At 38.6% G+C, this 288,358-nt stretch overlaps 5 protein-coding genes, 1 long non-coding RNA gene and 5 other non-coding genes across 14 annotated transcripts in view; 4 read left to right on the top strand and 7 right to left on the bottom strand.

Moving 5' to 3' along the window:
- The window catches only part of LOC108037446 (homeotic protein deformed), a 14,141-nt gene extending 9,636 nt beyond the window's left edge, over positions 1-4,505 (top strand). The window contains exons 4-5 of the mRNA XM_044457011.1: positions 2,471-2,847; positions 3,696-4,505. Of these exons, the coding sequence (XP_044312946.1) occupies positions 2,471-2,847; positions 3,696-4,022 (704 nt within the window). The 3' untranslated portion in view covers positions 4,023-4,505. The remainder of the gene's footprint in view (positions 1-2,470; positions 2,848-3,695) is intronic.
- A 9,115-nt stretch (positions 4,506-13,620) lies between these two features.
- On the bottom strand, positions 13,621-21,903 carry LOC123037213. Its single transcript, XR_006417415.1, has 2 exons — positions 21,565-21,903; positions 13,621-15,540 (listed from the first exon to the last, which is right to left on the bottom strand). It is a non-coding gene; the product is annotated as an uncharacterized LOC123037213 (long non-coding RNA).
- A 4,217-nt stretch (positions 21,904-26,120) lies between these two features.
- Trnak-uuu lies at positions 26,121-26,193 on the bottom strand. Its single transcript has one exon. It is a non-coding gene; the product is annotated as a tRNA-Lys (tRNA).
- Positions 26,194-26,901: 708 nt separating this feature from the next.
- On the top strand, positions 26,902-26,974 carry Trnak-uuu. Its single transcript has one exon. It is a non-coding gene; the product is annotated as a tRNA-Lys (tRNA).
- Positions 26,975-27,801: 827 nt separating this feature from the next.
- Positions 27,802-27,874, bottom strand: Trnak-uuu. The gene has a single exon. It is a non-coding gene; the product is annotated as a tRNA-Lys (tRNA).
- Positions 27,875-31,679: 3,805 nt separating this feature from the next.
- Positions 31,680-31,752, top strand: Trnak-uuu. The gene has a single exon. It is a non-coding gene; the product is annotated as a tRNA-Lys (tRNA).
- An 829-nt stretch (positions 31,753-32,581) lies between these two features.
- On the bottom strand, positions 32,582-32,654 carry Trnak-uuu. The gene has a single exon. It is a non-coding gene; the product is annotated as a tRNA-Lys (tRNA).
- Positions 32,655-34,904: 2,250 nt separating this feature from the next.
- LOC108047296 (homeotic protein Sex combs reduced) lies at positions 34,905-63,354 on the bottom strand. 2 transcript variants are annotated; one of them, XM_044456893.1, is made up of 3 exons: positions 62,940-63,354; positions 53,731-54,716; positions 34,905-35,323 (listed from the first exon to the last, which is right to left on the bottom strand). In XM_044456893.1, exons 2-3 carry the CDS (start codon positions 54,680-54,682, stop codon positions 35,016-35,018), a joined length of 1,260 nt encoding a protein of 419 aa, XP_044312828.1. In that variant the 5' UTR covers positions 54,683-54,716; positions 62,940-63,354; the 3' UTR covers positions 34,905-35,015. The 2 variants fall into 2 exon arrangements, with proteins under 2 accessions (XP_044312828.1, XP_044312829.1); XM_044456894.1 differs by lacking the exon at positions 62,940-63,354 and adding an exon at positions 61,246-61,904.
- An 18,228-nt stretch (positions 63,355-81,582) lies between these two features.
- LOC108038385 (segmentation protein fushi tarazu) lies at positions 81,583-83,009 on the top strand. Its single transcript, XM_017115161.2, has 2 exons — positions 81,583-82,381; positions 82,525-83,009. Exons 1-2 carry the CDS (start codon positions 81,634-81,636, stop codon positions 82,998-83,000), a joined length of 1,224 nt encoding a protein of 407 aa, XP_016970650.2. The 5' UTR covers positions 81,583-81,633; the 3' UTR covers positions 83,001-83,009.
- A 38,517-nt stretch (positions 83,010-121,526) lies between these two features.
- Positions 121,527-237,622, bottom strand: LOC108037003 (homeotic protein antennapedia). 3 transcript variants are annotated; one of them, XM_044457323.1, is made up of 7 exons: positions 236,692-237,622; positions 206,311-206,400; positions 137,241-137,492; positions 136,152-136,936; positions 135,475-135,513; positions 135,123-135,348; positions 121,527-123,784 (listed from the first exon to the last, which is right to left on the bottom strand). In XM_044457323.1, the coding sequence occupies exons 4-7, from the start codon at positions 136,785-136,787 to the stop codon at positions 123,534-123,536; spliced, it is 1,152 nt and encodes a 383-aa protein (XP_044313258.1). In that variant the 5' UTR covers positions 136,788-136,936; positions 137,241-137,492; positions 206,311-206,400; positions 236,692-237,622; the 3' UTR covers positions 121,527-123,533. The 3 variants fall into 3 exon arrangements, with proteins under 3 accessions (XP_044313258.1, XP_044313259.1, XP_044313260.1); XM_044457324.1 differs by having other exon boundaries at positions 135,135-135,348; XM_044457325.1 differs by lacking the exon at positions 135,475-135,513 and having other exon boundaries at positions 135,135-135,348.
- Positions 192,340-192,759, bottom strand: LOC123037275. The gene has a single exon (XM_044457326.1). The coding sequence runs from the start codon at positions 192,433-192,435 to the stop codon at positions 192,340-192,342; it is 96 nt and encodes a 31-aa protein (XP_044313261.1). The 5' UTR covers positions 192,436-192,759.
- Positions 237,623-288,358: the final 50,736 nt, after the last annotated feature.

The raw sequence follows: 288,358 nt of genomic DNA, 5'->3' as shown, positions 1-288,358 counted from the left end.
GAGTCGGGAGAGTCCAGAACGAAAGTGTGGGATCGAAAGGGAAGGGCCGCTGCCTACGCTCTGGGTCCACCTGCGGGCGCCAATTTACTGCAGTCTCCCTTCTTTTTCACAGCTCTTTAGCACTTTTCCACCCAAAATCCCCTCCGAGGAACGTCTCCCCCGGGGCTTGTGCAATCTTGATTTCCTTGGCCTTGTATGATTCGGCATTTTCATAAATTGGCTGCCATTCTTGCCAGTTTTAAATGCAATTGGCACTCTTTTTCGTTTTTCGCCTTAAGCCATGACACGGCGATTTCCTTTGGCCTGGACTGAGGCTGAAGTTCTTCCGCTTCGCGGGCCTGGCAGTTTCGTTGAAATGTTGAAATGAAATGATACGCACTTATTAAAAACGAATTAACGCAGCATGCCGCCAACGCCAACGCCAGCGCCGACTTCTCTGCTGACGCAGCAGCTGACATTGGAATCGGTGTTGTTTCGTTATCTGTTTTATTTCCCTGCTCCTTTGGGGTTTTTGTAATTGATATTGCAGTTGGCTCGGTTCTGCTTCGGAGCCGTCCCTTTTCGGTTTCCTTTTAATTTTCGATTCATGTTTTCTTTCGGGTTTTCGCTCGCAACCTGAATCAATAATTGATGGATTAGTGTTACATGTTAGTATTTGAGCGAAATTTTGTCGAATAATTATTAAGTGTTAAGGCAATTCGGTAGATGTTTTGACCAAACAGTTTGATTTGTTTTGCCTTTATACTTGTTATGCTTAGGGTAAACTAACGCTTACCTCATAGATAAATAGTTTTTTACTTTAAATACATCTTAACATTGTTAATAGAAATAAGTCAGTTTTATTTCCTCGCCTTTTGTTTCCATAATTTTTTAAATGAAATTACAATTCATTCCGATTTATTATTTCAAATTAGTTACAACTATTTGTATTCTAATGCTAATGTATTTTCTGGTATATTTTGTCAGTTCAATGTTCAAATTTTTTTTTCGGGAGTAGATGGCCAACCTTCGAGTTTCTTATAGTCCTTCTTTTCCCTCTACCTTCAAAAGATTTAACTTTTACCCTGCCACCCCGACACAAGAAAATAAAAATAAGAACTTGTCAGCAGCTCTTAGGCGCATCTGTTTGGTTCCCTTCTGTACTTCTGCAATGACCGGACCCATGTTAGTCCATTTTTTATGATGGACCACCCAGCCCAATGTAAACCCCACTCCCCTGTTTGGGGGCCTGTCAACGGTTGGCTGGACATATATCATTAATCTAAGTTTCGGGCCGGCCGAGCTGGGATTGAAATATTTCTATCAAATCGAAAGCTGTCTGTCACAGAGCAATGAAATTTTTATAAATGCACAACTCCCGGGCGGGAAGTGCGAGGGACTGTAACTCTGATAGAAACATCAGCGGAGATGGCAGCAAATTGAAATTGATGGAGCGTGTATAAATTTGGATGTCCATCTCCGACGAACGGCAGGTGCGAGGCATTTATCTGGCGGCGATAAAAATGGAGAAAACGGAGTAAGAAAGTGGAAAGGGAAAGCCAAGGCGGAAGGATGCAACCCTCAGATGTGTTTAATTTCCCAGCCGGAAAAACTAACTGCGGCCGCGTAATTTTTCGGGAGGCCCAAGGACAAGCCCTGACATCCTGGCAGTTGCGCGCCATTTGATTTTGATTAATTATCCCGGGCCCAACTGACACGACTCTTTCATGTGCCCGCTGGCTAACCCTCTGACCCGCCTCCACCCCCTCCCCCCGAGGCACCATTCCCTCCCCCGCGACCTGTCCAGTTCCAAGGTGAAAGCGAGAAAAACTTTGGCGCGGGCTTTTTAAGGGTTGTCAACTTATCTGGGAGATTTATTGAGAACTTGGCCTGTTATGAAACGCAATTTGAAGTGTATTAATTGTGGTGCCCCTCCCCCACCCTTTCATATTGCTTAAACTCTCCGATCATTAATTATGCAAATCCTGCGTTCTCTCTCTGCGAGTTTTACACAGAAAGAACAGACAGATCTTTGCAGTTTTTGAACAGAGTATTGTCTTTAACATATCTCAGACAAACTATTCTCATTCCAACACTTTGCAGTCTTATTTTTTTCTTGTGAAACTATACATAAAGAAAATGTGTTCCAAAAAACATTTCTCCGTTTTTTAATCAAATGGGGTTTTTAGCAGAAAAAAATTACAAAATAATATCAATTATGCAATGGATTACTAAATAAATAAATATGTGAAATCAGGTTTCTTCGCTTTTATGGTAAGCTAGTGGGTTTTCTAATGAAATTTTCACACATCGTCTCGTTTCAAAACCAAAAGTTGCTTTCTATTAAAAACGAGAAAACGGGCTTTGTATATGTACTGAAATTTATCTTTTGTCCATGCGAGAGATTAATAAATATAAATTTATTTCTTTGTAAAAACTTGTTTTTTAATATTGACTAATCAAAATGATCTTCCCTTTTATTTCTGTGTAGCGAACGGGTCATATCAGCCGGGAATGGAGCCGAAACGCCAACGCACCGCCTACACGCGCCACCAGATCCTGGAGCTGGAGAAGGAGTTCCACTACAACCGCTACCTGACGCGTCGGCGGCGCATCGAGATCGCCCATACGCTGGTCCTGTCGGAGCGGCAGATCAAGATCTGGTTCCAGAACAGGCGCATGAAGTGGAAGAAGGACAACAAGCTGCCGAACACCAAGAACGTGCGCAAGAAGACGGTGGACGCCAACGGCAACCCAACACCGGTAGCCAAGAAGCCCTCCAAGCGGGCCGCCTCCAAGAAGCAACAGCAGTCGCAGCAGCAGCAGACGCAGCAGCAGCAATCGCAGCAGACCCCGGTGATGAATGAGGTGAGTGGAGCGCGTTGAAAGTCAACAGGAACTGGCACTTAAGGGCCATCTACTCCCCAGAATTGGCATCCTGCGTGTTCATTATTAATAAATAATATGCTACATTAAAGAAGGCAAATAATACTTGATTAAGTATAGTACTAGAACTTAGCACGCATGCTCGGTATAACTGAATGAAAAACATAGGCTTGTTAAGGTTTTACCCTACAGCGTTTTACTTAAACTGGAAGAGCAATTCATTAATAATTGAATTCTGAACTGAATTTGAGTGTGAACAATACTTTAATTTTACTTATATTTTTTTGACTGATACTAAACTTGCTATAACTCATTTTGTTTGTATTATGTCAATTAATGTTATTAAGAAACATTAGCTTAATATTTTACACCTTAGTTCAAATAACACTCGAAATAAAATACCTAAGTCGAAGATTTTTGAAATGTCCGCTCAGTAAAACATTGTTGGATAGGTCTAATACTTGTCTAAGGATTCTTTTAAATTTTAATGTACAATATTTTTTTAAAAGTTCGAATAACTTAATGAATTTAGCTTTGATGTTGATAGTTAGCGAGGTTTTACTCAATTAAAAGAAATGTCTACCTAACAATTTGAAAATTAAGTTCTTAAATCCTTTACATTATCAGATATTTGGATCCTTTCTTACCATCAAATTTAATTTTAAAAAAATAATAATTTAATAATATGTACGATTTTGCTGTGTTAGAAGAAATTTAAGTTAATTTTAAATTAAAAATGTTCGATAGGCCAAAGGATTAGTCCAAATTAACTACTTAATTTCGTAACCTACTAAACGGTCACCATTTTTCTTCTCCTCCTCTCGTTGCAGTGCATTCGTTCAGATAGTTTGGAAAGTATTGGCGATGTGAGCTCGTCGCTGGGCAATCCGCCCTATATTCCGGCGGCACCTGAGACGGCCAACTCTTATGCGGGATCTCAGCAGCACCACGGCAATAACAACCACAATGGCAGCGGCAATAACAATAACAACAACAACAACAGCAACCTCAATAACAATAACAATCCAATGGGTCACACGAATCTGCATGGGCACCATCAGCAGCAACAACAACAACAACAGCAGCAACAGCAATCCGATCTCATGACCAATCTTCAGCTACACATCAAACAGGATTACGATCTGACGGCCCTGTAGAATCAGCAGGGAAATCTCCAAGATGACTTCAGCATTGTAAATTAGCAGCTATCCCTATTCTTTTAAAGTTTATTTGTAGAATTTTGTTTTTCATTTCGAATCAATGGCCTTGTACCCAAGACAAGGTTAAAGACAAATCGGAGTATACAGTGAACGTAGTTAGTTAAGGACCGACCATTAGGTAGAAGACCCTTATTATATAAAGTTGTATTCTCGATTCCCCACAAATGTTTGTATATGAGTTTAACTTAAGCACCCTAGGATTCAGGTTTAAGAGTTTGTAAAAAGCCTAGAACGATTCGTCATAGCTATTAAGTGGCATACACTTAGCTCTAGAATTGCCTATTTGTATAATTATGGTAACTATAAATACTATTAACGAATGTAGTTGGCATCTGTTGTGCGTCTCTAGATGTATGTAAGTTCGTACTTATATTTTAATAATACAAGTAAAACTGAAAAGTGAAAAATATATCAAAATAAAGAAAATATATTGTATATGGAAATGAAAATGCTGATTTTTTACTGATAAAAAACATTTATAAATGGGATCTAAAACTATGATGGTTTGGTAGGCTTAATTAAATTAAAAAGTAATAAGTGGTAAGTGCTACAGAGGAGTTAAATAGTGTCACGAGCAAATTCTTGTTGCTCTAGATGGTTAAGACAAAATTCTTATTAAATAACTTTAATGAACAGTCCCAACATATGAAACTTTGAAAAAAACTTAATAACGATGATTTCCTGAATGAGTTAAACAATAGTCGCAAAGATATGTTTCTTAACCCGCCTACACGAGTCCCCGTAGAAGACTTGCAGACTTGTGAGCTCCACTATAATCCGCTGATTCATCATCGCTCATTGTCAACTAATTAGGACAAATTTAAACATCATGGCCCAAACGCTGCTGGGTAGCCAAATTCAGAGTCGCTTGAAGCCGAGTGGACCCCCTCAGCTCCTTTTGATTGGGACTTTCGCGCTAAAGAATTCAACAGGCCTTTGTGGGCAATCAACTTGGCCAAAGGAGAGGAGCCGAGGTCGCCAAATGCTAACAAGAGTTCTTAATTAAAAATCGATTCGCCAATGATTGATCACAGCCCATTGGCACCTGTTGGCTTCTGGAAATATGTTCAACAAGAAATCATCTCCCAGAGTGGGGATCCTCCGCAGATGAGTGTGTGCGATAAACTGGTCTTAGCTCACTTCCCCCGAATCGCCGTGGGTCGAGGTCCTATTGCGAATCGAGAATTGTGGCTGGCTAGTCAGGCGTGGCCTGCGTTGACAATGACCCAAGTCACCGGCAGAGTGTCCACCGACATGGGGACATAATCAATCTACCCCCGATCCCTGACAGTGGATTGGGATTGTCGGGCGCGTACATGGAAACACTCTTAGCGGCTAATTTATCATTGCGAAATGATCAGCTCTGCTCCTCGGGACTCGAGATTCGGGCCCCGAAACTGGAAATTGCGCGCACTCTTCCCCAGCGATAAAAGGATTAAGACCTACTTATAGACCGGAACGACCCAAGAACTTGTCCAGGGAGCTGGCTGAAAAACAAAGAGATGGCATCGAAGAGGGGCACGAAGTTGAAATTAGCAGCTCAAAGTGATTACGAGAGCATGAGCACGTGTTAGGGGAATAATTTAACACTTTGACAGGGACTTCAGGGTCCTTCAGAGAGGGAGAAAGGCCCTGAAAAGGGAACTCGTAATTATGACCAACGGTAGCTTCACTTGTCACTTGCCCTCGCAAAGGACCCACCGCGCACAGTTATTGTGGAGGCTGGATTTATAAAGGCAGGTTTTATTGCAGATATTGGTTTTCTTGGTTAAATATAAATAATTCAAGTTTTTTCATTAAATATATAGAAATAGTTTTCATATTTTTTAATAATCAACTTATGGTTCCTGCACATTTGTTTGTTTTCATATCAAAGAGCTCAAAATTTGAATTATTTAGTTATTCAAAAACACGATTAACCAATTCCTTTACAGGTATTATCAGTGAAAATGTATGTTCGAGTATTTGTAGTAAATATGTTTTTAAGTAGAAGAGAATAGTCTAATATTTAAAATTAAAAAAGGCTGTTTATATTCATTGTACCTGAGATAAGAATATTTCCAAAAGTTTTAAGATCGAATCTTTATTAAATTTCCGAACTAGGATTCCCGCAAATTAAACAATATTAGAAAGTCGATGATCCAAAATTTGAAAATTTAAACATTTTAATTGAAATATTCAAATGATAAGCTTATATAAATATACAATAACAAATAAGGACAGTATTTTCAAAAATTTATAAAACGGGGGAATATTAAAAGAAATAAACAATACAAATAAATGTTTTATATTAAGGAGACCAGAGGCATTTTGAGACAATGATGTTTATCCCTTTGATTCCCGCCATAGAATCCTACGAGATTAATAGGTTTCTGGGAAATTCGTTAATCCATTAAGCCCCACGAAACGACCTCACACCTTCTGGTTACAACTGGAGGAGACCACAAGTCCGGCAACCATTTGTTCTAAATGATTTTTAATAGACAAAACTCAGCGCAGCCATTCATCTGGCCATTTATATCCCAGTCCGGCTTCAAAGAGCCAATCCATCGCCTGGGCACTCGCATGCCCAACATAATACATGGGTTAATGGTTACAAATTAGGCTGGATCGGTTGCAGGCAACCAACACGCAAGCAGAGGGGAGTGGCACGGTGGACCAACCGCAGGCATCCTTGGAGGAGGAGTGGATCCACAGTCTGAGTTAAGTTATTAGCACTCGAGTTGAAACATGTATAACTTTAATTTTTAGCTGTAAACTTGGTATTTTCACGTAATTTTACATCAATATTGGCAATTCATAAACCAAATAAACATACAGTGCTTTAAGAAAAATAAATATAATATTAATATTTATAACTGATATGTCTTAGTTGACTAAAAGGGTGTACGACAAATATAAACATTAAACTCTATATTTGATTTTACATACCAAAATCTAAAAGACATTTAAGAGATTTAAATATAGATTTAGGTTACCAACAAAAGAGTTATGTATAAAAAAGATTAACCATTAAAATATATCGATATAACGAATGTCCAATATTAAAATAGGACATATTGTTCTAAACTTTAAATAAGGAAGCAAACGTTGTAAACGTTTTTTTGGTTTATATTATGTATATTGGCAAGAGCCTTGTTTATTGCTATCACTTTGACCGCAGTTGTGTGTGAAGGCAACTAAGCTGCCAATTTAATAAATGGCCAAGCATTAATTAAATCGGAAAGGAGAGGGAACACACAAGAAAAGGGAGGAGGACTGGAGTTGCGACTTGAGTGATGAGACTTGATTGATTCCTGCCGAGGGCCACACTTGAGGTGCATTGTTGCACATAATTGTGGCTCTGGCCTTGGCTGCACATTGATTTATTTATGCGGCCCGCTCTCCTTTGTCCCCTGGAATTTGTTTCCAATTCAAACTTAATGAGAATTGATGCCTACTCAGCTTTTTGATTCGGAGTTGTTTGTTTTGGCTTCGGGTTGTTTTGGCATTAAATGGCCTACTAATTGGCAAGGTAAAAACAATTAGCTGACATTTCTTGGAATAGAGCAAGCCCACGAAGCAAAAACGGTAGCCAGCAAGGGCCAAAAATGTCCTGCGGCATTTATCAAAAGCAGTTCTGAAAGAAGTCGAACTGAAACCCCCTGTATCCTATATCCCAGCACGAGGGCTGCGAATCCTTTACCGTTCTAATCCCTTCACTTGTGCCGCCCGACGGCGCGTGGGCGTTTTCGGTGGGCGTGTCGCTGTGTTTGTATGCAAAAAAGGTTTGTCCATCTAACGAAATTAGCAACAGTAGACGCAGTTAATTGTTTCCCTTTGTACCGTCCTTTTCTGCCTGCCAGAATCTCACGGAAAATATGGGCTCTAATCAAAGGGTTGAGACAGTGGGCCGGGCCGTGTCCCTTGACTTCTGTTGGGATAATCCGGGATGAAAGAGGATGAGACTGGATTAGCCGGGGGAAAAGGATATTTTGAATACCGCTGCGAAAAGTCAAAAGTTAGAGGAATTGAGCGGTTCAAAAACTATCTCAAAATATTGCAAAAGCAATACTATTTCTACGGGTATGGAAAAATGCGTGTATATTCATTGAGGATATGCGGGGAAATTCCATTTTTATTTACTTGCTCAATTTAGGAATATAAATATAAATATACGGTGGGTTCAACGAATAACAAATTTGTTGCATTGAATAGAGAATGAGATGAACCGCTGGTATGTAATAAGTACTATGAAAATGTTGTTAAAATTTGTTTTCAATTTTCTATTTTGTTATATTTCTGCCTGGTTTATTTTTTAATCCCACTCACATAAACAAATGCTAAAAATACTCTGCCCTCATCCTAATGCTCATTCCATTTATTTTTGCGAGTTCTTTTGCCGAACAGCAAAAGTATCTGCCGTAATTGACATTCGATCATTAATCAAACTGCACAATGCAGCAAAATGCTTTTCTTTTCGTTTCATTTAGTCCGTTTCTTTTCGTTCAGCTTACGAATTTGTATTCGCGTTGAAAGAAAGATACCCGAATCGTGGACACTTTTTTAAATTTTAGCCAGTGAAACAGCCGTCAACACCTTTTACTCAGAAAAGTAGGGTGTAGAGAAATAAACCTCCTCGTTGTAAATTTGGGATCCCCATTTTGTGCACTGCAAGATTATAATATCAGGTCTAACAAAATTATACAATTAAACTTTATTTATTAACGTTAGAAGAGCGGTTGTACTTAAAAAAACAAATTTAAGGAACAAAGTTGTTCATAGACTTTCAGTATTATATTAATATATTATATTCATTATATCCATTAATCTTTTTTTCCAATATAAGTTAAACCTTTCGAATTTCAAGTACATTACCATAACAAAAAATAAACGGATTTTGAAATAATAAAATCTTTGATTACATTTTTCAGACCCCTTTTCTTGTCTTGTCGATAAGTTAAAGCCATAAAAGATGTTGTTGATTTAAAAACAGCATAAGTTTTAATTTGTTTTTACAGAACGTTACCTGGTTTTAGGACAAATCATGGCTCCGTTTTTGGCTGTGTATTTATCATGGCTGCCATGCGAAGTCTTTGTTTTTGCTACTGACAGCCCCTTGACATGGCCATGGCAGCTGGAGAAGGCCTGAAGGGTCCGCAAATCCTCATATATGATGTGTGCTCTCATCCTCATCCCTCACGTCCTCACTTACTCCCTCGTCAGCCACCCTCTCCACTCAGCCACCAAATCCACACCACCGGCGCCAGAGTGAAAGTTCCCCTTGAACAGAATCCAAAAAGGACCCAGATGAAAGTAGCAATTCAACCATTTGCAATTCTTACCCTCGCTTCGCAGTTTGTGTGTCTGTGACAGTGGCATTTTTGATGAAATTTTATTCCGTTCACATAGCCGCCAATGTCATTTCTGCCGCTCGCTTAGTCCCTTGCCTTTTTTATGTCCTTTTGTTGATTATTTCGTTGACGTGCTTCTATCTCAGACTCCGGCAAAAAATAGATACACCCACACTTCCAACACTATTTTTTCCTACAATCGTTTTGACCACTGTGGGTTGGTTTTTGATTCGTATTTTGCCAAGAAGACAAAATAAAAATGTGTTATGTGAAAATTTTAATGTATTATAATGAAACTGAATGAGATTTTTTCAACGTCTCCGACATTAAGAGAAAAAAACATGTTTTCTAGTAGGATGCATTAGAGTGCATTATTAGTTAAGGGTCGTAATAAAATAAACAAATTTCATACGAGACGCCAATAAATCGACCCACCAACTACAACAACATGAGTTTTCAACAAAGTGGTGTTTCATCAACAGCAGTGGAGGTTAATCAGCAGCGAGTAGCAGAATTTTTGTATCAATGATGTGTTTACTTTATTTAATTTATTTTGTTTAGTTGATTGGGAAACATCAAACCTTGAGGTTTAACGGCTCGATAGGTGCATCCAAGCCAGACCGAGAGATACTCGTAGATATAAGTTTTCATTAATGTTTTTAATTAAAGACTACCATGATATTTATGTTTTTTTCAGTGCTATCTGCGCCAAAAATGTTGGAATCCTTTTTCAAATTGTATCTTCTAATTTCTTTTTGGTGAATAGTGCCAGCTTTTTGAATCTGTGGTATTGGATTGGATCAGATTTCTAAGTCTGTGCTATTTGTGCCAACTACACTTACAATAATTATTACAAGACCACATCCTTAACTTCAAATATTATTATAAAGACATTAAACCGATGATGACTGACTATTCAGAAAGTCGTATTTTTGAGTAATTTTGCTGATTTCAGGTGACATTAGACAGGATTAAACCGAATAATGTTGAATTTCAATTGGAAATATCTTTGCCATATGTCTGCTTGGTTGGGGTGGATTTTTATTGCGCCAAAGCCCAAGGTGGTCACACAGTACTGACATTAAATTTGTTTCTCGCAAAAATACCCTTTCCGACACGATTTTCACATGTGCAATGTGTTACTGTGGGTGCCTTGGGGCGTGGATCAAATAGCCACGATCCTTTTTCTGTGGAAAGCGGTCTACTTGTGTGTAAAACAGAGGGCTGCCAGATCATTCAACTGAATTTTTGCGGCTTTTCATAATTTTCACTTGCCCATATGATTTTACTTATATTATACATAACTCTTATACTCAAATTCTAACGGCGTTATTAATATGTCAGTTCAATGTAGAATGTAGGAATTCAATTATAGCTAGTACACAATCCAGACAATAATGTCAAATGTAAGATTCATGCGCACTGCTTACCTACAAGCAGTACACTAGCGGCATCTTAATATTTTTGAATATGACAATTTTTTAACAGTGTAGTCTACCCAAAACTAAAAATAAATTATATAATTTAAGCCTATGCTCTTCTAAGAATATTTCCTAAGAATTTTCTGTTAACATTTTGGACCTAAAACGATATTTTAATTTCTTAGGTCAACTTCTTAAGTAAAAACAACTGGAATATCTTTCCTATTTTTAAAATTGTTTAAATATGTGATTTAAAAAATAGGAAAAACGTTCCCAATTTCGTTTACTTTTGCTTTAAATTAAAAAAAAAATTAAAATAAAAAAAATGTTTATATTTATTTTTTTACAACATAACATTACTTGAAAATTACAGATTTTTTTAAAGCTTAAAACAAAAATCAATCACAAAACATATAAAAAAATACTTTTTCTTAAAATACAAAATTAAGTTTAAGTAATAAATAAATAAGATTTACAAACAAAATAAAAAAACGTGAAAATCAAGAATGGGAAAAATTGGCAAGACCGAAAGAATTTTTAAGCGAATTCACGATTACCCTTACTCGTAATGAAAATATTATATTATGTCTATTAGTTAAAAGAGGTTTCAGCACAAGATTTTGAAAAAAATTGGTCACGGACAAAACTCAAAAATTCTTGGGCTCCGGCATCCGTTTTTAATCACGATTCAAATCAATTTTTTTTTTAATTTTGCGAGCTATTAACTGCACTTTGAAGTCAAAAACCGATTTTCGCTAAAAAATGTAGGATAATTTGTTAGGGTAAAATAAAAAGTATACAAAAAAGGCGAATTCCTAAACAAATTAGTAACAAAATTTTAAAATGATTTGTCCTATAGATTTTGCGTAATCGTATAGTACAAAACAGGCGATGGTCATATCGATAGTGCATGGACTGGGCAAATATCGACGTTTTTTGTTATTTTGTATGCAGTTCTTAAAAAAACTCGAATGGAAATCTATTTTATCAGTCATTTATCTTTCTTTATAAATATATTCTTTGTTTTCTTCTTCTAAGCACAGTAATTTTATTTTATTTTATAAATGTGTCAAAAAATAAATATAAACTATAACCGTAAAAAACAAGTATTTTGAGGACCACCTATGGTACCACTATCGATAGTTTTGCAGTTTAAGTGTGTATTTTCGCTTGTTGGGATAATTCTGTTTTTAATGACTATAAAACTCTATTTTTGTAGCATACTTATTGACCCAAGATTTTGTGTAATTAAGTCCCACTTAACCGCCCAACCCACCGAGAGGCGCAACCGTGTATCGTACGGCACGATTCGCGAGAAGATATACGCGAGATAAGAAAATATGGGTAAAAGTCCGTGGAAAAAAGTAAGATCAATTTCGTGCTAATAAAATCAGTTTTAATCGTTTTAGGAGCGGCAAAGAGTCAAGATTTAAGATTATAGGAAAAAGTCTATAATAGCAAAAAATAATACTCTAAAAGGCTTATGCAGTTAGAACTACAATGATTTAATATTAAGGGATATAATTTCTAGTTAATCTACTTGACACATTTATACATTTTTTGTATAACATCTCAATTTATTTAAACAAAAATATCGTTTGTTGATATTTTCAAATCCCTAAAATGTAGTTAACAAGATAAGATGTACACTTAGCATTTGGGAATTGTGGTGGCAAAATAGTGCATTAACCAGAAACTCGTCCGAACATACTCGATTTGAGGAAATAATTTATTGCCAATATTTTGATCCACCCTCAGCCAATATCAAAATGGCGGACTTAGTATCGATGACGTACAATATCTGTCGTATCAAAATAATTTGGCTACCAGTGTAAGCGAACCATATTCAAAAGATCAAAAAGCATATATGTAAGGATTTTCCAAGCAGAAAGGTCACCTAAGAAAAAACCATACATATGCCAAATGGTTGATTTAATGCAGCTAAAACGTTGCATTTATTTAGAGCATATTAGCTTAATTTATATTTCCAACAGAAACTAAACAAACATATAATCTTTCTTTTAATTTTACTGAGGGTTTCTTATAGTTTTTTAACGGTTACAATTACAAGGTTATTAAAAAATTACACCAAATATGGTCTTATACCGAAAAGATAGAAGACAGATTTTATGGAACCTTATCAGAATATTTGTACGTGATTAATGACAATTTTAATATCTTTATGAGCTTCACCAGTGTCGTCACCATTGCTGAGCACTCGAGGAAACTTTTGGTGGATTTTCCGATGGCAGTGCCCTGCTTACTCGGACGGAATTTCTTCCGGGAACAAAAAGGTATCCGGTCTTAATGGGCGACGGATGTGATTCAAGTGGTGTCCTATGTAAATTGGGCAAAGTGCATGGCCATTTTCGCAAAACTGCAAACTTCGCCAATCCACCCCACATGAACACGACCAGAAATCGACGCCACACAATCGACTTGACCCAAATGCTTTGCTGAGGCGCACACACAGATACGCCACACACCCAAGCAAATGGGAACCGCCCTCACACCCCTTGGCGAAATCGTAATGGCAATTTGTATGCAAAATTGTGAGAATGTAAATTTCATGCAACACATCGAATAAATTGAAGTCGGCAGGAATATAAATGAAACCGAAAGAATTCAGCAATAACGTCAAAGTGTCCCATGTCCGGTAGCGAGAAATTTTAAATGCGGTGCTTAATTCAATTGTTCAAAGGGAACATTTTTGCAGACAACCGCTCACTGGTGGGCTGTTGATAAGAGTATTATTTCTCAGTAGGAATCCATAAAATTGGGTTTTATTTAGCACAACATAAAGTCTTTATTAATGTTTAAACATAGTTTTACAAAATTTTAAGTTAAATAATATTTCATATATATTACATATTGTAAGTATTTAACATGTATTTTATTTTCCGCTTTGATTCCATTGACACGTTTTCAACCACCTTCAAATAATAAAAAAAATTTTTATCTGTAACTTTATCTCTAATATCGTATCTTTTTTTAAACTGTAAAATTGTGTTGATTTCAATGATTCATAATTTATAAGACATGTACATACGTATTCAAAATAATTATTTACAGTTTTAAAATTTCTATTTAGTTTTACAACAGTGTTCTTATCTTAAAACATTTTTTTCTTGAATAAATATATTAAGGATTTTTACGTTCTAAATACAAATATTTCCTTTTGTTGATAGTTATTTTTATAACTCATCACTATATTAAATCAACATTTGTTGTTTTATAATCTAACTGAGCTGTCAACATGAACAATGAATTTTTAAAATTCCCTAGTCTCTGAATCATTGGCAATGAAAAGTGAAACCTTAATACCCGGCACTCTTATCTATAAAAGTAAGCCAAAAAATTGTGTCAAGACAGCAATTCATTATCATGGATTTTATAGTAAGCAATGAAAATCTATTAGTTGGCAACAGTAATTAGTGTTTTGGGTGAGTCATTATGAAATAGGAAGAATTATTTAATTATTATTAAAGTTAATTATTAAATTTTTAATTTCAGATGCTTAATGTTCCTAGTCTTTATTTTATAATGGCGATTCAATGGTAATTTACTGAGTAACTTAATTTAATCGTTTTCACTTTGTTTTGAACAATTTATTCACTTATTAAATTAATGTTCAAATTCACTTTTTCACTTGATTCCGGCTTCTTTTGATTTATCGATGGATATTGGACCACACAAACCTCTCTAGAACCGAATTTGTCCTTAAAGCTAATGTAAAACAAATTCGGATCTACAGGGTAGACGTGGAGCAAACTGAAGGAGAACAGTCGCGTCGCATGGGTGAAATGAACGGAGGTGAGCAATCACGGCTGCAAAAAGTGAAAATGTTAATAAACATATACAATGTGTGTGTTCAAGGCGGGGTAATTTAGGCAGCGCGGCAATTACATGCGCCTCGGGTAAATTATATTTATCGTGCCACACGTGATGCGACGATGGCTGGCAACCATACAACCGTTTCCTTTATTCCTTTTGGAAATTATGGAATGACCCATAAATGTGATTACAAAGCTCGCCGTCGCCTGGCCTGCCAATTAAATGGAGGCATTCGCGAGGTCTCCGTGTCCGTGTCCGTGTTTCAGTCCGTGTTCCTGTCCCGAAAGTCACGAAGGCCCTTGCGCCGGAGTGGCCAGCTCCGCGTTGTCTTCGCCCTCGCCTCTGGAAACCAACTGAAGCCAAGACCTCACCGAGGGGCCCGAGATTAGGAAGCAGTCCGAAAAAACAGAGGACGGAAAGTAGTGCCCGACCTTATCGGAAGAAGCGGCGATAAGATAAGATACGGCTGCGATGTCTTTGGGAGTGCTTAGGACGCTGGTATCTAATTGATTGCCCGCGGATTACGGCACTTTCTTCGCGTCGATAAAATAGGTGCGAGGTCTGGAAATTGGATAGACAAGAAGCACAGTTAATGAATGATAGATCTAGCTTCTGGGTCTTCTGTTTGCACGGAAATCAATCAGCGAGTCGCCCCGCTAAGCTCCCGACCTGGATCGCTGTCGCCAGTGGAAGTTGGGCGCCACCGTAAGCCTTCTTGGTGTCCCTGCTCCAAATCGGTGAATCGGTAACGACGGTGGCGATGATTCAGCACTAAGCCCTGCTAAGACTGCTGAGTAATGGCTGGAGGAGGGGCAGATGGGGCAGATGCGGTAGATGTGGCAGATGCTCCGCTGTAGTTCGTGTGTCCTGTAATGAAATTTCAATTAATTAATGACTTTTTAGCAGTATTCATTAGCACTAAACGGCAGGCTTAGACAGTACTAAGCTGGCAAAGTCAAAAACCTTTTCGGGGCCGTCGGGTTACCCTAGAAATCCCCCGGATTAGGGCCTTAATGGCAACAAATCTTGCGTAAACAAAGGAAGGAGGGCGAATCGTTTGACTTTGCACACCCTCTGATGCTCCATCTCTTTCTGTCTGCCTGCGGTGCCTCTTTGTCTGCAGCCCTTGTTGTCCTTTTTGCAGCCTCAACATGGCTGCTCAGGATATTACCCTGCCTTGAAAAGAGAGAGAGATAGAGAGGGAGGGAGAGAGAGCTCTCCAAATGTGTACACACAATCCACAAGGGGTAGCAAGGACTTTTAAGAGAGGCCGAATCGGGGTGAAGGACCACGCAGGCAGGCAGGCAAAAGGCAGCTGGGTCGAAGTAGCGTTTAATTCTGTGATCATCCAGCTGAAGTCCGCGGCAAAGTGCTCCACATTTCAGCACCTTGGCCAAATTAACGCCGTCTTGCCAAATAGAAATTTGCAAAAATATATTACATCACCCCAACAACACCCCCGAATCAGAAACGAAACGCTAATTGATTTCACGTGGTCAGAGGCTCACACTTAACGCAAAATTGCCAGGAAATATACATGCTCAACGGCCTCCCAAAGCTCGCTAATGCAGTGCAAATATTTGGCCACATTAAATATATTATGGAAATAATAGATCTATCGTTAATTTATTGCCTCCAAGCGAGCGAAGGATTTTGCGCTCGACAGCGTTTTCAGTTAACGAAACTTACAATTCACGGGCACTGTGTACAGTCATGCCGAGATGCTAATGATAGTGTATTCGTCAAGCTATATTTTTAGACGTTTTTGTTTTCAAGATTCAAGTCGTAGTCATCTGGACAGTTTCTCCTTATGACAACTCAACACATTAAATTTTAATATGCTCTAAATTTAAATTCAAGCCTCATATTTATTGGCTGTTTATTTTTAAATGCATATTAGAGAGTGGATTCTCCATAGCAAACAACTTTATGTGACCCATTTAAAGTTAGTTATTGTGTTTTATCAACAAAATTTATGTATTTCTTTGCAATCGAAATGTAGTGCCCAATTATTATAATTTTAATAGTTCAAAAATACATGTTTTCGATTATCTCAATAGTTTGGGCTATATATATATTAATATACATCTTTTTAATCTGTTATTCTCTAACACATTTTACAAAATGTTTCAGACACACAAATAACATTAATGATGGCTTTTATATTTGTTGTTAAATTCTATCTTTAGTTCGACAAACTTATTTGATTGTATTTTCATTGCTACCTACGAACATTGATTAATTAATTTACAAAGTATTCCCCCGATATCTCTGCCCTATCTTTGTTGATAAGTATGATGTATGAGCGAGTCAGATATTTTATTTGGCTGCCTTTGAAAATTCTTTGGCTATTTTTGTTTGCTGATAGCCACACATAAACGATTTTCAATCGAGCCGCAGGCTTTGGAAGTCCATTAATTAGTTTCAGCTAACCTAATAACGCAGTTTTGTAAGCCACATCACTCAATCAATTTGTTCTTTTGTGCGAAAGTTTCTAACTCATCAGGCGGTTACATTCTGCCTTCAGATGCAATAACAGTAGGAAGACACAAAGAGAAAGCCAAAGAGCAATCCCCTCCGGAAGTACTGCGAAAATTGTAAAAAAAAAGAGCTAAGATTGCGTATCTTCCCCAGTCACCTGTGCACTCAAAGAAATCAACTGTGAAAAGACACTTATATCATCCACTTATAATTTGAAATCATATTAAAGTAAATCGCAAATTAAGTACTGTTCAACATTCAACATTTATATTAATTTAATTTAATTTGAATTTATATATTAATTTTGTTACTTGTTTTACAATTTGAATAAATTGTGAAATTGAAGTCTATGAATTCAATTTAAATGGTATATAACTAATAATGTTTTGGTAATGCGGTAATCTAATCAAAATGTTATCAGGATCGAAAAAGCAAGCCCTCTAAATATGAAGTACAGTGTACAGTGCAATGGAATATAATGGCAATGGGCACAAGATATTTTCTGCAGTGTATCTCCCCTCACCATCCGCTAACCTATTCCCTGACCAGACCCATGAACCATCGACCATCCAGCAACAGATACGGCGGCAACAAAGGGGCAATGACTGGCTAAATTTCTGCAATGTTGCTTTTAGCACATGAAGACAACTTCGCACATAAATCAAAGTGCCTGCCTGGGGAGGGATGAGGTGAGGTGTGGGGCGGAGGCAGATCATTTACCTTGGTTGGCCAGTGCCAAGTGTCACTGTGCATTGAGTTCGCGCGTCACTATTCAATCACCGTTGCCCCACTGTACCCCACTGCCATGTTGAGTTGTTTGCATCGAGCTCGGAGCTTCGGAGGCCAAGGTTGTTTCGGTTTACTGAATAATATTATTATTGCTACTTCACCTTCTTGCTATTCGCCGCGAAAATCGAGAGGCAGGTAGAAATGCGAAGAGAGAACTCAGAAAGAAATTCCGAAAACGGTTCGCGGTTCGCGTCTGTTTTTTTTGCATTTATTTTGAACCTGCCCAGGTTTGCGGCATTTTGTATCTGCACATCTGTATCCGAATCCGAAAGGGTATTGGTATGAGTATCGCTATCGGTGCCTTTACCCCACATCCATCGGATGGGGCTCGCATACCGGTCTGCATCTCCGTTTTATTCTACTCGATATTGTCGGTGTCTGTTTGTTGTTTACAAAAATACGCGCCTTCCTTTCGCGTTCCTCGCTGTTTTGTTTTCTTTCCTTTTGCATTTTATTTATTTTTAGTGTCTTAATTTATCTTTTCACTGGGCTTAATGAAAATGCGCGGGCAACAGAAATGCGCTCCCAGGTGGCGAAAAAAGCGAAGAGAACCGTGGGCCAAAGTGTTTGCAAACAGAGAAGTACATCACATAACAATGTTTAATTATTTTCAGATTTATATATAAATTAAGAGTTTACGAATAGCGAAAACAAAATAACTCATCTTTTCTCTAATAATTAAGTATTTAAGAACAATATTGGCTACAACTTTAACATTTAAATAGATAAGCTAGAAAAAAAATTATTTAAAAAAATGTATTACCTATAACCTGAAGTACCAATTAAGGCTTGAGATACTTTGTTAGTAGAAAAGTGCATAACCGATTTTAGTTGACACTGATATTTTCGAGTTCCGCTCACTGTGCACTTCATAAAGTGCAAGTTCTCAGGCCAGCTGCATTCCCTCGACTGGCTGATTGTTTGAAAATTTGCATGAAATTCCAATAAATATGTCATACTGCAGTTACCCCAATTTTGGTGGAATAAGTTCCCAGCTCATTTCTGTTTGTTTCTACGTACTCTTGGGGTTGAATAGGCCGTTTGAGATGGAGTACCAAGGGTATGTTAATATCAGGAATTCGATAAGGGAATATGTTCATAAAAAATGTAGCATTTGGCAAGGTCGATTTTGAGGTTATTTCTCCGGGGGTTTTTGGGGTTCCTAAAATGGAAGGTTACGATTTCCAAAGTTTGTTACAGCCTATAGTGGCTAGCTCTGACGTAAGAATTCAGATTGTAAACAATTAGCAGACTACCGGTTTGACTCGTTAATTTCAATGTTTGAATTTTAGGGCTGTTTGCTTGCCATTTTTATTGTGGGATTTTTGTGAAATAAATTAGGAATAAAAAATGTAAAATTCATTAGATATGAATAGAGAATAAAGAAAAATATTAATTTATCTGTCAAAGCATAAGCGTTGATTTTTTGTTTGATTTTAATTTCGTATCTGCACTAAATGACTTATCCCACTACATCTGTAAAAACCATAAGCGAAGTACCTCACCACCACATTTATTGATTGTCCACAAAGGACAGTATTAAATACTAATAAAAAAAAAAAAAAAAAAAACTAAATGACTTATGCAACATAGCCTCAATTATTTGGTGACCTATTGACACAGAACTGTGGACTGTGGAACTGTGGAACTTCTCGTTAAGAGTCAACAGATTTGAATCTGAAAAAGCTTGACACTTTTCTCCACTCATTCATATTTATGAGCGGAACATTCCCAATGCAAACTCTTAAAAATTCATATCTAATCTCAGGCACACCCCTCACCAAACATTTCCCAGCTTAGGTCCCTTGTAAAAGGTTTTAATTGCCCAGCGGAATTTGAGACAACATTGCATGCATTTTGTAGGCCATGTGGACATGCTGAATAATTATACAACAGCCCAGGCGAATTTATGATTCAGATTCAGGTCAAAGCCCAACCAAAAAACAAACGAACTTGTTGGCACAGCACCTTCATAAAGATATCATCCAAACTTTAAGACGAACGAACAGGTCTCCGAATTTGTCAAAAGCCACAAAAAGCCGCTGCCCGACAGTCCACGAATGCATAAAATAGCCATAAACTCTTATTTACTTTGGTTTTCCTAAAGCTCATTTGGTTATTAGTCAGTTGCCGGTTTTAGTTCGAACCATTTGCATACTAAATGAGCAAAGAAACAATTGGTAGAAACGGAAAACATCCCAAAAACTATTAGCTTTCGAATGCAGCCGCTTTCTCTAACACTTTGACCTTATCCGAAAAAGGGAAATTGTTCGGGGGGTTTCCCGAATTGAAAGCAGTTCCATATTGCTGCGCATCCCGTGTTGGAAATCGGATGACACGCACCTTACGCGCAGCCCCACGCAAAATTTGCACAGAAGCACCACATTAAGGGGTAAGTTCAAATGCATCGACACAGAAAAAGGAGCTGAGTCATCTTGTTTACCGCCTAGCGAAAGTCATTAAACAGAACTTTATTTGACGGAAAAACAAGTATAGAAATGTAGCTTAATTTATAGTTGTTAAAGAAGTATACATTTTGTATTTTCAAAGTGCTGCCAATTTTATTTAATACTTTTAAGAGATTTCTGGACTTTGGCATTTATAATTAATTTATAAGCAGCTTTTAGTTAAGCAGTTAAATCCAGACATATCTGAATGAAAATATAATATAATCAATAAACTATTAAATAAATTATTAGTTGGTATAAACAAAGTCAAACACCATTTAAAAAATTCGATTAAGAAATTCCATCTTCATATTAATTAGTTTATTAGTTTAATCTGCAGATTAATCAGATTCCTAGGGGATATTTTTTCGTGACAAAGGTGTATATTTTTCCCAATGTATATAATGTATTTTAAGCTTGCTATGTACGCACTCGCATTAACTGCAGCCGCCGCAGCGAATCTCGGGTTGGGTCACCACCATCATCACCATCCCGTTCCCAGCCTGAGGCTTAACACTTTGCCACTTGGCGTATCTGGAGCCGATAATCATCGTCTTGGCCCCCTCCCCCCGCTGCCATTCCGGGTGGGTGGCCTGCAGCAGCTGTCGCCGCCTTCTGCGGCCCAGCCACTAATATTTCGGTATACTACTTAACCCATGCACTAAATGGCGGGACAAGTGTTTTCCACCGGGAGCAGGGGAAATTGGGAAGCGGGAAAAGGGAAACGGGAAATGGGAAAAGGGGGTTGGGTTGCCTGGGGGTGGTTGTTGTTGCTGCTGCTACTGCTGCTGATAGCGCGACAACGAGGTTGAAATTCGGTTTCGGGTTTTTTTCTTTTTTGCGCCCGACTTTTGGGATTGCAGAGTGGTGAGAGGGGGTTGTGTTCTGCGCAAATGAAAAGTGGTTGAAAGGAGCACATTTCCGGGCGCTCGCGACACTACCACACTCTCGAAACGGAGCTCACAGATACACTTATACAGAGGCGACGACGAGTCAAAACGAGGACAGGCGCAGGCTTTGGAAACGGCAATTGACTGTGCCACTGCCACCTCCCCAGACCGCCCACTCTGCCCCCTACTGATGCACATGCGTACAACTATCTGGTGACTTTTGCTCGGCATATTTTCTTTTTAAGGTATTAATACTTGTATAAACTTTGAACTTTAGAACGTACCTGTTTAGAATATGCAGAAGATTGCAGCCTTAATTCCGTTTTTACAAAATGTTTTCAAAGTTGTACATTGAATTTATGTCCAGGATTAAATTTTCCTTGATTTTCAACACTTTTGCACCGAGTTTTTGGAATGTTTCCAGATTTTTGTTGACCAGTTCTTTTTTCGTTCGATTCGCAGCCATATTAATTGCATGGCATGGCCCTGGGATCAGGATCAGGTCGCAGCATCCTGCAGGATAATGGCTGCTCTGCCCGCCTCTGCTGCAGCGACGCCAGCAGAAGCAGCGGCGGGCGATGGCCGCTTTTTCTGTGAGCAGAACGCTCAACGTTCCGCCGCGCTCGGCGTCAAATTTCAAACTGAAACTGAAGTGAGCTCAGCTCACCATTTCAGCGCAGTCGACGTCCGCCGAGCGGTAAGCGGTGTTTTTTGCCAAAGTTGATAACAGCCATAATGCCCGGCCCGCTCTCCCTCCGCCACCTCGCCTCCCTCCCCGCCCCTGGATCTGGATCTGGGTCTGGATCTGGGTTGTGTGTGGCCCAAGCACGTAACTCCAGGGAGAGAATCGGGGCAGGGACGTCGTGTGGAGAGCTCGCGAAGAGAACCAGGCCGCAGAAGAGAGCCGTTCTATCACACTTGGAGAAAAGCATGCACTATTGAAACCTCTATTCGCTTAACTGTTTGTTCATTTTATCATTTTTTGAGCTATAAAAGCGTTCTTTATGCATAATATACCCGTATTTAAAGATTCCAATTAAATTATTTTTTAAATAATTCCGTTAAATTATATTAAATACTATTTAGCATTACAATAAATTTAAATTATATTTTCGAAGTGTATTTTAATACAAATGTGCTAATCTGATTTAAGGTGATCTTGGAAAAAAGTTTAACTTTGTTTTAAAAACTAATATCACTTTTTAAACAATACAGCCTCTAGTAAAAAATATAATTAAACAACATTGACCAATACACATTTAGCTGTCCGTCAAAATTTTTCTCTTACAACATTAACAAACTATCAAAACTGTTGCAATCGTGACATTTTCTTAAGCAAGATTTAGCCCTTGTTAAAATTATTTCTCTTACCTAAACCCATTTTCTAGCCACTTATTTTCTAAAAAGGCAGAAACTAGCAGGCATTTTAAATTCGGTAAGCACAATTTTGACTCAAGTTTTGGTTAAAAGGAATCTTACAGATAAAACATATAATTTTTAGTAACCTTTTGTTTTTATCGTTTTATTATAATTTTAGGAACATGTCATGGAAGAATAATTTCTTCTACATTTCCTTGGTTTTTTCGAGTGTAGCAACTCCTGCTCTAAGTTTTCCAGGGCACAACAATGTGTGTTTGTACGTGTAGAGTTTGAGCACATCCAGCTCATTTCTTTTGTAGACTTTTGTGGACTCTGTGTCCAGCAGTGCTCAGTTGTCCAATAGATATTCGTGTGTGTGCGTAGGAGGACCTCAGCTCACTCGGCAATTTACGAGGCCAGCGTAGCTCTCCTTATTTATATATATACGTATATATACATATCTATTTTCCTTTGTGACTCCCCCTTTCGTAGCCTCCAACGAGCTGAGAGTCAATGAAACTTCTTTGTCGGAGGAGCGGCGAAGAGAACGCTCCGCGTGTTTTCAGAATGAAATCAAAGTGGGATATTTAAAGCCTCATTAATCAGACCGTCGCTTTGCTGCGGAAAATCCTCGCTCTGGGGAGACTTGGGGTCCTTGAGAGGTCCTGAAGGAGCCCATTCAGCGGGGCTGGGATTAGGGCTGTGGGCGGAGTCTGGTGTTGATGCGCTCGTTAAATTCAAATTTGTTGCATTGATAATTACACAGTTAGCCATCGAAAGGACACCATTAAGTGTAATTATTTGCCAACTTTCTTATGAGAGCTGTTATCAGGCAACATTTTAATTAGCTTTCATTTGCTTTGGACACATCGGTGTTCCGCAAATATATTAGAAAGTAAAAAGTTTAATTGATTAAAATTTTAAGAAACGTTATAGCTAATTTAGTAGCTTATTCTGAGTTACTTGTAATCTGATTAAACTTCGATTTCGTCCGATCGAAACCCAATTTGATAAGGCGATGACGAAATCAAAGTTTTAAATTTATATCAATCGATTTTTATATAGATTTCCCTAAATCTATATTTCATATATATATTGTACATTTTATATTATAACCCCTCGATTGTACGTATTACGAAAATTAAATTTTGCTGCTAAAAACCATAATTAATGTTCTCGTAATCTATCATACCATCATTAGGCAGATGCAATCTTAACAAGAAAGGAAGCTAACTTCGGGCGGAGCCGAAGTTGAAATACCCTTGCAGAATATTCTGCAAATTATATTCTCCAAAATTATTCATATGATGCATTCTTAATACTCATAAAAAATCCAAACTTCCTAACTTTAAAAACACCAAAGTTATGGCATTTCCAATCGTTCAGTTATGTATATGGCAGCTATAGAATATAGTCGTCCGATCCTTATGAAATTTGGTAGGTCGAATTAATTGGCCAAATATAAAACCCATAGAAAATCCCAACTTCCTATCTTTACAAACACCAAAGTTATGGCATTTCCGATCAATCAGTTATATGGCAGCTATAGGATATAGTCGGCCGATCCCGTTCCGACTTATATACTGCGTGCAAAGGAAAGAAGGGTGTGTGCAAAGTTTCAATTCGATATCTTTAAAACTGAGAGACTAATAAAAAAAAAAGACAGACGGACAGACAGACGGACAGACGGACATGGCTATATCAACTCAGGAGGTGATCCTGATCAAGAATATATATACTTTATAGGGTCGGAGTTGTCTCCTTCACTGCGTTGCACACTTTTGACCAAAATTATAATACTTTCTGCAAGGGTATAAAAATATTGAGAATATGACATTCACCATTTTTTTTTGATAATCATAACGGTCGAGAAATAAGAAATGCAAGCTGTTTGCTGGTTCTAACGAGGGAAACCCATTGTCCCTTTCTTTTTTGCCATTTTTAATTTATGACCCATATTTCCTTTCGGTTTTCCTTTTTTAGGCGATGGCTACCTGGATCGGAACAGAGTTTCGGGCCAACAACAGGTAAGATGTTGTTAATGGTCACAACCTTGACGGGCTAGATCGAGTCGTCTGGTCAATTTTGATGCTGATCAAGAATATATATACCTTACAGGGTCGGTAATGTCTCCTGCACTGCGTTGCAAACTTTTGAATTATATTATAATACCCTCTTCATGGGTATAAAAATATTGATTAATTAATTTTTCGTATTACTAAATTTATTAAAATATATTTAAAATTATAGTGTTCATGTCTTTCTGCACCGTGTTATTAGGTTATTAATTTACACTTAAGTGCTGCACTTTTTGAAGTGAGTGGCAACTGGCATAATTTCGCAGGCTTTGGAAGTGCTTAACATAGTTTACCAGGATAACCTTGGTTCTTTGCAAGCGGCTTATTTCAATAGTTTCTTTTAAATAAAAGTAGTTAAATATCAAAATGGTGAAATTTCACCCAGCACATCATCCAACGTCATGGAACAGTTTTGAAAACGTCTCTTGACTTTGGTTTATCATCTAAATATTTGCGTTTATTTTGTAGATTAGCATGTACACCAAACGTTTTCTCCTCTCGGGCCGTTCGTCCCTACTTTTATTGTTGCATCGTGAGCGGTGGGGCAATTTGATGATGCGTCGTAATGAATGCTAATTAAACGCATTCGTTTTCTAGTTCACTTGGCAGCGGCGGCAAGGCAACAAACAGCCAGCATCCAAGTCCAATGCTAAATCGTCCAGAGTCGCCACGATTTGGTATCGGTACATACTATATGTACCCGTTTTCTTTGTCTTCGGCGGGGTAGGAAAGTGTGTCAAAAATTCTTTAGCGTATCCAGTCGCACGGAGAAAAATACAGCAACAATTGCTCATAAAGTTTGTATAATATTATTATTTAAGATATGAAATCGTAGTATAAAAGTTGGTAACTACTTAGTTAAGTTGATTTTCTTATCTAAATAGCTCTTATCTTAGACATTTTTAGAATAAAGCCTTTACTTTTAACGTATTTAATTTCTCAATATCTCTTTTGCTTCAGACATTTAAAGCAAATACTTTGTTTTTCTCTGTGCCTTAACGACGGGCAACAATAAAAGCCGGGCTCTTCGTTTTCCCGCCAGAGTCTGGCAAACATTGCACACACACACAATCTCTATCAAAAACTCACAGACAGAGCCGTGGAGTAGTAGATATTGTAGTAGATACCGAAAGCAGAGGTAACGTTGTACAGCACCCAATTTGGGTATATCCACGATGTCTACAGTAAATGGAAAAACAAATAAAAGGTGCTAATTTCATGAGGGTTCAATTAGATGTTTGCCTGTCCGCAGTTAGATTTCTCTTCGAGTTTCGTTTCTCTGCTATGCACGACTTGTAAGAACTGAAAACTGACCCAGAATATTGCTAATACTTGGTCTAATTTAAATCTAAAATTTAACAAAACAAGGAAAATAAATAATCAAAGCGAACAAAAAAAGGGCTCGCCCGAGCAGGGACTTGAACCCTGGACCCTTGGATTAAAAGTCCAATGCTCTACCGACTGAGCTACCCGGGCGTTGTACGCTGCTGTCTTCAAAGTGCTATATATATCAAAGGACCCGGGCGTTAACAAAGCAGTGTAAAGCAGTCCATAGGCATTTAAAAGTTGTATGTATCATTTTGCCGACGTATAAATTTAAAATTGCATATAAAAAATGTACTTCTTGCCTTTATTTTTAAGCTCGAATTTTTTTCATCTGCAAATTAATTCGATGCAATTTTATTTTGTAAAGGTTTCTATTATTTACTGTTTTGTTTAAGAACTGTACAGTACAGTTCCGATATCAACGATGGAATGTATCTATCGGCACGTCACATTTAATTACAGCCGCGATTCCTCAAAACACTGCTTGTTCACAAAACTAACTGCCTCTGCACTGAAAAATATTTTATTTTCGTAATTTTTGTAGTATACAAAAATTTGATTTTGTCGAATCTGACGGGGAAAGTCCCAAATGATTTTTAATCTACACAGGACAACTAATTGTTGTTTATGTATTCACACATTATTCCATAGGAAATTTTTAAAATAAAGCTTATACTACCACGAAAACCATACAAATATAAAGAAAAACAAAACAAGTATGTAAACATGTATGAATATGGCAAAAAAATAAAAACTATTTTAAATTGTACACGTTTATTTTCTGATGGTGATCTTGGATTGGATTGGGATGGACTTACGTTCCTACAAGTAGAGTTGCCTGGCCGCTGACGTTCGAATGCCCGGATAGCTCAGTCGGTAGAGCATTGGACTTTTAATCCAAGGGTCCAGGGTTCAAGTCCCTGTTCGGGCGGCAATATTTTTTTTAAGAACACTCTTTGTTCTTTGGCCAAGACATTAATTTATTTTTTACCATTTAGCATATTTTCCAAAAATGTATAAAAACTCCAATAGATTCGAGGACAGTAAACAAAAGTATATGCCTCTTTCGCAACATCTGTGAATATATATTGAAATCACGAGCTAAAAATAACTTCCCGAAACCATTCCAAGTTCTCCGGGGCCGGAAAAAAGAAATTGGAAAGAAAAAAATTTTTGTTTTTTGTTGCAAAAGATTGTGGTCCAACCGTATTGGTTGGGCTGATAACGGCAGTTCACTCCGGTACGCTATCCCACTACTGCCTACCACGGGAACTCTTGGCTGCTGGTTTTCACCCCTGGCCCGGTTCATCCCTCCTTAGCCAACCTGAATGCCACGGACTCCTCCACGGCACCCATATTGATGGCAAGCTTAGTGCGGACGTTCCGTCAACATGAGCTGGTCCGCTACACAGTAGATCCCAGCCTCAGGCCATCCCACAATCGGACCTCACAGAAGCGTGATTACAGAAGCTGCCAACCTTCCAGTCGAAATGTTGGTGACTAAAACTCAGCCACACGTCACAGATTCGAGCCCGATTTCAGTTAAAGCGAACTGCCTTACCGGCGCACCTCTCCATCGACACGAAGCAGTCTGTATACACTGCCTTATCGATTGCTGCGTTGCCAACCACTGCGTGCAAAATAAGAGTAGTTAAAGCAGTTGTGCCTAACGTCAGCCCTAAACGGCCGCACCTTTCCCAACTGCAGCAAAATTAGATTATAATAGACTGTTTTTCGCGAAAAATAAAAAAGTAAGATCGCCCGAGCAGGGACTTGAACCCTGGACCCTTGGATTAAAAGTCCAATGCTCTACCGACTGAGCTACCCGGGCATTGCACGAGGCGCCGGCAAAGGACACGGGGATAAGCAAAGCAGTGAACTAAGACAACATAAGTCACATCCTTTGCCTTTAAGCTGCAATTGCCGAAACATGTTACATAAATTTGAAAAAAAAAAAAATATAGAAATCTTTAAAATATCAAAAATTCGAAAAATTAATTAATTAATTAGTGTAGAATCGCCCATTCAGATATCCCGTTCCAAACTTTTTAAATCAACAATATTTGTAATGCCTTTCTACAATAAATGATGTATGATTTTTGTTTGCTGGAGATTGAACAACCATATGGAGACTGAACATTACCATGATTCCATTCCAAAATTTATCTACATATTGAATGTGCTTGATTCATTTAAATATTGGCTTACGTCCTAGATAGTCTCGAAAATATAATGTTTTAATTCACCCAATCTTTATTATAAACTTGCAGAGGGTATTATAATTTTGGTCAGAAGTTTGTAACGCAGTAAAGGAGACGTTTCCGACCCCATAAAGCATATATATTCTTGATCAGGATCAATAGGGGAGTCGATATAGCCATGTCCGTCTGTCCGTCTGTTTCAATACCGTTTGTGAGCTCAGTTTAAAAGCTAGCGATCTAAAACTTTCACAGTCGTCCTAAAACTTGTGTACGCAGATCAAGTTTGAAAACCGCCCCGAACGGATGGCTATATCCTATAGCTCACATAGGAACAATCGGATATAACTTGCAAGAATGGAAGATATTTCGCGCAGTGTAAAAGCTATTGACATAAATCTTTCCAAATCTTATTTTTTTTATGAAGACCTTGATCAGGGTTAAAGCGCGTGCCGATCGGACGTCTATAACCTATAGCTCCCATAGGAACAATAGGGGGAAATCTGTTAAAATGTAATGATTTTTAGGATATTTCGCGCAGTGTGTAAGCTATTGACATAAATTTTTCCAAGTCTTATTTATTTACGCATATCTTAATCAGAGTAAAAGCGCTTGCCGATCGGACGTCTATATCTTATAGAGTCTGTAGGAAAAATTGTTAAAGGCTGCGAAAATATTCCTTTTTTTCTATTTTTATATGACATTTTTGCAGTATAAAGGCATTTGACATGAAACTATGCAAATCTAGTTTATTTATGTATACCTTATTCCTTTCGCTACTTTTTCAATTTGAGCAATTTCGACAAAGTCTGCAAGCGTATTAAAACTTCGGCTTGCCGAAGCTAGCTTCCGTCCTCGCTTTTAATTAGTTTTACAAATAATAATTTTTTCCGTGTCTGTGGACAAATGCAATGCAAATATATGAATAATAATTTCAATGCCGAGAAAGCTCTCTCCATGTACACAGTACGGAACTTTTGCCAGCCCAATAAATTTGGGAAACTGACATTTAAAAGTTTCATATTATTTGTATTTATGCTTTATGACGCCCATTTACGTCCATTTTAATTTAAACAAGAAAGAAAAGCTAACTTCGGACGGAGCCGAAGTTGATATACCATTGCAGAATATTCTATAAATTATATTCTTCAAAATTATTCATATGATGTATTCTTAATACTCATAAAAAGTTCCAACTTCTTAACTTTACAAACACCCAAGTTATGGCATTTCCGATCAATCAGTTATATGGCGGCTATAGGATATAGTCGTCCGATCCTTATGAAATTCGGTAGGTCGGATTAATTGGCCAAAAATAAAACTTATAGAAAATCCCAACTTCCTAACTTTAAAAACACCAACGTTATGGCTTTTCCGATCGTTCAGTTATATGGCAGCTATATGATATAGTCGCCCGATCCGGCGTTTCGTTTCGACTTATATACTACCTGCAATAGAAAGACAACTTTTGGGAAAGTTTCAAGCTGATAGCTTTAAAACTGAGGGACTAGTTTGCGTAGAAACGGACGGACGGACAGACGGACAGATCAAGAATATATATACTTTATAGGGTCGGAAATGTCTCCTTCACTGCGTTGCAAACTTTTGACTGAAATTATAATACCCTCTGCAAGGGTATAAAAACTTGATTAGACTAATTAGACCTTTCGCACAATAAATCAATATATTTTTCGATTTAAACACAAACGACCACAATGCATTTTTTAAGTCATTTAGATATTATTAAACAACCAACAATAAACGTGGTTGAACAATTAATATCATATGATTTTGTGGTCCATTCTATTGTAAACCAATTTGCGATAGTGGCCTATGCCACTATCCTGATTCTGTACAATCGCATTCTAGCTGATATCCGACCAGTTCATATTCATACTTCATATATATTTTTTAAGTGTCTAAAGCTTATTTGTTTTTGTTGACAACAATGAGTCACACTCGCTGATTTTATGGGAATGCAATATATTCTTTCATATAATTAAATTAAATTAATTAAATTACCTTCTCTTTTACGTCAATCCAAACTTTTTTCCTTATTCTTAGTAATGGAATTTTTGCTAAAAAAAACGCGAGCCATACATCGATTCTCTCAAAACGAAGTCGATCTTCACCAGAAACCAAAAGAGTCGAGAGTATTGAATTTTTCCGCAGCTCCATCACACAATGACGCTCTAGAAAACCAATTTTTTTCTAGAAAAAGTGTACATATGTCCGAGAAATATTAAAAGTGAAAAACCGAATCCCTAGAATTTGAAAAACCAGAACAGATCAAAACCAACGTCAAGTAAAGCCCGGAATAGGGCGGGCTGTTAATCAAATGTAAATTGTGCAATTTTTGTATTTATTTATTAGTATTTATAACCCAACTTCAACAATAAGAATTTAATGACAGTAAAGTCTTACCATTTGAATTTTAGCAAAAAACAATTTTAAACTTATTCACATATGTTAGAAATTATAAAAAAATTGTACTATCTAAAATTATGATTAAACTCAATACATGTCACTAACCTACTTGATATCCTCATGGATTATCCCACTGCTACAATGAAATGTAGACCTACATATTTAATACGCATTGATGATAATGTTAAAAGTTTAAAATAGTGTTAAAAACAAATTAAGGTTAAATATTTTCACAATCAATGTCCATTAGTAATCAAAGAATGAGTAAGGATTCCAACTAATCTGAAATCTGTAACTATATAAAATACTTCTTGCTTTTGTAAAATTACAAGTTTTTATACATTACATTACGTTACATTATAAATGTAAGCACAAGAAAAAAATATTTTACTCTTAAGTGCATTGACTAGCTTACAAGTCTTCCTATGCACTCTTACGAAGAAAATGATCGGACAAACACGTGCGGTTAATGTCGCCGTGGGCCATGCAAAATCAGTAAAAAACCGAAAAAGAAATATGAATTCCACTTAAACGGGAGTACTGAAAATGAAACAAAATTCCAAAGAGGATGGTCATAGTGGTAATAGCTTTTTAAAGACAATAAGGCTCCGCTTAAGTTGGCCATCCAAAGTCGAATTTGTTCGACGAATTGTTCGTGAAACAAGAATTCAATTGCACCCCAACAAGTGCGAACATTTCAGAGGATACTCCTTTTAATTTATTTATTAGCATTTCCTATCCTTTGTTCTTACAGCCTCACATTTTGACTGACACAGTGCGGGCTTATTTTGTAGGCATATTATTATTATTATTATTATTTAATTAAAAAATGTTTGTTCTGACCGAGCCTTTGCTAAACCTGTGCTGAGAGCTATGTTTCTCACCAATTTTAATTTTTCTACATTTTTTTTCAACTTTAGGTAACATTCGGCAATCGCAGCTTAAAGGCAAAGGATGTGACTTATGTTGCCTTAGCTTATGCCCGTGTCCTTTGCCGGCGCCTCGTGCAATGCCCGGGTAGCTCAGTCGGTAGAGCATTGGACTTTTAATCCAAGGGTCCAGGGTTCAAGTCCCTGCTCGGGCGATCTTACTTTTTTATTTTTCGCGAAAAACAGTCTATTATAATCTAATTTTGCTCTAGTTGGGAAAGGTGCGGCAGTTTAGGGCTGACGTTAGGCACAACTGCTTTAACTACTCTTATTTTGCACGCAGTGGTTGGCAACGCGGCAATCGATAAGGCAGTGTATACACACTGCTTCGTGTCGATGGAGAGGTGCGCCGGTAAGGCAGTTCGCTTTAACTGAAATCGGGCTCGAATCTGTGACGTGTGGCTGAGTTTTAGTCGCCAACATTTCGACTGGAAGGTTGGCAGCTTCTGTAATCACGCTTCTGTGAGGTCCGATTGTGGGATGGCCTGAGGCTGGGATCTACTGTGTAGCGGACCAGCTCATGTTGACGGAACGTCCGCACTAAGCTTGCCATCAATATGGGTGCCGTGGAGGAGTCCGTGGCATTCAGGTTGGCTAAGGAGGGATGAACCGGGCCAGGGGTGAAAACCAGCAGCCAAGAGTTCCCGTGGTAGGCAGTAGTGGGATAGCGTACCGGAGTGAACTGCCGTTATCAGCCCAACCAATACGGTTGGACCACAATCTTTTGCAACAAAAAACAAAAATATTTTTTCTTTCCAATTTCTTTTTTTTGACCCCGGAGAACTTGGAATGGTTTCGGGAAGTTATTTTTAGCTCTTGATATCAATATATATTCACAGATTTTGCGAAAGAGGCATATACTTTTGTTTACTGTCCTCGAATCTATTGGAGTTTTTATACATTTTTGGAAATTATGCTAAATGGTAAAAAATAAATTAATGTCTTGGCCAAAGAACAAAGAGTGTTCTTAAAAAAAATTATTGCCGCCCGAACAGGGACTTGAACCCTGGACCCTTGGATTAAAAGTCCAATGCTCTACCGACTGAGCTATCCGGGCATTCGAACGTCAGCGGCCAGGCAACTCTACTTGTAGGAACGTAAGTCCATCCCAATCCAATCCAAGATCACCATCAGAAAATAAACGTGTACAATTTAAAATAGTTTTTATTTTTTGCCATATTCATACATGTTTACATACTTGTTTTGTTTTTCTTTATATTTGTATGGTTTTCGTGGTAGTTGAAGTTTGATCTGTTTTTGTTTTCGATTCCATTTGTTTTTATAATAATTGCCTTTGTAATCGAACCCAGATTAAGGTAATACATACATGCGAATTTCATTAAAAATTAGTTGCGTAATTTTATTTTTACATGGAATGCAGTTAAACTTTTTGCGCCCACTGTTCCCTGGCGGACAGTGAGTGCCCCCTCAACCCGAAACTTCAAATGGTGTTTCATTCAATCGATTGGGAAAATCATTTCATTACGGTTCCGACAAATTGCATTAAACAAACAATCGAAAATGTACAAACTAAGATTGAACAAATGTACAAAATGGAAAACCAAAAACGATTAATAATTTGTGCTAGGTATTTTTTGTTTGATTCTCTCATTTTCCATAGTTTTGTTCGTTTTGCTTTGCCTTGCTCATTCGGATTTGTTTTCTCTAAAATTTATCTTGCTAATTCGATATACATAATTTAGGCTTACGAGCTAGGTTCACATAGACTACCGATAGTTCTAGAATGCACTAACCTTAGCTTAGCGAAAAGTACAGCATAAATAATTACTTTACATTACGGTTATGGGTTTCCTTTAGCTTTAGGCTTTAACAATTCTCGCTTTAATCAAATTTCGTTGGCTTACTGTATCGATTAACTACCGAATTAAATTTACAGACTTTGTTGAGAGGCCTTTGAATAAATAATGTGGAAGGGTCAGCTGCTGTTCCAAAGAAAATCCTGATTAACTATAGCAAGTTCTATGCTAATTTTGAAATATTTTACTTCCTGTTTATCTTCCGAATTTGTTCTTCAGTGGCAATTAAAAACGATTGATTTTTGATAAAATTAGTAAAGCATTTTTCGAGCTGCTAGAGCACTTTTAACAACACAAACGCAAGCGCACAAAATAAATTGAACAGTTACAGATATTTCCGAAATTTTCTCTCCAAGACGAAACACAAACATAAAAAGGCGATCCCCGAGTCGGGACGCTCTGCTATTTACAAACTAAACAAAGCCTTATGTGGTTAACTAGAGTTAGGTTCTCTACTAGCTAGGAATTAAGTACACTCTTTAGGACTCCCTGGAGGGTGCTGGGTGGGGTGTTGGTTGGGATCAGGGTGGGGGTGATACGAACGAAGAACTAATGTTAATTAGAAATCACTTTGAAATTATTGCAGATATTAGATTTGTTCAACTCGACAGCTCTGTCTGTTCATCTGTGCAGCTTACAGGCTAAAATTATGCTAGGCTTACTAACTAATAGCTTTTCGAATACTGCTTAGAGAAAGAGATTCATCATACTGGAAGGTCCCACGAGCACTCGCAAAGAAAGGTATAGAAACGATTGAAAAATATCAAAGTTAGTATGATGGTTCATATCCGTATGATCCAACAGTCAATTAACATCAAATGTTAATGTGAGAGTGAGTCTTGTTGATATATTAGGGTGCTATTTTCGATTCCATCAATTCCATCCGACTAATGCCTTTAAAGATTTTATTTAAAGTGTTTGAAAATGTGATGTCTTAGGGAAAGGAGCTTGCGATTGCTCGGGGCACCACCTCCAGTATCATAAACCCAAACGAACCATCGCTTTATGGCTCGTTTCTTAGCTTAACACGAATCAGTTGCAAACAAGAAACATCACTGGATGTTGGTTGATCGACGGGCGGCGACAGGCGGTAGGCGATGGGCGGTAGGCGGCAGGCGGTAAGAGGCGTGGCAGGCGGACAGATCTCAGCAGCAGAACAAATTGCAGCCGACAATGTCCGCCTTGAAGTCCAGCTGCATCTCCGGATCGGGCTCACAGTCCGATTCCAAGAGCTGCTCGAGGCCCCGATCCTGAATGCGATCCGTGGGGTTATCCTCCTGCTGCTGCTGCTGCCTGATGATAACCTGAGATCAGAACTCCTGCGGATACTTGATGCAGTCGGTCGCCTGGGAGCCGGAGGCGGTGGAGGCGAACAGGGAGTTGGGACCGTTGCCATTGCTGCCGCCGTTGGGCAGGGCACCTGCCCCTGGACCACCACCACCCACACCCACGCCCACCCCCACCGAGCCACCACCCACGCCCACGGAGCCTCCGTCCTGCGACTGGTAACCGCTGGCCGCCGAGGCCGCCGCCGCCGTCTGATATGGTTCCTGATACAACTGATTGAGTCTCTAACCAGTACCCGAAAAGTGCCACGCGTCCTATGCGCTCAGGTGCGCGAACTGCGACGGATGGATATCGAACTGGTGGTACGGGTGGCCGTAGGGCCCCATGTGGTAGGGCACGATGTTCATCGAGGCCATCTTGTGCTCCTTCTTCCACTTCATGCGCCGGTTCTGGAACCAGATCTTGATCTGGCGCTCCGTGAGGCACAGGGCGTGCGCGATCTCGATCCTGCGGCGGCGGGTCAGGTAGCGGTTGAAGTGGAACTCCTTCTCCAGCTCCAGCGTCTGGTAGCGGGTGTATGAGGTCCGTTGTCGTTTCGTCTCGCCATTGGCATTCACAGTACCTGGAGGGAGAAAAGCGGAAAATGTATTAGTTCGATTGGAAAACTTATTGGCATAAGATCTAATGCTACAATCAGAAAGGTGGCCTAAATGCGTTTCATTGTCATAATCTTGTTCATCAAGTTTACATACAAATCAGAGCAATTTTCTATTGAGATAGTTCAACACAATATTTCAAAAACATAATTTTACTGAAGAATCATTTGATATTTAAAAAACTTGGACTCGGACTTTACTTCAGGCTAAATATATATTTAAGTTTATAATAAAATAACCTAAGCAGGAGGCAAATTATACAAAGTATGTGTACGTCGAATAAAAAATAGTCGTGCAGACAAAAATAGTGTTAAATGAGTTCCAATTCTATTGAGTATGAAAAACTTCTTAATAAGATCCATGTTAACATTATAATTTCAGGGCTAGTATAATAAATCGTTTGATATTAAATAAACAGCTCAGAAAGTAAAGGCTTTTATTGTTTGGTATTGAGTCAACACTTATCTTTTTACTATATTTTATAAAATATGGTTGTAAAGGCTTTTTATTTTCGTATATTTTGATAAGTAATCCTAGCTTATTTCGTTAAGTCAAATAGTAAAAAGTTGTCCAGATATATTGAAATATCCATTTCTTGTTCAAATGTTCCCACCCTACAATTTCCCAGGCCGTGTCCCCAAAATGCATTTATTTCTGCCAAAAACTATTAGAAGGCGTTCCTAGGCAATCGTCAAACGTTCAAGTGGACAACACCGCCCGATCCCATTCCCAATCCCATTCCCCTCGAGCTTTCTCACCGCTCCGAGGCAGTTAATTTTCTCATTTATATTGTGATTTTCTGCAACGTTGCGCATTTCATAAATATGACGTGTCAAACTGCCATTTGGTAGCACCCGAAAAAGTTCATACTTGGTATTGTGTTTTGCCAAGAAAAGAGGTACGAGCCATTGGGCGAAGGTATCTCGCCCCAGACAGATGTTTGTCGCTTGCCGAAAACTATCTGGCCCTTTCCCCAGGATCCTTGTATCCGCAATCGCGGAAGATAATGACAATTTCCCGTTCTCGGCAGGTCGCCCCCGAAAACTTTTCTGTCATCTGAATCGGGGTTTCTGCGCTGGAAACCGCACGAGGGCGTTCGCAGCGCGTCGTTCATAATGAGGGGGCGTGCTCTGGCAAAGTAGACTTTTAAAAGCCATTTACCGTGGCGTGTTATTACGGCCAACTCAATTGGCCCGCCCGCCTGCTTTGTTTTGGCTTTTCAATACACGGCAAAGAGTTGAGGCAGCTCTGCCATAGACACCGTATCTCTAGTATTTATATCTGTGAAATGTGTGGCAGTCAGTCAATGTGATAGACGGCAACCGCTGGCTCGTTTCTGGGGGATTGTTGTCTCGCTTGATTCCAAGTTCCACTAATTTATATGGGTCATGGCCCATTTGCTAAATGGGAAATAGTTTCGATTACTGTTTAAGGAGTTCTTAGTCAGACTGCATATTTTTCATTTGGTGTATTATTAATCAAAAGTCTATTTAGTCAAAGTTTCACCCTCGAGTTAGGGGAATAATTCATTTTCAGTCGCCAAAGCTAAGCGATATCTATTAGATGTTTAATTATCTATCAAAATAACTTTTAGTAACACAACATTGTATTTCTATAATTTGTTATAGCAGACTTATATAGTTTTAAAACTATTTTCTTGAAAAAATAACCTTTAATTTAGATAATGTTATTTACAGCATTTAAGTTGTGAACTGAAAAATGGAAAAATTTGCAACTGCTTTACTTAAAATATAACCATGGAGATAAGAGAAAATAAGTTTTCATATAAGTATGAAATCATATGTTTCATTTGATATTCTAAGTAGGCTAGGGCTAAACCTTATGATTTATTTAAAATAAAAAACACGGAGACCGCAAAAATGGAGGCTATGCTTTAAAACAAGTAAATTGTTTTATTTGTTTTCCCGTTGCCTTTGTCTACTTAAAGATACAAATTTAAAATGTGGTTGGCTTTAAATAAACCCAAACAAAATCCGCCCACACACACTTCCGAAAGTTTTCCGCTGCTGTCACAGTTTAGTGGTCTTCGATGTGACGTTGGCGGAAGATGTCAGGTCACATCAATCAGCGGCGAAAATCTAAATGGAATTTCTGATTAAAGTTGAAATTAATTACCGCTCATTTAATTAAAGCGAGTTTGAGTGTGGCCGGCGAGCGCCGACATCAAAAGCTCCTGCACTTCCCTGGCTGGCTGGTTGGCTGGCTGGCTGGCTGCCATCCTGAATGGGCTGAAACTAATGACCAAGTAAACAGCGAGCAGACAGTAACCAGACAACGGCCATCGGCTTCATCAGTCATGCGGATCAGGCGGCAATAGGGAGGCACTTTTTTGGGAGGTTGGCCAACTGTTGTGGCCACGCCGCAAATTGAATTGCACTAATCCAGACTCCTGACCCATTTCGCTTTGCTGCAACTGTCAGTCAGGCCATCAAATTTGATATTGCAAGTAATATTTCTGGTTCGCCATTAGAAGGTTTTCTTTTCGTTTTTTAGGGGTGCAAACTTTTCCCAAAACTTGGCAGACTTCCGACTGATGCATGATGTGCAGACATTTTTGAGTGCCCTTTACTATTTGATAAGCAGGGATCCTGACCTTGCCCACTCGCCCGGCCAAATCAATATATCCTGTGGCCAAGGCTCTCCTCTCGGGTCACAGACATTTTTGTTTTCCCTTCTGGCGGCGAGACAAGACAACAAAAGACAAGCTGAACACTTGCACTGCCGTCCACCATTTACAATTGTCAAATGCCGCTGTCATATGTTGCAATTTGTTTACACCACTCAGGGAGTGAGAGGAGGGGAAGGCGGCGGAAGCAACAGCATTGCGAAATGTATCTTTCGGATGCGTGCTGGTATCCGCAAAATTTTAGGGCGCCTGAAGTCTTGCAAAATGTTTCTCGAAATTAAGTACTTCCATAGTAGTATTTCTCAATATTAATTGTATAATTCCAGAAATTAAATTCACTTAAAGTCATACAAACTTTCAAAACTAAACATTATTTAGCAATTTCTAAAAAAAAAAGTCAGGCAAACTGCATAAAATACTGATTATTTAGTAAGTAGTGTGAATGTCCTTGAAAGATTAGTCATTTTAAACAATTATAGATTTGCTTTACGCAATTTAGAGCTAATTTCTTTCATAGAATAAAGCTGATAAAGAACATACTAGTTAAGATTTAGTACATTTAATTTTAAAGTCCTTAAATTTTACAATTAATTTTTATACATATTTTTCCAGAAAACTTAATTGTGATTCTTGCAAATTTATCATCCCCGCTCTCTCATTATGTCTAAATCAGCTCATCTTCTGCGATCTTCTGCCTCCAAAGGAGATCACCATCACAGGCATCATCAGCCGCTAATTCCCACTCAGATTTGGTTTGATTTCCGACTAAAGATCAACACACATCCGCAACCCGTTGAGTCCCCAGCCAAGTGTCAGCACTACGGTCTCCTTTAGCCCTTCCCCTGGTGTATTTTTCTCTATTTTTCGGTTAACTACATGCGAGTAAGTAGCGCATCGCTGTCGTCATGGCCAGGCGCAATATCTAAGCCGAAAGCCCCAATGAGTTGACAGGGCAGAGCACCATCCGAAAGCAGCCCCATCGTATCCAACGGCACCTGGCATGTCATATCACTTGTGCTTATATCACTTGCCAGGGGGGGTGAGGGGGGGTTCTTATGAGGGGGCCAGATCTCTTGACAGCGCCAATGAGCGAACATTCGAAGCGTTTTACAAGTTTGTTCCCATTTCCCTGCCACCTCAATGGGATGGGATGGGATGGCATGGGGATGCCAGAGCACTGTATCTTTGTCTGTGTCTGGGCATTTGTGAAATACTATATAGACATATTGGATTTTGCATGTACAAACATATATGTGCACATATTTTCGAGAAAGAACGCCCCAAGAATGAAGAATCAGCTTGTGTGTGACTTTTGTGTGGCGTTGCCTTTGTACTAATACCCTTTTTTCGGGTAGTGAGATTTTTCTTTGTTTTTGTGAAATAAAAATAACGTTTTATAGTAAATCTAAATAACTTTAAAAGTTCTAAACCCTCTGTATAACCCTTATATAGATAAAAACATACATGAATCTTAAGTTTTTTAATACATGCTTAATGTACATCAATGAGATAGTACGACCCTGCATTTATAGATCATTAATTTTGAAATATTGGTGGTTTGCATTATTAGATCATTTTATAAAATAGTACTTTTCATTATGTAATTTTAAAGAGAGCTTTTCCCTTATATTAAATGCTACCACAAAAGGGCATAGACACTGCGGCTTGACTGCGAGTTGCCTTCATTGTTGGTCATTTCATTTGCATTTCGCGTAAGATGACGTCAAGTGTAGTGGGCTAAGAGAGCTTTGCTGACAGCCGCTTAACATATCAGTTGAAATTTGAAATTTTTGGTGCATCCCATTTCGGCCTGCATGCAAAAATCTGTTTCAGAATTTATTAAGTGACGATCGGAGCTCGGAGCTCCTTCGATCTCAGTGTCAGCGGATCGGTTCTGCAATTCAAATTGCCATTGTCTGGCCGGGATGTTCGCTTCGATGTTTCGTCTTTATCTCTTTGCATACTCCTCGATCGTCCTGTGATTGACACGAGATTAGCATACATAGTGGCCCCCAGTCGATCGCTGGCAGGTTCAAAGTTAAGCTGAAAACCTTTGGCGTAGGTCAGACACCAGTCAGTATCTTTCGAGCCGAAGTTTAATTGTTTTCTGTTTGCCGCATCGCAAATAGAAATACGAAAGAAAAAAACGACAAAAAGATACTTGCGGCTTGTCACAAACACTTGTACCGGTCATTTGTCAACGGTCTGGCGTCTGGTCAGGCGAATAAAAAAATACAACACAGCGACTGAACATCGTCATCGTAATCAGCAACGTGTGCGGCACTCCAAGATCCCAGCACCTGGACGGGATTGGGATTGGTATTGGGATGGTGGGGAGAACGATCATCTGGCGGCCTCAGTTTTGATCTTATCATGCAAAAACAGCTTTGAACTTGTTGCACTTTTTACAGCGAATTGTAAACTTTACACAGAGAAAAAGATCATGACAATACCGTATTATTATCTCAATACAACTGAAACCTATATTTACTAAGCTATTTGTCATGATAGACTGATTAGCATAGGGAGCTTAGATACATCTTGATAAATAAAATTGTATTTATGTGTGTCAGAGATAGTAGTTCGAATTAAAAGGACACCAAATTGATACCCACATTGGTTGATCTTTTTCCCTGTGCAGATCTGACTCAGCAGGTTGATGTCCAAACGGAAAGGCCATAAATCAACGCACTTCCGATCAATGCAGCAGATCGGTGGCTACTCAAGGGCCGCTGGCTAATGAGTCGTTTAACCAAAAACCATTATCAATGTCACAATTCCAGCCGCAGGTCATTACTCATAAGAAGCGAGCGAGTCAGGAATTTTGTCACAAATTGAACTAATTAAGCACAACAAGTGATTTTGGCCAAGATCGCTTCAATTGACAAGGAATTCCGAGCAGTTTTGCGGCTCTCTCAAAATTAAAATTCCCTCAAATAAGTTTCGAACTCGAACAGTTCCAGAAATAAATCAGACAGAGAGCAGAGGTGCCACGCTTGAGGTCCGCTGGAAGAGATAAATCTTGGACCCTGGGACCGATCGGAGCGGAGGGATATAGAATGCAGATGGAGGAGTCAAAAGGGCCGCCGAGGGGACATGTGCGGCGCGGGTTAATTTCTTTCGGAAAAAGAAAATTAATCAAATATGCGGTCGCCGGTCGCCGGGCTATCCGGGCATGTATCTGCCTCTCTATTCGGCAGGCTGTATCTTCGCCGGGCGTTGCATTCCTTAGGTGATAAATGATGCTGCCCGGCGGTTTGAGTCATTTCGTGTGTGTTATTTTTGGGGGCAGGCGACAAATGATGTGACATTCGTGATAATGAAAGTGTTGCCGTGGCCTCCACCCACTCAATGCCGTACAGCACGCGCTGGACAACAGGTGTTTTGGGGTCCATCGATGTCCGCAGACCATTAAAGCGCTATTAAATCGTAGTCACAACTACTGTCTGCCGCTGTCTGGATATATTTGTCACACCCTGGGAACGGGGGATGGTGTGGGATTTCCCAAAAAAGGAGCAGGAACCGCAGCCGAGCTTGATCATTAATCACAATTCAAATAAAGGAAGCGTTGCAGTCACAGGATGGTGGTCAGAAAAATGGCAAGAATATTAAAAACACTCCAAGAAATGGGATGCAGCCAATTTCTCGGGGCCTCTGGGGGGAAACTTTTTGTATTGTTTCTTGTTTTGTGTTTTGTGGTGCGAAATGTGCGTGGCCTTGCGCTGCGCCCACCCAACCCCAACCCCCTCCCCTCACAGGTTTTTGGGCATTCGCGTGGCTGCCTTTTGCTGGGTTTCGTGAAAAATGGAAATTATGTCAAGAAGTAAATTGATTATTTCGCTTTAAAGCATTTTTCAATTTATATTCCGTGTTTGTTGTCAACACGAACACATTCAGTTTCGTCAGCCCGACAGCCGCCACAATGCCCAGCATTTTATTTCCAGCTCTTTTTCGCCGTTTTCTTCACTTACTCGAAGGCACTCGGGTGAAATGACATCATGTGGCAGAAAGCTCTAATTCTCGACTTCTCAGGCAACAGCTGATGCGGTTCGTCGGCCAATTGAACGATCTGAACCTTGAAGGTTCACGGGGTGAAAACGAGAACCAGGGCACCTTTGCCCAGAAGGAGCAGCATATGGTTTTCTGGTTTCCGGTGGAAAAGCCTCCTTCGGGTTTTACATAGCAAAGTGCAACATTTAACATGGAAAAGGAGCGGGCTTTGAATTGGCCAAATTAATTCTATGTAATGTTTAATTTATCAAATTAGCAATACGGTTGTCCCTATTTAATAATAAATAACAACAAAATAATAATTTTAGACTTTTATTCGAAAAAGAATTCTTGGATTACTTTAAATTGGTTTCCAATTTATCGATTATAAATTCAAATTTCATTAATCAAATTTATATTCATCCCACCTTCTAGTGCTAAAACTTCCATGGAACCAAAAATTATTGAAAACTCTATTTACAATTTTATGTTATATACAAATTAAGTTTTATTTCTAATATTTACGAAGATTATACGAATTTAAATTTTTATACCTGATTGATTGGTTCTCGTTTTTCAAGATGCCTAAATCAATAACATATTCAAAAAAAATTCAGAAATATACTCGAGAAACGAAAGTTGTTTTTTGTTTTTGAGCATTAAGTTAATTTTTGAACCTAAAACTAGAAACCGAATAGTATGAAAGTAAAAAGTTTAATTAAACAAAAGGTAAACTTAAGCTTTCAACTTTATAACGACTCTCTAACTGCTTTGAACTCTGTGGCCCTCCTCCAACGAATCTCGCCAATTAAGCCAGCCATCGAAATCAACCTGTTGATTGGACACTCAGGAATTAAGTGCTTTTCGAGGGATTAAGTTAGACAAACGCCCCCGGGAGACACGTGACGCCCCCGACCAACCCCCTTCACCTGTCCCCGCCCCTGCCCCTGCCACGCCCCCTGCCCTCGCCTAGTAGACAATCAACCCTTGGAGAGCTTTCCACGCGGAGGAGTTTCCATAATTGTTTTCAATTCGAGACAGTTGCCAACCCCGCAACACCATCCTTCAATCCTCGGCGCTGGCATAATGAGCTGGGTAACAAATTATGCCGCTTGTAGCTTGTATTGTGTTGAAAATATAATAAATGAATTATCTGCATAATTAATGAGCTTTTAATTTTTAATGGCGCGGCGCAGGCTCCCAGGGTCCGAGCAGGCAAATGGACTGAGAGCGAGCATAAGAGCGGTTATCAGGCCCCGCGTATCTTTTAGATACAATTTTAATGTGACTTCTTGCAAATTATTTATGCGCGCATTTTCGCTCAGATAATTATCGTTTATCTCTGATTTAAAGAGTCCTCTCCGGTCAGAAGATGCTGAGCATGTACACACATGTGGATATGGGAGTGTGTTCATGTTCGGATCCAAAATGACTACCTCAGTTAATTATGGGGCTCCCGAGTAGGGAGCGAGCGTCGCGCATGCGCACATAAATTAGCCGTGCGGGAAACCTGTTTCTCCTTCGATTCCCTCCCGTGAAAAGACCGCGTAAACAGAGATGCCCCCCCGATACCCCGGGTACGCCAGTTGCCCAGTTGCCCAGATGCCCACATACCCTGCACCGGTGCAGCGGTGCACCCATTTTTAATGAGTGTCCTGTCGTCTGCAGTTGAACGAACGCGTCTGGCTTCTGGAGTTCTCGCTCATTTTCCCGCAGCCCATGATTAACTACTCGGGGTCTTTGACTGGCGCTGATGAACACAGGACCTGCCCTGCTCCAGACCCGAATCCCCAGTAATCAATCACGGGCACGTTGAAGAATTTTTTCCTCGCCGATTTTGATTTACTCGCGTCGCACTCATTGACTTTCCATTAATAATTTCCTTTGTAAATTGCATCCTGTGGCAATTGTTGTAATTGTGATGAATTCTTTATTAAGGCAAAGTGCGCCGTGAGCGGGGAAAATGCTACTGTCAATGGCGTTAGGTTCAATTATCTTCCATATTTCTTATGACTTTGAGGCTGGGCAATTCATTTGCGATCCATCAGATGGCTAGCAATTTGCATTTTTAAATAAGCTATTGCCCCACAGATTCCCCTCCATTTAATTCGCTAGTTGATGCGATTTTGATGATGCATTTAAACCCAGTTATCTGATTGACTCTGGGTTGCATAACAGCAAACCCTGGCAAACAGAATTGAAATTGAGGCATTAAAGTGGGCCCAGGTCAATGGGTTTGAGATTGAGTGTTCTACATAAGCCATTAGCCGATCTACTTAGAGGCCATTAATCAAGCGGAAAGCTATATTCAAATTACGGCTAATAGAGCTGTAGAATGTGTGCGGTTTATTTCATTAGAACTCTGTCAGCCATTCATTGAATCTATATATTTGCTTCTACCGGTTCTTATCTAAAACTGAGTGCTCAGCCCACGGCTAAGTTTTGACGCATTGTTAATTAAATGGAAAAACAAAATACACAGCCAGCATTGGCAATTAACTTGAAATTTAACTTTAAGAAACAGAAGTGATGTATTTGCAAGCTTCGTTTTTAGAAAACAAAAGTATTCAACATGGCTGCCCCAACAACATGTCAGAGAAGATGTGAACACGAAAAAAGGCATACTAAAAAGTGAAAAAAGACGCAAATTAAAAGCCAAAGCAACGACTCAACGACGGAGGCTGAAACCGAGGCTGAGTTGATGAAGATGAAGATGGTGAAGTCAGGGCGCGGAACAAGTTTTCAAAACTTGCTACAAAGGTGTCTTTAAAAATCTTTTAATTTCGACTCTTTTCCCCCGTCCGCTCGTCCCCCTTTTTTTGCTCTTTCGAGCAATGTGCAAATTTGCTGTCGTCAGTGGGGAACTTAAAATGGAGCTGGAAAAGGAGTTCGAACAGGGCCTGGGAGTTGGGAGCTGGGAGTCGCCGCCCGCCTTTTAATGAAGCGCGAAGTGCAGCAAATGTATATGTATCTGTGACTGCACAAGGAGAAATATCATCCGATAAGGCTTATTTTTGTGTTCGTTTACTTCAAGAAATAGGTTTTTGGGTAGCTTAATACCGATATATATATTGTCTTGAGTTGAAAACATTTAAAATATCTAATAAAAACTAAATATAAACATATAATCAACCAAATTTATAATTCATTTTTGCAAGTACCTGATGACCCAATTATTACCCAATATTAAGACCGATTTTAGAATCTAACAACTATGAGCCATCGTATCGGAATGACAATTATAATTTATGACTTAATAAATGTTAAGATAATATTAACAATCGAAAATAATAGAGAAGATGCAACATGAATTTTGAAATAAATAACTAAGGAGTGTTACAATAGTAATACTTCTTTAAAAAACAGTTTCGCAGATATTCATACATATAAATTAATACTGCGTTGGGAATATCGATAACAAATTAAAGCGTTATTGAACCATTAATTATTTACCAAAACATACAAAAATTCATGTTAAAAGTTTTTGATTGTCAAAATTTTGCTACTGAGCCCTAACGTACAACTGAGGAGTTTTTATTGTAAATGTAATATTTTGTTTCCGTGTGTCCCTGAGCGTATTGAAAGTAAAGCAAGCCCGAGCTAAAGTTGTTTTTGGCCCCAGGGAAGAACGTTGCCAACAAATTGCAATTGTTGCCATTGCATTCGAGCTGTCACTGCGAAAGGGAGACAACACAAACACACACACACACAGCGAAGATCCCGAGCTGACCCTTGAACCCCGGCGATTTTAGCACGCCATAAACAGGAAGAAAGCTCCAATTCACGACCTGGTGCGAAATATGGCCAGGAAAAGCCAAGTGGAAGTGCCAGACATTTAAATCGAATTGGCTTCAGGTGGCACACCGGGCAGCCCGGTTTTAATCTGCGAAATGTAAGCCAGTTCGTGGCACGTAGTCGCAGACAGCAGATACATATGTATCTGCCAGATACACTCGCACACACCCGGACCACGCGTGTAACTCAATTTTCAATGGAGGAGGTGGCAGCACACGTTCCCCCGCCTGAGTTTGGCCAACTCCAGGATGAGGTGGGAAGCCCTGGCAGGGGAACCGAACCCCAACCCGGCTCACTTGTGGGTTTGTCTACTCAGCCAAATAGTTTTGCCGCCTGCATTAATAATTCACAATTTCATCTCGGATTGTATGCGATTTGTGATGGTTTTCGTTTAACTTCGGTTTTGTTTGCTGCCCAGCTCGAAGGTCTGCGGTCGAGACCAGGTCCCACTGTACCATATTCATAGCCTGTTGCTGGTTAAGCTTTAAGACAGTGGGCAGCAGGGCTGAGAAGTAAGGTAAATATGGGAAAGGATGGCTAAGCTAAAGTCTAAGGAGCAACATTATTAAAAGTCTTAAGAATTATATACAAATTGTACCCGTTGGTAATGATTAGGTTTTAAAACGGCAACGACATTTTTGTGATATACATATTAATCCAACATAACTTGTACTTTATTGTTAAAAAAAAAACAGAAAAAGACAGTTGCAGATACATTAAATATAAAAAAGTTATTAACAAAAAGCTTCTAAGCCTTTTATTCATGTGACTCAAAACTGTAAAAATAATTTATCATTAATAATACAACCGACTTTCTGTTTGTAATATAATTTTAGGCGTTCAACAACTATAAATTGGGAAGCTCTATCACTAAGTACCGCAATTGAACATATATTTATAGACTTTATATACTTTCAGAAATAATTTCAGTTTACTGCAAAGAACTCCCGCTGTTTTTCCGGGTTTTCCCAGATTTAAGCACTTAATTTCCCCTTGCGTCCCACTGTGCCCCATTCGCTTATCGCCATTGCGTCATTTCATTTAAGTTAATGCGCAAAGAGATTAATATTCTATGCGTATCTCGGCGAAACCGGCCAAAAGGAAAAAGGGGAAAACGGTAACTGGGTGAGAAGTGGATGCTGGAGAGCTGGGGATCCGGGGACTCGTGGATTCGTGGATCCGTGGCCATCTGCAGATGTGCGCCAATTTGCGACTGAATTTGATAAATTCGCATTGCAGCGCTGCCGTGACACTCGGTTGAATTTATGGCTCGCACTTTTTCACCATTCAAATCGCAATTACTTTGCTTGATTCGCAATTTAATTTTCCCCCTCCCCAGCCGGCAATCGAGTATCTGGCAGATATAGATATACGTATATGCACTGACCGATTCAGTGGTTCTCTAAACAATTGCGAACGGGTAAACACTTCTGGGCTGCTGTGCAAGTCCATTAGAATGTCGTATCAAAGTGAAATGATTTCCTTGCCGTCCTGGTATCTGAATCTGTATATGCTCCCCAAGCTGCATCCATAGATGTATCCGTTCTCCCACTGGCCGCCTGCATCTATCAGCGCCGGCACATCATCAGTCATTAGTGGCGCCATTGTTGCCTCTTAAATACCGCTGTCTTTGTTGCCGGCGAGTGGCCTCCATTGTTACTGTCTCCCTCGAACTCTACTCTCTCCTCCTTTCCCCCTTGTTATGCGCTTTTATTAACTTTGGCCAAAATGTGGCCGACTGCCACTTGAAGGCATCAATGGGCAACTAAGTTTCATAAACAACAAGCTCTTCGGGCCATCATTCATCTTTTTGTGTGTGTCGAGTTGAAGACGCTTTAAAAGCGTTTTCTTCACCGACTGATTTGGGCCATACGATGAGTGATATTTTTAAGGCAGACAATGCCTTCGGATAGGTATATATAGAACTGCACTAGAGTTGACCTACAAACAAATTAAATTATGTGGGGGATATCTGGCAGAATCTAGCCGCTAATGAGCAGCTAATTTCAATTACACTATACTGCAAACATTTTTAATCTTTTTATATAATGAAACTTTCTTAATAAAAATATGTATATAAGCCCAATAAGTTCTAAAGAGCACTTAAAAATTTGGAAATTTTGTAAGACTCATTATTTATTTATTTTTAATGATGAGGTGAGAATAAGTTGGAAATTGATTGCAGCTTTAATGCGGATATAACTTTACCTAGGTCAAAATTAAATATTTTCAGTGTCTTAAGAATCAAAATTTATATTTTCTTATGTAGCATTGTGTTTTTAGGCGTTTGTTCTCTTTTCAGTGCCCGTATCTGCCCAACTTAAAGCCGAATGAATTTCAATTCAAGCAAAGTGATGAGTTCGCCTAGCATCCCTCGGATCTGAATGAGCACCGCATTCATTAAGAACAATCGCCAGTAAAATACACTCCGCGTTTCGTGTGCCAAAAAGTTACGCTTGGTGCGAAACAATTCGACAGGCACTTCTGTTTTCAGGCTCCCATTAGCGGCCCAGAATATCCCAGAGTTGGCTAATAATAGGCCTCGGCTTGGGCAAGAGCCATCATGGTCATCTGGGAACCGGAGGAGCAGGGAAATAAATTTATGTTCTACTGCACTTTCAGCACCTTGCGCTGATGCTGATGCCGATGCCCGGCATTTTGCATCCACCTCGCGCGGTGGGCATTATAAAAATCATTTTCATTTTCGGGGACCTTAGAACGCGCTGAGCACCAAAATAAAAATAATAACAATCATTATGATTAAACGCAGCTATTTGAAAAGTCGTGTTCCAAGTTAATGAAAATGTAATTGGGCAGCGAATGCCGGGCGCGTTTTCCATCCTGGCTCTGGATCTGCAGGTTCCCCATCTCTTTGTTTTGTCTGGTGTTTCTTTTTTTATGGGCGGGGGCAGGCGCAAAAGCAGCATGGCGGCAGGAGCTGGAACTGCAACAGCAGGTCCACCAGCAGACAGCGACACCCCAGACCAGACCCCAGACCACTTCCGAGATCGGGAACACAGCCCCAGTTCTACACACAGACAAAAATTAAGACAAATGTGACCAAAGACAAGCTAACTGTCCTTAAATCGATCATGCTAGTTAATTCTTTTTGATGTCAAATATATGCTCGTTGTGTCCTATTAATCTCACATTATGCAACTGTCATCAAAATTTGGCTTATAGTTTGGATAATTTGTTAATATGTCCTTAATAATTACACTACTTATTAAAATATGACATGTTCAGTCTAAATGAAAAGAGGTCTACATTTCTTTATAGGATCTAAGGATATCTTTTCTTAAACAAATGATCTAAAATGATTACAAATAACACACAAGATTTAAAACTAAAATGTTCAGTTATTGTCCAGAATCAAAATTGACATTTTTAAATACGTTTTTATTCAAAAAATTGCAATTAAGTTTCTTTAAAGAGAATCCACAGTTTTTAAATAAATACCCTGCACCTAATTTAAATAAGATTTTAAGCTAAGTTTTAGTTAAATATATATCTTTGTTTGGCCCTTTACTCGTGATTAATGTTAAATGTATTTAATAGAAGTTCAACAAGTCAATTAATATTTATTCTGATAAAAAATTATTATTAATGAAAACATTTATCTAGTTTTCAAAATGAAGAAGAGTGACTAGCCAATCCAATAACCTCTCCGAACATTAGTACAATTCATAGTTATATTTTAAAAAGGTGCACTGTTATTTTTGTATTTTAAATTAGGATTTTTCGTGCAGTGCAGTTCCAGTCTCAGAGGCTGCTGCACTCTGCTGCCTTGCAGCGACCGTCGCGTATCTTGTATCTGGCATTCAACTCGTTTGCAAACTATTAATTTTGTGTAACATCCTGGCATCTGCGGCATCGAGTGGCCCCAGCCTTCGGGTTGAACGGCACGATCGGCAAGGGAAACAAAACTGCAGATATTTGCAATTTAGATTTAGAAAATAGACTTTTTGCGGGCGCTGTTGTCCAGCACGTTAGATTTATTTTCCTGTAGTTTCCATTTTCAGCCAAGCTTCTGTTTCAAATCTCCGGCTCAGTTACCATTATTGACACGATACTCGGTAATTATATACAATTTATGGAAATTTTTAAAGTCAAAATAGCATGCAAAGTTGAGCAAAAATTTTTATGTGCAATTAGCCACTTAATAAAGGCTGTTATGAGGCCCCTCCAACAAAAAATAAAAACCCACAGATTGTATAAATAAATAACCCACCAATTAGGGAGCGGCCTGCTTGAGTAAAAAAATGTGCAGAAAGAAATGTCAACAAATTGTCAATTTGTATAGGAAAAAAGGGGAGAGGCGATCCAATAGGCATTTGACATTCCGAAAGTGCCGTCTGCCAGTCATCAGCAGGTAGCATGAGTATCTTTGTATCTGTATCTGTATCTGCATCGGCGGCAGGTATCCGCTGGCTGCATCTTTTGATGATCTGCTTGGAGCCCTGCCAGCTTCGGTCTTGTCAATTAAAGAACGTATTTCGAATGCCAAACGACTTCACAAGACTGCATGCGATATTAACCAAACATGCAGCTATGCTCATGTGTGTTTATTGGCAGATACTTGATGCCAGGAGCTCTTTAAAGAACTCTTTTTGCGAAAAGTATTTCGCAGAATTTCAGACAGCCTCGTTCTCTTCGCGTCGAAGATGGCGTTTGAGCTGGCGTTTTTTCTTTGCATTATAAAATGGTTGCCACAGTAACAACTTGACGTGATTATATGCAATCAGGCCGTCTCCCTGCCACTCCCCCTCCCCACCCCATCCGCCCCCCTGCTTCCCGCCTCATGAGCAACATGCACTCCAAATTTGCATAATTGTTAACATGATGTTGCTGTTGCCTTCGCTGTTGCTGTTATTTTTACTGGACTTTAATCAGCGCCTGTTTCCGATGCTACCCTCAAGATTGCCCTTTATTATTGGCATTTGCGCTGCTTGGCACCTGCAACAACGTGTTTTAATAGCGATTCTTAGTTCGGTTGCAATTATAAAAAATCCTGCACATGCCAACACACCCATCAGCAACTTCTAATAAAGACATTTGATGTCGAAAATTGAGTTGTGTTCTGGGACGATAAAATAGCCAGCTTAATTACCAAGCAGGCTGTTGACTCTTGAAAAACACCAAGGAGTGGCTAAATGTATCTACAGAAAAATGAACATCTAAGGTATCAGTAGCTTTTTAGCTGCTTTCACATCGCTTTAAAAGGTGTAACAACAGAAGAACTTGTTCTGATTCTTTAAAAGATATCGAAAGATTCAATATTTCTTGTTTATCAACAAGATCAAACTTACTTATTGCTCCAGCTTTATCTCCAACATAGAAACACGTAAACATATCATAATTCTATTTCAACCCCACCAATGGCAACAAAAGCTACTATACCTGTACTTTATAAAGATACACCTTGATATATAATTTAATCCAAAGATATAGTTAAAGATAATTATGGTTTGGCTCCAATGTATCTTTTACTAATAGAACTCCAAGAGCAACTATTGTTGTTGCAGTATGCAGAAAAGATATAATTATATATAAAGATATAGCCATAGATGGCTGCCTTTCACATTGCCCTCAACCGAATATGATTAAGAAAGTAATTAAATCTCGGCGATGCATGAAAACTCAAGGAAAATGGCAATGCCAGACGGAGATGCCAAGATACAAGAGCTCTCTGTGAGATACATACTCGTAATTTCCTGCGTTTAATTCTCTGAGTGCGTCTCTTGTGTGAGCTGCAAAAGTATCTGTATCTGAGCGCATTTCATTCATGTCTCTTCCAGGCGAAGTTCATGTTCTTCATTACCGCGCCCCGCTGCAATCAATTTCTTCCGCGCTTCCACTTGCTGCAATTTGCATAACAGATACTCGCCGTTCTTGTTGTTATTGCCGGCTGCCATGAGTAACAGATACATAAATAATAACAATGTGCCCCATTGATTGGAACCGAGCAGGGAACGAGTTTCCCCTCACACACGCTCGCGAATCGAAATGGAAAATCAAGCCAAGTTGTTAGTCAATATGTATCTGTATCTGCTGACTTGTTGGCAGTCCGACTATCTATAAATATGCAGTGCATGCGGCCGCACTTCAGCGTCTCTTTAATTGGCTGACATGTTGTGATTTCGGGTTGTCAAGTCGAATGGGCAAGTATGGAAATGCAAACTGCAAGCCATGCAATTAACCTTTTCATCGGGGAATTCACCTATATATAATTTCTTTATTGAATAATTTCAATTGCCATTCGGTCATACTTCAATGAGCTAATGAGTTGGGAATTTGATTTATGAGACACCCAGCCAAGACCCGTCAAAAATTATTTTCCAAAACCTGAATCTAATGATTTATACGTGGACAGAAATATTTAATTATTTTTTAGCTAAAATAATAAACGAGCTGCAGGTAAGATTGCAGCCAGGTAGATCCAAGCAAATGTCAAACTATTTGCAACCCAATTAATCTCCCCCAACCGCGGACAAATATGAAGAATCCTCTCAATAATTTGATTATACTTGGGATCCCCAAAACGACTTCGTGAGTTGCCCCTTCGACGGGTCAGAAAAGGTGGAAAAATGGTAAAAATTGGGGAATCCGCGGGAAATGGGGGGCGGTAGAATGAAAAATCTGTGTGCGCGCCTAAGACATGATGAAAAATCACTGAACAATTTTTCGTTCACAATTTTCCAGCCCAACAAATTTCGGGTGGAAATTTGTTCGGTTCAATTTAAATATAAACCGAGCGAGGTGCTGAGATTTATATCAAGCCACAGTGTCAGTATCTTGTGCATCTGTATCTGTCTGTCGAGATGTATCTGTATCTGTGGCGGTATTATGAGTTATTGTGGGAGTCAGTCGGCCTTAGCTGCGGGATCGGATCGCTTCACGTTTGTTTACAATTTTCACGAGCTACGATTTTCGCGGTCGAGTTTTTCACGCAGCGTTTCCCCTTTTCCTTCGCCACGGAACTGGAAAAAAATCGGAGAGCGTAAGTGCGAGGGAAATGTTGTTATTGTTTATGTATTTTGACAAGATTCCCCGCGCGCACAGTTTGCCAGACAATTTGGTGCTAAGCACTCGGCAACACTTTCTGCCCAGTGAATATTGCTGGCCAGTTGCAACACCCATTCCGAGTGAGTAAGCCAAGTGTCTCGCAGAAGTGGTAACGAGACTGGCTGAGGTATCGATTGAGGTGAGTTCTCGGTGGCTATTCCGCCGAGGAGGTTGATTTATGGAGCTCATTTCTAGCTAATTCTATCATAAGTGACGGTGAGTCAGTTAAGTGATACAACACATCATTTAAATAAATGAGCTAAACACCTAAGTCCCTCATTATATAAAAAAAATGGTTTTTGGATTCATCTATTGATGTTGTTTTATCTATATATTGTAATCTAAATAACTATAGAATTGAGAAATGTCCTGAGCTATAGGTTTTATTTTATTGAGTTTGACATATTGGCATATAAACCAAGGAGGTGAATCGGCTTAAGTTTCGAAATATCAACAACTTTTCAACTGTGCTTAAGATTTACCTAATAAAAAATGGAATTATATGGAATTGCTGTAGTAAGTTAAAGCGACAAGTTTATCTGGTCTTTAACTTTTTTAAACATGTAGCTATCTGGGTCTTTGATAGGGACACAATAAAACGACTCTTAAATCACTTTTCTAGATTCAATGTGCTAGTTAAAATTTGACGGACGAGTAAACAAAAATGACGAAGATAAGTTCGACTACTTTTTTCAGGTTTTTCTAAAAATTAAATTTTTGGTTGCAAATTTTCGAGCAACTTGACTCTTATCTCTTCTTTGACAGATTTCGAACCTTAATATGATATTGAGAGACCGGCCCTAGGTGAACAGTTTAATCAAATTTACTTATTTCTCAACAATTAATACTTGGAATGAATTTGTAATGGGTACTCACTCGTTCCGAGATGCACTCGCTTCATCCACGGATATATTTGTGGGGGATTCTTCTTTCCGTTGCCGCTGTTCTGGCTGCTGCCCGCCTCGTTGCCGCTGTCACTTTCCGAGTCCGAGTCGCCGCCGCCCGGACTGTGCATCGGGACATTGACGTTGCCCGGACCGCCGGGTACTCCGGATCCGCTGTGGTTATTGTTCAAACTGGCAGCGGCGGCGGCGGCCGCCAGACTTCCGCCCAGGACGCCCTTGTTCAGCGAACGGGCCACGCTCTCCACCACCGAACTGGGCGATAGTTTCGGCGATATGTCCCTGGTGGATAGATCCTGCGGACTGGCCAGCGACTGGCTGTTGTTGTTGTTGCTGTTGGCGCTGTTGTTGTTGTTGTTGCTGCCGGGAACACCCCCTCCCCCGCTGCCGCCCGGCGTCACAGGATCGTTGGCGTACTTGCAACTAATGTTGGCCTGCTGCTGCTGCTGTTGCTGTTGCGGGTGTTGCTGCTGGGCGAGTTGCTGCTGCTGCTGGGCGACCACGGCTGCCGCTGCATGGGCATGTTGCTGCTGCTGTTGCTGTTGCTGCTGCTGCTGCTGCAGGAGCAGTCGCTGCGGCTGCAGCTGTGTGTAGTCCACCATATCGGGGTTTCCCTGTCCGCCGTAGGCCGCCTGGTTGGCGTAGTGGGCCTGCGGTGTGTTCGGGTACAGGTTGGGCGTGTAGGCCGCCGCGGCCGGGAAGTAGTCGTTGGCCCCCGGAGTGGCCGCCCCCGCGCTGCCCTGACCCCCGTTGGCCCCGCCACTGGGCACCACGCCCCCACTGCCGCCCGCCCCGCCGCCACTGCCGCCCGCACTCGAGTTGCCCGCTCCCGGGTGATTCTGCTGCGGATTCATCTGCTGCGGATAACAGGAGGCCAGCGAGTTGACGAACTGGTACGAGGACATCGCAAAGCAGTCGGGATCCATTCTGAAGCCAGGGGTCCTAGTCGTGGATTGGAGTCTGCAAATCAGAGGGGATGCGATTAGAAACGAAGTCGTTCGGATTCAATAGTTTTAGAAATTTTGTCATTTTCAAAGCATAAAATTGGATTTAACATTAAATAATTCAATTTTCTCCCTAGTGATAGCTCCTTAAATTATTTTTTTTCGTTTCATCCACTGCATTAAACTCACTAATGTCTAAATGAATAATGAAGGATTAAGCCACAAAAGGTGAAACCACAAAATAAATACGTTCTTATTGCTTTTCACTTTTAGGTTTGAGATCTCACTCAGCGATTGGCAACATTGTATCGAAGAAGCTGCGGGGGATTGAGTATTTACATTCGAGTAAAGATAACTCGAACGCAAGCCAGTATTTTACTGCCACCTATTTGCTTGCAAAGGGCGGCGAAAATAATGCCGAATGATTCCCGGGGATAGAGTATGCAAAACGAATTCTGGCCTTTAATTTTCTGCTAATTCTTACTTGATGTTAATAATTGTAAGACTCATAAAAATTATTTATTTATAGTTATATTATTTTTATATTATTATATACGTAAATCAGATCCCAACAATTTATGTTCACTGCATTCTTAAGGAGCCTTGGTATAATTTTTTTTGTGCACTTTATTTATTATTTGAATAGCGCACTGCTACTTATTTGGTTTGGTATTATTATATTTGAGCTCTAGTTTCTGATATTCTTAACTTGTAATTTTGTGAATAACGAGTATAAAACGGAAACTTAGGGCATTTGTTCGTATTCAGTGATCTGAGCAGACTAAACCCAAATCACTGTATCCGACTCACGCCTCTTGATTGGTTCCTCCCTCGAAATGTTTTTAGCCGCTGATAATTTCACTTGCCTTTACTTGGTTATTATTATTATTACTTTTAGAACGGTAAAGAGTTGGTTTTGTTTCTTGTTGTTATTTTCCGCTGGTGGAGAGAGCTGCGGCTGCCTAAGCGTGCAATTTAAGCGAGCTGGGCCATCGAAGTGGATACTTTATATATGTATAGGAGCTTTTAACCGAGGAATGCCGAGGGACCGCCCACTCTTCTGGACACACTTGGCGGAAACTTCTTGCGGCTGCACTTGCTGGCAAGGCACCCACCCCCTTCCCCTCCCCATCCCCCTTCACTCGATCCCATTGCAACCATCGCAGATATTGCAGTCTTGGTCTTGGGCATGTTTGTTCAATGGCGGAAAACTCGTATTCTCCGCTGCGCAGATAGCAAACAAAAGCAATGACCCTCCGCTTCGAAAGGAGCTGAAGGAAAGGAGCTGAAGGAAAGGAGCTCTCAAATCGCCCCAGAGCCGAAAAAGTGCAAAAAGGCAATAAGGCAAAAGAGGCCAAGCGAGGCCGCTGCACATGAACATGGCCAAAAAACTACACAATCGAGATGGCCACATTACTTTGCTCAGTCGAATCTCAGATACCCTTGCAGCTATTAAATGCAATTGGATATTAAATTTTACATTTGATAAAAAACTCAATAAATCACCCGATTAATGTAAACATGTTGTGCATTTGTAGGATTTAGCTTTTCATATTAAAAAGCTATGAAATTTTAATTATGGTGACAAATATATCAATTTTTGATTTTAAATAAATATTTATTATTTTTAGTTTCCTTCAACGTTAGATAACATTTGAAATATAAGTTCCTAATTCGTGTAATTTTTAAACTTGATGTGCTTGCATAATCATTGTAAAACCAATCAATGTAAACTTAAGAAACGTTCAAATACATCTGACCAAATCAATAATACCCTCTTGAAGGGCATAAAAATAAGCAACAACACCGAAGCTCAGAGAACATGGCCAAAAACAATGCATCGAAATGCACACCCCGCACTTCCCTGCCCTTTTTTTGTGGCTTGAAACCAATAATTTTGATTCAGTGGGCAATTTAACCCTTTAGCATGTTGGCCAAATGAAAGGAGCTCTCAACTTGGGCTTAAATTAAAACGCCGTACGCTATGCCAAACTGGCCAAGAACCCAAGGAGCGAATGCTCAACTTTGGACAGAGATTTATTTGATGAGCAGGGTTCTCGGGGAAAACACAACAAAAAATAAAAATTAAGGAAATATTGTAAACTTGCCTTCAGGTCTCGGCCCCTTCACCTCCTCCAACCCCTCCGTTCTCACCGATCTCCAGCGATTATAGGCTTTAAGAACGGACTAACGGTGCTTTGGAGAAAACCATTTCGACCTGGCAATATGAGAATTATAGTTGTAGACAAGCGCCCGTGTTTAAGCCAGACCGAACAAGGCCGAAATCAGCGAAATTATAGGATCAGTCTCTGGCTGACTTTGAACCTTTGACTGGCAGATATTTGAACAACCTCGGGTCGAATCGATTTGGTGGCAATTCGATTGGAAGCGGTGAAAATTTAAAAGGTGAAAAACCGCAATTTCCTAGCAGCCAACGCTGTTCGGCTTACGTAATAGAAATTTTTACCCAGCAGATAATTTGGTATACTCAATCGTTTTCTTTAAACAAATAATAGTGCACTTAATACTTTGTTTCGAAATAATTTTTCTTTTGTTTTATGTTGAAAATATCGAAGTAACTAAGGTTAATGCATTCAAACTTTTTTAGTACAATTAATTGATTTCTCCCTACCATTATTTCAATGCAGTTGCATTAATGAAAATCAAACCTAGAGGCTTTTGTCAATTTCCTGAACACTTAAGGGCAAAATTAAAATTCCGAAATAATGTGAGAGGGGAAGAGAAGCCATAAATTAAACGAATTTTGAAAACTGTTTTCCAAATAGTTTGAGACGGCGCTGAGGCGACAAGCGGTTCAATTGGTGTTAATTAAATCCATGAATAATAAAAACGCCAGCGAATTTTGCGGGCAGCGAAAGAGACGGGGAACCCAAGGGGAGAAAGAGAGGGAGGGACAGACGTTGTCTTAGATTGGCGATCGTCGGTCGAGCTCATAAGAAACCCATAAATTATGGCAATTCTTTCGTGCTCAGCGACATTTTGGACTCGGGCAACTGAGTTTTCCTTTGTTCCTCCTCTGTTATATAAACACTTTTAATATGCCCTCAAATAGGAGTGAAATTTCTCTTTTGCCCCGATACTTAAACCGCAGAACGAATTTTCTTTTCCCGGCCTCGGCGTTTTCCATTTCACATTGCCACAGGTAGGATCAGATCCTGTCCAAGCTAGAGAGGAGGGTACGAGTCAGAGTGAGAGTAAATAAACAGCAATTGAGTTGCACATGCGTTTGCCGATGCCATAAATCAATTTGGGGAAATATTCCAGGGCGACAGCTGAAAAGGGTTTCCTTCCCCGAACCTCATTCAAGATGTTGACGTTATGTTTGAGGGGGTTGGGGGTTTGAGTTTTCTACGCGTTCAACTAGGGGCTGAGCATCTGCCCAATTAAGATGATTAACTTTTGCATAATCGATAATTACCCTTTTTTGAGACGTGATTTGCGTGCGGAAAAAGTCACTATGATACTTATTTACTGCTTTAAGTAAAATATCATTCTTAATAATATTTCTTATTGGTGCAAAGTCTAGAAACTATTTAAATTCTAATTTCGAATATATTTACCGGTAAGCAGGTAATTTTGTACATTCCATAGAAAATATATTGTTTATCCCTTTTTTTAAAACGAGCGATAAGGACCTAATTAAAACTTCTTTTAATTCAAAAGTATACAAAATATAGGCGTATGTACATATGTATGTATATTTCCCAAAACTTTTACTTTTACTCGTTTTTCTACCTAACTTTAAGCCACTTTTACTAATTCATAGCCCAACTAATTTCAAACCTTGCCCAACTCGTTTCTGCCTTAAGACTCTTCTCAGCCGCCCATGGAAGGAACTGTCATCCATTTCTGAGCACTCCATCATCGTCATCGTCTACGTCATCGGCCCAGAGGCCACCATCTTAATTATGAGCCGAACAAAGCACCCAAAGCAGTTATTTCTCCTACGAATGTCGCCCGGGCTGGCTGTTTGTCGTCACCATTACGGATTTTGTACCCAAACGAGCCCTGGCCATAAATCATAATTTTTAATATTTGTTGTCAACAGGGGCGTAGCTTGTGTGCATGTAAACACGCCGCTCTAGAACCTCATTCTGCGGTACGCACGAGTACAAGTCTCAAAAAAAAAAAGAAAAAATAAACTGAACAAAAAAAGATAAATAAAAGGTATTTGCGCACGCGCAGTCACACTCATTGGCAAAGCTTGTCGTCCCGCTCACTCGACGGTATATTGGTCTGGGAGGAAGCGAGAGGGCCAGAGACTGTGTGCGGACCCATTAAAAAGTCATAAAAATTTGTAAGCACCTCATAAAAATAGTCATAAATATTATTCCTCTTCATCTTTTTGTGCATCTCTCCTTCTGCTGTGGCAACCCTCGTCACAGTTGCTGTTTGCGGTTTGTTTGTTTGTTTGTCATGGCTCTCATAATTTTTATGAGTTCTCCAATTGTTTTCCCAACTCAAAACCAATCATCGATTCCGATCCTCACTGTAAGCGGCCATTTGTGGCTCAGTCTGTCATCTCATCTCCACTTTCATAATTTACGATCTGTTGCGCAATGGTCGAGTCAGAATTATCAGCGCAGTAGTCCTGCTTCTGGTCAAGGACATCTCAATTGTGTAATATATCATGGTTTGGCTACTGTTCAGGGATAATCCTTGTTGAACTTGATTTGTGAAGTGGTTTTATGATAGGCGGTGTTAGTTAGATTATTATTGGAATCCGGTTTCTAATATTTTATTTAAATCAAGCTACTTTACATATATAAATTAAATTGGGAAATATTAAAATGGCAATGCAAACATTAAATAAAAACAAATTTTTCTCATCTTGGAACTTAAAACATCAAATGATACGTTTCGAGCTTTGATTTTTCTTTATTCAACTTGAGACGCATTTGTTATACACATTCGTTTCCTGACAAAAATGTCTGCCTTTTTGCAGCCAATAGATCAACGACTTTAGCACAAATTTTCAGCTTGCGTGTTTGCGATTTTGATTTATAAATATGAACAAGTGGAGTTGAATTATTTGAGGAGGATGTGGGGTGTAGGGGAGAGCCGGGGTTAGGACATGATGAATGTCTCCGCCAGGCGCAGGCCAAATAAATTACAGCGCTGCAGAAGAGACACTTGGAGAACTTTGGACTGGCCCCTTCCCTCCAATTAGCTATTTGGAAATGGGAATCGGAGTGGGAACGTTACTGGGTCTGCAACTGTCTCAGTGTTGTGCCCACATTATGCAATCGAGGCCCAGCTCTTTGATCTTGGCCCACCCCCGGCGAGCTGGGCGAATGAAAGTGACCTACATCAAGTGGAATTTCTTCCACTTACGGCACATATGTGAGGCCATGCCGGGATGTGGACTGTTTGCTGCCCAGGAGCATCGTCTTCACTCGATCATTGGCGAAGTTCCCTTGGGTTCCAGCCCAGTGCGTCTTCTTTTTATTTTACATAATTTCAGGTTCGCCCCATGGCGTCTTGGCCAGCATGGGCTCGCTTCCCCGGGCAGGGGCCAAGCCTATTTGGTTGTGGTACTGCTTCATCCCTACCTCGCTTATATATATATTTACATATATACTATAAAGCGCTATGTGCCTGGATTAGCCTTCTATATGCGCCGCTTGTTAGGTATTTTTCATTCGCTGTGACATTTCGCCTTTGTGCCTCTTAATTATTTCAAAAGCGGCTGCATTTCGTTTTAATGAAGTGAAAATTCCTTGCGGTGATACCGCACACGCAACCCAATGAAAAATTACTAAAACACACACCGAAAAAACAGAAAGAAAAGCCAAATATTCAGAGTAGATTTGGGGTTCGGTTTCGGGAAATACAAACAAACTTTATTGATTTATAAAAATTAAATTACTTGACTAGGAAATGTCTCAAGATAGGTTTATTATTCAGCATAATAAATGAACAAGCAAGTGAACAATAGCTAAGAGCATTTTAAAATGTCGACTGATGCAAAACAGTATATTTTTTAAGAAAAAGACCATTTTGAAATTGACTATTTATAATGGTTTTTTCCATACATTTTATATAGCTTTAAAAAATCAAATATCAATAGAAGTTTAGCATCAGTCTTATATTCTTTGGTTGTCAAATTAATTTGTTGATCTCCTTTTATTAATATACTGTGTATCTATTTATTATATTTAATTTTTTTCTTAGTGGAGGCACAGTATATTAATAAAAACAGATCTACAAAACATCATGGTTTCACGTTTCAGATAAGATCATTATTTTTAAGGAATCATTAAGATTTTTATATGCAAATAAATACACTTTATTTTAAAACAAATATTAGTAGTTTTATGTTGACGTTGGTTGCGCAAAATATTTTTCTAGGTCTTTTGACTTCGAATTGGCTACATTATTAATACAACACAAAAAATAATAACACACAAAAATACAAAACAAAAAACTAAAAATGTAAAGCATATCCTTTAATTTGTCAACACTCGGCTTCACCTGTTCCAAAGTGGGTAACATATTATTCTGCCCTCAAATCGTTTACTCACAATTTCAGTTAGCCGACGGCGTTCACCTCTGGTGAAGCGAGTTTGTTTTCTGATATTCACTGCACTGAATCACGAATTTCACTTGTGCTGAAGACGGAAATTGCAGTGGACAATCACAAAAGTAAAATTGTCACAACCAGCCGGATATCTAGAGAGTTAATCCGCTGGCATCCTGCTGGCAAATTGGCTAGACTATTGCGTTCTACCTGCACGTGAATGTTTTGGGTAATTGGCCGCAAAGGGCTAAGCGACGGATTTGGACGGCTTTTGAGTATCACAAGAACACACGCACTCGCGCAATTTGTCACAGATCGCGATAAGTATCTGCGGGATGGCCAAGTATCTAAGTATCTGCGCGAATTTCACGCCGAATTTATGACTGTCCATCAACGCCAGCATCGATGCAAGCACTTTGCAGCTCATCCATCTTTCGCTTAAATTGAACAGTATCTGAGTATCTTTGTATCTTTGCGCGGCACAGCTGTTGGATTGCGTTGGATTGTTTGAGTTCAAGAGTGTTTTTGTGTTTTTGTTATTCCGGTGTATCCGCGGATACGTGCTCGAAGCGCCAATGTCTCACTTTGACTGCTCGGGCATAATTCAAATATCTGAGCATCAATAAAAAACACACAGATACGCGTACGCGCTGGCTCACTCACACCGGCCCATTTGCCCCGTCCAATTGTATCTGCGAGTACGAGCAAGTAGGGCTATACGGCTACCAAGTGCAGCGTTCATTATTCGAAAAGTGTGCGAGAGAGATGGCGGCCAGTGCGCCGCTCTGCCGTCTCGCTCGCTCTCGGGCATAGAAGGCCACTACCTTTGCGGACGCGAAGAACGATTCGAATCAACCGCCAAACCAGAAATTCGTAGCCACAAATTGTATCTCACGGATACGTGGGCCCTGTGTGTGTGAGTTCGAAAGAGCGCCAGTTCGAAAGACACAGCTCTCTGCGTTCCGAACAAGTTCTTATTGCTCTCACACACACCGTCCGTGTCCGTGTGAGATCGTTAGTCGGGAGTTCGAAAAAACGTTTTCGAACTTCGGCTCATCCAACATTCTTATTGTTCTCACCGACACTGTCCGTGTGAGATCGATTCCGAGGGGGCTCAAATCATAAACATTCGAATTTCGAACTTTTGGCCATCTCGGAACGATTTAGGATTATATCAAGAACAAGGGGACTTTTTTTAAGGGACTTTTAAAATGAGAAGGCCGTGGAGCTGAAACCTACATATATCTATTTTCTTAGAGAAAAAACAACTGACTGATATTAGATTAATTTGTAAGATATTCTATATATTTTTTTAAATAGTCAAGGCCCAATTTCCCATACCTTTTTTCTTTTATTGAAACTAATTTTACAAACACTAAATACAACATTTTGTCCAATATACTTTGAAGAGGTTTTTACATATTTCGTAAACACCAGCTTTAAATCATCAAAATTCTTAGCGAATTGTTAGAGTTGTTTGTCATGGTAAACACAAGTCTAAGACAAGAAAAAAAGACTATTATACCCATCTAAAATAGTTTTAAGATATTCCTTATACGCTAAAATTGTGGTTTCTTATAAAAAGTATTTCCTAAATATCATGAAAATAATTTTTTACTGCATTCCCGTCCTTTCTCCAATTTTATTTTCTTATCTTCGGATTTGACTATTTCTCCATTATGGGCACTATATTCTTACCTTTAAATAAACGATGTGCAGAAATCCAATCGCAGGTTGCGAATAAGCTGTGCTTATTCAATAAGTTTTTCTGTCAACACTTCACGTTCACTGTTTACTATGTATTTATGTGATTGTCGTATTTGCCTTTAGCACTGCACTTTAAATTATTATACTTATTAGTTATTTGAGAGGGCAATCACTTCGGGAAATTATTCTATTTCAACAGAAATTCCTCTCCTATGTAGAGGAGTCAATGGGTAGAGTATCCGCTATGGGGAGACCATGGCACCTTGCCGTCGCCAAAGAGCTTTCCATGAAATCACAAGACTGGCTTTCGAGCAGAAACTTCGCGGATTGCGGCGCGTACGGGTACGAGTATCTGAGAATCTTTGGCAGGAGACCGAGCGCGCAGCTTGGCGACTGAAGTGCGCCACGTTCGAATCACGTTTGAGCCACAAAAACCAACAAAACGACCCTCTGGCCGCCTGCCTTTGTGTGCGTTTCGAACACTGTAAATCATTCGGGCACCCGGCGCACGGGTGCGAGCGAGAGGCCATGCAATGCGAATTTTCGAAAAGCATGCCATCTCGCCCGCACCCACGGCTGGCTCCGCCCCCTGCCGTGATTTATGCGACGAGGGTGCCACGGCAACCGGCCTATGGCGCTCCAGCTTTTCATTCGCCCGGCCGGGAAATGGGGAAATGGGGAAAAGCCCGCTGCCGGGGAAGGCGAGAAAAAACAGGTAGTTGGCAGCTTGGCAGCCACTCCAGGACGCATCTGCCCCCGGTTCACGCTCCAGATTAGGCCGAAATCATCCTAGATTAGGCGTCTCGGCCCCGCACGTCCCCACTTTATTTGTATTCAATCGTGGCGCTGTTCCGCTAAATCACCGTCACATTATTATTTCGCATTATTATTTTATAAACGTTCCGCTTCGCTCCGCGTTCATTTCCATTTTTATTGGCCGCCTTCGAAAATGCAAAGTCAAAGTCTCCTGCTAAAGTTATCCCTCCTTTAAAACGAGCTCGTTGGCAGTTGTCTCTGAATTTAAATTTATTGGTCTGTTTTCGGAGCTCGGGTTCATTTGGACTCCGGCCAAGTTCAAGTTCTCATGATTCATTCCGTTTCGGGGCTTAACGATTTTGATTTGTTTGGCTAAATGCCTTAATTAAAAGTCGATTTCATATTTGCTACCAACATTCCAGATTCACATTCAGAGCTGAACAAATGTTGTTTGATTTCGGCGGTATTTGAATTTGAATTCGATTGATTAGTTTCTTTCGGTTTTATAAAGGTTGATTAGCTATTTTTATCACAAGACTGAGTTGGTGATGAAGACACACCCAATGTGGATTTTCAATGGGATGATTGTTTTGGTTTTTATTTTAGGAAAGTAGTAGGTAGGTTTGGGAACCACACAATAGATCAAATATTATTAAATTAACATTTTTTCAGGTTGTTGTTGATGTTAAAAATCACTTTTTAATCATTTGCTTAAAATGTCATCAGTCCATTTAATTTTTATTTATTTACGAATCAAAAGGTCTTTAAAAATATTTACAGGAAAAAGGTATCAAAAGCATTATCTAATTTAAATAGGAAACTATGATATTTTACCAAAAAGAAGAAACGTAGTTATCTTCGGTTAGTCGAAGTTTATATACGCAGCTATTATCAAAATAAAATATATCTTTATAACAAATCTATTTTGAAGGGAAAGTCTCATCCAGATAGCTTCAAAACTTATAGACTAGTTTTGCCTACAAAGGAACGGAGAGACTAGATTGACTAGTGATGCTGATCAAGAATACTTTGTTGCTAACTTTTGAGTGAAATTATAATAGAGACAATCTGTTTTAGAGGATTAAGAGAGTTAAAAAAATTAATATATTGCGATATTGTTAATTATTTTGCAGATTCTTAAAGGAATTGATAAAGTTGTTCTAAGACTTAGAACTCATGTCATTTTTCCACATGTTTTTCTTTGCATTTTCCAAACACACATGTAGCACACTCTGTTTGCTCTCTCTACAGAGCCCGCATAAATAAAAAAAATTAAAAAAAGAAAAGATGGAAAATAAATGAAAAACTAAAAAAAGAAATCATAAGAGAGACGCCTGCGTGTACTTCTGTAATTGGAGTTGATGTTGGCAAAGCCAGCGGGCAGTCAGAGCCAGACTCTCGTATCCCAATCCACGGCATAGCATACCATCCTCTCGGATGGTATCCCATTCCATTCCAGATCCATGGAGGGTCCCCTCAGCAGCATCCAACATGTTGCAGGCGATTTTTCATCATCGCTTGCATGTTGTTCCTTCGACGTTGTAGTTGTTGCCCTCACACACTCGCTCAATTTTTAATATGAAACAATCAGCCGGGCTTGTAGTTTGTTTTTAGTTGAAGAAAACAGCGCTTAACGCGAAATAGGAATTTTCAAATTACATGTGGGCATAGAACTACACACCGGCAAAAAATATCACAAACATTTATAATCTTAACAAGTTTTAACAATCAAAAAATTTGTATTATGCAATTTAAATCTTGTTCTATTCAAAATATTTACATTTATTTTTGTACATTTCATTATTTTCTTTTCCATAGTTTAGGGGCGTTAAAAAAGGTTCTTTCACGGACAAGCAAGATGACTTTGTTAAAAGAGTACCTCTTTCCAGAATTCATATTTTAACAAGATAGTCCTGATAATATTATGATTTTGTCTCTGTGCATCAACGGAACTGCAACTGCAACAGTTTCCAATTAAACGATCCAAGAAAAATGGATACCCCTCCCCGGACCAAAACTCACGACAATTCGTTAATACCTTGCCATTTGAGTTCTTCACGCATCCGTAATGGAAATGGGGGTTTTCGAATAGGTTGGAGGATGGGTAGTCCGTGTCTACAAGTAGTTGATAAATACCCTCCATTTAGAGGCAAACACAAGTCGGTGTTAGTCGAGATATAAGCGATATCTGGAGCAGAGCAAAACTCCAGCAGAACCAACTGCAGTTGGCGATGCATTGAGAGATGCATTTACATTAAAGGCCAATTTAAATTAATTTCCACTCTCTGCTTTTTGGCAGCTACCAGTTTTCAGTTTTCAGTCCTCGGTCCTCAGAGTCCCAGTGTCAGTGTCAGTCCATTCACATTTGATTATGACAAACGTTGCTCAGCTGTCAGACATGAGCTACTTAGTTGAACAAGATGGCTGGCAAAGTTGTTAAGAGGAAGGGAGGAGGAGTTCGGGGTCCTGAGACTGGGTGAAGTGGTTCTGCAGAGCAGGGGCTGGAGGTCATTAGGAGGAGACAACAGCTGAGCTTAAGCGATGAGCTCGGTGCAGAAGAATCCACTTGGTTCGGAATGAGCGGCAAGGAACGATGGTTTGTATATGTTGAAAATAATAGAAAATCTCACTTTTTCTGAGTGTTGTGCCTTTTTTCTATACATGCTACAGCATATCTTTATGTATTTGCATATGTATCGCACAAAATAGCCATATGTTGCAATAAAAATAACACACAGGCCGGTTCCTGTTTGCACAAATGTTAATTCTTTTCCTAGAAAAAAGAGAACCACTTGTATGTGATTTTTCAATAATTCTTCAGATAAAACATTATCCCAAAGTTTCCTAAAAAGGGTATCCAAAGTCAAATCCGAAGCTGCTTTCATTATCAAATCTTGTACACAGATAATGTGTTTTAAGACTGAATTATTTTTAATACGAATTCAATTACATATGTTTCCCTTCGTGCTTTGATTTTGAATCTATAAATAATAATAATATTTGCAGTTTTAAAAGTTTAACAGCTTAATAATAGAAATATAATCTTGTTTGAAAATAAAAGAACTTTTTAGTTTTTGTGTTATTAAATTTAAGAAAGGACATATTTGCTTAACAGGTTTCAAACTCTCTGTTCAACTTAATAAAAATATAAAAATAATGATACAAAGATAACTATTGGCTATAAATATTTTATAATAATATATATATATGCAAGACTAAATTTTTAATAATGAAACTTTTATTCCAAATCTTTAGAGATTCCATATTAATTAACTGATACTCTTTTTTTTAAAATAAGCAATTCAACTGACAATGCAAATAATACAGCATCCTGCGCTGGGTAAACGCCATTTTGATTGAATTTTCGTACGCATACACACATCCCCTGAATACACGTACAGGGACCATAAGGACACATTTGCCAGCCAGCCAGATAACCAAGCTTTTTTCCGCAGTGGGAAAAGCTTTAACTGTATATTGCTCTCGCTTTGGCCGCAGCTGCTGCAGGACGAGATGGTTTCCGGCGGGGGGTGGTGAGGGGAACGGGATTCAGGGCGACGGGGCTGTTGCGCATGTCCTTAGCCACAAGCTGCGTACTTATGCAATGATTAATTCCCCAGAACAGCGGCGAAAGTTGCCACAAACCTGTGAGATACTTTAAAGTATCTTTAAAGTAAGTCTAGCATTAGCAGCGAAATATTTAAAAATGGCCGACGAGGGATAAGAGGCAGCTGCTCATTCCCAGGCAGCCCCTAGGATTCGTTTCCAGCTCAAATCCTGACAGCAATCAATCAGATCGCAACAAAAGATACGCAACCAAAAAAAAAGAGAAGAAAACAAAAAATTCTATAAATTCTCGACTGACTGCTCTTGAAATTCTGCACCAAGGTCGAGCCCTCTGCTCGATGTCCTTCTAACAGGTCTTTCGGCATTGTTCGACATGTTCCAGTTGTAGTTTTTGGCAAATGCTTGCCAATTTCTTACCCGAAACTCCTTTCGTCCGATTCGGAATCGGATTTCGATGCCGAGGCTCATTTGTGTTCATTATCGTCCTGCGGCGCGCCGCCAACGGAATCCTTCCACGCCGATTCCCTAGTTTTCGTCCTCCTTCGCCCACACTATGCGTGTGAACAATGCGGGCATTCACTTGTACGCAGGACTAAGCTACATGTGTCTCGATTGTGTCCTTTTACCCTACATTTGGCCTCCTGCCGCCGCTGCTAATCAGCGCCGCTTTAATTAGTCCACCTCATCAAGGCCACATTAAAGGCGCAGAAGGATTGCAGCAGAGTGCGGGATTTGCAAATGAGTTGCTTTCGTCACGGTTTGAAGTTAATCCTACAACGGGGCAACTACGGAAATCATGCAGAGAAATAACAGGTTAAATCTGCAATCTGATTAAGATTTGCCAAGGTTTTTCAACAAATAATGACTTTAATTTTAGTATGTAACTTCTTTTTTTATAAGTAAACTTAATACGGTTACTCTGTTGTAAGCATACAAATGTCTTTAGCTAAATTAGCTTTATTTTGGTTGATAAATTTCTGCAATATCCTGTACAAATTTTGTTGCCGAATGTGAATTTTTAAAAACTATTTTAAATTTGTCAAACATGATTTTACAAAATTTGTATTATTTGTATTATAAATGCTTCACAATCGTTAAATGTTGCACTAACTGCAGGAGGTCCAGCAACATTGCACTGGCAACATTTACTGCAATATGCCTGAAACATTGTTGCTGAAGGACGGTTGCAAGCAGTGCATCCTGCTTTGCGCTAGCATCGCAATAGAGGGAGTGGGTTTGTGTCCAGGCAAAACTAAAATATATTCGAAAAATATATTTTGTAGAATGTAAACCTCTTTTTTTTTCTAATCAGCAGGACATGAAACTATATTTTTTCAATCCAACTGGACATTTATTGTCCCTCTTTAACCTCCTGACCACAGATGCCGCTTTAACGTAGTTTTTAGCAACCATTTTCCCGACCTAATCATTAAGGACCAGCTCAAGTTAGACACAATTTCCAAGCCCAAACATACTTAAATGTTTCAAGAGTTTCCGAGCTCCCCTTTTGAGCTGTCAAACTGAACACCGACCTTGGCCATTAATCGTCCCATTCATGTCAAATTTGTACAATTCGAATGTCAATTGAGTGCGAGAAGGAGAAAGTTTTCAGCCAGCCTCCGACGCGTCAGCAGAAAAATCAATAATTCCGAACGCGTGAATTTCCATTAACAATTTGTTTTGGCGAACTTGAAACGTGAAGCACCCAAAACACGAAGAGCCTTGAACCGATGCTAAAAAATAAATTAGAAAATTCCTCCGCACCCGCGGGCACATGTGCATGGAAACCCAGTGAAGTTTTCACCGTGTAGCTAAGGCCATCGACTCTGCCGCCCAGAACTAGGGTTTTCAGGGGATGTGGAAGGGAAAATCTGGGGAGCAGGGAGGTTGGCGCCTTGCCTAATTTGAATACATGCATACGGAAAATTTGTGTGTGTTCAGAAATGGAAATTCTGTGTGCGATTCGCTCACTGACTGACTGACACATATTTGGGCATGATCAAAATTAATGACCCGGCACTCATATAGGCGCAGAAGACACCTTGGCACACACACGTTATACTGATGCAACACGAGCTCTGAAAATGGGTCAAATGGGGTTCAGCCTCAAGTTTTTGTTTTGAAAACTTTGGTTCTAAAGTTTAATTTTTGTTCAAAATTGAAATGAAAGCAGAAATAAAAGTTGCGGTTAGGGGGCTACATTTGAAGAAATATTTTGTATGGTAATGGATGCGATCTGAAAAATGTTGTCAGTTTTAAGATTTGAAAAAAATACGTATGTCACCAAATAAAACAAATTCAATTCGAGATACCTTAGTTATTAGTGTAGGCTGCCTTCTACTTTGTTCCTAAAACGTAAAAAAGAAACCAAATTGTGTGTGAATAAAAAAAGAGTAAATTCAAACAGCAACTAAAAGTAAATATTATTATTTTATAGAACGAACACTTTTAACGTATTATTATATATTATTATTGTATTAATGTCGAGCCTAGCTTAAACAGAACTTTTTTTGGATACTCAATTGAGAATGGATGACAAAAAATTTTCCTCTGTTCTAGATGTTTTCCCACTTTACAGTTTATTAAAATCGCCCGTAATGTGTAATTTCTACTCATAAATGTAATGAGTATTATTAACCTTATAATGTACTTGCCCACCAAACAAAAACCAGCCGGATTAGCCCAGTAATTCCAGCAATCGGACTAAAAGGTTGGCTTGTGGATAGTCACAGGAACCAACCCACCCAATGATCATAATCGTATCTGCGCCGCCCTTGTGTAAATATCATTTCACGGATTCTTTTGCAGCCGTTTAGCGTCACATGCAATTTGCCATCATTCCGAGCTAAACGCTTTTTTTGACCCGAGCTGTCGGTTATTAAAAGTCATAATTGAATTTCTTGTAAACAGTTGTTGGTTGTGAAAGATGTGGCCCGAACATGCAAAAACCCACAAATAAGGGGCAAAGGGGGAAGGATGGGGAATCAGGCCTGGTGCTGAAAATTTCGAAAGTATGAAAAAAGCAATTAAAACTGAAATAATGAATTCTTTCTTTTGCCAGTCGCTGCCATGTTTCTCTTTCGAGGTTGGAGTTGAGTTCGAAGCCGGAGTCGGTTGGTTGGCTGCCTTACTGGTGAAGGGATTGGCCTTCGTTTCACCCATCCTCCGCCCTCTCCTCCAGAAATTTCCCGGGCTGATTAGCATGAGGCGTAACAGTTTTTAATTGCAGCCACATTTTGCCGAGCCCCGAATGTGCAGCAACAGAAACACAGGCAACACATAATGATAGCAACACTTATCTTGCCATCAGAAAGTTGAAAAAGTTTATACCTACACTTTTTCAATTTTTTCAACAATTACAAAAGTTTTTCTGGCGGCTGCTTTCCCCCGATTTTGCTGTTGGCTGATGATTTTTGGTTGACTTTTTTGGTTGGATTGATATGCACACTTATGCATAGTAACCTAAAATTACAATACCTGTTTTAAATTGGAAATTGCTGATATATGTTAACTTTAAGTTTGCATTTGTAAGCAACCAAAAAATATAAACTATATTATCAAAATATGGAGAGAATATAGGATATAGTAAATATAATTAATATAATATGTTTTTCGGGAGCAATATGTTTTAGGTTTAGTCATTAGAGATTTTTTATAATTGTTATCCTGATAAGTTACCGCGAAAAATTAAATCTTATTATTGCTAGTCATATTTTAGCATTTTGCTGATTTTTCTACATATTGGATGTTGATCGAAAATACCGAAGGCTCCTAACTTAAAGTTTATCTATAAAAATAAAAACTTTTATAGATAGACAAAATATATATATTATTTTTCAGAATTGCAGCAATTTTTTTTGTCAACCAATGGACTTGGAGCGGTTAGACTTACTCTTTTAGCTTATCCAAATACAATCAATAGTTAATAGAAATCACTATATCATCATGTCTTGCTCTACATCTAATTTAAGGACACCCATCGGGTGTTGACTGTCCTTAGCTGCAGTTCCATTATCTTGCTAAGGTTGTCAAGTTATCTACGCCGCTTGAGGCCATTGTCGGTGTGTTCGCAGGAACTGCTACAAAAAATTGTGACAATTTACACTGATCTCTGGAACCTGGCCCAGAGGCCCGTCCTTGACTGCCATAAAGTCAGTTCCACTAAAAATCGTCGTAAAATACTCCCGTGAACTAGAAAAAATAAAGCACACAAAAAATGTGCCTCAGTTCTAGTTTGGTTTCGAGAAGTTCTCTGTTCGCGCGGAGGGAAAAAATGGAAACTAGAATACGCGGGACAATAAAAAAAACGATGCGCTGTAAAAACGTTTTAGAGCGAATTCGCTTTTGTGTTTCGCGCATTTTGGTCATTGTTAAAAAATTCGAGCATTTTTTTGGGTCGCGACACAATTTTTTGGCATAGAGTCTCTTGGATTTCTCTTGGTCCTGGCCTCGTTCTCAGGTCTTGGTCTCATTTTTCCATTTAAAATGCACGACGCACAAAAATTTTTACACGAATTTATGATTTTATCGCTTTACGACCGGAGGTCCTAATAAAACTTTATTGAGGCTGCCGATGTCCTAGGAGTTCTGCTCGAGTTTCTTACCGTACTAGGTCTCGTTTGGTAGCCTCAAAACTGTAGCAGGGTCAGGTTGGCCGGGATCTGTGCGGATCCTGCGAATTAAGCCAGTCCAAGGTCGGCAGGGTTATGCAAGTCTATGCAACGGATGGGCTTGCATAATAAAGGTAAATATTTGTTTAACTGGGAACTGCTCTAGTTAGCATTGTCCTGCGGGCATTGTTTCCGCCCTCACCCCGGTACCGCCCACGAGCCGGGAAGAGAGTCAATAAAACGTCACCTTCACCTCTTACACAATATTTCACAACGATCTCGCAAATCCGGGGATTAGGCGCACCATTCCCGGCGTTCTCAAAAGGTTTCGGGCATCATGCCGTCCGCAGTCGCCGTTTGCTCTAATTTAAATTACCATTTTGCATTGTTTTGAAATGTTTTCTAAAAACTGACCCAATTTACGCCACACACTTTTCTTTATACTTTTTCGAGTAAGTCTTTCGTTTTTACGACCTAAAAATGGTGAAATTTTCTGCGAATTTTAAATAATTCTATGTTATGTATGATTTTTTGAATAGGTCTAGGAGTTGCGGATTCTGAAATCGGGAAACAGAATTTCGGGGAAGGGAACAGCCTGATTAAAATTTAAAGATATAGTAGTAGTGTCAGCAACGAATATTGTTTGGTGGTCGATATCTTTATTTTTTTGTCAAAAATATTATTTAAAAATCGATTGTTTATTGTGCCATTTTTATATTTTTATACCCTTGCAGAGGGTATTATAATTTTGGTCAAAAGTGTGCAACGCAGTGAAGGAGGCATCTCCGACCCTATAAAGTATATATATTCTTGATCAGGATCACCTCCTGAGTTGATATAGCCATGTCCGTCTGTCCGTCTGTCCGTCTGTCCGTCTGTCTGTTTCTACGCAAACTAGTCTCTCAGTTTTAAAGCTATCGAGTTGAAACTTTGCACACACCCTTCTTTCCTTTGCACGCAGTATATAAGTCGGAACGGCCGGGATCGGCCGACTATATCCTATAGCTGCCATATAACTGAACGATCGGAAATGCCATAACTCTGCTGTTTGTAAAGTTAGGAAGCTGGGATTTTCTATGTGTTTTATATTTGGCTAATCAATCCGACCTACCAAATTTCATAAGGATCGGCCGACTATATCCTATAGCTGCCATATAACTGATTGATCGGAAATGCAATAACTTTGGTGTTTGTAAAGTTAGGAAGTTTGGATTTTCTATGGGTTTTATATTTGGCCAATCAATCCGACCTACCAAATTTCATAAGGATCGGCCGACTATATCTTATAGCTGCCATATAACTGATTGATCGGAAATGCCATAACTTTGGTGTTTGTAAAGTTAGGAAGTTGGGATTTTCTATGGGTTTTATTTTTGCCCAATCAATTCGACATATTAAATTTCATAAGGATCGGCCGACTATATCCTATAGCTGCCATATAACTGATTGATCGGAAATGAAATAACTTTGGTGTTTTTAAAGTTAGGAAGGTGGGATTTTTTATGAGTATTAAAAATGCATCATATGAATAATTTTGGAGAATATAATTTGCAGAATATTCTGCAAGGGTATTTCAACTTCGGCTCCGCCCGAAGTTAGCTTTCCTTTCTTGTTTTAAGTACAATTATACATTTTTTGAATTATTGTTGAATTACTTGGTAAGATTTGATAAAATTATTTTCATTATAAATTTCCCTAAAGTAATGGTTCCTCTAGAATAAATACGGTAAAAAAGGTTTTTAAAATTAGGAATTAATACACACATAAAATACATTAGCAGATATTTAATTGTCAAAATTACCCTTAATTAAATTATAAGTTATTTTGACAATTTTTTTTTCATGTATTTAGTATATTTTGTGTTCATATTTTTTAATTTTTATTTGTTTTAATACTTTTTAAAATATTATAGTTCGGTTTAAAAAAAAGTGGCTTTATAAATAAAAGACTTATGTAAAGTATTCCAATCTGTTCGAAAAATACATTTTATTTAATATCTGTTTAATTTTAATATGACTAATGAACAAATAATTATTAAATTGTGTCAGAAATGTTGGCATTGAAACACAGAACATTTTTATACAATTGAGACTTAACTCAGCACTGGAACATGTTAATCCCATACTTAACCCGTGCTGCCATTATAGCTCAATTTCTTGCGAGACGGGGGCGTTGGCTGAAGGAAAGTCTGTTTTGGGTAAACAGAGCGAAAATCCCTTCCACCGCCCCCGCCTTCGAACCAGCCATTTCCACCTCTGATTTCTCTGATTTCCACGGACGAATCAAGGACTACCTGAGCGGGAAGACGCGTGTGTCTCGCATTAGAATGATGTCCTGTCGAAGGACGCGGCTCGCGCGACTCGACTCGGACCGACTTGAGTCGGCTGTTTATGGATGGTAAATGCACCGTGTCATGGGTCCTTAAGCGTCTTAATTGCCCGCGTATCCTTCGCCGGCGAGCAGCGCAATTGGTTTCCAAGGCGGAAATATTATTGGCACATCATAAAACTATAAAACAGGCCGCAGGGGGCCCTTCCTCCTTCGCCCTGCCCTGTCCAGTTCAGTTCTACAACTCGGGAATCGAGCTCTGAGATTCAAACTGAGTCCGTCCAATGCCATCAGCAAATTCGCCGAATTACGAGGAGCACGCGCGACAGCCTACGCCGAACTCCCCAGAGTCCTCCGCCCAATCATTGTTAATGGACTTCGTCCTTATTAGCTGTTGACAACCCACGATGACGAACAGCTACGGGAAATATCTGCCTTGGCATAAAATAGTTAAGCCTTATATCTCATACCTCGAACGAAGTAAGTCGTAATATAGTTGTTATTTAAGATCATTACCATCGGAACTCCGAATACATTCCCACTGAGGAAATTAAGTTTGAACACAAAAGTATTTTATTAAATATTACCATTATAATATACTTGATTAATTAATGAGTTTTAAAATTAGGATTCACAATACATTTAATAAACTTTTAGTGGAATAATTTAAACAGTAAATGGGTAAATATTCCATTCAAAATATATATAAATACTACTATAGTAGTTTTACAATTAATTTGGAAATTTAATTTTTAATTTAAATTAACCAAAATCAACATTCAAATTAAAAACATTACGTAAAAAAATAGTTTTTTTTTTATGTTTATTGTTTTAATTTTGTTTGTTGGCAACCTTTGATGTATGTGTAATTTTTGAGTTTTTCCGGCTCGAGGTCAACAATTGAAAATTTTTAAATAAAAGTTTTTAAATTTTATTTTATATTTTTTACAATATATTTGTTTTAATATTACATAAGGTAAAAAAGGTAAAAACTTATCGGAAACAAAACATATTTAAAATGTTTTTGTTAAAACTAAAAATTTGTGTTAAGTTTTTATCAGTTCTATTGTATATTAATTTTAAAAAAATATTTAATTTCTCTAAAAATCAATAATCTAATTTGTTTTAATATATATAATATACCCTTGAATATTCTGAACAATTTAACAAAATAATATCTATTCATACTTAAAACAGAAAGCTATTATAAACCAATGGTGTTGTTCTTATAAAATAGGTTAATTGTATTATATTTATTTATACAGCCAATATAAAAGACTTAGAGCTGATAGTTTCCTTTGCTATTATCACGGGATACAGCAATGTTCGAAATTTCCAACCATTTTAAAGAAAACTATATAAATTTAAGCTCTAAATACGATCTTCAAAAAGTCATCAATCTCAGTGAGCTCAGTTGGCAAGCCTGTTACAGAAGGTGTTAACAAGGTCCTAACTGAGACATGGGCAATTCGAATTTTATATCTCAGGGCCATAAACAGTCCATTGCAATGCATAATTCCCATTTCATTCAGCTTACGAGGTCATCATCGCTATTGAAGAGCGGCGGGACAATGCGAATAAGTGTGACAGGAGCAATTATTGCCTGATCCCGATGTCTTCGATGTCAACACAACAGCGCTCGAAGATGGCAGGCAATTCAAGGATATATAGCTCGCACAGGACTTCGAACAGAAGCCAAGGACACAGGCTACGCGTGACGCATTGGGAAAATATTTGTACAAAACATTGAGGAAGTCTGAAAAGGAGCACAGCGTCTCGGCATCCTTGACTTTGATTGGTGCCGATCCAAGGACGAACTGCCACATCCACCCATTGAGCTGACCTCGAGAGGAGTCGCCGGTGGGCCTCCGATCGAAGGTCATCGAGGACATATACCACGTCTGGCTTTCTCCTTGGTCCTAAATGAAATCTAGAAGCTGGAGATTTCTTCATCTAGACATCTCTGACATCTGGCAAATTCATCAGTCCGATTTCCCCAGCGCAGAGTTAACGACTCGATCTGTGTGCAGTTTGATTGTTAACTCAAACAAATCGCATAACGCACACGAAAATTGTGAATAATTCTCGAGCATCACTACTAATTAGCCGCCGATTGAGGCAATCAAATTGATTGCCTGCGATCGAAGCCAAAGAAAGCCTCACGCTGGGATCTCCGGACCCGAGTTAGACGGATTGACGCTGGTACTATATATAGACGGTGTATCGGAATAGTTCGGGAATTTACACCACTCGTGGGTTGTTTGTTTTGTTTGTTGATAATTTTTCTCGGCCCTTTACTATTTTATACGCAGCGGGTCGTCGCCTGTTTCACTCTGATAATGAGTGCGATCATCTCGATTGTTTTTATCGCCCCTTCCCCACTTTTATGGCATTTGGTGTATAATGAGTAGTGCCCCCCGGAGGAGTTCAGCAGCGACTTCAAAGGAGAACTAGCCCCAGCAGGTGACCACCGTAGTTTCACTCAAGCTAGGAAAACAAACAAAACGCGGGACTAACTGACACTGGAGTATCCTAATGGGATATCTTATGTAATTCCCCATTGCTGGTCAGGTGGGGTACTAGGCCATTTTAAGAAAGCTTTTGAAGTTTCAAATATTAATGAGCTCCAAGCAGCAGGTTCGCCAATTGATAAACCATTTAAGAACAGAATACTACATTTGCTGTGTAAACTATAGCATTTTATTCTAGTTCTGGAATGTTTTGGATGGATTAACACAAAATGATTTTTGTACTTTTTAGAATGTGTGTCTGACATTTAAATTTCAATAAATATTACAGTATTAATCTCCACGTCCGACGGTGCAGACGTGTAAAATTATTTGCCCTGAAGACGGTTGCCGAAGTGCAACCGAAATATATTGGAAAAAATAAAAAATAAAATTTAAAAACTTTTATTTATAACATTTTTCAATTGTTGACCCTTAGCCGGAAAAACTCAAAAATTTAAACATACATCAAAGGTCGCCTACAAACAAAATTAAATATTTTTAAAAAATCCGTTTAGTCTTGGTAATTTTAAACATTATAATTTGCAATTTAACTGGACAATATAACCGTAAATTAAGGTAAAATAAAATTCAATTTAGGTCAAATTAAATGAAATAAGAAAGGCCGTTACATTAGACAAACCGAAGCTTGTATACCCTTACCACTTTTACAAATATGAAATACTCCACCAAACGACATTATTTATATATTCATTGTTTATAACAACGCTATGACAATTTTCGGAACAATTTTTTGGTCGCTCCAACTTGGGCTTTATAATATAGTCGTAACATTTAAAAAATTTTAATTATTGTTTTAATAAATTTAAAAACATAGTGTTTGTTTTAATTATAACATATTATAAATATTTGTTATGTTTGTTAATTCGTTACTTTCACAATTACTTGTGAAACATATTCATTAATAAGAGTATTTGTGGATATACACTCAAAATAAACCTTTTTGGGTAAAGAAATGCAGTTTAGTTTCACTTTGTATCCTAATGATGTTGGTCAATCTGGTTTTGCTTGACCAACGGCAGCTGATGATGCTGCTTCTGGGGAAAATAATGATGAGGATGACTGCAACAGCAGCCAAAATATATCTGAGGGCTGGGAATTAACACATTCGCCTCCTCCAGGCGCGTGCCTGTTCCACCTTCCCGTGCATTTATCAAAAGTCCGCCGGACCGACCCACCGAACCGCCGGCTATATTCCTATATTGCTATATAGCTGTATAGATAGCTATCGGACTGGGCTAACCCTCATGGAAGTGCCAAAATGTGCAACGCCGTCAGCGGAAGAAAGGAAGGAAGGATGAACTGAATCGGGGAGGGGTTCGAAGGATACAAAGGACAGGGGACATGCAGCTACTCAGGCACAATGGGATGGTCCCGATTCACTGTCAAGGTAATTTATTAATTCGACAATAAAAACGCACGAATTCTTGGGCTGAGCTCTGGATTCACATTTTGGGTTGGATTCGGGTTCACAATCGGATTCGAGATGGGGTGTGTTGTGGTCGGACACTCGCATGTGGGCCTTACAACTCAATTAAAGTTGCCGGGGTCCTGGACGCTGAGCCTGCTGCCTTTCCTTGGATAACCGGGGTGAGCTAAGTATTTTATGGCCATGTGTTGGCTTCGGATTAAACCCGATTGAGCCGAAAGTCAATCGATCGTAAGTGAGAAAGTTAAGTGGTTTTACTAAACCCGCCAATAAAATTCAATAAAAATTAAATAATTGCTTTAAAAGTCTGTTTATAGTGTAGCAAAAAATGTTTTTTAAATTGTGTCAATAATATGCTTGTTAAATAAATCCCTTCACAAACTTATTAACTGCAATCTAAATGTTTATGGTATGTTAAGTTGAATATAGATTACAATTGTTCTTTTATAAATGGTTAAAAAAAAATATGAGCATAAATCTAAAGAAAGTAAAAAGGCTATACTTCGTTTTAACATCCAGGAGGTGTTATCTTAGGATTGAGATAAAATCATAATTTAAGAGCACAAATTGAGTTAACGATAAGAAATAACCAATAAAGAAGCTGCATTTTTCAAAAAACCCTCCTTGGGCTTATACATATTTTATTTATGTGGACGATTAGTTGTATATCCCACTCCATATCGTTCACTGATTGTTAAATTTTCTTTAAAACCAGAAAGTCGGCTCACATTCACTGGCACTATAGCAATCACAGGACATCAGGGAAAAGCGAGCTGCAGTCTGGCGTACTCTCTTCTGTCAAACTGAAAAACGCCATAAATTTTGTGCAACAATGGAAGCTGCCAGCGGATGGGGATGGGGTACGGGTTGTTCGGGGAGTGGACTTGGGGTAGGAGTAAATTTCGCACATGCACAAACATCACACATATGCCAGGACTATCGATATGTTAGGGGTGTTCAACGGGGGTGGCTGATAAAATTCCCGTCCGCGTAAGCCGATCAGAAAGTCATGTAAACACAAAAAGTGCCGGAGATGTGATTGTTTTTTTAGCAGTCAATTTAGCTGAGCGGCTTTCGGTTATACGCAAATAGCATTTAAGCCAGGAAGTGAGAAATCTTATGAATAATTGTAGGGCTGCAAAATAAGCCAAGTCATTTAAATTTTGTTGAAAAATATTTAATACAATAATAAAAGTTGTGGGAAATATAGGAAGTGGTTTAATTAAGACAAGACAATCTTGAAATTATACAAAAAATTTGGAGATATATTAACGGAAAATTAAGCTGCAGCTGTAGTTGAACTTTTTAATTTAATTTATTTAGATCGTTTTAATGCAAGTCGTGTGTGTTATATCTTGGATGTCCTGGTGATGCTGATCAAGAATATATAAGTCGGACTTATATACTTTTACTCTACGAGTAACGGGTATAATTAAAATCAAACATCTACATCATACAGCTCAAATAAAAAATTTTTTACAAATTTAAATAAAAATTTATTTTGCTGTTTTTCTAAAACGGACAACAATATCCTATATCTGTCATTGTTTGTATACCCTTGCAGAGGCTATTATAATTTTGGTCAAAAGTGTGCAACGCAGTGAAGGAGACATCTCTGACCCTATAAAGTATATATATTCTTGATCTTGGCCAATCTATCCGACATACCAAATTTCATAAGGATCGGCCGACTATATCCTATAGCCGCCATATAACTGACCGATCGGAAATGCCATAACTTTTGTGTTTGTTAAGTTAGGAAGTTGGGATTTTCTATTTATTTTATTTTTGGCCAATCAATTCGACCTACAAAATGTCATAAGGATCGGGCGACTATATCCTACAGCTGCCACATAACTGAACGATTGGAAATGCCATAACTTTGGTGTTTTTAAAGTTAAGAAGTTGGGATTTTTTATGAGTATTAAGAATGCATCATATAATTAGTTTTGGAGAATATAATTCACAGAATATTCTGCAAGGGTATATCAACTTCGGCTCCGCCCGAAGTTAGCTTTTCTTTCTTGTTTCTAATGATATAATAACTGCAAGGGTATATAAACTTCGGCTTGCCTAACTTTTTGCACAGATATATTAATGGACAATATCAACAAAAAATGCGTATGTCTTTTTTTTTTAAAAAAATTTCAGTTACCACAAAGACGAGGTGGTCTCGTCGTTTTCACTTAAAACTATAAAGTAAGCAAGTATTAGGGAGAATAGACTTACATATATCCCCTTACAGCTAATACAAAAATTATTTTTAAAACCGTAAGTCTGAAATTTTAGAAAGCTACTTGGTCTTGAAGCACATCCGAATATTTTAAAAAATAGCGAAGTTATATTTTATTTTCAAATTCTATTTCAGATAGTTCCTTTGGAAGCTAAATATATTACATGGTTATATGATCCGGCCTGTTCCAACTTATATAAAACTGAATATAAAGAAGAATTTTGGGAAAAACAGAAAGACGGAAAAGGCTATATAGACTCTACTGATAATGCTAATATATATTTAACAGTGTCGAATATGTCTCCTTCGCTGGGTTGTCTTAAATTGCAATAAAAGGTTATACAAAATGTTCAGGTTTATTTAAATTCAATTTTGTTAAGAAAAAGTGTTGTTTTTTTTAGCAGTCAATATGGCAGGCATGTTTCGGTTTTTGGGCAAATACCAGCCTTAGGAGTGAGTTTCGGACCGGGAGTTGCGCACTTGCTTGGCCACGAGGGCAAACAAAAAGCGCAAACACGCGACGTCGGCCACGCGCAATCGCCGTTTCAGGGATCGGACGTAATGTTATCCTTTGGCCGCCCAGTGCCGCGGAATAAATTCGGAGGGAAAGGGCGGCGGATTCCGGGAACAACTGGCAGCCAGTCGTCGTTGTCGTCCTCCCGCGCTGCCAAAAATCCAGAGAAATTTTTAGGGAACCATAAACGAACGGGCCGGGAAAAAGCCTCTCTGCCGAGGGAACGTTTTCAGCAACAGTTTACAGATCCTTTTTATGTCTTTATGATTATTGCAATTAGAGGGAGATCGGCCCTCTCGCTCTGCGCACCTCATAGGTAGGCATCTCATGGCAGTAATTACTGCCGAAGCAGCGTCTCAAGGTCGCCGCGGAGGGGAAGTGCGCGGGCGGATAACTCGCGATGATAATGGGCGCGATGGGTAGGTAATAAGCAGCGCAGCAGGTAGGCCGCATACGGATAAAGTCTGCAGGACCTCGGATAACTTCCCCTCGCCGGCAATGCAAGGACATTTCCCGGGAGGGGTGGTTGCGAACAGCAGGCGGCAAAGTGTCATGCGCAGGGATATTTATGCGCTATAACGGCGAGCGTGTGCCGAGAGCACTCTGATTTTGCTATATATGCAGGATCTGCGGCAGGACCAGCTCATTCGCAAACCCACCAGCGTTGCGTGCACATCGCAGTTAGAGCAGTTTAGTAACTTACACACACACATATCCGAGATGGCCACCACCAACAGCCAGCAGAGCCATTACAGCTACGCCGACAACATGAACATGTACAACATGTACCACCCCCACAGTTTGCCGCCCACCTACTACGATAACTCCGCCAGCAACGCCTACTACCAGAACAGCTCGAGTTACCAGGGCTACCAGGGCTACTACCCCCAGGAGAGTTACTCCGAGAGCTGCTACTACTACAACCAGGAGCAGGCGACCGTGACCAGCCAGACCCTGCCCACCACCCCCCCGCCGAAGAGCGCCAAACGCAAGGCCGAGGAGGATGCCGCCTCCATTATCGCCGCCGTCGAGGAGCGACCCAGCACCCTGCGCGCCCTGCTCACCAACCCCGTGAAGAAGCTGAAGTACACCCCCGACTACTTCTACACCACCGTGGAGCCCGTGAAGAAGGCCCCGGCCTCCAAGGTCGCCGCCAGCCCCGCCCCCAGCTACGAGCAGGAGTACGTGGCCGTGCCCACGCCCTGCGCCTCCGAGGACGTCGACTACCTGGACGTCTACTCGCCGCAGTCGCAGTCGCAGAAGCATCTGCAGAATGGCGACTTTGCCACCCCGCCGCCAACCACGCCCACCTCCCTCCCGCCCGTCGAGGGCATCAGCACCCCACCCCAGTCGCCGGGGGAGAAGTCCTCGTCAGTCGTCGGCCAGGAGATCAATCATCGCATTGTGACAGCCCCGAACGGAGCCGGCGATTTCAATTGGTCGCACATCGAGGAGACTCTGGCATCAGGTAGGCATCGTTCCACCCCTAAAAATGCACTATAGTAGTTCAAAATATTGAAAAGAAATATATGAATATATTTTGAATATTTTCAAAAAAACATTAAAATGAACCAATAGCTAACCCATCTTTCTCCCATTTGTTGCTTACAGATTGCAAAGACTCGAAACGCACTCGCCAGACGTACACCCGCTACCAGACCCTCGAACTCGAGAAGGAGTTCCACTTCAACCGCTACATCACCCGGCGTCGTCGCATCGACATCGCCAATGCCCTGAGTTTGAGCGAAAGGCAGATCAAGATCTGGTTCCAGAACCGACGCATGAAGTCCAAGAAGGATCGCACGCTGGAGAGCTCCCCGGAGCACTGTGGTGCCGGCTACTCGGCGCTGCTGCCTCCTCTGGAGGTTGCGGCCACTGCACCACCCATGTACCACCAGCACCACCAGGCCACTGCCACAGCCACCGCCACAACCACCACCTACCCCGCCTACAACCACAGCCATGGCCACAGCTATGGAATGCTGAACGATTACCCACAGCAGCAGCAGTACGAGGCCTACCCGCAGCAGTACCCGCAGCAGTGCAGCTACCAGCAGCATCCGCAGGACCTGTACCATCTGCCCTAAGCTCCCCGGTGCGGATGAGTACCGCCGCCGTACCGCCACCCGACCGAAGCGCACTTCCCTCGACCATTTGTAGGTGACACGCAAATGGCGAAAGCCGAGAACGAAGCTGCGAAGCGATGAGTCGCACAGTAGAGGGCGCAGCGCACTCCCCATGGTGCCCAGGGCCTTTGGGCACAAGGACGAGTGCGGCTGTGCAGCGGCAGAGAGGCGCAGGCAGACCTGGCAGCCTCTGCCTGCGCGCCGTGAAAGGACGAGGATCCTTGCTGCGAGCGGAACCCAGTGGCTGGCCATGATGGGTTCTCAGCGATCGATTAGCTGCGGCCAAACACAAACCCAAAACACTCAGCTGGGAGGCCGATAATGGCCAACAGACTTGGAGACTGACACATGTTTTTGTACAGCTAGTTGTTAAGCCAAAAGTATATTAGATTCCTATTTATTGAAATATATAGTAAACCGATCGAATTTAAACTAATTAAATGGCATATTTATTGGGGGAGTTGGAGGAATTAACTCTGGTTGATATGCACGATTTAAATAAATTTTTATTTGTGTAATCTAAAATTCAAATTTCGTTAGGCAAGTGCCTTACATACCTCAGGGCGCGGCTTAACACCTAAATGTTTGCCATTTATAATAACTTGCTTGAAAATGAACCAACTTATTATGTGTCAATGCATGAATGACACAAAACTCAATATCACCACTTTAGAAGAAATCAACAAAACGGTATTTTCGGGATGTTAAAACCTATTCCCACGGCTGTCCAAAGTTGTATCTTTTGAGTTAAGAGTGCTTGAGCAGTAAAAAAAAGGAGCATTTCCAAAAATTGCGGTAACGGGTTGTTGTACATATTAGGCTCCTCTATCGAAATACCTCTTTTTTTATAGATGACCCTTTTTATATATCTGATTCTATTTCCTTATTAGCATTTTACAAATAAAAAAACAATTTGTAATTATTATTTAATGTTCCGTCTTTGCATATTTGTTAAGCGACCAACTGTGTTTTAACTAACATAACCGCCATTTTGGAATCCATATTAAAGTATATTAAATATACTTGTAAGTATACTTAATTTAATAAAAACATATAGAATATATCAGAAGATATAGATATTATCAGAGTCATTACAATCTAGCTTTGTTTACATTGCATAACTAAAAGACGAAGTGTTTGCTTAACACATTTTTTTGAAACTTATTGCCTATCTGATGAATTATTTCTAATAAATTGCATTCTTTGATCGCTGCAACCACCCGTCTGATTTTTGCAGAACTTATGCGAAGAGCAAACGATTCAATGTTGAGCCCGAAACGTGCAAATTCGAGCAGCTGCATTTTCTCGCCTTGATCCCCTCATCCCCGTCCCATGGCTATCTCTCGGATTCTCTATAAAATGCACTCTTTTCGCCAGGAAAATGTCACATTTTGGTCGGCCTCGGGTATATCTACCACCACATCCCCGGCTCCCTTCCTCCCCTTCGCCGCTGTTTGTGCGTCTATTGAAGTGAGACATTGATTGGTCATTTTTCATTGCTCACCCGTGACAGTTATGGGTAACGCAACGCAAAAGAAAAGCCGGATTCCGATCCGGAATCGGAATCAAAGGAAAGGGAGCCATGTGCAGTCGCATTTTCCGGCATCATTTATCCGACTCATTAGATAAAAGTGGACAGTGGGTGAGCAGTGAGCACGGAGTAGCATCTGTGGGCCTTTGATAGAGTTAGGTGCGAAATGGCATTTGGTTAGCATCTGCAATTCAGGCCTTGAAAGTTATAAGAGTTACATAAGCTATATATACTCTCAGTTTATCACTAATTAAGCAGAATTAAATTTTCTAAATAAATTTAAAAAATATATATATATATTTTTTATTTAGAAACTTTTTTTTGTCAATCCTTTAATTAATCTTTTTGAAAATGATTGTTTTTATTTTGAATAACTTTTAATTTTTATTCCGGAGAACCTTAACATTAAGCACATGTATTACGACGATATAGTTGCTAAATTTAGATAGAATTTTCTTAGCTCATAAATTATTAATATTTAATAAATATTTTCATATCTTCAATTATTTTTAATCGCAGGGCAGCTGCATTATAGACTCGTGCACATTTATTGATTACATTTAATTTTGATAACCTTTAAATGCGTATTGACATAGAAAGAGACATATGTACATTATATGTTCTTAATATTATTCAAATTTCTGGCATTAATAAAAAAATCCCATTCAACGCTGGAGAATTAGATTAATATATTTTGTCTTCAAAAGTTATAATTGTTGGTCATTTTACAGTTCGACAGCCATCCTGACTTACCTAAATGCATAGTCGAGAGAAATAAAATTCAGCAAATTGTTTATGGTTTCCAAAAAGTCAACTTTTTCTTTGGCCAACATTAAGCAAGCAGATTTCAAAGGTCCTTTGTAAATTCCGTAAAGTCATTCCTAGCCCTTTAGTCAACATTAAGTAAACGAAGTTGCAAGGACTTTTTACGGTTTCTTCAGAGTCAACATTCCTTTTTTAAATGTTTCTCCAGAACTTCAAGCAACACCCAAGAAGTGGTAAAAGATTTACGTGTAAATTGCGAAAGAGTTACGTTAACTCTTCCCAAGTCCTTCCGCGAAGCGAAGCCTTTTTTATCCTTTTTATTCGCATTTCGCTTTATTAGAGAGCCCCGGAGTCGGTTCTTAACTCATTCGCGAACCATAAAACCCGAGATTCGCGGAAGGAGTCGTCGTTGTGGGCGGAATCCTTTTGCAGGCCCGATTCAGTCAAGGCTGCAAAGTCAATCCTTTAGCATAATCCTTTAAATAGCCAAAATAAAGCCCGCCTTTGTCAAAACAATGCGCTTCGCTCGCAAAATTCGCATTTGCGAATAGGCGGTGCCATTGTGTCCACTTAGCCGGCAGGTACCGCCTTCTCGCAGTCCTCGGGTTCCGAAGATTCCTCCGCCTGCACAGATATCCCTTCCACCAGCCTCAACCATAACGATCGTAAAGTTATCCTTTCGCAAACACGAGCACACGGTTACCTCCTTAAGCTGGCGAAGGAGTTACAGAGTCATAAAAACAAAACACCTTTGTCCGCGCAGCATTGTCGGTTGGCGAATTATCCTTTCTGTCGCCGCTGCCGAATCCTTAATCCGCGTTGTGTTTACAGCCAGTTGGAGGGAGATGGACCTACAAAACAGATAGAGATAGTAGGAAATTCGCAAATGACTCGACCCTGGCGAAAGGGGAAGGGAAATGACAGGCTAGAATTGGAATGCCGAGGGTATCGGAGGATAAGCCTTTCGCTGGAAAGGATTAAATTACATTATCCTTATGTTAAAGATAAACACGAAGCGGCTAATCCAAAACATTAGATCAAGCGTGATATTCTAATTAACTATTTATAAGTGTATTGTTCATAATTTAAAAATAAAATATGTATAAAATCAAGTTGCTTCTGATACAAATATATTTAGGTGTTGAAAAATATTAATTTAAATACCGTATAAGCAGAAATAGCCTGTTTAAAAATGTATGCCTTATTATTATTGTTTCCTTATACATTTTTGCTTAAAACATTTATTTTTAAATTATTATTTAAGGACTTTGGTTAAATGAGAAAACCCAACATATTTAAAAACATAAATAAAATATGTACGAGTTTCAAAAAGCTGAGACTAATTATAGTTTAATTATAGTTTATAATTGATAACAAAACAATTTTGTTATGACAGGAACTATTATTTCCCACACTGAAATGTATTGGTTTTGTCATGCATGTATGTATACCCGTGAAATTTATATTTATAATTGAATATTAACATATTTACAATTGATAAGTTCATAAAGCATGTTTTACAACGCTGACAAGGGTAGGTATTAACCACACACTTGAAAATCTCATTCAAATTACGCTCCTGTCATATTATCACCGTACAGGAGATGATAATCGAGCTGGTATAGCGATATCCAAACCACTTCGGCAAGTCATCGTGGAGGTCAGCACTTTTGCTGCCGCCGCACCCTTTGTTGTGATGGCCATATATTTATGGCGCTCAAAAAGCAATTAATTGTGACCCAAATCAACAATTTCCGAATGGCTGGCAATATCAACACGGCAGCCCGATCTAATGGCCCGGCAAATGCCACCGATCTCCGTGGACCAAGACGTAGGAAAAGGAATGGATATATATGCACGTAGTGGGAATGGTAATGAGATCGAGATCGGCATGGCCTGGTATGCTGCATGAGTTATGGCCACCACGGTAAGATGTCGTTCCAAATGCTTCATTTCTATGCACACGTAGAGAAATCCTAACATCATTTAATTTCCGCGTTATCAGCTGGATGATTTCTTATTTTTATTTAATACCAAATTATTTTTGGCTTATCAGTTAGATAAAAAATCAAGTACTTATTAAATCTTATCTTGAAAGTAGTTATAAACATTTATCTAAATAAATTCAAATTTGTATATTTTATAATTTACTATGTAAATTGAAAAATTGAAAATTGAAAAGTTATGTGCGGACGTTATCTTAAGCGTTTATTTAAATAAATATCTTTCTGCTATTTAACTGTGGTTTTATATAAAAAAAATAAATAAATTAATTCGCATTTTGAAGTGGTGATGAAGAAAAAAAGTTATGGAAATGTTTAAATAAATACACACTTGACCAGAAACGTTAATGATTTTTTCCTGTGCATAAACTATGTTTATGTTGCTTGTACTTTCCACGGAATATCCAAGCCGAACTCCGATGAAATCAGCGCCAAAACCAAAACCAAAACTAAACCAAACCTGATCGCCTGCCAGCGGCTAGATCAGTGCTGAACCCTGCCCCAGCCAGAGGTTAACATCAATATGGTAATAAGCCATATCACATCGACTGAGAACCCCCGATCCCAAGCGATCCTCATTCGAGTATGAAGCTGTGGGATTTATGAGTTCACCGAATGCTTTATGGCGTGTCGCTTTGACTAATTTATCTGCAAAAGGCGACGGCGCTGGCCACGAACTTTTATTGTTAATTTATGATTAAGCTGATTATACCCGAATCGGTGTTGTTTCAGGTTTTTATATTATTATACATTCTCAACAAAGGGATTGGGCTGCTCAAGAAGAGGATTATACAAATTGTCTTGCTGCCGTTTGCTTTATATATACTGTTTTTACTCGATTTTAAATCTAATCGAAAGTCATTATAAGTTTAGCACAAAGAATATTTATGCAACTTTATCTGGACCACTACCAATTCGCCTGCTTTCCTTTTTTTTATTTTATACAATAAAATCGTTTATTTAATAAAAGTCATGTTGTGTCTGGTGATTGTCAATAATTATGATACACCGCCACGAAGCCAACATGAGTCTACAACTAAATCCCTTAACATCCTAAGAAGCCTTGATCTTTTATTTCAATAATAACTTGGCTGGAACGTTAAAAACTTGAATATGTATCTTTGACTTATGTATTTAAACCTGAAAGCATGAAATGTTTCCAACGTTTTACCTGTTGGCCTATTTACAAGTAATGGGTATAATTAGAACAAATCTTATTTAAACTCCACCAAATCACAAGACAAAGAAAGCATCTTGTAAAATAATCTTGCAGATGTATTTCAATTATTGTTGATGCTTGCCCCGCCAGCTAATGAAAAAGTCTTTCGTTATTCTGAAAATGAGAGCGACTGCGAGGAAATCTCTGGTCGGTTTATTTTAAATGGGCCGTAAAAGATAATTTTAATTTTTAATCAAACATATGCACTGCGAAACCCGCGTCGTCGAGGACCGAGATCCACCGCGGATTTTCGTGTCAAAGAGGCCGCCGAAAAAACATGTGAGGATGCATCCTCAGATTCAGCGGATGGCACCGCTCGACGTAGCACATCTTGAGTGCTCGGTATCCCGATCTGCCACTGCCACCGCCTCCGCATCGGCACTACTTGGCTATAGCTGGCATTATACTCTCGCGTTCACGGCCACGGCACAGCGGTTCTAAATTCCGAAGAAGATATGAGCTTGGATATATCGGGAATAGGAAAACTTTTGGCTGAACAAATGGGAACACCTCTGAGTTTTCGTTCTCCAAATAATGTAATTTAGTAACTTCGTGTGTGTTCTCATAAACCTATTATTTTTTTCTTTCCTTCGACGCCCACAAAATGCTAAAAATGTTTTTAGTCTATCTATCAAAAATTGCGCAGCTCGGACCATTTTTTATACCCTTGCAGATGGTATTATAATTTCAGTCAAAAGTTTGCAACGCAGTGAAGGAGACATTTTCGACCCTATAAAGTATATATATTCTTGATTAGGATCACCTCCTGAGTTGATATAGCCATGTCCGTCTGTCCGTCTGTCCGTCCGTCCGTCCGTTTCTACGCAAACTAGTCCCTCAGTTTTAAAGCTATCTGCTTGAAACTTTCCCAAAAGTTGTCTTTCTATTGCAGGTAGTATATAAGTCGGAACGAGCCGGATCGGGCGACTTATCATATAGCTGCCATATAACTGAACGATCGGAAAAGCCATAACGTTGGTGTTTTTAAAGTTAGGAAGTTGGGATTTTCTATAAGTTTTATTTTTGGCCAATTAATCCGACCTACCGAATTTCATAAGGATCGGACGACTATATCCTATAGCCGCCATATAACTGATTGATCGGAAATGCCATAACTTGGGTGTTTGTAAAGTTAGGAAGTTGGGATTTTCTATGGGTTTTATTTTTGGCCAATCAATCCGACCTACCAAATTTCATAATGATCGGCCGACTATATCCTATAGCTGCCATATTACTGAACGATTGGAAATGCCATAACTTTGGTGTTTTTAAAGTTAGGAAGTTGGGACACATACATCATATGAATGATTTTGAAGAATATAATTTACAGAATATTCTGCAAGGGTATATCAACTTCGGCTTCGGCCGAAGTTAGCTTTTCTTTCTTGTTTATGTATATTTTACGCCTGAGTGCAGGCAACACTTAGTTTGAGTAGAGGGTAATCTTATAGTCGGAAAACTCATCAAAATAAAAATAACGCTTTATTCGAGTCCCTACTATGACATCGGCTACCTTCTTTAAATTGTCAAACTTAAATACGACTGAATACCTGGGTAGATATTCAAAGCAAACAATTATCTTCCATTCTTTGATAAAAAAAACTTTGTCCACACTGAATCTAGTATTAATAACACTATTTAAGAATGTAATTTATTGACAGCTATACTTGCAACACCTATTTTTATACCCTTGCAGAGGGTATTATAATTTCAGTCAAAAGTTTGCAACGCAGTGAAGTAGACATTTTCGACCCTATAAAGTATATATATTCTTGATCAGCATCACCAGGAGAGTCGATCTAGCCATGTCCGACTGTCCGTCCGTCTGTCCGTTTCTACGCAAACTAGTCCCTCAGTTTTAATCTGCTTGAAACTTTCCCAAAAGTTGTCTTTCTATTTCAGGTAGTATATAAGTGGGAACAAGCCCGATCGGGCGACTATATCATATAGGAACAATCAAAAACAACAATTCAAAAAAATTATAACTTTGTTGTTTTTAATTTTTTTTGTTGCTCTTGGTAATATTTAAATATTATGGAAGTACGGTTTTAGTTAAATTAAAATCCGACAACAATATCATAGAAACGATGGCCATAGAAACGATGGCAAAATGCAGCGCAAAATCGACATAGCTTCATTGTTTTTAGTAATATAGGCATAGAAATCAAATTGCAGTCGATTTGTAATAAGTGCAAGGCTATATAAACTTCGGCTGGCCGAAGTTTGATTCCTTTCTTGTTATTATTCTTATCACTTCGTCCCCGAAGTTTTAAGCAAATGTGTGTTTTTTTAATTTTTGTTTTTTGTCTCATCAAACAAAAACGAGACAAGGAACCTAATCGTTTTTGCTGAACTTCCTTGCCAGCTTTGTGGAAGAGTTTAACATTCATGATTTTGGTTATATGTAGTTAAATAGCATTAAATTATTAGGTATGCAACACCACCTAGTGGCAAGCAGCCACAGTTAAAATAACCAATATTCGATTCTGGTTTGAAATATCCATTTGAAAATATCAATATCAATTCCAGTTTGATTTTTTTAAATAGTACAAATCCTTTATCTACACTATACGTGACATTAAATGGATAATTGTATATCAAAGACAACAACCGAAATTTACTGCGGCCTTCACTGCTTGCATGAACTGCTTGAAGAAACATTGTTGCTGGTCTCTTGCTGCGGAATTCTGGTGAGGAAGCAACATGTGCTCAGAAATAAAAATACGTATATACAAAAAGGATCAGAAAAGTTTACAGAAATATAATATATAAAAATATAGTAATTTCAAGGAAAGAAAAAAAATTTAAGCCCAGAAATAAAATATCAAATGATTATTTTTTTTAATTTGCCTTTATTAAAAATATCGTCACTTTTGAAATAGTTGTTTCCACGCAAAAATATTTCACAAAAACTACTCTGCTATTCTTTGTAATCAAAGACCAATATCTGCTTCCCCACTTTGTTCTCCTAATTGCGGCCCATGAATGAGTTTCCACGGCCGCAAACAATACTTGTGGAAAATACACAGTTACCGCTGCACTCACAAATATTAGTGTCGTTCGTCGGAAGTTCAAAGAGATCCGACATTTTTGTTTTGTCTTGCGTGAGACGTGAGCGTGAACCGGCAAAAGTTTTGTATGGCGCCTCTCTACAGTTGTTCCTCAATTAAACTTTCCTGTCCCTGCCGGTTCCCCATTCCCTTCGATTGCCCCCACAAAAACAAACACAATGCGAGGTCTGAATAAATATGGCGCAAGTAAACAAAAATATCTGGAAGATACAATTATACGCACGCAATTTGTCAATCAGAACGAAATTTTTCTTTTATTTGCTCGCCGGTCATTAAGAGCAGCGGCAACCTGAGAATGGGAGAACAAATGTAATAAAAGTGCCGCAAGGCGGTGTTTCTTTTTTTCGAGTCTGAAGTCTAGGGAAGTTATAACGTCTGTTGAGCTTGGCTTTATTTTGTTTCGAGTTCAGGGCTTTCCTTGGGCAATTATAATTCTGTTAGATTGAGTTGCTCTCTCTGGATTTTTCTGCTGCAGTCCGAATCGCTTGAATGCCGAGATACTCGCACAAAAGGTAAACTAATTAATTGATTAATGGCCTCGATCACACGCTTTATCTCGCAAATTAATATTATTCAATTTAAAACTGACTTAAAGTCGTTTTCACCACAACTAAGAGTTGTCGCACTATAATGGCGCTCATTAATTCTCCCCAGCCCCAGACAGAGAAAGAGGGCTATTGAGAAAGAAAGAGAGGGGGAGAGAGAGCAGTCAGCGAGATCCTTTTGAGATCTTTATCGCCTCGCCGATCCCGCCGACCATCGATAGTCCCCGAATGAATCAGTTGCCGCTTGTCACATGCGCCCAAGTCGGGCCTCAGATAATGCCAATGGATCGCATAACTCAAATCTCGGCTCTCGGGATCCGAAACCGCCGTCCTGGTCACATGAGTCCCCACAATTAATTGAGCTGTTAAATGTAAGTCTCGGAGAAACGAAAGGGAAAAATTAAAATTGACATCCCAATTAATATTTGGCTCGTTTGCATGTCGGGGCCGCAGAATACTCGGAACAATTTACAGGTTCTACAGGTTTTTCCGTCCTCCAAGTGCCGCCGATGGTTTTGTCTCGCGACGCATCTTCAAATCGTATCGATTTCAATCAGTTAGGTGTGGATATTTCAATTTCATCCTCAAATTACTCTGGAAATGTTAAGGTCGATATCTGTGGTTCTAGGAATAAGTGTTATACAGCTAAATTAAGGTGAAGGTTAACGTGACAAGTGTCCCTATCATTTCAATTATGTTCTGCTAGAATCATATAATTTAGAAAATAAGGTTAGTTGTTTTCAACTGAAGTAACAAGTAAAACAGTTTATAGTGCTATGTGATTTTGTACTTATGTTTTAGAGTAGACACTCAGACAACACCCAAAAACTAATGTAATCTAAAAAGTGTCAGGAACTACCTACATTTTAGAAATAATTACCTAAAAAGTGACAAAATTACATAAATATTATGAAAAATTTGCAATAAACGGCTTTTATATAAATATTAAATAATAAAAACACTTTTTAATTTGGTATCACTATTACTTTTAGAGTTTAAATGTAGAAATCGAAACATGATATCAGAAAAATTCAAACTACACATTTTTAAAAAAGAAACTTGCTGATATTCATTATAACATTAAAAAGCATACTATATTTCTAACTGAATTAAATTAATTTCTTAAAGGACTAGATAAAGAATATCTTCAGAGACTCAAAACCAATTATATGATTTCTTTCCCCCAATCCGCTGAATGTATCCCATAGATTAAAACATTTTAATTACACGCATCGCTTGGTGGGTTTTCCCAGTTTTCCCAGCTTGCTGACTGATATGGATTTGTTCCGCGCAACGTTCCGGGGATCAAATATGTATAATGAAAACTTCAACGCCATCGACGGTTCCTTACCTCTGACGGAATGCTGCCAGGGTTTGGCTGGGTTTTTGGGCCAGTCGTCAGCGCCGTCATCCACCAAGATGGTAGGCATTTAAGGCCGACTCGAACACACAGCCTCGAACACGCACCACTCGCACAGACGGGGCCAGTCCGAGAGTATCCTTTTCGCTTCTTTCACTGGCTCGGCTCCCTTCAGGGGCGTAGTGCATGATAAATGGCGGGGAATCCGTCAATGTCAAAATCAGACTGTTATAAAGCAGCAACGGCGTCCGCAGCTCTCCGAAGGGAATGACAGGGACAGGGGCAGGGGGCGGCGTGCAAGGGAAAAAGGAGCAGGGCAGGAGCGGAAAATGGGAATGCGTCCAGGATGCGAGCAGGAGCATCGCAAACAACGACAGCAGCTCGGCCAACTGCCGCTCCGGATCCGGAATCCCATTTCAATGTCATGCATTCAATATTCACTTAATAATTTCGCAACATTTTTGCCTCATTCGGGATTGCATATTTGAACACCAAATAAAATGCACACTGAAATAAATTAAATATATTTATTATTTTAACAATCCCAAAAACAAAAACATTTCTTTAAATTCTTAAAGCAAATTTAAAAATATTTGTTTGGTATCTATTTATTTGTAATATGTTTGTAATTGATTTTTAATTTTAACACATTACTGGCTCACACTTTCAGCCTTAAATCGCTTTATAAAAAAGACTTAATAGATAAATAAAACAATAAAATAAAAATAATTGCAAAAAGCCATTCTTTATTTTTTTTTGCTTCGAGATAATAAATCAGTTTGGCAAAACAATTCAAATGGTCAACAGGCCAAATAATATCTAAAACGTTTTCCAATTTTAAAAATATAAATTTAAATATGTACACTGCATTCTATGTATTAAAATTCTCATTGGTACTTAAAAAAAAATTGCGAGTTTAAATTAAAATTGTAGTATCTCAATGAAAAGGATATGTTATTTTTTACTGTACGTTGAGACAGTCCGGAACATGCGTATATGCAGGCCATGCAAATGCCAATGCCAAATCATCTAGCGGAAATTATGCTGACTAATTGCACGTGATAAATCAGCTCCTGGCGCCCACACAGCACCACCAATAACAATGGCAACGTGAGGCGGCGTGTGCAGTCGTGGCTGTTGAGTAACTGGCTGGAATTGAATTTGATATGCTCCATTGGCACCTTACTCATGTCAGCCCAAGTCGGGATAAAGTAATTAAATTACTCAGTGGTGCAAAAGTGTTCTCTATTAGTATTCTTAATTTGACATGCAAACTGAGGCCGCATTGAATTGAAAGAAAAGGGGAAATAATTGCCGTGCTAAGCAAAAATACATAGAAATAATTTAAGTTTTGTAATTTAGCTTATTGTATTGTATTTTTTGTTTTTCAAAATTAATTGAAAGTGGCTTATTTAATTTTAAGTTTTTATCCTTAAATCATTATTAACATAAAATGTACCTGCATTTTTTCTTTCATTTTCTTTATACAAGCGCAAGCATTAAAGTTCATCTCAATATTAAACATATTTTTACAACAGCTCAAAAAGTAAATATTTTGTCCAGCAAGAGTCGGCAAAAAACAAAATAACCATATCCATTGGCGAGTATTTTGACAAATTGCCCGATTGGACATTGAAACATTTTATCTGCCATGTCGTCGATGCCAATGGGCGTAGTCCTGTGTGAGGAGGGTGGGTTTTGGGTGGTGGGATGTGGGGATGGTGGGTGGCTGTGGAAGGCCAGAAGGCGAAGTGGGTGGTGTCTGACAGGGGGTGGGCTTTGGGCCATGCGTTGGGTCAGTGCGTGGCATTTTGGTCATTTATATGAACACCCGTCCTTTTTCATTGCCAGTTGGTGTCCCTGTTTCGCCCCCTCAACGTCCCCCTCTCCCCCGCTCTTCGGCCATTTCGCTATCTCTGTCTGGGCACATGTGTGTAACTTCCAAACTCCAAACCAAACTCAACCGAACCGATCCAGAAGGGCCGCCTTCGGGAGCACATCATGGCGAATGACAGATTAGCAAAGTCCCAATGGACATTTGTAACCGAACGGCGACTCGAGTGTGGGCGGTCGTTGCACTTAAAGAAAAAGGGGGTTACTAAAAAGAAAACAATATTTTGTTATCATTTTTTTTAAGACTTGGAAGTTAAGTTTGTCTTTTAAAGACTAGGTTTTATTTATTAGATTTTATTAGATTTATATAATATTTTCCGACTATCTTGAAAACATTTATTTTTAATCCATCTAAAATTGATTAAACATAAAATATATAAAATCTATTTGGCAGTATTTTAAACTTTTGAAAGATATTTAAATAATATTAACATCTGGGCCTGGCCTGATAGAAAATATTGTCCAAAGGGCTTAAATAATAATTATAGGACGAACGATTTCAAGTTATTAAACAAGTTCAGTGGCTTTAAAGTGTGTTCTTAAAGTCTGTGACAATTTGTTGTAGTGTGGGCGAGTGGGATTATTTGGGGTGGTGGAGTCGAGTCGAGTCGAGTGTAATTTAAATTGCCAGCCTGGCCGGAACGCAGCGCTTTTGACCGCTGCCCACCTTGAGGTCCCCGGAGACGCTCGCCGGTGGACGCTCCTTATCGGCCGTGATTACTTTCTAATCCGTGGCAGCATCAAAAGGGAGTCGGTCCCGGCGTTGACACAAACAAATGGCCACCTCCGACTGGCAGCGGCAGTCGGAATGACAGGGCACATCAAACGGGCCAGAGTGAAAGGTATTAATTGCCGTCAGGACGGCCAGGTAGGCTTAGGGCCGCAGGACTCGTGGTGGGTGAGAGTGTTTTTAATGTGAAAGCAATTTCAGCAAATCCAAGCCAACTCAAACGAAACTGCCGCCGTGTACCTGTGTACACGTGGAAATTCTGTAGTTATTATGACCAAAGTGGCCATAATTATTTTGATGTTGCTTTGTAATTAGTGTTCGACCGGTCGAATGAATGAATGGTCAGGGGTGGAAGGAAAGGGGGCGAAAGGGAAAGTGAAAAATTGCATTTCATGCGTGGCTGCCTCAACAAGGAAATTACGCACTTATCCCCATGTATCGGAAAGTGAAATTCGTTTGGGAACAACTAATTGCCGTCATTCGGTGCACTTGCAAAATGGCCGCCTTGGTTGTAATGGCCGAAAGTTAGTGTAGTTATTGCTGGAAAACAACATCCGAGGGAGATGATCTGTAAGCTAATGCAGTGCAGAAACTAGTGATATTTTCCTGGTCTGATGACTGTCGAACGTTGACAAGAGGGAGATTTATCTGTCACTTGCGTATAAAGGAGTATATATGGAGCTATATTCTTGGGTCTCAACACCCTAAAAATAAAATAACACAAAAAGTTGTCCAAATGAGGATGCCAAATTTTAATCTATTTGTTGAGCTTTTTTAGTTAAGTTTACAAAATTATTCTTACATTTTAGGTAACTTTGGACTTCTTGATAATTTGTTAGTTCTTTTTGGTTTTGCGGTCAACTAAAAAGCTTTCATAAGAGGTTTAATACCAATTCACGGTTTAAAAATGTATTTATAAAAATAACATAAAGGATATAAAGCAAATGAAAAACCAGTTATTTTTAGTATAAAATGAAATATCTAAAAATTCTTTAATAGCTCAAAATTATAACAGGCTTAAGAAAAAATGTACAGCTCAGTTCACATACGACACTTTAAGACCACTGTTTTTTTTAACTTGAAGTGTTTATATATGTTTCGCTTTCCAAAACAAGTCGGCCCATCAGTTTGTTTGTAAAATATAAAAGAAAAGTGTTAAAAATAGTACTATAAAAATACATTCAGGGCAGCCAAATCTCTTGAACCTTAAAGACCGTCAGCATATGAATCAATTGCCCGCTATCATCTTGCCAACTCCCACGCGGAACATCTGCTCAATTCAATTCACCTAGGGGTTATAGGGTGCCCAAGCCAAGGAGATCCGCTGTCATTTGAATGCGGATCTCTGTCGGCGGTTGAGTAATGGCCGCAACTCCCGTTGACGAGCACAACAAATTTCATTGCAACGTCTCATACTATCAATGTCGGCAATATGTCAAATATAACAGCGGCAGTCGGGAGCGTGGATCGGGGGGAGGGGTGGAGGGTGGAGGGCGGACTGCGGGAGTGGCAGCCACGTGATGCCAAAAAGTAAAAATATCAAATGAGAGATGCAGAAGCTGTTGTGCGATGCGATGCAATGGCAGAGGCGCATAAAAATTCATTTTGAAAACTTCTGCTCCCGCATGTTAGGCACAAATTAATAATGACGCCAACAGCGTCGACGGCGCGACGAGACTATATGGCAATATATATATCTATATGCAGTCGGGTGGGCAGCAGATTTCAGCTAGAGGTGAGTGTTGCAAATATTTCACATCTATACACACCCACACCTAAAACCTGTATAATATTTTGCAATTAATAAAATCTAAGGGTAAACCATAGGTTACAATTTTAGTAAATATTAGAAACTTGTTGTAGTTTACACAATATTTATTTATAACCTAATGCCGCTAGTCGGTTAGTACTCTTTTAAATAAGGATTAAATTGTATACCACAAATTTTATGTTTGGGTTTTTTAAAGGCTCTAGAAACAGCAATAAGCAGTTGCTAGGAATTACGTGGATCAAATTATTTTATACATTTTTACTTTCCGATCATTTATTTTAAGTTGTATTTATTTTATATAATTCTAAAAGTATATACCATTTGAGCATGTAGCTATTCATAACAGCATGGAATTAAATTATTTACATCTAATTTATTTAATTTTGCAAAAGTTTTTCGATTCTATTTAACCTGCTCCAGTTTTTACAGTCTTGTGAAAATTGGTAAAAAAAATAATTCGAAGCAGGCCAGAATAACGAATAGAAAAATAATGATGTACAATTTTAGCGATCGTGATAATTAAAGCTTAAAAACAATATTTTAAAATGTGATAGAGCAACAATTTGGTTCTTGCTCTAACTTTCTGTGTACTTAAACAGATAGCAATAGATCATAAAAATATTTCGCTGTATATAGATTCGTGTCACGATGTCATATCTTTTGACGATCCGAGTGCAGTTTCCGACATCAAAGAACTGGCGAATCGCTGTCTGAGTTTTGCCATTGGCTTGTTTGAGTGACAGATCGCTATGCAGGAAGCTTTGAAGTGGAACCCGTGGCAACCGTTTAAGATATAATTAACTCTGTGCACACGAAAATTGGCAAAGAATAATTGGAAGTGAAATTTGTATTCAATATTCAAATGCCCCCCGAACGAATGCCAAACAAATGACAAACACAATTCCCCATTATGTGGAAAATGTGTTAACAGAGAAATCAACAACATGAACAAAAAAAGCAAACAGAAAGCCCAAAACAAATGGCTGTCGAACGATGGGAAGAATCAAAACTTTGCCCACTGACAAACCACTCAACTCATTGACATTGAAAACAACAACGGCCGAAGCAAACAAACTCACACAAAATTAGATTAATTTGGGTAATTTGAAGTTTCGTTGTAATGAGTTTGGTCAGTCATTTGGCTTTGACATTTTCGTTCATTTGGCTTTGTTGTCTTTATTTCGAGGGTCCGCGACTTTGTCAACGATTTTCCTATCCCCTGCCCTGGCCCAGTAAAAAACACACCAGAGAACCCAACTCGGACCCAAAGTTTTATTCATCTAAGAGTTCTCGTCATAACGTAAGATACTCGTTCGGATGCTGTTTTCCCCTTATTTATTCGGCTGCCCGAAATGTTGAAGCTGCCCATTTTTTGAGTGCCCCGAGCGACATCAGTTCCGCATTCAGGGACTCAGATTCCGATTCCAATTCCGACCCGCCTGCAGTTGCATCTCTGGGGAGCCGAGGGTCTGCATTTCCAGGCGGGGGCAGGGGCGAACGTGTTTCTTATTATTTTTCGCTGATTAATCGATTGTCGGCTGCATGTCGCTGGCTCTCCCTGCCTCCATATGTCATCCCCAGTGCAGCGCCCAGTGATTCAGACACTTGTCACTGGAAAAATGTAAACATGAAATGCATTTATGTAGAAATGTGAAAAATATCTGCGCGAAATACAAATATCCCCCGTCATCCGGGGAGGGATGCAAAGTTGCTGTGGGTAAAAAATGGTTTGACATGGCGCGTCTCAGTTGAGAGACTCACTCGGATTGGGGGAGCCATTGCGTAAGGGAAAATGGATTACTTTAATTTTCCCGAATACTTTACGAAAAACAATGAAGCAGTAGCTCACAGATATATAGTTGCAGAAGGCATTTTGGCTTAAAAATAATATATTTAAAAGTCTATTTCAAGAGTTATTGCATTAGTGACTTATTTTTGCTTTGGTATTTTTTTACATTTTCTTTTTACTAAACAAAGGATATATACCCATGGGTAAGAATAACTGACTTAGATTCGGACAACCATTGTGTACTTTACGAAAAATAATGTTGGAGTAGCTCGCAGATATATAGTTATATAATGCATTTTGGCTTAAAAATATTTGTGATACACATTATAATTACAAGTCTATTTCAAGAGTTATTGCCTTAATGGAAAATTTTTGATTTTTTCCATTTACAAAATAAACAGATAAATAAACTTAAATATGTAAATAATTATGTGGGTGATGGAATCAGATTCGGGGAGCCATTGGAAAATGGTTTTCTATAATTCTTCCCAATATTTTTGAAAAACAATGTTAATGGAAAATATGCGAATAAATACATCGTGATCTGGGAGTCTCTGTTTCTAATAGAAACTTTCTAATATATTCTAAAGATTTTGAACAAATCTAGAAATGTTGCTTACAGGCGGCCAGGGCAGAAATAATAAAATAATTACATCACAGATTACCATACTCAAACTTCTACTTTATTAAAATGTTTATTGTCTTTGCTTGCATTTACAAAAAAAACACAAAAATTGAATACTTCTTATTATACAATTTCAAAAAAATAAAACTATTTGGAATTCAATTAAATTTTAGAAAAATAACTCATAACTCGCAGATTAGAAAGCTGTCATAAAAGTGGTTCAAGCTGTGTGCATTTCATATTCCCAAATATTGCTGAATGCGAACAAGGCCCAATGCTTAAAATTAAGAAAACGAAAGCGAAAAGTTCTGCAATTCCCATGCGTTTTGTTTTCAGCAAGAAGCTGGACCGCAATTTAAGCTGCGTATATAGGATTTCCTTCGGAGCCTTTGGCACTGGCCTGCTCATTGTTTTCCGAGTGCCGTGGCCAGGGTTCCCAGTTCCAGTTTCCAAGTTCCCAAGTTCCCAGTCCCTTCTCCGGATTCCGTCCTCCCTGCTGGCTCTGCAATACATACTGGCTCCCCCTTTCCTTCAGATCCCGGCTGCTGGCTCGGTCTGCTGGGCTGCTTTTGATGATGATGGCATTTCCTTTGGTAGTTGCGTACGTCATAGATTAATGGCAGCAATCCATCAAAATCACTCGATGGACATGACGAACAGCCGAAAATTCAGAAGAAGCAGCCAGTCCGTCCAGCAGCTCAGAAAGAGCAACAGAGATGGCAAATGAGGGAGAAAGAGAAGGGGAAGGTAGGCCAGCCTGCCAGTCAAAAAAGGCGCAATTTTTGGGTTTTTTGTGAACTGTGTTCTTTGTGCTTTGCGGATTTTTTGTTTGTTTCCATTTCCTGACTTTGTTGTGAATTTTTATCAGGCTTTGCGACCACAAAAGCTGATATCGGATGTCGAGCTTGGCCTAAAATAGACCCAAATTGAGTGGCAATAACTAGGACCTTAAAAGTTTTCTATTTTAAATATGGACACATTTTTGTACCCATGTATAATTAATTATACTGTGCTACAAAATTGCACTTTCAAAAAAGAATCAAAATAGTTTACTTTAGCAGTGTTTGCTCGTCCGATGTTGGTCAATTTTTTAGAACTGAAGCTTAAACTTATATCTCTTAATGGGGCTGTCTCAATCTGAGTCCTTAATGCATTACCTAAAATGTCTTCTTTTTAATACATTTTGTTACACATAATAAGATACTATTTTCAGCAGTCGAATTCACAGGCGAAACAAGATATAAGTATGATATTTCATTTATAACATCCGAATCAATTTTAAAATATACATAAACGTCCTTTAATATATTCCATTCCATTGTAATTATCAATAAATAAAGAAATACTGATGATATAATTTGTCTTAACAATATTTGGTTATAGTTTAAAAAAAATGTATCGACTTCAACTCAATTTGCGGGACAGTCTTGTAAAAAGAGAAATTTATTATAATGACAAAAATAGAATCCGTTTGATTTCAGTATAAGGAGTGGAAGACTTTTGAACCTATATCTTAATCTGCCGCGCTCTGGGAAATTCCCATTGAATCAGAGGCGTCAAAGTGCATCGCCCATGTAGACGCTGTGATCAATCAATTGCCGGAAGAGCTGGCAACTCACGGCAAGGTCCAATGACAACGCTTCTATGAATAGATACAGATCCCATACCATCGCCAGCACACTTACACTTACCAACCAACGAGATCGAGGAGGCACACCACTTAGCATGAATCCGGCATTAGTGGGAAGGCATCGACATCCCCAGAAGACACTTGAGATCGGCCATGGTGCAGGGGAAAATCGGGAAAGTGGGAAATTTGGGGATAGCTCGGCGTTCGCATGCCACGTTCAATTAACAACAAAAGTGTGACTGCGACACGTCCTCGGTGCTGGGAGTGATCACTGTACAGTGTGCACCTCAGCCTCTTTTCTCTTCTCCCAAACATCTGTGAGTTTTTATTCAAAACTCTTGTCTCCTGGTCGACGGCATTATCGGAAACTGATTAATAACCATTGTCGGAATATGTCGGCATTCCCAAAGTGTGAGTTCATGTTCCCGATCTCTGGTCCCCTCCCGAAAGTGAAGACCTTGTTCCGAACTGTGTATTTTGTCTTGATCTGCGAGGGGTTTCGGATTCTCATTGAGCGTCTTCCAACCAAAACACGATCTGGGAATTTGTCTTTAAATAAATGGGGAAAGGAATTAGTCAAAGTATTTTCTGTAATTTTGAATAAAATATACAATTTTTTTAGGATAATGGAAAAAGTGACATGTTCATTTGTTTTTAAACTCCTGTTTAATTAACCACAATTTTGAACAATTACAAATCAATTTCCAAAAATGATCAAATGATGACCAGGGAAAATAATTTAATGCGGTTAGTTTTGGTTAATTACAAAAAAGTTAATGGAGGTACTTAAATAAATTTTAAGTTTCTAGACTTCTTGAAGCTACTTTGTAAAGAAAGACCATAAATAAATAATAGTTCTATGCTGCCGGAATGTTGACAGACAGGAGCTGTGAGCGGAAAGGGAAATAAAAGACATAAATGTTTAAAATATGTTTTCCAGTTTTTAGCTTTGATCCGAAAGTATTTTCGGCCATTTTCGATTAATCAAAAAATAAAGTTCAGACAGGGGCATTTGCTAAGGAGATTCATACAAATGTAATACAAGCCGTTGAATAACATTTAATTGTTTTTTAAGTGCCGCACAAATTACTTAATCACGTTCGGGAAAATCCCAATGCCTAAGACTTCGATTCAGACCCGAACTCAGAATTAGTTGGCTCCTTTCGGGGAAGGGGAATGCTTTTCTGCGCTGGCCCATTGCGATTATTCGTCTGTTTTGGTTGATAAATGTTTTTATCACCGCATCGAGTTCATTCAGTGCCGGCAGCGCTTAATCTGAATGCCATCGTCAACTGATGGCAGGGCATTAGTTTTCCAGGGGCGTCCAGGAGGGGCGGGGTTTTGGGGCTCGCCGGCGGAAGTTTCATTACAGTCGCCCAAAGGAGGAAATGAAACGGAGGCCCCGCTCCTGCGAAAGCGTTGAAATCGATGCGTATCTTGAGCGATGATTTGCGGTGTGTGTGAGTTGAAACTTTGTGAAAACCATAAAATAATTAACACTTGATTATTATTCGGGGAGCGATGACTGGCGAAAGTTTGGACACTTCGCTTAAGTGCCAACATGGGTGACATCGATTTAATTTGCTCGCCAACTCCTCCGAAAACTATTTCGCTGCAATCTAAAAACAGATTTAGACTCCGTCGCTGTCAGCAGCAGAAAACGCAGAAGAGCAGCTGAGATTTTTGGGGCGTTGGGGGATGCAAATTTCTGCACTGCAAGATGGATGCAAACATTAAAAAATTTCCACCCTCGGCGGTATTTTTCGCGTCGCCTTTGTTCGTTCTAATAAACTTAAGTGCAAGTTGCAAGACGGCGACAAAAGAAGCCAAGACAAAAGCAGCAAGAATAAAAAATTAACGTTAAACAAAGAAAATCCACCATTATTATGTGCCACGCACACACACACAAATGAGAATGAGAGAAATGCGGTTTTCTTTGGTTTTCCGGGGCGGCTCCAAAAGTTTTCGAAGATTATAAAGTAATCAAAGAAATAAAACGTATTCTAAAACGGTGTTTTTATATATTTTAAAAGTCCAAATGATACATTTATTCTTCGTTTTCCCATCTCTTTTAATAACCACACTTTAATCATTGATTTAATGAAAATTAAGAAACTCTTAACTCTTCTTCTAGAGTGGTTCTTTCATAGAGATTTTATAATATAATAATATTTAATATTCTATAGTATCTATTCTTTAAGCGCAAAACAATAATTTTTTGCATAATATTTATTAAATTTGAAATATTAACAGATGGTTTAATTTTGCTCGCGATGAAACAATCTGTCATGGTTAAAATGTTGCTTAAATTGACTTTATTATATTTTGGCTATTGAAATTGACTATATGGTTTCTCGGTTGACTTTGTCAACTTTTTGAACTACCCAAGCCAGGACAAAGCGTGAAAAAAATCCGCTTTTCATCCCCACAAGGTTTTTCTTTTAGGGAAACCATAGTTCGCTGATACTGTTTTTTTTTGTGCTCCGGGGAAACAAGGGTGACATGATGGACAGACGTCGACGTTTTTCATCAGCGGTCGTCATCTTGTGTCCTCGTCAGGCGGCGACCTCTACACTGAGAGAAAATAGGAAAAACATTTGTATCCTTTTTAATTTAGAATCTAAATTGTAAATTAAATAAACAAAAATATTATTTTTATATTGACGAAGGGTGCCTTTTCAATAACTGTTATGAGACGAGTTCATAGATTACTGAGTACTGAACCTTCACTTATGATATTAAAATAGTTTTTTTTTGTGAAACCAGCAGATGAAGATCTTAGAGAAAAACATCTCAAAAGGTAGTCTTTTAATAATTGTTTATCGCAGACTATAAATGTCTAAATGACAATTGGATACTAGAATGATCCGTAAATAGAAGGCACATTCAAGGACCATTGGCTGAAACAATGACCATTTTTTCAAAGAGCCTTTTTGTAATTACAGCCTGATACAATTTTAATGTGTGAAAGTGAATTTAGATGCAAACAGCAAACAACAAAAAACCTTTGGTTTGTTCTATAAAAAAAAGTATAAATATTTATGAATATTATTTTTGCATTATTTATATATTCGTTTATATTAATTTTGTTCGGTGCATGAGGCTTCCGGAGAGACTCACGCACTCAGAATTGTGCGTATGGCGGCCATTGGCATCATGGTGGTGCCATGGTGGTGGTGGTGCTGCGATGGTGGTGGCAGTTGTGCGTATTTTTGTGTCACATTCCAATCTATATCAATCTTGTGTTTGCAATGACGGATGGCATTTGTCAATGTCAGACATTTTCGTTTTCCATTTGAGCCTCTAATGGCAGACGGGCAGAAAGGCAAAAAGGCCGGAACAGAAACGCGAGCAGGGTCCTTTGCTCTGGATGCCGAGTCCTGTCCCGGGACTTAAAGTCACTCAGCCACTTGCCAAACTCATCGCCCACGCCCACTTCGCCCACTCCACCCACTCCACCCACTCCACCCACCACCCACCTCTAACCTCCCAAACGCCCTCGACGCATGAGTTTGACGGATTTGATGTCAAATATTTTCCTTGTTTCCCTCGACATTTTTTTATGAAAAGCATTTTCTGAGAATTAGAATTGGCTTCTATGGGTGGTTTTTACCCTTAACACAAGGGAAAATTCTTTGGCGTTGGGGGTGCTTGTGTTTGCTCCCCTCTTTTCTGATATCAGTGTTTTTGGGAATCCGTGTGTTTGTGCCGGAAATCAGTAAATGTGTTTGCATTAAGTGTTTTCTATTCACAAATATTTGCATTCTGTGGGGGCTTCCATGCTCTTCTAGCTGGGAAATTTATTAAGGGACTTGTGAAGTACTCGGCTAATAAAAACTTTGATTTGCGTATTGGTTAAACAGGGAAAATAAATAAAAATAACTTTCCGAAACGAAGAACTTGTAATCCCTAGTACTAAACAAATGAATTTAATTAATTCGTATATTTAACAAGGCTATTGATTAGGACGCAATGAAATTTGTGTAGTGAAACAAACTTATCTAGATCTAATTGAATTCTGCTAACCCCTCGCATTTAATGTTTGATTAATATATTTATCACAATATTTAAAAATAAATTAAGGGTAATAGTAATATATTATAGATAAATTCTCCAATATCATGTAATATCGTAATTATAATAATATTAACTTTTAATAAGACCTTATACATTTTTAGATTGAGTTTAGATTAAGTATTTAGATTTATTTAAGTTCGAACTTAAAGTTAATATTAAAGTGTTTTGCAATTGAAAGCCCGCCAAAATAAAAACTAATATAAATTCAAACTCAATAGGTAAGATTTAAAACTAAAAATCTTTCTTGTATATCGCGTTTTCTTTTTCGCTCTCACCCAATAATGATTATCCCAACCAAATCTTCATTACACGTCACCTCTTGAAAGGAGTTACTCGCAACAAATTGGAAATTCATTAATCACAGTGCTAAATGTTTAATTTACCAGGCCCGGCAGGACAGTCGCCGTCAAAACAAACACTCGACATCATTCAACATTAAGTAATGATAAACCAAGACCTGCGTGTCCCTATAAAATATGAAGAACAACTGAAACAATGATGAGGTTAAGCAGAGTAAACAGAAACCACCCGCCAATGTGTCAGCAGTCCAAACCGAAACCAAAACCAAAACCAAAATAAAGCGAACCGAAGAGCCGCCGTTTTGTCGAACATCATTAATAACAAAATACAACGAGCGAGCGGTCAGAATTAATGAATGCTTATGAGATGCCACTGCAAAGATGTGCTAAACGCAAGTCCAGCCCAAAGAATACGGTTCCAGTCCGAAGGATCCGTGGGCAGTCGCCCGGATCGGAAATTAATGAACTCGCCCAAAATTAAAACCGAAAAACAAAACCGAAATGCATAAACAATTGAAAAGTGTGTCGACACGAGACGGAGTGATTGGGTGGGTTGCAGAACTCCCAACTGGAGGTACCACGTTGTCTGCCTCGTTAGAGACTTTCCGTATCCTTTAACAGCATTTTAGTAGACTCCATGTCGACATTGCGTTTGTTTGATCATTTCGAGTGGAGCGGAGCATGGGGAATTGAAGGTGGAAGTGGAGTTGGGTGATTGATGAAGCCCAAACGTGAATTTCACACCCAGCCGATATCGCATACAAATCGAATTAAAGACAGAGCCAAACGATGGCTAATTAATTTCCACCGAATATTGATAAATGACTGGCCGGCCAGCAATGCAAATCTACAATCGAAGAGACCACAAAGTTCTTTCCACACTGAAACATTTTTGACCACCTATTCGATGCTTGAAGCAAATAGATCATGGTCCGTTTTAAATAGTGCCCTTTTCTTAGAGTTAAAGGTTATTATTTAAAAATGATGAATATCAAAGATTAAGATAGTTAAGAGAAAGGAATAGTTGTTGGCCATAGGTCCTAAACCGGTAATTAGACAGTGGTAATTATTTTGTACTCGCCTAAAAATTAGAGCAACTCAGTCAATATCTAAACAAAAAGTAATTTGTGTCATAAAATTTGAATACACAATTTTTGTTTAACCTATTAAACTTATTACTCTTATTTACTTAAATATGTTCTGCTTCGTTTTTGTGCAATTACATTTATTTTATACAAATAAAATCAATTGTTACAAAGTTTACTTATTACGATGTAATCACCTTGTATTAAAACAGTTTTTTTTCTGAAATTTGTACCCCTCATCTTAATAAAATAAATTATACTAATTTAAGTATATAAGTCTTGAAATATATTCACTTCTGCTTATTATTTTCCTTCATATTCGGATAAGAAAGGCACAACAAAATACGAAAATGCATTTCGGTATGTTTTATTTGTATTTTTTTGTTTTATCGACCCTTTTGACTCGAGGTTTTCAGGACTTAGATCTTCTTATACCAAAAGTGAATCTTTTTCTGGTGGAGTGCCAAGGGCCTGCAGTATAGTTCCGCCAAGTGTAGTCAGATCGAGGCCTATAAATAGACGGCCCTGATAAATGATGTGCCGAAGAACGGCTTCAAGTGACGGGGGCAATTATGCGAGGAGCCAACTGAGGCCCAAATGACAGGTCGATTGAGTTAACGTTAACGCTAAACGCTAACGCCTGCTGCCTTTCGAGCCAAGTGGATGAGCCAGCCAGACAGGGAGGAGTTGCTGCAACGGCTACCAGCTAAATTCGAGGCTATTTCTGTGGCAGCGTTTAGCTCGATCGCCCCACGATCGATCGCCAATCATTAATAATCCATCGGAACAAGGTCTTCTGGCAGAAGCGGTCTTTTGTGGAGTAACTCGGACCAGGGCCAAACAGGTGTGCCTGGTGGCCCCTCTGCCACTCCCCCCCATCTCCGCTGTCTTGGGGATCGTGTGCTTTCGAAATCGATCATCGTCACGCCGTCGCTCCAGTCGATTAAAGTGAGCGAATTTTCATTACCAGAATTCATTTATTTCGCTAGAGAAAATTATAATTAAATATCCCGTTGATTGTGTTGGCCGATCAATTTTTGCTGTTCAGCTTTCAATTTTGCGGCTGCAAATTAAGCCGACTAGAATGGTCAGAGAGGCCAGGACCACACACAAGAAATTGGTAATAGATATTGTTTACGGAATGGGAAAAAATGGAGTTTAGAGCTCGGGCATTTCAATTTAAGCACCAGCCTAGGTTCAATTTTTAAGTCATTAGACTTTCTATAAAATTCATCAATATTTAGCAATTAAGTTATATTACATTGGATGGATATGGTTGGTTGTAACCGAATTTTGATTGGACACAAATTATATTTAAGTTACTCAAACTTTATATAGTGTTTTTGTGCTCCTTTTTAAGTTTCAGCAACAAATTAAAATCTTAAATTTAAAATTCTATACTTATTTTTACTCAAACTTACTTTGGATGGAAAGGGAATCCTTGTCTGAACCGATTGACTCGCCAGTGAAATGGAAACTGATCTAATGCTGCCGGCATTTGCCATTTCTACATCCATTCCCATCTGGCTCGTCAAAGTCAAAAGTCGAAGGCCATAAATCACACACAGACAGTGGGCCACAAAGGATAAAGTCAAAACACAAAACAAACAGACACCCAATATCCCGCCCACGCGGTGAAAGGATGTGAGCAAAGTGAAGTTTTATGACGGTCAGTGTCATTTGGCAATTGACGTTTTGAAGGACATGGACTACCTAGGAGAAGGATTACAAAGGATTGCCGAACAAGCGAATGGCCAATATTTGCATATCAATTCGCCACGCATCCCGGGAAATGTCAAGGACATTCCAAGCGAACACAATGGGAGAAATGGGTGAGAGTAAGTCGGGCGGTAGGGGTGTCAAAGGTTAAGGGTAGGTCCTGCAAAAGGAGAGCGAACTCATAAATCGGCCTGCTGCAATTGAAGGACATGTGTTGACGGGTTTTTCAAGATGCATTTTCAGTTCCTTTATACCTACACTCAGAGATAAATTGACTACAATTTGGCCACTACTTCTGGGCCATTCACCGACTGTTAATGCAAATGGGGGAGGGTTGGGGATATTTGCCTGCGTGCTGTATGAAATTGTTGCACATTTGCATAATTATGGTAATTACCAATATATATTCATTAGTGTGAGACTGATGCTTAAATTTAATTCGCTTTTAATTAGTCTCATAACAATTACTCCCGACCAGTTTCGGGGGCAACAAGTTGTTTCATTGTATTTTTAAGTGCATACGTTTACATATAATTTATAACAACATTGATTATGTGAAAAAGGAAAAAAAATGCTGGAATTAGGGTTTTTATGAATAATAAATTAAGCAAATTAAATTAGAAGGCAATTCAAATTTGATTCTGTTACGTATTTGCATAATGCACTTAGATGTCTGTATACAAATTCTTTAGCCTAAATAAATAGTTAAAATTATTTCTTAATTTGTATAGAAACATACATTTAAAGCGGTTTCTCATTAAACGAACTTGTTTAAAAACAAGTTTTACAATATTATTTAAATACACAAAATGAAAAATGAATTTCCAAATGATTTCCCTTATCTGACCAACTCAGTAGTCTTTGTTTTAGGCCACCGGGTAAATTGTAGATTTATTTATTTTCCCTTGGTATCGGCCCAGTAAATTTAGCCTTTATTCAAATCACTTGGATTTGTTTTGTAATTAAAATAAAACGAAGGGAGAAAGAAGCAGGCAGAGAACGAAAATCAGCCATTGACCTCATGCAGCTGGGAAAGCGGTGGGAAAACTGGTTTTCCAACTCATTTGAGCCTGGTCAGCAGGCGATAAATTTTCTACCTGTCAATAGATGAGCGGCTACCTTAATGGCATCCCAAAGATAAACCGGCAGAGGCCTTTGATTGTGTGGGCCCTGCTTTCAGCCTCTTCCAAAATGGCTGGCCAGAGAATGTCGAATGCACTTGCCGGGCACCACTTAAAAGGCAGTTTTCCATAATCGCTCGAATTATTTAGCAACAAAAAATAAAAATGACCGGTGCAAATTAGGGCCAAAAACACGCACTAAATGGGGACTGGTACGACCTGTACAGTGGGTAATGGCTGTGTCAACAGGCAACCGGCTGCTCCAAGCCTGGCAATGAAGTCATTAAAATTTCACCCTTATTATGGCTTTTAAAGTGATTGCAAAATGAGCTGGAGAGAGGTGGTTCGCCGGCGAAACGTCTTCATTAAACATGCATCAAATTTGCGATTAAGTAAAAAGTGCACGCACATTTTCCGTATGAAATAATCAACCTGCCTTCCTTTATTTTTTCCCTCTTCGCTGCCGGCCACGGAAGGTGCAAGGAAGCAATTTCCTGTAATAGCCACCATTCTTGTTAATCACACTTGAATAAGACCATATATGTAGAAGACGTAGGTAGCACATTCAGAAGCCGGGGCATCCAAGTGCAACAGGCTAAATCGTTTTCTCTCTGCTGCCTTCTAAATTCGCGATGAAATATTTATGAGCTGCTCAAAATGCACACGCCCGAGCTCAGCTGGGTTATTTCTGTTTCAGTTGGAGCTGGAGCTCCCAGAACCAGACGGAAATCCATAATTGGGGTCCGGCCTGGGAAGATCGTAATACTTCTGTTGCGCGACTCGAATCGATCACTTTAGCAGCTCCAAATAATATGAAATTATTTAAAAGTGGGCCATCAAAAAATCACTCAGTTAAACGAAGAACCATTTACGTTTTTTTGGTCAAAAATTGAATAACGAATTAAGTTAACCATAAATAACTTAAAATATTTTACTTTCTTACAAAAGTTATTAATTAAATTATATATTATTCATGATGTACGAAAACTGTTGCAACTTTCTTTGTATCTTTGTGGCTGCAAGTGAAGTTGTACCACAATTTTTTAAGCCGTTTTATATTGAGTGCACCAATATTAAAGGAGGGTACTCTTTTTGTACATATTTATTGGATTATGGTCAGGTGTTATAAATTATTTATAAAAACCGTATAACTATATTTTAAAAACACTTCAGTCGAAAAATATGCCATAAATCGCAGACTGACTAAAATTGTTATGTTTCTGCAACAGTGTTTTCTCCCAACATTTATCAAGTTGATGCTTCAACTTTTACCACAGTTTGTCCATATGCAGGCACACAATCAAGCGACTTCCTTTGGTGGCGCTCAAAAGCGTCGCTATTAATTACTCCAATCAAAAGATTCCTTTTTCTTCGGCTTTAAAGAGGAGTTGGTCTCCGGCTAATCTCCGCTTTGGCTCGGTTTGGCCTTTTTGCATTTGCAATTTCGCTCCGTAATTTGCCACAATTAACGACTGATCAGCAATTAAAGTTGCATTACCAGCGACGGGTTTTGAGTCTCGAGCGGCACCTGCGGATTGGCTGGATGGGTGGATAATGAATTCCCAGCTCGGTGCGATCCATCAGTTGGCCGGCCATACACATATGCGGTGGGTCGTGATTGCCTCTGATTGCTGCTGCAGCATCAAAAACGAGTTAAGGCCACCGCCGAGTATTTGGTGGACTTTTCGCAGTTTCTAATGATGATGACGGAGCCGCTGGCTCCGGTTTTGGCCCCATCGGATGTCATCAAACTCGCGGACCACCGAATGACTGAGTGGAGGTCAAATTGGCGCCTATTCGGTCTAAAGATCATATCAAGGAGTGGCATTACTGTAAGCAGCTAATAATGTTATTTTGTCTCCATTTTATAAATATTTTTGGGACTTGTAAAGATAATTTTAAAATAAAAACAAATAGGTCATATAGTATAAATGGCACTCACATTGTAATAAATCTTGAAGTCGAAAAACTACACTACTGCGTTATTTCTTTATTGAAGAAATTCAGGTGGCTTTATTCCATATTATTAATAATTAAATGGATTAAAAGTCTCGATAAATTCCAAAAAGTTCATTTTGTTTGCCATTTTTAAAAGATGCATATTTACAATCTTTATGTTTTTAAATAATTGTTAAACCAATGCTTGTTTTAATCTTTTAATTCAATTCACATTTAAAATTTAAAGTTCTCCAAAAAGAAAATTTAAAGTTAAGATAAAATGGTACATTTTTTAAATAATAAATGGTATTTAAAAATTTCAACAGTGGTGGACTTAAAAAAAATAATAAATAAGGTTCCAACCAAGTGACATAACACCTTTAAAGTATTGAAAAGTTTTGGGATCGCCTTAGACGTCTACTTTAAATTTAGAGTTATATGTTTTGGACATTTTCAGGGAATATTTTAAAAGAGTTCAACGTTAAAAACAAAATAAAATAAAAATTGATCTTTTGAAACCGAGGAAAGGGTATCTGTTAAAGCAAATAAAACTTTGAAAAGAAAACAAAGGAACATGTCTAAGTAAAAATATCGGTCAGCTCTTGTTATTCGTTATCAATTCGCTTGGGACTTAAAGCATTAGTTTAACTTTAGTTTTTCCATTCCGCCGACCACATGTTGCTAACGCCACTTAGCATATTAAAAAGTGAGCTCACCCTGCAGCAAAATCTCGTATGCAACTCCTTCGCAGGAAGCCAAGATTTATGGAATTTAATTTCCTGAGCTGCCTTTTCTGCCCGGCCAGCCGTGGAAAGTGGAGTCTAGTGGGGTTGTGTGAGGGTGTTGTGTCAGCAGTGTAAACAAGGATGCAACGGATGCGTGGCCATGTGAAGAGTGACACGTAATATTCGCAGCAGGCCACAGGCTGCTGCTACTTTTGCTTCTGCTGCTGCAGTCGGCACATCTGCAGTCGGAGCAAATGGAAAACTGAGGAAGGCGGAAGGATGAGGAACGGCCCCGCCGTCAGGACAACCCAATAACATTAGCCCAACGGCAGTAGCAACATTACCAACTGTTACCTAGGCAGGAGATTCGAAAAGGACGAAGGATCGGGGGAGGGGCCGGGCTGCTTTCGGCCGGGAGACAGTGAAAGTGAAAGTGCGCCTAGCCAGGTCGCGATGGCAGGCAAATTTCATGCACCATTGCGTGTCAGGCAGCGACTCAGCGTGGGAGGGTGGCGGCGAGGGTAAAAGTGTGCCTGGAAGCGGCAGGACATCGTTTCTACACTGTGCGAAAACTGTGACAGGACGACACCATACTAAACAGACTCTGCTGATAACAACGAGGTAAATACTAAACTAATTTGAATTTCTTTGGTGCTAAGTTGACAAACACGTGGTGTTCTGGTTGTTTTGAAATAAAAGTTAATTTATTTTAAATTGTTCAACTATATTCAAGTATAGAAATTACCCCAATAAATGTTAAAAATGGCCTAACATATTCGAAATATGACCCAAAACGTAGGACTAGCCCTAACAATTTCTGGCATATATTTAACCAACAGAACATTTCTGTACATTTAAAGCCTTCAAAATACTGAATTTCACTATACAATTCAATTATAAATCAATTCGTTTTATTTAAATGTGCTAAAATTTTGTATACTTCTACCGAATTTTATGATTTATGGCCACTTTACAAAATTTATAAATTATAGCCAATTAATTTTGAAATAACATATAGGAAAAAATACAATGTTTCCATAAGGCCTTATGGATTTAGAGTTTGCATGATAGCAAGTTAAATGAATTTGGCTTCATCAGAAAAATCTTCTCCTGTGGCCTTTCATATTTTAGAACTCATTTAAAATCATTTTATGATGTTGCTGATAATTGGATGGAGTTGGTTCCCCAAATTTTCTCTCCCTGGACTGCCGTTCAAGTTGTCCTTGCTGTCGTCCCCTCCTCGTTAATGCCACACACACAGGCGGAAGAGTCGCGGGGAAGGGGGAAGAAAGGGCGGGGCAGGGCGAAGCAGGCGAATAATATATGAGTGCACTCACTCAAACTGACTAAATTCCCTGCCCCACTCCACTGGGTTTTTCCTCAGTTTTCCCCACCTTAAGTCCCAGTTCCACCAAAAAACCGAACCGAACTGAACCGAACCGAAAAATGTTTGCTCTTGATCGATTGCCGTTGAACCGTAGCGGAGGCAACGCACGCGTAACAAATGCAATCCTCCTTAAAAGCAGAAATGTGTCACACGTTGGCAATACACTCCGCCCAGGGAAGTCCCCCTCCAATAATGGCTGAATCCTTTCAGTGCAACTCCTTGACTCCGCCGCCCGTTTCTTGTTTTTCCCCCATTGTCGCCGTTGTTGCTGATGTGTCCTGGCAGATCCTTTTGTTGCCTTTTTACTATGAACTTTTTGTGCTGAGCTTTTGTTCCAGGAGCTCTCTCTTCAGCTTCTTCTGGTTGTGCAGAAAACAAAGATAAATTGGTTAATTTCCCCCACCCCGCCCAGTCAGACATCAATCGATGTTCGTGTCTCCATCTCCATCTCGTTCCCGCGGATGCCGTCTCCCCCGCTCTGGTAATGGACTTGACTGAGCTTACGCATTATTCTATTTCCCTGGATGTTTTCTCAGTTTTTTCCTACATTGTTTCTTTTTCTTGACAGGAAGGACACTGAATTTAGATCATTGGCAGTTGGATTAGCTGAGAGTGTACCACTAGGATCATTTTTGCGTTAACAGAAAAACATTTTGTATTAATTGGCATTCAAGTAAATAATTTGTATATCATATATAAATTCTTTAATAAATAAAAATATTTCTAAGCATTTGATTTATTTTTAATCTTATTTACTGTATTTCCTTATCCACATCTTAATCTTAATTTTTCAATAAATTAATTCTTCCAACAACTAAAAACAGACTTAATCATAATTTTATATGTCAAATACGGCAGTAGGTACATTTAAAAATTAACTAAAAACAGCCATTTCCTCCTATAATTCAAAAGTAATCACTGGTAAAGTAATTGACTGGCTAATGGGAAAAGTCGAGTCAGTGATAATTAAAAGTCAATGTCATAACCACTAAGAACAGGCTGATACCAGGCAATGAGGTGCAAGTTGCGAGGTGTATTACAATTCATAATCGTTGCCAGTTACGATGGCAATTCGTCACAAAGTTTCAAGAGGAACAGAGGAAAAATTGAAAAGAAAACTGTGTATGTTAACGGGGTATAGGGCCAGCGGTATAGTAGGGATATCGCTGAGAATAGAAATTCCAGGCACTTCGATTTCTGCATGCCCCAATCCATAAATGAATATTTCCCGAAATCAGCTACCGTTGGTCTTCCTGGTTCCTGAATCTTCCCCCTAACATCTCCTTGATCCGACAGCCCACCTCTTAGAACAAAAAGCGGGCAAGGAAAAACACAGAAAGCGAAACGAAAACTGAAATACGGCTGCATCATTAAATTTAATATGATACTCATTTAATGAAATTGTTGCCGATTTGTTTTGAAAATACACGCGCTTGCTCCCGCTCCTTTTCCCCTCTTCCCTTTTTCCCCCACGAAACCCCTCAGTTCGTTTGAGTTTGACGCCTCCTCCAAGGAAATACAGTGAGGGCGGTAAGTCCGTGTCCCCCCTTTGCCCCTCGCAACTTTAAGCCTCAGTTTCAGTTTCAGTTTTTGTTTCGGTTCCAGTGCTCGTGCCAAATGCGGGCGGCGGTTTGGGGGCGTGGCTCGGAGAGTGCAATATTGCGAACATGGCCGGATAATGACGACAACGCCATAGCCATTGACGCCGACGTGGGTTCGGAAGGAAATATGCACTGGCCGCAGGCTGAGGACGAGTGCGAAAAAGCTGGCAAAAGAACAGGTACACTGCAACAATGAGATCGCAAAGAAATAGACTACTAAATGGTATGCTAACGAGTTCCATTAAATATCGCATTTGTTTCTAAATATATTTAGTTTAGATCAGATTTGAAAATACACTATCCAATATAAGAGTCTCAAAAGAAGATTAAGAACTGTTTAGCTAATGAATAAATTAAATGAATTTTAAATTAAACTAAAAACTTTCAAAGTTACCAGAATATGCCGAAAATATCAACATTAACGTATTCTAATAAAATGGGGCTCAAATACCCGAATGTTGAAATTGAATACAAATGATTTTTTTAAAATTGATAGATGTTAAAACATAAAAAGTTTCTGTGGCAGCTCAAAATCGAATACTTTTCAACCAACTATTGAACATTTTTTGGAAATTTGTTTAAATAAATATGATTATATACATGTGAGCTGAATTATTCTTTACACTGGATCAGGTTGGTATGTTCTAATTTAAAATATTCGCACTTCTAATCGCCCTGCATTTCTTACAGTGTTATCTGGGATCGTAGTTAGTGGCAAAAATCATTCTAATGATAGCGAAACGTAAAAAGCTCTGAAAGTGTTAAGTGGTTCCTCATTAAACTTTATGTACTGCCCTGCTCTCCGCCGGCTGTTCGGTTCGGTTTGGTTCCATTTCGTTCGGTTCGGCTCAGTCCGCTCCTGTCCCGCTCCTCGAAGTGTGTTTATGTGTTTGTGTGGGTGAGTGTGTGCGGGGGAGCAGGGGGTGGGACTCTGGGATGAGGCTTAAACGATTGTCCGACCAGCGTCATTAGCACTTTTAACCGCATATTAAATTTAGTAAAGCCTTGATTAATGGGTTCGCACTTCATTTTTGTGCATCTGACCAGCTCCCAGTTCCTGTTTCCGTATCTGTATCTGATTCTGGTGCTCTTTCTAACCCACGCGAACCTTCTTGCTACCGAAAATCTTATCTTTCAATGAGTCGCAGAGACAAATGACACGTGATTTTATTTGATTTACTTACATCTGCAGCTCAATTTTCAGTTTGACTTCTGGTGAGTCGAGTATCTCGTTCTCCCGCTTTTTGTCGCTGGCCTTTCTTATGGCCAACAGTTCCAGATACAGTTACAGATACAGTTCCCTGCTTCTTCATTCGGGCCATTATCCGAAATGATTCGATCATTAGCGACGTCGTTCCTGGTCGCAGTCGGGATTGTTGTGTTCTTTCGGCATTACGGGTAATTACTGGAATGTTGTGACAACATTTCCCTGCCTTGTCTTCAAATTACTTAATTTTAATGGCAAGCCATATCGCACGAAAAGATTGAGACGTATAGGGAAATTAATACACCCTGTTGTGGGCGGTAAGCTTCTTTCCTTCCTCTTTTTATGAACTCAACAGTTGGTAATGCTAATTTAAATCGAATGCTCAATCAGATTTATTTGTATTTGTATGAATGGTGTTAACAATGAAATAAGGAAAAAGACCTTGCCATTTTAGTTTTAAGTTTTGCGAATCATATAAAGCTTATTTAACTAAATAATTTTTGCATTACTTTGCTATTTGAGAATGAATACAAGAAATGCGTGGTTTTACCAACTTGTTAATCTACTTTCATTTTGAAATATATACAATTTTTATTGAAATATTTAAACTGATAAATATATATATAAAGGAGTAAAATATTTAAAGTGGGTACATGGTTTTTTTATCAAGTAAATTTTCTTGGTTAAACTATTTATTATGTGTATACCTAAGACTTTTAAGACATTTGGCTAATATTTTTAACAAAAATTAAAAATTAAAATGTAAAAGGGAGAAAAAAATTTGTTGCTTAAAAAAAAAAGTAACTTTTTTAGTTGCAGTGCTCAGGGGTTGTTAAAGAAGTAATGTTAGTAAAACGTAAGCAAGTGTGGCGCATTAAGAACAATTACTGCAAAGACAGGGATGTTTATCTGGTCGATTGGAATATGATTTATAAAGAACTATTTAAAAGTACTTAAAATAACAATTAATAATTTGTTCTGAGCAGGGCCTGACACAAATTACTTAAAAAACAACAACAGGACAATCTTTTAAGCTTTTAATGAGTTTTGTTTAAAATTGTGATTCGATAAACCTAGTAATTTATTTAAATATCCATTGTAATTTATAAATCAATATCTCTGTAACAAGTTTTGCACTTCAAGTAATTTATATTAAATGGCAATAAAAAGTTTTCTAATATTTTTAATATTTGTAGGTAAGTTCCGTAAGTAATCCACTTCTATAAAACATATTGAACAGCTTATATAGTAAACGTAATAATCTGAATAAAATAGTAAAATGTTTTTGTAAGTTTTTAACATCCTAAGAGACGCTTAGCATAATGTTGAAAAATATTAAAAACTTTTTTGATTATGTTTATGTTTATAAATTTAAACAGTTGGATTCGATTATTGGCTTGAAATAAAAACTGTTGTTTCCATTCCGCCGGCGGCAAGTGGACACCGACATTCATGGATCGCCGGCAAATGGTTGCCCCTACAACAAATACACCGCACACACAATCACACTCACACTCGCACACCAGCAACAATAGGAGCTGTCAAAACGGCGGCCATATTGAAAGTCAGTCAAGTATTTCGAAACTCGGGGGCGGAGCCAATCGACGCGCATGCGCATGGGGCAAGTGCAAGTGCGAGCGAGGCGACAAGTGTGTGCGTAGAGTGCGTCGCGTGTGGAGCGGCCATGCCACCGTTATTTCTGTATCTTTCGTTTCGATGGAGTGAAGTGGAGTGCTGTGCCTTCGACGTCGCATGCGCATCGCACGGCAGAAAAGGAGGAACTGCCCAGGTCCGCTCGAGGGTCCGGGTTTCAGGTCCGGGTTGCCAATTATCGAACTCGAATTCGAACTCGAACCTTCGCTTGTGTGGGTGCACGCTCTCTCGCTCTCGGGCGGCTGGTTCTTTGTATTGGTGCCCCTCTGCAGTGGTATTGGTGCGATCTTCGAATTTTCGCAGTTCGAAATCGTTTTCGAAATCGACTCAAAACCGGACTTCAATTCGGCGTTTGGTCTGGGCCCATAACTGGTTTGTTCTGGGCCCAGTTTACCTGCCTGCCTGCTGTTCGGGTTCTCCGCATGGGTATCTCTGCATCTGTATCCGTATCTTTGCATCTGTGAGTGTGCGGGGTCCAAATGCGACTCCAATTTCCCCGGCATAACCACTGCATTCGGTTAGGCGGTTGCCCGAATCGCTTTTTGGGAGTTAATATTCTATTAGGAGCTCATTTGGCTGATTGCCAGCCAGGATGTGTAATGGGTCTTTTTGCACAATTGAATTCGGCGAAGGGAACCACGCAATTGGAGTTTGTTTTCCACTTCTAATTATCGACCAGTCGCCCATTACATGATTTATGTGCCCCGCTCGATATCGCCGTGATGGATCGATGGTCGATCGATTGATGGATTGTGTGAACCCGGTCTCCAAGCACTTGTCCGCTCGTATCTCGCTGTCTTCATTATTAGCTCGAGTGGATTTCTGACATCTTGCTTTGTTTCCAACAATTCTCAACCGGCCTCAATTTGTTTTCCGTAATTAATGATTTATTTCAGTTTTTTTGAAGTGTTGTCTTAATTCCAGCGAAGTGATTATTGATAGTTTCTCCATCGCACTCACTTGATTTGAAAGTGTGAGATGTCTCAAGTGACTTGGTATCCATCTCGGATTGGCCCTAGGCAGATGGCTCGATCAACGCATGTTGCAGATCACATGTTTACAGATGGCGGAGGTCACTGGTAGATTAAATTTCAGCCATTTACATCATTATTTTCGGCCTGTTGATACTGATCGTATCTCTTTTTATTGGTATCTTGGAAGGCTCCTTTTCTTCATTCAGCCACGTCTCTTGGAGAGATTAAATTATAAATTAATTTAAATAATTTGTGTTTTTCCTCAGTCCATCAATCTTCTGGTGTTACTCACGTAGCATGAATGTGACACTGTTTTAAAAGGAAGTTTTAATGTTGGTTGTTTAATATTACGCTTGATAAGAAAAAGAAAACAATAAAATAATATTTCATTACCAATGCAAACCTTATGAAGAGAATTCCAATCAAAACAATAAATACAATTTTGTAAAACACTTGATTAAGCATAATAAAGTTTAATATAAAATGAAATAGTTGGTTGTTTAAATATTAAATAAAATTATTTTAATACATATCTTGTTATAATAAAAAGCATGGTCTTGCTCGTGTAATCTCTAAAACAGTGTGTTGGTGGGTTTTAATTTAATTTAAATAAGTTTAGAGCTTTAATTAGTTGTCAATCACACAATAATTTGAGGACATTCGTAGCTATAATATGACAAACGTATAGACTCATGCAAGCAGTATGGATAATTTAATAAAAATTACAAACTGTCCCTCGAAAATATCTCTGTAATCAGCCATACAACTCATTATCACACCCCATCGAATATGAGATTCACAACATAAGCATGTACTCTTTCACAAAAATTTCTCTAGGTTCTATAGACTAGGTGGGAATCATATTGAAAATTCTATTTGAGGGCCAAGTAGGAACCATTTTAATTAACTTCAGCAGACCGAAAACCAAATAGGATCTCAAACTTGGCAGAAAATCTTGTGGGAATGGATGCGTCCTCTCGATGTCGCTGATTCGGCCATGGAAATGCAATATTCACGTTCGCATCCGTGAGTCCAAGTTGGCAGCTGCTCAAATCTGAGGCTATTTATGTCAACTAGGGATGCGTTGTGATTCCGGCAAACACCTCAGCGCAAATGCTGACATCTATTGCGCCAGCAGAAAAACAAGGATGAATGCTGGGAATTCTCAAAAGTCGACTTTCTGCCCAAATTATTCATATGATTCTGTGACACAAACGTGAGCACATTCACTGAATTTCGCGATTACAAATGGCCGGCAATTATGCGAACAATGAGAATTCAATTTGTTTGAGCTCCTGACTGCCCAAAGATCGGGTTGAGTCAAGTTGAGGCCAGTTTATGCGGGTGGAGCAGCTGCTGATCGTGGTCTTCGGTCCGGGGCTCAGGTGTCTGGGTTGGCCATTGGTCAGAGCTTTGTTAATGCCACTTGATTAATCGCTTATTATGATGTCAGATTAATAAGATCGTTTTCAAAAATGGTCCGCGTTCGAGGCCTGCAAAAAAAGCAAATATTCAGTGAGCCATTCCACGTGAAATTGTTATTTCTATTCAGTGCTTACCTTCTGACATAATCAGTGGCCTTAGGAAATCTTCGTTCATGCGATCATTGTGTTGCGAAAGCCACTGAAAATTTAAAAAATTATTAACTGAATGCATTCGAAGAAGAGTTAATACTTCTATGCCCAGAAAAAAGAAACCCATCAAAGTAAAAGACGGAAATAAATTTTTAAATACTATATTTTTATTATAAATATTACAAATAAAAACAAAATCTCATTTGTAATTTAATTATAATTTTCTTTATGCTTTTCGCTTTGCCTTTTGCAGCACTTCCACTGCATTCTTCACCATCTTGTTTACACTAAAGTTTAAATTTTATTTACAACAAATTGTTTAGCTTCCACATTTCGTTTCAATTTCGCACAAATGTTTGAGTGTATTTAATGTTTTTGTTTTGCTTCAAATATATATATTTATATCAACGCTTTCGAATTTTGTTTCTTGTGAATTTCTACATTCTATATTTATGTTCTTTTCCAATTTTTTTTTAGTTTTCTGAATTGAAACTTAAATAATTAGTTTCTTACAGAATGAGGCCGAAAGTTACGTATCTGGATTGAGTTGAATTTCGCTCTCAAGGTTGTTTTAGCCAATACTTTGTAAAGATTTTTCCAATTCTTTTGACTATTTTCTTCTTCTATTGCAAATCACAAATCCTTTCACCTGGGATTGGGAATCGGCTGGGAAAGGGAAGGGGATTCTGGGGAATTTACAAAACGAAACGCTCTACAAAGTTACATGTTTTATATTAGGCTTGTTTAATTATATATATCTACATATAAACATATGATGCTGTATAGTTTTTCCCTTCCATCCTTCTTTTTCTTTCTCCTTCGTTCCTTTGACTTTGGTATATGGATTTCCACAGATGGCGTGGAAATTGAGTTGAGTTACGTACATACATTTATATAATTGTTAGGCGAATATTCATATAGAAATCGTTCGGTTCTGCTTTCAAAAGGGGATTTTCTACATCCGCGTATAATAATGCTTTCATTTCATTTTACTACTTTACAGGGTTTTTGTTTGAATTCATTATTTATACATATTCTTTGTGTTCCTCTGTTAACAATTTATATTTTTCGTCTTCACTTGCCAATTCATATTTTTATGCATTTCGGTATACTTTATATCCTTTTCGACCTAATTCGAATCTTTTTTTGCAAGAACTAAAAATTGCACAAGAAATTAAAAATAAAAGGAAATACAGAAACAATGTTTCCTTCAACCAAAAATTGAGGAACTCTCAAATTGGTTTAGCTTAAATTTGCATTTCTGAGTTTTATAGCGTTTAATTTGCCATCGAATTTTTACATCTATTATTTTGAAGTTTTGCCAATAGTTTGCGATTCCTTTCTATTTATAGTTAAGCTTCTGCCAGTTAATAGTTTTATTTGTTCATTGTATGTGTAAAACGTTTTGTTTACTTTAAGCAACGTTATTCCGTGGTTTTGGTATTTCTTTGTCTAAATTTGCGACATTCACTTAGGGCAAAGTTTTCTATTATCATGTTCTGTATTATGAAATATTTATGGGTTTCTTGAACCAACATTCAATGGATTTTGACGCCATTTGGTTTTTTTAAGATTTTTATTGGTTTTTATTTTATACTTTTGCGCTAGGATTGCTACAAACATTGATTTACTTTAATGTTTATGTTTTAGGTTTAGGGTTTAGGGTTTATGCTGGGGTGTATATATAAGTTAATCGTACAGTACTTATGACGCGTAGAACTAATGTTATCGTGTATATAGTATATATGCTTCATATATATTTATTTATATATAACTCCTTGCCTTTAGCTTTACTTGGTATCATGTATAGTTATCCATATATTTATGTGTATATATATGCATTATAGTTAAATATAGCTTATTTAGATCTGAGGTCACATGAGTTGGTTTTGTTTGAGTTTTACGCTTTACTTGTATCTTTATCGTAATCGTTACCTTTACGTTTATCTTATTTCGCTTTCTCCACTTGCCATTCGTGTACAATTAAATAATAAGTAGAAAATAATAACAATTAACTAAGTTGTAGGTAGAGTTCTCAGCTCTGCTCTTTGTTTAGTTTAGTTCACGCGAAGTTCAACGGATTGGATAGGTAATAGATAGTCCTCTGGGATCGAAGTAAATTCATTTGCGCTCTCGGAACTAACGTAAATTGTATTTAGATAGAAATTTCATTTAACTGCTGAGACCCGGTTTTAGCTGGATCTACTGCGGACTGTTGGGTGGCGTTATCTCGTCGCCCTCCCCTCCGGATCCCGGCTCGCCCTTCGTCTTGTTCTCCTTCTTCCACTTCATGCGCCGATTCTGGAACCATATCTTTATCTGGCGCTCCGTGAGACACAAGGCGTGGGCGATCTCGATCCTCCGCCGACGGGTCAAGTAGCGATTGAAGTGGAACTCCTTCTCCAGCTCCAGGGTCTGGTACCGGGTGTACGTCTGCCTTCCGCGTTTGCGTTCTGTTGGTGCCAAAGAGATAAAACAATATCCACAATTAAAATCAATGCAACGCTTGACCGACCACCAAATCAACAACAACAACTTCTACTATATCTACAGGTCCACTACAATGCATACAACACCAAGAGCTGGAATTAAATATATATATGTATATTCGTTGTTCTGTATCTTTTTCTTCTTTCTCTCCCGCAGAATCGGATGAGGGATCGGGGTATGAGGGAACTCAAAACCACATGAAGCAAGGCGCTGAGACTCTGAAACTGAGGCTGATTAAAAGACAACCTTACCGAATTCGGATATTTGTACTTGTCAAAAAAAAGGAGAAAAAACCGAGCCCACAACAGGTCTGTGACGAGGGGCAGCGGCTAAAGGGGTCTCCCTCCTCTCTGTCGGCCATCCCGATAGGAACTCTGGGTTTAGTTTTCAAAGCATACCCTTCTCATGGGTATTAAGACTTAGAGAGGGGACCAAATGTAATGATCTTTATGGTACTCTTATATATTTTACGGAAATATGTTACGAAAAATACTATTAAAATGTTTAATTTTAAACATGTCTTCTAATAATAAACAAAACATAATAAATATATTAACATAGACCCATTATTGCCATTACAAGAATATATAACCCTTTGTACGTTTTTCTGTTCATTATATTTGTATGCACTTCATTTTAAGTAAGAGCATTCAACTTTCGTTGTTGTATACAAAAATTAAATTCACTTGTGGATTAAACTCGGCGGAGATTTCATGGACATCAAGCGGCGAGCAGACAAGGTAACTAATTATGCCCCAATGCGGTCTGTCCGTTCATCTGTCCGTTTGTCCGTGCGTCCGTATCTTTGTCCGTAAAGCGGAGAGGTATCATGCCTGTGATTCAGGCAAGTGCAGTTTCACCTTCGAGCACCGCTGCAGCCCCTCGAATTCCTCCACCTTGAACGGTAGCATAACTGTAAAATAATTCGGAATAATTACGAGGGCTGACTCCCCCCTCGAAACCGCTCCATTTCGAAAGCAACCAACCAAATGAGTTCGGCGCCTAATGACACTTACTATAATTATAATTTCGGTAATGACAAAAAAAAGAGCACAGTGAAAATGTCGGGAAAAAATATGTCAAATATAATACGCAGCAGCAAATATTATAATTGTCAATGGCGAAGGCAGGTAATTGAAATGGGTTGCTAGCGTGAGAAGCCATTTTCGGGTGGAGTTTTCCCGGCCACTTCTTGAGGGTATTTATACTGTATTTTTTAGGGTTTGGAAAATGTCCGGCCGGAAATTGGAAGGCGGCCACAGCAGCATTGGCATTGCGGTGGCTTTTGACCAACCACGCCAAGCGGCAATCAGTGGAAGTCCCCCCATCCCCTTCCCCATCCCCATCCTCACCCATAACCCGTCCCCCAAGGTGGGCAGTCTTAACTATTTTTTAATAACATCTTCAGCATTTGTCTTGCTCAACTCGCTCGTCCAATTTTTTTCTTTTTAATATTTTATGTATTTCTTGTGTCTTCCATCTCTGGCTCGAGGTCATTACATCATAAGCTCTTTTATGTATTTTTTCACGTAGTATTTTTTTGTATTTTGTGCGGCATCCATTAAGGCGCGCGAATCCAAAACGGATAGAACAGGCGGAGGGGGTGGCTATATAGAGAGGGGGGGGCAGCACAGCGGTGGTCAGAGCAGCTACCTTCTTTTAAATGACACGGCTGATGCCATGTCTATAACCCGAGGCGTTCGCATTTAATCATCATCAGTTAGACGAGTCGCTGCGCCGGCAAAAAATCTTGAAAGATTTGTGGCAAAAAGCGTGCGTGGTCATCCCCCTTTGGCATCCGGACCCATCCTTCTGCAGTCTGCGAAGAATCCACGGGGGGAAGTCCAAAGAGTTGAGTATTAGGAGCGGATTAAGAGCGGAATAAATGGGATGGACTTTCGCCCGCGATGATGGATAACAAAAAGAGAGAGGTGCCAGGGAGTACGATTTGAGAGCTGCGTGCCAATAAAAAATAATTCTCAATTTGCATATCTGGCAGGTTTTGTTTAAATATTGGGGAATGCGTTCTAGCCCTAACTGCAACCCAATTAATTTGATTAAACTAAAATTAGTCTAATTGAAATCATCAAAATAATCATGCTAAAAAGTCATTATCACTCATTTTTCAAATCAAATATAACATTTATTTCTGTCTACCCATAAGCACTCCTGTAGTTCCCATCTGATCACTATCTTGTTCTTCCTCCGGTACACTTTCAGCTCATTTCCATTTCCATTTGCATTTACACTCCCCTTGCTCGTAACAGAAGCTTTCGCTAATAATTAACAACACAAAGCTGTATGCCTGCCCCTCATGCATTGCAAATAAATAATTATTTTAATTGATGAAAACACCTACAAGTTATGCACACAAGACCGAGATCTGTCTTGAAAAATAGAGTTTGGGTGGGGGGGCGAAGTTTTCGAGGGGTTAAAGTAAATGGCTAAATGGGCGTGCATTGGCAATTTGAGAACGGGCGCTCTCAGAAATTTGTTTTTAATGATGCCTTTGCACATTTCATGTTTCCATCACTCAAGAAAAAAAAATAACATACATATGTACGCATAAAAAGTAAAAAAACAAAGAAAAAATACTTGTTTTCTTAGATATTTTTGAAGCGAGCGTGGATCAGTTGGGGCGCCCTTTTCTGGACAGGAGCTTCGAATTGAGCGCTGAAAAATTATTATAAACGCATTAATGGCGCTTTGAAGAAAAGAAGTGAAGTGAAGTGAAGTGAAGAGCAGGGGAAGATGAAGCACGAGGTAGACGTATCAACAACAGAAATATAATAAAGGTGAAACAATTAATATGAAAAAGAGTAGCGATACATGTGAAGTACCAAAGGCAAGACCTCTGAGGTTCTCCGCTCCCCTGCCACGCCCCCGCCCTGCTGCCACTTCCCCCGCCCCCTTTCGGCGATACACCCAAAGTGGCTGAGTGGTTGACTGACGGACCGAGTGGACCGGGGGCATTAATGCTTTTTGATATGAAAGCGTATTGTAATTAAATTGCGATTAGGCCACCATTTTAACCATTTTACTCGTTTATTACACTGCTCCGGCTCCATAATGGATTTTATTTCATTTTCTTCCCCTACCCCTTCCCCTAGCTCAGCCCCATCCCCATCCCCTCCCCCCTTCCCGCACACACAATTACATTAGTGCTATTGGTGTATGTGTGCCGGTTAACGTTTAAAGGAAATCATTAAAATAATTGCCAACAACATTTTATGGAATTCGTTGAAGCAGGAAAAAATTAAAAAGCATTATTTAATAGCTCGAAAAAAATTCTATTTTATAATGCCCACAATTAATTATTATATTGGCACAGATTGCTTTTTCATCACACACGAGGCACGTCGAGCGGAACTAAAACGATGGCCAGCATCGTCCGAGGAAGTAGAGACTATGCGAAAAGAATTTCTAAAGGGGAGAACTAAAAAACAATGCGATTTTGGGACTGTCGTTTATTAATAATTATGTGTAGTTACTATAGTTTACTATAGTACAAGAATCTGGCTTATTTGGCGTTATTCTCAATAGGTTATAAGACCGCCAAAGCTTCACAACTATTTTAAATAATCTGTTACTCAAATAAAACTAAAAAAAGTATATGTTGTTGATTTTCTCTTTACTCTTCTTGAATTAAGAAATAAATGTTTTTCAAATTTCAACGCATTTTCCCGCCAATCGCCTTTATGCTTTTCTATAGTCGAATTTAATATACATTGCTGCGGATAACCTCCAAAATAGATGACTTGGCCCCAGGTTAAGGCTATATCCATTCGCAACTGCAGTTGGGTGGTCGCCGCAGCAGCCGCAGTTGTCTTGGCCAAAAAGCCGCTCGTCATGCAACAAATACAAAAATGCATTTAGCAGCAAACAAAACGAAACGTAAACAAGTACAAGCCACTGGGCGAAAAAAAAAGCTCACATCAAATGCGAGTAAATGTTTTTTTAATTGCGGAAATTACAGACAAACGCGCGCCGCCGCAACAAAAGCTGGAAAATTATTATTATTTATGATCGTAAGTTGATAAATTTTTCACCCAGCTGAGGAGTGTTCGTGTGTGGCATTTTGTAAAAAAAAGAGACAAGTACCGCTGGTTGATGTCACTTTATTCTCTGTGCTATTCTGGTGTGAATCTGCCAACTCATTCGATGACTTTGTGCTAAATAAACAGTGGGTTAGGAGGGGGTACAGGGGGAAATTGAAGTGGGTGCCCTTTTTTTAGCCAAAAAGTTTTCCTCCCATTTGATTGTTTTGCATATTTGACGTATTTTTGCCGTCGCAAACTTTCCGCTTGGTGTTTTCACAACCTTTGGGGAGTTTACCGAAAATGAAACGAAAAGTAGCAGAAATAAATATAACCCGAAATCCTTCTGAGGTTTGATGTCTTTGACTGCCACACAAGCAATTTTTCCCTTTTTTCCCTTTTTTTTAATTAAGTCCAAGAATTTTCATTTTTATTTCCAGAGGTAAGAGTAACAATTAAATATTGCCATTGACCATTTGATCATTTGTAACCATTTTTTTGTTCATTTTCAACTGGTTGCCCTTTTTCATCTGGTTATAATCTCGGGAGACTCGACAGCGTTTTTAATTTGGGACTTGTTAAGCACTTAAGAGGGTTAAAAATCGACAAAAGTTGACAAAAAATGGAGCCCAAAAATCAGAGAAAAGAAGAGCGGAAAGGATCGCCAAGGAGTTGACTTGGGGCTTATAAATGCATTCATTTTAGGGAAAGGAGAAGGGGCCTTTAAACTTTATTTAGTTATCGCTTAAACAAAAACAAAACGCAAACGGAGAGGGGAAAATAAGAAAACTATGCGCGCCATCTGATTGTTGTTGCGGGCTCTTCTTTCTTTCGGTCGATTCGCTTTCTTACCACCGTTTTGGCCTTCTACACTTTAACATTTTTTGTAATAGTACAAATTTAAGAAATTTCAGTAAAACATTTAGTATATAATTTTACAAGATCTTCGTCTTAATTAAAAATATATAAAAAACGAAAGAAGCGACATATGATAAGGCGTAGAATCTTGATAACGAAAAACGAATATTTATGAAAAATATTGCTATCTGCAAAACTCATTAAATCGAATAAGAATGCATTTAATTTTATTTATATTGTTTCCCATACAAGGTAAAAAATATGTTGACCTTGGTCTTACAATTAAATTTCCAAATTCAATTATCGTATTCCTACTATGCATATATTCATTAATTTAGCTATTTCGCCATAAAATATTATTAATCGTGGAAAATAACTTCTTAACATCCAAAAACATCTTTAAAGACCTCAGATTAAAATACAAAATGCCAAAATTAAGGGAGCCTTTTTTCCGAGTGCATGCCCTCCATTCCCCCATTTTGGATGCTCACTGTGGCCATGGCTACCCATGTCAAAATATTTGACAGCTGACTAAAACACGCTATGCGAGGGACGCGAGAGAGCGGCAGTCAGTCAGGCTCATATCAAGTATCCCTGAGCAGCCGAAAAAGTCTCTCCCCCGCTCAGCACTCTCTTTCCCTTCCTTACTCTCTCTCTCTCTCGCCATCCCGCTTTCTCCAATGGCCGCTGACTGGCAGCCATTGAAACATGTGGCTGACATTGACGAAGTCGACGTCGACAGCGGCAGAGGAAGAGAGGGGTGAGAGCGCAGTCGGCAGAGGCCGAAACTTGAGAGGAAGTCCTTGTTTAATGGGGAAAAGCCTAGTGGGCATGGGTAATGACAACTATAATGAAAGCAAATTAAGGACCACATCTCAAAAGCGAACTTTCATACTCAAATTTTTATATAAATTAAAAAAAATATTATTCTGAAAGGGGTGCGTTTAAAGCATAAAGCGTTCTAAGCACAATATAAACGTTTATATTGATTTTTAAAAGGATTCATGCATAAAATTTAAAGAAATTTATGTACCAGTAATGAATCTACTAAAGTAATTTAGTTTAAAAAATGTTCTTAAGTATTATGTTTTCACTTTTTTCTGACCATTTGACAAGCTTTTTTTTGGGGTTTTGGCTTACTTATAAGTAAACATTTATCCAAGATATAAAATTAAAATATGTTTCTGGCCAGTTTTAATGATTTCACTTGTCAGAGAACAAGAAAGTGACTTCGACGAAGCTTCAAGATGATTCTTAAAGATCCCGTCCTCGTTACACAAAGTACTTAAACCGCCATTATCCTTAATTGATTTAATTGAAAAAGGGAAGCTGCTCTTCTTTCCCAAGACCTTAGCATAACCTCAAATTAATAATTCCTAACTAGTTTCGGATGCTCCTGCATGCCCATCTTGCCATCAGATACATTTTTTAAGGAATCCCAAATGCCGAAACGCGGACCGCAGGAGGCCCAAAAGTTTGGAGGGGGACGACGGGAGCTTCCTCACTTCATTGCTGCATGAATAATATTCGTAATTTGTCAAAAGGTTGGCCAAATCCCAAAATACAAAAACAGCAGCGGCCCAAACAGAAGATGAGGAAAAAAATGGAATCCGAAAACAGAGCTGCGATTGAGCCACAAGGCCCCCGAACGCCTCTCCCATGTCCAGAACTGACCCATCTCCGACTGCCGGGGCCCCAAGGACCTTTGGCGAGCTGTTGCCATTACTCTGCGCTCCTCAGCTGGCCACAAAAACAGGAGCGGGGGCGTGGAGAAAGGGGGCGGGGCAACCGAAATAAAAGCGAAATTTCCTCTTCGCATTTGCTGCGCTTTATTAAACTTTTCCACCCAACACCACAGAATGTGTGTTTGTGTTTGTGGGTTGGAAATCCCCAAAGTTCCTGTGTCATTTTTTGTTCTTCACGTTGCTCAAATTTTTTGACAGACCCTGTCAGAGGGGTGAGTTTTCCTATACATATATATGTGTATATATTTAGAAAAAATCTTCACGCATTTCGCAAATTATCTTTTGATCCGCCCGCTTAAATTGCCAGCAGCAAAAGAAATCAGAAAAAAAGCTATGGTCGAGTGATTTGAACTATAAAATACCTGGTAAAATATATTTGCCTAATGAAAATGAAGTCATATTAGCGAATAAAATTTCTTTGATGAAAACTCTTAGTCCACAAGATCTTTGTGTTTGTTTGGTGGATTATTTTGATCAGCAATATATAAATAAGTAACAAAATTCATAAATAAAAAAAACTTAAATATATTGGTGTCAAAGAAAACTCCTAAATTGTATCTGGAAATTTGGAAGCCAACTAAAGACGAGGCAATTTTGCAATAATTACCGATTTGAAAAATAAGTGTGTATTAAAAAAAACCCAAACACCCCAAAACTCCACGAGCACCTGCAAGGTATGAAATTCCTGAGGAATGGCAGAGGAAAATACGTTAACACAATTTCACTTTGGGTGGACACATCTAAGCCGGGCCAATCGTCTGCCTAAGTAGTTGCTTTCCACCCACCGCCCACTGTCGCTCTTGTGCCATCGAAAAGTAGTTTGCGCGCAAATCCTCAAGTTAAGCAAAACTCTCCAGGACATTAAGTGCAGCGCCAACAGACAACAAAGTCCAAGGATGGCAAAGTTTCCCCCCGTTCCCCGCCGGCAACTGCCAAACGGATGATGGCCGGGATCAACGTTTTACCAAAGCCAGGGCAAAAGTTTTTCCAGCAGACAACGTGCAACTTTTTGGCCAGCGAGAAGTTCTTTTCATTGTCTTGAACCCCACTGACAGCTTCCAGAGGGAAGAGGAGTGGAAACTGTCGCTTATAATGCGCACAATGAAGTGCACTTTCCTACTCGCAATGGCCAGAATTGAAAAGTGCTCAGCTTTGGCTCCGCTGGCATAAATATTTCCATTTTGTGTAAGCGAGAGATTTCCCAGGGAGTTTGAGTGAATCACAATGAGCACCTCTGACAGCGGCAATAAAAAATGCATTTATACAAGAGCAACCAAACCGCCAGCTATTAAGGCACTATTTTAGTTTAAAATGGGAGAAGGGAAGTAAATGAAATAGTTATGCTAAAGAATTAAGAAGCAAACCTATTAAAGTAATAAAATAACGAAGCCCCTCAGTAAATAAAAGCTCTGACTTTAAAAAAAGGAATGATTAAATGCCACACATAATTAAAACTGTCTTAATATAAATACTATTTAATATTTATAAAATATCACACTTCAGCGTAGATTTACTCTTTGTATAAACGCCCAACTTTATGGAATATTTGTTCTCTGTGTGTAAATAAATACAGAGGAGGCCAGGCAAACACTTGTTGCAAGAATTTGTTGACTGTCGCTTAAATTTATGACCCCAAAACTCGAGGACGGCAAAAAGAGCCAGCAGCATCCAAAGGATTCGGCGTGGACTGCAACTTTTCCGCCTCTTCTCACCAGCAAATTATCAAATAGAAGCGAGATAAAAGGGGGAAAAGAGGGAGGAAATCGAGTTGAACTTGGTAAATATCAAAACAACATTAAGGCTTGAGAACCGACTGAAGGGCCAAAAGGGGCTCCAAGCCCCATTGTTGCCGACTGCCATCCATGAGTTACAACTTAATTGAAACGGAGTTTCGTTTTCCCTATACTTTTTTTATTTTTTTATTTCGAAAAAAGACTCTTCTCGCCTTGCCCAGTCACGATCGGAACCTTTGTGGCACCTTTATCTTTTTATTTGTTCGCCTTAGTTGTTGCCTAATGCACGCTTGAAATATGTCCAGGCGTTAAGTAGTTGCAATCGTGTTACAGTGGACAAGTCGAGATATTGAAGGCAGTATAATGGATGTGTAACAGTTGTATATGCAAAAGGCATTGATATGCAAATAGCATTGAGTGATTGCAACCTATGATGGCAAGTAAATAATTAATTAAATAATTTAATTCGAATAAAGCTAGGTTCAAAGTATAAAAACTCTGTAATAGAACATGTGTAATATCACCATTTTGCAGCTATTCAAAGTGTAACAACTCTATTATAGAGTCTATGTAAGAATAAACTAATTGAATATATTACAATAAAGTTGAACTTATTTAATATATAAATCAATGTGGTTAAAAAGCTACAAAACTAAATGAACGGGTGTATTGAAAAATGATATTGTCAAGCAAAATTATTTTCGAAATATATAATATTAGTAGTTCATTATGTATTATTTTTTTTACAGCAATCTTAAGCGATCAGCACATATTTTTAGTTCTAGACGAAACCAGATCTGGCCAATCCCTCAATACAAATTCTGCCATTTCGCCTGAGGCGTTTGAGCAATTTTCGATTATTTGCCCCACTGTCCCCGACTATTTATGGGCTATGCAAAATGCAGCCAGCGCAGGCTGGTGATGAGGGGCGAGGAGGGGCCAAGGCAAAAACCTAAGCAGAAATAAACTCGTATGCATTTAATCATCGTAACTTAAGCTCGGGGATCATGTTGTGGCACAGTGAGAATGCCGCAGTTGCCGCCGCGGGAGATGCGGACCGCGCTTTGGGCCAACTCCAGCTTTAATTCTCCAACACCCCCCTCCCCTCGTCCTCTCTGACCGCTTCATTTTTAATAAAGAAAAGAAGCAAAAACCACAAAAAAAAATATAATAAGAGAAAAGAGGGGAAAACTTCGTGTCACCGTGGCGTGGTGGTTGCCATCGTCGTTGCCATTGCCTTCCTCCTCTTTATTTTTTAAGGCGCGTTCTGCTTACTTTTTGCACCGCCGCAGAGGCGTAGGGGGAGGGGATTAAGACGACGGAGTGGCCACTGCGGAGTGGTGCTATGAATGGAGCCTCGGCGTGTTCTGGAGATTAATAAATTGATGGCATCCATTGCACATAACGTGTAACTAATGGCGCTCATCAATTCTGCTTTACATCTCAATCTGGCTTTGGCGAAAAAATACAGCCAGCAGCAAACAAAAAACCACAACAACATCCAGGGATGGGGCTGCGGATGGGGAGAGCTCCTTGGATTTGGTAATGACCCAGGAGCAGGTCAGCTGGCTGGGAGGGAAAAGGACCAACCACTTGAGGCCGGCTCTCACTTTCTCCGGGGAAAAGTGAAATGCGAACGGAATTCTATATTTGGAAAGGACTCGCCTCCTGATTCCCATACCAATTTCAGTCGAAGGCAGGCGAATACTATCCCCTCTTATGCAACATCCTTTAAATCCCAAGCTGGACCACATGCAGTCTGAGCACACAGACTTTCCACTTTCCAGCTCTCATTAGTTACGCCTCGGGTTTTTGGCAAACCTTTTTCTGGCAGGATCTGGGACTATTGTCGATTTGCATTAGCCGGCAGGACCGCCTTCTGTGTTCGGATCTGCTGGACAAGCGGAACCCGAAGAGCACCTCTTCCGCCACCTCTTTCATCGTCTTTCATCTGCCTGCATTCATCGATTTCGGATTTGGGAAATTCGCAAATTCGGACGGATGTCAGGTATCGGGATGCCTTTGCAGATGGATTACGACTAATGTCGAGCAATTGGCCAAGGCAATAAAGTGAAATTACCCGGACGTGTCAAGGTCGTTGTGAACCGAGTGCCAACTCACACAGGAACATTTGCAGATAGAGTTTGGCAGAATTCTGACTTTGCTTTAAATTTAAGATTAGCACTTTCTAATAATTAATCTAAAAGTGATATTCCTGGCTGTGAAATATTTTTGTTTAGTCAATATTTATAGTACATTTAGAAATGTAATCAAAAACTGTAAAACTATATTTAGCATTATAAAATGAGTTTCATTTAAAATGTTGTCAATAACTATATTTAGCATTTTCCCCATAATATTTAAGGAATAAAATTGCGTTGTATTTAGAAAAATTATTTTGGCTACAAAATATTATAAATAAAATGCTAAATTCATTGTTGTTTTTATGATTTCTTTAAAATAAAAAGGTCTTTAAATATTTTGAATTAAAAATAATAATAAAAAAGTAGTGCTTAAATAAAAGAATAACATAATTGTTCGAATTTCGTTCATAACATTATGTTAGAATATTTCACAACTTCAAAAAATAATTCAAATTTTCAACCGTCTGTTGCTTAAATACACTGCTTTGCATTTAGCTTGACATTTGATCTTATGTTCGATCTTATATCAAGCAGTGAAAGCAGTAAACAACACCATAAGCAGTGGTTTTGGACTGCATTCCACTGCTTAGAAATACGAGGTTCGCTGTAAAAGTTCTATTGATACAATTTTAACAAAGTTATTAGCTCTTGCTGTCGTATGCACAGTTACGTTACTAATGGGAACTACGATCAATTCTAAACGGGGACTAACTACTGCAACCCACTACGATAAGAAGAAGAAAAATTCCACTTAATACGTTTCGTGGAATTGTCGATCACTTTCCTTGACACTTACCAAACTGACTTCGCATCCAGGGATACAGTGGAGACGGCATCCCCGAGGACTGCGAGTTCGGGTTTTGGGAAGGGGGCGTGTGTTGGCCTGGGTGGCCCTGGTGCATCTGCGGAGGACCCTGGCCCTGGTGCATCATTCCCTGGGGAGGTGCACCCACCGGCGGCACGCCCGTCTGCTGCTGGTACATGCCCATGTTGTGGTGGTTCTGATGGACCTGCGAGGGGGGATTAATAAGATTAGTTATGCATTTTCTTCGGAGAGATGGGGCCACCACTCGGAGGGGGGTTAGTCCTAGCGGATATGGAAATAGGTGGCAAGCGGAGAGTGGACTCTGTCTTACCTCTGTCACGTCGGGAACTCCCACGTCCGTGTAGCCCAACTGCGAGTGCGAGCAGCAAAAGCGAGAGTGAAAAAGATGGGTAAAGCGTTAAGTGGTTGGCGAGATATGCGGGTGGGATAAGGTATCGAACTGGGTATATATTATAATTAATTTAAAGAAAAAAATTGTCATTAACTATTAGAAGATCTACAAAAAATTGATTAGTAACCAGTTTCCATCAAAAGTGAATCGGTTAAATTTATAATAGCGCTTCTCGTTGGCTTTTTAAATTTTAATAATGTAAGGTCGGTAAAAGAAAGGCCACAATTATTTATGAAAAAGTATACAATTTCATCGAATTAATATAAAAACTTTAAAAAAAATCTTTTTGAATGACATTTTGTAGATGAAAATGTGCCTTAGCGAGTCAAAAATTACAAGTTTTTTATTTGGTTGTGTGAACTGGCTGATTTCTTATCATTTGGCATTTCGTTGTTAGCTTAAGTTTTAATAGTCATTAGCAGATTTTTAATTAATTGGTAAATAAATACTTTCTAAGGGTGGTAATTATTAGTGTGCCATTATTAATGTGCCAAATGATGATATTCCTATTAAAGCAACCATTTACTGCCCGTAATTTTCTACGAAAGCAGCCCGTCAAAGCTAATATAGTGGTATTGCAAGATGGAGTGACTCACCTGCGCCTGCGGATGTCCCATGTGGTGGGGCAGCGTCATCTGGGCGTTCATGTGGTGTCCGGACATCTGGTCCACCAGCGGAGGCGACCCGCCCTCGGGCACCATGCCCAGTCCGCCGACGGCCGCCTGCAACTTGCAACTGGCGTAGACCACTGGCTGCTGCTGCTGCTGCTGCTGCGGATGTGTCACCTGTTGCGTCACCTGCGGCAGCTGCTGCTGCAGTTGCTGCTGCGGGGCCTGCTGCGCCTGCTGCTGCTGCTGCTGGTTCTGCGTGGGCTGTTGCTGCTGCTGCTGTTGCTGCTGGGGCACCACCAGCTGGCCGTTGGTCTGCGCCTGGGGCATGACCCCGCCCACCTGGCTGGAGGGGCTGTCCGGGCGGGAATAGACCTGGTGCTGCTGCTGCTGCTGCTGGTCCATCCCCTGGCCGTTGTAGTAGGGCATGCGGTCGTAGGGCGGGAAGCGCGGGTAGGGCATGTTGCCCTGGTGGTTCGCGTTCTGGCTGTAGTGGTGCATCTGCTGGGCGTCCAGGTCGGTGACCCCGTTGCCCGGGTAGTGGCCATGGTGCATCTCCGCCCCCATGTACGAGTTGGTGAAGTACGAGGTCATGCTCTCGCAGTTGTTTGTACTCATCGTCATCGTGGCAGCTTCCTCAGCGTCCGCTGATCCCGCCGCGAGCCCTGATCCTGGAGTGAACGTGATCGTGACTGTGACTCTGCTTAGTGGCTAGTGACTGTGGTGCTCCCCGTCTCCGTGCTTTTAGCTACTTTCCTTATATACAAAGTAAACTGGAAGAAAGCAAGGGGTTAGCTTTATTGTTATTTAGAGACTTAAAGGAGAATCATCAGTCATATTTATATGCAGTAGCAAATTTTAAAACAGTTTTTGAATATTTTGAAATTTGGGCCAAACAATGAAACACTGTTCTATGAAATTCTTTCGGGAACTAACTTAACATTTTGAATTACTACTAATTGCATTGCTGTGAAATTTAGCAAATAGATAAGATAATTAAGCTTTAACTTTTTAATCTAAATTTAGTGAATTTAATTTTAGCACTGATATTCCTCCATGTATTGGGTAAGTACTCACCTAAATAACCTTTGAACACTTAAGTACAATGTACAGTTGCGTAGCCTAATCTTAGTTAGTGTGTAGTTGTTGTGTGAGGTATAAAATGATTTCCGCTTTGCTGTTCCTCTGTTTGCTGTCTTGGCCAAAAATGACGAAATTAACCTGCTCCTCGTCTCGCGATTTGGTAGAAAATCTCCTCTCCTTGGTGTTCTTTGATCCTTAAGTAGCCTTATCCTCTAGTTGGTATTCCTCAATTTTGATTTTGAAACTCTGTAAATAATTGAAGACGAAATTGTGGGTTATTGTTGGTGTTCTCTGCGCAAAGTTTTGATTTAAAGTGAAGTTCGATGTGTGTTTTTGCCTGTCTGATTTCACAATCTCCCTAAGATGGGAGCAACATGTGGAGCCCACTGACAAATGGTTTATTGCATGCTTCGACAAGTTCTTAAAAATATGCCACAGAATCGGGTTTTTGAATGAAAAAGAGTTTTGTAGGGTGTGCTAACTCGACTAAAGCTTTCTTTTAAGCTTGCCGACTGAGTAGTATATCGCACTATTGATTGCGACCTTATAAAACCGTTTTCACATATTGATAAACTTGAGATATATATATACTTCGTAGAGCACAAATATTTGTATAGTATTTTCATGTTCATTTTTGTACAAGAGAGTTTCAGGATAAGATCTCCTGCAATCCCATTAGGATTAATAGAGGTCATTGATTTCATATTTAACTTAAATTTCAACACCAATAAAATACCCCTGTCAACCCTGCAATCCTCTTAATAGTTGAAATTCCACAAAGTCAAGCCAAGATGATATTCAGCCATGGACCCCCGGGAACTTTTGTAATCATCAAACCGAGAATCTTCCACTGGCATGCAATTGCCCCCGGTTTCCCCGCCCTTGACAAGCTGACAACATTCATTGAATTTATGAATATGAAATCAATTGTGTTATCCCCTTTTGACCTGACATCCTTCCGGTCAAAGTGATTTAATTTCCTGGCTCATTATCACGAGTCTCTGACCTCATAAATCACAAAATTGCCCACTCCAGGCGAATAATCCAGACAGAAAGAGGGAGACGGCGACACACGTTCCCCGCCAAGCCATGCATATTCACATGTCCGTCCCGCTCTTTCCGAGCCTGTGGTGATGGTGACAACCCTGCCGAAAATCCCAAACTAACTAACGGTAACTTGCTGTCGGAAATGAAACTTCCCGACTTGCACAAAGCATGAAACCCAAACAAAAAAAGGGCATAATAAAATAAAGGGCATGGTAAACTTTAAAATATTTCAGTCTTGTCCCTCGCTCTCTTTGCATTGTGTTCGTCCTGCATTCTCCGCTTTTCCTGCCTTCAAGCCCACCACCCCCCACCCGGATTTCTGCCTGGCATTTCCCTTTTGTTAACGAAATAATTTTCTTGCCTCCGACGCTGCCAAAGCCAAAAGCTTCCCTTTCAATTACACATTTCCCAATGATGGCGATTGAGCGGGAGCATCGGGATGGGCAAAATGGCGCGAAAGGACAATGGCAGCGGCGGAAGGAAGCGAGTGTTCGTCCGTGTTTGTGTGCTGAGTGCTCTGTTTCTCCGCTTCTGTGTTTCTGTGTGTTTTTGTATGCCGAGGGCCAAACGGATGCTGGCAAATCGCTGGACTGTTCCCCGATCTCTGCCTATATCAGACATGTGGATGTGGCTGTGGGTGTGGGTGTAGGGGTTGGGTGGGTGGAAAACAGGAGCCTTGGGGTAGGCAAAGAAACCCACTCAAGCACAAGCGAGATGATAATAATGTCTGATGTGTGTTTTGTCTGTTCTTCCTGTTTTTGCCGCTGCTGCGGTTGCGGGGGAGGGGGCGTGGGTGAAATGCCTGCTCACTGTATGATTTATGTTCGTCTGATGTGATTTATTCAAGCGAAGAAATTGCTAAAATTTGATTTGCCATAACAGATTCTGCCACACTTTAATTGCAAACGTCTTGAAAAATTAGTAAGTTCATTTAATGAATTAATTCTACAAATTTTCTTTAATATAAGGAGAACCATGTTTTTAAAAACTTGATTTTTCTATACTTAACAATCAAATGAAACAAATCCAGCGCCATCTAACGTTAATTTCAGAAACTACCCTCCTAACATGTCAAAGTATCGTCACTTTTGACAGCACCACTCCTGAAAGTATGCCACGAAAATAAGAGGAAAGGAGGCGCCCTCTAGCAGAATATCAATGAACTGCCAGGTTTCAAAATGAAGTTGACGTTTGGAACAGTGGTGGCCGTAAGCCATCAATGTGGATAGCTATAAAGTGTGAATCTCATGGTAGTTTGAGTTTTAATATGTGTTGTGTAATGACTAATTAAAGATATGCAAATTTGTAAACTTATTTCTTTACTGTTATTCTATTTTTCTAAAAATGTGTTGCCTGATCAAAGGTTTTAGAAGATTGTTATATCCTAAAATAGTGTTAAAACCAAATATTTTCTAGCAATTTAAAAAGTGTCTTAGTTAAATATTATATTACTACTGTATTTTTTATTCCATATTTTCCTAGGTAACGATTGCGCTAAAACTGCTTCACCTTCTTTCTTGACTCGCATTTCAAAGCTTTGGCTTACCACAAAGATGGGAAAATAGGCATAAACATACGCTGAAAATGCTTTCTGATTAGAATTTAATTTAAAGTTAAATTTGAATCTAATTGTGAGAATACGAAAACAATGTATGCCAAAAAATTGATTAATTCGAATATTAAGAATATTAACATATAGTAAAACGTCTATTATTAACATTATTTTGTAGGTACTGAGGGATTAGAAACGGGAATAATAAATAGCTACTACCTCTATGCCATCAAGTTCTCATTGGTAACATATATAACGCGGATCTAAAATCGATCTCTATATACATAGTCTTATTTATCATTTTGTCAATACGAACTAATTTAATATCATATTTGCTTCCCTATTTATTATAGGGAAATTTTTAATATTTTGAAAATCAATAGACACCATCGCAATTTCTTCAACACGGCCAAAAAGGAAGCTTGTTTAGAGATCTCAGGTATAGTTTGAATATAGCGAATGGCAAAAAGTTGCTTATCATTATATAGTTGAAAATCATCTAATTCTTTATGCGCCTCTGTCCCACTGTGCAATGGCATTGCTCGTGCATTCATGTTGAGCCAAGACTACAACCATAGTTTTAAGCCCAGCCCACTTAGCCACGCACACAATCGCACTCGACACACACACTCGCACGCACACGCACACACACACAGAGTGCGCATGCCATATGGGCAGTCCCGTTACCAGTTTTAAGCCACACACCACGACAGCTGATTGCACAACGCAAATCGGGCCAAAAGCAGATCCGTCGGGAACACGGAGGGCCATTGGATGTGGTTATCCATCACTCACTCGGAGATGGAGATTTTACCCAGAATTCGGTTAATGAGCACATCAACACGTTCCCATCCCGCTCACCCACTCCCACGCATGCGCCGTCCCTGTCTAACCAACGTGTCCGCAACTGAACTATAATGAAGTGAAATGAAATGAATGACTTCTTTCTTCGGCCATCAACTTCAGCTTCAGCCATTTTGATTTACGACTGCCAGCGAAACTGCGACTGCTCTGCCGACGCACAGCTCTACTTATGGGGATGAAAACTAGAGATTTACACAAATTAACAATATATTTATATCATATTTTCTCGCAGCCAAAACAGCTACATTTTTTATTAAAGAAGTTACTGCAGTATTCATATTCATTTTTAAAGAATATGAAAATATTAAAAAACTCAGATATATATCAATAGTTTACATATCGTAAAGGGTTGACCCGAAATAATTAATATTTTAAAAGAATATATGAAATATTTTTAAACAATATTTTTTTGGAATAAGACAAAAGTTTTTCCCTCTTTTCGTTTATTATAATTAACAAATTTTTTCTGCATAGATATTTGTATTTAAATATCTTTAAAATCAACCATATTCGAAGTGAGCTAAAATGGCAACTCTGACATCTTCCTGTTTGAATTTGTTGTTTCCAACTTTTTGTTCAATTTCAGCCGTTAGACGAAGGCGTCGCCCGTCAACTGTCAGTTCATGTTCTCGTTCTGGCCGTTCTTGTTGCCACCGCTGCCTGAGCTGCCATTGTTGTCGGCATCATTTGAAGAAGGGCCTCCGAGAGGAAGCGGCAACGGTAAACTTATAGCCAGTTAGTGCGTCTCATCTTCAGGTGGAAAGAGCAGGGGGAGTTGCTGGGTGGATGTCTCTCAATTAAACCAAGTGGGGAGAAGCGTTCTGCTCGGCTGCTCCGACGCTGGCCGACCTCTGCCGGCGGCTTAAATTGCTGCTTTGCATTTTATTTAAATAATAATTGGCTTGACTAAGTTTTCGCAGGGCGTGAAGGAGGAGGAGCAGGGGAGGTGGTGGGATTGGGCGGAAGGTGGAACGCATAGCATTGGCCTTAAAAAAGCTGAGAAGGTGTACGAGAATATTCGCTCCAATTAGGGGAATCACACAAGAAACTCTGAGGAATGAGGAAATTTAATTAGGAGATCTCGGTTTGAATAAATCAAAGATACTATCAACCCCATTTATATTTAGAAGAACTATTATTTCTAGACTCCGCAGATATTTTTGTACATATCTTATTTTAAAGATTAAGATAGCATTTTTAAGAAAATCTGCAATACATTTCCCAATACAATATTTGAAATCTACAAAAAATATAATATTCCCGTTTAAAGTGGTGCTTTTTCATTTCAATAGCAAACATTTTCCACCTACATAGATAAACAATTGCGTTTACAAACGACCTTGAAATCAAATATACTCAATCCGTCTCTCGCCCAGAATTTCAATATAATCACCTGGAGAAGAAGACCCCAAAGCACGTGCTGTTTAAGGGGGCCGAAAAATGCCAGAAGAGTTTATTGTGCCATCAACTAAAAGAGCAAATAAAATTTTATTACCACTATAAATTTCAGGCACTTGAAGCGGCGCACCAAAAACAGAGGCAAACGCAAAACAACAAAAACAAGAATAAAGTCTGAAAAAACCCTACAAAAATTGTTTCGGGGCGTAAGTTAAGAATTTTTAAAGGGGGTGTATTGAAAAAATAGTTGGCAGTGTATAAAAGAATTTAAAATCTTTTTGATGATTTTTGAAGAAATTTTCTGTATTCTTCTAAGTTTTGAGTTACAAAAAAGTCTTTTAAATTCTTGAAACCCCTTCTCTTCGACGCCTCTGCCTTGCAGGCCATGGTCAGGTTCTGGCTCAGCCTGCAGGAGGATAAACCCACGCGATTTGGCGACGTCGGCCAGACAGAGACGCCACAAGCAAGAAGTCGAGGAAGGAAAGGAGGGAAAGGAAACAGGCGATACGGAAAAGGGGGAATCGGGGGCATAAGAAGCGGCGGCGGCAATCGATGAGGGGTTTTCGAGGACTGAGGCCTGCATTTTTCTCACATTTATCTTACTGCGAGTGCTGCGTTTTATTGCGATTGGAAATTGAGCTTGTCAACGCGGCAGCGGGCAACGCATGGCTAGTCATCGAAGCCAGGGGCGGGGTGGGGGAATGGAAAGGGGGACAGTAGACAGAGAGGGGTACGCGCTGCAGGGACAGCTGTTTGAGTTTTTGGGTTCCCGGTTCCCTCAGATAATAATAAAAATGTCAGGCTTTGACGATTCTCCTCGTCTTCGCCGTCGGTTCATAAATAAAGTGCTGCACTAACAAAAAGTAGACAAAATTTGTATTAATATTCGTTGCTATTTCTTAATCGAAAACTAATTATTCTATAATTTTAGAAAGCATTGGCAACAAATTCAAAGCTTCCTAATTCATTTGAAATGTTATATGTTCCTACTTTTGTGGTTGTTTCCCAAACAGGATACACAGTTTAAAATTGATTTTATTAGAAACTAAATTAAATTTTCATTAAATTTACTAAGAACCAATTTAATTTAAGTTTGAAACTCTTATTAAGCTTAACAAAATTTCTACAGCTCCTATTTGCCACAGTGTAGTCTCGCTCAACTCCTTTTCCTGCCAGCCTTTGTTTTCCCTTTTTTGCTGCATTTAAATTTTGGCCATGATCATGGCCAAGTGGCAGAGTAAGGCATTTTCCTGGATATTTAATTGGCGCATACTTAGCATTTACTAATGGACATGAGGCACAGTGTGAAGGCACCTGCCCCAAGTCAGCGACTCCCGGGGGAATAAGAAACCGTAGGCTGGAGGGGGTGAGGGGGGAGCAAACGGGGGGCGAGACAGTAAACACACACAGAAATGGACAATGACAAGAGCTGATAATAAATCTAATTGACACATTTGCAATGGTTGACTCCCCGTCCGCAATTCCGTCGAGAGATCGGGCGAGGATCTGGATCCCAGATCCGAGATGCAATTAAAACTGCAACTGCATTGCTAATGATCGTGGCAGCTCTCTCTCTCCGTCACAATTGTGCAGGAAAAAGCAGAAACAACTTGACAATCTACACGCACACACGAAATACATAAATTGCCGCGATCATATCGAATCATCGATCAATCGATGGACCGTTCCTGCCGCGATAACGCCGCAGGACCTCGGCCGCCGCTGTCTGCTGCTGTCCACACTCGGGGCACTTGCAACCACTTGGAACCACTCAGCCACTCGGAGATTCGCGGCCACTGACATCCATCCATGTTGGACTTCATCTGTTGCCGTTGATTGGCAGGCAAGCGGCGGAGAAAAACGCCAGTGGAAATTGATTGGCAAAATGAAACATGGCCAACACATTGGGCTCATGTTTGCGATGGCAAAAATGCCTTCATTACAACGCGCAATGCGTAAAACGCAGGCCACGCATGCGCATTGCCCCCGGCTCTGAAATGCTGAAATACTGGGATGTTCCAATGTTCAGATGTTCAGATGCTCGGATGCTCAGATGCAGACTCCTCACGCAGATCCCGAAACACGCGATCCCAAGGACCCAATCCGCAGACTCCACTATCTCCGTTTGTCACCGCAAAACCCCTCGTTAAGTGCAGTTGGCTTTGAAATATATTGTGCTACAATTGAATTGTTAAGTGCCTGGCCTTCGGACCGGGTTGCGTGTGAAAATTATAATTTCCTGACCAGTTTCAGTTCCAGAGCGGCTGACCCCAGCAAAAAGTACTATGTAAGGAAAAACACAGAAAACCAGCACAGCAATGTTGTCAACAATTTGCAAAGGTTTTTTTTTATGTTGCTGCGGTATCGCAATCAACCACGCGTAGAAACATTTAAGTGGAAGGTAATTAAATTTCATTTTATGACCACTAGCCGAACACAAAAATAAGCCAAATTGGTTGCGCCACGAAAATAAACAATGTTTTAGTGCGGAAAGTGAAATTAGTTGGATTATAGCCAAGGGGAAAGAGTTGAAAAGGTTACGATAGTTGGTAGTTGGTAGTTAGCAAGGCGCAAAATACCGATTTCTCTCCCAGATTTCTCCTTGAATATTTTCAGGGAAAACCTTCAACGAGAACCTGTCCTGAGAAGAGACCCTGCTGGTTTTGGGTTCACGAAAGACAGCGGGTGTCAAAGGTGAAAGTTGCAATTGTTGCGCAAGGATTGGCGCAGATGATGCAACACAAGGAAAAGGAGCTGGTCAGGTAACCGCCATAAAAGTCACAGAATTACCAAACTCCCTACCTTGAGCACAACAAAGAAAATAGAGCAATTAACCTGGCCTACGTGCTCGGTCTTTGAACCAGTATAAGATGCAGGGAACGCTGTAATTTGCTTAATTGCCTGTTAGTGTCAAAGATTATCTGGACTTGGTTTTCTAGAAGAAATGGGAGCGTCGGAACTGAGGGACTTCCCTTCGATCAATTGCGTGGAAATGTCACAAAGTCAACACGTAATTGTACCGCCCTAATTGGGGCCAAAAAGCTTTAATTAATCAATTATCCAGCAATCAAAGGAACGTAAAGTTAATTTGATTGTGAAACATGCAGCCAAAGTTATCGGCAATATATTAATTTAGTCACTCTCAACGAATTTTAAGTTCTAAATAATTGTATTTACTTTATTTTATTATTTTGCGTTACGTTTTTATGGGATATTAAATGTTTGTATTGCAAAGTAAATACTATTATTTATTTTAATTAATCAAGATTCAAATAAACATCTCCTATAAATATTTAAAATATTTTTCATAATTTCCGAATCCAAATTCAAAAGTTCTGATATTTATTCGTTGTGGTCTTAACCTCCTTTCGATTATCTGCCGTCGCATTAGCAGTGTCATCTTCATCTGCTGCCATGTGCTCCCGTTTCATACTTTATTTACTTATTCAAATCGTTGAGAGTTTTGCCCCAGCTTCTCGTTTCCCCTCTGACCCAATCCCCTTCACCCGCTCCCCGATCCCCCTGCTCCTTGGGACAGCATTCAACTTTGCCGCCTGACACTTTTCTGACAGCGACAAAAACTTTTGTTCTATTTTCCGCAACAGAAGCCGGCGACGAGAAAACCCTCGACAGCCAAAGCAGGCAAAGCAGGCAACATTGCAAAAATGCTAAAACAAAAGGCTGGAAAAATCTATATGTATAAGATGTATCACCCCCCAACTCGTGGCGAATGTCATGACAGGCTCAGTGACTTCGGGACCCGGGAACCAACTGAATTGCTGACTAACAGCCTGTCGCGAAATATGAGTCCATTTCAGCAAAAGAGATACCGCAGTGGAGTGAACTGGATACTGAGTACTGGATACGGTGGGTAATCGCATCCAAGGTCGAATTATGGAGGGTCCAAGTAAGACTATGTTTCTCATTTATTGAAAAATATTAGGTACTTCTCATAAATAAGTTCTGCTTTAAAAAAAAGGTCTATTTTTTCATTAACACTGAACTTCAAGAACTTAAAAAATTATTTGACCGTTTATTTGGCAAGTATGGAGGATTTTGTAAGAATAAATTTCTGCTACCCTACAAAAAGTAATTATAAGATCATGATATATAGAAATTGGTCGAAATTTGTAATATATATACCTTTAAATTCAACATTTCTGCTATTACAAATCATATTGTGGAATACTTATTAAAGTAAAATACTTTAATTTAAACTAATGGACTTGGACTTGCTATTCCAAGAAAATTTATTTAGTGCCTACTGTTTCCGCTTAAAAGGGCTGCCTGGTGACCATGATGATGTTGCCCCAGGGCCTGTCCTGTAATCCCCATCTGAGTCCTGCTGCCGGCTTTTGCTCCACTGTGCGTGCACGTGCTTAAATACTTTGGCATTACCCACCGCCCACTGTCACTCCCACCGCCCCCCGCCCCTTCCGCCCATGGAAGTCTTCAGGATGTGACACAAAATGCCGCCATCGTCGCTGGCTGTCATCATTGTCTGCTTTAAAGATTACACAAAATATTTGTAAAAATACAAAACAGAACAAGAGGGGGACGCTGTCGCGGGGGCTGGGCGGAAAAATAAACTCGCAGCTTTACAAAAATAACAACTGCGGAGGCAGAGCCACAGCAGACAAAACGAAATCAAAGAAAAAACAACGCAGCAAAACGAAAACGAGAAATACACGAAAATATTTACAAAATATTTTCCACTTCAACGAAATGGAAAACGCGACCGCCCCAGTAGCCGCCACCTTCTGCTGCATAGCTTCTGCCTGCCTTGAGTTGACTTGGCTTTTGTCTGCCCATTCCCATTCCCATACCGCTCCCCAATATCCATCCCCATCCCCGTCCCTATCCCCAATCCCCATTCCCCGCCCTCTACCACTCCATTTCTTTTTGGGATGTCTGGCAACGGCTCGTTGGCTCTTCTTTTTATCTGCAGTGATGCTAAAACTATGAATTCCAAAAATTACCAACAAAAATGTTTCTATTAATTTGGTTTCTTTACTTGAATTTAATTTTTAATTTAGCTGTTAATTTTTCAATGTTTAATATTTGACTACTAATTTTAATTTTATTGTATGACTTAAAAATACAAAATTATTAAGCGTAGTCTCGCATTATCGTATTGAAAAAAAATTGTTTTGTGTTAGGTACTGGATAATAAAAATCATTTCCTGTGCTTTCAGGATGACTGCAATAATGTAAAACTGCTGAAAAGCAAATTTTTTCAAATATTTGCCTAAAACTAATATATTTTTTATTAAGTTAAGTTTATTATTATTATTCTTTATTTTTTGCAGACATTAAAGTTAAAAGTACATAGCTTTAATTATCGTTTTAGTAAATTTTCCTAAAACAAAAACAGCCGCCAACCAGCCAGCACTGTTTCTCACCGCTTTAGCTTCAGTTTTGCCAGCGGCGCCGACTGCCAACGAGCGTGAAATGCCTTGGGAGCAGCGGCAACAACAATTCAACTGCAGCAGCAGCAGTTGCACATAGCAACAATAAAGCAAGAAAAGCGATCCGGGCAACAACAAATTGTTTAAGTGAACTTGACTGAGAAATCAGCGGGCAGGAAAAATGAGGAGGAAGAAGATTTTCACACAAAATGCGACAAAATGCTACAGCAAACGAAAGTTGAGCAAATTATATAGATGGATCGCTCTGGCACACATTTATGTACACATTCGTGTGTGTCCACATATGTGAGCAATTCTTTTCTTTTGCTCACTCTTAATTGGCAAACGAGTTTTTAATTGATTTTCTTTTTCGTGGCGCTTGCAGTGACCCACAAAAGTGAAAACATAGACTGGAAACCCTAATAAGAGAGGAATTTATTACTTTAAATATCACTTCATAAGCAATATTGTAATAAATTTATAATTTGCACAACAAGAAATAAAAAGAGATTAAGACTACATTAAATCGGCCTTGTAAACTCCACCATTGCACCAACAGTCAACTGAAACTTAACCAAACAACGCAGGAAAGTAGATAGTAATTTTCTCCCCATAAAAACTTAATGCTCATCCAGCGTTAATCCCTTTTGGAGCATTTACCCCACTCATTGCCCTCGAGGGAATTCCAACTCGTCCTCGGACCCGCCATGATATGTTAATTACATGGCGCCACAAAATAGAACCCAGGGAAAAGTGGAAATGGAAATGTGAAATTCATTTTCATTTAGCGCTGGCCGCAAACTTCAACGCGGCCACTCAAAATATGAAATGGAAAATGTGTGAATATTTTATATGCTTTCGGCCAAACTCCATTTTCTCCCCCGTCCAGAAAGTGAGGCACATGTGGCAGCAACAACAACGAGCCATGTCAATGTTAATTTAGTCAACGCAACAAAAAGAGAAAAAAGAAGCGAAACAATTCCATTGGGCATTGTTAGCTAAGGCAACCACCTACTCAACCGAAAACCAGCTCCACCAGCCTGATTTCACATGTGGCTCTGTGTCAACTTTCATGAAATTAGTTGGCAACATGACGAGCTGCCAAGCAAATGTCGCCGTACCCGCCACGAACACGCCCATTTGAAGGGCGTGGCAGGGGGAGTTGGTTTTTTCCCAACACTGAGAAAAAGCCTTACCCTACCTTAGCATTGGTCGAAAGATCTTCAATTTAAATTTATATAAAATACATCCTATGACTCCTGTGACTGACTGATACAACTCCTTTGATAACATTTTGATAATTCGATAATATATTGACATAAGTCTCAATATATTTCCTAATTTTTATTATGTTACTAGGATTTTCTGTCAGTGCTGTAGGCTGGGACTTTTGGCTAATGCGCAGCTGACATCGGACCACCAACCAACACCTTGGGGCAAAGTAGTTTTCGCTGTTTGGGAACCAAAAACCAGACTGAACCCCGGTCCATGGGGATTAAACTCGTAACAGTGAGTGAGTGTTCATATATCCATGTGCCGCACTGTACACGTGTTGCAGCAACACCACAAAACACGTCAGAACGCAACTGAACGCACCACAGCGACCATGTTGTCGGCCCTGCCTGCTAATTAAAAAATTTCCCTCACCTCGTCACCACCCACGCCTCTTTTCACTGCTGCCAGCCATTTAGTCTAATTATTACAAATGGCCGAGGGGGCAGGGCGCCAAAAAATGAGTAAAAAACCAAAATTGCACAGAGGGTTTTCACGAAAATGCACTCACAAATTCATTAAACTAATTAAATAGAGCTTCAAAAGCGAGAAAACAACTCAGCTGTTGTTAAAAGTTAATTCAAAAACCTGTAAACAGTGGAGCCAACCTACTACAATCACAGCAATGAAGAACATTTAATGAGATTAGAAGATTTCCAATTTGAAAACAAATAATTTAAATATATAAAAAAAATAGTTTTAAGAAACTGCTAACTAGTTTTAAATATATATAATGTTATTATAGTTTTTTATAAAATTGTGTTCTAACTACTACTATTCTATTATCCTAAATGTTTGCCCACTGTGCCACTCGTTGGTTCCATTGAACTTTGCTGTTGTCTCAGAAATCTGTTTTCCTGCATTTTAACTTTGGCGTGACAAACACTAACTACATCCCTCCCACTCTTTCCTTCCTCCTCCACTCGCAATCCAAACACGATTCTGTTTAATCGATAAAAGCATTTCAACTGCAATTTGGCTATCGCTTAGTGCGAACATTTAGCAGTAAGAATAAGTAGCCGAAGGGAGGAGGAGCGGCAGTATCCGAAACTACTTTGCAGATACAATACGGTTGGAAAACAGCCCCCGCACACACATATACAGATACAGATACAGATAGATCGAACACAAGCTGAGATTTCAGTTTTCTCCTGTTGCCCCCATGGGAAAATTCAGGCCAATTCGAAGGCCGAAAATCGGCAGTAGAAATATAAATATGTATGTGTGTGAGTGTGTGCTACAGTAAAGATTCTAGAGGCGCAAAAAGCTGAGAATTTGATGGAAACAGGAATCAGAAAAAAAGTTGGAAATTAGATGCTGGAACACACGAAAATACATTTTGTATACATACATTATACATTTGTATATTTATCCTTCTCTATAAATTGTAAACATTTAAATATTTTTTATGCCAAAAAGATGCAAAGATTTTTTTTGAACAAGTTTCGAATTTTAGCCTTTTTTAAGTTCTATTTACTATAAAATATCTATACCAAATTATGGAGTATTGATCCAACATAATTTTTTTCCGGTGCAGAAGAGAATTTTGAGACCCATAACCAGAACTAAAATGCGCCAGGCACTCAACCGATAAGGTTAGTCCAGTTTCAGCTTGGTCCTGCTCCTGACCAGCTGCCATATGGATGAATACCAAATACTGCAGGCAAAAAAATCATTGGAGGTGGAGAGCCGAAAATGGCATTAGAACATCGTAATCGGAGGCACCACAAAAACCGGGTGGATTTTTCCTCGATTTTTTCTTGTTCCATCCATGGCGTTTGCATGGGAAAAACAACCCCGACCAAAATGGGGTAAGTCCCTTCATGTGTGTGTGTGTGAGTGATATTGTAGGGTGGTTTTCATTTGGCCTGGCAAAAGTTATCCCATCTCCCGGCTATTGAAGTTTTCCTTTCGCTTTTCCAAACACAGGCGGGGAAAATTGCACACGCATTTAATTACATTGTTCGGGGGTTAGTAAATGAGATTGAAAAGAGTTTACTCTACCATGAACTGTTATTGAAAACCCATCGAAAGAGCGTTGAAGATTTACCTGGAACGAAAGAAAGAAAAATGAAGTTATTATTAAGTTATTATATAATTCAGTTAATAATTATCTTAATATTCTCCAAATGTATAGCAATTTACCACTAATTCTTGGCAATTTCAAGCTCAATTGCCTCTCGATCCGAACCAATTAAATCGTTGGCCAGCATTAATTAAGAAAAGTCACTTGCAGACATTCGCCCAGAACCTAACTCAATTCCGATTCCAAATTCGCAACGTGTTGATTAAAAGACCATAAAAATAATAAGCAAGCGGGAAAAGAGCCGAGAAAAACACATCAACAGCAGCAAAAGTCACAAGAGCGAAAAAAAATTACTTAATTAGTTGGCCAGCAGCACAGAGAAGGAAAAAAGCGGTCCACGGCAAAAGTGTAAATTGAATGAAATATTCATGCGAAGGCCCAGACTCCTGTCTTCGGTCCCCACCAAAATTGGCAAGTGCGAATGCCAGCCTGATGTTTTATTGAATTGAAAATCTCATTATCACCTCGCTGCATTCTTTGAATGCATTCGAAGGGGGAATCGAAGGGGAACTTGGGTTTCAGACCAGTCAGGCCAACGCATTTGGCAGATACTCGCAGCTAATTATCGTAATTATTGCAAATTTACAAATTGATATGAAATTGATTAGTGCCCCTTGGACGTGGATGCTGAACTGGATGCTGTGGATACAGGTGCTACAGGTTCCCCATCCTCCGCTCCAAACTGGTTTGTTATGGCCAAGTGTTGGCCTTAATGAAGATGCCAAAACGGGCGGAAGGTCTCGAATCTTTTTGAAAAACTTCCCTCGAGTTTTAATAATATTTAATAAAAATGGTGTCATAACTGAAGGAAAAGTTTATATAACATATACACAATAAACACAAATAAATAAATGAAAGCAATTTAAAAAAATGATTTTTTGACTTTTAAAATTTTAGTTAGACAAGTGACATTTTCTGTACAATTTGAAGCTATATTTTTTTCTATGTAATGATGTTTTAAAACCATTTCTATGGTTTCATATATTTATTTAGTTATGATTTGTGATCACCTCAAATAATTTGCCTTTTCAAGAACACATTCTGAAATATTTTTTAAAACTTAGCAGCCGCTCTAACTATATCAACTATAACGGCACTGGGGAAATCGGTCAATTTGTCCATTCGACTGTCACATTGCTGGCTTCCATTGCGAGGGAACTGGGCACAGTAAATTCTCATGGCGAGAACAAATTTTTCAATTAAGCCATTAATTCACTCCGCGCCACACAAGTGCACACAAGCACAACTACAACACACACAGTAAGTTGAAGCTATCATCATCGTCTTTGATCATCGTGAACCGCATCCTCATCGCTGTCGTTCCTTCTGTCGCATTATTTTATTAAGCGAGCGGTCTGCATCTCCGTCTCTTTCGGTTTATCTCATCCCAATTGAAATGCCGCCGCTTGCCACACCCCCCGCCGCCCCCTTTCGCTGCACATTTCGCTTGTTGTCCACTTTTACGCAAATTTTATTCATGTTTGTCCTCCGTCTGTCCCCCTGCCCCGCATTCCGTCCCCGCGTGTCGCTTTGTTCTCTGCCCTTCTTGGCTTTGTCCTCGCCAGTCGGTTGGAAAATAAACAAACAAGTTTTCGAGTTACTTTTTAAGTAAGGAGGAGAACGGAGAAGAGCCAATTTTCAGAATTTTGATTTGTATTTTTATTGACGCGATTAAGGCAGTTGGTATAAAATTGAGATGAGCGTGAAGAAAAACTTTAATTCGATGTAAAAAACAATCGAGACAAAATATAAACGATCTTAAATTAAAAACAAAATTTAATCTTTTCCATTTAAAAAAATTCAAGAATTAATAAGCTTGAAAAATAATGTTTCATTCAATTTTTTACGGTAAGAATTGTTAAAACTTTGCCTTGTCCAGAAACCTTGTTCAATTGCGCAAGAAACAGAACATAATTAAAGAAAAGATAAGTTTAAAAGTTATCGAATTCAGTTGTATTTATCATCCACCATTCGACCGCCGACCGTTACTAATTTTCAACACCTTTGGATCGAGCTGCTGCTGATATCCCCGTCTTTTTCTCCCCCTATCTATCTGACTCCCTCGCTCACGGTAGATAGCCCTCTCTCTTTTTTGCCACCACTGCGGGTTGCCTTGGTTGTCGTCGTCATATCGTCATACGCCCCGTGGGTGTTCATGCAAATGGTTTACTTTTCACCTGCTTCCTTTTGGCCAAAATGCCCCGCAAGGAAAACTATGTGTGTGTGTATGGGTTTTTACTTTGTGTTACTATGTAGATGTGTGTGGAATGGATATGCGTGCTGCTCGTTGTTGCTGTTGGTGGAAATTGCATGTTATTAGCCGCATACACGATCCCTTCCACTGATAACAAAACCATATTTTATTTATTCTCCCAATGTGGTTTATTTTTTTATATACAAAATTTGCGCGCTTAGACATTTTATTTGCCAATAACCAACGACCCACGAGCCACGTTCAAGGGGGCGGTGTACGAGTTCCAGCCGCAACAGTGTCGCAGCATAATAAGAAGACATTATACCAACAACGGTGGCAGCAACAACGGCAAAACAGCAACAACGGTAGGAAAACGGGAGCGACGGAGCGGGGGAAGGTTGGGCGGTCTTTTGGCTTTGCGTGCTAACATGCAATTTCAATGTAACCAACCAAAAAATGCAAAGAGAAGGGGCAGGGTAGTGAGAAAGAGGCAGAGCTGTAACACGTCTATAAAGAATTGTGAATAAATTTCTAAATAGCAACGGGATGTGATGACAAACAGTGGCGAAAATTGGAAAATTAAAACAACTTTTATATTTTAAAGCGAAGCATAAAAGTTATACTTTTGATTAGTATGAATTAAAATTATTATTACTTTTATAAATAATAGAGGGAAATCAAATCATAAATTGTAAAATCATATTTTTGCCCACTGTTCCCATACAATAAACAAATATAACGTATACGCCACGTGTAACGCAGACGTATCAGACAGTTGAACGGTTTTTTGTATTTCAACAGGATACCCTGCTTTACCCCAACATCAATATGCGTGGGTGGATATCCTCTGCAAAATCCTAACCGGCAAAACTTTTCTGTTTGTTTATCATTAAGACATTTTACACTTTACACGGTTTCCCTTATAATCTCCCTGCTGTCATATGTGGATACTACCCACATACACACTTACATAAGGATACTCCTGTGTATTATGTATATCTTGTTTGTGAGTGTGCAGGATATTGGCGTCGCCTGTCGCCGTTGGCTGTTTGGGGAAAGGATTACAAGGCGGCCACAAACAACTGCGACTGGCAACTGGTAACTGGTAACAGGGCTAACCAAACTTGGGCCACTTCTGCCCCACTCATGTGTGTGCCCTCTCCCTCCCGCTCGCACACCTCCACCCCTCTCGTTTGCTCGCTGGCTAATTACAATAATTTTTCTAATGTCGCTGCGGCATAAATTTGTAACGTGACGTGGCGATAAGCATCTCTGCTCAGCGGCAGAGTTCGTCGGGCCACAAAACAACATGACAATTTCCCGAGCCTTGGAACACGAACATGGAAGACCAACATGGAGTTGGCCAACATGGACAAGGTGGCCATCGGCCAAAGAAGAAGAGGCAGTAGTAGTAGAAGCCGGGCCAGAAACAGAAACTGAAGCAAAGTCACAACCAGAAACGTGTGCAGCGATAGACATCAGGCGGATCGCTCGGATCGTTGTCAATCAGAGGCCTCAGCGAAAGTCTACACTTCAAAAAAATCACAAAACGTGCTAAATAAATGCAAAGCCTAATTTGAAAGATTTAAGAGATTCTATTACTGTTAAATTGTGGGGTTTTTTGTTGATGTATTTATTCCTCAACTTGAAAAGCCAAAATTAAATTGTATGGATGGATATGGATTCAATTCGGTATTATCTATTAGCAAATAAATTAGTGCTTCGTTTAAAAGAGATACATGATAATGTATTGCAATAAAATGGCTTGGCTTTGATTTAGACAATATTTACAAATAAAAATAAATCTCTTGTTTTAATTATTGAATAGTTTTAAAAAAATTCAGCTTATTTTCATTTGCACAAAATCAGAATCACCGACGGACTAAATTTATGAAAAAAACAAACAAAAATTACATTTATGTATATTTTTCTTAGCTTCTTTTTCTAAGCTTGTCCAGAGTTATATATTTAACAACTTATTGGTTTTTTTTAATAGGAAGTGGGTACCTTTTATCTAATTATATATAGAAAAGAAAGCACAATTTCCAAATGCTATTTCAACCCAACTTTTCCGCAGTGCCTAGCTTCATTGAAAATCCACAATAGACGTCGCTTGGGCCCAAAGTGGACTGTGTGCAGACCGCTCAATCGCTATATGCCGTACCGCCCGACTTCCCGCCCGTACCGCCCGATCCGCCCGTGAGTGTTGGCAATGTGCGCCGCCGGTGGCATTTAACCGCTGTAAATGAGTTTATCTGGCGCAATCAGCAATTTTCGGTATCCGCTTTTGTGATGTCGCTGCGCATGTGCAGTTGAATGTTAATTAATTGAAATGTACTCGAACTTACAGCGAACAGCGGCGAAGAAGACAGCGCCACAATAACAACAATGCCGGTGCCCCTGCCCCTCCCCCTCCCCGTTTGATACCTCCACCACCCCCTGGGGGCTCCCTATTGGCAATCGCGATCGGCGGGCGATAAGCAAATTGCAGGCGCTGCAGTTCAAAGGAAAACGACAATTATGCGCCGCACTCAGGTCTCGTTTTTGTTTGTGTTTTGGTTTGCTTCTTAAGGCTTGTGTCGCGAATTGAAACAAAAGCCTTGAATTGGGGCAGAGTCTCAAAAAAATGGCGATCAGCATCGGAGAAGGGGAATCGATCCAAGGATAACCAAATTGGCTGTGCAAAATTCAATCCTTCAATGAGTCACACATTGATTCGAAGTTATTTTCTTGGAACTAACAGTTAGCAAAAAGATACAAATGAAATTGATCAAAATCTCTTAAAAAAATGTATGGGATTTATAATATCGTAGATTAAACTAATAAGTAACTTACTAAAGTTAATATTTTAACTAAAACAAGAAAGGAAAGCTAACTTCGGGCGGAGCCGAAGTTGATATACCCTTGCAGAATACTCTGTAAATTATATTCTCCAAAATTATTCAAATGATGCATTCTTAATACTCATAAAAACTTCCTAACTTTAAAAACACCAAAGTTATGACATTTCCAATCGTTCAGTTATATGGCAGCTATAGGATATAGTCGGCCGATCCTTATGAAATTTGGTAGGTCGGATTGGCTGGCCAAATATAACACCCATAGAAAATGCCAACTTCCTGACTTTACAAACACCAAAGTTATGGCATTTCCGATCAATCAGTTATATGGCAGCTATAGGATATAGTCGGCCGATCCTTATGAAATTCGGCTTGTCGGATTGATTAGCCAAATATAAAACCCATAGAAAATCCCAACATTCTAACTTTACAAACACCAAAGTTATGGCATTTCCGATCAATCAGTTATATGGCAGCTATAGGATATAGTCGGCCGATCCTTATGAAATTCGGCATGTCGGATTGATTAGCCAAATACAAAACCCATAGAAAATCCCAACTTCCTAACTTTACAAACACCAAAGTTATGGCATTTCCGATCGTTCAGTTATATGGCAGCTATAGGATATAGTCGGCCGATCCCGGCCGTTCCGACTTATATACTGCGTGCAAAGGAAAGAAGGGTGTGTGCAAAGTTTCAATTCGATATCTTTAAAACTGAGAGACTAGTTCGCGTAGAAACAGACAGACGGACAGACAGACGGACAGACAGACGGACAGACGGACAGACGGACATGGCTATATCAACTCAGGAGGTGATCCTGATCAAGAATATATATACTTTATAGGGTCGGAGATGTCTCCTTCACTGCGTTGCACACTTTTGACCAAAATTATAATACCCTCTGCAAGGGTATAAAGATCGATAGACATGCATAAATTCTATTATTTCCATTACTTTCTGTTGTTAAAAAAGCTTTAATAAAACATATTAACAAATGTAGTACATATTAACGAAAAATACATTTTATAAATATTCTCATTTAAATCACTTTTCAGTAGCCTGAAAACTTCAAAAAGCGCAAGAGTGCAGCAGTTCATAAATATTCTGGGCTTAACCGGATTACATAATCCCCCTTAAGCCATGTCCTACTCCCACTTAACCCCATCCTGTCCCCAACAATAAAGACAACACCAAACAACAGCAGCGGGCACATCATGGAGCCTACGTCCATGGCTAATTAAGTTATTGGCTGCACGTTGCCAACTTGTTGCGGCATTTGGTTGACATTCGAGTGCAATTGACTTAATCCCCGGTAAGCTGTGGCCCGATGTTGTTGCTGCCAGACTCCAGTCTGCAGACTGCAGCTGCAGCTGCCACTGGAACTGCCCCAAAGGTGCACTATTGTGCACTCGCCTTATTTGTACCGACAACACTGCACCAGCATCCACAGCAGCAACAACGTGAGCCAGTGGATGTGGATCCGCACTGCGTTGGCGGTTTCCCTCCGCTTTTCCCACTCCTTTCCGGCCTTGTATGTTAATTTGTTTTGGGATCTCCTCGCCAGCGTCTAGTTGGGCGCGTGTCATCATTAACGTGGCCAACATCCCCGACATCTCCCCTTTTCCACTCCATCCATTGTTGCCTGCCCTTTCACATTGTTCCCGCTGCAGCTTGGCCAAAAGAGACCTCAACAATGGAGTCGCCTTAATGGAAAGGCTAACACCCGCGGCAACAACAAATGCCACGAGATCTGGGAGCAGATGAAACGACAGTTGCTACTGACCCAAAAATAATAGGGATACAAATAAAACTAGGGAGAGGCCGGCGACTTAGAAATGAGGTATGAGATATTTTTGTTTAGAGGAATTACAAGAGAGTTGAAAAGAGAAATTACTAAAAGAGAATATTACAAAAAAAATCGACGGCAAATTTTTTAGAAAATATCTATGAAGAATTTGCTTTAATAAAATAAAATTATATTTACTTCCACAAATATCTATGTGAATATGTTAATTGAATATTTGATTATTTAACTTGCGATTCCCTCGTCAATCTCTGTCTTAATAATTATGCCGATCCAATAATAAGCTCTAATTTTTATATCGCACATCACCTCATCAGGGTTTTGTTTTTTTTCGAGCAACCCGATCGGCAATAAAGCTCCGCCAAAACCTCTCCCACATTTGATAAATCTGCGAATCAACAGCTTTAAATTAAGGCAAATTAATGACTATTCGTGGGCCAAGAGTCGAAATCAATGGGAACTAGTTGGCCGACTCAAAATCTGGGCCAGCAAAAAAGAAATAGCGAAATAAAATCGGCGAAATGTCGAACAGATCTTCCCAAGCTGCCGCCGGCGCTTTGATTAAGCGCTGTGACATTTCTATCGCTTGCTGCAGATAAAGAGAGGGAAAAACACAGAAATTGAAATTGAAATTAATGCCAGATTGATGGCAATCGCCGGACGACAATCGCTTGTCGTCCCATATTAATGGACACCGAGAGCAGCGGAGATTATCTGGCCATAGCCTTTGATCATGGGGAGCCATGCAAATATTCCTGTGCTGCTCGAAATGATTTTATCATAAAATAAAGTGAAGCGCATAAAATTTGTAAACTAATTGCAATGCCAAAGTGCAGCTGACAACTGCAAAACTGACTACATTTGTGTGTTTTTATCGGGCGACATGTGACAATGATAGCTTCATTAAAAGGCATTTAGTGGATTACAAAAAATTTTATTTTTCTTTTATGGTCTATTATAAAAGATTTTTAAAAGTCTAAATAATAGTACTATTTGGAATGCTAAAAATATAGGGTTGAAATAACTAAATGTAAAGTGCACAAAATGTTAAACTAATTGCAATGGCAAAGTGCAACTGACAACTGCATTTGGAAGATACTTTTAGAGCGAGAGATTATCGGGCGACAGGTGACAATGACAGCTTCATTATAAAGCAATTAGTGGGGTTTATGGGAAAATTAATTTTTAATACAACGCGCAGCGAAAACTGCAAGTGACAGGAGTCACATGAGAGGACACAAAGGACACCCACATGGGACACACATTATGCCCGCCCAGCACCCCCTCCTCAAGCCCAACTTTAGCTGACAGCCTGCACTTGTCTGCCCCAGACTCTCGGGTCCCTACATCGCCAGATACATATATGCATGGACTGAAGTCTCCAGCTCGAGTTGTTGCAGTGCGTGTGTTATTCAATATAACAGCATGTTGAACAGCACTAACAACAAGCAACTGCAGCGACTCGAGAGCACGCTGCAAAATCTAACGAATATGTAAACGATATGCTAGAAAAATGTCAGTCAAACTGTCGCTTCCAACACACGCGCAGCAGCAACAACAACAGCGGCAGCAACAACATGCACGGCAGCAACAACATTTAGTCACTTGATGCTTATATTGAAAATTGTTTTCTGCATTGCATTTTGCAGTAGTTGCATCCGACGTTTACTGCTACATTGCAGTGAAAGAAAGGCGGGAAAATAATAAGGGAAATATTAAACAATAAATCTAAAACCCAATTAGATTAATGTTTAAATTAATACAAAGAAAAATAACGTAAAAGCACTAGACTAAATTTTATGAAAGAATATAAATACTGAGTGTAAATACGTCTAAAATAAAATTTATAAAGATTAAAATATAATAAAATATAGAACAAAGAGATGCCATTAAAACTCTTAATGCAGGGTATCCCCACCAAAATTTCCAATTTCCGTGAAGCTAATTATTTTGGTTAAATGAATTTTCGTTTAGCTTGTTTCTTATCAACTTCAAATGATTTCTATATGTTGTTACTTTCCATTTTCCCCCAGTGCAGTCATAGTTCACCTCAGTTTTGATCAGACTTACAGGCAGAACCAGCTGTAGTCGTAGCTCTGGGGCAGGCAGACGACGAGCAGAATGAAAAAAAAATAACGAAAAAATAAACACATTTATGGAAATTTATTCATAGAACTTATGAAACCGATAGACAACAACAACAGGGGAAAAAAGCGGCTGTCTGACTGGGTCCCACAAGTCGGCTTCCCGCCCCCTCAGCCTCCATTTGAGCACCGTTGGTGGCTTGTGAGCCTGGTTTAGTTTCGCCAAACAGTTGTCAGTTTTTTTTTTTCCTTTTTTCACTGATTTTTTCAGTACTGTTCGTGCCCCACAGCCTTGGATTTTCGTAGGGTGAGAGCTCTGTGCAACGGGAGGCGTTGAAATGATTGCCGCAGCATGTTATATTTACTATATAAATATGCGCGCGAGCAACAAAGAGATTGTTTTTATCTGCCTCGGAATTGTTTGCTCAATGAAAGTGCCGGACAAATAGAGAACGTGGTGCAAAATGCAATTTGTTGATGATTTCATAAAGGGAAATGTACCAAAAAGAAGAAATCGTTGTGGTAAGGGTTTAAAAAAAGATGTGATAAGCGGTAGCAATTAATGTATTCCGGTTCTTAAATTATGCAGAATAAAAGAATTATTATCAGGCATATAAATTTAAGTTATTTTATAATTGATTTTGCCGCTGGAATTATTTATAATCTAAGTCGATCACAAACAGAAGTTTCAATGTTAAAAAACAGAACGTGTTGTAATTGCAGTGGTGGATCACAATATATAATTATCACTTGAATCTAAACGCCATGTATACAAAAATAATATAATATTGTTATAGGACTTGAGCTTAACTCCTAACATAATCTAGCGCTAAAAATCATGATTCAGTAATAATTAAAGATAATTAAAACAGCTATTAAGCTGTAATTATTCCGCAAGAAGTCTAAAAATATACTCCAATCGTTTAATCAAACACAGCCTGATAGAGATCTCGAATTTGATAAAACGCCATTGGATTTCCCACTACTCATTACACACTGGAAACATTGAAAAATTCTTGTAATTTTTCATGTTTTATTTGCGCTGGCAATTAAATTAATTGTTACTTGAATACTTTGACGCCATTCAGCGGCACATCATTATTACACCACTACACAGAAGCACAGATAGTTTGTGCGGCTGTGTGTGTGCGAACATATTCATATGCCAGATGAGCGAAAACTAAAAAATATGCGCGAAAATATGAGCGAGAAATGATTTATGGCCATTGCCAATTGCAGCTGAGCGAGGGAGAGGGAAGATAATGCGGGGGAAAAGGTCGAAAATTGGGGAATGGCATCTCTCTGACTCGCTCGCTCAGTATATATCCCTCTCTGTCTTCTCCCTCGCTCTTGCTCTTTCTTATCTGCCATCGCTGCATCTGCGTGCGCTAATTATTTCATATGTTTGGTGGATCTCTCGCTCTAATTCCACCTCTATCCCTTTTTCTCCATAAATTAGGTGCATTATCATGCTTTTCCCGCTTTCGTTTTGTATTTTTGGCGTTAAGAGAACAACTTGTTTGATTATAGAAGCACTCGAATGTTTAATCCGCGACTGCGATTCGCGATTTCCGATTACTTGCAAGCTAATTTGCTTTGTAAAACGACGACGAGCGAGCCGAGAAGATTTATGAACTGCTTTAATGATCTAATTAAATTGCAACTAGCCGTGAATATCATTCGACGATCCCCCTCTATAGCTATGTGGCATTACTTTTTGCCATAAATCATCCGACTACGAACGCTCGCTTCTATGGGAATTATTCTGATTCAGGTTCAGACTTTGCGATTACATTGAATTATCGACACGCGTTTATGCTAATTAATTTGAGTATCAACTATTATCTGTTCGACGTTTTGGCATATCATTGTTTTAGGCGGTTCAAAATGAAACTTAATTGGTTTATGGATACTGAATTTAATTTTAATAATTGCGGCTTATTGTGTGAGACAGTAAACTGGAATGTGACGACAATTGAAATTACTTTGCAGTAGGTACTAAAAACAAGAGCTTTTAGGTATGCAAATATGCTTTGACTTTAATTTACTTAATTAAAGCCTTAATGGAAATGCATTCTGCGGTATTTTTAATATTCATATTGTTCTTCAAAATATAAATTTTTTGCTGGGATTTTCGACAAATAAAATTTGTATTAGTCATATAATCATATTATTTAGAGAGATTTCACATTATCAGTTCAATTCCGACATCTTTATAAAGTGCTCAAATTGAAAAACACGGGTTTGTTTTAAAAATACGAAATATATTTTAATATTTACCTTAGTTTTCTGTGATTGTTTTCGTGTCTTTTCTATCGATATATAATTGTTGTTGTGTAAAAATCGGTGCCCAAAATATATATTCATGTATATTTATTTTTATTCGTGTGTACTTTGCTCAGCTAAAATATTCATTGATGTTCCTCGCTCACTATATATACACAATGTTGTTGTTTTATCTTGCGCTGATACTTTATATTTCCCGTTAAATATATATAATATCACAATTTCTTTTTTAAAAACGTAGACGTTTCGTGAGATTTACACTTAGAATATTTCTTAACATTTAATATTTTATGCCGTTAAATATATATGTACAATCACAATTTAGGCGAACTAAGCATATTTGTGTGGAAACGATGCGAATGTTTTGAGATTGAGATTGAGTTACTGTTTTTGTTTTTATTTGTGTTTTGGTTTTTACTCTCGTTTGTTCCTGTGCTGCTGCTGCTGATGATGAACTTTCTGAATTTCTTGAGGTTTTGCAAACGATACAAAAGCAAAATTAATAGAAACCGCGCCACCACGATGGCAATCAGAACGATAAACGAAAGGACGAGAAGATGCAAACGCAAATAATTTCGATGTTGGCGCGACGCTCTGCGTTTTCTACCCATAAACCCAGAGGTATCCGTATCTCCGCTGGCTTTCATACAGGTCAAAATCGAATTCAATTTGCCGCGGACCGTCTTCCTGTCCTTATCAGCATGGACTTCTTATCACCGGAGCCCAGACAATATGAATCCAACGAAAATTGGCAATCTCGGTGTCGTCTTCTTCGCAGTCGGAAAGTTCAATGTTACTGCCGGGCCGATCAGATAAGCCCTATATATGTGGGCCTATATTGCACCCAGAAATTATTAAAAAATCAATTTCGTGTTTTATGATTATGATGCTACTGGCACGCGCGATTTTCTGCGAATTTTCCATGTCATTTTCAGGCGGCTCCACCACGCGGCACTTGGCGACCGCTCATTTTGCGCCAAAATATTTGCGAAAAGGTCGCTTATGTCACTATTATCTGGTTCCTGTTCTTATTCTCCCTCTTTTTATTTGTTTTGGTTTTCGTCTGGCCTTCGTCCTGAGCACTCAGCGAAAATAAACGAGAATCCGTCGAGTTTACGAATTTATTTTTGTATTCTTCGAAACTTCTTTATCTTATTTTTGTGCTGGACCGCTGGAGTGTATTTTTACGTCCTTTTTTTGGGAATTTGGGAATGAACCGAACGAAACTGAACGCGAGAAACGACGGCAGAACCGAGAACCAAGTGCAAATCGAGCGGCGGCGGCACGTCTATTTGGCACGTTCATTCATTCACAACTGAACCGCCAGTGAATCACAATGAGCCCGGCTCGTAAACATTCGACTGCTGTTGCCAGTTGCCGCCAGCAACATGTTGCTGCTGTGCGTCCCGCCAGCAACACCGCATCGCTGACGAATGAGAGTGCGAGGCAGCACAGCAGCGCAGCCACACAGCAACCAACAAAAATGATAAATGGCGGCATTGTTTTTGTGCAAACACACACACTGACGTGTGGGGCGGAAACAGTGCGGGATGGCTGACTAGTAACTGTTACTGAATTTACTCCGTAATTTATGGGTGACAAATAAATAAAAGATGAATCTATTATAAAACTTATGATGTTTTACAATGTTACACTTATTATCAAACAGCCATTTGCCGTCACCGAATTCTAAAATCTTTTGTGCAAGCACTTTAAGTTTGCCAAGTATTATTTTCGGGATTTAATTTTCTGATAAAAACATGTTGTATAATCTCATGAAAAATTAGGTTTAAATATGATTTAAATATTTTTTCGTATTTAAGTTGGTCGAATTTAAGTTGGTCTAAGCTAAAGTTTGTTTGTTCACTTAAATTTATACATTTAGTTTTATTATTATAAAAGAAAAGTAAATTTATAAAATGTTATTTTAGAGTGTGAATAAAAAATCAAACCATTCATAAATTTAAAATTTTATATTTCAGTAAATAGGTAAATTAAAGAAGATTTAAGATTTTATGTTGTAAACCTCGTCTGAATATTTGAAGTAAATAGCTCATACAACATGCACCCAAAACAGTTCCTACAAACTTCCACGCACTGTGTTCTCGGGCAACATTTGTTGCCAGGCAATCGCTTAGAATGTTGCTGGCGAATGTTGCGCGCGCTTCGGCCAACTTGTTGGCCAAAATGTTGCCATGTTGCCGGCGTGCGAATGAAGTAATAATCGAATTAATTACATTCAAATGGCAGAAGTTACAACTAACAACTGAGCATTTATAAACGGGCATAAATTAAATACACATTGAAAGCAATCAAGAAAAAATGTAAATAAATAAATAAATGCTGTGGAATATAAATGATAACTAAATAATTGAGAGCTTTGCACATGGGAAATTCGAATTTCAGATATAAATTCTTTGTCGTTTTTGGATTGGCGCTTTGATTTTGTGCCGATAATTGCTGCCATGAATATATAATAATTCAGAATCCACAAAGGGTGAGGAGTTGTGTTTGTTTAGTAGCCAGGAAACCCTTTTAGCTTTTTTGTTTATGGGAACAGGCTGAACTTGAATTCCATTTTGTTGTTTTTCGGGCAACACATAACCCAACAACATAATCACAAAAATTACCGCCATGCATATGAAATACAAATATTCCCCCTCTCGGAAACCCCCCCTCAAAGAGCACGCACACAAAAAAATAAAAAGTGGAGAAAAAAGATTTATTGCTTTTGGCGGCGCAATTGTTGTTGCCGCTTCCATACAGTAAAAAGTTGAGCCACAATTGAAAGTGAAAAGCGTGGAAACGGGGAAGTCATCGAGAGTGTCGTCGGTCAGTGAACGCCGCCGGCTAAGGACCTCCCTTCCCCCTCCACTCCTTCCCCCGATCCAGCGGTATGGCTTCATTATGCCCGAGGTCCTGTTTTTCTCCTGCATTCAAATCTATATCAGATTTTTCAATATCCCTTTGCATATATTTAAGCGCTAATTGCGTGAAGCCATAAATCTAAATTCTGTTTTTTATTCAGACAGAGATGGCGCGAAGGCGAGCAGGCCAGAGTGAGAGGGCACGATCGTGTTGATAACTTCATTTAATGCATTTGCAACGCACCAACTAGCAACAGTTGTTGTTGTCGTTCTTTTCTTGTTCTTTTTTTGGGCTGGAAATCTTAGATCTGCCTTGGGGCTAAAGGTTCGTGCAGATGCCAGATAAAATTGGTTAAGTTCGCTTGCAGTACGATTTAAACGGAAAAACAAAATAATAATGACAACTTGAATATCACTAAATAAAAATACAACTTACTAATGAAAAGTTTAACTTTTAAGGTGGTGCATGTTATGTGGAATAAAATTTTAATAATCATAGTACTTTTAGTAAAAGCCTTAAATCTCTTCTCTTCGCCAAATTTCACCCCGCTCTTGTTTGACTCGCGCTAATTTAATTTATTTCGGCATCTGTTTCGAGCACATTTAACATCCATTAAGCGGAGCAATTCTCTTGATTGCACTCACATCCTTGTACAGAGGCCATCCCTAATGCACTTCCCCGCCCCCAGGAGGGTCACCCTCATCATGCACATCCTCCTGCCCCCTTTTAGAGAATCACCGCTAAATCAGGACGACATTGAAGCGGGACGTCATTAGCCATATCCTGGACTCGGGAAGAAACTGCCATGCACAATGGCCAACGACGTATCAAAAACAATTCTCGCCGCAAAATCCGATGAATTGAAATTTCAACTTAGGGAAAAGGGTCCACACTCCCCACGCCACCCTCTTCAAAATTTGAACACCCTTCGTCGACCCACTGTTGTCGGGCCAAAAGCTGACAAAGACGAAAATCAAAAACGTTACGTGGTCCTGGCAGCTTCCACTCCAGGACTCGAAATTAGAGCCTCCCATGCAACTGCTAATGGGAGCACACTTACACTGCCTCCAACTAAAACCCGCACACACATGCCCACTTTTACAGTCAGGGGAACACAAATAGCATACACAAAAGTACTTCCCGTTCTAAAATATTATTCACAGTAATTTTTTAAAATAGGTTAAGAAGTCTGTGAAAATACTGTGAAAAAATCAACAAGGAAAGTCATTTGATGTAATAGATTTGAAAAATATTTATATTCCAATATTATTATTTCTAATACTTTAGTTTGTAAAGGTGAATACAATTTTTCAAATAGTGCAAGTGACTTCTATTTGTGTGTCCATCTCTGTGGATATCACGCATCCATATCCAGTCTAGCAGGAGGCTCAAAGCGAGAGGCTGAGCGCGACCGAGTTGACTGGCAAAAGATATTCCAAACTCCCATATCCGATCCGCACACACACTGGCACACACTCGCACACCCATACAATCGCACATTCCGGCTCGCATTCGCATATGAGTATTGAACGACGAAATGAAACGCACATAAATCAAAATGGCCGGACAGCGGACCCAGCGACGGGTCGTCGGTCGACGGTCGTCGGTCGAGAAGGACGCTCGCTCTCCGTTTTAGACTGACAGGCGGACTCCGTTCCCGGAACAGGGGCGTCGGTCGAGGGGGTGCTGGGCGGGGGAAAACTCAGGGGAGGGGGCAACTTTGGGCGCACGGGAAATGAAACTGAAAAGGGAAAGGAAACGGCGTTTTGCTGCCGCTGCCGCTGCTCTGCTAACGGTTCGTTGGTAAAGGGGCAAAGAGGGGTGGGCTGCCAAAGGGGGTGGCAAACGGAGGGGGTGGACCCCGAGCGGGGAGGGGGGTGGTGCGGGCATGGCTGAGTGCGCGCTGCTGAACAAATGAAATGACGACGGGTTGACTGCCTGTCAAAAGAACAAACATGGGCGCACAAGCCTCTGTCGCCGTCGCTGCTTCGGTCGGCGTCGCTGCCGCGGCTGACGTCGCTGTCTTGCACTAAAAAAGATTCTTTCTCAAACTTATATTCAGTTAAACTTTCATACTTTTAACAACCGTCAATTGAATATTTGGTGTTTGGTTACTTGGGATCCATTTTAAAGATCATAATAAAACAAGAAACCAGACCGATAATTTATTATAAAATATAAAATAATCTTTTATGTTGTCTATAAAACTATATTTTTAATATTCTTTTTTAAAATAGTAATTTAGGTTCATTTGTACATTACCAAGTTTCGTAATTGATGTTTTTACAAAAGGATCAAATGGACTATGATTTAGATATTCCAAAGGGTTCTCTGTAAAATTCACCAAATAAATTCGAAAGATCTTTGTGGCTCAATTAAAATCTATTGAATCGTTACGATGCAATGCAGTACAAGCCGTAAAATGGGTCAGAAAAATTATATTTAAAAATAATCAATTGCTTAATTGGAAAATTCACTATAATCAAATTAAAGAGCGTATATTGTTTCTTTTCAAACATTACTTTTTACATAAAAAATAATTTCTTCCTGTGCAGTCGCCATAGGAAATCAAATGAAATGAAATGCACACATGACGAAACAAAAGCCAAAAAACGCAAACACAAAACCGAAAGCCGAAAACAACAGAAGCAGCAGAAGCGGCTGAAACAAAAAATTATCAACCCGAAAGGCCGCTGGCAACAAACAACGAAACCAAAACAAAAGCCCGCAAATAAGCAAAAAGGAAGCCGGGAGAAGCCATCATTGTAATCATCACCAGCAGAGGGTTAAGAGTCCTGGATGTGGGGGCGTTGGGTCGGGGAGTTGGGGACTTGGGCCTTTGGAGGAAGCCAGCAGGAAGAGCTGGAAAGAAGCAGCAGCAACAGGAACGGAACAGCGGGCAGCCCCAATCCTGACAGTCCCTGTCTGTCGGTGTCTGTGTCTGTGTGGGTGGTGGGTGGTAGTTGGCTGAAGGACGAAGGATGAAGAGGGGGAAGAGTGTTCCAAGGCCCTGTGTTGGTCACATTTGCGGCTGGGCCCTTTACCCGATGAATATTAATTAACGCTAATAGAATTGTTAGGCAAAACATAGACTAAGTACTGGATTTGAATTTGAATTTAAATTTTAAACAGTTATACATTTTCGATTAAATACATAGATTGTGATTAATTTCCATTAAATTACAAAGCCATAATTGAGCATTCATTTGAAATATATTTACCAAACCTAAAAATATTTAAAGCTGAAAAATGTCTTTAAATTTGTACATAATTGAACAAAAAAAAATATACAAATAAAAGGTGTAAGTATACAAAGATAATTTTAAAAAAATATTTAATATATAATGTATCAAAAAAATCAAAAATAATTTATGAGTAATTTTTTTTCTTTAACCTTTATTCTTAAATCATAACTCCAGATTTGCAAGTCAATTTTAAACCATATAAGTTCCACAATTCGTATGTTATCTGATATTACATAAAATAACACTCTTAACTCCTAACAATTTACGACCAATTGGATATCCCTAGCCGCAAATGAGAACATAAGTCAACTGAGATGATTACACCGAATTACGAGCCGCACCTGTCATCGGTTCAGCCACGAACTCCCCTCCGAATAATTTTCACCGAAAAATTAAACAAATGATAGAGAAAGAATGAGAAAAACAGCCAGCTAACACGCCCTCTTTAAGGCTGAAAACATCAAGTGGAAATTGAAATGTTTCCATTGTAACGAATATCAATTTCGACATTTTCTAAGGACAGAGCGAGCACACAAAAAAAGAACAGCAGAAGGACATGAGAAGAAGGGGCTGGACATGCTGCCTTGTCCTGTCCCATTTCTCGTCCCTGTTTTTCCTGCTGGTGTTGGCAACGCACATGTTCCAATCTAGGCGCACAAAAACTGTACATGAAATGATTACCCGAACCGGGAAAAAATAGAATAGAATTTCAATTTTGGAAACGTGTTTCGGAGGGTAAAAAAAACTTCAGAACACGAAATGGAAATTTTTTTTTAAACAAGAGAGGGCGACTTGACTTGTCTTTGCCGGATTTTTGGACACTTTCTAGTGCGTGTGTATCGGGAAAAAACACCCCCGAAAAGAGCAGGAACTGAAACTGAAACATGGAAACACGGACACGGACAATGACGGATGAGTGCTGTCATTATGGCGGCAGCGACGAGGGCTAAAGTGTGTCTAAAATCGAGCTGACGAACTGTCACTCACTCGCTCACTCCCTTCGCCAGTCGGAGAGATTTTGTGGCATCTGGAATGGCGTCCGTCCATCCATCCACCGGATAGCAGATAGGGGGAGGATTCTCTCGACGCGGCGCCTCAGATTGATTGCTCTCAAAATGGATAAACCGGCAGTCCGGAAGGCGGCCATGTTGCCAAAGGATCCCGGATCCCAGATCCCAGCATCCCCGATTAATATTCATAAATACGGCAGTCACGAAAGGTGCAAAACTGGCAACCGGAAAATGGAAAATGTTAATTGTACGCCACGCACTCAAGTTGAAAGCGCACGCAGTCGAAATGAAAGGGGTTCGAGTTGTGAAAATGGAAATGGAAATGCGCCTGCCTTAAACTTTTTCCATTTTCGAGGCGCACCAAAATTTTTTACCAAATTCCAAATTTTATTCATTAAGTATTCTTTTCGTCTGCCATTCAGTTGGGTTGTTTTTTTCCGGCCTTAATACAAGAAGAACAACAAATTTAATTGGTTGCGCTTGAGAGACACTTGGATGAGTTGAAGTTGAACAATGCCTAATGGGTTATTCTTCTCATGGGAGTTGGGCAGAGTTTTCGGGTGATCTGATAAAGTAACAGTCAAGAGAATATCAAGATCGAAAAATCTTACCAGAAGAAACTATGGTCAAAGAAAATGAATAGTACCTGAAACGAAAGAAATAAAAATATTTGGTTAGTTATTTTTTAGGAATGTTTCTATTAAGACTCATATCTATTTTATAACTATAATGCTTATATATGCATATATAATTTAAATTTTCTAAATTGTTTTTCTTTAGTTGAATCCTTATTCACTGGTCAAAAATGTAAATAATTTTTAATTAGAAATGTAAATTTAAAGACAATTTACAAAACTGGCCAAAATTTGCCCAAAACTTTGGTTCGCATATTCAATATTAAACATGTAGAACTTGGAATGTATTAAAAGCCTACAATATCCTCCATTTCCCAATTTGCACAACTGAAATGCACTTAAAAATTCGTCACACGCTTACACGTGACCTAAGAAAATTAAGCGGGGAGGCGACCCCTTGAAAACCTTTCCCAGCAACCCCTTAACAATATTCTCCGTAATGAATCACTGGGCCAACGCCAACGCACTTGCCTAAAATCAGTTCAAGGAACTCCAACCCGAAATAGCGAAAAATCAACAACAGCCACAGCTGAAAATGGTCAAATTTCGGGAGAAAACTGTGGATGGAGTCCTTCGTCCTTGGGGTGGAGAGAATTGGCAGGACCAGAACCCGCGCCATACATGAGTTACAATATTTTTATACCCGTTACTCGTAGAGTAAAAGGGTATATTGTATTCGTGCAAAAGTATGTAACAGCTAGAAGGAAGCGTTTCCGACCCTATAAAGTATATATATTCTTGATCAGGGTCACTAGCCGAGTCGATATAGCCATGTCCGTCTGTCCGTCTGTCTGTCCGTCTGTCCGTCTGTCCGTCTGTCCGTCTGTCTGTCCGTCTGTCTGTCCGTATGAACGCTGAGATCTCGGAAACTATAAAAGCTAGAAGATTGGCATTTTGCATGCAGATTCTAGGAGTTCCTACGCAGCGCAAGTTTGTTTCAAAAAGGTGCCACGCCCCCTTTAACGCCCACAATCGCATATATACGATTTTAAAAATTTAAATATTTCGGAAAAGTAAAAATGCAGTTTTATTGTGTTTATCAATACCTTTCGAAATGTAGAAGAAATTTTTCAAATCGGACCATTCGTTAAAAAGTTATGCGTGATCAAAGTTTCTATCTCCATCTCCCTCGCACTCCCTTTACCTGAGTAACGGGTATCTGATAGTCGGGGCACCCGACTATAGCGTTCTCTCTTGTTCAATTAGAAATTATTCTGTTGAAAGTAATTCGATTATTTTCACTCGGCAAACGACACGACTGTCGACTGCTTTTGGCCGCTAGCCGTTGTCAGCATCCGTTGGGCGCAGGATTCAGGACTCGGGACACAGGACCTCCCAATAGAAGCAAGCAAAAGCGAAAAAAATGCAGGCAAAAATGTTTGCAAACAATTTTCGATTGGCGCCGCCGACAAAGGTAAGGGAAATATATATATTTTTCTGTTGAGTTTTCAATTTCTTTTCATTTCCCTCTCTCTTAAAATGAATTATGTTTTCCGAAAATGGAAAATCTGTTGCTGACAAAGTTAACAGTTTCTCGTCGTTATGAAAAGGGAACTTGTTAAAAAGCGAGTTATGAGAACTTAATCAGGCATTCCCTTCCAAAATAATGTACAATAAATAATAACCCCTTTGAAGAACCTTCAATCGTAATCGCTGATCGTTCATTCGTTACAAATGTCTCTGGCACTTCATAAAACAAATTTATGAACTCGCCGCTCTCGATCATTGATCTCGACATCTTCATCAGGTGATCTGGATTCAGCACGAATGTGTCCCCGAAGAAAACACTCAAAGAAAATTGACTTTAACAATTTGTGTTTGCAATTGATAAAACTCTTTGTAGTAAATGTTGTTTACAATTGTAAAAAACAAATAGGAAAATTATTGTTAATAAAGATTGAATAAATTTTCATCAAAAGCAAAGTATACTAAAATTGTATTTAACTAAAATAATGTTTAATATTTAGTATAGCCTAATATGTATTACATACTTTAAGCAATTAAAATGTTGACCATTTAATATTACTTTAATGTCAGTTAAATCGACAAGAGAAATTTGTAGATAAAAAATAAATTGCAATAAACCAATTGTACAATCTGAAAAGTACCAATCAATTATTGTATGAAATAACGATAAATTAAATTATTTCATTTTAAATTTTTTCCTTTTTGAAAATGTATTGTTTCCTATTTATTGACAGATCTTTTTATTTCCAAGTGTCTGTCTTGTTATAACTCAATTGTTTGATCCAAATTCCTCGCAATTGCTCCCCTGGTTACTCATTGTGGCTGAATGGCTCTTTCCGATCCGTGCCCCACATCATTTCCAGTGGCCCATTCGTTATTGCAAGTGGCCAAGAGCTCCTTCTCGTGCTGCCAAAGTCGGACTCTGGGCTAATGAATTTAATGCAACTTTCGGCCGCCTCTGGTCTCTGTGCATTCATACGCCTGGGTTTCTGTGCTTTTTGCCGGCTTTTCTTAGCCATTTGTGTCTGACGTTTTTGCGCACGAGTTATGCGTATTTATGAAATACGGAGTTCGTTTTTCTGGGTCCCCTTCTGAAGTCCGAAGTCTGAGGTCTGGGATCTGCGCATGCACAAGATGCCTGCGACTTTGTTGGTTAACCTGTTGCGTTGTTGTCGGTCTTTTTTGCGCCTCATTGTTAGCCGGGTTTGCCGTTGGCGACCGGTTTGTGACATTTTCTTGTAAGCCACGCACCTACAAGTCAAATTTATCTCGCTCATTGCGGAATGAAGTTGTTACAGTTTTTCCCTCCGATCCGATCCGATCCGATCCGATTTGAGTTGATTTTTGATTGTCACACAATTGTGACATGAAATGACGCAATGCACGAGTTATGCCCCGGTGCCCCCTTTATCCCATTTATGTCCCAATGAAAGATAATCATGATTTGGTTTGGTCCAAGGTTTAGCGGACCTTATTTCATGTTTTGCACAGCTTTGTCAATGCATTTAATTATAAGGGTTTTCAAGAGAGACATATAGTGGAGTTTTAATAAATGTTATAATCATAAGGTATATTTTTAATATTTATTTTTAAATAATTGTTTAGTCTTTAGTACAAAAATATTTATAAGTCATACGAAAAATATGTCTTCCCATAAAACAAACAACCATAAATTGCCTCAAATTTAACAATTTGATGTCCAGTTCATAGCTTGGATGATTTTTCGAAAACTTCCCAGTTCCTTTCAAACTTTTATGAATTATGAATTGCAAGCCTCAAAGACGAGCCCAAATCGCGACCCTTGGCCCTTGGCCATGACCAACATGGTAATCCAATTTGGCTTGGAACTTCCTGGAACCTCTCTGTCCGCTCCCATTTCGAGTTCAAATCGATTCATTAAAATTGAGGCAAGGGATCGATTTTGGGCAACGGCCAAGAGACACAAAAAAGAAGGAAATCGCAGCGAAATAAAAGAGCTGACCAGACACAGACGCCAACCCATAATCAAATCCCGGGCATATACACACAGTGAGTCCGAGAAGTTCGCAGCTTGTGGTAATTTTGTGGGCGTTTTTACGTAGATTAGGTCAGGGAACGTGCTTTGAATAGAGGCCCCGACTCATGACTCCGACCCATGACTCCCTTCTAAGACATCTAAGCCATATCAGAATCAGAATCCGAATCAGAATCGATGTTGTTGTCCTTCCTGTGTGCGTGCGAATCAGTTAAACTCGTTTTGTGGGCGAAAAGGGGGAACTCCAGTCGGACACATGGCCATCTCCTGTTGGCCCAATATATGCATGCGGCGCACATAAATCACTGTCAACCATAATCATTTAAAATCAATCAAAATGCGAACGCTTTGACTGCAGAATTGCCGGGAATTGGTCGAACGTGGCCAAGTCCCAGCTCGAGGTTCCAGCTCCAATCCGGCCAACATCTCTCCTCATCGCACACATGTGCATTAGCACCCCTCGCCCCTCTATTGGCCCCTACCAACCGCCCCTCTCCCGCCCCCTGAAACCCCCTCTTAACCTCCTATCAAACGTCTATGATCTCGTGCAGTTGGTCAGTTCTGGCTGTCTGGTCTTTTGGCCGAGGGTTGCCTGAAGTTGAAGCGATTAGTGGCACAATCTCTCTCCGTCCCTCTCTATATTCCTCTCCCCCTCTATATACCTATCTTTATCGCTCACCCACTCGTTGCCATCTTTTTTCCTTTGCTGGCCCCGTCAATTTTGTGCAGTTTTTACGCGTGTGTCTCAACCTGTCCGAATTGGCCTCAGCTTTTGTGAGCGGCGAATGTTAGAAAATCACACACATACCGATGCATTAGCATATCGAAGCCCCCTCTTTAAGCCCCTCTAAAACTGTATTCAGCCGGGGGGTCCTATTCACCCCCTGCCATCGACATGGGTTGTTGTTTACTGGTGTCTGGAACTGAATTTGCCCAAACTGTGCGTCATGCATCCATCTAGTGACAGGACGGCACAGTGGGGTTAAAATTAAATAGTAAACTTACTGTTAATAATATCACGGAACAATAAAAAACGGATAATATTTCAATAATATATTATTGAAATGTTTTTTAAAGCTAATTTATGTACAAGTTTACTATATGTTTTAATAAATCATATTCCGTTGATTTTTTATTTTAATTATTTTAATTTTAGGTAAATAGTTAAATAAAAAGATGAAATTCCACTTATATCTCATTAAAAATGTATGTTTATCTTAGTTTAGGCAGTAGTATTTAAAAAAAAGATGAATATTGATTTATTATTTTGATTATTTTTATGGGTCTAAATTAATAACGTTAGTTTTATTTTTGTATCCTATGCATTTCATTTATCACTTGAGAAATAAAATGTTTAATTTCTTTTTTATCATTTAAAAATGTTTCCATTGTACTTCTGAATCAATTTTTGTCTCGCTAACGCTTAAATTTCGATGCATTGATGCAGAGGTAGTGCAGTTATAAGCCGATCAATTTTGGGTGGGTTCTACCAAATTGCCTTATCGGCCCGATGACGCCACCAAAGCTAAGCCAATCGCTAAGTTCTGGCGATAACAAAAACGAGGCGTAAATTGCGCTACAAATTATCGACAGATTGGCGATAGGCCTCGAGCAAATTAGCATGCTAGTAGTACGCGGGGAACCGCTTATGTAAGTGCTAATCGATCCCATCTGGAGGTGTTCGCTCAGGCCGTATCTTTTCGTTTTTCCCCCAAGCAGATGCCAGTCAATGTTCAATGCTTTGGCACCTGTCAGTGCGAGTGTGTGAGTGGCCGAGTATCTGTGTGTCTTTGTGCCAGTGTGGGTGGCTATATATGCGCGAACATTTATATATATCGTGTGAACCGCTGCATATGTTAATGTTCCCCTGGCTGGCCGCCATCTTCCACTACTTAATTCGCCCCTCTTTAATTTGTTTTTGTTTTTGTCGGTTTCTTTGACCGAAAACTTTTGGCCAGAGTCTTAGAAAATTACAGTGGAGACTACACACAAGTTCCTATTTAATATTTTTTTTTTGTGGTTTTTTGAATAATTTAACTCTAAGAAATTCTTCGAGTTTACCTTTTCGCCTTTACCTTTGTGGTTTTGCTTTGGTTTCCCTGGCTGTGGTTTCATTTCCAGCTCCGGCGGCTTTCATAATAATAATGGCGATAAATCATAAAAATTGCACCTTTCATTCAAGTCGGAGTTGGAGTCGGGGTTTTTGGCCCTTTTCGGGCTTCCAGTCTGAGTCTTTTCCCTCTTCCTGTCTCAAAATCTAATGATAACTTGCAGCTAAATTTGCAGTTGGTTTAGAAGCTTCCTAGTAGGATTTAAAATGGTCATAGAACGATGACAGTTCTTTTAACAATGAATATTCAAGTAATAAGTAATTTACATATCAATTTATTAAACTAAAAGGAATAATAAACATATTATAAAATTTCGGGAGAGTTTGTGCTTTTGATTTAAAAGCCAAGTTATTGGCTATTTAAGTTTGTCCTCTCGACTTACAATTGTTATATTCCCGTTTTAGAAATATGTACACAACATATTAAAATAAATTTCTCAAAAATAGCGACATATTTTCTGATTTGTTCATATCATGGCGCTTAAAGCGTATCGGGATCTTTTCTGTTTTGGGATGTCCCAAAACTTTTGGGTGTTCGACTAAAATTTTGGTTAACGTGTGTTTCGTGTTGTTGCTGTTCTGGCTTTTGAATTTTGCGTGTTTTGAATAAATTTTATGCGTTTGCAGTTGACATGACATGTGCGTGCAAACATTTTTCATTTCCCCATTTTGTATGCCACGCTAGTATTTCAAAATATATTCGTAATTAAATACAAACAGCGCAGGCGGCACAAAGAGCCGCAAGTCGAGAAATATTATGCTCCAAATTGGGTTTTATTGTGCCTCATATGTTTGCGCACAAGGATAGCGATCTGACGCCGGGCTCATTGCTCTAATTACAGGACTCGCTCATTCATAATCCGGATACTGGATTCCTGTTTACCATTGCGTGCGGGAATGTCTTTTTTATGTGTGTGTATTTATAATTGGGGAACAATTAAGATTGCAGTGGGCGATGTGAAGTGTGTGAGGAAATTTAAGAGCTCACTTGGAAGTAGATTTATGTATATTATGCAAATCTCAATTAACCGGAAATTAAAGTTAATCACAAAACGATAGTGATTGTCTTTTTATTAAAAGTTATTTTCTGCAAATATTTTAATATCTTTATTAAGGAAAACTCTTCTTGGAAAAATGACAATCATTTATTTCCGTTCAAAATATTTTTGACAATAGCACTTCTCTTTGTGCAACAACCCTTCTCCTTTTTTTACCCACACTTAATTATATTTTAATAAAGTCTTCATAAATAATCCCCACCCGCTATTATTTGTCAGAATTCTCTTTCAAGCCAATATACTAGAGCCTTTTCAAATTTATTATCTCACATACAAAGTGCCAAATCAGCCGTCAACGCTGGGTGCCAAATGGATTTTCTTGACCATGACAAGAATTTGTTTAAACAAAAAGAGCCAACCGGGAATTAAGCGAAATTGTGTGTTTTAATTATGACAAGAGCTGGTAAGTTGACAGTTTTAGCGCTCGGCAAGTGTCACGCTTGGAAAAGAAACTGATGTTTATTATTTTAAAGAAAAATATATGGAATAAACCAAATATTTTAAGTGTTTTGCAACATGTTTACGAGACAGCCGGATCGGGATACATATTTATAAAGATTTCTCGAAAAGCTTCCCCCGAAAATAAACACAGACATTTTGAAAGGGACCGGGATTGATTTATGGCCCCAAATTGAGGAGATTCCTCCCCTACATCTCGGGAATTATTGGAAAGGTATCAACTTGGGGTCTGGCCTGCAACTTGATTTCCATTCATGGACAGCTGCAGGAAACACATGGAACTAATTTTTAATAATTATTAAAATTGCCGCAAACGCTTGCTTAACCCTCGACTGCCCCCGCTCGCTGTGCACAGAACCTTGAAATATTTATCTTGCTTTCCTTTTTTTTATATAAATATTTTTATGAATTCATTAAAATATCTACTGCGCATTTTTGTATTCCCTTCACGTTTTCAGTGACCTTACCTCCCCCAAAAATGAAAAACAATAAAAAAAAACCAGAGTTTTCCCTCAACTGTATTATTGTTTTCTCTGCTAATTAGTTGAAGTTTTCAATGTAGCTAATTAATTATGTGACACGCTTATCTGGAGTCTAAAATAAAAAGTCTGCTGTCTTTTTTCGGCTCTCTGCGGAAGTGGATGGGATGGGGTAACCTTTTCGCTTCCGACTTTTGAACTGGCCACACCTCCTGCTTGGCCACAGCAATTAAAATCCAATAAGCAGCCAATTCATGTAATTCACTTAACCAACCTCGGGCCTTTGGAACGGGGGTTCTAAGGCCATAAAATCCGTTTTACTGCCGCCTAAGAACCTTTCATGAAGTGGAGCAGGACTGGGCTGGGCCACACATTTTATGGGCAACAGCCAGCTGCGGTCTGTGCGGCAAATGGCGAAATGATTGCTTTTTATGACCTCATAAAATTAGATACAAATCGCTTTGTCGACGTTTATCTTTGCTCTGTATCGCCATCTCCTTCTGCTACCCGTTTCTTCCGCCTTCCCCTCTTTTCCCACGCGCCCTCTACTGAAATGTGTGCCAAATGCTTGTTGGGTTTTCGCCTGGCCAACTGGTTAAGTAAATCATTTAACGCCTTTTTACGTTTTATGCCTCTGTGTGGCAATTATTAAGTGTTCACTGTGGTTAGTTTTACGACCTTGACGGGCTTTTGAATTGGTAACGGATCTTCGTTTTTATTGGATTGAGGATGGAGATTTTTTATGGCGATATGCCGAGGATTACTGGGAGGGATTTTTGAAACAATCTGGGGAGATGTTAACAAGTCATTGTAATGTAGTTTTATGAGTTATTGCATTTTGGTTGTTGAGAATTTTAGTAGTAACTAGTAATTATCAGACACTTAAAAACACACAAAGGTGGATTATTTTACAGTATAAACTTTTTTAATCCTTAAACTGTGGAAATCAGTATTAATAATTCTTTAACTTTTTTTCTAAATCCATTCCTAATTGTTTGGCACATTAAAAATGACAACTTTACAAGAAAAACCAAACTTAAATATTATTCAGGTTTTTACATACATTTTTGTTAAGTCAAATTAAATGATATCTTCTGCAAAATATTAATATTTCACCTATAATCTCAGAGATATTTAGAGCAATTATGCATATTTTCAATTAAGGCCCATGTTAATATAAGGGTACATTTCAACAAAACTTTAATTGAATTCAATACACTTCAAAAAATATATGCATTATTAAGATGGAAGGGCAAAAACGGAAAAAGAAAAAAAAGCAGACAAAATGAGAGGGGAGCTCAAAAAATATAATAATAAACCGCCGCTTGAATTCGATGCAGACACGGGCGGATATTTTTTGACGTTGCCCAAGGAGAAGACATGCTGTGCGATCCCCCTCCAACCCCATCCCCCGTCCCTCGTCCAACCCCCGCAGCAGAGGGGCGTAAATGGTTTCGAGGCCGAAATCAACTGGCAGGGGCAGCAAAAAACAAACCCGAAATTCTCTGACGCAGCTGGAGGGCAGAAGCAGTAACAGGAACAGGAAAAGGATGAGGATGAGGATGAGGACGAGCACCAGCGACACATCCTTTGTGCCAAAAGGTAGCCGCAAAACAACGGCAACAACAATGGTGGTTGCAATTTCCAAATGAAAACTTTTTTTGCATACCAAAAAATATGGAATAAATTGAAGAAAAATAATCCAACTCATCGCGAATTCTTGGCCAATCCGTAAGGGATTTTCGCACATTTTTCCACGGTTTTGGTTAAAGGTGTCACAACTTTAATTTCCGCGATGGCTTGGAGAACGACAGCTCGCAAAAAAAAAACCCTTGCGACATGTTCACTTTGTATGTAAATCATCCCAGAGCAACAAGAACAGGATGCAGGATGAAAAGGAGGACGGGGTGGCTTCCAGGATGCGCCGTAGGTGGCCGGCGGTGTGCAGCGACCGCAGAGGGCGCCGTAAAAGCTTTTTGTGTCAACGCCATCAACGCTGAAATCAATTCAACCGCCGTCGCTAGAGGACCGAACCCACACAAAAACCAGCAAAATCACACTAAGCAAATTTTCTTGAATTTAGAAATGGGTACAGATTTTGTGATAGCTTAAGCCGGTTTTCTCGTTTCCTGATAAATTCCAACTAAAAATGTTTTTACTTTACCATGAGGACGATAAAACCGGGCTCAGATTTCTTGTAAAACGTATATTCACAATTTTTATACATTTTTCAAGTCTTTTACAAAAGTTGAAACAAAATGTTGAGAATCGTTATGCTTTATTTTGTAAAGAAGTAAACTGAAAAGCAACATTTTCTTAACTAATAAATAGGTTAATTGTTAAAGTAAGAAAAAAATATTTTAATTTTTTTTCTGTGAGTCCGAATTGTACGTTTATTTGAATTTAATAAAATTATTTCTTAAGCATTCGAAACTATTAATGTATTAATATTAAAGAAAGCACAAACAATTTTATTTTTCTGCCAATCAAAGGTATTTTTTAGAGTGCATCTAGACCCACTGGACCATCGTCTGCTCCTGGCATTGTTGATGATGCCAAGCTGAGGTCCTGTGGACAACAGCGACAACGAACTACGGAGGACACTGTTGTGCATCTTCTCCCACCAGCCGGAGTGAACTTTCACCTACGCGTTTGACTGCACAGCAGGAGGCACTGAGCGAAAGAGATAGCGCCGAAGACAGAGACGGAGACCGACAAAAGAAAGAGATGCCATCAGCAAGTGTCAATAGCAAAAGCGTCGAGGGAATTATGAAATATTTTATTAAAACCGAAAGGCAAATAAAGAAAGGGAAGGGAAATTGTCTGGAGAGAACACAAGGCCTTGTAAGGGTGGAAATTTCTGTGGTAATTGTTTCTAAATGAAAGCACAATTTAAAGATGGAAGTTAAGAGGATGCTAAAGTCGGAGTTATTTCATACATACTTTTGGTAAGAACTAAAATAAATTTGCATCCAATTAAAAGTTTAAAAAACTGTACAATATTTATTATCAAGGCACATAATAAAGCTATTTTGATTTTGTATTTTAATATGGAGCTGTTTCTCATGTGAATCATTTTTTAATATTTTTATATTTATAATTTATTCTTTGCTGCTCAGATCAGATATTCACTATCTTGTAAATAAACAATTATTTATTTGAGCTTATCCCCAAAAAACTACTTCAAAATATGCAGATTTTTCAAACACACCCAGACAGTTTCCATCTATCGAATTCCTCCAAACTTTGGCAAAAGCCCCAACAAATCAATAGCCATCACCAAATTAATGCATATCCATAGAGAATCATTCAATTTCCCAACGAAATGACCGGCAAAATCCCGAAGCGGAAAATGTCAACGCCAATTCCAAAATGCAAAACAAACTGTCAGAGAATAGGAGCGAAATACAGGGGAAATAGGACAGAAGGGCAGAATGCCGGGGCAGTACATAATTTATTGCTGCCATTTTCAATTATTTAATCAATAATATTAATTTTCGTATCATATTTTGTCACGGCCAATAAATGAGAAATTTGTAAAACAGAAGCCAGAGGGACGGACAACGACATTTCACTCATGCAATGCACACACACACACACGGATGCGGAGAACTGCATTCATGTTCACACATTCGCACATGGAAAACCAATTGTCCTGGAACAACCGAACAACACCTCCCGCCGCCACCCCCACGTTGCACATTTCATTTGCATTTTGTGCAGCGGCTGCAATTTCATTTGTCATTCCTGTCCCCCCAACCCAATGGAAATTCCTGGGCAACCCCCAGTGAAATTAGCCACTTAAATTCGCCGCCCAATCCCCCTTTTCATTAGCAACAATTACTCAGAGCGGATGAATGGTTTGGCAATTCGCAGAATTTTTTCCACCATTGCAAATTAAATTCAGAACGAAACTTTCACTTTAATGTTGAGCGGGAGGAAAAGTGTAAATGCATCCTGGCTGTATGCATTTTTCCACTAGCTACTCGTTTTTAATCAAATTGTCAATCGCTGTCGCTTGTTGTCCTCGCTCGACTTGTAGTCCGAGTGTCCTTTGAGCCTCTGTGTCGAAGGGGGGTCTCTGGCCCCTTATTTATGGCCAATAAACTTCAAACGTTGCATTGGAATTTTTTCATTTATTGCCTCCCGCCCCACCTCCAATCGCCCCCTCAGTTGTGTTGTCTTTTCCGCCTCGAGGACAGTGTGAATTTAATTTTGTGTAAATTGCAGCAGCAAAATGAAACTGACAAAATACTTGGCAGGGGATTGGCTGGCCGAAAGGAATTTAATCTAATTTGAGAGAAGGGAAATTACTTGAATTTACATACAGATTAGGTTGAATTTTCTGATGAGAAATTCTTTAATAGAAATTTAAATGAAAGTGAATAGAAGTTATGTTTTGGAAATACGTTTGTGCTTGGTTTGAATTTTATTATTTAGAAGAGAACAAACTAATCCAGATACACTATTTTATTTTTTAATTAAATTTGAAAAACAAGCTTTAATCGAAATTTAAGTAACGCATTGGTACATTTTTGTTGTATCCACATTATTCATATATCTTCCAGTCAATATGTCTTTAAAACATTCCCTGAAAATTCCACATATTGCAAAATAAACTGTTGCATATGCAGACCAAATGAAAGCAGCGTAAAAAAACTGAATTATAAATTTCCCAACACGTCTAGACACAAAAATGATCGCCACTTAGGAGGTCGTAAAAATTATCATTAAAGTAATGACCATAGACATAATGAGGACACAGCCATTGACCTTGCTACAGTTAGCTGACCACACGCCTCCTTCCCACACCACTGCCTCTTGGAAAACGAGGATTAAGGATCGGTAGTCATAAAACTCTGAATAACTTGCCCTTTCCGTTGACCTTCGCGTGGCTCAGGAATTACATAAGATTACGCTAGGCCCGAAATTAAGGACAAAAGTCAGACCAACTGCATGCGTGTCCTTGCCATTTGTCCTTGTTCCTGCAGCACCGCTGTGAAACTGTAACTGCAGCGAAGCAATTGCATAAGTTCTTTTCTCTCAGCGAGTCAATGTTTTGCCTATTGATATTTTGCGAAAATCCTGAACGACAATGCCAACTTTCTCTTTTTTTGTCCTGCCTCTAATCCGAGTTGCCCTTTTGTCCTGAACACTTTCGCCTCAAAAGGAGTTGATCCTTTGTGCAGGCGAACAAACAGGTTGCCTGTCGCTCAAAAGGGATAGTGTCGGAGAGAGTAAGATGGCTGAGCTGCACTGGGAGAAATAGTTTGGCCTTAGTTAAAATGTACATAAATTTTTTTAATAATCTAACATACAAAGTATAACTATCAAATTATTTAGCCCTTTGCGTTACAATTCTAGAAAAATATTAAAACTTTACTCATTTAGTAGGAATTCTAAAATTGAAAAAATTGAAGGAAAATGTTATAGTTATAGTTAAGTTTTAATCAACTTAAAAACTGTTCTTGTGGTTGTAAATAAAAAACCGATCTTTCTCATATGCTGTATACCCTTGCTTTTTTAATTCCTAGAGTTATATAATTATTGCCTGTGTGATTTTTTAGAGTGCACAGATTGAGACAGATCTCAGTGTGGCTCAGTCAGCGGTCCAACGAAGATGGATTGTGTGTGAAAATCCTTTCAAATGATTTGTTTACCAACAGAGCCGCGGCCGCCTCAGCTACTAAACCTCTGGAAAATCTTCCTCCGCCGCTTTGCCTTCTTATTCCACTTCCACATCCACATCCACATCCACTACTCCTGGCGACTGCCTGCTGGTGCGGAGCGCTCTTATCCAGCTCTGGCAGCTGTTGCATTTTCCACGCATTTATCAGTCGATGCCATGTCCATGTCCTCCGCATCCACATCCACATCCACATCCTCATCAGCTCTCTGGGGCCGTGGACAACACATATTTCAATGTTCGTGACTCGATTTTTCCGCTTACGTTTTCATTTCGACCCGTCTTCGCTTTAGGACCCTCCATCCTGCTCCTTTTCCACCGTTCTGGCTTGAGCGTTTTTATATTGTGCGATTTAATTTTTATTATATGCGCCTTGGTCAATCGCACACCTCTCACGTCTCCTCACCCTGTTTTTTCCCCATCACCTTCGCCCTGGTTTATCGACAAACACTTTAGCATCGAAGCCATCATGAAATGGCAGTCTTAGATGGTCGGTCAGGGGCGTTCAAAAAGGGGATGGATGGCAAAATGAAATTTACTAGTTATTCCGTATTAGTTGCGAATGTTACAAATCTAAAACGAGAGTCGAAACACATCTCTTTACAGAAATTATCCATTTTAAAATTTTTTAAGACTCCCTTTTATACCATTTTAACCCTTTTTGAAAATATATTTTTAGACTGTAATTCGTTTTATTTTATGTGGTTTTTAGAAGAGTTTCTTTAGTTTTAAATATAAAATACAAAATAGGTCAAATGGTAAACTTCTAACTAAGATGAAGATGCTATTTAAAGAACAAACAACCCCCTTTCGCACCGACCCTGAACCCATTTGGTGGCATTTAGATTGCCGTGTGTGTTTTCTCTCCTTTATTTTTCTCATTTTGGTAAGCTTTCGTCCGGGAAGTGAAAACATGTTTGTGCCGACTTTGGATGTGAGCCTTCAACCCGATTCGGCGGCTCAGCTCCGTTAGTTTTGGCCGACTCTGGATGGCATGGGATATTACCATCAGATCGGACTGGTTTTTGGGGTCTCTTCCCCTTGACCAAGAGGTGCAGTCACCATTTGTATTACGTACCGCACTGTTTTAGCGCTGTTCACCTGCCTGTCGCGGCTTATTAAATCCAAAAAAAAGAAGAGTGCACCCATGGTCCCGACCTAATCGCACTTGTCACTTGTGTCCACGTTTTGTCCGCCACGCCCCCCTCCCGGCCACGGCCCCCTTAAGTGGTCATAGCTCATAAATGCCGTCCGGGGCAATCTTCAATTCATTTACATTTTTATTCACGCAGATTAGGAGTATCGGGTAGTGTCATCTGCTTTTTGGCCCTGCAGCGGCCTTATGCTAAGAGCTGCCAATAAAGCAGGGGCATGCCGAAGGGGGACAATGGGAGCGCGGGTGCGGGGGGGACAGGGAAACTCCGGCATCACCTTCGACGGGCTCGCACGTTCGCCAAACTGTTGCAATGTCGCAAATTTTTATCGCACGTCTACAAGAAATTCAACGCGTGCACATTCCGCATTCAAGATGCTCACACAGCATCCCAAAAAAAGCTCCAAACAGTGGAGTGAACTGAAGTGTTTTTTGGGTTTGAAATGTAAATATAATTATGGGTGTGATTATTGTATTATAATAACATTTATATTTCCTCAAGAAATTGTGTATTAAGGTGACTAGTGAAAATACAGTTTGCCTACCCTACAAATCTTAGGAAACATTTTTAACCTAATTGTCTATGGTGGAAATTTTTGGAATTTTCATCTTTCTTATACAACAGCGTATATGATTGCCTTCAAAATCATTTGGCTACAATTTACATAGTTTAGCTGTGAAGTTTAAAACTAGGCACATCTGAAAACATGGGCCATTACTGGCCTAAATGAGTTGCCCTTCCTCATTGGTTGCCTTCGTTTCCATAGTTATCAAGTTCCAAAAGCAATTTGAATTTGGTATGTTATTATGTAATATCTTAGTGTTTCCCAGAATTGACTCAATGTCGAAACCCAGCTAAACGCCTGCATCTTTTATTCGGTATTCCATCTGCTGGGCCCATGGTAGCCCATCTCTTCAGCACGATGGTCCTCCAGCACTTTGGCAGCCTGGTTGCTCGCACTCGCGTACATCTGTCTGTCTATTTGCTGGTCTGGGTATTGGCCGAGAACCGAGAACCGAGAATCGAGTCTCTTGGCCAGACTGAGTTGGCAGGCTGCCTGCCTGGGAGATGATGGTCGGGATGCTGGATGTTGGATGCTGTATGCTGGATGCTGTATGCTGGATGCCCGGAGAAGGAATCGACATGGCTGCAATTGACTAGCGCTTGTTTGATTGCATTCGAGGAGCAGTCGAAGAAGTCGAGGAAATCGCACCTTGGCCCGGGTCTTACTTCCATCTGTGGCTGGCAGTGCCAAAGCCAATGCCAATGCCATTGCCAATGCGATTGCGATTGCCTTCGAGACGTCGGTTTGTCGGTTTGTGTCTCTGCCATTTCGCAGAAATAAAGATGTTAAACGTTTTGCTGATTCGTGTTTTATGAACTCAATTTCAATTTATAATCTCTGTTGCCACTCACTGGCTCCCCGGCAACCAGTTTGGGGCGTTTTAGCCATTGTGTTATCGCCTAGGAATACACTTGGCCAATTGGCCAAAGCTTATTTCTTCTTCCCCCTTCTCTTCACCAAAAACCCATCGGTTCCCCACATTATTCTGTATCCTGTCACTCTATCTGTGGGTTACTTAGTTCGGTTCGGTTCAGTTCGCTTTGGTTCGGTTCTTTTGTCCGTTGCATTGTCAGGTCTGCAATTTTAATGTTGACAGAAATCAGATATAGCCAACTGCTGGAATGCTGCCTGCGCATTTAAGGTATTTGAAATGTATCCCATTCAGCTACCCATCCCAGAATCCCCCTCAGAGCCCCTCTCCCCAACATATGCCTTACTCGGCGGGACGGACAGAGATGGCATCGCAGGATAGTCCGTCCCTGTCTTTTGGCGGGTTGAAAAGTGGTTGCGTGTTTACCTGCAATGACAAAGAGGTGAGCATAGGAAATTAGTTCAATTTGTTAGATGCATAACTAAGAGATCATATGGAGAGTGGGCTACAAGCAGTGGATATGATGGATGGAGTTGGTTTTTTGTGTAAAAACTGGATTACTATATCCATTAATTGGTAGAAGCTTTAAAATAGTGGGTGTTTAATTTGTTAAATGTTTTAAAAATATTTTCGATTTTTTATTTAATGTGCTTAGTTTCTTTATTTTGCTAAACAACAACGCGATTTTAACAACATTGACTTAAATAATAGAAAGGAATTTATCAGAAAACAAACCACTAAACTTTTGTAAAATTTTATGATCGCTACATCCTTTAGTAAATAGCATATTAAATTAATAACAGTGAATGACCCATTATTCTATCTAATTTCCTTGTTATTTTTGTGTACCAAATTAAACACAATTATAAGTAATCCACAATGTCCAAGTTTAATTTCCTGAAATTAAACCACATCGAAATCAAACACTTTCATCCCCAAAAATGGAATTCCAAATTTGCTTTAACCATAACCAGATACCGATTCTCCCCTTTCAAAATCGGGGGACCCATCCAGAAGTCATATTTCACAGACGAAATCATTCCAATTAAGTGCAACATGTATTTTAGTGGCGCCACCGATGCCCTCGTGGGACCTTTGACATACATGGCTACCCAATCTCCTGCTCCATACCCTCTTTCCTCTTTTCAATTCCCTTCTGCTGCTTGGGAAAATTGTGTGAAAGATTCTGTAACAACGAGGCAGTTGTGAAGATCTAATTTCCCCACAAGCAGCTTGTAATATCCTGTTTGGCTTGGGCCAAAGGAAGTGAGAACACTCATAAGGACATTGCATTATATGTATTTAGATGTGTGCGCATTCTCCTTTGACACTTTGAAACAATTTGGCCATTTCATATTTGCTGACATCATCTAGTTGTAATGCAAAAAGCCAACTTCCCTCATCAGTCCTTCGGACTTTGTCCTTTGGGGTTGGGGGCGTGGCACACGTTCGGGGGTGGTTTCCGCCACTAGTGCTCTCCCACTCACACTCGCACTCAACTATTGACGCCGTTGACGTTGACAGTTACATTGATTTATGGCCCCGCTTGGACCTCTTTTTTTTGGTCCTACGATAACTGAAATCTTATCCATCAGGCTGGTTTTCCTCCCCCAAACATCCCGCTAGCCGGGCTTTTCCTCTAATGAATATCATTTGAGGACAATTAGTTAATTGAGTGGCTTATCCCGGCTTATCCTTTTTTACTTGTTTTTCTTCCCTTTTCCTAGGTGCGTATGTCTTATCACCTGGACTTCGACCTCATCCCGGCTAGCTTTTCATACCGTTTTTCTCGCTAACTGACCGATCCCGTTTCCCCCTTCCCATTTTCCACTCCCAGGAGCATGGGAAAAATGGCCGTCGATTGCGGTAAATGCAGCACTTCCGATGCCCGCTGATGGTTCAAGGAAAAGGGCGCGGGGAAAGGGGAGGCGAAAAAGTGTGTAATGAATTATTACCCACTGATAAAAGTGCACGACGAGCTGTTGTTTTTTTTCTGGGTGGTTTTCCGCTTTCTGACTGCCGTTTGTCGTTTGAACGTTAAAACCCAGTTTTGTTTAAAAATATTAAAGTTTGTCTAACTAAATAGGGGATGCGTTGCATATGGATAGCAATTTACTTACTTTACAAAGTAAATTGATTAAAAATAGCATATATATATGTTTATCAAAAATACAATAATTTTAATTTTAAAGGCTATTGCCTTTAATTATGTATTTTTAGAAAATGTGTGTGTTATGTATGTATTTTTAAAAATTATAAAGTTTCTTAACATGTAAATTTGATAATCGGATCAGTAGCTAATCAATATTAAATAATTCCTTCGTATCACGCGTTAGTTATAAATTATATAATTAATTCACATATTAATAAGCAATTTTAAGTTTTATTGAAATGCCCTGAGAAGAAGCTTAATGCCACATATGTATATGGTTTTAGTTAGTATATTAAAACGGACATATGAAAAACAATCATGAGCACCAGTTTGGATCCTTTCATCCAATCTCCCATCTTCCGTTTCGGATCGTTTAACAAGCCAACCTCTGTGCTCGGAGCATCTACATCTACTCTGCCTTCCATTTGTTAATCACTTGCAACATTCACCGCTCCGGGGTCTAGACAAACACTTCAATTAGAAAAGGCCGCTCCTCCCCTCCCCCCTGAAAGCCCACTGCCCCCTCTTGCCCGACGGCTCTGTGCGCTCACAAATGAATTCATTTTGTTTCGGATTCGATGAATCAGTTGGCCACTTTTTTGCATTGCTTGGCCTCCACGAATCGGGGGGCGTGGCTGCAAAAAAAAGAGAGGGCGGCAGACGATTTGCGGATGTTAAATAAAAATGTGAAATGAACAAAATACAAAACGCAACAAAAGCATCAGAAACAAATGGACAAACGATGCTGCACCTTTCTAGATGAAGCTGCAGTTGTGGATGGAAGATGATTTGCACCGGGAAAAAATTGTAAATAAACATTATATTCAAATTTGTTAGAATTATACTGTTTAAATATTACTGGATGTGTTGTGTAATGACATATTTTGTTTTTATGATAAACTAAATGTAGATTTTAAGACGAGAAACGGGCTTGCATCTTACAGTTTGAGCCCTACTTTTGGTTTTCCATGTCGACGAGAAAACACCGTTATAGTTTTTAATATTTGTATTACTTTTTGAAATTATTAAATCCACTTAAATACAAATAACAACTAAACTGTTTGAATTAAAACAAAATTTGTTGTTAATTATTAATTTTTTTATAAGTGCATAAAATTGTTTTTTTTTTTTTAATAATTATATTTGATGTAATTGTATTTTAAAAAAACTTGATTCAAGTCTAGGGAATTAACAATACAATAAATTTTAAACACCATGGTAACTTTTTTGAGTGCAGGAGGAGGGCAAGGGAAACCGGCTGAGCTAGCTGGTTGGGATTAAGTTGTGAATCGTGATCTCGGCGAGCACTGGGCAAGTGGATGGGACTGAGCTTCACCCGAAGACTTCCAGCTGCAGTTGCAGATGAAGTGGAGTTGGAGTGGGAGTCGAGGCTTCAGACTGGGTCCGACGGGGCCTTGGAGTCTGGGGCTTGCCCTGCCCGCGGTGATTAATCCACGGACCTCTCCCCGCTTCTCGGCCACTCCGCCAAGGTGGAAGATTCTCAACTTTAGATACTTTCGGGGTTAAGATGGCTGTGGACTCCGAGCAGCTGGCCCTGGCTTTGGCGATATTTAACCCGTGATTACAATGTTTGTAAATTTTTTCGCTGCTTTGCCTGGGCTCCTTATGAAGAGTTCGGTTTATTTTATTTATCCTGTTTTTACTCTGGGTTCACCTTGCGGGCCAATTTGTTCGAGGGACTGCTGAGAGTCTGGCAAAATTAAGCTAAATTGCTGCAACAGGCGGAGTGGAGAGCTGGGGCTTATGCTCCTGGTAGTTGAGCAATTTATTATGGCCGCAAATTGATTTTTATCTACGCTTAATCGATTGTTCCTAGGAGTGACTGGGAAATGTGCAAGAGTGGGCTCATCGAAAATTATTTATGTTAGTTCACACGTTGTTTTACACGTAATTTATTAACTCGCTTTTCTAGTGCAAACTCTCTGACCTTGGGGGCAGTGTTGGAAAATCGGTTTTCCGCCCGTCTTTGGTGTGAAGGTGATTTACAATTTATTCCGCCCCCATCCCAAACGCCCCCTTCGACGGCCATGCATGATGCGATAATTTGCGCCAGTCCGGACTGGAGCTGGCCAAAAAGATATTTATGACAGAGAAATGAGCGCCAATTGCTGCAATTACCAGCGCGTGTTTGGCCGTCGGCAATGGCGGGCCCAAACGAGTTTAGATTTAGTTAGATAGATTTAGTGTGGAGACAGGGATCGATGGGGCGGATTGGCGACTTGGACGTAGAGTGCTAGATGGAGCTAATTTGTTGAGAATTTGGGCTATTGGCGAGGAGAAATTCCGTTGAAACGAGCTTTCCAGGAAGCGTTTAAGTGGCGAAAAAGCATAGGTTTGATTATTAAATCTGGGGATCATGTGGAGTTTAAAATGCAATTAAAGATAAGTATTGAATATTCATTTTATATAAAATTTATTTTTAGCCCATCTTAGAATTACAATCTCTGATATCTCGTTTACAAATTTATGTACACTATAGTTATTAACCACTTGTTAAAGCTTAAGCTCCTCGTATTGGTTCAGCCCAAAAATTATTTATTCACTTTGAATTAAAATTGTTGTTTAAAATGAAGCTTCTGACAATTTCAGACTCAGCTAACAAATCGATACATTTTCAATATCCGCAATTGTATCATGTAAATGCGTTGAGGGGGGGAAATGTAAATTCGGGGACACGTGGAAAAGCGGAGGAACCGCAGAAAAGCCAGACCGCATCGTTGTGTTTTATATATTAATTTGCGAACAATCGAAAATCGACATGTGACACGCGTTCGCTTGGGCCCCCCCTTTTCACCCCGCCACTGTCTCATTTTTGTGTTTTTTAAATTTATGCGTTACGAATTGCATTTGCAATTTTTTCTCCCTTTTATTGTTGTTTTGCGGCTGCTCTTGTTGTAAATGCAACATCGATGAATGCGAAATGAGGGAAGCGGGAGGGAGCGAGAGGGAGATATCCGATCGACAGAGAGGGAAGACATCTTCCCTCCGTTTGTCACAAATAATAATAATAATCGAGGCAATGAGGGACCCCGAGAATCGGTCCTGTAAATGTACGGACACATATTCCGATATTCGTTTCGTTCATGTAACCGACCTGCATCTGTCGCTTCGTCCGTCTCGCTCTGTCTCGTCTTCCCTCTCCCTTGCTCTCCGCCTGGGACATATCAAAAACAATTCCAGCTCATCAGCATCATCGTTGTCAGCCCCTTTTCCCCCTATATATACTTTTTTTTTGCCTCCCCGACATTCGCACACGCCATAAATCAATGTTCGATTTTCCCAACAACAACAGGCGGGAAATTCGCAAGGAAAGAGAGGGGCAGAAGAGTGAGACGGCGACAGGCAAGGACACAGGACATTATGTTCGCGCCATGTTTAAAATTCTTTTTTTCCCGGTCTGCTGTTTTGCTTCCTTTTTTTCGCTTTTCGCTCGCCTGATTTTCAATTCTCGTTTTTGTAAATTTCTTTCTTTATTTTTTTTTGCCCTCAGCGCGTGTTGCATTTCATTTCATCTCATGCGTTACACACATTTCATTGTTGTTGCATTGCTCAATTCCATTTTCAATGTGGCAGCAGCGGTGGAAATGCATTACATTTCCTTTTTTTCGGTGACATGCGGGGCGCCACGAAAAAAAAGCAGGGCAAAACGGAAGGGGGCAGCGGCGACCGGAGGCCAGGTATTCCTATATTGCCAACCCAAGGAATATTTGTGGTAAATTGAACAGATTTCAGCTGTGCAAGACGCTCAATGGAAAATAGTTCTGAAAATAGCTCAGCGAAAGCAAGAAGTGAATGGAAAAAATAAATATACAAAATGAAAGTTTAACATACCAAGCGAAATATTTAAGCAAATAATATTTGCCGTAATAAAAATATTTTTATTGAATCCATCTTCTTGAAACAAGTAGGATGAATTTGAATTGTTTTTTTATAGTACTTAAAAATGGTATATAAAATGGTTTATCACATGTAACCAAATATAAACTAATTTTAAGCATTCAAGGAAGAAGTAAGTTATAAACTAAAAAAATTATTTTCATTATATAATTTAAGCCCATACTTATTTATAAAATTCATAATCAAATCTTTATAGTAACAATAATTCCCATGGTAAAATCAAGAGAAACGTAAACAACTTTCTCCGGGACCTCATCAAAATAATGCACTGTGACCCCAACGAATTGCGGCAAAACAAAACCAAACTGTATGTAGCCACAGAAATTATTTATACAAAGCATTTTCGACACTTGCTGAGCGGGAAACTTTCGCCCCAGCAGCTGTTTCGAAACTTTATAGAACTTTTAATAGACCTAGGAAAAAATAAACAGGAACAGAAACAGAAACTAAAGAAGTAAGATGGGCATTTTACCTGCTGTGGATTGAGCGACACTTTCCGTCGAACTGAAACCTCCGGAAAATGGATGAGTTGGGGGAAAAAAGGAACTGAGTTCAATTTTCGGCTATTTGCGATACTTTTTCCGCTTAGTAGACGGCCGTAATTTTCGCTTTTCGAGGATAATCGTGGACAGTAGCTCGAAGGGAGTTATGGGGCACATGTTCGCTCGATACGGCCGGAGGGGGGTGAAGACGCGGAGGGGGGCGGGATGGGACTCAGATCCATTGGCCGTGTCAGCCGCACATTTGGCTAAAATCAGTCGGACACTCTGTTTATGCTAATTTTTCGCAATGGCCAAAACTCATTTGCCGACGGAAAATGATTCGAAGATACTTTATCGCTTTTTTGCCACGTTTTTCTCCGGAAAATTATTGCGCTCGAATCTCTCTCGACTCGACGCTGCGAAATTGCCAACTAGAGATGCCTCCAGTTTTGTTGGCCGCCTTAGGAGCCAAACCAAAACACAAAAGTATTTTCCGTATTTTCCGCACTTTCTGCTGCTCTTTTCCATCGGCTTCTTCCTCTTGTTTGGGAGCGTTTTGGCTGGCGCTCGAAAATGCTTAACAGAAGCCCCAAAATGACAACAAAGGGGCGGTAGGAAAAGTGGGGTTCAATCAAGGCGTAATAAATTATTTTTCTTAAGAGAACGGCATCGGGGTCAAGAAAGAGAGAGAGAGATAAAGAGCAGGAGTAGCCACATAATAATAACGCAATTTTCAACTAGCAATAAACTTTTGGTAAATGACTTCATTGCTGTGGCAACTATAACTTTATGGCTCTTTGATAGCTCCCCATTCCCTGTTAATTCAATCCCGATTCTCTTAGAGATTCTCGCCATGCGCAGTTAAAAGAGAAACTCTCTGTTTCTCTGACACCCCCTACAAAATACCACCATCCTCAGCAATCTCCATGAAACTGTCGAAAAGTGGAGGGACCAAAAAAACCAAAAACAATCAAAACCAGAACAATAACAACCCGTACTATGGGGGCCAATGGGCATTCGATTGGGGAAATATATCCCTTATTTGGAATAGTTACAAATATATGTTAAATACTTGAATTCAAATCGTTAGACATTAGTTTTGAAAGTATTTAGCATCGCATAAACCTAAAAAATAAGTCTAAGCAATATTTGGCCTAATAGAAAGACTAAAAAACGTAGGCTTATCCTAACGTTAATATTCCCACAAACTTAGGTTACTTTGTTTTCTGAGTGTAGCGTAACGAGCGTTTTACAAATTTTCAGCTTTAATATTTCGATGCAGTCAAGTATTTTCTAATCCCTATTATCATGATATTCGGTAGAATTGCTATTAAATAAAAATCGTTTCTTAACGATAGCTTCCCTTTCGCCATCTCAAGTGCTTTCAAAAATCCATTTGATCCCATTGTCGCGCTGGGAGATTGTCATCGTCACCATGGCCATCATCATCCGCACATTTATTTGGCTTGGGAGTGTGCTGCATGTAAAGGCAGCTAATAAAATTAAAATGCCATATTTCAGCCGTTGATAACAATAAGTGCGCTCAAGTTGCCCCTCGGATGCTGCCTCATCCTTTGCCTCTTTGCCCCTGCGATCATTCCTTACTTTGCTGCTGCGTCTGGCAAGTAGGAAATTATTTTTTGGCACGAACGCACGAACGTGCGGCCTTGCCACAGAGTGTGGAGTCCCGAAATGAGGGGTACAACTTTGGGGGGGCAAGGATATGACAAAGCATTTGAGCTATGAAAAAAATACCTGTAGAAAAACAGCCTGCAAGGAATTTTCGTAGATATTGATTTTGGTGTCAACGCCGACGGCGCAATTCTCTCAACCGAAAATTATGAAAATTGAAAATAGACTTATGGAAGGGGCTGCCTGAAGTTTTTCTAATTTCCCAGACAAGTGCGATAAGCAATCTAGCTAGACAGGAGGAAATGATTTATGCGGACTTGATTTTTATTATTGATTATCAACAAAAGACAGGGGAAATTTAAAGTTGCACTGAAAGTATAATCAGTTTTAAGTCTACAGGTGGGAAATTAATATTATGTAAGTTAAATTTAATTTTAAATGTTGTATTTATCCTTGATACGTGAGTTTGATTATTGCTTGTTATTTTGGTTACATAATTTAGGGAAGTCAATAAAAATTGTTTTCTGTGTGTCAATCCAGCCGACAGATTTAGTATCTTTATGGCTAATCTATTAATGTGCCTATTTATTTTTTTGAGTCTAAAATATTAGATCATATCCCTCCATATATTTTTGCCTTCAGTCTTGGCTTGTAATTAAATTAAAATTCCTTTAACATGACAAGCCGGGAAAACAGTCACACATACACTGGCAGAAAGGAGTCAACAACAGGCGGCCATGTCCTGGTAATGAAAATCCTGTGTGTATGTGTGTGTGTTGACTGCATCTCTTGAGCTCGTTTTGTGCAAACTAAGACACGTTGTCAGCATTCATGTCACTGAAAGAGAGAGGTAGCCGACGTGAAAGAGAGGGGACGAGTGGGCGGAAGAGAGAGGGGGTCCTTTCAAGTGGCTTTTGCATGCTGGCCAAAAGATTTTTCATTAAAATTTTCCCTTCTATCGCCTAATAGTTTTTCTTTAGCCAGAGACATTCTGCATTGTAAGTGAAAAAATTTAGCATTTTCCCCCTTTTTGTAGGGGGTGTGAATGTCACAATTCGGAAACACGAAAATGTTTAAGTTTTGGCTTTTGGGCGATTAAATTTTACTTTTTGTGGCAAAAACTTTAAAATTTAATTTGAATTTGACATTTTGTTGTGTGTAGTTTCACAGAAACTGGGACGATTTAAGCTGTAAAGAAAATTCGAAATTTCGTTATGCGGGTCACAATAATCAATAATTGTATTTCATAAAAAATTAATTAGTCATAACAAAGACCTAAATCGACCTATCCTAAATAAGAAAAAGAGTTAATGAAACTCACAAATGTTAAGCATACTATAAATAATACAATATGTTATTAGTTAGCCCTCACCAAATTCTCTAATTTACTAGACGCAATATTTTGGCAGATGTTTACCGAAGCAGCCTAAATCAACCCAAATCGCTTACAATTTTTAACATTTAATTAAAATTTCACCATTTTTTTGCAACTTTTTCCAATCAAAAGCCGCACGCGTTGAAATGCCCTCCCCCTTCCGAATTTTTGTAATGGACTTCGCAGCGTTTGGACAGCGTTTAAAGATCGCACTCGCATTTATCGTTGAGGGCGAAAGCTTCATGATGAGGCTTCAATCCGGCCAGACGCCACCCCCAAATGGATAAGGGTTAGGGGAGTGGAGGGGCAGCCGGTCCGGGGGGAAACACAAAAATCTTTTTACGTCAGTTCTGCTTGTCTTGTTGCCTGGCATTTTCTTGCGTTGTTACCTTCGGAGCGGGAACAGTGCGAAATGCTTGGTTGCGTTGTTGCCCCGACTCACCCGCTCCACCTCACCCCCTTCTCTCAGTTACTACCGCCCACCGCCCCACCTCCTTTAAGTGCTGCCCAGTTGGCTAATTTTTGGCTACTTCATACCAAATTGTATAGGTATTTTACGTTCTAGCTCAAAAAATCTTACATTCATTTACTTTAGGAATCCTTTGACAATAATTTGTATTATTATTGATTAAGACTAACACTGGAAGTGGGTTCATAATTATGATAAAATTGTTCAAAAATTGTATTAATTTTTTTTTTTAACTCAACAGTTGGATAAGTAAGTAATTGCAAAACCCAAATATAAATTAATAGATGGTGAAAATAATAGTAAATTAAAGTTAAACATAGTTTTTTTTATCTAAATTATTATTATATTTGAATAATAATGGAAATGTTTGTCTAATTTTTCAAAATGTATGGCTTTCCCTGGAAGTAAACATAATTTGATCTTTCTGATTATATGATTTTTTTAATTTTTTGATTTAGCTATATTCTGTAAATTATTGTTAACAACACTGCCTCCGTTCCGTCTGTGACTCGCCGGCAATTTCCTTTAGCGCAGAAAATACAACGAAAGCGGAGCGAAAAGTTTTTGCGAAAAACGTTAAACGCAATTGTCCGTCCCTCCGTTCGTCCGTCCGCCCCCTTGTGTCTGTCTCCCTCGCTCTCCGTCCGTCCGCCGCTCTCTGTCTCTCTCTGTCTGTCTGTCTGGCCTGGTTCATCCTTCCGCTTACCGCCGCCCGACTTCCACTTCCCACCTTCCGATTCCCGGTGCCCGATTCCCGCCCCTCGGGCAGTTTAGTATATAACAAGTCAGCGTCAGCTGCTCCTTTCCGCTCCGCCCGCTACTGTTCCTATAAGCATGGCCATGGGTATAGCCATTGCTACTGCTGCCACTTTGTCGGCTGCCTCGAATACTTCCATGTTCATTTTACAAGTAAAACGGAAATGACAGTTCCGCAGCGACTCGAACATCTTTCGCTCCTCCGCTTCTCACGTCTGGTTCCTCCGGTTCCCTGCCATGGAAAGTGAAAGAAACCTTTCCGCATAATAGTCTGTCAAAGTGCTCGAGTTGCTCCTGTGACGCGCAGTTCGCCACTCTCGAGCACTTAGCACTTGACAATCCGCAGAAGGAATGCAGAGATAGAGGGATACGGAAGTATAGAAAGATGAAAAGATTCGAGTATACATCCATGGATCTCTGGGATCCTGAAAAATCATTTATTCTAAATTTAACACTATATCTCTCAATGGATTGAAGCTTAAACATTCTACAAAATTCCGAAAGTACATTTTTTTTTTAAGGATTAATTTTAAACATAAATTTACTTGAAACATAATTTTTAAGGTTTTTTTTTAATACCTACCCATTGCTATTCATATGGAAATGTACTAAAATTACAAACTATATATCTATATTTGAATTAAAAGTTCAAATTGGGAACATTTATTCTAAAATAAAATATGCTTTATGTTTCCGTTTGCATAGCAAATTTTATATCAATCGGTCGAATATTTTAATCACAAGAGTCTTATGGCTTCTGCACTATTCTTCTCAGTTGGTAACCAGAAAGTATGCAATGATTTTTGTTAGCTAAAAACCTGTTCTTTTAATGATCAGGCATTCAACTACTACTTTAACCCATGTTTATAAAATTTAGTCCCCTTTATACTTTTCCCCCAACCCCTTGAGTTACTTGAACTAATTTTCTAATTATGAGTCCAGAGCACAGAAACCATGTCAGCCGTCCATTGCTTTCTCGCTCACTCACTCGCTGACTGATTTATGGCCGCTGCTGGAAAAATGTCAAAATATTTGTTGGCCAGTCTCCGAAGAAAACCTCGCTCCCCTCCCGTTGATGATTTTCCCCCGCCAGTTTATAGACTTGCCTACGCAATATCGAACTTATCCAAATCACTTGGCAAACTTTGCCCTCTTTCTTCGTGCCCCTCAACTGCTGCTCCTCCTTCTTGTTCTTATTCCTTCTATTGTTTGTTCTGAATTTGATTTATTTATTTATTGTTGGCTCTCGTTTTGTATTCGCTAATCGCCAGTGGAGCGACTGATTAGCGTAATTTTCCGGCTGCTGAGCGTTTGGATTGCTGCCTTCGATATTAATACAAAAGTTAGGGGATCTTTTTGCATTATTATTCTGGAAACTTTGCTGATACGGAATACAATTTCCAACTATAAATTGTCAATAGAAACAAATAGAAAATGACAAGCGGTAAGAATTTCTTACATATTGGAGTGGCTTTAAAAATGACAAAATTAATTTAAAAAGGTTTTATTCATTATTTTTCTTGTTTTTTTCTTTTTTTGAAATCGCTCTAAAAGAATTGTTTAAAAAAACTAGTCGAAAATTTGGGATTCAACTCATATGTATATATTTTAAAGCTTTAATAGTTTAGACACAAAATGAAAAATATAAATATAAATATAAAAATTAAAATTAGGAATCATTAATAAAACGGATCTAGTACTTTATTTTACAATAAATTTGTGAGGCTTTAAAAAAGTCAACGCCTTTAAATGGTTTTCGATAGACATGATAAGGCACTTTATACCGAATGCCCACTGTAAACACTTCTGCCATCTTCCCGCCACTGAAAGGCACCCACACATGTTGCTCCACTTTTCTGAGCCGCTTCTTTGTGCGAGCGAGACAGCAAAAGCGCGAGTGAGATGGAATGTGTTTATATGCTAAGACATTCCCAGAGGCAAGACCAAAAAATACTTTTGGGGCAACGGCGATGCGATGTCAAGTTCCAAGTAATTTGCAAGAGCCTGACACTTTTCTGTTTCTGTAGTTTTGCGACTTTGATTTATGTGCCATCGTCAAAATACAAATACAAAGGGGGACTGAAGGGGCGGCATATGTGACTCAAGTCTGCCTCGAATTGTGGGCGTGGCATCTCATCAGAGTTTGAAGGTCAAACTTGTTACCCGCCGAGAAAACAATTTTCTATTTCCGCAGTCGCCGTTTCGGTCTTGTGACACATGCAAAACCCAACCAAAAAAAAAGGAAAAAATAAAAGGTGTCAACCCAAAAGCTCCACAAAACTATGAATAAAGTCACAAACACACACGATAAAAAGTGCAAAAGAAAAGGAAGAAGCGGAGATGAAACAAAAGTCCATGTTATTCTACCGAAAAAGTCAAAAAGTCAACTTCACATGCCCTAAAAGTCGCACAAAAATAATCCCAAAAAGTTTTTGCGCTCAAAAACATGAAAAACGTTGAACACAGTGACATGGGCTGAGGGGAGAGGGGGTTTCCAGAGGGGGAGGCTCACCAGGGATGAGTGAAAGAGAACGCAGACGTTGATCACAAAAAGGAAAATGTCAAAGTTCTTCTTTTGCGGTCTTCGAGGTTCTTTAAATGTTCCCGGTAACAATTTTTGTTCAGTTTCTTCGACTTCTGTTTTTTTTTTTTGGGGGGACTTAGGTTTCGTATTCTTGGAACCGGCGACAAGGGAATTTCGCACAGAGGAACGTTTTTTTAGGACTACTTGGAGTACAGTGGCCTCTCAAACATTAAATCTTTCGGATTCAAAATACTTATTTAGAACTATAATATACTGACATATACTAGAATATAATCTGTTACTATAAGACCTTTTTAAAAATGCAGCTAACCACTTTTTGACAATAAATAATTTATTTATATTAAATTACTACAATAAAATTATTTATCTATCACCATACTTAAGGAAGAATTGAATCCGATTAAGTTAAGCAGAGCAATAAAAACATTAGCGTAGTAATAAAAAAGTAATCAACACTAATTTAAACATGTTAACCAACAATGCGTCAAAAATTAATTAATTCTTTAGGATTCTAGGGTCTAATGTAACTTTTACTAAGGCTTCATGTAGGTGGATCACAATTACAAGTTATAAATAATCGCATCAAGCCAAACCTTTTTTAATTACTAAATATTCCAAATTCCAATAACACTTTATTTTGTGGCATGTTTTTTGCAACTGATTTAACCAACTTCATATATTTTCCTACCATTTTGCTTAACTTTAGGTTAATTTCTGGCGCTGCTGGTTCTTCGCCTGTTATGTATTTCTACTGGTTTTTTTGTTGTTGTCACGCTTCTGTTAACATGAAAAGGAAGTGCACGTCAAAGCTTAGACACAAACTACGAAGCGTAAAGGTGCAAGTGAAGCCAAAATAACAACATTCATTGCAATTGCCACCCAGCAAAGTGAACAGCAGCAGAGAAAAAACCCCAACGTGGAGAAGAAACCCCGGCAATAATAATAACAATGGATTAAAGGGCATCCGAAGCCAGCAATGCGTGCCAGCGAGAATTTGTTGAACAATTTCGCCAAGAGAAACCGAACGAGAAAAAAGCGCGGCTTGCATAAATGAATAAATGACTGCCAAATGAAAAGGGAAAACTAAATGGAAAACAAGGGGGTGAAAAGTGGAGAACGCAAAAGCACAAATTACTAACAATTAAATGGCGAACAAAGTAAGCCAAGCTGAGCCAAGCCGCAATTATCACATCACTGGCTAACTGAAGACCCCTGAAAATCCCCCTGAAAGCCCCACGAAAAAAAAGAGGAAAGCCAACTCTAATTTATGAACTGAAGCAGAAGTAGGAGGCGATGCACAGTGGAATTTCGGTATTTCTCTGCTCGTTTTTTTCGCTCCAGTCTTTTCACTCTACTTTCGAACCGTCTTCAAGGTGAACAGCGATTTGTAAAGATGCAGCGATAAACAGGTAATAAAGAAGCGGAGGAAAGGAACGGCCATAAAAAAGTTGTAGGCCTAACAGGTGCTAACTGTCCGCGCGGCAAATTTTCAGGGAAGCAAAGTAATAACCATAATAACCCAAGGCCTAGGCGGTTTTGTTCTAACCCACCCCTTCAGAGTAACCGTTTTTTTTTATCCAACCAAATTGACAACGATCCAATTTCATAATGAAAATTTTTGCCGCTGTCAGCCTTCAATTGAATGGGATATAAGAAGCGAACAAAAATACAAAAAAAATCAACAACAAGACGGCAAAAGTTTTGCAAGCAAAAATAGTCCAGGGAAGGGATGTAGAAGCCCCCATGAAGAAATCCAGCTGACAGGCCAGAGAAAAAGAGATAGCGCCAGGGAAAGAGTGGGTTCGAAGGGGGTTTCTCCCCCATCTGTGTTTGTTTTTGGTCTTCCCTCCTTTCTTTTCTTTTTTTGTATAGTTATATCGAGTAAACGAAAAACAAAAACTTTTTTCCACTTGAGTAACTTAAGTGCCAATTCCATCCAAAAAAAGAAAGACACGAGAAGACAGCTACGAAAACCAAAGCCAGCTAAAGTTGAATTAAAGAAGCGCAAGAACAATGTTTGGCAATTGGTGAAATAAGGCAACTGAACTTGGCGTCCAAGGGTGTGCATTAAATTGATGTGAGAATCGATTGAGAGCCAAATGAAAGGCTGCTTAATGAATCTGATTGGTAAAAATTAATGTGCGGTATATGAGAGTATTTAAATATGTATAAATTGTATACATTTTTGAAGATTTTTTATACTTTTGTATTTGTTTAGCAGAGATTAAAAACAAATGTTTGTGGGTTTAATATCTTGAAAAATTAAAAAATGCAACTTTATGTTATTGACTTTGCTGCATTTAAAATACATATTTATACATTTAGTTTCCAATTCAACTAAAAACTAATTATATTTCTGAGACTATGTTAAAATATAAAAATTTGTATTGTCTAATCACAAATTTTATTTAATAGTTTTAAGATTAATGTGTACCAATTTAAGCTAATCAGTAATTTTAATCAATTTGGTAAAAATCATAAAGAAAATTCCCTGGGTTTTTATTTGCTGAATTGCCGTCGGTGATTTCATCAGGTAGTAAAACTTAATGCAATACAAAATGATAAGAACTGGAAAGTCAGGCGATTGATTTCAGAAAATGACTAATTTATTTATGACGAAGTTTAGCTTCAAAACATTTATCGACATATTCCTGTTCTTCAAAGGAAATTATGAATAATGGCTGCGCGATTCAATTTGCAAAAAACCCAAAAAACGGAAGGCACTCACACTCATGCACACTCATTCACACACAAACACACCACACTACAACAATAGAGGCGGCCATGATTTGCCGTCGGCTATTTCCAAAAATCCTCGATTTCAACCATTACGGAGCGGAGTTCAAAGTGAAGAGTGAAGAATTCGAGTGGCGGATGCCAAATGGCAAACGCAGAGAGAAACTCTTATGCCCACACCCTCTTCACAAAAAACTGGACTAACAGCTGCGCTAAGAGAGTCCTCTCTTATCCTGTTCTTCCACTTACAGAGAGTCACATAAGTATTCGTTCACTCACAAATAACTATTATTTAGTGAAAAGCATTATTTAAATTTAAAAAAAAACAATATAAGTTAATCACAAAAACTGATTAGGTGTGTTCTTTTTTTCATAAGCTTTGGTTTTTTGTTATTTTCCTTTAAATGATTAAGATTTTATTAAAATAATAATCTTTCAAGTTTAGTTCTGCCTATTATTTAATTTATATTTAGCTAATCTTCGAAAAATATTAATCGTATCTATTTGGAACTGTGTAGCAGTCTTATTTTGACTTACCAAATGTGCTCAAATAAAAATTTGGAAAAAAAATTTTGAGGAACAAATTTTCCAACTACGTATCTAAGTTCGTTTCAGAACTCATATTCCTTAGCACGGAATCGACCTTATGATTGATCAATGACATTTTTGCACTTCAGGTTTTATAGGGACTGACGGCCAACATTTCCTGGAAATCGGCTCCGGAATCCAATAAGTTTATTTTAAAGAAAAATTATTATTTGCTCCCAGAAATCAAAACTCCGGTTTATAATAATACACAACTTTCTTGATTTGCAAATGCATATTAAATTAAGAATTATATTTTTCTATAAACATTCTTTGCTTTTCACCGACTACTCTTGTGACTCACTGTATGAGCATCGCACAGCTGTTGCGGTAGTTTGGCGCCAAAAATAAAACTCTCTCACTGGAAGTAAAGAGAAAATTTAAGCACCGACTGGAAATGCCTTTGAGTTCCAGTTAGGACCAACATTTTGCATTTGTACTTTGTTTTTCCCCTTGCCTTTGCTTTTTTCCTCAATTTTAATCGAAGTTTAATTCCATTGCCAAATCGAACGATACCGATAACTGCCCTCGGCTGACTCGCATATTGATCGAGTGTTTTAAGTCAATATTAACATAAATTCTCCGCTGCCGTATTTGTGGCACGCAACATAAAACTTTCGATCATTTAAGGCAACAGACAAGAATTAGATTTGGCTTTGGTTATTTTCGTCAAATGCCCATTCGCACGTTTGACCCCCTTCAAGGCAATAGCTTTTGGCCAAACAATCGTAACGGGGTTGGGCTAACAATCGAATTATTTTCGCAACACTGCAAGAAATTCAAGTTGATTTCATGTAGCTATTTTTTCAGGTAATATAAATTATATTGTAATTTCTAAGGTTAAGAAAAATTCTAGAACTTAATTTATTGTATTAAAATGTTCGGTGATTAATGTGTATTTAAAAAAATAATAAATATTGAAAAATCACACTGATCTCTGCTAATCTTATCCTCATGCATTTTCCATGGACTCTGACCACCTAATTGTACCAAAACAAAACACCCCTAAGGACTTTGAAAACATTTCAAACCCATTTCCAATCAAAGTAAAACCGTGAAACCACTCAAATCGAGCCCCATAACGAAGACCTTCGCATTCCTACGCATCCGCTCCAGTATCTCAGTTTCTGTTGCTGTTTCTGTCCCCTGTCAGTTGGTTAAGATATCGATATGTATATAGCCCCAGTCCCATATCGATTTCAAATTGGAAGTCCCAACTCGCACGGCTGGCGAAACAGAAACAGAAAATAATTAAGTTCTCAAAAGATAAAAATCATGTTAGCCGCAGATCAATTAGTTGATTTTTACCATAACCCAGGCATATATCAATTTTAGTTCTCCTCCTCCACCGCCTCTTCTTCTTCTGCATCTTCTACGACTACGTGTTCTGCCGGAGGTGACGCCCCCACCACCTCCGCCCGCCGCCCACCTCTCCTCCCATCACCACCCCCACCCCAAAAAAAAGTGGTCCGCTTAGTGCATAAATTTACATATGAGAATGTCTGGAAATGCTTTTTGAAGGCTGTTGAAATGTTGCTGCAGCGGGGGTTCAGTGGGTTAGGGGGGTTAAGTGGCGGGGGAGGGTGGCAGAGGTTTATCCGTGGATGTAGCACCTGCTTTTTGGCCTGGAGCAAGACACTCGAGAGGCCAAGAAGGAGCCTCGAATGGAGGCTGATACTGGACATGCACATGCTCGGACGTCAGTAACTCATTTATCGCTTAACTGGAGTTGCCCCTCGCGACTCCTTTTTGCCAGACCTAACTTTTGCACGGTAAAAAATATAGACATTAAGTTATAAACTCTCGTTAGCATCTGTTTTGTTTACTTATCTTAAAGCAAAATTGCATTTATGTTACATAGTCATATTGACATATTCGTATATTGGAATATATCTCTGCGGGATTTCTCAAACCAATTTTTATGGGTGTACTTTTTGACCAAAAGAACCAAATTTATATCTTCCTTTAGTGTGCCCTAATTTCCTACAGCAAGGTCACACTGATGAACTTCGTTTTAAATTAAATTACCAACTACCTCACTTTCATAGCAAAAACATTTAAAATTGTTTTTCCCTGTGTGCTATCATTTTCTGTTTCGATTTCACTGGTCTTATTTTATTTTATTTTGACAACGAATTTGCATGCGCTGGAAATTGTGTTTTGAGGCTTGTTAATTTTGACTAAAGTCGCTGCAGTTACGTGCTGCGTTCAGTTCTGTTCCCAATCCAAATCCCAGATCCCAGAGTCGCGGCCCATTGCGTGACTGACCCAACCTGAGAGACTTACGCATGCGCGCGCTTACAAACGCCAAACTGAGTTTCACAAAAAGAGGCAGCAAAAAAATTCAGAAAAAACACAAACTGGTAAAAACAGCAAACAAAAAAAGACTGGCAGGGAAAAACAAGTAAAATGTGAAACAAGAACCAAAACAAAGTGTTCGATGTTTCCGTTTCAAATTCTGTGGAAGAAGACATTTGCTAAGGCCCCAAAGTCTCGGGGTCTGTTCCATTGTGGGACCCAACCTGTGGGACAGTGGGACCTCGGGACGGAGACAATTGGCGCGCAAACAATTGTTCGGTTCGTTCTTTGGTTTTGCTTTGGTCTTTGCTCGTTGGACATACGAAAAAATAAGAACAAGTTCGGTATTTTGCTTTAAAGCACAGCTAAACTGGGAAGAACGGTCAGACAGTGAAGTTGGTCTAAGACAGTGGGTTGAACTAGAAAATTCGTGGTGTAATTTAAGATCAATGCTCAGTTCAATGAAAATATTGCTAGGAAAAGTTATTTTAATAAAAATCAATGAAAATAATGAAAGAACTTTATTATATGCTTATGTTGATTTATTGTTGAAAATAAAACATCATCATTTCAATTATGATTTTATTGGTTTCGATCTAAGTTATTCTTATTCATGCCTCGGAATTATAAAATATGTATAATTTTATCTGGTTCAATAAAATGCTAATTCTACCAACAAAATCCACTGCCACGCCCACTGTGCCCACCCCGCCTCCCAGCCAACTGGGCGATTGTGGCGCAGATAAAAGAAAGGCACTTGAGCATTACAACGGCGAAGGCAGGCAGAGCATGCTCTCCAGTTCCTCCAAACAGCCAAGATTTCGTTTTGGGATGAGCCCACAAACAGCAAAAAAGAAAAAATCGGCGGAAAAAGTGCAAGGGAATTAACAATTCATTTTATTGTTAAGTATGCGGTCGGCCGGACCCACAAATGGGGAGTTCGGGGAGTCGTCCCAGCCTCTTTTTTAGACCATCTTGTTAGGCCCTGTCTGCAGACTTGCTTGCGCTTCGTTTTCCCCAGCTGGAGCATCCTTCCTCATAGTTAATAATGCGATAATTTCATTTTCATTCAAAGCAAATCGAAGGCAGCAACAACAAAGGGGCAAGAAAAGCAACAGCTACCGGATTACGAGCCATAAAAAAGGAATAAATAAAAAAGGAGGGAGCTTGTTGCTGGATTTCTTAGCGTGTTGCGGCAACATGTTGCTCGGGCGTCTTTTTTTTGTTTTCGGTTTTTGGGGTTGGAGAAAAAACCTGATGCATGCGCAAAATTTAAATTATGTTGTTTTGTCGCATGTTTCTCTCTTCTTCTTTTGGCTGCGCTTTGTCGTTGTTAGTCCTTCTTTTTCTTATTTTAGTTCTTAAAGCATTATCAATGAATAAATGAAAATGTCTTTTGTCCAGGGAAAATTGTTGTTGCCGCAGATGTTGGCATGCAACTGCAGAACGCTTAACATCTTCTTTAAGTCGCTGTTTTATGTCACAGCCAACTGTCATTTGTACATTGAATTGCGGTCTCCTCTTTTCTTCGTTCCCCGGCGATATGTTCGATTTGCATAAAATCACAGGAAGCACTTAGGATTAATAGCGAGCGCCCCGAGTGTCGTCGTGGGTTAAACATTTGTGTAACGAAAATTGATTCAATTTGGTGCTTACCTTTTTCGACGCGAAGCTAAATTCTCGTAATCCATGTAAGTAATCCACCTTTGTTATCCATTTACAGCTGGGTTAATCCAAAAAATTGCACTGAAAAGGAGAGCAAAATGCAATTTAAATTGTTTGCCAGGAAAATTAGCGCCTCGTTTTTTTTTTTGTTGCCGCCATCTGTGGGCTGGTGGCTGAAGCACACATGTAAAATGTTTAGGCGGTGAAATTTTATGAACTTTTCCAAAGCTACAGAGATATGAGTTTTTCAATAAATTTTTTAATTGGATTACTTAATTTTTTAAATTTGTTTTCAATTAAATTAATTAAACAATTTATTCGATAGAAATAATATGATCAAAAGACTCTTTCACAATAATAGTTACAATCAGATATTAAAAAAAAATATTAAAATCTATACTAATATAAGAACAGACTTGTTTATCTAATAAGTTAATACATATAATACAAAGGCGGCAGAACTATTTATTTATCAAATTCAATTAAGCTTAAAAGAAATATCTATCCCACAGCAATTATTTCGATCAGCAGATGAAAAAAGACAAAAGTTTCTTCCGTACCGTTGCCAACTTTTGACATTTTCCCACCTTTTAATGTCACCGAGTCGGTTCGCATACGGAACCCAGAAAAAAAACAGGAATCGAAGGCAAACAGTGATCTCAGCGCAGCAAAAAGATCACTAACAGCCAAAACACCAAGAACAACAAGGAAGCTGGCCATGGCCAAAAGAGCCAAAGACCAAGTGGCAGACTGTCAGGTTCAAATTCAGTTTAAGTTTGGGCTCCAGGTTCAGATTCAGGCTCGACTCGGAGCTGCTGTCATATCCTTTTGCGGTAAGCGACTGGAAAAAAAGGCTGGAGAGGGGAAGGGAGGAGGAGGAGCGGATATTTGAGACCGCTTCTCATTCATTTGCGCCAAATGTCATTATTGTTGCTCGTTTGTTGTTGCCCCCTTTGTGGCCGCTGCTGCCACTTTTTGTGGCATCTTCGGGTCTTTTGTAAAACTCCCTCGTTAAACAGATTATTTTCACACCCGACTTCGGTGCTTGGCTGCTGCCAATTTGGTAAGTGAATTGAATGGAATGGCCCAGAGTCTGGAGTGCAGTTCACTCCTTGCAGGCGTTAATAATGCGATTTCAATGCAGTTGCTTGCACTGCTAATAAAAATATGTAGCTTTTCGTTTGAAAATAATATTATTGAAATAGTACTTAAATTCATTTTTATGTTATAGCTCCTAGAAGTTTGTATTAATATAATAAATATAGTAAATTTCAGTTGACAGCGCGCAATTCATAATCAAACTAAATAACAACAATTATTTTGTATTGATTTTTAAAAAACTTATTTATCATATTTTTTAAATTAAATAATACTTTCAACCATTTTATGGAATAATTAACTTATTTTATTTAGTATGTTATGTTCTTTTGATTCAAATCATAATTTTAAACTAATGCTGATAAAATTCAAATCTAACATAAAATACTAAATATTTGATTAAAAGTGGTACTAATTTTATTATTTTTACCAGTGTGGACAAAATTCAAAGACCTCAAAGTGCGAAAAGTTTTCTGTTTTATATTTATTTAGGGAGACCTTATGAAAGCGACAGAAGGAGTGACACATGTATGCACCTGGTTTAGAAGGTTGCGGTGCCAACAATGGGCAGGCTTCGATTTGGCTTCGAATCCGCTGATTGTTAATTGCGCGATGTATGAAAAGAATTACCTGAGCTTTCAGTTTTCTTTTTGCGAGATTCAAGGATTAGATTAGATTAAAAACGATTATTTTTGAACTTTTGGCTAAGGATTTATGCAAAAAGACAGGGATTTTAATCGTATATACTTATTGTAAAAAATTACTTTGAAAAAGTAGTATTTTTTTAATACATAATAAACATTAAAATATTGTTTGAATATTTTTATTTTCCTTTATTAAATACTACAAAATAATTTCATTGTGGATCAATTTTAGAAATTTGCGAATTTCTCTTAGGGAAGCCAATGCTGCTCCCTCTCAATCAAAATAATCATAGCTGAAGAAAGTGATCGCTGCTGAATTTCGGTGGGGATCCCCTCCAATCATTTGGCACCCAAGACTCGAAGGTATTTTGTCGCAAATCGTTTGAAATTATTTTTTGCGGACACGCTCCGTCGCACGTAGCCCTCACACAGAAAAAAAAAACAATAAAAAAGCAAGCAAAACCCTTGGAATTCAAAATCATTTTTGGCAGAAAAGGGGGAGGGGGTTCAGACCACCTGGGCGTAACTGTACCCAAATTCATATGCATAATTTTTGCGCTATTTGCGCCGTTTGTTTTGATCGCGAAAATATTTTTGCGATCGCTGCGTAATTGTTGAAAGTCAGACAAGGCAGGGCCAATATCCGAGGGATAAAGATACTGGGGGGCTCGAGGGGCTGACACGTGAATGACAGATCAGACAACCAGCTCACGCCCAACATCAGAAAACATCCATAAATATTTTTGTCATTTAGCTCCCCGGCAGCGGCACTCGCTGCGATTTATGGCCGAGAGTCGTAAAAAACCGTAAAAAGCCTTCCCCCGAACCGAGAGCATCGTAAAATTAAACAGCGAAAATAGTTTTTGGCCGCTTAAGTCGCCGTTTGTGATCGAAATATTTAATTAATTGGTCGAACCCCGCGATCGATCGATGGATCGCTGGAATTGTTCGTGGGTGGCCCACCCATCCCCAAATCGGAGTGCGTTCGTTTGATTTATGCAGACAACGCGGACACATTTAATGAGCGGCATTTGAATGCGCAGTCGCTGATGACCAAAAATCAAATTCTGCACTTGTCGCTAAAAATAAGTTGAGTTCAGGGGAACGGGGAATGCACTGCCTAAAAATACTCGACATTTGATGCAGGGCTAAAAGTGTAAGCGCCATCTAACGGCCGTTGGCCGAACTGCGGTGAAAGCTCAGGAAAAAGGATATTTTTGGAGGGTTGTTGTCCCGGCTAAAGGATAACAGATAAAAATGTGGAAAAAAAACAACTGGGAAAGTGTGGAACTTGTAGAAGAGGAAACGAGGAACGTGAAATGTATAAAAGGGAAATTCTGGAACGGAAAATTGGTAAAGCTGTGGATGGTAAGCTTTTAGGATTGTGCTCTTAATCCAGTCCACATATTAGCAAGGATATTCATCAGCTATTGCAGATAACTCTCGTAAGCATTTTTTTTTTGAATATTTTTAAAGGACTGGTGTTGCATTCTTTTGCAAGATGTGATACAAAATTTAAAAATGTTATGTTTTATTAGGAAAACTATTGAAAATGACAAGAATGTCAAAAAATCGTCATAGAAATTTTCGGTAGATAAAATTTTATAAAATGTATTCAATAAACTTTTGACTTAAAACAAAATTCGTAAATAATATAAAACAAGATAAATATTTTTTAAATATGTTCTTTAATTACTATATAGACTTTAATAGCAAAATATTTCGGCAAGTATTAATTAAGCTAAAGAAACATTAAAGAAAGTAAAAACTAAGTTATTATTCGAACATAATACTTTTGAGTGCTGCTACTTTATGCGTATACAGTTTTTTGTTTTAGGCTTTTGCGGAAGTACACATTTCCACCCTCACTCTTTGTCCAACACATATCTCTCAAACTCAACAACCATAAGCAATTAAATAATAATAAATAAAAAATGCAAAGAAGCGCTATAAAAATTCAAAGCAAACAAGTTGTCTTGAGCATGTCATTTAACCATCATCGTCATGCAAGACAACAGATTTCTGGCTAATATAAATAAACAAAAAAAATATATTATAGATGTACAAAGGCCTGTAAATAATTTGTAGACAAAAGACGAACAGAACCATATTCAGAAGACCACACACAGCCTCGAGATTCAGACTCAGGCGCGAAGCAAAATACCGAAAAATAAAAATAAAAAAAACACTATGCCAAAACGTAAGGCAATAAAAAGTTAAGTTCCTTTTAATTTTATGACAGGGCCGACACTTAATAAACAATAATCATCATCTCAAGGGGAGATGATCTTGATCTTCAAGTGGAACTAACTCCGCGACTTTACTACAGAGATATTCCTTATACATGTATTAAAAAAATATATATACAAGCGAATCCCAAGCGTTTATTTTCATATTTTTTGCCATCGGTCTTGTGCCAACGAGATTTGCATTTTGATGAATTGCAGGCGAAAGATGGAGAACTGAGCTGAAGTAACCTGTAAGTCATTTTCGTGACACTATCTGAAGTGGTGGTGGGGGAGGGGGGAGATTGGGGGACAAAGTGTCAGAGTAGCTCATGTACTTTTTTTTGCGCTTCTGGTCTCCTGTGTGACTTGAAATTTAAATTAACCTTTTGGTTTTCGGTCTTTGTTTCTTTTTTGCCTCCTCAGCTTGGGTAATTATTTTTTCATTTTGCGAAAAAAAGACCGAGTTAGCTTTGGTTGGATGTGAGTTATTGTGCAAATTAAAATGAACGATGTGTCGGTAAGGTCGCCTTTTGTTGTCGTAGCGCCAACGATAAAGTCCCCCCGTGCAGACCCTGAACCTGAACCGCAAGTACGATGTTTCTGGCATTTTTTCTATATTTTTTTCTGCTGTTTCTATATCTTGTTTGGCTGTCTAGCGCGTACATGATGTGACTATGATTCGTGTTGTCCGCTCCGCGCCATGAATTTGCCCTGTCCATTGCGGTCGAGGCGATAAGAATCTCTCCCGAGTTCCCAGTTCAGTTCGGAGCGGTCCAGATGAAAAGCTTGCCCCGGCGAAATATTGACTAAATGTCGGCGGAGCAGGAGGGCCGTCCAACCTGACAGCGGTAAGTGATTAACTTTTTACATGGCTCCGTCTTCATGGTCAGCGCTTTCTGATTCAATCTAAATTCATAAGACAAAAGCGGCAATTTCGGCGGGTTTGTTTCTGGTTAGTGACTCAGTTTTGAGAGTGCCGTTATGTGTTTGCGGCTGAACTAGTTGCCATTTAATCGGAGGTCAAGCATCGTGATTTATTAATTTACCAAAATGATTGAATGGTTTAGGGCTCTTAATGCAACGAAATGGAAATTGATTTCTTGTGGTATTTTCCTTTTATTTTTCTTCCATTAAGAATCTTCAATTTGTAAAATAAACTTTAAACCTGTAAATATTATTTGCATTTGACAAATAATTCCACAATATTTGATGTACAAATTGAAATAGAATTAAAACAATTTGTAATATATTTTAACTGTCATATTCCAACACTTAAAAGTAAGAGAAGAGAACCAATAAACTGAAAGTTTTAGACATAAAAACATAATTTTCTTAAACACTTCCTGGTTTCTTTAAATTGTGCCTATAATACTTTATTTTCGATTTAAGTTAAACTTGTAGGTTGGGCTGTGAATACATTTTCCGCCTCTCTTTCTATTTCTCTTTCTCTCGGTCTCACTTCAATTTCCATTTTGGGAACCAATTGAGACTTGGAATTCGCCATAAATTGCATGTGCGACAACTGTTCCTCTGTCGATGTGTGTGTGTTTCTGTGTGGGTGTGCGAGGGTGCTGGTGTAGGTGAGATTGAGATTGTGTGGGTGGAGAGGTGAAGTGGCTGCTACAAGCTGAAAATGCTTCTCAATGAAGTCAGTTCATTTAAGTTCAACTTATGATGCGGCAGAAATTTGCAGACAATGTTGGAAGTATTTGAAACTCAATCCCGAAAGGCCGACCCCAAATGCCTGTGTAGGTGTGTGTGTGTATATGTATCTGAATAAGTGTGTGTGGGTGGAGTTGCAAATATATGCAAACTTGGTTTGAATTTTGAATGACCTTGGCATAGAGGAAATGGCAAAAAGCATTATTTAAACTTAACAAGGCGACAACTGGGGATAACCTCTCACAGATACACATTTACATGCACAGACAGAATGTATATGTGTGCGTGTGTGGGAGGGAGAGGAATATATATAGGTAGGGTTGATGGTTTCGGTTGAGTAGCAATTTGTGCCGAACTCAATCAGAGCACACGGCAACCCATTAGTCTCCTCACTCCTCCGGGAATTTTCAACCCGAAAAAGGAGGTGTGGCGACACACACGCATACAGCAAGGGTTAAAAAAATAGCACCGCGAGTTTTATATGCGTTTTTTCCATGGAATAAATTCAAATTGAAATCACTTTTTGAACAGTATTTAAGTTATTTTTATGAGCTCCTTTTTAATGTGTATTCATAATTATAATAGCTTTTTTCGACAGAAATTATTAGAATATATACATATATGAACTTAAATAGTATCTCCCTTTTAAAACCTTACTAACTACCTTGTTATACCATTTAAGAATCCGAAATATGCTACATCTTCAGTTCTGTTATCCCAGCCGCAGAAGTAAATACATTTACACATGTGTATGCCTCTGTCTCTGCGTGTATTTTGCTAATTTACTAGACAGAAATACGCCTTTAACCCACCTAGCTCATTTATTATATAAAACACGACGGCCAAAGGGAGTCAAAGGGTGCTGAGAGGGGTTAAGGGGGTGGCAGGAGACAAAAGACAGGGCGACAGGTTAACTGGCAAGGCAGCTGCTGAGCCTGATTGCAGTCCTTGGCAAAAGGAAGTCGAAAAAGCCGCAGGACTCATCGGCGTCATCGTTGCGTTGTCCTCCCTTTGGGCTTTGAACCCTTTTTTTTGGCTAAGCTCCTGCTGCTCCTTTCTATATATGTACACATCCATGTGTGTTTCGAGGGTAGCAAAGTGGAAAAATCGTGTTAATTTTGGAAGGCAGCGTGGAGACGGAGATTTTGCTGTACCCATTTTATATGAGTTTTTAATTACAGAAATTAGTTGGCTTCCGCTCATTCTGCGACTCGCCCCTTTTCGTATTTTTATTTTTTATTCCTGCTGTGAAACCGGATTGTTTAGTTATTAATTAAGAAACGTGTATTTTAAAATGTTTGATTAATGTGGAGAAAGAATTTCATAAACTTTAGCTCAAAAAGAATTGCAACATAATTAAAAACATCTTTTAATACTTTGAAATATGTAATATAAATTTATTTTAAGCTGCTATATTTAATACAAGCTCAAATAAAAACACAGTATGCTTTGATATCACTTACAAATTTTAATTTAAAATATATAAAATATTGAAATTATTTTTTTAATCATTTTTTCAAGTCCCTTGCAAAATGAGTTTTATATTTAATAAATTTCCCAATTCTTGTTTAATTTTATTTGTAACTTAAGCAACAATCGACAAGATTATTAAATATTTAAATGCAATTATCAGGCTTCAGCAGACATAAAAACAGAGCAGAGCAATATGCAAAATGCGAGTGCAACCAGAAGAGGAAAAAAAGTTTTGTCAAATCAACTTCCTTCCGCTCTCGTTGCGCACAAAATGAAAAATATCATATGAAATTAACCCTGCCGCGGGCAGGAAAGTCACCCCAACCCCCTGACACCACCAGGGGGTGAAAAAAGGGTAGCTCGAAGGACGAGGGGGGCGGGGAACGCGATGGCCGAGGCAGACAATGTGGCAACAAATTTGTATGTAAATGTATGCAAAAGTAATTAATCATAGTCGCACATGCACGCACACTTTTGCACAAAGACACTCGGGCACTGCGGACTTTACACAGACATGCAAACCAAGAAAGGACTCTCTCACACACAGATACCTACACACAGTACATATATATATGCGGATGAAAATCCTGGTCGTTGGCTGAGGTGCAACTTGTTTAAAGGTTAACTTCATTTTTATTATATTATGACAGGGCGGGATTTCGGCTTGGATTTGGGTGCGAGTAAAATCCTTTTTGAGAAGGGATGCGAATTGGGGGTGAATTAAGCGGCTTATAGCGGCACTAACAGCGTTACCCAAATCGAATAAAATTCAATAGCAGTTTAAATCCATATGACTTTCTTAAACGATTGAAATTAAAACACCCAAGTTTGTATTAAATACTAAAACCAGAAAGTTTACAAAAATTAATAGTTCAAAAAGAAGACTAAGCGCAAAACTTAAATTGACTACATGAATTTTAGAAAGCCAATCTTATCATATTCACTATTTTTCCATTGAATCTTATTTGTTGTCTTATTATTGATACAGATTTAGAGAAAATTAAGCTAACTGAAAATTCAAAAGTATTGTTTTGAATCCAAGACATTGATTTTTTTACATTGATAGATTTTATAAAAATGTACTTCCTAAAACAGCTTTTCAAATACCCGTTATAAATATCAACAAAATTTAATATTTAGTTTTTTTCTATGGTTCTTTGACATATTTAAGTAAGTGTTTTTTGTTGTATTTATTGTTCATAGATTTTGTTCGAGCCACTGAGTCAAATGATTTGAGAAGACCGCATTTATAAAACGTTTAGCCTGCCAGGCATAAGTTTCATCTACCGGAAGATCCTTCACCCATCCCCCAACCATCCTTCTCTTATCCTTTTTCACAAAAAGGGTCTCAAGTGGAGTTGCGTGTGTGTCCGTGGACGATATTGAAATTTGAGACCGCAGAGGTCGACAAATCCTTTGGCCCATCGCATAACAACATGTGGCGATGCAGGAGCATCAGCAGCAGCCATTCGCCTCATCCTTTTTGTCCCTGTGTGTGTGTGTGTGTGTGCGAGTCGCCTGTGGGGTTGGTTATATAACGATAACAGTGGCGGCCATGATACCGCCGCCTGATTTTGATGCTGCCGTCGCTTAGTGCGACCCAGCGATACCGAGCAGACAATGGCGGTGGTGGAAAATTCAAGCCAGCGACACATGTGACACGTTTCCATGGGCGGGGAGGGGTGAATTCGGAAGGGGGGAAGGGACAGGTCAGGGGGCGGGGCGGATCCCAAGCAAGCTGGCGTTGGCGTGGTCCCTGTGTTTTGGCTCTTTTCCCTGCGCCCGTCTTTTTTTGCGGCTCATAAATCATCGCTGAGACGACACCGTGTTAAATTGGAACTTTTCCCATACTTGAATGGAATTGGGTGAAAATGTGCATTATATGTAGTGAAATACATATTGAAAATAAAGTTTCGTCGGAACGGAGGTTACCAGAAATTAAATATAAAGTAGTATATATAATATACAGCATTTTTAGCAAATCAAAACAAGCTTAAAAATCCAAAAACAATTTTAGTCACCTATATCTATAAAATATAAAATGATCAAAAAAAAGAACAATAACTAAATTAAAAGGTTAAGTTGTAAACAGATAAGCAAACAAGTTATAATTTTGTAGCTTTATATTTAATAAATCAGTTTAAATTATATGGAACTTAAAAAAGAGATTTGTTTTCCGATATATAAGATTTTCAAATCGCAACATAGTTTCTATTCTAAAATTAAATTAGAATAAGGCATAATTTTTCAGCTGCTTCACAGACACAAGGTTCCTGAGTTATTTCCTCTCAAAAAGTGTATTATTTTCTGCATTTAATTTAAGCAAGTGCGGAGCATGCAACATTTCCACTCACATGCATGCAAATCAAACACACGTTGTCCGCAACCCCTCAATTCCCCGATTCCCCCTGGCCCATCGAACAACCAACGCTCCGCACAAGCCGAAAAAGCCATAATTTTCCAATTAAGCGAAAATGAGCGATTTATTTGCCATGAAATCAGTGAGAATCGCCGATAAAAATCTCTTCATTCTGTTGCACAGTTGCTCTGGCCAGCGGCCATTTGTGGGGGTGGAGATCAGGGGCAAGGTGGGAACTGGGGGGAGGGGGAAAGTGGGCAGGACCCGGCAGACGAAAATGTGGGAGGGGCGGAAAATCCGGGGGCTGCCCCGTGCAGTTGCTGTTGCTTTTTTCGCTTTGGTTGCAGAAAGTGCAACGCGAAATGTTTGCCGCCGTTGCAATTATTTATTATGCCCAGAGTTTCGGGGGGAAAGTTGGTGATAAAAGGCAGTGGCACAGGAATGGGAAAAGTATATTTGTTTTACATGCTTTTATGATCAAATTATATTATTATTTAGTTGTACAATTATGTGATATTAAATTAATAAAGTTTGGTCGTATTATTAACTTAGTTAATTTTTGTCTGAAGAGAAGGTTTTATTTAATTAGTATAATTCATAGAGTCATCAAACTTGTATTAAATTGACAAATATTAAAGGCTTTTCTTTTGATTTTTTTTAACTAGCCCCCCTAAAAAAATCCATGCGTACGGCACTGTTTTGCAGCAGCAGCTGCTGTGGGTGGGTTCGAAACGTTGACGCTGTGGCTGCGGATGACGATGTGGATGTGGATGTGGATGTGGAGGTGCCTGTGTCTGAGCCACTTAACCCCAACAGTGGAGGGATGAGCAAAAGCCTGCAACATTGTCTACTTTTGTATCCCCCCTTTGCAACCGGGAATTGGAATTCCGTGGTTCTGATGTTGCATTGCTTTTATTTTTTCCGCACGTATTCTGTTGCATCTTTTTATTTACGTCTGCAATTTGAAGTGGAAAATTGCTGAATTTGCGACAGAATTTAAAAAAATCTGTAAATGTATACTTTAAGTAAACATAAATAAAGCTTATAAAAGTGTTGCATACTTTAAGTGAAAATATGAAGTTCAACAACAATAAAATGAAAATAGTATAAGGATTATATGAAATATGAAGGAAAAAATTAAGATCAAATATTCCATTAAAAATTATCTAACATGTTAACTATATTTTAACTGTCTTTAATAACAACCAAACTTAATAAACTAAAACCTTTGAATCTCAATAATAAATTGATTTAAGAATTGTATGATTTGAAATGTATTGTCCAGAAAAATTTAATTTTAAATAATTGTACATGTTTTACGTTGACAAAAAGATTAGATCCATTAGCACCCCCAAAGTCAGAATTAATTTTTTTTTTCGCAATTTTATACAAGGGTTGCAACACCTTGAAAAATGCCTAAGCAACAATCTGCAACTCGGAGTTGCATGTCCGAAAAGGGACATGGCTATTTAACACCTGTGAGCCACACTTAATTAAAAATGCAATTTTTGTGTTGTTTTTTCGGCCACACGCCAACACCTTGAAATGAACCGAGTCTTTGATGTGAAGTAGCGTGTCCGTGGACTTTGCCTCGTTTTGTTGCACTCACTGTGTTTAGCATTTTGCTCGACTGACTAATTCAATTGTGCGAGCTAGCAATCCCCTCGATTCCCTGTATTTCCATTTAACTCATGGAATAGCTTCGTTTATCAACAACTTTTCACTCGCTCACTCGTCTGCCACTTCCGTTTTTTTTTTGGTAGAAGAGGGGAAAATGAACGGGTTGCACAGGTGCCAAATGCAATTTGTGTTGCATTTTTAATTCATGGGAGATCCCTGGAACAAATGTTTAACTAAGTGAATTTAAAGTCGGTGATTGTAATTGTATTGAAGTGCAATTAATGTCTTTTTTAAAAAAAAATATGAAATGTATGGGGTAATTTAAATTCAAATCTAAGAGAGAAATCGCAATTATTTTAAAATACATTATTTTATATTGCAGGAATAAATCGATAAAGATAATTTCAAGTTTTGAAAATTTTGTATAAGGATTGCTTTTATGATTATGCAACTATTCGTTAATGACAACACATTATTTGTTGTATCATGACCAAGAGAAAAAAAATGATTTTAAGCTAAATTTCGTAGTTTTTTAAAATATCTCAATGTAAATCAATTTATTGGTAAATAAACTTAACATTTAGGCGTATTTTATTTAAAAAGATTAGTGTTGTTCATTTCATACACTGTTTTTTTCCATTATAGTTTCCTCTCCCATATTTTAAGCATTTCTTGTGTTATTTATCACAAAAGTTTCGGAGTAAATGTTGTTCGCCATGAAAATGAATTTATCTTATTCACAGAAATGTCAAAAAAGGTCACTGCCCCTGCCGAAAATTCCCCCATCATGTGATTGCAGCCAGTGCATTTGCATTGGCGCCAGTTGCAAAAAATATATGGACCGGAATTGTTTCGGGGCTGGGGATCGACAATTTTTCGGACACACGCATTTCGCAGAGAGGAGTCTCCAGGTTCGAGTCCTCGAACCAGGACCAGGCCATAAATTAAACGCATTTTCCACGCACACAAACACAGAGGGAGCGGGAAATGCAGAGCAGCGTGAAGTGAACTCCACAAATTTCCATTTTCGTTTTATTTTCTGTTAATTTGCCAATGGCAAGAAAAAAAGGCCTGCGGAAAAATGAGGAAATGCAGAGCGCCGAATGCAAAAATTTATGAAAAATTAATTTTGAAAATCGTTAATTGAGTGTTTATGGCACTGCACACACAGATGAAAATGTGCATATGATACGGAATTTTCAAGCGCATAAATATGAAAGCAAATTAAATGTGAGAGATTTACGATTGCCGGCAAAGCCTTAAATTATTTTTAAAAATTATAATTACTTTGTGAAATGGCGAATAGCGGCACAACATTCAAGCACAAATAATAAACTGCTTAAATCAAATGTCAGTCAGCCAGTTGACTTCAATTTGCATAGGCAGCTAAATCATTTTGTCGTGTCTTTCGAGTGTTAGTGTGAATGTGCGCAAAACAAGAGCAAACAATATTTCTCACATAAATTCACACTTTAACCAATTTGCATGCAATCTGCGGGGGTGCAACAACTTTTGCCCAACTACCACCCAACGGCCCTGTCTGGGGGGTGAAAACTCTGTGCATTTTGCGCATGATTGTCGAGGAAATGGGGGAAAACTGCGGGGGTTGCCGACTCATTTCTACTGCATTCAGTGCGAACTTTTTGCATATTTAAATGGCTTTGGTCTGGCAGCCAGCAAACAGCACGAGTGACTGAATGAGTTTGAATGAACTCGCTGCTCACAAAAAAGTACAAAACCAAAACAACAGCAACACGGACCAAAACAAAACTCTTTGGCCCACGTTGCAGCAGAGTTTTTCACTTCCCAGTTCTCTGGACATCGTCACCAACAAAAAAGCAACAAAATCGAGAACATTTCAACGCAACCGAAAGGGGGTTTTTGCGGCGGGGTCGCTGAAATGGGAAACAAATGGGGGATATGTGTGTATTTGGGTGTATTTGAGAATATATATGCAACCGAATGAAGGGAACAAAAAGCCACAGTGGCTTAAAAATAGATTAGAATGTATAAAGAAAGTAAGAAAGAAATCTCAAAAAGTAGCTGAGAAATTAAAATGTCTGTGAATGGGATTCAAATTTAAATAAAATTTATCTGTTATAAGTTAATAATAATTTAATATTTATGGAATATTATATAAAAATTAAATTAGAGCTAGAAATGCCCATTTAAGAAAGACGAATTTCCATTAATTAAAATAAAACTTTACAGATGGATTAATTTATAAATAAATATTTGTAAAGTTGTACCAGAAATAAAATAATCACCCATGGCTTTTAACTACTGTACATGCTTCAGGCCAAGGCATTGTTTTACTATACGCATATATATATCCTTTTCAGGCAGGACAACCTACTAACCAAGCTAAAAGCGCCTTCCCCTTCGTTCCTTTCAGGCCTTTCCGTTTTGGTTGCACCCCCTTTTACTCGTTGAGGAGCACTTTGCCATTGTACGAACTTAAATCAAAAGGTGACTAAACGAGAATTTCCTTTTTAAATTAATAAACTCGGCCAGCCGACTGACGTTTGCATTGGCCTCAGTGGAAGTTGGCTTAGTTTTGGCGTTGGCTTTTGGCTTCTGCCCAGTTGCTTTTGCTCTTGGCCCAAAGGCGCCTCAAACTTACCCGTTAACTGCACTCATAAATTCAGTTTTCGGTGGCAAAGTTTTTTGACATTCCGAATTTTTTTATGGTGGCCAAAAACTTTTTCTTCTCAGTTTGCTTTGATTTTAAATGTATATATAGTACATACCATATATATATCATATGTGTCCTTATATTTTTTATTTTATAATTGCGTGACAAATCATTAAGTGCAGATACTTGTGAACGGAACTCACCTGAAACGAGAGCAGATAAAAGCAATGATTTATAAATAATAATTTTTAAACAAACTATTGATTTATGCAGAAATAATGAACTAACTAATTTATGACCCTGTGTGGTCAATTATTCAAGTACATTCGGTGGGTAATTAAGAATCGACCAACATTAAGACGAATTTGATTAAAATATTAATTTTAATATAGCTTATATTTAAAGCTTACATTTTAAACACTTTTTAAAATGTAGAAGAAAGTGTCTACCTAAATAAAACATTAAATATATAAAAAGAGGTTCAAGTTTTTACTGTTTGGAAATGTAAAAAAATTATTTAATATTTCCGAATACAAGTGATATGGATGACTCTAATTTTGTATTGTTAATACACAATTTGTACATTTGACAATGAAATTTTAATTTAGAATCACTTTAATAAAATTGTTTATGCATTTCTTTTCCACTAGAAAATGTGCATTTCCAATTAAATTTATGTTCCTTTGTTAATTTCCCATCGACAATTCGCATTCGGAATAAACTCCAAATGTATTCCTTGACTGCCGCCGGGAACGTTTGCAGTTCGGTTCAACTACCCCAATCAGATGGCCGTAGATTGTTGGCCAGGATACGGGTAAGCAGGACCACACACTCGCCTGCCAGCTGATAAATATCACCCTCCGAGACAGAGACGGGCAGATGGGGCCAGAAAGAGAGGGCGCTTTGGTAGGGCGCTTCCGAGGAATGCCAAACGGAATGCTGCTCGAAGTCAAGCCGAGGGCAGCGCACATGTCCTGGGCCCAAGTGTTTTAATTATAAAAATGAGATATCGCAGAACTGGTGCGCAGACATCTTCGATATGGCTGGGTGTCCTCCAGCCCTCCGAATAGTTGGCCAAACTATGCGAAACGCGTGGCAGTTGCACGAGCCTTCTGTTTGCCCGCGAGGGAAACAAAAAAAAAAGAAGAACCAGCCGGGAAAACAACCGGAAGGAAGCGCATGTTGACTGAGTCCTCGTCCTCATTCTCGTATTCGTTACCATTTCCATTGCCATTCCCTGACTTATCGGGCCCAAACGCAGCGTATCTTATCACAGACAATTTAAATGCGAGGCCCGCAGTGGAGGGTTCGAAGTCGAAGGACTGGACAAGGAACTTCTAACTCCAACCGCGGGCTTTCTTTAATTCGGTATTTACTCATTCATGCGTCGAAACCGCATTGGGTCTTTGATAAGAGCCTCAAGATAATGATACACGCAGAGAAATAATAAACAAAATAATTCATGTAGCCAAGCAATTCATTAATATCAAATGCAAATTATTTATTTGCACAATCTAACAATCTTAGTTTTCTTATTTAAGAGTCTTAGTCTTCTTCTGACATGATTTTCTCAAGACAAGCAATTTATTTTCTTCATAAAGACTCCTTCCCGGAAACCTTATTAGTTCTAGCTCAAGAACTCATCGCATTGCAAACTAAAATTAATTTTCAAAGGAGAATAAATTTAAATGAAGTTCACAACTTTAGCCTGACACCATTTGAATAATGACGAAAATCACAAAAGTTGAATCGGAGGACTCGGGCGAAAAGTCACCGAAAAGTAGGCAAAACGGAAGCCATAAATGAAATTAAAACAAAAGAGTGAGGGCATCAGGGTGGACCCAAAGTTCAGGGTGGTTTCGTTGGTTTCTCGGATGGATATGGCCATGGCCATGGTATTTACTGGTTCTCAAAGGACTGAAAATTAGGGTCACTGGGTGTGTGTCGCTCATTTTTTTCAAGAATTTTTTTCGGGAAAACATTGCGTAACACAAACGGACAAAAGAGGATGGGGAAGATAGCGGGAGAAAGGGGGAGTGTGGGGATATAGCCGGAGATAGCGAAAAAGCCAAAATATCTAGACCGAAAATTTGTTACCAAGTGGAAAATGTTGCTTCGCTTGTTGGTTTTCTTTCCCTTTATTTTCCTTGTTTTTATTTTGCGGCGCCCATTTTTTCATTTTCTACCGCGGCGTTGACCAAAAAAAGTTGGAAAAAAGGAGGAAACTTTTGCCGGTCTGTTCTGTTATATATAAATATATTCTTTGTTCGGACTCATTCCGTTGGCCGCATATATATAGGTTTTTCTCTGAGCAACTTTTGTTGTTTGTTTTTGGTTTTTGTGTTATTTGACTGCCCGCTGTTTTTGCCATTTTTTATATTACCACGCCATTTATCATTTCCCTCTGCCAAAACACACTTCTCCAACAACTATCCCGCTCGCACAAATTCTCCCACACTCTCTCCATATACATTTGCATATTTGAAACATTTTTGGCATTATTTACCTAGACTTCAGCAGGTAAATAAGAGGATTCTCATGCGGCTTTAATTTAATTTATTAAAAACGAAGGGAAAAACTTGGTTCTGGCAGCGATTTTCCCGGTGATTTTCCCGGTGGGTGGTGCGTGCGAGGCTTCAGTTTGCCACTCCCCCAACGGCTCCACCCACTCGCCCATCGGGCTAATGGAAATTCTAGCTGCCACTGAAAATGAAACCGAAACGGGGAAAATGCCTCGAGACTGCGTTTTGTTTTCGTGTTGGGTTAACTTCGCTCTTGACATTTCCTGCTGCCAGAGTCGAGCCTCCCGACTCCTGACTCCGGATCCGGCTTGGGTTCTTGGTTTAGTTATTTGCTTTGGTTTTCCTTGGCTGCGACGACTCTGCGTGTTTGCATTTGACACATTTAATTCCTGGCCCCCCTCCCACCTCCCAGCACACTCCCCAAAACCCTCCTATTTGCGCCTGACGCTGACATGATTTATTAATTATGAGCCAAAACATGAAACGAACTTGAGTTCTTAATTTTCGACCTTTAAGCTTAAGGTTTCGCAGAAGATTTGATAAGAGGGTTTACTTTCATTAGAATTTCCCATCTAGTTGAAAGAAACTAATGATAATATAATGTAGGAAGCTATATTTTACTTTAATTTTAAATTCATAATAAAGAACCTATTGTTTCATCCATAATTAATTCCAATTCCTTTATTTTAAGAATTAAAATTCACACACAACTTCTCTATCTTTTTCAATCTTAGCTAAAAGCAAATAAATACCAACTAGCCTTTCTCTTAAAAACCGATCTCTAAGCCATAATAAATAAATGCTAATGCCCAAGACAGTTTTTAATCAAAATCCATTATACATCAGTAAAACACACGTGTTTTTAAATTTTTCCCATTTTCAACGTCTAATGAAAAACAACGGAACCGACGGACAAATAGAGATGGAACCAAAGCCAAAAAAGAGCAAGACGACGAAGAAAAATGTTTTATTTTCGAAAAATTAAATTTTGTAGAAAAACAACAAAGAGACAAAGCCACGGAAAATGGGGGGATAGAACTGAATCAACATAGAAAACAACTTTTTGGCGCTGCACGCGGAACGCGCCAAGCGAGATAGATGGATGGCTCTGGTGCCAAGATTTATGGTTGATCAAGAATTTCCCGTACGCTGCATGCGTTTTTTCAACCCAAAAAACTCCTCCTCCCGACTCCCTCTTATTTTTAGATTTCCTTTTCGTTTCGGCTTTCAGTGCGATGCACCCATCTCAGTCAGCATCTTCGTGTGTTTTCCCATTTTCCGAATCGCATCTAAGCCGGGTGCGAAGAAGAGAAATGTCTCTTGGGTGTATTCATAACATGGCCGCGCCATAAATATGCCGCTTTTTCCTACAAGACATCCGATGTCGGTGCAACGGGCCGCAGCCAATCGAAAATAGGAAAATGGGAAAACAGGAACGGAGGAGCAGCGGCGGGAGATCTGAAAACTGGGCGTACGCCAGTCGACGCCTTGACGGATTGCACGGATGTACCCGGCATGCGGAGATTCGAAGATGCAGATGCAGATGCACTGCATCAAGTGGCGATCGCTTGCAATCAAGTTGCAGGCGAGTGTGCGCCAGGTTAATTGAGAAACTAGTTTCAGTTGGCCGAAGACGTCTCATTGCCTGCACATGGCCAACAAAAATAGTAAAACTCGTTGTCCCCAGAACTGGGGGACAGTGGCTAAAATGGATTAGTATTTGGAATATGATTTTGCATGGGATAAAACTTTGACCAAGTGCATTTCCGTCACAATGTGTAAATCTTTTCACTAAACAACTTAATAATGTGATAATATTAGTTTATTTTCAAAAATGAAAGTTTATTTTAGCATTTTCCATAAATTACAAAATTATGTAAATCAAAGTGAAGCTTGTAATATTTTTTCTAACATATTTTATAGATTTTTTAACATTTTGACAACAAGCCTATAATGCAGTTTTTAAATAGTATTTTTTTATAAAAACAAAACTTTTTGTTGCCTTTAATTCCTTGTATAATTATACAAAATAACTTTGGAATCAGTAAGAAAAAACAATACAATTTTAAATATTAGTCCCTTGGTTCTAAAAGGGTTTTCCCCGTGGAGTATTCATAAATCTCGTATGGAAATTTTTAAAACTAACGATAAGCTATTTCTGGTATTTTTCTGAGGGGCAACTGCAATCGAGTTTTTATTTATTTTTTAAGTTTAATGCACTTTTAAGGCCACCCATCCCATGGTGCCATTGGCATAATCTTGGTTCTTGTCTTGTGTCGCAGGAAGTGTTAAGCGGAATGTTTTAATAGCCGCTCAGCCATTGAGGGCTCGTCGCGTCCTTTACCATATGCAAATTACAAGAACTAAGCTAATAACACGTTCCCCCAGACAGCTGAAGTGGGATGCAAAGGGTGGAGGAGCCGGGATATATTAATTCTCAAGTGCCGGGGAAACGGGTTCGATACAACGTCTCAATTTGAGGCAATGGGATTGGGGATTGGGGATTGTGATTGGGGATCACCACCTACAGATTCGTCGATCCTCCTTTTTTGTGGTGTAGTGAAATTCATAAAAATGCAAATAAATAAAATTGAAATTAAAAGTTGTTGTGCAACAAAACCGAAAGGTGATAAATCAGGTGACAGAAATTAATTGAGTTATTCAACATTGGAAGCATCGGATATCAGACACCTGCAAGAGTGTGTAGATACTTGTCGTCGGTGTTGTTATTGGACGGAGTCCCCAGATCCGGCTGAAGCCGCACCTAAAAAAAAAGAAAAAGAACAGCCAGGGAATCGGCCAGAAGAAACCGAAGCCGAAGACATCTTGCCAAGATTTGCTTCACTTTTTTCGTTACTTTTTCATATCTTTTTTCCTTTTTCGTTGCTTGTCGCTGGCTGATTTTGGATTAATTTGTTCTGCAGTCAAGTAAATCCCCCACGCCCGTCTGCATTGCAGGCCCATTGCGTCACAAAAGGCAAAAACGCCGAGGAATACGGAACAAAATCCTCGAAAAAAACGTATATATAGTGAAGTAAAGACGACAGTCACCTCTACCTGGCCGTTCTGGTTGCGATTTTGCGATTTTGCGACTGTGCGGCAGGTTTTCGTTTTTGGTTTTTTTGGCTTTTTGCAACGGAATGATATATGAAGTATCTCATGGTATGACATTAACAGCACACACGAACATGTAGTTTTGTTATTTATTGAGTTTTCAGATATTTTGAAGGCATTAACATTGAAACAAATTATTATGATTACAAGATTTATGGCCGCCAGCCAGCGAAAACACACGAATAATCAACTCAGATACAGATACCAGAAATCAGAGAAGGAGACGAGAGAAGAGAACATATCTCATTTGAATGAAAGTTCTCGCATTCCCCTGAATCCACCTTTGCACGGACCTCCTTCTTGTCACATGCAGTTGTATCTTATCTGCCTCTTTCTGCCGCCTGCCCATCGTTTTCGCAATTTGATGGATTGGAGAGCATTTGAATTATCAATAATGAATCTCAAAAAGAAAAACAAGGATAGGATAATACAATTTGAAAATTATAAAAGGATGAATAGTTTTTTATTATTTAATTTTTAGGAACTAAAATTCTGATAAATTCTGCCTAAATCTTTTCCAAGCTTATGTAAACAAATTTGTATACCAATAAAAACATAATTTTTGGAAAAGCACGATCTCTATAATCTGGATTAAAAATATGAAATGATTTTGGTTTTCAAGATATTAAGCTTTTTGAACATTTTTTTAAATATGTTGTTAAATTTTTCAAATTCTGATTTTTATTTTCAAACTGTTGAATTTCTTTTTATAATTTGCTATATTTAATTGTTTTGTAATTCGCATTGGAGTCTCTATAAGTTTAGGACCTTTGATATTTCTGTTTATACAGTGTTTAGCTTAGGATTTAAATTTAAATAATCGTCTGTTTAAGAACAATAAAATCTTTACAAAGATTGCTTCCAAAACTCCTTGGCACCCTTTCAACATCCACGCAGAATCTTGGCATTTCGTAGATGATTTAAATGATTGCCGATTGCAGACACTTCCCACAGAATTTCTTCCCAGAACCGAGAACCCACAGACCCATTTGTTATTGCCTTATTAACATTGATAATCTCTGGACAGTGGCCAGCTAACCAAATGGCCAACTTGGTCTGACGGTGACCCACGCATGCGGCGAAATCAGAATTCGCCATCGAAGCGTAGACGCGACACTTTTGGCCAATTGCGATTGCAGCCCGGCCGCCAATTGCATAATTGGCTAGTTGAAATGCGCAAGTGCGAGCGGTTTTTTATTGCGGATGCACTGGCAGACGATTCAGCGGTTTCGATAAGGTAAGCGCCCTGTCTGGTTCTTGGCCAGCACTTAGAAAAAAGGTTAGATTTCAGCTTAGCTGTTTTAAAAACTTTTTTCTAAGGACTAAGAATATTTTTGACATATTTCGATGTATAACCAGAATTCAGTTAATTTTTTCTACACAAAAACTAAAACGTCTTAATTCCCATTTAAACTTTTTTTTTACCAACAAAACAGCTCTAATTTTATAAATAAATAAAACATTTAACCAAAATAATTGATATAATTCAGAAATTAATGCAAACACTATTATAACACTTTTTCGATAAACCAACTTGGAATTTAATTTTTAAAATGATTCCTTTAAAAAATGTGTGTGCTTGTTTGAGTGCAGTTTCTGCTTTTCTAGGCTGTGGAGTTCTGACGACTGGCGGCTTTCTAATCGCGTTTATTGATTCAAAGACAGGCCAAGCAAAGACACCTGACCGCAAATGGTTCGGGCCTGGTTTTTCTCTGGATGATGTTTGGGTGCCAATGCCGGCGGTGTTGCAACTTCGCGCCGGACTTCATAATTGCCACAAGTTGACGCACATCGCACGTGGGGCTACGTGTTGGCATTAGGCTCTTTTTTATCACACTTTTATTGCTTTTTTGCGCCAAAGCCAAACGTCTAATGCGATTCTTCATAATTTTTATAGCTTTTTTATCGCTATTTTTTCCCTGTTGTCTTCCTCCAGCCAAAATGTCTTGGCCGTGGGGTGATGGTTGTTATTGTAGTCTCTACTACGAGTGTGTGTTGTTGTTGGTGGCACTTTGACTAATTGCAGTGCACTTGCCACATGAAGTTGTTGCCGTTGCTGTCGCTGCTGTCAGTCAGCTTGTCCAAACAATTTGTCATCTTCTGTGTCACGTCACAAATGGGTGGTGTTCGGATGTGTGTGTGTGTGTGCAGGTTAATTTTTATTAGATTTTCATGGAAACCCTACTTTATAGACCTGCCAGCCAGGCAGTCGGTGTGTGTCTGTGGCACATCGTTTATCACTTCCTTTGACAATTTACATGCTAATCAATCGCTGGCTCACTTTCAAAACAAACCCAGCCTTAGGGCGAAAATGAGGCCCAGAGTTTCGTAATTAAGTCGTTAAAAGGGAATTCCTACTTCACAATATATTACAAGCTTTATAATTTTTGAGTATATCAATTTATATTCTGTATGGAAAGTCTGAGTTTTGAACATTATTTAATATGTGTAGTATCTAAAATTGGTCAAATATTTTGTGATATTTTACAAGCATTATTTTGACATTTTATTCCACATGGTCGAAGACCTTAAATTTTGCTCTGTCGTTGCGAGTTTCCTGAAACCAATAAATATTTCGCAATCTCTCAATCTCAGCGCGATTCCTGGTTTTTCCGCCCACCATCCCGTGGCCAATCAACTTCAATTTCGTTTAACATTTCTCTCCCCTTTTCCTTAAAGCTCGGGTAACGCATCCACCAAGTATCGACCCTTGGCTGGAGGACCTCATAAAGCTTTCGACTCGAAGGAAACCAATTTGTTCTGCCGTTTGATTTAAACGGTTTTATGGCCCGTCCTGTTGTTTTCACTCCATGTCTCAGGACTCCCTTTCGGTCTGTCTGTCTGTCTGGATATCTGGTTGTCTGGATGTCTGAATGTCGACGACCACGACGCGCCCTTAAGTATGCCACTCAGAGGGCACCACCCCCCAAAAGGCACCCTTCCGAACCACCCACCCAACCGCCCGAATGCCAACCAAGTTCGACCACTTGGGACTTTGGCAAATTTGCAGCATATGCATGGATGATAAGGACAAAGGACATTTCGGTTTCGCAAGACATTTGGTCAAAATTCAAATATATTTGGGCATGTGTGGGCTACCGAAACACCCCTCTGTCCCCCTTTTTGTACCCCTCTAAGTGGGGTGCGAATGGCAGCCGTAACGGTTTAATCTGTTTTAAATTATTTTCCCTTTTGGCATTTTTAGGTGATAGGGGAAAAGGGGAGAGAAGTGCAAGAGCACAATCACTAATCGGATCTACACAGAAGAAATTATACAAAAAAAGTTAAGCTCTACAAACGATGTGATTAAGTATTATTTTGTAGGTATTATATTATATTGTGTATTTAAAAATCACATCCTAAAATAAATCAATAATTTTACAAATTATAATATGATCTGTTGACATTATCGATACAATTTAATAAAATGTATGAAATTAATTGGTTGGTACTTTTTTTATTTTTGTTAACTCACTAGAAACCAAAGAAATAATATTAACAACAAATACCCAAAACACAGTATTAAAATGGTTTTAAAAATGTTCTTGCTATAAGATCACCTTATTCAGATTTTCCTCGGTGTAAAATATGATTTTATTGAAAAACCAAAATTCTCGATACTCAGAATTTCGGGCATCTGCGCCTTTTTGGGTTTTGATAATTTTTTTGTGGAGTGTTCTGCCCCTTTAATCCTCGAACAATGCTCGCTGTCTTTGTCACGCCAAACACTTGCTTTCTCCCTCTCCTGCACACACACATACTCACTCACATTCGACTGTAAAGAGTATCTGTGTGAGGGTCTCTTGTTGCCTGGCAACGCTTTGGCATCAAGATTAATTTTAGACGAGAAAAAAGGAAAGAAATAAGTCAAAATGATTAATGGGCCTTAATTTTTGTTGCTGTTGCTGTTCTCTTCTCCTTTCTTTGGCACATGCATTTGTATGGGCATTGGATTCGCCGTCCCTTTCTTTTCTTTTCTGTCTCCCCCCAAAGTCACCCCCGCCTGGAGGTTGAGTTTTCGGCTATCCGAAATAGTTTCGAAAGGTTAATGCATCATTTTTTGTTGTTTTCAACCATCTTTGCCATCCCCGTCCCTTTCTGACACACCAGCTGTGCGGATGCCCTATCTCTCTCACACCCCCTCCTCCATCTCGCTCTCACCCCTTAAACGACGGCCATGCCGGCTGTGGAATTGGGATTATGGCTGCTCTTCTGCCGCCACCTTTTGATGATGATTACTCAGGTCCGGAAAGGGGGATGGGATGGCGTCTGTCAATGTGTGGGCTCGAAATGCATCTCCAGATACGAATATATTTGCCCGATATTTTTGAAAACTTTCTGAAATTATTATATTTGTTTCTGATCTAAAGAAAGCTCAAAATGTATTCCAACAGAATAGAAATGCCGGGAACATTTTCGAAACATCAAAACATTTGGAAAAGCAATCAAATATATACTATTATTGTTATAAGGGAGTGGGACATTATTAGAAAAATATATCAGACATGATAACAAGATACAGAACGGTATAGGTAACAAATTTAAAAATAGGAGTGAAAAAATTCTTTTTTATATTATATATATTTATATTATTATATATATATATTTAATTTTCCGTTCATAGATTCGTAAAATTTGTTTACAATAACAAATATAAAAACAGAATTACGATATTTAAGTAAAAACCTTAAGTCTTATAACAATTTGTAAGATATGTTGAAAACCAATTAACAAAAATAAAAATATTGCAATGAACCCAAATAACTAAGAATAATAAATAAAGTGTAATATGATACAAATCTATAATTTAATATAATTTTAAAAATCTAGATTTATTTTGTTCTGTCCATCTTTTTATTGAAATTTTCGGCAAAACGAGAGCACAAATATTGTGAACAGATTTGGAGCTAACACGATTTCTTATATCTGTATGTATGGCTGGATATTCCAGTTAACTCTTTCCTAAGATTGTTTTATTTGGTTTCTTTTATTCGTTTTTTTTTGGTTGTGTGCCCTTTTAATTGTGAAATTTCCACGAAATTTTGCGATGCGACTTTCAGTGAGTTGATTCGTGTTTTTCGAGGCTGACACGATTCCGCCAAAAGCCAAGCCGGCGACGTGGAGTTGGAGTTGAAGTTGAAGTCGGATTTGGACTTGGCTTTTTTTCAGGGGTCCAAGTGGCAAGACCGAGATCGGGGTTGCGGTTTGGGTCAGTGAGCAATCCGGACCGCATTTGTGTCATTTTGCGACAACTTTGACATGTGTGACATTGTTTTTTCCTCAACTCTTTCGCTACATTTGCTTCTCTCTCTTTTTCTATATATATTTCGTTTTTTTTTTGCGACAATTTCGTGTTGTTTGTCGACTTTGCTTTGCGGCTTGCAGCAAGCAACAAAACGAATTATTTCATGTATTTTTCTCGTTTTTTTTGCCCGGGGCTTTTGGAGTTTTTTGTATGCGAAACTGAGGCAGACTTTTGTCCATGGCTAGTTAGTTTAGATACATAGATATAGATTACGTATATGTGTAGATATGTGTTTCAGCTTTGTTTGACTCGAATTTGCCGCCCAGCTTTTGAACAACATTTCGCAGTTCTCCGTTTTTTCTCGGACTTTTCTTGACTCATTTTTTGTGTATTTCTTCGTCAGCTCGTGCTGTTTCGAACAATAATTTTGTATGGGCGGCATAAAGCGTTTGAAATTTAAGATGCAGATCTGGACAGAGATAGAAGTACAGAAAACTCTTAAGAACAGTTCGAAAAAACCCAAAAATCTGGAGCGTTTCTAAATGTTGGGTAAAAAAAGCAGGGAAATATGCAATTTTTAAAACTCATATTTGTCATATTTGTTTGGACATCTTTGACTACCGACGGCGCCGCCACCCGCAGCTACAATATGCAAATATTTTCCACATATGTATGTCTACCTCCCACTTCCTTAGAGCACAGGATGTTCTGCTCGACTTTTCCATTATACTCACAACCTCTCGCAGAGTTTTCAGCCAAGGGACAAAACACAAAAAATCAAGATTTATTTCGATTTTTTATGACTTATTGACTTCTTCACACAAATAAATCACAAAATTTTCTCCATTGTGATGTGTTTGTGAAAATATTGGAAGTGAATGTGATTTATGGTGGAAGTGCACACGTGGTGGAACAATTCTCACGGTGGGCATAATTGAACTAGAGGATAAATAACATAAAACGAAAATGGGAACTTGTGGGTGACCTGATAAATATCGTAGGTCATCGAGGGTAGTTGTAGTTTCATAGGGGATATACGTGCCCAACAAAATTATTTGGAATCGCTCTACTTAGAGCACCTACATTTTATGATAAAAACGGTTAATTCTTTTTACATTTATCTAAACGGTGAGAGTTCAAATAAATAGCAGAATAATATGGCCTACTTTATGGGTTTAACAATGTTAATTTAATAATAAACTTAAGAATATTCAGAATATTTAAAAAGATATTTTAAGTGTATTAAAATATATTAGAGTACTAAAAACACATAAAAATACAGTTCACTAATTCACAACTGAGGAAAGCCAAATAAAATGAAATTTAAATAAATATTTCTTCATCAACATAATTTAAAAAATGTAAATATTAAAATTCATAAATTCACACTTGCATAAACCTGTTCCCGCCATCTATCGTTTCTTGCATTTCTTAATCCTTTGGCACAATGCACCGAAATCTAAGCAGAATCGGTTTTGATTTATATCCACACAAACGAGAAGACAAACATGGAACTGCATCTCGAGCACACAAAAATGATTTGATTTATTATGAATTTCGTTTTCAAGTTGAAAGTAAAAATCTTGAACTGCATTCGGGGCTGCGGGGCAAACTAAACCTATATGTATGTATATAGGAATCGTTGGACGGTTCGATTCCAGATCGACGACAACAATGCGAGCTCATAAATAATAATTTGAGAGAGTGCCGAGCAGAACGTTGGGAATCTAAAAAGAAGAAGGCCGTGCCCGGCCCGGTCGGAACTGTAAAAACAGGTAACCTTCAAGATACAGATACAATGGATGCAGACAGCGAGACGTGGATAAAGCCAAAAGTCATGTACTGCGACTCCAGCGGCTTAGCGTCTCGAGTTCAAAGTCAGATAATGGACTATGGAGATGCGATGCGATGCGATGCGTTTGCCGAGATATGCGCACCAAATTGCCACTGCGAAGGACGCATATTAATTTTTATGACCGTACAAAATGACGATTGCATAACCTACCGCCAGGTGACTTCGACTTCCTAATGGCCGTTTGATTTTTGCTGGAAAATCCTCGATTTATACGACCTCCTGACAAGTGACAAAAAGGAAAAGTATCATAAAAATCAGCAGGTTTTCGCTTTCGGTTTCAGTTTCAGTTTCGGTTAGTTGTTGTTCTTGCGTTTTCAAGGACACTTTGGGCATTAAAAAATGAGATTCTTTTGCAAATTTCTGGAAGGTGTTTGCGAGTTTAGGTAGTTTGGTTTTAGGAATTTCCCTTAGTTTCGTGAATTTTCATTTCGTTTCCTGCCGCTTTTGGAGAGTGTTCTGCATTTTGGTGTGCGAGTGTTGTTTTTTAGTTTTCGAGTTTTGAGTTTTTGCGTTCCTTGTCGCGTATCTCTTTGCCATAAATCATTGTCACCCGCTTCGGCGCAATGTCACTGCGAGCGCTTCCCGCTGGGTTTCTGGCCCCGACCCTAAACCCTCGCCGAACACCTACTCCCCGCTCCGATTTCGGACTCCCTCTTCCTACCATGAACCTACAAAAAAATATATATAAAACAGTTCGAGGCGCTGACTGCTTTTGGGCTAAAAAATAATATAGCAAGTCTTTCTCTCTTTCTTTCCCTTTTTGCCATAGCCGAAAACGAATTGCAGTCACTGCAAATTACCACCCAAGAAAATTGGTTTGGGTTTGAGTTTTGTCCAAACGCAAGGACATGCTGATTTAGTCCTTTTTTCAGCAGCTGTATCAGAAGTTTACCTTCTATAATGCAACCCATTACAGCTATGAATAATGGTCTGAACCATTATTCTTTGATTATGAACATTATATTTAAAATGTATAAAAATAAAAAAAATGTGAAAATCAATAAATTATTAAGATTAAAATTAATATTTCTTTTACATTTATTTTACTCAACATCGACAAAGTCATGGAAAATTAAGAAATTGTGAAATATAATGAATTTTTTCAATCCTTTTAAATTAACAGTCAGCTTCATTTACTTTACAAATCAAGTCTGTCAAGGTCTGGCTTTTTTGAGAACAACATTGGCATTAAAAATAAACATCATTGTTTTCCAAAAGAAAAATCAGGGCAAAACTCATACAAGTAAAACGCATTTAAAAACGTGGAAGCATTATTTATCAAATATAAATTCTTAAATGTGCAACTTTTGAATAATTTAAGGTCCCAGAGGTAAAACGATAAAAAAAAAGTCAAAGTCCATAGTTTCCGCCGTCCTATCAAGGTTTAGTTCTCCAGGGTCTAAAAATATTTTCAATGCATCTCGAACCAAGCCATTTTTCGCGATCTTAAAACAAAAAACATTTTTAAATTACCGTTTCTGTTTTTTCTGTAGTCTTTTGAATGTGTTTTATGTGTGTGAAATTTAGGTTTTTTTTCGAAGCGGTTTTTTTGTTTTATTTAAATTTGCTTGGGCTTGCATATGATTAATTAGCCGTTTCATGTCGCCATCTATCAATGGGGGCTTAAAATATAATTTTAATTTCAAATCCAAGCCAAACAAGTTTTCTTTGTGGCCCGGCAGTTTTTGTTCAAGCTTTTTGTTAGATTTGTTTTATTAACAACAATTTCGTTTACTTTTGTTGCTTGGTTTTTAGCTTTCGGTTGAATCTCTGAGGTCGTGATTAATGTTTTTACAAAAGAGTTGTCGCCATTCGTATGCCGACTTATAAATCTTTTTGTGACTTTGCCATGAGTGTGAACTTGATTAAGAATCCGTTTAAAAGGAAGGGCTTACTCATGGTTTTTATTAAAGGAATTCAATATTATATGTTTTAAAAAATGAAACATCTTTGTAAATATATATACAGTCGAAAAAACAACATTCGTAAATATGTGAAAATAATATCTCTGATGGAATATGTGATTTTTCCATAAATATTTAAATGTTTTCCCCCAATCCTTTGGACCACTGCATCAGTGGATTTTTGTGTCTGACACTGGGCCATAAATCATAAAAGTTTTTGCAGGGCAAACCAGAACGGAGTTTATGATTTTGTCAGCTGTGTAACATTTCCAGCTGATTAAATCGATAAATTATGAGAAAATAATTTCATTTGATGCCAGTCTATTTGATTGCTCGAAAATCGAAGCTGGCAAAAATGCAAATGGAAATGTGTTAACAATAAAACCCAGGCAAAGTTCATTAAAGCCTATTGGAGACATCAGCAGAGATACTTGCTAAATAAGGGGACTTTTTAATGTTTATTAAATTAAGTATAAATTTTGCACTTTGGTCGGGCGCAAGTGCAATGAGAGAGCGGGAAATGGAGAAAGAGAGAGGTAGCCAGCGACAGATAGAGAGGACGACAAATATGTAAAGGCCAGACAACTAGGACAACAACAAAATCAGCAACAACAAGGACAATGCACTGCAACAATGGCCGCATAAATTTTCTATGCGGAGAACCCGAGAGTGTCCTGTTTGTGCGACTGTGTGCGTGTGAGTGTGTGTACGAGAGAAATGGCTGCCCTTTCCCACCATTCGGAAGTGAAACTATGTTGCCCAGGATATGTGCAATAATTCAAAAACGAATTCCAAGTTCAAAGCGCCCATTACTCGTGGCCAGTTAAGTTCGGAGCTCCGTTTTCAGTTTTCCAGCTTCAACTCCCGGGGATTCCCGAATCCCTCCAACTCTGTCCCTGCCTCTTTGCAAATTTATGCAAATGGCTAATAAGCCTGTCAACAGTTTGCAGTTTGCAGGCCAAATGAGTGATGACCTGGCTGTAGCATCCGAAAAACGCCCTTTGAGTTATGAAGTGTTGAATCTGAGTTCAGGCAAAAAACTTTTACTTTACCCGTTGCACTTTGAGAAACGGATGTAGTGTCATTTTCAAATTGGTTCTACGTTTTTAATTTGAACAGGATTTAGACACCTCAGGCATTCGATACATTTTATAATGATTTACGGTCGATGAACCGCCGACGGGTTGAATATATTGCACCCATTAACACCTATCGAAATTTATAATATTTGCAAAGAGTCATATAATACAGCTCAAAGCTTTGAAAACATTTTTAGATTATTAACAATAGGGTCTAAAAATTATATAAAATTGACAAGGTCACTCGAAGCTAAGGTTATATTTCTGATTTGTATTTATTTATTTAATTATAGTTAATTTATGTGACTGGTTAGGGCATATTCTTATAAAAGTTTAAAAAAGCAATTAAAAATAGTATTTTAGACAATAACAAATTTGAAATACGAAATAATAAAATCAAAGGTACTAATCCTAGAAATGGCTATTCTTCTATTTTGAAATATGAAAAACCCATTTCAAAATATATATGATGGATGTTATATTTAAAGAAAAATCTTTCCAGAAACATTAATTTACTTTTGTATTTAATTACTTTTACAGTTATGATATTTAAAATGCTAACACATTTTCGCTAAGCGAAACGGCTAAGCATTTTTAGGTAGTACTTCGAATTAAGTTTTTTAAAATATTGTTTCTCAATTTTTACCTTTAAATCAGAAAATGTGTCTAGCGATTTAAAATTAAATGTCCGTTAAATTAAGAACCAAATATATAAATTAAAGAACAAAATTATTCGATTTTGAAGTTTTTTAATTTAAAAAACAAGCTATTATGGCTATTCGTTTTTTGGAACTCGTGTAAAACTCTCAAATGGATTATCCCAATTGTCCAATTCAATTGTCTTATATTTGTATATTAACTAGAACCAATTTGTTTGAATTTTTTCTTCCTGTGCAGAAGTAAGGAAATTGAAAAGTCAAGCTCTGGCACTTACCTTTTAAATCCAATAACGTGCGCTTATCCTTCAATCCTGTTGGCTTTTCAAAATTCTCAGCTAACGGTAGCTTGCACGTGCGCCAAAATAAAAACTTTGCCCGCAGTGGAAACGAAACTTTTTCTTCTGCTTATTCTTTTTGTGTTTTATGTTTTTTTTTTTTTTTTTTTTGGCTGTCTACGTTTCAATTCTGTTGATTTCGTTGCGGTTAGAGTTGGAAGCTTTAGCTTTTGTTTGTTGTTAGTGTGTAGATATTGCTCGATTTGCGGGGGACTAGAAAACGTTGTTCTACAGATTCGAGTTTTCGGTGCACGATTTTTAAGAATAGATAAACACTTAGGTAGTAGGATTTGGCTTGATCAATTGGAACTCTCTTTTTGCAGCACAGTCAGCCCAGATCCATTAGTAATATTGCACAATTAGTGGGTGAATCCAGACACCTGCCAGACACTCGAACATCATAAAAAGAAACGCGCGCGAAGTTCAATTTCCGTGGGTGTTTGGCTTTGTTTTTGTTTTTATTTTCGTTTACGATTACGGTTATTATTATAATAATAATGGCTTTTATGACGATCTGCGCCGTACGAGGGCCAATGTGCGACTGATTGCGGTTCTAATTTTTTACGATTATTGTTATGATTATTTTTACGGCCTTTATGATCTTAGCGGGCTGTCAATTGGGATATGGCGCGTGGAAAGAGAGCGGTCGCGACGGCGAAGAGCGAGCGAATAGTTCCGACAGCCCCAAAGATACAGATATAGCCGTCTATACCTATACCGATATACCGAATACCGTTATGCTTCTGGGATCCACTCGCACACACACTCGCACGTGGGCTAAATCAGCGGTACACGGACGGGTCCTCGAGTGCTTTGTTGTGTGATGTTGATTTCTTTACGACTCCTATCAAACTAAACCCATAAAGCATTCAATTCAAAGCATATACATGTGAAAATCCCAGCGAGAACTCCTTATTAATCCAGCGACGTCGGCAGCGGGCCGTCGGCGGCGGCAGCGCAGTATATAAATAAAGTCTTATAAGAAACTCGTGAGCGAGAGAGCGATTTATTTATGTGCCGCAACGCCGACGGCGACTGCGACGCAGGCATCGGCGGAGGCAAAGACAGCGACCGCAGCAGAGCCGCTCTGCTCTGGCCATAAAGTATTTTGCGAAAAGAACCGTTCTGCTCTCGTTGCCATTTGAGTGACTGAGAGAGCGAGTGAGTTAGATGCGAATCGGAATAGAATTGAGAACTTGACCACGCGCGCATTCTCACATTCTCGCATTCTTTCGCCGGCGGTCCAGGTCCTTGAGTTCCCTTTTCAGAGCTCGCAATGCCATGCCGAGCAACGTTTTGTAAACTATAGAAGTCGATCTTATTCGGCCTGGCCAACTTTTCATTAATTTGGAGAAAGCGTAACTTCTCGTTTTGTTTGAGTGGTATGTTTTATTTTTTATTTAAATTCTTTTTATTTTCGTCTTAGTTATTTTTTAACCTTATAACTGTATTTTTACATTAGTAGCTGATCTTAACATCTTAACATCTTAACAGGACAAAATTGTATTCTTGTATATGTAGCTTTGTGTTAATTCATATATATTTCATCCGGTATTATAGAAGTCGATTTTATTTGTCATTTTCAGCTATTATAAGAATTTTTATTTGGAGTAAGGATTACTTTTTAGTCTAGGAATGATTTCATATATTTTGACAGTATCGAGCACGGAGTACGAAAAGCGTAGGAAACTAAACTGTAAAAATTTATACTATACAACGTGCCGAACTTAATTAAACGTAATTTAGTTGGGAAAAGAATTTTTATTTGATTTGGTTGTATGATATGTAAGTTAACTTGTAGTCTCTTTTTTAAATAGTTTATATCTTTAAACTTTAAAGAAAAACTTAATGTTCAGTAGATTTAAAAGTGGGAAATCTTTCGGCATTGATTTTTTTTGTGATTAAACTTACTTAAAATTAATTTTTATTATCTTAACAAGTACTAAAACCTATCTAGAATATTTTACAAAAATCTAACATTTTTAAATACAAAATCCCAAAAATTAAGTTTTAACCACATCCTTTAATGACTAATTCACTAGGTGATAAACTCATATGCTTAATAACTTTTAAGCTTTTATTCAAATATATTTACTGTTGTTATCCTGCATTAGTTTAACGGTTTAAATTTCCATTTTGACTAATCAGACATACGCATTTTTTGTATTTATCTTATCTTTTGGATATTAACTTTTATTTAATTATTTAGTTCAGTTTTAAATTATATATGGAGTTCTTGACAGATATGGATGAGTGATGAAGTTTTTTTTAGACCGAAAGTTCATTGAATATAATTTTTACCATTAATATAGAAATAGAATATCCCAGATAAAATAATATAATTTATTGAACTTTTTAAATTGTCAGGAGGCAAATTATTTATTTGTTTAACAAAAAAAAATTTGTTAAATCTTGACCCATTTCAAAGAAAAATAAATATTGTCAACTTTATCTGGCAATAAAAAATGCTATGGTTAAACGCAAATCAGTTTTGTTCTTCTAAAATGATTAATACATTTATGTCGATTTTGTCTTTTTGATGGCTCATTATCGGCTAACAATTCCATAATCGGTAAAATGATGGCCGCCGTGAAATATGGAATTGGTAATATGGAACTGGGGAGTATGGAGTCCAAACATCCACTTGCCGACGGCAAAACAATCATGGCCGAGTTTATATCGGAACGCGGCAACAACAAATCACACGCACTCACACACACACATGCAGGCTATTACTCACACGCATACAACCGCAATTTCCCTCTCGCTCTCTCACAGCTGTTGTTGAGCGGCCAGAGCAACAACAACGCAACTTGGCCGACTTTTCGCTGCCTCCGCCTCTGCGAGCGTCGCTGCCAGCGTCGTAAACAGGGAGGAGTCCGCAACAGACGCACACTCACACAGCACACAAGATGGATGGCGGCGCAAAAAGAGAGCGAGAGTGCAAGCGAGATGGCAAGATGCGGCCGCGTTAAGTGTGACGAATGTGCCATTATTTTGCTTTATGTGTGTCGTGAGCGCACCACGCTGCTCTTTTTTCAATTGCGATTTCTCACATAAATTTACGCAGCCGTCGGACGCGGACGTTGGCAGCGCTGTCGACGTCGCTGTCAACGGAGGCAGCGTAGAGCGCTCCGGTTGGGAATTCGCCTCTTTGAGTGCGGAGAATTCACTTGGCGAGGCAGTGCTGAGAATTCCAGTTGGAACTGTATGTTTGCCAGCGGCAAAATTATTGCCGGATTTTCGATGGGTTTTTTTTTAATGTTAGAGATATGGTTTTGTATGTTGTTTTTCTATGTTTGTTTTTGTTTATAGATTTTAAAATCATGTCTTTTTTTAAGTTAATATGTTTTTAAAATGATAATGTTTTCATTACTGCTTAATTCCTTTTAATAGCTTGTCTTTTGTCTTTATGGGAAACTTTGTTAAGGATATATTTTACATTTTATCGGTTATGAAACATTTGCTACGAAATATTAAAAGTTCCTTCGTTTCTAAGTTTTTAATTAGCGTACATCAATATGTATATATTGAACACAAATCATATTTTTTACTAGGGTGTTATAACATGTAATATTATTATTATCATAATTTAATTTTTGAAACAGTCAGGGACATATGTAAAACGGAAATTAACTTTTGTACTTGTTTTTATATGTGACCTACGATAATTTGGGTCGAATAATCTTTCATATTTTTAAAAATATCATTTTTGTTCAAACTCTAAAAACTTTGCTCAGCGAAAGCTTAAAATTATCTAGAATAAAATATAAAAAATACTTGAGAGTGGGCATTTGATTTTACCACAAAACAAAAACAAAAAAAAAACGTTTTTACATACTTTTTTTTATTATTAAAAATATTGTTATTTTTAATTCATATTTCATTACTTTTTTATTCAAACTCGATATTTAAATTATTCGTTAAAAAAACATTCGAAATTATTCTGTTAAAAGTGCATTTTTTTAAATGATTCTTTTTATATATAATAAGACCACTCATAATGTAATCCATAAAGAGTAATCAAATTAAGAAAATTATTTTGAGAATTTACCTTTGATATTTAAAAGTTGTGCCGGCCCCCAAAAATTTTACACTCAATTATGTGCCGGCAATAAATATCCAGAAAACGGATGAATCGGTTTTAAAAGCATACTTGGCGCCCCACTCCGGCACCCACCCATTCCAATTGGGATTGGTAACAGCTCCGCTTTCCCCCTCCCCTCTCTCCAGAAAGAGGGGTCCCATGGTTGCTGTCCGTACGCATCGCTGCTCTTTGACAACTGTGCGACTCTAAATCATTCAATTCGGGTCCAGGATCAGACCCAGACCCGGTCTCAGCTGGAATCGAGTGCCCGCCGGTGTCTCCTTGCGCCTGGGTCCTTTATCCCTCCCGTTCCCCGTTCCCCGTGAGTTGGAGTTGGGGTTGGTGTTTGTGTGTGGCGTTCACCTTGGAAAATATTTTCACATGCCCCCGCCACAGACAACTCGCCCCAAAAGCCTGCGTTTCCGCTCCAGCAAACTGCAGCAACAACTAAAATAACAAGTACCCTCTAATAAGTAATATGTAACACGTAACAAATATCAGAATTATCTATTTTTAACTTTTACCAATTCAATTAGTACTGCATTTTCTAGACTCATATCAAACATCGTAACTAACTTATTGGCTAGTTTTTAGAGTACACTGTTAAAACATAAATGAGAGCAAAAATAAAAATTGTCCTTAAATATAATAAAAAAAACATTATTTCCTTTTAAATTTGTTTTAAAACAACAAAATCTAATGATCTTTCCTAATTTGTCTTTAAAACTCTCAAATACATTTTTTCTGTTCCATAAATATTTTATGCATTTTACGAAAATATTCCATCCCCAAAACACCTTCATAGCACATTTTTAAGGGGTATTACCCCTCTGCAACAACAACTGGCAGAGGACAGCGCGCGTGCCGTTCAGCTGGATGGGAGACTTCAAAAACCAGGTCCCCTATACCTTCCGATTCCCGGTTCCCGGTTCCTGGCTCTGTGCCTCGAGCAATTCCAGCAAATAAGTCAACCTGCGCCGGCAACAACAAGAGCAGCAGTCCCCCCAAAAGTGATCGATGAAGTTGCCCGCCAAATTTACGACGTGAAACTTTGAATTGTTTCGCATGTCGCTTCGATTTTGCCATCTGCCAAAAGGAACTTCCCAACCCCGACAGTATATCTCTGCACCACCTTTCCTGTACCGTCGAACCAAAGGCAAGTGAACCGAAAGCGAACCTTCACCTTCCATTTCTTTGTTTTTTAACTTTTGCCAGGTCTTTTTTATTTGCAAATTTGGTTTGTTTTATTCAAGCGTAATACAATTTCAAACAATGTCTTGTGTAAATAAATTATTTAACACAAATGTGGCTTTTATTTAAAGAACTTAGCGACCGAAATCTTTGGATAACTTACCACCGTTAAAATATACCATAACTAGTTTATAAAAATATGAGGAAACATCTTTTTAAAAATGTTTAAAAATTAAATGTTGGATATATTTAAAAGTTATATATAGAATTTTAGTCAGTTGGAATAATTAAAAAACCAGTTTGTTTCTCTGAAAAATTGAATCAAAATAATATTTAAGACCATTTTTCTCTGTATCACTGTATCGACACATTTGTCTATAAATTCAAAATTATCATTACAAAATAAGGTTTCATGTAAATAAATAATTAGTTTATCTCTGAAGCTCGGAAAAGGACCTAATACGGCATTTATTTGTTATACATTATCAAGTGACTGTCTAACATAGTTGTGACTTATTTAAATAGCAATAAATTGTCAGCGATAATTATAATCACACTGATGGATTGAATTCCGAAACTATAAAACAAGTCTTCCTTGCTGCGATTTTTTCAATGCTATGTCAGAAGTCAATGTGGCTGAATTAGCATTTTGAGGGCATTTTCCGTTGGTTGGCATGCAAGCGTATAATCAGTCAAGTCGATCAGGTGAGTCAATAAATAAAGTCGGGTTAGTCTACGCCCGTTTACCGCCCCCCTCCCCTTCATCGCGGATTGCCCGGGAGTCCACAGAAGTTGCGGAGTAGACAACAACAATGTGAATCTCGAGACAGTCGACAGAGGTGGGACATGTGTACATATGACAACATTTTAATGGTCGTTTATCATAATTTGTCTCTGGGCCGAAGCTAATGCTAACATCAATTGCTGACATTATTGGGTGGTGTTTTGGATCCTTGACACTCTGGTGTTTATATGTCAGGGAAATGTTGATTAAGCTGGCTTGTTGGACATATGTCTACCTTAAAAGGTCAACTGTTAATTCGTTAAAAACCCAGAAAAGTATCTTAAAACAAGTCGCTATCGATACAATTCGTTTGCCCATATAAACTTAATTGGTTTTTAATTTAAATCAAGCACCGTCAAAAATAAACTTGTGAAGACATATTTGAAAAATGTTTAATATTAACTACATAATTTCAAAGATTTCCCTCTTCTACTCTATTATTAAGTGGCATGTCTTTTAAAGATTATTATGATTCGTTGCCTTAAATCGGTTTAAGCCCGTTCTCTTAATGTTTACTATTTATTTTTATTTAGCTAGTTATCAGCAAATAAATCCAAAGACCCAAGGAACTAGGCCCATTTTGTGCTCATCTAATGATATGATTATGAAAAATACTAAAGACCCAAAAGAGAAAGAGAGAGGGGAATAAAATACGACTGAAATGCACACATACATGGGGAGCCATGCAGATATATTTATGTATCTATGGGATCGAAAGCAAATGCGTGTGCGCCATTAAAATGAAAGAAGGCGGAACGCCTACAAGTTGGGTGCAAAAAAGGGGGGTGGCGGGTGGGAGGTGCCCTTGGCTGTGTTGGGGGTGGTGAAATACGATGTGGCAACACCCAGCGGCGCCACTAACATGCACGCACACGCAGGGATACACACGCACACTCAGAAACACACACACTTTTATATTATTTTTTTCATTCTGTTCTTTTCTGGTGCCTCGCACGCACGCACTCGACACATGGCGCTATCGGCGCTTCCGGTGCGTGCGTCCCCATCCGCCCAACCCCTCGACTGCCGCCCACCCCGCCCCCTTCGAGGTTTTCCAGCAGGCGTGGCTGGCAAGCCCAAGGCGATTCAAGAAGCTGAAAGAACGGCACAAATAGCTGAGGAACAAGAAGTAGCCGAGGAAAATAAGAATCTAAAACGCAATAACTTTGGGGTGAAAATAGCCGAAAATATCGATGGAGAAGGACACAACAGCAGCAACAACGACAACAACAACAGGCGAGGGGGGCAATGGACTACATAGAAAAAAAAACGAATGTTCCTCTATTTGTTAACATATTTTTAGATTACACATTTCTACTTACTTTAAAATAGTTAAATAACTTAGACAAAATTTGTATATATATTAATTTTTTTTAGCTTATACATCAGATTTTAAAAAAAGATAAATTCAAATCAGTATTATTATTATTTTTTCTCCATTTTTTTTTTTAATTGCAAAATAAATAAAATAATATTGACCTCTAACAATGTAAGTCATTCCAAAAAAATTAACCTGTCAAATACTTTAATTTAAAAATAAAATATTTGTATATAATGCTTCGTTAAAGGAAAAAAAACAAAGCATATATACAAAATAAATATTTAAAAAAAACGAAGCATATTATAAAAATATTTAAATTTTAAATTCAAATTATATCTTATATTAGTAAATTTATATTTATTTATTTGGAATGCATTAGTAAATTGATATTTATTTAATTGTAATTCATATAATTTTTAGCCAAAACAATTAATAAGCAGCCTTTTTAAGTTAACATTGAATAAGCTATTCTGGTAGTGTATGAGCACAGAAAAAAATTCAAAGCAAAATGAGCACCCCGAAAAGATGCCAAAATAGAAATAAATTCCTTTGTGTGCTCTTATCTATATGATTTGTGATTCTGAGTGTCGTCAATTGTTGTTGCCCCTGCGGTTGTTGTTGCAGTCGACAATGAGTGGGCGAGTGGGTCAGTGGGCGGGGCTGGTCCCAACCCCCGCCAACAGCCTAATGGAATTCTGCCACAAGGAACTGCGGAGGATGCCAGACCAAGAAGGACTCCCCTCGAAACGCAAGCTTGTATCAAAGATATTTCGCACATAAATTTGAAAGTCAAGACAATCTATCTTGCGCCACCCGCACGTGAAATTCTTTTGTCCAAAAGCAGCAGTAAAAATAAGACAAAAAGTTGGACAGAAACTGAAAATTGTACAGGCCGCATCCAAGTCATAATGAAATATACATAAGCGAGAATTTGAACTGGGAAGAGACGGCGAGAACACCGCAAAATATAAATAATATCCCATAATGTCGTGAAGTATCTGCCAAAGGAATAGAACTGGAAGGGAGCAAGGTGAAGTATCTGAGCGGAGGGTGGAGATAAAGAACGGGCACCAAGCATTCGTATCCGTATATTATAATAATGCGGATAAAGAGATACAATTTCATTGATATCGCCTAAAAGTCCAATATACGTAAAGATTTATGGCCAACTTGAAGATGATCCCCCAGTACCCCCAAAATGCCCCCAACCACCAAAACAGGCTCAAACGTGGCTTGACTTTTTTCAGTTCGTTTTTGTTGCCTTTGCAAAAGATTCATGTTCATGGCCAAGATACAGCACAAAATTATCAAATGCTTGCACACACCGCATATACATACTTTTATTGTGCCGCTGCAGATTCACAGATACAAGATACATATGCGAACATCTTGCGGAGAACAAACGATTTTTGATAAATGCCCGTCATTACACTTTTCATTATGGCGATCCATTTATCACCGGCATTGTGATAAGTTCTCATCCTTGGCTGGCACTCAATCTTCTGCTCATTCTTGGCGGAACCATTAACGGTAAAGTATCCAATTAGAAGAGTGCTAGATTAAAATTAATTTTGTACAAAAGGGAAGTCTATAGATAGGCACAGTTCCACTTTCGAAGTATATCTTGTCAAAATTCTACGGAGTGCAAATGTCTTTTTTACTGAATTGCAAACTTCTGAGTACAATTGTTCATGGATATGTGGAAACATGATTATGTGGAAGATGATTAATTTCAGTTTAATTTAAAAGACATAAATATAAAATTAAATAACATATATTAAAATATGTTTCTTTTTTTAATACAGTTTAAATTTGATATAGGCCGTTTTTATTATTTGGAAACATGTATTCAAATGTATACATTATTAACTCAAATAAAGAAATCGTTGTAATAGCGGGATTATTTTATATTTGTAACATTTAAGCCTCAAAAAAAATTACCGTGCTATAAATTTATTTTCAAATTATTTTCCTTAAAAAGTGAGTTGAAAATGTAAGTAAATATAATACTTAATTATTTGCTTAATTATTTTACTTTGCAGGTATTTCACAAGGTGTTTTGAGATCGCCGAGACCTTGAATTGGTCAGACCGGTGACCGTGAAAAGCGAAAGTGAGTGATCCATTAAGACCAGACCACACCAGAAACAATGGATCGGGGGAAAATCTATAACACAATGCGATGGGCCAGAAATCATCAGGTGGTGGAAAAGTCAGGGGCACTCTAATTAACCCAGCGCCGAATGCCGTCGTGCGTACGTAATAATGCATAAGGAGCAGCATTGCAGTTGGCACCAATAAAATGCAATAATTGTTGCAATGCAATTGCACTTGCCAGTGTCCTTGGCCGGGTGTTTTGGCCCGAATTTAGTGGTGCAAGGTCACGGCGAACTGAACGGCAACTGAACGGAGCGGAACGGAACGCCGTCGTTGCAGGAATCAAGGTTAATTGTCCATTAAGGCGGGAGAAAGTGCAAGTGTCTGGGAAATGCCACTACCACCACCATCGAAATTGCCATTGCAACTTAACCGAACTGCAATGGCTCTGTGTGTGCGAAAGTGTGTGTGCAAGGGTGTGTAATTTATGAGGTCATTGCGCTCATTTCGGGGTTCTCGACTTAGCCTTTGAGCGACTTGGGCCAAGTGACCGGTAGTCCTGGACTTTGGTTAGACGAATAAAAATTCATGTTGAGGATATCTACATAACAGTTAATACAACTTTTTCTTGGTCCATTAAGACGTAATTTATAGAAGATCTGGGTTCTTTTTCCAAAGCCATACTTTGGAATGAACGAAAATGTAAGCAAGAGCCTTACAGTAATTATTACCTACAATTCTCCTAAAAACAAAAATATTTATTTAAAAAAAATGTTATAATCTTTCAGTATTCCAAAAAGTATTTTTTTATTGCCGGTTTTATAATGTAAAAAAGTTAAAATAGTTTTTAAAATATACATAGCTAAATTTTTTTGTTATAATTTTTCTTAATAATTTCATATTTCATTTTGTTGACCCAAACTCCTGTATATTTCAAATACTAATCCTTAACTCTCGCTTGGTAATAAAATCAGGATATGGATATGTTCGCCCAATCGAGTTCTTCGACCATTGTGAGTAGGAAAAAGGAAACCATTTAAGACATTGGACTTCAAGACTAAGACCAAATGAATGTCCATCCGCCCTCGGCGCAGTACCCACTATAATGAATTCAAAATCACTTCCGATTTGTCGATTGAATAAAATTACTACAATAAATTTGCACACACACACCCGCAAAGGCGGATAGGAAGAAAGCCCTGGGTAATCCCCAACGAACTGGGGGCAGGGCAAGTGAAAAAAGATTGGCACCACTTAAAAGAAATTGCCAATGATAATGATAAAATAAACAACAACAAGAAGCTCGGGCGGAATCAGTGGGAGAAGAAAAAAAACTTGGGCAAGCACCGGAACTTGTATCCTTCTTCCATGATTTTCCCAACTCAAATAAACGAAATGCCTACGAAAAGTTTTCTTTCCATTTCCATAAAAAAAAACGAAAACAAGAAAACCGAAATAGGCAGCGAGGAAAACAAGTTTTCTGTGGATTTTCTGGGGGTGGTGGGGCGGAGTATGGAACAGAGAAAAACCGTAACCGAAACCGCATTTTCTCCGTTTCAGCGATTGTGGGTGGGTCCTCCGTTTCGGCTCCGCTTTTGTTTTGGTGCGGTTTTCGTTTTCGGTTGCCTGATTTTGATTCCGAATCCGACTCGACGAGTTTTGAGGTAAGATAAGGCAAAACAAACATGGAGGGGAGTGCTTTTCCTGGGGGAAATCGGTTTCACTCAATTTCGAAAATAGCAAAACACCCTCGAACAAGTGGCCAAGATATACGAAAAAGTTTCTCCCGTCTTCCCAGGGGATCAACAAAACCTAATCGCTTATGGCGTCGAGCTGAAGAGCCAACCGGGAATAGTTCTCCAAGTGGATTTGGCCCTGCTTCCTTTCCTATCTGCCTTCCTAGATGCAAATCGGCCAGATGTCATCTGCAGTTGTAACTGATTGCCACTTTGATTTTACCCAACCCTCAGAAAAACACAGGGAAGACCAATACTCAATTGCCTGGCTGGAGTTTCTGTTTTGGGTTTCCTCAATTAGCAGGGAATACTTCGTATTCCATTGGCTTAGGCAATTCAAATGCATTTGCAAATGGTGCAGGTTGAAAAATTTCTAACAAAAAAAAACAATATTCGCAGTAAAATAGAAAACAATTGATTGATTTGAAATTTTAAAAACGAAGATTATTTTTAATAATGATTTTTAAAATATTTTGATATAAGTAAACTGGAGACTTAAAAAGGGAATTTAAGATCGCATATTTGGCACATACCTTTAAACTTTGACAAAATAAATTGCTTAACTTTTTATTGGCCTCCAGTACTATATTAAAAATACTAATTTCACATTAGAAGGCTTATATAGACTATCATTCAAAAGCTATTATTTTGAATGATTTATTTATTTTTTTCATTAAGTAATAAATTCCTTATTGCAGCTTAAGAAATTTATTGAAAACAGCTTAACTTGATAAACAATTCTTAGAAGGGTTATGTCATATTCGAGTGCACATTTGCATTAGATGGGCAGAACGTGCCAGGTACCGAAATACATTTTTTGAATTTAATTCCCAAAATGAGCATTTGAAGTGAGGCAGGCCACGTCCCAAAGTAATTGGCCAACGAACACGGAACGTCTCTCCGCCCGGTGATGATATCTTTATTTATAAATTATAATTCAGCTAGAAGATCAAAGCTCACTGAAGATGTTGTGTGCGGTAGGTCTAGACTCTAGACTCTAGACGCTAGACTTGTGTTGACTATTTTTCCTTAGTGCCCAGAAAAGCTAGAGGGACTATAAAAATTCCGAAGCATTTGTGCAATTTGGCAGCAACAAAAGCACACTAAACAAAGCCAAACCAAAACGTGTTAACACTGACCAAACGCCAGGCGATGTTTCCAGTGAAAATCCATAAAAATCCAACAACGACTGCAACTCGGAGATGTCCCGACTGCAAATCGCATTCATTTCGTTGGACGGACTTGGACTGGGTGTATGTGGGGCTGGGTGGTTGGGCGTTTGGATTTCGGTTGGGTGGTGCAGGAGTAATATCCCATCAACAATGATGAGCAGATTTACATGCAAGTGCCGAGCACCGAGCTGCAATGACTTTTAGCTTCTGCCTTGCTTCTGCTTTTGCTTCTGCTGCAGTTGTGCTGCAGTTTCTGTTTCTGTGTCTGTCTCCGCTGCAGTTAAAACGGAACCCGACGTCGTCGATGGTGACTCCACTCAGGCGACGACGAAAACGACAACGACTTAATTAAAACGTGAGCTAAATGCGGCATGAAAATAATGAAAAACTGACCGAGTTGCAGGTGGAAATGCTGGCAGCCCATTGCTGGTAGAGGTGTGGCTAAAGGGGGGCTTTAAATTCTATGATTATGGGAAATTCGTCTCCTTTCTGGCTAATCATGATTTTTTCTAGCAAATCAATCAAGTTCAATAAAAAGTAAAAATGTTTTTTTATTCAGCCCAACGTACATTGGTAGTAGGAATATTCATTCACACAAAACCAAAACAATGAATTATAGAGAGATAATTAATGTATAAATAAAATGTATATACCAAAAGAAAATGTATTTATTTTTAAATAAACTCCTTTCAAATATACTATAATTTTATGCAAAAAGAAATCCTTTACTTTATATAAAATTTGTAAAGTCAAGAATAAAAACCAATTTTCAATTTCATACAATATTAGCACTTATTTCTGTTTAAAAGACAAAAGCCTTTCGGAAAACGTATAATTTATAAATAATATTCCCAATTATTAAGGGCAATAAATTGATCATAATATTTGTGTTGTCATATACAGTTTTAAATCAGCACAATATGCCTCAACCCCCATTAAAATCTCCAGCAGTGCCATATGGCAGTTCAAGCCATTTGGCTCAGTCTCGGCCAATTCCAGTTATAATTAGTGTCAACAACCACATTACAATGCCGGCCTGGTCACCACCCCCTGGCAGTCTATCCATCCACCAATCCATCTACATCTACCCATCCGCTCTGTGCAATCAAAACCGAAACTGTCGAAACTGTCATTAACTGGAGGAGCCGTAGACCCCATATGGAAAGCGGTGGCTGGCCAAAATTGGTCGCCGGTTGTGAGGACAACACTTTGATTAGCCAAGAACTGCAGTGGGCAGTAATAACAACAACCATTGTTTGGGCCAAATGCAAATGCACCAATTTGCACACTTGTCGCCGCTTGTCGTGTGATCCCATCCAATTGCCAATTCGCATCACGATCTGCATCGCTTTCGCTATAGCTATAGGTATATCCCTCGGCTTTGGGGCTGTATTAATAAGGCAGTCGGCGGCAGAAACACGAATTTGATTCTTTTTATTGCACCTCCAATCGAGGGGAAGGCCCTACATACAAATGAGTTCCTCCGAACTGCAATGCAATTGTTAACAGGGCAATAATCAGGAATACGGGTGCAATAAAGAATGATATAATTTCTTATTTAGAAATTCTCACGTATTTTTTTAAAATGTTAAATGGAATATTCATGTTAGTATGCAAATTTAACACACTAAAAAAAAGATCAACATACTTATTATTTTTTAAACCAACAAAACATATTTTGTTGTACAATAGAGCTTCTTTCTAAAAAATATATCTTTTATAATTTGATAATTTAATCCGCTGATTCGGATACAACAGAATACAAACAATATTGTGAAGGATAAACAATAATATATAACATATTGTTTTCACCTAATGATTTCCTAAATCATATTCATATGCATTTTACCTTATCCAATTGCTTCTTTTATGGTGCGACAATATCCATTAACCGTTTGTACCGTAATGAACTACCCACACCGCAATCCCTTTGCTCACAGCCAATTATGCAATAGTCTTGATACGGATTGAGGACCAGAGAAGAGTTCGAGTTCCCTGTAAGTACATTCATTATGGGCAGCACCCAATTACTTCCATTCGTTGCTCCCGGCATTACTTTATCTGCTTTCGTATTCAAGTGTGAAGTGCCCGGCAAATGCACACGCAATTTAAATGAGCAAAAACCCGCCCCATGCCCCGCCCCCTGGGAAGGAGGTTTCCCCACCACACCACACCCCGGTCCGCATCCTTCCCCTCCTATTTTCACCCCAGCCACATCTCAAGTTGAAACGGCAAATGAGTTTTCTCTTCTCGTCTGTGTGCGCGTCTGTGTGATGGTCTGAGTTCCCAGGCAACCCGAAACCCCACCCTACAACCCACCACCCACCCAACCAGCCACCTTCCCTCCTCTTTTCCCGAACCGCACACCTTTAATCAGCATCTGCTGCTCGCATCTTCAAGTTGCCACAAAATGCTTTATTGCATTTTGTTGTGTTATATTACCCTCGTGTACCCACAGCCAAAGAGGGGGTGGGTACGAGGGGGTACACTAAGAAAATTTTATTTCTACGGTATGTTTCTACAAACAAAAGGTAACAAATCAAAATCTTCTAATTTTATTTCTTACAGTTTCCCTTAATAACAACCATAAATTTTGATTATTTAATAAAAAACTTACAGCACAATCATTATTTTTGGTCTTAAAATTGTTCTTAAAAAACTCTTTAATTATTTGCTTTAGGCTTTTGTGTTCGAATTTTCACCAATATTATTTATTATCCTTGTACAGAGATCACTCGGACACTTATTAGTCAAAACTTTTTGTTAAGCCATTTAAAAAATTAGAGTCTTTTGTTATTAAATAATGTTATTACTGTATTAAAAAGATAATAAGCATTTATTTTCTTGCCTTTAATATACAAAGGTATTAGAAACCATAAAAAATATTTGCTTATGATTTTTTTGTTCCTTATAAAAATCTATAGATTCTTAAAATTATTTCTCAAAAAAATAAATCAAAGTTTAGTTTAAACCTAATCAATAATTGGTTTTTCTAATCGCTAGTTTTTTAATTAGTGGAAAAATTGGCCTTCGAAAGATACAAGTTCATATAAGCAGGAAATTCGTTTTTAGTTTCAGAACAGATCTACTTTCTTGTTTTTTAAAGTTCTGGGTAATAATTAGACGCACTTCCTGTCATTTAAGAGTATTTTTCTTAGTGTTGCCCGAATGAGAAGACTAGAACGAAGGCAGTGGCAAAGGCAGGAGCAGCAGCTTGCGACCCGGACACGGATACGGACACGGATCCGGACACGGACACGGGCACGGACACGACAACGGAGCCGGGCAGGGCTGTCAGTCTGCTTCGGTGCCTGGGAGCTCCACCACATTCCTTCCTTGGCAAACCCCTCGGAAAAACACCTCCTCACACCTCCGGCACCCAGCAAAGTCGCAGAGGCAGCACAAATGTCCTCTTCTTGTTTCTGTCCCCCCAAACTCTACCCTGCTGTTGTTTTCTTTTATTTTCATTTTGCTGCGTTTTCTTTTGGCATTTTTCGAAATTAGTTTTTGCTCTGTGCGAGTCGAGATGTCGGAGTTGGAGACGGAGCCGAGTCGGTTTTAATATATAGCATCCCATACATATTTATAGAGCTGCGGCACATTCATCTTCAGACCCTCGACCAGCCCTCCCCCGAATCCCCATCCACCGTTTCACCCGCTCAGCTGTCACCCACTTAAGTTGGCATAAAGTAGGAAAAATGGTTGTTATTTTCTGCCATCGGCAACATCATCACCAGCCATGAATCCAGCATCCATTGCGGCGTCAAAGTGAAAACGGTAACATTAAAGATGCTCGCTAATTTACTGGAAAAGGGCGGAGTGGGCAAGAAAAAAGAATGGATGGGAGGTTGATGAGTCCTGGCCACTTAAAAATTCTACTTGGGCACATCTGGTGCTCCAAGTTACGATTTATCTTAGTCCTCATCTATAGTGAGTGGTACGAGGAGACGCCTGAGCCTGATCCAGACTGACCCGCACTGACAGATGGTGCACAGTGAGGACATTATTAGAAATAGTCTCCTCATATCTCAAATGATTAAACATTTATTATTTTACAATATTAGGCTCATAAATGCTAGAATTGGATATTCATTTTAAATTCCCTTTTAAAACCCTAAAAAGTTATATTTTAAATTGAATAAGAAATGGTTTTATTTATTGGAAACAAAGTTAAGTACATAAAAAAATCAACCGAAATAAACCTGAATAAAAAAAACATATTTTCAATACCAATTATATTTTTGATGGTAAATTAAGAATTAGCAGATGTAACAGAACTTTTTCTAAGTTATTTTCCAAATGGCAAAAGTTTGAGTTTTAGCAACTTCCACAACAGTGAGGCCAACAAAGAGATCCTTTGTGGAATTAAGATGAGGCCGACAAATAATTCATTCGCTTGATGCGGGATAAAAGCTGGAGGGTTGGTGAAAATGGGAGGGGAAGGGTATTAGGTTGGTGGATTGCTTTCTATATACACCTAATATCCTTTTTTCGCACTTTTAACTCGCTTGCCGGGCTCACGCAATTTGCTTGCCAAAGATGAGAAACAAGAAATACAAAAAGAAAAAAACAAGAAGGGAAGGAACGGTAGCAACAAGAACAAATAAAACATTTTATATAATCCTGGGAAATATATCACACTTAGCCGGGACTTCAACTCCCCCGGAAAACCCCACCCTAGATTATTTTCCTTTTCTTTCGTGCTTTCCTACTCTGTTCTGTCTCTGTCCTTCCACCCGTCCGGATGTCCTTCTGTCTGTTGTTCCTTCAGGCACCATCTTGCATCTGGTGGTGGTGCCTTCATTTTTCGGTGGTGGCTGGGTGGACTTGGTGGGCTTGGTGGCTCCGGGTGGGTGGTGGTGTTCATCTTCGCTACGTGCGAGAAAAATACCCTCGAACATATTAAATTGCGAATGCTGAAAATGCTTTATGGCTTTTCAGTTAGATTTATTTCCATTTTGTATGTTTTATTTATTTATATTCGGCTTTGCCAGCCGTTCCACCAAATGTGCCTCGCATCCCCTCAATTCCACGGCTTGTGGGGGTGAGTTTTCCCAGCGCTGTCTGTGCGAGTGTTTGGGTTCGTTTTCAGTTTCGGATACATATATCTCGTTGTTATTGTTGTTGCTGAGGAATGATAGCGAAACTAATCGAAAAATAATTGGATGTTTGCCCCGTTTTTGCCTTTCGCCCTGCTTCACTCTCCTTCTTGCGCCGCCTTTGCTTTCCTTTTCTATTTTGGCTTGCGAAATGGAAAAGTTTTTTCCTTACATTGGCTATTCCCAAATGCATCGTAATGTTTAAACAATTTAAAACGGACAACATTTGGCTTTTATTTTGACAGAAGCATCTGCGAAATGGCCAACGTTTGGCATGAGATGTTTAAAAAGAAAAACTGTTTTTATTTATTGTTGCTTTTTAGCCAGATTTATTTAGGATTACTGTTTTTTTCATATGCTCACAATATTATTCAAAAATTCGGTAACAGTTTTAGAAATTTAATTATTTCAGTCAAAATGTATTTCAATAGTTCGAAAAGCATTGATAATCAAAATAGTATTCATAATACTAACTAACATAAACAACAGAAGTGTCATTAAAGACAACATCACTAATAGCAAGTACTACACCAGCCACATCCATTACATCAGCAACATCAACCAGAATCCACAGTCGATGCAAAATAATCAAAATTTATCATGGCCAGGAAAATGTCCAGCAGAGAATTTATGCATTAAGTGCAGCCAGTGGCGCTGGCGATTCATTCTCCGATTTCCATTCGCAGTTTCTCTGGAATTCGCGCAGTTCCCCCACTTTTAATTGAAACGAAGCAGCAGAGCAGTAGTTGCACTGAAAATAAGTCAAGGCTACTTGCATGCTTTGCTAAAAATCAAACAAAGATTATTACATTAGTTTAAGTCGCAATCCGAAAATAACGAGAAATTAAGCTGGAAGCTCAAACACATTTCTGTCACAAAAAAGCTTGTATTGTATGTATATATATTAAATTAAATGTATACATATCTTTAGTTTAAAATTTGGTTTTAAAATATTTAAATTTCAAATATAAGAATCATTTATTTCTAAATTATCGCTTATAAAGGTAAATTTTTACACAAGAAAATTATTTTTAACATTGGATTGAAAAGTTTTTAAAAATCTAAAAAATTTGGAATCTTGCCTTCCAAAATTTTCTTATTTTTTTAATGAAACTTCTTGCTTTCTGTGTACCAAATAACGTCAGCAACATTGGACCAATAGACCCGGCCTAGAGATGTTTGCTGAAATGTTCAACATAATCATGTCCTGGCCAGGACAATCCGGGCGACCAACAAAAGGACTGCGCCGAACTGCTGGACACCAAATTAATTTGGAAGACAAAACGCTTGAATGCAAGTTTTCCGATGCGCGAGTGCCATTAGTGGAGGGGGTAGGAAAATTTGGAAAATCGGGGGCTTAGTTGCAGCAGGACACGCGCGAACCGCAAGCTGTGCCAGGATATGTGTGTGACAGGCACCGCCGCAGATCCTGTCGCTATTCCCTCTCCGGCCAACTGCCAACTGCCGCGGAACGTGACACGAAACCGGGACATTGGCAAAATGCGTGTTGGTCGCTTGATTTGGTTTTTAGGGATCCAACCGCTCTGGCTTTGGGTCTTTAAAGAGGGTCAATGCGAATTGTTGGACTACAAGTTTGGAGTAGAACGGAATGAAAATAGTCGGGGCTTCTCAAAGTTTTTTAAAGCCATTTTCGTTCATTTTAATATTGGTTGTCCAAAAATAAACACGAGCTTAGCTAAAAATACTATTAAGTTCTATATATAATATATTATATTTCACAAACATTTTTAAAATTTGGATGAAAAGCAATAAAACTATGTAAGGAACCGAATAAAGTGAGTTTTTAAATAACGTATTTTAGATATAATAATAGATATAAGGCGACTTCATTATATGAAATCAATTTCTATCTTCAGCAGTATTAACAAGAAAGGAAAGCTAACTTCGGGCGGAGCCGAAGTTGATATACCCTTGCAGAATACTATGTAAATTATATTCTCCAAAATTATTCATATAATGCATTCTTAATACTCATAAAAAATCCCAACTTCCTAACTTTACAAACACCAAAGTTATGGCATTTCCGATCAATCAGTTATATGGCAGCTATAGGATATAGTCGGCCGATCCTTATGAAATTTGGTATGTCGGATTGATTGGCCAAATATAAAACCCGTAGAAAATCCCAACTTCCTAACTTTACAAACACGAAAGTTATGGCATTTCCGATCAATCAGTTATATGGCAGCTATAGGATATAGTCGGCCGATCCCGGCCGTTCCGACTTATATACTGCGTGCAAAGGAAAGAAGGGTGTGTGCAAAGTTTCAATTCGATAGCTTTAAAACTGAGAGACTAGTTTGCGTAGAAACAGACAGACGGACAGACGGACAGACAGACGGACAGACGGACAGACGGACTGTCGGACAGACGGACATGGCTATATCAACTCAGGAGGTGATCCTGATCAAGAATATATATACCTTATAGGGTCGGAGACGTCTCCTTCACTGCGTTGCACACTTTTGACAAAAATTATAATACCCTCTGCAAGGGTATAAAAAGATTAAAATAATTTAAAATTATAAAAACTACCGATATTTTTGTTTACCAAAGTCGCAATATGTTTAAACATAACAAAATAGGATATCATAAAATAAAACAAATTATTTTTTGATATTCCACAGCTGATTAATACAAATCCTTTAGGTAATAAATTACAGGGCTCCCCACTTATCACAAAATTAAAGTCAGGCAATAATCAATCTAAAAATAAACTATTTTCCTGGCTGCTTTCAAAGTGTCTGATTCTATTTTAAGGATTAGCGGCATTCTAGGGCCCATAAAATAATACCGCGATCAGGGACAGCCACATCAGAAGCGGCACATGGACTGTGAAAACCCCAAAAAATAAGATTTATTCCTGGCATAATTCGTTTGAGGCTGAGGGTAGCAGAGAGAGACAGAGAGGGTGTGGCATGCCACTTACAAGCGCCATAATCATTTCAACAAGAATAATTTTAATAATTATTAAAAGCGATTCAGGCGCGTTGATGGTCGCGTCGACAATTACAAACGACTCTGGCCCGACATTTCCCTGGCAACAGGCCGCCAATTGTTTGTCCTCAGCCTCCTGCTCATCCCATGCCATCCCGTTTCACCCAATCCAGCCTTGACTTTATGATTGCCTCAGATTTTGTACTGGCTCTACCACATTTTTTGTATTTCGCTGTGATGCGGTTAAAAAATTAATACGCGGAAGGATATGGCAGGCAATTCGTTTTGTGCAAACGCCTCCCAAAACAAAGCCAGGGCCAGAGCCAAAAAATCCAACTGACATTCGAACGCATTTCATTGCTCATGAAAAATTTACATTTGAATAGACGACTGAAATGGCTGAGGTCGGACTCTGAGGTCGGATGAAGGGGATGAAGGACGGTGGATTGGTAGCCGCAGGATGCTGGACAATGGCATCGCAGCTGGGAAGTTCGCCTCCGTGAGCATTTATGTGGCGTATTGTTTTAATTTTTTGAATTATATAAATTTCATTGTGAGTGCACTGAAATGGTTTCGGTTTGAGGTTGCTGTCCACAGAAGCCATTTCAATTGAAATTAAATTAAGAATTAAAATTGATTAAGGTTTATGCAATGAAATTGCCGAGAAAAATTGTAATGTTTTTTTATTCTTTTTATGATTGTGATTTAAATAGTGAAGAATGAGTATTGAAAGGAAGAAATATTCTTGCTTAGTATAACCAACCGAATCGAAATAAACATGTAGTTTTAGGTAATACTTGCACAGTTTATAAGTTAATTAGATTGGTACTTCGCATTTAAATAATAAATTTCAGTAACCCGAAAAAAAATTGTAAACAATTAAAATGAGTTTATTTATAATTTTGATAAAAAAGATTGATATTATTGACAAGTTGGGCTATGTTTGGCTCATTAACATAAATTTATACTCACAAATCTTCTGCACAGTGTTTTTATTGTAGCTGTATTATTTATTCCTCAAATTTTTCAAAATGATAAATTGAAAATTGATGGCAAAAAATGGCTCGTTGTGTACAGCATCTTATATTATATAATAACATATACATGCACTAAAGGAAAATGAAATATAATTCTTAAGCTAGAAAGGCAGCTGCTTCAAAAACTAAATATGAAATATTTATATTTTTATGCTTAAGAACACTGAGGCTATGCCGATTTTCGAATAGATTTTTTGATCGTTTCTAAGGCAGCTATGTATACATATTTTATACAGTCCTCCGCTATTTATTAAATTAAAACTTTAGTTCTGAAAGTTTTTATAATCACATAATTTTGAAGAATACCCGTATAAATTCAATTTTAAAATTTATTTTCCGATTTTTCCTATATATGTATATAAAACTTATATACTAACAGAACTCGATAAAAGACTTTTCGGCTTTCCCCATTTCGTCTCTAAACCTGAGGTATTATTTTGCGTAGAATCGGATAGTTGGACGGGTCTACATTAACTCTTCTGGTGATGCTGATCAAGTGTTTATAATATAAACTCTGTTACCTTTCTAACACTTATACCCTTGCAGAGGGCATTATATATTCAGTAAAAAGTTCGAAGGAGATCTCCGACCTTATTAAGTATATATTATATACTATATATATTATAGGGCATTATATATTCAGTAAAAAGTTCGAAGGAGATCTCCGACCTTATTAAGTATATATTATATACTATATATATTATATACTTAATAAGGTCGGAGATCTTCTTCGAACTTTTTACTGAATATATAATGCCCTCTGCAAGGGTATAAGTGTTAGAAAGGTAACAGAGTTCTTTTGTGACTTAACCAAAGAAGCAAGGCACATGGAAAAGTCTTTAATAGACTCAAGAGCACAAACAATTCACACACGGTCATGTGTACACTTGTGTGTAGGGGGATCTCATGAGTCGGTCGTAATGGAATCCTTCGCTTTATTACCATGCAATATTCATAAATTTCATTTCTGCACAACAACACCGTGGAGTGCACCAGGAGCAGCAACATTGCAACTACAGCAGCAACACCCGAATGCAACAATGGGCAGAATTCAGGCAGCTTCGCAGCTAAAACCAACTCCCAAACTGAGAGCTCGCAGTTTCAGTTCCCAGCTCAGTAGATCCCCTTTCCGCCCAGCCCGACTCGCCTACTTGTTGAGAGGTGTTGAAAGTGTTGGAATATAATAAATAATAGCGCTAAGTACTGCTTTAAGAATTTACATGCGGCAATTGCAGCCAGCGGCAACAGCGGCGTAAACGGCTGAAAGAGTAGAAACGGGGCATAGGAGCTCACGCTAACGCGCCACCAAAATCCAAGTCCGAAGGCATGACACCCAAAGCAAGGCTGCACTGGAAGAATCGGAGGCACCAAAGCTTGTCCGATGAATACAGGTAAAGATATATAATTTAAATCACATGGTAGTTTGTTCCTTTATTTAATTTTGTATTTTATAAAAATAAATCTCTTTAAAATTATATTTGTTTGTGAAATCTTAATACACGTGTTTAGTGATATTAAATGAGATTTTGTAGAAAATACCTATATGAACCCAAAATCCGAACCAATATGTTTTGAAGTCCTTTCCACTTGTATAGGAATCAACCTTTTTCAAATAAATGTAATATTTGTTCGAAAATTATATAAATTGTGTCAGAGGCAGGCCGAAACTGATATCAATTAAAAATTCACAAATTGAAAACTGGGATGGAAATTGCTACACAAGCTAAAAATGTTAGTAAACATATACAAAAAATTCACATTGCTACTGATCTAATAAACTCCTCGCAAGTAAAATATAAGGCAAACTTTGCCTTCTCTAAAATCATTTCGATTATTGATCAATATTTACAAATGACATTCAAACGGTTTTATGCCGTTTATACGAGGAAGGTAAAAGCTATTAACATGAAACATTCCCAATCTTATTTTGATATACACTGATCATGCTAAAAAATCTTACCGATCGGGTATCCTTTACGACCCATTGGGCTAATCGGGTAAAAAGACCTGTATTTAGTGGTTTTTGAAGATGGGTTTCAGTTTCAGTAGCAGCCGTTGAGTAGTTATCAAATTGAAGTACATTCCCAAAGTGCACGCTGATACCGTTCGAAAATATTGACGACCGGAAATGAACTAGACCAACTCACTTATCACTTTGGCTTGCCAAACTTAACTTCCGTCCTTGTTCTTTTTATAATTGACTAATTTTAGACGTAAATTCTATTAATTTAATATTTTAATATTATTTTCCAAGTGATTTCTTTTATTGCTTAACATTCAAGAACTTGCACATCGGTTATTTCTCCTCGTGTACACAATTTTGACGCCAACATGGCTGCAGGGATTTTCGAACACTCACACCGCCACAAAAGGACTCACACACACATGACTTTGTGACTTGCATTTTGAATAATCGTTGCACAATGCTAGAACCGTGGGAAGGGGAAGTGGGAGGGCAGCGAGTGAAGTCAGCTTTTGCATTGTGCCACGGCTGTGAATCTTTTTCGGGCAGCCTTTTGTCACTCCACTCCTCCCACCCACCCATACTCCTTATTCTCATATGCCAGTGCCGACTTAATCCTTTTGAGTTTTGCCGCATAAGGAGGAGGTAGTCAGTAGCCAAACTCGCATTAATAGAGTCACTAGCCCGGCCAGGATCTGTCTTCCCACCGCCCTGAAGTTCCTGTCCTCCGCAATTCCATGCTCAATAAATAAAAAGCTATCAATAATGTACAAAATAAATGTTGGCTTATTAAATCCCATTTGCCTGCGCCAACTTACAGTTAAATGAAATGAAAAATGTTCCCAGCCATTTGGCCAGTGCGGTTGGCCCACATCCTACTTGCCTCCATCCCAAAATCCTGGTGTCCTCGAGGAAACTTAGGCAACATCATCAGCAGCAGAAGCAGCACAAGAGGCAGCGCAGATAAAAAATCCATTAAAATAAGAATGAGATAAGGTTTGTGCCTTGTAGTGAAAGCGTGAAAAAAATCGTCTAAATTTATGCGGCTTTGCCATAAATTTAGCAGGCTATAAGGATATCATTAAAGCGCAACCACACACCCACTCTCTCACAAAAACTCACACACACATTGATAGGGCCTTGGCAAGCTTTCACTTTCATACAATCCTCTAAGCTTGGTCCTGTCCTTCACAGATGTGTTGTACAATGGAGAAAATATTTAATTCAATTAGTTTAAATTTATGCGATGCTGAAATTTGGTTTCATACATATTGTCTAATTGTATTAGCTAGTAAACTTCATACATTTCATAACAAGCTATTTAAAATTTGTATAATATAAGGAATTGTCTATAAAATCCAAAACATTTCTGTGAAATGACCTTACCTTAAATTTTGTGATAAATAAACTATCAGTTAAATTAAGATCATACAATTTTCTGGAATATATTTTTTATAAATTTCTAATTAAATAGGCTTTTGAAGTAAACAAAATCATTCTAAAAAAACCCACTGTGTGGCATGAAAAAACTTACAAAAGCCCAACACAGTGAAGACAACATCATGACTTCATCCCACAAAAATTATATTTATATATATATTTTGGAGAACATTAATAATAATTTTCGATATTTATGACGGGAAGCATCGACAAAGCATACGAGTGCCGCCGCGTATGGAAACGTGAAATGTGATTACAAGCCAACCACCCCCAATCACCCAATCACCCCATCCACCCCCTCAAGATATTCATCTTACATTGATCTCGGGGCCGCAGAGGGTGAAAGCCGGAGAGGGTATCGAAAGTTCGCCATTTGCATTGGCTAGCCCCCTTCAAATACTTTTCTCTATGCCAAAAAATAAAAAGAATATACATTTTTCGTATATTTTTGGGGCAGAAAGTTTTCTTTTTCTTCCTGCTGGCCGAAAATAAGCGGAGAAAGAAAGAAAGAGGAATTTCATTTATATCGAAATAAACAACCACTGGAAACCCTCTGTTTGGGCGCACTCCAACGTTATTTATGATGTCATCCATCATTTTTATCGTGAAAAAACATTTTCCTGTCTCAGCCTGCCACTGAGCCAGAGCCTGTGAGCCAGCTCCTTCTGCCGGCTCCTGCCGCTGTCATTGGCCAAGGACTTTTTGTGTCGTTTGTCGCTGATGCGGACCAAACCAAACCAAACCATCCCAAACCGAACCGAACCGAACCACACGGAACCCCAGCCAAAAGCTAGCCCCTGCCCCACACATGGCGGATTCCTCCAAGAAATTAGAGAGAAGGTCTCTGCCAAAAGGGACGTAAATTTCCAAAGGACCCGGCTCTAATGATGCAGCCACCCACTCCGCCCACTCAGCCTCCATTCAAGCGCACCGAAGCCAACTCTTCCCCCGTCTGATGTTAATGAAGTGTATGCGAATGAAATACGGAAAATTACAAATTGCCTTGGCCAAAACGAAAGAATGGTAGAACGGAGCAAGGAAAAACTGCAAATGTTGTTTACGATGTTCACGGTTTCCTTTCGATTTCGTTTGCAATTTATGGTGAAAAGCAATCAGATTCGGTTTGGGATTCGACCGACTCAAGTGGCGCAATATTGGTCAATGACTCACACTTTCCGTAACTCCCTGGTTGAACATTAATTAGCGCCTAGAGAAAAGAGACGGATGTCCGTGCAAAATGATTTAATTCGTTTCGTTACCGGATATTGATTAAACTAGTTGACCTATCAATACGTATTAAATTGTCCCTATGCATTCAGCTTAAATTCAGCATAAATATTTAATAAGACTTTTAAGCAATCGGGTTTGTCAAAAGGAAAAACCTTCTAACTGCTCAAGAATCCTCCTTACATATCCTGTCTGATGGCTGCCAAGTGCATGTAGAACTCACAAGTTTTATACGAATAATGGACCCCGAGCAGAGTCATAAATTAAAACGTATTTCACTTGGAAGAAAAAAATCTGCGGCATATAAAACAAATAGCATTCAAAATTGCAAGACGCACATACGAGCCGACTACGTAATTCAAATTGGAGACAGAAATAAGCAAGCCAAAAAATAAATAAAGAAAAATATTATAATCCCCTTGTCTCGATGCCAGTGCCCGAAATGCTTGACATCCATTTAAGCAGACTGAGACAGTTCCCTGTGGCTGGGGGATCTGCAAGATTGGTCAGAGAAAAGCTAGACAGTCACATGGGGCATTTCTTTCCCAAGTAGCAGGCAACATAAGATTTGGTATTATTTGTCTCTATTTTATAAACTAAAAAAAAAGTAATTTATCACATCAAACCACAGAAAAAAACAGTTTCTTGTTATTTTAAATGGCAAATTAATTTTTATATTATCTAAAAAATGCATTGTATCCCGGGGTAACTCTTTTGAATATAAATGTTGAGCTCTGTTTCAAATTTAGGCAATAAATAAATATGTCCCAAAACACTTTGATTTTAATTTTAAAGTTTAAAGTTTATTATATCTGTTCTCAATCTGTATTTGTTTTGCTGTTGAATATTTGTCGTGTTCACATCTGCAATTTATTTGCCATCATCAGGCATCGAAGTTGTTTATTCATTTGCTTCTGTTTGTTTGTTTGTTTGTTAGTTCGAGTGTGTGTGTTTGCCATCGCCATAACTCAAGTTGCGGCACAATGTGATCATTGGATCGCATGATTTGGATTTATTCCCAACGCGCCATTGGACATATTGCCGGCATGTGTGCCACACTCGCTTCCAATCCCAATCCCAATCCCAATCCGAATCCACATGGACATCCCCATGTTATTTCTGCTCCTCCCCGTCTTGGGCAATGGCAGTGGGAAATTAACATAATCGAAAAGCGATTCCAAGCCTGTGCACTTTTGTCGCTTTATTTATTCATTCATTCTGTCAATTTCTGCTGCAGCGAATTCTTGCTGACAGAATTAATTATTTCGCCACATAAATTCTTTGGTTACCATTTTTTTCGAAATCTGTTTGCTGACAATACAGTACAGGAAATGGAAAATGGCTTCATTATACTCAAAGCTCTTAAATTAACAAAGTTCAACAATACCGAATAAGCAATAAGTATAGTTATGCTTTAATACATAAAAATGTTTTGATAAATTTTAAGATCTTAATCAGCAGAGCACACTAGATCACATTCACTAAAAGTTTCTCTCTCTGAATTTTTTTGGGTCTCGTTTTTTATGCAAACTATGAAGACAAAAAAATAAACCTGAATAGGTATAAGTAATTTTAGGAATTATGTTAAATAACATTTCTGGAAAATTAACAAAAATCAACAATTTAGGAAATCTTAATATTGCTTATATTATAAATTATATTAAGATAAATTATATTAAGATAAATTATATTGTAACGCACAATTATACAAGAAGTACAATAAAACACAATACCTCAGCTTGAAGTAAGTAAGAAATATTACCAAATATAAATATACGATTTACTAACTAATTTAATTAAATTTGATTAGGCTATAGGACAACATTTAATTTCCTGTCTTTTCTTTGTTTTTAGTCCACGATCTTTATACCCTTGCAGAGAAAGATTGTAAAAATTAAACAAAGATTTTTTAATCATCGATTCTACATTCTTTTGTGTTAAATAAGCCTGCTTAGTTTAAATAAAATCGTCTTAGTAGTTTTCGAGTAATTTTAGTTACCGATTTTAAAAGTGAAAGATCAGCTTTAAGTTTTAACTACGGAGGTGTAAAAAACATTTCGTTCATAAATAGTTAATACCTAAAAAAATATTTTTAAAAATAAAGAGAAACATTAAAAGTGGATAAGTGTGTTAAACCCTTAATACATTTATGTGAACTACTTTAGAATTTTTTTGCCAATAAACTATTCACTAGTCTGTGAATGACTTAAGAATCCCTAATCCTTAAGACTTCCCCCACTTACAGCATCAATAAAACAATTGAAAAGTGGAGACCCGAATTAGAGTGAACCTTATTGAAACCTTAATGCCCTGCACAATGCAAACAATCCATGGGGGAGAAGTCAGGGAGCAGGATGCTGGGTTAGTCATGCGGAACCACTTACAAATCCATAAATGTGAATATTATTACTAAAATTGTTGTTGTTCGTGTCGCTTTTGGCATTGTGCTGGAGCTCTATTTATTCTGCTCCTGACTCCGGGGACTTCAACTGGGCGGTGGGCTGTGGGCGGTGGGTGGTTTCGCCTGGATGGGTGTGGCAAACACCGCAATGACTTTAGCAAATAGTCAAGCACCAAAAGACAACAACAATACGTACTATGTTTGCACTTTGCTTTTGCCGATTTGCAGTTTTAGCCTTCTGTGTTTGTTGTTCGAACGAGAATAAATTCCAGTAGCCGGAAACAAACGATTTTATTGCAACTACTCGCACTAACAGTCATTGCTATAGTTTTCGTGCATTTATTGTTTTCGTTTTCGTCGTATTACATGTCGTATTATTTGCGATTTCGGGTTGTTTGCCCTTTGTTTTGTCAGCAATCTCTCCTTTCCCCGCTCAATTGATTTTATTTTATTTATTGTTTTGCTTTAAACTATTAAAATATTGTCTGATGTTTTTTCGGCTGCAGTTCTTTGGCCGACCCCCTTGTGGCATCGTTTTTGGTTGTTGACTCAAGTTTTGGCAAATAATTTGATTTGCAAGCCCATAAATTTTAACAAATCTATAAATTACACTTATTCCGGCTTAAAACAACATTTTCAGGGGATTATAAACATAAAAAAGAGACAAAGTTGACCAACACTGGATTCAACGTTTTTAAATATTTGTCAGCACAGCAACAATTGTTATATATAAATTATTAAACAACTCTTTGTCTATTTAAAGGTCTAATAGACTTTTAAATTAATCGTCATATAAATCTGTGAAACGTTTTTTCATTCAAACAAAAATCAAGGTAATAACAGGAAAAGCATCATTGTCATAAATATATTTTATAAAAACTTAACATTTTTTTGTTAAAACAAATTATTATGTTATCACATCATGTAATTTATGTAAATAAACTATTATAATTTGGAATTATTTTTTCAAAAATTAGTTCAACCTATTCCTTTTTATGAATCATTGATTTGAAATAGTGGCATCCTCTTATTTTATTTTCCATCCTCCCCTTTGTAATTTATTATGGCCCTTGTCCTCACCCAATGAAAAGAAAGTAAATAAATTAAGAAAAAATCCCTCAATAGAGTCAAATAAGCTGAGAAGGCGGAACTTGCGCATAAATTAGCCGTTAGCATTTGAAAATTCCAAACTTCCTTCTACTGAAATCATTCGATACTTTTTCCCGAGAAATACTTTTTGTATTTGTTCTGCTGAAAAGCCAAAAAGTTTGTTTTGCCATTTTTCATTGCTTACAACAGAAAGTTTTAGGTAAAAAATAAATTTCTGCCAACCAAAACTAGCAGAACAGAGTCGACAAAAAAAGAAGCGAGGGAAAGTGGGGAATATTTCTATACGTACTTTTCCATATCATTTTGGTGCATTTTATTTCTGTGCCCTTTCTATCGCTTTTTTTCAAGTCAACTCAAAGGCAGACTGACAGTCAGTCCGAAAGAAAAGGACAGGCATTATTTTATACTTTGAGGGAAGAGGAAAGCAATCTGTTGGATAGCTTCCAATTTATAAGTTCTGCCCTGATTTCAATTTAGCCGCAACTGACTGGGGTGGAGCATAGACTATTTGTCGCAACTACAATTTCGATGCGGCTGCAACTTTTTCCCCGCCCTGGAATATTTTATTTTTAAGGATGAAGGCAGTCCCCAATATTTCAGATATTTTCCTTCATTCTTTCCCTGAGCACTTAATGAAAGTTTTGTTTATGAATATTGTTTTTTAAATATCTTAAGTCAACGAAAATATTTGGTGTATGTAGTTATTGAAAGACAGCTAGAGTAAATCATAGCAGCAGGATGAAATTAGTTATTATGGTAATTAAGTGTTATGCCATAGAATTTGAGTAAGAGACATATTTACAATACTGTTTAATACAAAAGGATATTCTAGGCATAAAAGTACATTTTTAAAATAAAAGTTATATTATAGCACGAACCAATTTGGTATTTATTACAATAATATGTATTATTTTTCACTGGAGTTCAATAATTACGCTTTCATAAATTTTCTTGTATTAAGATAGTTTTAACCTGAAACACTGAAGCTTTTTGAAAATAACTTAATTTTACATTTTTAATACTTCATTAAAAACTTTAAAATTTAAATAAATTTAAATGAAATGTATTTTTAAGTTTTGTGTTTGATTTTCCAAATTCAATGATGTAATGGGAAATATATATTTCTTGTAGTGTTAGAATTTTTTTTGCAATCCTTAAGTTTTTTTATACCCTTGCAGAGGGTATTATAATTTTGGTCAAAAGTGTGCAACGCAGTGAAGGAGACATCTCCGACCCTATAAAGTATATATATTCTTGATCAGGATCACCTCCTGAGTTGATATAGCCATGTCCGTCTGTCCGTCTGTCCGTCTGTCCGTCTGTCCGTCTGTCCGTCTGTCCGTCTGTCCGTCTGTCCGTCTGTCTGTCCGTCTGTCTGTTTCTACGCGAACTAGTCTCTCAGTTTTAAAGATATCGAATTGAAACTTTGCACACACCCTTCTTTCCTTTGCACGCAGTATATAAGTCAGAACGGCCGGGATCGGCCAACTATATCCTATAGCTGCCATATATCTGATTGATCGGAAATGCCATAACTTTGGTGTTTGTAAAGTTAGGAAGTTGGAATTTTCTATGGGTCTTATATTTGGCCAATCAATCTGACCTACCAAATTTCATAAGGATCGGCCGACTATATCCTATAGCCGCCATATAACTGATTAATCGGAAATGCCATAACTTTGGTGTTTGTTAAGTTAGGAAGTTGGGATTTTCTATGGGTTTTATTTTTGGCCATTCAATCCGACCTACCAAATTTCATAAGGATCGGCTGACTATATCCTATAGCTGCCATATAACTGATTGATCGGAAACGCCATAACTTTGGTGTTTGTTAAGTTAGGAAGTTGGGACTTTCTATGGGTTTTATTTTTGCCCAATCAATCCGACATATCAAATTTCATAAGGATCGGCCGACTATATTCTATAGCTGTCATATAACTGAACGATTGGAAATGCCATAACTTTGGTGTTTTTAAAGTTAGGAAGTTGGGATTTTTTATGAGTATAAAGAATGCATCATATGAATAATTTTGGAGAATATAATTTACAAAGTATTCTGCAAGGGTATATCAACTTCGGCTCCGCCCGAAGTTAGCTTTCCTTTCTTGTTTTGCCATAAAATAAGTGCGACAAAGACACATTTTACTAATTACTATAAATTTTACTATTTTAAATTTAATAACAGATGGACCCCATCTTATGACATCTTGATAAACCATGTCAATAGCTCGCATTTTCAAAGTCATTTACGTTGAAGCCGACCTCTTCAACCCATAGGCTATATTTATGCCGCATTGTGCGCAAAAGTAGCGTCAGCAAAAAAAAAATGGGCGGGAAGGGTATCCTTTGCCAAAATCCTTGGCTGGCATCATGTTTCATGCAGCGGAGCAGCAGCGCAATGAAGCAATCAATCAAAGCGCAAATCGCTTTGGTGTCGCAAAGCACCGCTGGGCAAAGACTTTTCGCCTTAGGAATAATATTCATCATTGCAGCGGAGCTCTCCCCTTTCTCAGACCCAATCCCTCCAATTTTCTCTATAAGATCCACACTCAAAAAATGATTACTATATCTTTGGGAGATTTAAGAAGTTGTAGTGAGAAAATTAAAAAATGACCATGTCACCAAAAATTTATCATATCTTATATTTCAGCATTTCAAAATTCATTTTAGTAATATTTAATACATTATGGAACGAAATGTTCCATATATATATTTTATTTAGTTTTGTTTTGTACTTAAGAGTTAAAAGTATAAACCGATACTACATTTTTTATAATAAATTAAAAGTCTGTATCATTCTTATTTCCTTAAGGTTAAGTTTGTTTCCAGTGCAATAATCGTCTTCATTTTGCAGCGGGCATGCCGCGGAGTCGGAGACGCCTTTGATGCCCGGGCCATGACTCAGATATCGATGGAAGGTACAGGGGGACTTCTTACTGGAGCTTGTCTGTGTACGAGTCTGGCAGTCTCGAGTCTCTGGCCCCTCCCAGCCCCCTCTCTCCGCCCCTGCAATCTCTCGCTGCGTAATCACATTCAAGTGCTGTCTCCTCCAAGCACTGCACATGTGTGACTGTCGAGGGGGGTTAGCGGGATAGTGTGGCGGTGTGGAGGGGCTCTGGGGTGGAGATGGGTTGGGTTGCTTTTGGGCTGCACATGGACAAGGGCAAGGCGAGGCAATGCCGAAGCTGTGCCGCATATAAATGTTTGATTTATGCATCCACAATGCTTGACTCGCAGCCAAAAAGGCTTCGACAGAGAACAGTGGTTCCAAAAGGATTGAACTCAAACGAAAACTAGTCGGAAACAAATATTAACTCTTAATACAAATTTTAATTTAAGCTTTAAAATCACATAATATTCACCTATGACAAGGGCTTTTACTCCAATCCCTAAATTTACTAGTATAATGGCTTTTATTAGAATAAAAATAAAATATAAAACATTTCACATATTTAATATATATGTATAATTCAGTGTTTTTTTTTACAAGTATATGGTTTACAAGTGTAAGAGTACCTAATTAAATACTTTGTTTTTGAGCCGTTTAACCAATTCCAAGACACTGTTCACCTCATTGTCATGGTGCAGCTGTTGTTCTTACCGCTTTTATTTCTGTAGCTGTTGTTGCTGCTTTTCCTGCAGTGGACTCCAGTGGACTGGCTGCGTCTGCGAGTTGTGACTATAAATGCAGTCGTCGTTTCCCACTGCCAATGGCCCCATCATAATGGCGGCACTTTGAGCTCATAGATCCCACCGACATCCAACAACGCGGCCAGCTTATCCTGGCCATGCATCCTCGAAGCCCTCAACCTACCCAATCCCAGCCCCGAAACTATCATTGCTGACGGGAGGAGCACAGTATCATTATCAGCTAGGGGCCACCTAAAGCTCAGTTCCCTGTTGGCACTCAGTTATAAGTCCAGGTAACGCGTATCTTGTGGATGCATTTCTGCCATCTGCATTGGCCACTAAGCCTGCGACTCCTCCTTTTTCGAAGCAAACCTCATGCAGTGACGATGGCCCATCTGGGCATTTATAACTCGTTAAATGCTCAATAACTTTATTCCCACTTGGGTCCTGGCCTGGCCCCGAGGGTCTGGCGGGTCAGCAAAGGTGTGAGCTGAACCTCTGAAATCAGGAAGCTTATTTAGCACTCCGTTCGAGCTACAGGAAAACGCCCACTTAAGCTGCTTTAGGGATTGTCAGTGTGTTGGAAAAGGTTACGGAAAGCCATAAATCAATACGTTTAGTTGACTTAAGGAAATCAAATTTATTTCTCGTATATATATCACTAAATTAATAAAACCCTTTTCAAAAATCACATTTGTTCTGTTACAAAATAAAATTGGCATTTCATGCAAAAAACTCAACATTGAAATAAATCGTTTTCTACCAGTTAATCAATATCAAAGAAGCACCTATTTACGAGGTAAAAAAGTCGCGATTTCAACTCACAAAATCCTGATATCATATTTTGTGATGAAAAACAATTAAGCATTAATCTAAATAAATACATTTTTAAAATTTTCTCCTTCGCGAGAAGAATAGTTATGCTTTTTTTCTATACAATTTTTGTTTATACTATTTTTGAAGCGTGCCGAAGTTGCCATACAAATTGTTCTATACAATTCATAGAAATTCTTTTCAAATTTCCCCGCACTCTTATAATATCAACTTGGTTGGTCGATCCCGATTCTTAAGATAAGAATCCATGAATAATGCATAGAATGGACTTCATTGAATGAATACAATTACAAAACTTGCGTTTGCGCACTCTGTCCAAAGTTGGACTCAAGTTTTTTGCCTAATAAATTTACGACCGCAACTTTTAGTCTCCGTCCCTCCGGTCAGCAAAAAAGTAATCACTTAAGTTTGTGAAATCCCCACCCAAAGCTGCCGCAGAATCCCTCTAGATTCCAAGTTAGTGGGCGTCTTAATCATCATTGGCTGATATGTAGAGCGAAAACAGTCAAGTCTTCCATAGGAAACAGTTCAGAGGGCCACAATGGGAGCTCATGAAACTAATTTGCCAACGGATTCGAGGCGGCTTCTTCCCATTCAGCGTGTTCCCATCTCAACTCATCTTGCAAACGCCACCCGCGTGGAAAGCAATAAAGCAGCAGCTACAGTAGCAGCAAAAAAGAAGAATAACAAAGTTAAATAAACAAAATGTAGTCATTATTTATATTTGCAACACAACTCAGCAACAACCAAAGAAAAACTAAGAAAAATACTCGAAAAACAAGCTGTGAGACTAAAAGTTCAGAAACATACAGGGTGATGGCACTAACACAAAACTGAATTAACAAGCTTCCTTAAAAGTTAAGTAGTTGTGCCAAGAAGCAATCGCTATCTTTTATTTCATGTCCTAACTGGCAAAGACTGTTTTAAAAAAAAAACATCTTATCAAAATCTGTTCCTGAGTATAAATTACATAATATTCTTCAAAAAGCTAACAATTATTAGATAAAACATATGTTCGTATCCGCAAGGTCTTGTTATCTATTTTGTTAAAAACAATAAGCTCGATTGCCTGCATCTACTGGAGTCCTACATATTTTAAAACTGAGTCAAGGGTATCCGAAAATCGACCATGCATATTTTTAAATTCTTGCGTTGTTTTATATTCCAAAAATAAATCAAATAAAAAGTAATAATAAAGTAACTTCTAAAAAGATTTAGATTAAGCCGAATTGAATTAAAGCAAACACCCTGTACTGAAACATGCTAAAACTTTCCTCAGACAATGGAAACGCGTAAGAAAAGCGCATTAATTTCAGCCACCCTTTCCACCAAACCCCCTTTCCATTCGCGGCTCATCTTCAGCTCACCGTTGCTTACTTGTCGTCTTCTCCGACTGGCGCTCGCACTTAAAAATTAATTTAATATCCTGGCGTATCCTTTTCCACGCAGCCAGCTCGCATGCTCCACGGCCATAACGAGGAAAGCGAACCCAAGTCGGGGATATACTTGGGTAGTGCCAACCCACCGCCGAAGATGAGCGAGCATCCTGCCGGCAGATCCAGGTCCTTTTGTGCCCGCCCTGCTGCTGTTTAGCTCGCATGGCGGCTGTAAATATAATTACGTCGGGAAAATCCGAACCAACGAGGATTAATTAGCGCGCATTACCCGAACCCACCTCACGCAACCGGTTCCAGGACCAATTCCCAGGGACCAGTACCAGGACCAGGGTGTCAACTAACTCGGATAGGTGGATGGTGTGATCCCCACCTTGGGTCTTCGTTACGTGTCAAAAAAATGGGATACATTTGCTACTAATTAAGAATCCATGTTTTAAATATATGCATGTACCCTCTCCTTGTTCATCTTGTCTGTGGTTTCGAGCGGCAAGGAGCAGCCATAAAAATATAAGTAGAACATGGCGCATAAATGTTGGGTCCCTAACAAATATCTCACAGGGGGTTGCGGTATATAAAGGATTGAATGACAGCTCCCACTCAATTTAACCCTTCGCTGTCGACATCTTTTAGGGGTGAGACATCCATAAATTTGAATGAGTACGAAGAAGCGCTAATGGCTGAAACTAGCAAAAAGTCCTTCTCATAAAGAATAAGGAGATTAAGGTAAATGTGAAATATGTTTTTCTGTGTATAGATGGACCAACTTGATTAAGACCATTACAACCTTAATAAGTAACAATTGTTTTACGTACGATATATTTTTACTATCGAAAAAAAAATGTTTAACACTTCAAGCTGTCATATAATCATGTATTAAAATGTATTTTTCTTTCAAAATATTTAACCGTAGAGCTGAATAAAAAAGCAAAAAATCGTTAAATTAATTTTTAACAAATTGTTGTACTGCCCTCGCTAACATCGATGTTTTTTCAGTTGATTTGGATCACCTTCTTTCCACTTAAATTAGAAGGCTCTTAAGTCTTGCAAAAATAAATAAATAAAATAAATAAATGAAACATAAAAGCAAGTACTTAAAAAAATGTAGTAACAAAAATCAGACAAGACTTTACAAAGTTAAGGCGCCGGAAAACTCTGTCGTAGGTGGCTGGCAAAAAGATCCTGACTTGGGAAAGTTTATGAGCAAACAAGTAACCACACAATGTGAGGCGTTGAAAACAATGAGCGGCCAATTAGAAGTGCTCCGAGATGGAGACAAATCTCGTAAAACTCATAAATGTCATCATAACAATAAAAATTCCGGTTGCAAATAAAGTCAGCGAAATAAAGTTTGGAACGGCACGCCGAGGTTTTGGCTGAGATTCCGGTAACCAAAGCGAAACCGGGCCCAAACCCCAGACCATAGCTCTCAAAGTGCCGCAACAGACATTGAACATGTTCATAAAATCATCGCCTGTTGCTTTTGTTGATGGCCGCTATAAACCGTAGTCCCACAAACAAGCCCGGAGTTACAAACCAACTGTTGAGCCGGGGATTTTACGAGCCGGGTAATGACGACATAAAAATTAACAACCTCAAGGTCTGTCTGGGGTGCTGGAAAAAGTCTTTTGACTGGTGCAATTATTAGCTGGAAATCATTGAGAATCGCAATAACAGTCTGTAAAAAATAAAAGTTTATTGGGCGAATAAAGTACAAAATTAATGGGTTTTTTTTTAAATTTTAAATAGGATTTATATAGGATTACATTTCTTTAATTTTCCTATCTGAAGTGAAATACAGAGAGAGATCAACCAATTATTTGTGCCCCTTGTTTCGTCCTTAAAATAAACTTAAAGTAGGTTTCAAGCTTAGTATCTTAACAATTTATAAATTGTTCAGTTTTTTGTATATAACATGCTCCAACCAATATTGTTGGTGCTTGAACTTGGTTTTTGTTATTAATTAAAATGGAAGTATCATCAAAATGTTGGCAAAGTATTTTAAATTCTGTTGTATTAACCTGTAAATTTCATCTTAAAACTTTATAATAAACACTAGAATAATCACCTAAAAAGTGTGATTTCATTCGTAAAATTGCAATTTTAAATACCAAAAAATGAGCACGCAGTTTTAGTTGGCTCGAACCATTTATTTGCGGGCCAAAAAAGCAGGACCTGTATTGGTGGAATGGAACTGCAGTGTGCAACCGCACACTCACTCGGAAGAATGGCAAAATTGCGTTGGAAAATTTACCGGCATGCCGAGCCAAAGGACGCAGGCAAAATGCACACGGAACTCTCTGTCCTGCACTATCTCTCTTTTACTTCCGGTTCCTTTTCCCCTCCCTGCCTCCCAGCCCACACGTGTGTGTGTGCGTGGTCGGGCGAATATAATTTATTCGATCTGCGATAGCCACGGCCTCTGTCCGGCATGTCTCATAAAAATTGCACTTTAATTACTCCATCGACAGTATCAATTTAGCGAAATCTTTTATTAGCGCCGCAGATGGATTGCCATCCGTGTTAAAGCGCCATCTGTAGGCGGCTGCAGGTGAATCGCTTTTTGTTTACCGTATTTCTTTGTGGAAGTTAAAGGGTTAACATAGAATGTAAAAAGGATTTAAGTGAATATATTTGGTAAAATTTGTCAGAGTAACAAGAAAAAAGAGTTAAACAATTTATAAATTAACAATAACAATAACATAATCGAATAACTGTTTTATTTGTTGTATACAATTAGTTCGTAAGCTGTATCTTATTATTCCAAATTCACGTTTAAATCATCTCAATGAGAAAACAAATTTTGGTTGTCAAATAACATAAGGTTATAAATCCTTTTTGGCTGCGCAATAAAATTTTAGGAAGAATGGCTTTTAAACTAAAGGTGTTGTTAGTTCTCATTATCTCATGTCATAGACATGTACAAGAAATAATATTTTGAAATCGATTTAAAGAAAAATATATTTTGCGATGCTATGTCAAAGTGTTTAATATTCTTGTTACCTTTTTTTAACTACTTCTCCGAACCACGGAAATTATTAGTTTATTATTATTGTTTTAATATTTTAATTTGTAAATTTTAATTTATTTGTTTTTAAAAATCGTTAGCCAAAGGATAAGTATATAAAGTTATAGGCAAACTCAATTATAGATTTTTACCTTTTTCCTAGGACTCGAAACGTTCCAATACAGCACGGCCGTGCAAGGCTCAGCTGCAGACCCACCCCTCCCCGTATTGCCGCCACTCCTCCAGCCATTCCTGCCCCAAATCCCCGATGCTGGATGGTGGCTCTACCAAAAAAGAACCCAGAAACCCCACCAAATGCTGCACGCTCATCCGCAAGATTTATGTATCTCAAATATGTGCAGCTGTGTGAGTGTCGGGCTCGAGTCCGAATGCCTATGCAGCTCTGTGGTATCCAGCCTCCATTTGCAGGATGGGGCTGTGGCTCCTCCGACTCCAGCTCCATGGCCACATCCAGCTCCGATTCCGAGTCCGTACAACTCCAGCTGTACGAGTGTACGAGAATCTGCATCTGTAAGCGGGCCTCCAACAATGTTTTGTTATTGTGCCGCGCTTTTTAAATTTACGTGCGGCAAATGCAACATACTTCACTTACGGAATTTGCGTTAATGTGAATTTGCAGACCACTCCAGTTGGTTCCCCTCCCAGCCTCGCCATCCTCCATTCAGCCTACACAGAGAAAAAACTCGATATAGCTTAAGGATTAACATTCTGAAAAGTTTAGGAGCGCCCGAAATTGGCGATAATAGTTCCTATTTTAAATCTAAATCTTCTTTCCGAAAAATTAAATAATTGTACCGCGAAATAACTAAACTGAACTTTTGCAGATTCTGAGCAGTAGTTTTGAAAAATCCTTAAAAAATGTAATAAACTTATTGCTTTTGAATAATTGAAAATATTTTCAACTATATAGAAATTGTCAAATTTAATATTCATAAATTCTATAAAAGAGCATTGCTTTAAAAAAATGTGTTTTTTTTTAATTATTTATAAAAATGTTTTTTTATATAATAAATAATTTCATTAAACAAAGATTTCTATTCTCTGAAAATGTTATGGTCTTGAAATCACTGATTTGTTATATTTTTTCTTCCTGCGCACCTCTCTACTCTTTGGCGGATTGCTTTCATTCTGCATTTGCATGCTGGCCGCCGACGCATCGCAGTGAATGTGGGATATGCAAGGGGGGAGGGATGGGAGTTAAGGATGGGAAGGGGGAAAATGTGGAGGGCACAAGTGCAGCGGCCTAGAGTTTATACAAATGCACTATGAGTGCATGTTGCTATTGTCAGGAGCGGTATCTATCGAATTGATATGGAATATAGGTCCAATGCCGTTTTAAACACTTTTATATATCCATAAAATTAAGTTCCTTTATTTTTTGTCAGTTAAAACCAAGAATTTTTTCTTTATATATTAAATTGTGAATATACAATTAAATCACAATTTGTTGGTAGACTGTTTTTGTATCTTCATACTTCTCATGTGTTTTAAAATACTTATATTTATTTTCCCTACCTTATTAGGTAATATTTAAATAAACATTTTTTGATTAGTTTTGTTTTTTAATTAAATTTTTTAAAATTATTTTTATATAATTTAGAGAATATTTTTCAATATTCGTATTTTCAAAATATAATTGATTACAATTTAATGATACATTTTTTTCAAATGATTATTACCATTCAACAAATTCGTAGCATACATATCGGAGCTTATCGTTACAGGATATCAACTAGCCCTCAACCTAATAATTTGTGAAGCTTACTTGTTGTTGCAGGGATTTTGCTTGATGTTTTTTGCAGTCCTCCTGTTGTTGTTTTTCTGGCAGTTGTTGTTTTTGCAGTGCCAGTGATGCATCCCAACTTTCAGCTACAAGGTACAACAACGTGCATTTGTCGGTGTCGGGCCCTCTCACTCGCACCCGCCGCCCGTCTCACTCCCTCCCGCTGCTGCAACTGCATCTGTGTGCGCTTGTTTGAAATGTGTGTGTGCGTACGCAAATGCAGCCATGATTTATGATCTGAAACAATATTGAGCGCACGAAAATTTATGGAGTGCTCCGCTTTGCAAATAAAACGAAATAAAATTTTTTGTCAGTTGTATTTTTCGTTTCAATATTTCTGCCTGTCTCCCTTTCGTTGCCTGTTTTTGTTTTTTGTCCTCATGACTGACCATTCATCCTTTTCTGTCCATTCATTTCGCTCTCGATTTATTTCGTTTCCGTGTTCTGTGTGTGTGTGTGCGACTCCAAATGTAATGCGTAGGCGTCGCCACTCCCCTTTCAAAGGGACAGGTCCTGAGATGGTCAAAAATGCATTCGGGCTTAATATTTGTTCTTTATTGCAGCGATCGGACATAATATATTTCAGATTCCAAGTGGAAATTTATGGCAGCATAGTGAAATGCTCACTCAACTTACGTCTGTCTCTTAACAATTTGAATAAATATTATTTAACGGAAAAAGTAATATATTGTGCAGTAGATATTTCAATTTTGGTAACCTATATTATATAAATATTTTGATAAATATTCTTCTTTGATGCATCATTTAAACTAAAAATACTATTATACCAAAAATAAAAACACGAAACTAATTGGAAACCTTAAAACAAACTGTGGTAACAACTGATGTTTTATTCGATAAAATCCTAAAATTCAAATATACAAATCTCTAGATAAGCCATTCGATCTGGGATTCCCCAAAAATCATTAACGAAGTAACATTTACTTACGCAATAAGATTAAATAAAAAAGCATTAGAAGTCTTACAAATATAAATACTTATATATTGAAAATGTAATATGAAGATTTTAATGGCTTTCCTTCACAACAAGGTCATGATGAATGTTTTCTATATTCCCCAACCCCATTATCTAAAGTAACCCCATACAAAAAAGAATGGTTTGAGGAACTTTGAACCCTTATCTGAGTTCACTTCACTTACCTCTTGCAACCCCACCCTTTAATTTAACGGAGAAAAGGAGATAGAGAATTTCTGGATTTTGGAAGTATTTCATGTGCAACTGACATCTGTGAGGGGGCGCAAGGATAATTCGAACATTAATCATGTTCAGTTTTTGGTCAATCGATTTGTGTTCGATTGAGGCTTATCAGCAACTGGCGAAGACCAAGGGGAAATTTGGGAGTGTGGCATGCTCAATTGAAAGCCGTCACGCTTGGCTTTGAAAATGGATTCGACTACGAGCGACTTCCTGCCGAAGGGACCCAAGGATGCGACTTCTGCATATCTATCACCAGCAGCATCGATAGCAGCCCAAAGCCACAACAACCCCAATCCAAGACAAGATGGAATTTCACCATTTTGCTGGTTCCAAGACCACCATATGGATGCAGATTACTGCGGGTGTGAAGGAGATGCATTCCCTGGCGGAACATGAATTCTAAGGTCACTCTCTTCTTTTGGGTTAGGCAATCTATTTATGTTTGATTTCCAACAGCAAATGCAGTCAGATGCCACTTCGCACGTGACTTTTCGGAATTTGTAGGTTCGCTCGAGTGTACTAAAACTATGGAAACTCTGGAAACCCAATTTCTTTAAAAAGTAATACAATTTAACTTCAAAAGAGTTTTATTCAATTGTTAGTATCAAGTTAAAAGTAACTTAAATATACGTAATTTCTGCCTTTAAGCAATATTTATATTGTCATGATTTTACTTATTTCCTTTGTTTGCATTATACAAAAATCAATAGAGAATCTGGTCAGTTCCCTTTAATGGTTACCTTTTAAAACAAAGAACACACAATCATTTTCTTATTAACACCTCTTAAACTCTAATCTACTCGCTCTGCTGAATTGAACTCTAAATCATAAAAAAGAAGAAAGGAAAGCTAACCTTTAGGCGGAGCCGAAGTTGATATACCCTTGCAGAATATTCTGCTAGTTATGGCATTTCCAATCGTTCAGTTATATGGCAGCTATAGGATATAGTCGGCCGATCCTTATGAAATTTGGCAGGTCAGATTGATTGGCCAAAAATAAAACCCATAGAACTTTACAAACACCTAAGACATGGCATTTCCGATCAATCAGTTATATGGCAGCTATCGGATATAGTCGGCCGATCCCGGTCGTTCCGACTTATATACTGCGTGCAAAGGAGACTAGTTCGCGTAGAAACAGACAGACGGACAGACAGACGGACATGCTTATATCAACTCAGGACGCGATCCTGATCAAGAATATATATACTTTATAGGGTCGGAGATGTCTTCTTCACTTCGTTGCACACTTTTGACCAAAATTATAAAACCCTCTGCAAGGGTATAAAACTCAATGATCTTTCTTGATTTTTTTAAAGTTTGCTAGACTGATCTTTCTTGCGTCTAAAAATGTTCTATTGGATGTCCTAAAAAACCAATCCTATCCATCAGTGTCCTACTGCTCACATCCGTGGAACTACCAACACTTGCCGAAGCCTAAGTGTTTTGGCATCCTGCATCAAAATCCATAAATCATAAAGAGGAAGGCATCACGAAGAGAAGGAAAAGAAGCAGCCACTGCGAAGATATCCTGCTCTAGTTCTGCCTGAGGGAACCAAAGGAACGCATTACTGTCGCAGGATGCCGCCGGCGATTTTCGCAGCGTTGAACGTGAAGTGCGTTTGTTTTGCATATGCAAAGGACCTAGAAGCCATAAAACAGCAAGGACAACGCACAGCAGCGCGGATAGTGAGAATAAAACACAACAAAATTAAACTGAAACTCATACAATATTTTTCCATATTTTTGTCGTTTTTTTTTGTGCCTTGGCGTTGCATGTGGTGCATATGATTTATGATGATGCGAGCGGAAAACGTCACGATGACAACGGCAGCGAAGAAGCAAATAAAACAGCAGGCTTAAGTATCTCACAGATACTCTCGCATCCAAGGCGCTGCGGTGGGGCAATTAAAAGCCCATACGCAATGGACAAATAGTCTTGGCTGCATCGTTAAATGGAAATATTAATTTGTGATTTCTTCACGCCGCCACTTGCAGCTAATTTATTATTAATTGAATTTCAAGGGGCAGGCCTTGGGTTGAGTATTGGATTGGCGTCTGTAAATATCGCACAGAGAAAAACCACAAGCATTATTAGGAGTAAAGTGGTATATTGAAGTATTTAAAAAGAAGAGAGCTTTCGATAAATTTTATTTCGTTATTAAGAAATTCAATAAATTAAAACAATTTACTTAAAAATTTTAAAAATATATTAGAACTATACAACATATAATAATTCTTAGTTAATCTTTAAAAGCAAATTAATCAAAAATATAACTTTGCTAAGCTACAAACAAATATTAGAATAATATTTCTTGAACATCTCTTCTTTAATTATTTTAAACATAGTTTGATATTACTTTGATATAATTTAGTATTGGTTACAAAGTACACCGATTTAGTGACCAGTCTTAACAATATTCACTGTGCAGAAGCCATGAACACGCACCACAAGCCGCTTCCAACTTCCTACATTCCCCTCTCATCATACACACAGTTTTATGTTCTATTTATGTTGTGCAAACGATGCCCCATAATCGTAAAAATATCAAAACAAATCGTTAAAATCGATCTCCGTCGTTCGGCAATCGATTTACAATCCCCCGCTAACTCCCCCACAAGTATCTTCATTTGTGGAGTTTTGCGTTCACGGGACGCGTGTCAATCGAGTGAGTCTGTTTGCCATATTGAATGTATCTATGTATCTCCCATCTATATGTATTTTTGTGTCTCTATTTGTATCTTTATCGGGGCTCGTGTGTACATGTACATGCCCATGCCGGCAGCCCCAACCAGAAGAAGCTCATAAATTTTGTGACTTAATTAAGCTGGCATCACTTGAAAATTGTTTGAATTTTTTGTAGGTTCTCGGGTTCCTGCTTTTTGCTGTTGTTCTCTGCATAGCGTTTACAGATAATAATTGTAAGAGCCCATAATTGAACCAATATTGATTTATAATTATTGAACCGACTCAAGTGCAGTGCCCGTAGACAAAACACAGAGCAGATAATAAGTGAGTGCAACAAATTGTTAATTTAATTAGCCTGTGAATATCTATCAAAATTTATGGTAGTAAGAGGAGCTCAGTATATCATCCTTAATACTTTGTAGGCTAAGAATGTTATCAAACGGGCAGAGTTAGCATAAGTCAAAAGTATGGTTTTATATTTTACTTTGGTTAATTGGATTCGAATTGATTTCATAAGTTATAATTTATATTTTATATATTATATTGTTTACATTAAATATTGTTTTACTTGAATATTGTTCTACTTAAACAGTTTTCTATTTTGCTATAATTTAAAAATTTATATTCTTAATGTAAAATCAAATAATTGCAAACAACATTATTGTTGGGTGCTATATTATATTAATGGCTTTAAAAATATATTTCTTAATTAAAATTTTTATTCGTTATCGTCAGCATCGTTCAGGAACATCATTCAGCTACACATTTAGCTACATCATTCAGCTATTTAGTAAATAAATAAATTGAAAATCCTAGAAACCGGCAGCATGAACAACAAAAAATGAAATAGAGTTGTTTGTTTATTTACCTAGGCGATTGGAAGCGTTGGTGGAAACTCACACACACCCAGGGAGGTGGGTGGCAAGGCGAATGGGGAAATTTTCGCAGCATGCCGCAGAGTCTCCTCGCCGTCTCCCACTGCTCCGCTGGGCGAAATGAGGTGCCACATGATATGGGGGCGCTCTGGCGTTCTGTTTATCCAACGGGGGTCGCCAAGCCGAGTGTTTGTTTTTATAGACTAATTTTTATGGGGCCACCGCCACCCCCGAAAACATTTCTGGTGTTTGTTTTTCTTTCCGGATTGCTCAACACTTGTTCCAGTAGCTGTGTGTTTACGAGTCCATTCCGCCGATTCGGCCTGCCACACATAATAATCATCATAACAAGGCATTAACTTGCTCATTAGCCTGCCCAGGCGGACAAAAAGGATTCGGTTGCGGGACCATAAAGCCATCACAGCTCACCGCCCGCTGAAAGGATAAGGCCTGGCCATAATTAAGAAGTTGGCTATGCAAAAACCCATGGAAAAATTGGAACAAACTTGTGCGGGCTACCTGGCTAAATTAAAATCCCCCTCTGTGCGCGGCAAGTGCCAAGACTTTGTCACACATTATCCGTCGGCAAACTTTTCCCGAAACAAAAGGACACAAAGGGTTGCTTGGCTGGTTCGTCCCGGTCTCGAAGACAAAGTTTTACGGTGGCAAAAGGCAAGGGAAGTGGCGGCTAACAAAGTGGCAGCTGCTGACGCGCCCTCGGCTCAATTGCAATTACGGCAAATTACTTTATTACATCCGTAATTGTGTGACCATCGAGCGTGCCATTTTTCGGGCCCAGGAATTAGTGTGAGCGCCACAAGTGGTTCGGTATTTTCTGGACCACTCCACAGTAACTACTCTACTGTATTAGCAAGCCTCACCGCCCCTTTTCCCGCCCACCGTCTTGAGGTATGGCCAAGTATTTCCACAGATGCACACGCACAGCAGAGCATCCCCCGCCGACGGCAACTTCCCAGGTTCTCAAATCCGACGGCAGTTGTCACGTAATGGAAAGTTGGAATATCGAAAGCATATGTGAAAATTCATATGTAATTAAATTTAATATTTAATATTAGTATGTATTGTTAGAGTTATGTTGTTTTTTAAATTATAAAACTTTTATGAGAAAAAAATTAAATATTCATTTGGGATGTATTGTCAAAATTAAATTGTAGTATTATTTTACTTATATAGCATATAAAATGTAATTAAAAATCTATTCCTTTCCAAATATATAATTAATGTTCTACAAGTTAAACAATAAAACGGTAAGTCATTAAAAAATAAATAAAAAATTTATAGGCCCTTGTAGAAGTTTTATGCAATATTGTTTTCAGTAAATAAACTAAGTTTTGAAGATGCTATCAGATGCCAAAGTAGTGTTTTTAAAACTAGTAACTAAAATCTTGACAGATGCATAAGTAGTGAATTAAATTAAACACTTACTAAAATATTTTATTTTTCGCATCTTAAAAAACCCATTGGCAGAGATAACATGATTGTCTCAAAAACTGATTTAATTTGTGCCATCAAAAAAATGTAATAGAAGGGCAATAAAGAATATACATAATACCCGATTAAAACAAATCTTAACTGTAAAGACTTCATATTTTTTGTTTTTTTTAGTATTAACATTAATTAATTTATAATTTATATTAGAATTTAACACTTAAATAAGCTAATGTTCTATCTTAATCAATAATATTTCTTGCGCTTATGAGTATACCCATAAGTAAGTATATACATATGTAATTCTTCCAGTATTATTATTTCTCTTTACCGATTGCCGCTTTCTTGTCTGGTTCTTCTCGCCATCAGCTTATTGTGAGTCATCGAAAGATTGTTAATTTGTGATCGGCCCGTGCCCGGCTAATTGTCTTCAATCGTGATCACGATCGTGATCGGGATCATGTCTTGAATCGAGTGGGACTTGTGCTGACGTCACAGCGGAACCAATGGAACTCCCCTTCTCCCCTTCCGACACCCACCGATAATCGTGAGGGAAACGCGCGCCAAAAACTCGAGAGTCGCTCTTTCACGCAAACTCTGTCGTGTCCTCTCTCTTTCTCGCTCTTGCTCTCAGCTGCAGCTCAGCCATGTTTATTTATGATGTAAACAAACCATTAAAGTGAGAATTACGAGCGCAGTCGCAGTCGCGGCCATCATGGCAGCGACGTCGGCAGCGACGCGGGCTGCGCAGCAGCCGCTCTCGCGCTCTCTCACTCTCGCAATGCTTTATGGCTGCCGGGAATGGTTTATTACCATTACCCTCCCACACACACTCACAAACTCTGAGTCGGCGCTGGCTTTCTTTTGCGAGAGAGCGAGAGTGTGGGAGAGAGCAGCTGTTTCTGTGTCAAGCATATGTGGTGGAAAAGAGACGAAAGCAGGGTGGGAGTGAGAGGGGGAATAACTAGCCCCGCCCCATTTTAGTGTTGAATAACGTCAGCGTTCAGCTCCTTTTGAATTTCGCTCGTGGCCTCACTCATTTTCGGACATTTTCCAACTTGATCCTAATGAGAAACCTGTTAGAGGAGCCTCCAAAGAAGTGAGATGGAGACAGAGTAAGAGCGAGACAGCGTAGGCGAGAGAAATTTACGGCTACACGTGGTCTCCGCTTTCATTGAGAAACATCATTGTTTATGGGCGTTTACTTTTCGAGGATCTGGATTTACGACCTCTCAAGTGGCTCGCCTCGCATTCGAGTGATTTCTCCACTCATCTCGTCTCAATCTCACTCATCCTAACACCCGCTCTCTATTTTTCTGAGTTTTATGTCGGCGCTGAACTTGAAAATTACTTTATTAATCATTTAGGAATAGGCGCGTCTATTAATCATCGACCAGAGGCTCGAAAACGATATTAAGCAAATTTTTAATTAAATTAAAATAAGGCGTAATGATTTAGATTAATGGTGGTTTGTATTGAATAGGTGTTCTTGATTGTAGAATATTTGAAAACAGAGAGGAGTTTTATAACAACTTGTTTTTTAAGGTATTAAAATGCAAATTATAATTTAATTGACAAACAAAATTAAAGTATTTAATTTCTTGTTACTTGGGGAAATACATTTGTTTAGTAAATCAACTTTTAACAATTATGTATGTTTGTTTATTTCATTGCAGCTTAATACAGTTTTGAAGAAAAAAAAGAAATTATTTATTTCTCTTAAAAAATTTGTGACATGTTTTTAACTACATTTTACGAATAGTTTAGTTCAAATACCCTTTTTCATAAAATTTACTGGGAAATTTTAAGACCAAATTCATTAAAATTATGTTTAACTTAAAATCTAATTATATTGTGAATGTTGTTTATATAAAAAAAAAAGGAAAGTAAAGTATACTAAATCAATTTTACTATTATCACTTCCTTCTGGGCAAGGGTTAAAGTTGCTTGCATACAAGAACACTTTCTTAGATAATTAAAAGAAATTAGTTTTACGGACTATTTAAAAAAAATTGTTTACACATCTTTATTATGATTGGGTTCTTAACGAAAAGGCAAAATGACGATCAATATTATTTATCTTGTATTTTGGTGACTTTATTTTTATCGTAGTTCTAATTGGCGAAATTGTAATCTTAAAATTATTACCTGTCAGATCTTAGAATTCCAAATTACAACTTCTAATGAATTGAACTAGATGAACATTTCCATCTTGTAGCCGAAAACCAACATGACTATTGGACATCTCATGCCATTTTTTAGCCCCAGCTGCCTTTTGACCATATCAAATGATCCGATTCATCGCCATTTTGGCAAACAGGAGTTTGAGGGGACCGAATAAGAGTGAAGTGGAGTGGAGAACTGCAGTCCCAAAGCGCAAGTTGCGGTGGTCATCAATTAAATCCATCCCAGCAGCCAGCGTCCAACACCTCGGACCTCGGAACGTCTCACCTTACGCGGCCTTCCCGTGGCGAGTGGATATGGCCCGCTCTACGGGTCCGCCAATTAATCAAAATCGTCGCCGTGTGCAGTCGCCGGAGTCCGGAGTCGGAGTCGAAGTCGGAATCGCAATCGGAGTCGGCGTTGGAGTTGGAGTTGGGTGGCAGCGCGGCGGAGTGGAAGTGGGGTGGCGTGGGGCTAAAGAAATGTCGTTAACTTAAGTGTCCAATTAATTAAAATCGCATTTAACAGCCGCCAAGCTGCGAAAAGCCATTAAGATAGTTTGTCACAAAACACATGAATGCCCTCACCCATCCCCATTTCCTTCTGTATATTACCCCCTCGCCCAACCTCCTGGTATTTAACCAAAATGGAAACTTTGCTCCTTGGGGTTTTTGGGGCTTCCTTTTTTTTACTCAGTTTTGAGCCTTGGAAACTTCATTTTGCTTGTGCCTTCTTTTCTTGTATCTCCTCCTTAAAGTATCTGTTCCTTATAAACTCGTGCTGTTCTTGCCATTGTGGCTTTCATTTTTGGCCGTTTCAAGTTTGGCGTGTGCAAGTTTATAAATTTGAGCTGCTTGCTCATGTGGTTGTCTGGTTGTTCGTTGTGGGATCTTGGTTGTCGGTTGTTGGCTTTCGGTTGTCTGCCCAGGCGATTTCACACTCAACTTATCCGTAATAAGATTAATTTTGTGTCCATTGTCACTATCTTTTGGGGTCTTCCGAGTCTCTTTCAACATTAAAGCCCATCCAGCCAAGCATTATTAGGATTTCAAATTAATTTGCTTTTATTTGTTGCTTGAAAAGTGTTGATTAATCTTATGTCACAGATTTTATTTTGGTTCTTAACAAGACCTGAATTCATTAAAAGGCCGAAAAAAAATGTTTTTAATTTAATTTTTGAATTTTCTGCCTGTTTGATTTTTGCATATTTCTATTATTTATTATATTATATTATCATATAAGTACACTAAATTTACTTTATAAAAAAAGTGTAGCTTTGATACTTATTTTTTTACAAAAAGATATAAAACACTTGTCCTTGGATTGGGAGTTTTTTTTCACTTTTTTTATGAAGATAACTTGTTGAGCTGGAAATATAATTTATGGATTTAAAAAGTGAATGAAACTATTAATTAATTAGATTTGTTAGAAACTCCTTTTTTAAGATTTTATGCCTAAATTATTTTGATTATGTTGTCCATTTTTATGGTAAAATGTAAAGGCAAATTAAAAATATTTTAAAGCAAGCCTTGAATGCTAATAACTTTTAGCTTATTTTCAAGGATGAATACACATAGGAAGCCCTGCAGAAAGAGAAACATTCATTAATTTACTGCACTTTTGGAGTTCTCCTGAGGGGCTAGCAAAATTTTTTGAATTGTTTTGTTTTCCCTGTGTTTTAATGCGGGTCCGCAGTGAAAATTTATGAACTCAAGAAACTGAAATTTCTTCCTTTTCAACTTGGTCGTCTTCTTTCTGTTGCTTAGTGCACAAGTGTTGCCCAAGAGAGAGTAAACAAAAGTTAAAAATTTTTTTTCGGTCTGTTTTTTTTGTTGTTGCTGGCTTGGCAGTAACTACTAAACATTTGCCAGTTTCTCATTTAATTTATTTTGCGGACAGAAAATTTATTGTACCAGAGCTCGAATGTGAGGCGTCGTCTTATCAAATAATTGCTGGCCAGCAAACGTTGCAACAATTAAGCGGTAAGGCGGGCAATTTCTCTTTCCCCTCGGAGTTTGACTTAACAACACATATTTGTTTGTTGTCCTTTTTTCATACGAGGCTTTACATTCACACATTTTAAATATATTTCTGTGTGCTACGCCTGTTGCTTGTCCTTTTTTTGTGTCTTATCTTTATAGCCTCGTTTAGTGGCTAACGGAAGAATTATGTCGCAAAATTCTTTTTATTTCCCCAATGTCATAATTTTGTTGGTCCACCCCAATTCCCAACCAAGCAGTGCCAGCAAAAGCAAGCAGTGTGTCTGTGGTGTGAAAAATTCGCATGAAATATACAAAAAATTACTCACGAATTAGTGCGAAACTTGTCTAGTTGATAAGACTGTGTGATATATAGGGGCGAGCATCTTCTACCTGGGAGGGTCACCTCCAAGCCCCTCCCCACCACCCTCCCTCTCCGGGGCACAAACACCGGACAGCTGGCCGGGACATGACATCGATCATTGTGGACGCGTGTGCTGCTCCGTGGAACCTGCAACCTGATGCCGCCGGCCAAGTTCACCGCAGCTTCGTAGAAACGATCGCGGGAAAGAAGAGGAAGTTGGGGAAGCGTACACTTAAATATAAAATAAAATATATGATTACCATAAATTGTTTTCTTGTTATGTTATAAATTTAATTTTATATTTAAATTTTATATTTTAAAATGTTATTTTATAGTAGTTCAGTAAACCCATTGAGCTATTATTAAGCTAATTGGCGGAATATAAATAAATATAATTTTAGTAACAAATTTAATACTAATACGCTTAATAAAAATGAAGTATAAATTTAAAATATGTAATTCGTTATAACTCATTTATTATATTTTTGGAATAACAAATATTTTAAAAGCTTTTATTCAACACCTAAGTTTAAGGGCTAACGCGTGTCTTTGATATATAAATTGAGGAACTACATTTTT

This window comes from Drosophila rhopaloa, unplaced genomic scaffold (assembly GCF_018152115.1).
Source record: "Drosophila rhopaloa isolate 14029-0021.01 unplaced genomic scaffold, ASM1815211v1 contig_155, whole genome shotgun sequence".
In the NCBI taxonomy this organism is placed as follows: Eukaryota; Metazoa; Arthropoda; class Insecta; order Diptera; family Drosophilidae; genus Drosophila; species Drosophila rhopaloa.
The sequence above is the reverse complement of the archived record's forward strand: the minus strand, read 5'-3'. Positions and strand labels throughout refer to the sequence as shown.

Coding starts and splice junctions, on each gene's coding strand:
- LOC108047296 (XM_044456893.1), bottom strand. CDS start 54,682: ATGGATCCCGACTGCTTTGCGATGTCCTCGTACCAGTTCGTCAACTCG. Junction 35,324..53,730: donor GCGAGTGCATCTCGGAACGA/GTGAGTACCCAT, acceptor TTCTCCCTCCAG/GTACTGTGAATGCCAATGGC.
- LOC108038385 (XM_017115161.2), top strand. CDS start 81,634: ATGGCCACCACCAACAGCCAGCAGAGCCATTACAGCTACGCCGACAAC. Junction 82,382..82,524: donor CGAGGAGACTCTGGCATCAG/GTAGGCATCGTT, acceptor TGTTGCTTACAG/ATTGCAAAGACTCGAAACGC.
- LOC108037003 (XM_044457323.1), bottom strand. CDS start 136,787: ATGACGATGAGTACAAACAACTGCGAGAGCATGACCTCGTACTTCACC. Junction 135,514..136,151: donor TGGGACATCCGCAGGCGCAG/GTGAGTCACTCC, acceptor TCGCACTCGCAG/TTGGGCTACACGGACGTGGG. Junction 135,349..135,474: donor GAGTTCCCGACGTGACAGAG/GTAAGACAGAGT, acceptor CCCCCCTCGCAG/GTCCATCAGAACCACCACAA.
- LOC123037275 (XM_044457326.1), bottom strand. CDS start 192,435: ATGTGCCCCATAACTCCCTTCGAGCTACTGTCCACGATTATCCTCGAA.